Genomic DNA, 283,745 nt, shown 5'->3' with positions numbered 1-283,745 from the left:
CGCAACATAAGATTTGCCTGTTTGCAGATGATGTCCTGCTGTTTGTAACTAAGCCTGAATCTTCTCTCCCAGCTATCCACGATATCCTGCAGGACTACTCTAAAATCTCCTATTATAAACTGAATACGGCTAAAACTGAGGCATTGGCATTTGACATTGAACCGATCCCACTCCAATCCCTACAATCTACATATCCCTACGCCTGGCAGGACTCTTCCCTCCAATACCTTGGGATCAAGATCCCTTCCAGTTCTCATTCCACGGTGGAGTGTAACTACCTTCCTCTCTTAGGCCACTTCCAAAGCCTCACCAAACAGTGGACGAACTATGAAATCTCTTGGTTGGGGCGCCTTTCATCAATTAAAATGATGCTCCTCCCTAAAATTCTTTACCTGTTTAGAGCAATACCTTACTTAGTACAGCTTGCTCTCCTTAACAAATTCTATTCTGTCATGTCTACTTTTATTTGGAAGGGTAAAAAACCCAGGATAGCTAGAAACCGCTTGTTTAGATCCAAAGGTAGCGGGGGTCTTGCATTCCCTAACCTTGAACTCTATCAGCATGCATGTCTCCTTGATCAGTTGAAGGACTGGCTCCGGACTGAGTCCGTAAAACCCTGGGTAGATATTGAAAGACATATGTGCACAGGATTCCCTCTTCCAGATTTAATCTGGGTCAAACCCTTACATAGACCCCCCTCTACCAAACTTATGAGGAGTATAACTAATTCTCTTAAGGTCTGGGACAGATTGGTCACTAATCTGGGCGACTGCCCGCTGCCCTCTACGCACCTATCCATTTTGGCGATTTCCAAACTACTCCCAGACCTTCCATTGCGGAACTGGCGGGAGCTCGGGGTTCAGCTGGTCCAGGACTTGTATGATAAATCAGAGCTTAAAACCTTCCAACAGCTACAAACCCAATATTTGATACCGTCAAAGGACTTTTATAAATATCTACGTATCCGACACTGGATTAGGGCGAATATGCCTGATCCTCTCTCCTCCCCTACTCCCCCTCCATATATCTTGAGTAACTTTTCCTCCATACACCACAAAGGTGGTATATCTCAGTGGTATGTTACGCTCCTCTCCCCGCTCAATGATGTGAAACTACATATTCAAACACGGTGGGAATCAGAATTTAATATTCTTCTGACAGATCAGGAATGGGAAAATATTTGTATGAATATTTTTAAAATGTCTCGGTGCATTAATCACACTGAAATGATGTTCAAATTAATTCATGGCCTTTATCACACACCTTATAAACTACATAGGATCTGGCCAGATTCCTCTAAATTTTGTTGGAGGCAATGTGGATTAGAAGGTACTTTAATTCACACATTTTGGACATGCCCAGTTATTAGGCCATTGTGGATAGAGGTTTTTGGACTAATTGAAAAGGTCACAAAGGTGACCCTCCCCCACCGCCCTGAGATTGTTCTTTTGCATTACTTTCCTCCTTATGTACCCTCTGAATACTCTTATGTGATAGGCCATATTCTCATAGCTACCAGGGCCGCAATCGCTCAATATTGGAAAAGAACAGATCCACCACGCTTATCCAAAATTATAACGTCAATACAGCGCAATTTCGAAATGGAAACTATGAGCATTAAATATTCCTTAGCTCCCCAATCCCCTCTATTGAAATGGCTACCGTGGTTTGATTACTATTCCTCCTGCACTACCCCCCGGAATGTCTTGCCTTGTAATGGGTGAATGTTTAGTTTCTTTTTATATATGTCTATATACTGTTTAGTCAAAAAGGTACAGAAGTATGCGCAGGTTCTCTACAGTTTCCCTGAAAGACTGATGGTCAGCATCTCCTCTATTCTGTGTTCCACTTTTTCTCTATCCCCTCTTTTCCTTATCTCCCCTATTTTTTCTTTATTTCTAACTTTCAAGTCTTTTAGTATTAGTATTATTACTTTACTACTATGTATTATGGTTTTCAGACATGCTGCTACTGTGTTATTGGCTTTTTTGTTTACATAACGTTGTGTATGTTCTGTATTGAAAATCTTCTCTAATAAAATTTCTTCAGTAAAAAAAAAAAAAAGAAAATAACAAAGCTGCGTTGTCAAAGTTTTATTTTAGAAGAAAAAACGAGATTTATGGTAAGAACTTACCGTTGTTAAATCTATTTCTGCGAGGTACACTGGGCTCCACAAGGATTAACATCGGGGTGTAGAGTAGGATCTTGATCCGAGGCACCAACAGGCTCAAAGCTTTGACTGTTCCCAAGATGCACAGCGCCACCTCCTCTATAACCCCGCCTCCATGCACAGGAGCACAGTTTTGTTAACCAGCCCAATGCAGTAGCAGGTACCAGAGACGACAATCGCTTGTAGCCAATTACACCACACACTCACCACAGGAGAGGGTGTCAGCGGCTATGCCATACCAACCCAAAGAAGCTAAGTGCATCAGGGTGGGCGCCTTGTGGAGTCCAGTGTACCTCGCAGAAAGATTTAACAACGGTAAGTTCTTACCATAGATCTCGTTTTCTGCTGCGGGGTACACTGGGCTCCACAAGGATTAACATCAGGGATGTCCTAAAGCAGTTCCTTATGGGAGGGGACGCACTGTAGCGGGCACAAGAACCCGGCGTCCAAAGGAAGCATCCTGAGAGGCGGAAGTATCGAAGGCATAAAAGCTAATGAACGTGTTCTCTGAGGACCACATAGCCGCCTTGCACAATTGTTCAAGGGTCGCACCATGGTGGGCCGCTCAAGAAGGTCCAACTGACTGAGAAGAATGGGCTTTGATGGTAGCAGGAACCGGACGACCAGCCTGTACATAAGCATGTGCAATCACCATTCTAATCCATCTGGCCAGAGTCTGCTTGGAAGCAGGCCAGCCACGTTTGTGAAAAACAAACAGCACAAAAAGAGAATCGGATTTCCTAATGGAGGAAGTTCTCTTCACATAGATATGAGGAGCCCGTACTACGTCCAAAGACCGCTCTTTGGTAGACAACTCAGGAGAATTAAAGGCCGGAACCACAATCTCCTGGTTAAGGTGGAAGGAAGACACCACCTTCAGTAAATAACCTGACCGTGTTCTAAGAACCGCCTGGTCACGGTGAAAAATCAAATGGGGAGAATTACAGGATAATGCCCCCAAGTCCGAGACCCTTCTAGCTGAAGCAATAGCCAGCAAGAATAGCACCTTAAGAGAAATCCACTTAAGGTCAGCAGATGCAAGAGGTTCAAACGGAGACTCTTGCAAGGCCTCCAAAACCACCGACAGATCCCAAGGGGCCACAGGTGGCACATAAGGAGGCTGAATCTGCAACACACCCTGAGTGAATGTATGTACATCAGGTAGGGCAGCAATCTTTCTCTGAAACCAAACCGAAAAGGCAGAGATGTGAACCTTGAGGAAGGCCAGACGCAGGCCTAAGTCTAGGCCCTGTTGTAGAAAGGCCAAAAGTTTGGCCGTACTGAACTTGAAAATGTCATGATTGTGAGACGCACACCAAGTAAAGTAAGCATTCCAGACCCTATGGTAGATCCGAGCAGAAGCCGGCTTAAGGAGCTTTCAACATAGTTTGAACGACCGCCTCAGAAAAACCCTTGGCCCTCAGGACGGAAGCTTCAAGAGCCACGCTGTCAAAGCCAGACAGACCAAGTCCTGGTAAACACAAGGACCCTGAACGAGGAAGTCTGGTCATTGTGGAAGTAGAAGGGGACGATCCAATGAGAGGCCCTGTAGATCGGAGAATCAGTGCCGTCTGGGCCACGCTGGAGCAACCAGAAGTAGGTTTCCTCCCTCTTGCTTGAGCTTGCGTATTACTCTGGGCAGGAGTGACACCGGAGGGAACACATATGGCAGCCGAAAGTCCCATGGAATTGCCAGAGCGTCCACGAACGCTGCTTGAGTATCCCTTGTCCTTGCTCCGAAGACCGGAACCTTCTGATTGTGTCGAGACGCCATCAGATCCACATCTGGAAGGCTCCACTCTCCGGTGTGTATGTCCTGACGACTGAGATAGTCCGCTTCCCAGTCCAGAACGCCCGGAATGAACACTGCTGATATGGCCGGCAGATGGCGTTCTGCCCATTGAAGAATCCGTGATACTTCCCTCATTGCCATGTGGCTTCGAGTGCTGCCTTGATGATTGATGTACACCACCGTGGTGGCATTGTCCCATTGTACTTGAACAGGTCTGTTCTGAATCAGATGCTGGACCATTGTCAACGCATTGAACACTGCCCACAATTCCAGAATGTTTATCGGGAGTAGTGACTCCTCAGCCCACCGACCCTGGAGTGAGTGTTGTTCCAACAACGCACCCCAACCTCTCAGACTGGCGGCCGTCGTCAGCAGGACCCAGTTGGATATCCAGAAGGGACGGCCCCTGCTCAATCGTTGGTCCTGAAGCCACCAGCTCAGTGATAGGCGGACCTCCGGAGACAAGGCGATCATGTGAGATCTGATCCGGTGAGGCAGGCCGTCCCACTTGGACAGAATCAACTTCTGCAGAGGGTGAGAATGGAATTGAGCATACTCCACCATGTCGAAAGCTGACACCCTGAGACCTAGCACTTGCATTGTCGAATGAATTGACACTTGCAGGCGAGATAGAAAACATTGAATCCTGTCCTGAAGTTTCAGGACTTTCTCCTGAGACAAGAACAACTGCTGGTTGTGAGTGTCCAATAACGCTCCCAGGTGTACCTGTTAGGGTCTCCTGCCCTGTGCTGCCACGTCGTCATGGCAACCGGGAGACAAGTGCTAGTGGAGTAACCTGAGCGCAGCTGATACTCCGGTTCGGGTCTTTTGCTGTGCAGTGGTTATAGGCTCTGTGCACGGCAGGGGATCCGGTGCTGGTTTTTGTGCTCACAGTCTGTGAGGTCTGAGTGGGGCGTGGACAGCACCTGCTTTATAAGGCCTCTTTTCAGGGTAAGCAGATGCTGCTGAATCTTTGTTGGTTAGTCAGTTCATGAAAGTTAGCCAGTACTGTGTAGCTTTGTATTTGTTTGTTGCTTACTGCAAATAGGCCTGGGGATTTGGTATTACACTCTGCCAATCCAGACCTAGCAGTAAGACTGGAGTCAGTCGTTTAGCTTGCTGGGGTTCTGTTACTACTCTGTGAACTTAGCAAGTTTGCGGCTGTATTCTAAGACTTGCCTGTCTAATCCTGTCTCACTGTGCTAGGTGTCAGGGGTCAGTTTAGTGGCAGTAAGCTAAAACCTGTGCACTGCAAGTGAGAATTAGGATTGTGGAGATTCTCCTTGTGTCTATCATTCCATCTCTGACCAAGGAGTTTACTGCCACACCCGTTGGTAACCCTTTAGGGTTTTGCTGTTGCCCTTAGCAACAGCATTTCGGGTTCTCTACGTATTAAAACACAACATCTTGCTTTTCCATCTGAGCAGTTCTAATACAAGGGAGATACCCAGTTCCTTAGCCTCTGGGCTTCTCTGTTCACTTTGTGTGTATTTTGTTACCCTTTCACCTTCTGTGTACATTATGTCATATCCCCCAGTTTGTCTGTGAGTCCATCTGTTTTGCATTACAGTTCAAACACCAGTACATTCCTGCAGACACTGGAGTGCATAACAGTTCTGACACCAGTACTTTCCTGCAGGCACTGGTGTGCATAACATATTCAGCAGCCTAATACTCCTGTTGAAATTTTGTGGGAATATGGAGCATACCCCTCAAAATACGTTGCAACAGGTGGTCGATCAGCTGCAGGTCCTGACTCGACAATTTAATGATTTGTCCATTAAAATGCACACCTCCCAGGCTGCTGGCGGAGCTCCCGCAGCAGCAGCACCTGCAGGGGTTAAGGAGCCGAAAGTAAATCTCCCGGATCGTTTTTCTGGAGATCGCTCGCAGTTCTTTTGTTTCAAGGAGAGCTGCAAGCTATACTTCCGGCTTAGGCCTCAGTCTTCTGGGTCGGAGATTCAGCGGGTGGGCATAGTGATTTCCTTGCTACAAGGAGACCCACAGGTCTGGGCATATGGGTTGCAGCCTGACTGTCCGTCGCTTAAAAGTGTTGATGCTTTTTTTACGGCACTGGGCATGTTGTATGATGACCCTGACAAGACGGCCTCAGCCGAGGCTCAGATTTCGATCCTTAAGCAAGGGCGAAGGCCAGTTGAGGTTTACTGTACGGAGTTTCGGAGGTTGGCCCATGATACCCAGTGGAATGACCCAGCCCTGAGACACCAGTACCGAAGAGGTCTTTCTAACCAGATAAAGGACCAACTGGTACAATATCCCTTGCCTGATAGCTTGGATCAGCTCATGCAGTTATCCATCCGGGTGGATAGACGGCTGAGAGAGCGTAGGCTTGAAAGGGAGACTGAGATTTCCTTCCTTCCCAAGGGAACCTCAGACTCTGAGGAATTTTCTGAGGAGCCTATGCAGATTGGGGCTACCCGCCTCTCCTCGCGTGAGAAGACGCGGAGGAGACAGCAGGGGTTGTGTTTGTACTGTGGGAATAAAGGTCATGTGGTAGTATCATGCCCAGAAAAGCCGGAAAACTTCAGGGCCTGAGGGTGATGGGAAATATCCTGTCAGGCCAGAAGTCAGAATTTCCCAAGAAGACTTTTATCATTCCGGTGACCTTGAAGATCCTCGGTCAAACTGTCAAGACTGAGGCCTTTGTGGACAGTGGGGCCGACGGGGTTTTTATGGACCGCCAATTCGCCCTGAAACACTCTGTTCCCTTAGTACCCTTGGCATCGGAAATTGAGATTTGTGGGTTAAACGGGGAACCATTATCCCAAGGTAAAATTACCTCTTGCACTAGCCAGATTTCTTTGTTTATTGGAGCCACACACTCTGAAAAATTGTCCTTTTATGTGACTGTCTGTACTTTTGCCCCATTGGTGTTGGGGTTACCCTGGTTAAGGGCCCACAATCCTCAATTTGACTGGGTCTCTGGGGAGATTCTTAGTTGGGGTACTGATTGTTTCAGGAGTTGCTTGAGCCTTCCAGTCAGGCTCTCGCAGCTAAGTTTGCCAGGATTGCCAGGGTGTTATGCAGATTTTGCGGACGTGTTCTCCAAAAAAGTTGCAGAGGTACTACCTCCCCATCGCCCCTATGACTGTGCCATTGATTTGTTGCCAAATGCTAAGCTTCCCAAGAGCAGGTTGTACTCCCTGTCACGTCCTGAGACTCAGGCTATGGCAGAGTACATTCAGGAGAACTTGGCTAAGGGATTTATCAGACCTTCACAGTCTCCAGTTGGGTCGGGATTCTTCTTCGTGGGTAAAAAGGACGGTTCGTTGCGACCCTGCATCGACTTCAGGGAATTGAACCGTATCACGATTAAAAACTCATACCCACTGCCTCTCATTTCGGTCTTGTTTGACCAGCTTCGTACTGCCACCATTTTTTCTAAGATTGACCTACGCGGTGCGTACAATCTAATCCGAATAAGAGAGGGGGATGAATGGAAGACTGCCTTTAATACCCACTCAGGGCATTATGAATATTTGGTGATGCCTTTTGGGCTCTGTAATGCCCCGGCAGTCTTCCAGGATTTCATGAATGATGTGCTCAGGGAATATTTGGATAGATTCTTAGTTGTATACTTAGATGACATCCTAATCTTCTCCCATTCCCTGGAGGAACATCGGAAGCATGTACGCTTAGTCCTCCAGAAACTCAGAGACCACCGGCTTGGGGCGAAGCTGGAGAAGTGCGAATTTGAAGTTCAGCAAATCGCATTTCTAGGATATATTATCTCCCCAGAAGGTTTCCAAATGGAGGGTTCCAAGGTACAGGCAGTCCTGGATTGGGTGCAGCCCACTAGTTTGAAGGCGCTTCAGCGTTTCCTGGGCTTTGCGAATTTTTATAGACGATTTATCGCTGGATTTTCGTCTATAGTGGCGCCCTTGGTGGCACTCACTAAGAAAGGGGCGGATGTTGCTCACTGGTCTTGTGAGGCTAAAGCGGCTTTTGCCCGTCTCAAAAGGGCATTTGTTTCGGCCAAGGTGCTGCGACACCCAGATCCAGAGCGTCCTTTTGTGGTGGAGGTGGATGCCTCTGAGATGGGTATTGGGGCAGTGCTTTCTCAGATGGGAGTGTCTGATAATCGCCTTCATCCCTGTGCTTACTTTTCCCGTAAATTTTCGCCTGCCGAGATGAATTATGACGTGGGTAACCGGGAATTGTTGGCTATTAAGGATGCACTCGAGGAGTGGAGACACTGGCTTGAGGGGGCTAAGTTTGTGGTCTCAATTCTCACTGACCATAAGAATCTGGCATATTTAGAGTCAGCGAAGCGTCTCAATGCCAGGCAGGCACGATGGGCTTTGTTTTTTGCTCGCTTTAATTTTTTGATAACATATCGCCCTGGGTCAAAAAACATCAATGCTGATGCGCTCTCGCGGAGTTTTGCTCCAATCCAGGAGACCACCGAGGAGCCGTTGCCCATTGTTTCCCCATCATGTATTAAAGTGGGCATTACCCAGGACCTCTTATCATTAGTCCTTAGAGCACAGGAGCAGGCTCCTCCAGACCTTCCGGTAGGTCTTTTGTTTGTGCCTCCTAGGTTAAGACAGCGAGTGTTCCTGGAATTCCATGCCAAGAAGTCGGCAGGTTACCCGGGTATTGCCAGAACTCGGGAGTTGCTATCTAGGGCGGTGTGGTGGCCCTCGGTGGCTAAGGATGTGGATCAGTGGGTTCGGGCATGTGACATCTGTGCCCGAAATAAGACTCCTAGAGGGGTTCCTGTTGGCCCATTACATCCACTCTCTATCCCATCTAAGCCATGGACCCACATTTCAATGGATTTTGTGGTGGACTTGCCCAAATCCTCGGGGATGACAGCCATCTGGGTTGTCGTTGACAGGTTTTCGAAGATGGCGCACTTCGTTCCACTGGTTGGGCTGCCATCAGCCAGACGCCTGTCTGAATTATTTATGCTGCATGTTGTGCGCCTCCACGGGTTGCCACTTGATGTGGTCTCTGACCGCGGATCCCAGTTTGTGGCCAAATTCTGGAGGGCATTTTGTTCCGATCTCCAGATTTCTGTCAGCTTGTCGTCAGGCTACCATCCGCAGTCTAATGGGCAGACTGAAAGGGTGAACCAGTCCGTGGAGCAGTTCCTCAGGTGTTATGTCTCCAAGTGTCAGACTGACTGGGTTGCTCATCTGTCCATGGCGGAGTTTGCCTATAACAACGCGGCTCACTCTGCTACAGGGATCTCTCCCTTCCTTTGTGTGTATGGGCATCATCCTAAGGCCAATTCTTTTGACCCCCTGGACTCCACGCCTGGTGGTTCCTCTGTGGTTTCGGTCCTTAGAGGTATTTGGCGGAAAGTGAAGAAAGCCCTTGTGTCTGTGTCATTAGTGACCAAAAGGGTTTTTGATAAGCGGAAAAGACCCTGCAGCTTCAAATTAGGAGACTTCGTCTGGTTGTCTACCAAGAATTTGAAGTTGAGACAGCCATCTCATAAGTTAGGGCCCCGGTTCATCGGCCCTTATAAGATCACCAGGGTTATCAATCCGGTGGCATTTCAGTTAGATCTGCCCCGTTCTTTGGGTATCAATAAAACATTTCATTGTTCCCTTTTAAAACGGGCGATTAGTAATCCTTCTTCCAGTGGAAGACCTTCCCCTCTTCTGATACGTGGCCAGAGGGAGTTTGTTGTTGAAAGGATTCTTGACTCCAAGGTGGTTCGGGGTCGGCTGTCATTTTTGGTGCACTGGAAGGGGTATGGCCCGGAGGAGCGGTCGTGGGTGCGCAGTTGTGATCTTCATGCCCCCAGACTGATACGCTCTTTCTTCTCGCAGTTCCCCGATAAACCCGGTGGTAGGGGTTCTTTGACCCCTCGTCAGAGGGGGGGTACTGTTAGGGTCTTGACAATGTTAAATTCCTTTGTCGTATAAACAACCCTTAATGAAGTCTAAGAACACAGTACGCTGTTTACTTAAGAAGTACCGTAAGGGTACTCTAGTTGCGTAATGATCGCTTAGTCGTAGGCGAGACGCTCAAGCGTCACGTTCGCTCACGGCCCAGCGATCACAGGACGACACGTTATTGGTGATGACTAGAGTAATGATTCGCTATGGCGTAGCGGACGCTCGAGACCACGAGGAGATCACCAGCGGCGCAGACGCTCACAACGCTATACCTTTATGTCTAAACCTTTTATCAATGAAATACACAGAATACCTTAATGTGAATACAGTGTGTAAGTGCAACCTTGTGTAACCTGACTAACTACAAAGCTGCTTGAGCGTCACCGACGCTCAAGTGAACACTTAAAACTATAGGAAATACACAGATACTGGTTTAGGGTCCAAAGCCTATTATCTGTATTATAACTATTATACTTGCAAAAAGAATCACAGTACAAATGATACACTACAATATAACAGAGACTTCCTAACCAAAATAGCTACACTAGAAATACAATACAATACCAATCTAATACAATACAATACTAGTCAATGGGAGATACGAGAGAAAGAGAATGGAGAGAGAGGGAGAGAGAGAGAGACGGAGAGAGAGAGAGATTGGCTCACAGTAAGACAATATGATTACGGAGAAAAACTTACGCACAAAGGGTATGATCGCATGCGCCTCTGGACATCCAGCTTCCCGATTATCAGCAATGAGAACCGTTTGATGAGAAGTGAAAGCTGGATGCCACAGGCCCGTCTTTTATGCTACTCACACAATGCAATCTAATGGTCCCTACAACCTCATTGTCCATTGGACGCAGGAATTCGGCTTCGCACTATAACAAAAGGTCATAGGGTGATTCATACAGGTGGGCTGTGACGATTTCAAACGGCTCAGGTGGGTGGGAAACTAGGTTTCCCGCCGCATACCTGAGTATGAGTAAATAATAGAAATGGACATAAACTTCTTATGTCCATAACTATCCGCACGAGCGATTAATACGCTCCAAACCAACACCGGAATATTGCTATTTAAATACTCTTCCGATGGGTACCAAACACTGCTGTATGATTCCTGTTAGACCCTTAGCACAATACAAAGAGGGATTCCTCTGTTCAGGGACATTCCATATTAACCAAACTTTCAGAATCTATCAAAGGGATCATGGTCTACAAACTACATTAATTGTGAAAATATGTAACGATTGGGTCGCACGCTACGACTACATACTCTTTACCGTAAATACGCATACCGATGCGAGCGGGTGCACGCATCAGCGGGTATGCGCTATCACGGGAAAGCGCACGCATGCGCAGCGCGGACCAGCGTGAGGTGCAAATATGGCAGCGTGTATAGGGATATTTTTCTGACTTTGACAGTCCACCCTTTGGCAGTCAATAATAACTGCCACCTTCAAAACAAAAAAAAGGAGAAAAACATAAGTCAGGGGTTAATTCATTTCCATGGTTGGGTAAGGAAGAAGAGAGGAGTAGGTGTGAAGAGGGTATGACCTAGTGAGAAAGCAGAAGCATGTGTGTATGAGTCCATGTTTGGAGGGTCATGTATCATCGTGCCGTACGTGTGGTAAATCAAGCTTCGAGGTATTGCGAAGTATACATTTGAATTCCTTCTTATCCCGTGGTACAGGTCTGTGGATGGGCTGTCAAACTTTACCGAGCTCATTTCGGCTTTCAGTTGTAACAAAATGGGGATGCACATTTTAGTTGATGATACATGAATGGGGGAAGTATGTGATTGCTGATATCTGTGCCTGTATTCCCTATCGACTATGTGTGTCATTACCTGAGGGTTGTAGAAATGAAGAAAAGACATAATTACGGTAAATGCGGTGGTATTCTATGTCAGGGAAATGTACATCTGTTGTTGAAGTTTTGTTCGGTATCTGTTGAGAGTCGTCTTCTTTGCGCTGTATTGCTCCTTGGGCATGAGCAAATAGCTTTGTCAGTGCCATCAGATTTACAAAAAATGTTGGGCTAGCGTGAGTTTAAAAATACTAGGGAAACTGGGGATCCATGGCAAAGTTCATCAAATGTCCATTTCTCAAGTGGTCAAAACTTCATCTTTGGTGCTTGTCTGTTGTCTGTATAGCGTCTCGTCAACTTCCTCGTCCAAGGGGGTCTTTGTATCTTGGGGAAAAGCAGAAAAACAGGTGAAAGAAACGGACCGTATAATCGCATTTTTCATCACATCCTGGTTTCTATCATTGGGTCATAAATCAAATCCAGGTTAATTACAGTTTCCTCACTCCTCAAGCTCATCACTCTTGTACTTTGTTTGCACCTCATTAAAGCCTGCCCGCATCTAAATATCAATCCAATAGATATAATAACACCTAAGATACATAGGAGAAACTTTCCAACATCCATTATGACTCCTTGAGCCCAGTCTCCTAAACCGGAGAACCAATTTCGCGGGTTCAACCATGACACCCAACTAGTCAGCTCATTACCTACAGCAGCAAGGGTGAGATTGTGTTTTCGACGAAATTCCCACTTCAATTGGAGAATATCGTCCATCTTTTGGTCTATGACCTCTACCGGATCCTCGGTGCTATTTGTGATATACGTGCAACACTTTATGCCGTACTGTGTTGCCAGTGTAACACAATATCCGCCTGTTACTGCTGTAAGATAATTAAGAACCATCCTATGCTGAACTAGTTCTGTTTTATAAGCTTGAAGTTCTCTTCCAGTGTATCTGAACGTGTCATCATACATTTCAGTGATATTATCTAACAAATTGGCGAGTGCGGAAATGTATCTATAATTCATCACTCCCCGAGCGGTGCGAGTGAAATCTAACGCTACCAGAACCTGAATCCCGGTGGATTCATGGATAAGATCAGAGGCCGGATGCTCTAACCTTTCTGACAGTTGTCTTTTAACTCGGTGCTCGTAATGAGTGTGAGTATAAGGAGCTTGGGCACCACGGTGTATGTCCTTCATTTTGTCATGTGTAACAGTCATCACTTCAGGCAATACCTTTCCAATATAACACAATCCTTCAGAGTTTGGGGCAAGCCACTTGTACGCCTTTCTCCCGCATATGAAATATGCATCATCGGGGAGAACATATGGGACGGAGAAGGACATTACCATATTACAAACCTTCCATGTGAAATCTCCTGACCCTAATTCTTCCATCTGCTTAATGCACGTATCAGACTGTACGATATGTGCACAGTATCCTGGTGATACTTCTCCAACTCTAGTAATTCTATTTCCTAGGGTGTATCTATACCGGAAAGATTTTCCTCTACTGGCTATGTGGCGTACAAGCTCTGTATCTGTAGGCATTCTATCTGCTCTGTGTGAGAAGGTCATGGTAAGGTTGCTCCATGACACTTCCCAATTTCCCGGCTTACGGGGATTGGAGATATTGAAACATAAGAGGGACCTATCCACATGGTATTGGTGGAGCTTCAAACTAGGAGGGCTGGAGATGTTAAACCTCCGGTCCACCGGTCTCCCACCACTTAGCTCAAGTACCTCCCCTAACGTTAAAGGAAATGGTACTAGCCCTGATTTGCTATGACCCTGAGGTACTTGAGAGCATACCCAACAATCTGTTTGGTTTAATACGTTACCCACTAAGGAGTGATAGTCACTCAATGGATGCCGGTCCATATGGATATTAAAACTAGATTGGCATTTCTTTATGCACCCATCCTCAATCAAATTGTCACAGAGCCTACAGATACAGTTTTCTTCAGCTAACAATCCATCACAATTTCTTCTATCGGATCGTTTTCTGATACTCGCCTTTGCTTGTTGGTTTGGTTGATCTTGGAAAACTACGCCTCCATCATCATAATCGGAACCCATTCCAGAACCTCTCTCGACCTCTATGGTACTCTCGCCGGAACAGACTGCTCTGGTCAACATCATGGTTAACATCAAAATCCGGATCACAGTCTCTTGGGGCAAGTCCATCTTTGAGGAGGAAATAGAGAAGAATGAGAAGGGGGAAAAAGAAATTTTTAAGGGAGAGGGGATGGGAAGTGGAGAAAAACAATAAAAGGGGGAAGGGAGTCAACAACTGCTTTCGGTCTTCAAGGCTCAGGTGCCGCCTCAGTCCTCCTGGAACAGACACTCCAGTGATACAACCTCTACCGTCTGTTCCTTATCACGGGACCTCTCTGGATCAGCAACCTTTTTGCAGTGGGATGAATGGACCCAAGTCTCTCTCTCAGCAACCTTCAATGCTGTGGTGCTAGTCAATAAGACCTGGTATGGTCCTTCCCATCTATCAATAAGACAACCTGAGCGTAGAAAATTTCGTATCATTACATAATCCCCAGGTCCAATGTCATGACAATTACTATCTGGTAAATCAGGAATCACCAACTTCAGATTATCATTTTGATTCCTCAACTGCTTACTCATGTTAATCAAGTATTTTACAGTTACTTCATTGTTACATTTCAAATCATCCTGAGGGTTAATCATGACATGCGGTTGTCGACCAAACAGAATTTCAAAAGGGGACAGGTTAAGAGGGGACCTGGGAGTGGTTCTGATGCTATACAAAACAATGGGTAAAGCTTCTGGCCACGTCAATCCTGTCTCTGCCATTACTTTACTCAATTTATTTTTAATAGTGCTGTTCACTCTTTCGACCTTCGCACTCGCCTGCGGACGGTACGGAGTGTGCAGCTTGCTATCAATACCCATTAATTTACACATTCCTTGAAAGACATCACCGGTAAAATGGGTACCCCTATCACTTTCAATGATTCTAGGGATACCATATCTACATACAAATTCCTGCACAATTATCTTAGCTGTAAACATAGCGGTATTTGTAGCTGCTGGAAATGCTTCGACCCAATTCGAGAAAACATCTATACAAACAAGTACATATTTCAAATTTCGACATGGGGGTAATTGAATGAAGTCAATTTGTATTACCTGGAAAGGGCCGCCGGCAGGTGGGATATGGGATGGTTCTGTAGGTATTGCTTTTAAAATATTCTTTCTCAGACAGGTAAGGCATGACATTGCTCTTTTACCCGCATGAGAGGAGAATCCTGGGGCGCACCAGTATGCTCTTACCAATTTGCACATTCCCTCCTTGCCTAGATGAGTCAACCCATGAGCTGCCTCAGCCAGACATGGAAGATATGCTCTGGGGGCCACTGGTTTACCATGTCCATCCGTCCAGAGCCCTGAGGACTCCTGGCCATATCCCTTTGCCTTCCAGACTGCTCTTTCCTGTGTGGAACACAAATTCTGCATCTCACACAACTTCTGTGTGTTGATGGTATTAAATACCATCAGTTGTGTGGTGTCTGTCTGTATGGGGGTAGCAGCTGCAAGCTTAGCTGCTTCGTCTGCTCGGCTGTTACCAAGTGACACTGGGTCTTGACTATATGTATGTGCTTTACATTTGATAACAGCCACTCTGTCGGGTTCCTGTATCGCTGTTAGAAGCCTTTTTATATAAGCTGCATGCGCTATCGGTGTACCAGCTGCCGTCATGAAATTTCTGAGGCGCCATAGGGCTCCGAAATCATGTACTACCCCGAAGGCGTATCTAGAATCGGTGTAGATATTGGCTGACTTACCCTTAGCCAATTCACATGCTCTGGTTAGGGCGACCAGTTCAGCAACCTGGGCTGAGTGAGGTGGACCTAGCGGTTCCGCTTCTATGGTGTCTTGGTCATCTACGACTGCGTATCCAGTACACAAGTCTCCCGAGTCTGACTGTCTATGACAACTACCGTCAGTGTAGAACGTGAGTTCTGCATCTTCCAGTGGATTGTCACTGATGTCAGGCCTTGCGGTAAAATTTTGGGTCAAATATTCCATACAATCATGTGCATCTTCCTTTGTATTAAATCCTCCTTCCCCATCACTCTCACCTTCCACCCTTTGTGTCTGACCAGGCACACCTGGGAGAAATGTCGCAGGATTTAATGCGCTGCATCTCCTTATGGTGATGTTTACTGGGGCCATTAATGCCAATTCCCATCTTGTAAACCTTGCTGATGAGACGTGTCTGGTTTGGGCAGAATTCAATAAGGCAGATACTGCATGTGGTGTATGGATTGTGAGGTTGTGGCCTAGCACGACATCTTCGCTTTTTGTCACTAGCAATGCTATCGCCGCAACGCTACGCAAGCATGTGGGGAGGGATCGCGCTACCGTGTCTAGCTGAGCGCTGTAGTATGCAACTGGCCTGCTGGCATCACCGTGTTTTTGGGTTAGTACACCTGCTGCGCAACCAGCACTTTCTGTTCCGTATAGTTCAAAGGGTTTCCCATAGTCTGGCATACCTAGTGCTGGCGCCTGCGTTAGGCACTGTTTGAGTCTCTCAAATGCTGTTTCGGATTCGTCTGTATGCGAGATCCTATCAGGTTTGTTTGAGGAGACCATTTCCTGCAAAGGTAACGCCAATATGGAAAACCCTGGGATCCAATTACGGCAATACCCACACATTCCCAAAAACGTCCTGATCTGTTGCTGGGTTTGTGGCAGTGTCATGTCTCTAATGGCTTGGATTCTATCAGCGGTCAGGTGTCTCAGTCCTTGTGTTAGACAGTGTCCCAAATATTTTACCTTAGGTTGGCATAATTGCAACTTGTCTTTGGAAACCTTATGTCCTGTGTCTGAAAGATGAAACAGGAGCTGTTTCGTATCCTTCAGGGAAGTTTCCAGCGAATCTGAACACAGTAGTAAATCATCTACATACTGTATCAATACTGATCCACCCTTCGGTTGGAAAGACTGTAAACAATCATGCAAAGCCTGAGAAAATATACTTGGACTGTCTATGAAACCTTGGGGTAACCGAGTCCACGTGTATTGGACTCCTCTGTATGTGAATGCAAACAAATATTGGCTGTCAGGGTGCAGAGGTACCGAAAAGAATGCGGAGCAGAGGTCAATAACAGTGAAAAATTTGGCAGTGGGAGGAATTTGCATTAGGATGACAGCTGGATTTGGCACTACGGGGAACTGACTCTCAACTATTTTGTTAATCCCCCTTAGATCCTGCACTAGCCTGTAACCCCTCCCCCCACTCTTTTTAACAGGGAAGATGGGACTATTTGCTGTGCTGGACGTTCTTACTAGAATGCCCTGTTGTAGCAAGCGCTCTATTACTGGGAAAACTCCTAACTCCACCTCTGGCTTCAGAGGATACTGTGGGATTTTTGGAGCTATCCTACCATCTTTTACTTGTACAACTACTGGAGCTACGTCTGCCATTAATCCAGTGTCCTGTCCATCTTTTGTCCAAAGTGACTCTGGTATCTGAGATGTCATCTCTTCTATTTGGGATGGATTCCTATTTGTCATAATGGGATGTGACATTAATTTTGATGGGGAGTCTAACATGTCTCGTACTTCCTGAGCGTGATTCTCAGGAATGTCCAAGAATACACCTTCAGGAGTACAATAAATGACGCAACCCATTTTACATAGTAAGTCTCTTCCCAGGAGATTGGTTGGTGCCGATGCAGCTAGCAAAAATGAATGCTTGGTATGCAAAGGCCCTATTGTAATCTCGGCTGGTTTGCTAACAGGGTAGTGCTGGACTACTCCGGTTACTCCCATGGCTGGAACTGTCCTACCAGTGGTTCTCATGCCCACTGTCGAATTTATCACTGACTTGGCCGCCCCTGTGTCTACAAGAAAGTTTAAGGTTTTACCAGCTACATTGATTGCAATCTCTGGTTCACTTCCAAGACTGGCAATCAATTTCACTGGCTGCAGATTACAGGTATGGCCACACCCCTATTGGGTATGCTGACCTCCCTGAATCCCGTTGGCAGCAACTACTTGTGGGGGAGTTAGCTGGGAACTACCAGAGGCATGCCAATCTCTGTTCGGGGGGTATCTTTTTGTTTCCCCTGTATGTGGCTCAAACCTCCGCCTCTGTGGACCCTGCTCCCAATGTCGTGTGTCGTGTCGTTGTCTAGGGGGTTGAAAAGATCTTTGTACACTCTTTGTTCTACAGTCTCGTGCATAGTGTCCCTGTTTGTTACAAGAAAAACATGTTATTACACTTGACTTACCCACAGGATTCGGTGGTACATACGCAGGCTGCCTTGTGGTCAGCGCCTGTATACTTACTGCCATTAACTTATCACTTTGCGACTCCCTGTGTCTAGTGATGTTTCTGTCGTGATCAATAGCAGCCTCTCTCAATGTGGACACCGACAGACCTCGCCAACATGGTTGCGTGGTCTGAACCCTAGTCTTTAATGTTTCCTTTAAACCATCCATCAGTACAGATACTGCTACTTCTTGTTGGTTTGGGTTGGTCCTAATGTCTTCTATTCCAGTGTACTTTGCCATTTCTAATAGTGCCCGATGAAAATATTCTGTTGCCGTTTCGGACTCTTTTTGTCTAATGGAGAATATTTTGTTCCATTTAACAACGGCTGGGAAATACTCCTTTAGCTGTAAATTTATCCTTTTTACGTTATCTTTGTTGTATACATCTGAAAGTGGTACATCTTTATCTAGTCCACAATCAGCTAAGAATTGAACTGAGTCGACATTTGAAGGTAAACAAGCTCTTAGCAATATCTGCCAATCCTTGTTGTTGGGTTCTACAGTGTTACCTAGATCCCTGATGTATTTTTGGCTAGCAACTAAGTCTTTCCTGGGGTCAGGAAATTCAGACACTATTGTCCTTAATTCCATTCGGGAAAATGGAGTGTACATGGCAATGTTCCTTATGGGAGTGGCTCCTGATACATCTGTTTTCCCATTGGGAACTGCTATTACTCTAACAGGGTTAACTCTAACAACCTCATTCTGTGTAGATTCTACAACTTGTGGTGAAATTGTTTCAGTATAATGCATGGTGCCGTACTTACCCGTTGACACGACCTCACCTATCCCTCCGCTAGGGGCCTTCGCTAATCTCGTGGGTGTTGCTGTGCCTACTGTGGTCTCTGCTATGGTGGCCGCTAGAGAGAGAGCTGAAATTGTTGCTGGATCGTCTTCTTGATCACACTCCTGAGGAAAGTTCAAAACAGGGTACAACTTGCACGGGTTAATACTTGCATGAGTTACTTGGTTAACATCATTAACATTTACAGGGTTACTAAGTGTTTGTGTTTTACAACCCAGTGCGTTTCTCTCCGTAATCAACTCCTCTCCTGCTATGTATGGTGGTGGCGGGGCTGTGGCGATCAGTTTCCTGACTGCCCCAGATCCCGCCGCCAGAGCCAAACCTCTCTGTATCTCACCTTCCTGTTGCCACAGCTGTAAATAATCATGATGCTGAATTCGTCTCTTTGTTGATTTTATGAGACATATCCTCCTCCTTAAATTTTGTAACACTTCTGGACTGAAGCTACCTATTCTTGGGAACTTCTCCCTGTCTTGTACAGTCATTCTCTCCCATTCATCACATAAAACCTCTGTGTGACTTCCGTATTTTTCACACATGATGTATCTTGCCGACCCGACTGGTCGGTTCTCTGAATCAACCCGAACCGAGGTTGATCGTCCCCTACCTGAACAATTGGCCCCCATAATCTGCAGGTGTTGCTTATTCCTCCTTGGATCTTTATATCAAGGTTTTCAGCGAACCCTTACAAACAAACCAAGATGTCCTGGGCAGGCTGGCGGTGGCGGTTTACCAAGTACCCCACTCACTTCTCGCCCACGTTGGCCAGTACTGCAATCACTGTATCCAGAGCTGTTGTACCCAACTCAGGGCCCCTGTGAACCTTTATTTACTGGAACATATGAGGGTTACCCGCAGGACACTTACTCTTTCCAGTAAAGGTGAGGTTGTTAGATAGTTCCTGAGTGACCAGCGAACTTCCCTTTAAAAATAAAAAATTACACAAATCACGTCAGAATGTACAAATAGCGTTTGTGACCACTTTACTCTAATGGTATTAGGTCAGATTACTAACTACTGCACACAATTACGTGCGGTACAATCGTTCAGTACATAAGCACTACCTGTTATGTACTGAGAGATCAATGGAATCGAAAATTGCGGCTGCGAATTCTTTCAGCCAGAGCTTCCAATGGCCTATATGGGTTTTAGCACCAACCCCCGGGGTTGTGCTTCTTGTACCTTTATAGCGGACCTTCTTGTACCTTGTGACCTCCTGGTCTTGTTACCTTGTGACCTCCTGGCCTTGTTACCTTGTGACCTCCTGGTCTTGTTACCTTGTGACCCGCTATACTCTAATGCTCATATTTTATTTAACCAAGGATGCCTCCTTAGCCACCGTATATGTCACTTACACGTATGTCCTACCCAATTTCTTTTTGGTTCAACCTCTAAGTTATATAAACTTATGTAATAAAAAAAAAAAAAACACACTCACTCAACACATGTACACTTTCGTTTCTATATCTATTTCTGCGCAGAAATTTTCTTTAGCCCAGCTGTGTTACCAATTAGGAGCAGGATCTGTTAAACTAAATTTCAAATTTTCCAAAAATAGATTTGCGTTATTTACCGCGTCGCGTTATCTACCGCTTTGCGCTAATTATCGCTTATCGTGACTTGAGCTACGTGGGTGTAACCGGACGCTACGTTGCGTAATGAACGCTGCGTGCGTCGGCCTTTGGATTGCGTACGCTAGTCTTTGTTAGAGACACGTGTACGCAAAACAAAGATCCACCGTAACACAATATACTTTTATCAATGTGAATGATCCCTGATCATCTACCGCGTACCCCACTGGCTTTGCCTTATCTCCCAGGCAAACCTGTGTGTTTGTCTACACTTTTAACTATTACCTCTATTATGAAATAACAGCAAATCTTTTTTTTTTTGCACTTTCTATCAACAATAAAAATTGGCAAACAGGAATAGTGATATACGAAATTTGTGAAATACACAGATGGAAAAGAAATGCAGATATATATATGTATGCGTGCGTATATACGCAAGACAGAAGAAAAATAAACAGTTTTAAAAGACACAAGCGTTTTGTTCTTACTTCCGGTTCCCGGATTCCTTCAGCACTCTTTATCTAAGTGAAGCAGACGCTTATCCCGTCAGCACTGCGAGACAACCTCCCACCCTTTGCTGGGGGATAATGTCTGCTGATCTACCTAGTGCAGATATGAGAAGGACAGGACGAGTCCCCAATTGACAATGTTAAATTCCTTTGTCGTATAAACAACCCTTAATGAAGTCTAAGAACACAGTACGCTGTTTACTTAAGAAGTACCGTAAGGGTACTCTAGTTGCGTAATGATCGCTTAGTCGTAGGCGAGACGCTCAAGCGTCACGTTCGCTCACGGCCCAGCGATCACAGGACGACACGTTATTGGTGATGACTAGAGTAATGATTCGCTATGGCGTAGCGGACGCTCGAGACCACGAGGAGATCACCAGCGGCGCAGACGCTCACAACGCTATACCTTTATGTCTAAACCTTTTATCAATGAAATACACAGAATACCTTAATGTGAATACAGTGTGTAAGTGCAACCTTGTGTAACCTGACTAACTACAAAGCTGCTTGAGCGTCACCGACGCTCAAGTGAACACTTAAAACTATAGGAAATACACAGATACTGGTTTAGGGTCCAAAGCCTATTATCTGTATTATAACTATTATACTTGCAAAAAGAATCACAGTACAAATGATACACTACAATATAACAGAGACTTCCTAACCAAAATAGCTACACTAGAAATACAATACAATACCAATCTAATACAATACAATACTAGTCAATGGGAGATACGAGAGAAAGAGAATGGAGAGAGAGGGAGAGAGAGAGAGACGGAGAGAGAGAGAGATTGGCTCACAGTAAGACAATATGATTACGGAGAAAAACTTACGCACAAAGGGTATGATCGCATGCGCCTCTGGACAGCCAGCTTCCCGATTATCAGCAATGAGAACCGTTTGATGAGAAGTGAAAGCTGGATGCCACAGGCCCGTCTTTTATGCTACTCACACAATGCAATCTAATGGTCCCTACAACCTCATTGTCCATTGGACGCAGGAATTCGGCTTCGCACTATAACAAAAGGTCATAGGGTGATTCATACAGGTGGGCTGTGACGATTTCAAACGGCTCAGGTGGGTGGGAAACTAGGTTTCCCGCCGCATACCTGAGTATGAGTAAATAATAGAAATGGACATAAACTTCTTATGTCCATAACTATCCGCACGAGCGATTAATACGCTCCAAACCAACACCGGAATATTGCTATTTAAATACTCTTCCGATGGGTACCAAACACTGCTGTATGATTCCTGTTAGACCCTTAGCACAATACAAAGAGGGATTCCTCCGTTCAGGGACATTCCATATTAACCAAACTTTCAGAATCTATCAAAGGGATCATGGTCTACAAACTACATTAATTGTGAAAATATGTAACGATTGGGTCGCACGCTACGACTACATACTCTTTACCGTAAATACGCATACCGATGCGAGCGGGTGCACGCATCAGCGGGTATGCGCTATCACGGGAAAGCGCACGCATGCGCAGCGCGGACCAGCGTGAGGTGCAAATATGGCAGCGTGTATAGGGATATTTTTCTGACTTTGACAGTCTCCTGCCCTGTGCTGCCACGTCGTCATGGCAACCGGGAGACAAGTGCTAGTGGAGTAACCTGAGCGCAGCTGATACTCCGGTTCGGGTCTTTTGCTGTGCAGTGGTTATAGGCTCTGTGCACGGCAGGGGATCCGGTGCTGGTTTTTGTGCTCACAGTCTGTGAGGTCTGAGTGGGGCGTGGACAGCACCTGCTTTATAAGGCCTCTTTTCAGGGTAAGCAGATGCTGCTGAATCTTTGTTGGTTAGTCAGTTCATGAAAGTTAGCCAGTACTGTGTAGCTTTGTATTTGTTTGTTGCTTACTGCAAATAGGCCTGGGGATTTGGTATTACACTCTGCCAATCCAGACCTAGCAGTAAGACTGGAGTCAGTCGTTTAGCTTGCTGGGGTTCTGTTACTACTCTGTGAACTTAGCAAGTTTGCGGCTGTATTCTAAGACTTGCCTGTCTAATCCTGTCTCACTGTGCTAGGTGTCAGGGGTCAGTTTAGTGGCAGTAAGCTAAAACCTGTGCACTGCAAGTGAGAATTAGGATTGTGGAGATTCTCCTTGTGTCTATCATTCCATCTCTGACCAAGGAGTTTACTGCCACACCCGTTGGTAACCCTTTAGGGTTTTGCTGTTGCCCTTAGCAACAGCATTTCGGGTTCTCTACGTATTAAAACACAACATCTTGCTTTTCCATCAGAGCAGTTCTAATACAAGGGAGATACCCAGTTCCTTAGCCTCTGGGCTTCTCTGTTCACTTTGTGTGTATTTTGTTACCCTTTCACCTTCTGTGTACATTATGTCATATCCCCCAGTTTGTCTGTGAGTCCATCTGTTTTGCATAACAGTTCAAACACCAGTACATTCCTGCAGACACTGGAGTGCATAACAGTTCTGACACCAGTACTTTCCTGCAGGCACTGGTGTGCATAACAGTACCATGCTCCGAGCTGGAACCAGGGATGATTTCTTCCAGTTGACAAGCCATCCGTGGGCTGTCATGACCTGGACCAGTCAGATCTAGATGACACAGGAGAATTTCTGGGGAATTTGCCAGGATCAACAAATCGTCTAGGTACGGTAGTATCCTGACCCCTTGACGGCGAAGTGAAGCCGTCATGACCGCCATTACTTTGGTGAAATCTCGGGGAGCCGTTGTCAAACCAAAGGGTAACGCCCAAAATTGGTAATGAAGGTTGCCCACCGTGAACCTCAGGTACTGCTGATAAGACACTGCAATGGGAATATGCAGGTAGGCATCCTGTATGTCCAGGGAGACCATATAGTACCCAGGCTCCAAGGCCAGAACAATAGAGTGCAGAGTTTCCATACGAAACTTGGAGACCCGCACATATTTGTTCAAGGACTTCAGATTGAGAATGGGCCGCGACGACCCGTTCGGTTTCGGGACTAGAAACAGCGGTGAATAGTACCCCTTGCCTCTCTGAGCTAGCGCCACCTGTACTACCACTCCTGTGGTCAGGAGAAAATGTACCACCGAGTGCAGAGTGTTTGCTTTTGCCGGGTCCAGAGGCACATCTGTCAGGCAAAATCGATGAGGGGGACGATTCTTGAAGGGTACGGCGTAACCTCGAGTGACTTCCCTTACCCAGGTATCTGAAGTGGTCTTCAACCAATCCTGGGCAAAACCTAGAAGTCGGCCCCCCACCCTGGGATCCCCCAGAGGGAGGCCCGCCCCGTAATGTGGCAGGCTTGTCAGTTTTGGAAGTAGGCTGACGGGCAGCCCAGGCCCGCTTCAGTCTGAGCTTTGCAGGTCTGGAAGCACAAGCTTGCTTTGGGTACGCCTGACCTTTTGCTTTACCTGGAGGTCAAAAGGGCTGAGGGAAAGTACTTTTAGCCTTCTGTGTGGAAGGAGCCGTGCTAGGTAGGCAAGCTGTTTTAGCAGTAGCCAGATCAGCCACAATCTTATTGAGGTCTTCTCCAAAGAGAATATCTCCCTTGAAAGGAAGCACCTCCAGGGTTTTCTTGGAATCCATATCCACCGACCACTATCTCAACCAAAGGATACGTCTGGCCAAGACAGACATAGTAGCAGCCTTGGCCGCCAGCACCCCTGCATTGGAGGCCGCCTCCTTAAGGTAGAGAGAAGCCGTGGTAATATATGAGAGACATTGTCGAGCATGCTCAGAAGCATTAGAAGGCAGCTCCGCCTCTAGCTCCTGAGCCCACGCCTCAACAGCTTCAGCAGCCCATGTCGCTGCAATAGTTGGCCTATGCACAGCCCCCGTTAAGGTGTAAATCGCTTTCAAACAACCCTCCACACGTCTATCCGTTGGTTCCTTCAGAGAGGTGACGGTAGTTACTGGCAGAGCAGAGGAAACTACCATGAGCGCCACATGAGAATCTACAGGTGGAGGAGGTTCCCAATTTTTACACAGCTCTGCAGAGAGAGGATAGCGAGCCAACAGCCTCTTATTTGGTGTGAATTTTGTCCCCGGATTTTCCCAGGATTCCTGACGTATGTCAGCTAGGTGTTGAGAATGAGGTAAAACTTGTTTAACCACCTTCTTACGTTTAAATCTATCTGTCTTTTTAGAGACAGCCTCAGGTTCCGGATCATCAGACACCTGAAGAATGAGCCTAATTGCCTCAATCAAATCCGGGACATCCACCAATTACTTCCCTTCCCCATCAGAAACATCTGAGTCAGTGTCTGTGGGATCAGTATATGCACCATCCTCCTCAGAGGACGTGTCTGGGACAGCAGTGGATTAGGAGGAGGTAATGGCCCATTTAGAAGATGTCTTAGTCTTAGGCGGGCGAGAGTGACACTTAGATTTAGTCAGTGACCGGTTCAATTGCTGTAACGGAGTGGAGATTTGATCTGCCCATGGCGGATTAATAGCATGGACCATAAACTGCTGCAATGGCACAGGTGGTCCCACAGGGGGTGCCAATTTAGTTACAAGCGTGTTTAACAGCGTGGAAAAGGTAGCCCAAGGTGGGTCATTTGTTGCCCCCGGTGCTACGGACCCATTGGGGGTAAAGAACCCCCTGAACCTGAACTCTCAGCTGCCATATTTTCCTCCAACACGTCTGCGGCATCACCACCACACAATGTGGGAAAAGCTCCAACTCCGTTGCCACGTGTAGCTGACATAATAAGGTGCACAATATTGGGCAACCTGGTACAATTCTTAGCAGCGATATACCTAGCAAAAACTCCCAGTGAAGTGTGACTGTCTCAGTACAAACCGGGAGTTCAAGAGATATATAGGGTGAATCACAAGAAAAAAAACACAGCAAGTATATCTTGTGAAAAAAATCCTATATTATAAAGAAAACCTGATACACTTAGCAAAAGGAAGTGAATTACAGCGCTAATACAACTGATGCTAATGATATACAAATTTATTCATTAAAACAGACTGATGTTCAGTATACATAAAAATATAAAAATTGCTCTTAAACCAATTTATGGACATATAATAGACTCCTCAGCAATAACCTTATCTAGGCAAGTCCATATATTAATGTTTGGACAACAGGTCTAATTTTCAGCAGGACCAGTTTTAATTAGTTACCCATCAGGTGTTCCAATGCATGGATCCGGATCAAGGTCCTTAGTGGAATGGACTCTGGTTCACAGTTCGTTTTTATTTGACATTTCAATGTCCAGCACACTGTGTTCCACTTGTAAATGAATCCTGGAAAACTTACTAAAATCAAGCATCAGATTTTTAATTTTCTATGAATACAGAAACAGCAGAGAATGATAAATAATAACATATGTTTATTGATATTTAAATAACTACTAACAGATCGCCTAGAAAATTGCATTATAAGTTCCCAATTATTAGTCATGTGATCGGGTCACCGATCACATGACGCTACGTGTGCTTGATTTTAGTAAATTGTTTATGCTAATTGACTGATGACATCATTTCCCCTATAAAAAGGGGCCAAATTCTTACCAACACATCACCCTTTGAGAAAGCTGCCTGGAGCGGCGAAACGCGTAAGGGAACACTGCTCTTAACCATTGGACGCGACTCAAGACAGCATTATCAGGCTCTTCACCCAGGACCACCCATCTTCATGCTATTTGTGAACCAGGATCCCGAATCCAACTTGGTCTAAGGAAGGAAAGTTTTCCAGGATTCATTTACAAGTGGAACACAGTGTGCTGGACATTGAAATGTCAAATAAAAACGAACTGTGAACCAGAGTCCATTCCACTAAGGACCTTGATCCGGATCCATGCATTGGAACACCTGATGGGTAACTAATTAAAACTGGTCCTGCTGAAAATTAGACCTGTTGTCCAAACATTAATATATGGACTTGCCTAGATAAGGTTATTGCTGAGGAGTCTATTATATGTCCATAAATTGGTTTAAGAGCAATTTTTATATTTTTATGTATACTGAACATCAGTCTGTTTTAATGAATAAATTTGTATATCATTAGCATCAGTTGTATTAGCGCTGTAATTCACTTCCTTTTGTTTTCCTTGTTCTGGAGATTGACTTTCTCCAATCACAGCAGCTAGGAGAAAACCACTCATTTATTGCGCCTGTATATATATACTTGATATATATTACATTTTTGCTGATACACTTAGCCCCCACAGGTTATGGAATATAGGAATAGCACGCTGAGTGAAATACCCGATAAGGCAGCCACGCAGCAGCTACATGCACATATACATATATAGTCATAAGCATACCATGCAGAAATTATGCACCATAAAACTGCTCTGGACTAGCAATACAAAGTAATACTCAGTAAAGCTATATGTGTCAACAATAGATATAACAAAGCACAGTAGATACTGGATGTATATCACAGGGTGTTTGTACCACACAGCCCTGAATGTATGCACTCTTTCTTAACTAACACTGTCCCAGTGACAGGTAGAATACTTAAGTGTCCTGTAAAATGCACAGCGCTGGCGATCAGACGGCTTTACAGAGGAGGATTTGCCCCAACAGTCCCAGGAACAGCTCAGCTCCATTGTGATGGCAGCTGACAGGGAGTGAGGGAGAGATATGCAGCTCCAGGGCGGGAACATTCACTGAAATGGCGCCATGGGGCTGGGGGAGGGGCTACAGGTTAGGCCCCCTGTTGGCATCCCCACCGGGCGCTGCAGGCTCTGAAAACAGGGCTTTTAGAGAGTAAAAACCCCCACACCTGTGCCCAATGTCCCTGGTGGCTAGTGGAGCAGCTACCCAATAACAGTGTCCATGCCAGCGCGCGCGCGGCCCGCCTCCCACAGCCATGCCGGATCACGGAAAAGAGCGGCCAAAGAGACCCCTTAGCTCCCCCTGTACCTGCGGCTACGCGATCCTCGAGGACAGCGGCGGGTGTGTGACTAACGTTGGAAAGACACCGGAGCCTCCACTGTAGTTGCCCGGCAACCAGGGTGCGGGAGTATACAGCGCCGCTGGGGGTGATGAAGCTGCAGCAAAGAAAGTCTATGTGACTTTACAAGCTGCAGCCCTTGAAGTCTTTAAAAGCATTCTGCTTTTCTTCAAATAAACAAATAAAGCTATCAATGGGCTGCAAAAGGCAGCCCCCCTGTTGTTTGCCTGCTTACTGCATGGCACCAACTTACAAACTGAGCTCCTGTGCACGGAGGCAGGGTTATAGAGGAGGCGGCACTGTGCATCTTGGGAACAGTCAAAGCTTTGAGCCTGTTGGTGCCTCGGATCAAGATCCTACTCTACACCCTGATGTTAATCCTTGTGGAGCCCAGTGTACCCTGCAGCAGAAACATATGTACCTTGAACCAAACAAGACAAAAGTATTACATGGTGTTGTTAATACAATTTTGATACATATTTTCAGGTTTTCACCACAATTTTTTATTCTTTATTAAATGTAACTGCAGTGCTGGTGGCAAGTGGGACATGTAGGAGCGTGGCCACTGGACATGATGTGGAGAAGTCCAGTGCAATAGGAGAGAGAAAGGAAGGCTCCCTTGCCTGTGTTTTCAAAGGTGTGCTGAGTCTTGTAGTTCCACAATAGCCTGTAGGGCCAGCACTAATATCTCCCTCCTACATGTAAAGCAACCTTTATCTCTCACAGTTTACATACCTTGATCAATGTAATATACTGTGACCAAGTTTATAGGACAACCTGATACTCCTTGGGGGTTGCATAGGGTCTGTTCCCTGTCAAAGGGCTGCATACCTCCCAACTGTCCTAATTTTCGCGGGACAGTCCCGTTTTTTGGGGGACTGTTCCGCTGTCCCACCCACGGGCTGTAGTGTCCCACGGTGGCAGTTGGGAGGCTCCTGTCACACTGCTCTATTCACAGGTGACAGAGGGAGAGGGGGCATGCCAGCAGCTCACAGAGCGCTGGGCATGCCCCCTCAGTGATGGTAAAAGGAGCGTGACACATGATCGCGGATTTGCCATGCCCCCTTTCACATAGGCCACGGCCCCTTTTCGGCCCCTTTTCAGACGTGTGCGACATGGTCCCTCTTTGTGAATTGAAAAAGTTGGGAGGTATGCACATTGGAAGTAGTAATGGGTGGAGGGCTGCAAGGGTTTGGCATGATATACCGATGCCAGCTGTCAGTATACTGACAACAGCATCCTGGCCGTCAGTATACCGGCAGCAGGGCAAGTGTAAAGAGTACCCTTGCGGGTTTGTTGCGCTTGCCACAGAGCGGGCTTAGTGGCTCGCTGCGCTCATACAGAATCTATTCCCACTCTATGGGGTATATTCAATTGAAGTCGGGGGGGAAGGGGATGGGGGAGAGCAGCACTACAGTAGCGTTGAACCAGGGCCATCTGTTGCCTACAACTGCTGTCATTGCATGCAATTCCTCTGCTCCAAACAAATCTCTGGTAAAATACACATTGTTCAAAGGTTACAGCAATTCAGCAACAAGTAGTGATGTATTATGCAATGTTCTGTTTGAGGGTAAAATGTATAACTTGTATGTAAATAGAGTATAGTGTGTGTGTGTGTGTGTGTGTATGTACTATATATATATATATATATATCAATGCTTGTTGCACGGCACTCACTGTGTCCTCAGTTAGGGTTGAGGTGATCAATATAGCCGGTGCCTTCCAGTGGTAACAGCAAGCGCTGTGTCCAGTAATATATCCAGCATGCAGGCGGCACTCACGGCATGAAATAAAACGACAGACACAAGTCTGGGATGCAGTATCACTGCATCCCAGACTTGTGTCTGTCGTTTTATTTCATGCCGTGAGTGCCGCCTGCCTGCTGGATATATATATATATATATATATATATATATCTGTCCTTGCATAGATGCACTCTCCTGTTCAACATGTAGGGTGCAACATTAATAGTCCCATCTCTGCGACCTCCAATATCTCCCAAAACAAGTGCACTCACTACTTCTTTAAATTCCAAAGTTTCACAGTTATTTTATTCAATTCAATCTGCAGGTTCAGTTGTATCAGTAAATTCCATACATGACCATGTCCATATAGGAGTCAAAACACCGCTCCAAATTTATCCATCTTGTCAATGCAAATCAATCAAGCATATTATGAACATCTGAAAAATATCAGTGGTGCAGCTCCATTTGTATATGGTTTTCACATGTCATGGATTGGTGGAACGCACGCCGAGGAGTACGGCGGACCAGATGTGGGTCTTTTACGGCACGAAAAGCTGCTGAAGTCGACAGACATAACAAAAGACATGATGTATTACCAATCCATGACATGTGAAAACCATATACAAATGGAGCTGCACCACTGATATTTTTCAGATGTTCATAATATGCTTGATTGATTTGCATTGACAAGATGGATAAATTTGGAGCGGTGTTTTGACTCCTATATGGACATGGTCATGTATGGAATTTACTGATACAACTGAACCTGCAGATTGAATTGAATAAAATAACTGTGAAACTTTGGAATTTAAAGAAGTAGTGAGTGCACTTGTTTTGGGAGATATATATATATATATATATATGTATATTACAAGTCTGTTCCCACATGGACGCCTATTTTCTCTAAATCTTTCTGTAGCATAGCCAAAGTGATGCAGGCCAAACCTCCAGGTGATGTCAGTGGCCGCGTACACATCAGTACGATGTTAAGAAGGATAGAGCTATCCCTCGTTCTGTCCTTCACTACCCTGCGTGACGCCGCATGCAATGTTGTCTGGTTGGCCATGTAGTACTGCAGACCAGAAGATATTGCTTGAGAGCGTGCAGATCGGGCATGCACACTGCACCGTCCAGCCGATATGTAGTTATGATTTGGTCTTAAAACAACATATCGGGGTGAGATCGTTCTAGTGCAGCGGTTCCCAAACTTTCTAGAATCACGGTAACCTTGAGTATCGGCATTTTTGTTCACGGCATCCAAAGTTATTTAATGATGAATTTGGAAAATCATTTTAAATCAAGTAAATTGTGCCTATCTGTCATCCTTAGGGTCAGTTATGTGGTGGTGTACAGTTGTGCTTCTGATTGTCCACAAGTGTTATGGTTGGCAGCCACCAGCACTGGTTTTGCCTCGGAGTTTGACCATAAATAATTTGATTTGGTCCTGGATCACCAATCTGAGGCACTCCTGCAAGAGTCTCGCAGCACCCCAGGGTGCCTTGGCACACAGTTAAGGATGATAAGTAGGCACAATTTACTTAATTTATCCACCCCCCCCCCCCCCCCCCCCAAACTTATCAATATAAAATGTTTACCCTAGGTGTGCCATTAAAAAATTGGTCATACTCTAGGGTGCTGTGATTGAATAAAGTTTGGGTACCACTGCATTAGAGCAAGCATCACTCAGATATTGCAAATAGGAAGGAAATAGATATTGACAAAATTATCCAGGTAAATAAAATCGGATATTTCTTGCAAACTTTGGTCAAGTTCTATTCTATATATAAATAAAATAAATATAAACAAATAAAAAGTTATGGAAAAAAATAACAAAGCTGTGTTGTCAAAGTTTTATTTTGGAAAAAGCACCTTTATTAAGCCCCAATTTGGACACTCCAGATATGGCACCATTTATGTGCTGAAGGCACCAGGAGCCGGGAGGTGTTTCCTATGCACTGCTGGAAGTTGGGCTAAATGGACAGGTGATACAAAATATCCTAGTGTGTTCAGATGTTTCAAAACCACTGATTATAAGCCCTGTGTCAACTAATATACTAACAAAAAGTGACATTCAGTTGGACTCCATTCTGACACTATCTGGTCCTTACTAATGCCACTAAAACAGCCGATCTAAACTGCATGAATATAATTGGGACTAATGAATTAATGGTTTATTTCTAACTATAAAAGTTGTGGCATGCTTCTAATATAGGTGCTTGTGCACGAGCTTTTAAGTATATCCAGTTGCATGTTTTATGGTAGCCGGCACGAGTATATACACTACTCAAAAAAATAAAGGGAACACTAAAATAACACATCCTAGATCTGAATTAATGAAATATTCTTATTAAATACTTTGTTCTTTACATAGTTGAATGTGCTGACAACAAAATCACACAAAAACTATCAATGGAAATCAAATTTATTAACCCATGGAGGTCTGGATTTGGAGTCACCCTCAAAATTAAAGTGGAGAAACACACTACAGGCTGATCCAACTTTGATGTAATGTCCTTAGAACAAGTCAAAATGAGTCTCAGTAGTGTGTTGCCTCCATGTGCCTGTATGACCTCCCTACAACCCACACAAGTGGCTCAGGTAGTGCAGCTCATCCAGGATGGCACATCAATGCGAGCTGTGGCAAGAAGGTTTGCTGTGTCTGTCAGCATAGTGTTCAGAGCATGGAGGCGCTACCAGGAGACAGGCCAGTACATCAGGAGACGTGGAGGACGCAGTAGGAGGGCAACAACCCAGCAGCAGGACCGCTACCTCCGCCATTGTGCAAGGAGGAACAGGAGGAGCACTGCCAGAGCCCTGCAAAATGACCTCCAGCAAGCCACAAATGTGCATGTGTCTACTCAAACGATCAGAAACAGACTCCATGAGGGTGGTATGCAGGCCCGACGTCCACAGGTGGGGGTTGTGCTTACAGCCCAACACCATGCCGGACGTTTGGCATTTGCCAGAGAACACCAAGATTGGCAAATTCGCCACTGGCGCCTTGTGCTCTTAACAGATGAAAGCAGGTTCTCACTGAGCACATGTGACAGATGTGACAGAGTCTGGAGACACCAAGGAGAACATTCTGCTGCCTGCAACATCCTCCAGCATGACCGTTTTGGCAGTGGGTCAGTAATGGTGTGGGGTGGCATTTCTTTGGGGGGCCGCACAGCCCTCCATGTGCTCGCCAGAGGTAGCCTGACTGCCATTAGGTACCGAGATGAGATCCTCAGCCCCCTTGTGAGACCGTATGCTGGTGCGTTTGGCCCTGGTTTCCTCCCAATGCAAGACAATGCTAGACCTCATGTGGCTGGAGTGTGTCAGCAGTTCCTGCAAGACAAAGGCATTGATGCTATGGACTGGCCTGCCCGTTCCCCAGACCTGAATCAAATTGAGCACATCTGGGACATCATGTCTCTCTTTCCTTCCACCAACGCCACGTTGCACCACAGACTGTCCAGGAGTTGGCGGATGCTTTAGTCCAGGTCTGGGAGGAGATCCCTCAGGAGACCATCCGCCACCTCATCAGGAGCATGCCCAGGCATTGTAGGGAGGTCATACAGGCACGTGGTGACCACACACACTACTGAGACTCATTTTGACTTGTTTTAAGGACATTACATCAAAGTTGGATCAGCCTGTAGTGTGCTTTTCCACTTTAATTTTGAGTGTGACTCCAAATCCAGACCTTCATGGGTTAATAAATTTGATTTCCATTGATAATTTTTGTGCGAGTTTGTTGTCAGCACATTCAACTATGTAAAGAACAAAGTATTTAATAAGAATATTTCATTCATTCAGATCTAGGATGTGTTATTTTAGTATTCCCCTTATTTTTTTGAGCAGTGTGTATATATATATATATATATATATATATATATAGCAAAAAGAGTTTCCGGCACTCCGATAATCAAAATAAACTGTGCTGCGGTGCCCTCCTAGTTAGCTTAGCATAAGCTAACAATATAAAAGAAAGGTGTGTGGCGGCACTCACGCAGACTGACTCAAAATATTGAAGATAGGTTTCCCTTTAATGCCCTTTCTTTTATATATATATATATATATATTTTTAATTGTTATTAATTTCTAATTGTGGTAATAAATTTTACTCATATATTAGTGCTGTTGGTATTGTATATATTGTGTCTTGATAAGGGTTGAGTATCCCTTTTTAGCAGCTGCTGGAATATATGTGTAAATAAGAAACATATTATTGTTACTAATTCTCCAACATTGGCTTTTATTAATTAATAGCTCTATCTAACCAGTAGCGCCGATTCTTTTTTGTTTAAAGTCGGTATTACAGGCAGTAGCATACAGGTACTCACAGCATAGCAGACTCTTGATAGGCTCCAGTGGTCCCTAGTCTAACCCACACAACCCGGCCTATCACTCGGGTAGCTATTCCACCGTCGAGAGCAGGTGACTCTGCCCTGGAAACCCTTATATCAGGAAATCCCAGGTGCTGCTGATCACACACCTGGGATTCTGCTACTGCTTCCAAAACCTGGTCTGGATCCTCCACATTACTTTCACATGAAAACATGCTGTCTCTGCCACTATATTTTATATATATATATATATATATATATATATATATATATATATATATATATATAAAATAACAGGTTTGGATGAATTGTGACCACCTTCATATAGCACGGCACTGCAGCTCAAATGACAAAACAGTTATTCCTGCTTCAACATTTTGAGGTCATCATATCATCATAACCTTTAGGGTTATGGCATTAGGGTTAGTTTAGGGGTCTGGGTTAGGGTCAGCGCCAGCGACAGAAATCTTGGGGCCCAGTACACTGATATCTCTGGTGATAGACAGATAGATAGATAGATGTCATCCTTGGGATCAGTTATATGGTGGGGGACAGGATTTACTTCTGTTTGTGCACTTATTTTATGATTGGCAGCCACCAGCACTGGTTTAGCCTATTACTTTGACTATAAATAATTTTAATTGGTCCTGAGCCACCAATCCAAGGCACCCCTGCAAGTGTCCTGAGGCACCCCAGAGCTGGCCTTAAGCAATATGATGCCCTAGGCAACATTTTGATTGGTGCCCCCTAGCACCTCCACTAGTTCTACCTCTGACCCTGCACCCCTATCCCAGCACCATCACCCCTCACCCATAGCAGTCCTCATTTTGGTGCTCCTACCCCCTATATTTTAAACAGGAACAGTGCACACATTCAGCGCACAGCCTAAAAAGGGGTGTGTTCTTGCTGGGAAGGGGCATGGCCACACAATAGTACCCCCAATTAAAATTACGCCACACAGTAGTGCAATTTCATCCACATTATATCATACGATACTGTCCCTTATTCATGTTACATCACACAGTAGTACCACTTTACTTTACATACGTTACTCCTCACAGTAGTGTCCCTTGTTTGCATTACATCACACTGAATTGCCTCTTATTCACATTACACCACACCATATTTCCCTTTATTTACATTAGACCATACAACAGTGCCCTTTCTATACGTCATGCCACACAGTAGAGAACATTATACACATAATGCCACACATTAGTAATGCCTTTATACACATAATTCCACACAGTAATGCCCCTTACTCATATGACACACATCATTAATGTCCTTATAAACATAATGCGCCTTAAACATTATGCCAAACTTAATTAATGCCTTTATACATATAATGTCCCTTACACCTATGCCGCACATTATTAATGCCCTTATACACAATGACACACATAATGTCCCTTACACATATGCCCACATGATTAATTCCTTCGTACACATAATGACACACATAATATAATGCCCCTTACACATATGCCGAACACTATTGCACAACCAACCCACCTGTACACAGCACTCAAATGGCCACAAACACTGTGACCTCTGCCTCTCCTTGGATACAGATGTGTTCTCATACATCTTGCCTCAATACGCCATGCAGCAGGAGAAGCCTGGCGTGAGTCAGCTGGCAGCTCTAGGCCAGCTCTTCTAAGATCAGGCACCTTTTTTTTACCGATAATGCATCTTATTTGCATTGCTATGTTACAGTGATTTCCAGGAATACAGGAATATTGGGTTCTGTGACTGTGTGTTATGGAGGAACACTGTGGTCCCGAATTCTGCTCCCCTTAAAATAATAAAACATATATACCAATTACATCTGTGGTTCCTGGTCCAATTTCTCCTTATAAAGTAAACTAAGCAATTTCAATATACCTCTTACTATTATTAGGCTGTTTTATTGTGGTACATATTGATCTATAAACTCACTTGTTCATGCGTTTTTTCCCTTTAATATCTCTCATAAATTATGATAAAATGTTATGTGGTTAATTTATGTATACTAATGTTATTTTGATAATATAATCATCATCGAGACTAAGGGCAAAAATGCCCACACTAATAATGAGTAATATGTGCAGCGCTATTGTATGAGGTGGACGAATGATTCAGATACTCCCATTAGCGCCTACTATGAGTTGGCCATAAAACGGTCACGTGTCCGGTTGTGGGTTTGGCTCCGGTCACGTCAGTATTGCCGTGAGCCGGGAGTTAGCGTGGACACACATCCGGACACGTGATTGGTCACGTGACCGCTTTGTCTGGAACATCATAGGTGGACATACGGTCACGAGTGAGGCCTCACATCACATGGAAGGAGTTGGTAAACAACACCATGTGACGGAGGCCAACCAATAGATTTAATTAGTCTTTACAGAGTGTTTACAACTGAGAAATCCCGGTAACGTGACCGGGACGAATTATCTATTGAGGTGAAAATAAACACTTTTTAAGCGCTATCCAACCAGTTCTAATGACTTCTTGTTTATATTTCAGCCTTTACTTTGTTTCTGAATTATTCTAGAAATAAGTATATTGTTTATTACGTTGATTGTTTAATTAATAAGTAGCCAATGGGGTGAGGGCAAGGTTATCAATACCATATATAAAGAGGAACATTACAATCCCCACACACCTTTGACAAAGCTGGTTGGAGCAGCAAAACGCGTCAGGGAGACTGCAAACGCCATACCTGAAAGAGATCTGTGAGACCTTTGCTCCATTTGCCAGGAGCATGGAGAACTTTATTGGACAATAAATCATCTAGGTACCTACTTACAAGCTACAGGAAGCCGCACTGTGGACCAGGGATAAAGTCACAATAGCATGGAATCCTGCTACTACTAGGAACCATCACTATGGACCCATCATTGAGGAACACAAGGCTAGTAATACCATAATCTATGGACATCTGCGCACTTACCTTCTTGTGAACTGTCCAATCCAATTTAAGGACACAGCCTCAGGCACTTTATAAGCAGTCACTTTTCAATCAATTGGACCTTTATATGCCCACACCTGTTGCCCAATAACAAGGAGTATTTACATATGTTTTTAATGTATATTTAGTATATTAAATTGTTTTAATCATTTCAATTGTCAGCGCTGTTTTCCCCTTTTTCCACAGGCCAAATGGCAGTGCCTGGAACTGAAAGTGACAGTCCAGCAGTGCAAATCTGAGATATGCCTTGTGAGGCGGCCAGATCGGAATGTGAAGGTACGCATCCTTGATATCCAGGGATACTAGGAATTCCCCCTCCCCCAGACCTGAGATCACCACTCTCAGAGACTCCATCTTGAATTTGAATTCCCTCAAGTAGGGGTTCAATGACTTTAGGTTTAATATTGGCCTTACCGAACCGTCCGGTTTCGGTACCACAAACAGGTTTGAGTAATAACCCTTATGATTTAGGTGATGTGGAACTGGAACAATGACATCCGTTTTAACCAATTTTTGAATGGCTTCCTGTAGGGTGGCACTTTCTGTCAGCGAAGCTGGTAAGCCTGATTTGAAGAATCTGTGAGGTGGGGAGTTCTTGAAACTCCAGTCTGTATTCCTGGGCAACAATATCCTTTACCCAGGGGTCTAAGCATGATGACGCCCAAACATGACTGAAAGCTTTTAGTCTCGCTCCCACCTGCCCAACCTCCAGGCTGGGAGGTCCACCATCATGCTGAAGATTTTGAGGAAGCAGGACCTGGTTTCTGTTCCTGGGAACCTGATGGTGCAGGTTTTCTGGACTTTCCCCAACCTCCTCTAAAAAAGGTGGGTGGGGGTTTGGATTTTTTAAATGTTGCGGTCCGAAAGGACTGCAGTGTAGGTGAAGGATAGGATTACCTAGCCGGTGGTGCTGCTGAGGGAAGAAAGGCTGACTTACCCGCAGTTGCCGTGGAGATTCACGCGTCCAATGCATCCCCAGAGCCAAACCGTGAAGGGTAGGTTCTACACACTTCTCTTGGATTCTGCATCCGCAGTCCATTGGCGTAGCCAGCGTCCTCTGCGCGCCGAGACCACCATAGAAGTAGCCCGTGCATTCAGCATGCTAAGGTCCTTCATGGCCTCCACCATGAACCCTGCAGAATCCTATATGTGACGCAAGAAAAAAGCAATGTCTCTCCTATCCATAGTATCCAAGTCCTCTGGCAATGTGCCTGACCACTTTACTATGTCTTTAGAAATCCACGCACAAGCAATAGTGGGCCTTAAAGCTAAGCCAGTAGCTGTGTATAGTGATTTGAGTATAGTCTCAATCTTGCGGTCAGCGGGTCTCTTAAAGCAGTTGAACCAGGAACAGGTAAAGCCACTTTTTTTTTTACAACCTAGATACAGAGGTGTCAACTATAGGTGGTTTTTCCCACTTTTTTTCTATCCTCCTCAGGGAAAGTGAAAGCAATGAGAACCCTTTTTGGGATCTGGAATTTTTTCTCTGGGTTTTCCCAGGATTTTTCAAACAAAGAGTTTAACTCCTTTGAAATCGGGAAGGTAAGCGAGGATTTCTTACTTTCTGTAAAATAAGATTCCTCCACCTGCTCAGGTACCTTCTCAGTAACGTGCAAAACATTCCTAATGGCTTCAATCATTAGTTGCACCCCTTTAGCAAGGGATGCACCCCCTCCCTGCATATCCCCATCACCGTCCCCTATATCAGAGTTGGTATCAGTGTCAGCTTGCGTTATCTGGGCAAGTGTATGCTTTTGTGGGTATGTAGGTGGGGTTTTTGACGAATTAGTGGGGGCCAAATACTGCAAACTCTCCACAGATTTCCTCAAAAACTGCGTCTCTTTCTCAGTATGTGACATCCTTGTAGAAATCTGGGATATCATTCCCCTTAAAGAATCCACCCATGCGAGTTCGGATTCGGAAGGCTGAGAAAACATATTGCAGTCCTGAGTACATGGAATAGACTGCTCAGGAGAAGATAAACACTCTGCAGCGCAGGACACAGAGTCCTTGGATATGGTAATGTGGGATATACACACACACACACACACACACACACACACACACACACACACGAAAATGTCAGATACAGTTTCCCCCAGAGTACCTTCAGAGAGTCACAGAGTATAAGGAGCCAGCCACACAGCGCCCCCGTGGGCAGTTATTATGATAAAAGTCCGACGCTGACTAACCAACCTTAATAGGTTACTTAGTACTAACAACACACAACCCCCCTGTCTATAACACCCTGGTACCACAGAGGATAACTGGAGTCATGTGGAGGACAGCGCTCCCTGTCAGCGTCTTGCTTCCTATGTCTGCAGGGAGAAAATGGCGCTGGTGAGTGCTGGAATCGCTCAGAGGAGAAGCCCCGCCCCTTGTAAAGGCGTGCGGCTTCCCGCACAATTTGATTATACTGTCTGGAGGTCTTATATGCTAACAGTGGGATTAGTCCCTGTTAGCTGCTTTTACCAGTTTAGGGTGATCGCGCTGGCCCAGGACACCCCTCCAAGCGCCTACACTGTGTGTTGCTAAGCCTTCATGGAGCGCAACCTGTCAGAGCTGCACTCCCACCCTTGTGCCGCCATCCTGCCGGGACGCTAACCGGGACGCCGGCGCTGTGCTCACCACTCTTCTATCTTCCGCCTAAGAGCTCCCCTAGCTGTGACCAGCTCCTTTGGGCACATTTTCTAAACTGAGTCTGGTAGGAGGGGCATAGAGGGAGGAGCCAGCCCACACTATTCATCTCTTAAAGTACCCATGGCTCCTGGTGGACCCGTCTATACCCCATGGTACTAAAATGGACCCCAGCATCCTCTAGGACGTAAGAGAAATATATATATATATATATATATATATATAGAGAGAGAGAGAGAGAGAGAGAGAGAGAGAGAGAGAGAGAGAGAGAGAGAGAGGGGGCAGAGTATATATAGAGAGATAGAGAGATTGAAGTGCAACAGAATTTGCTGTGCTATATAAGAAACTGTTAATGAATAAATGTTTTTATAAACATATATCTGTATATCTCATCCTTTCTCCGCCACAGTCTGTGTCTCCCCAGTGACTTCATGCTGCATTCCCAGCTCCCCCACCCTATCCCAAAGCCCTGTATCCCCTCACCAATCCACTCTTACCCCGTGAGAGACTTACCTGCGCTGCACTACCCAGTGTCCAGACCCTCACACTGCACAGCAGGTACCATGCGGCCCTCACACCCTACCAGAAGAGGCCAGCCTGTAGCACGGGAATCCTGACCAGCGGTGCTGCTGCCATATCATATAACTGCCTGCAACAGAGCTGGACCCGGAGGAGCGGGTGCACACTTGCACCACACAGTCACTGTGTGTGGGAGGCTCCTGTCACTCTGCAGCTGCGCCCACACCGCCTATAGCTCACTGCCCTATTTGGATAAGATGGCTCACATCCTTTCATGGCACTAAGTGGCGTATCCGTGAGGCCCCTCTGGTCGATCGGGATCGATCATCTCCTCTCACCTTCAAATAGGTTCCTTACCATTGGGATAGAGTTAGTAGCAGTCACTGCAAACGGCTCTTCATTATAAAGCATATTAACATTAATAAGGGATTGCCTGTGAGCTTATCAAATATAATCTCAGCTGGGACATTTATCTACTGCTACCATGACCGTTTCATTCCCCGCTGGACCCCAGTCTCAAACCGGTTATTTTTTTATCTACAACTCGTTAATTCCCACTGAGGATTATAAACATATGCATGAACTGAACTGCAACATACTATAGTAGCACTAATTAATTAACACTTCTCGGATTGCTACATACAATTTGGATGGTTACATGCAATTTTATCTATTTGGTGCTGTCTGTTTTTTATTAATTTCTGCTTCTTTTAAAGTGATACATATGTGTACAAATATAATAAATTGTTAATAATCTTTTAAACCACTGGCTTCTACTGTGATTACAATGGTTCCCTAGCGCAACCCTTTATATACATTTAATTGCTTCTCCATTTGAAACCTATGCAGATAAGTTTCTAGGGTCTGTCGCAATTGAACCATTACATCAATCGAATGATCGTATATGATAGATTGATTCATTTATATAATAGGATTTTGGTACTTACTGGTAAATCCTTTTCTCCTAGTCCGTAGAGGATGCTGGGGACTCCAAAAGGACCATGGGGTATAGACGGGATCCGCAGGAGCTTGGGCACACTGAAAAGACTTAGGACTGGGTGTGAACTGGCTCCTCCCTCTATGCCCCTCCTCCAGACCTCAGTTATAGGAACTGTGCCCAGGAGAGACGGACATTTTGAGGAAAGGATTTTTGTGTAAACTAAGGGCTACAGACATACCAGCCCACACCACAACCATACCGTACAACCGGAGTAACAAGAAACCAGATAACAGTATGAAAAAACTACAGCAACAAGCTGAAAACAGAAATACACAACCCGTGTATAAACTAAGCGAACCCACAAGAGAACACTGCAAGAAAATAGTCCGCACTGGGACGGGCGCCCAGCATCCTCTACGGACTAGGAGAAAAGGATTTACCGGTAAGTACCAAAATCCTATTTTCTCTTACGTCCTAGAGGATGCTGGGGACTCCAAAAGGACCATGGGGTTTATACCAAAGCTCCAGACCGGGCGGGAGAGTGCGGACAACTCTGCAGCACCGACTGAGCAAACGCAAGGTCCTCATCAGCCAGGGTATCAAACTAATAGAACTTGGCAAAAGTATTTGAACTCGACAAAGTAGCCGCTCGGCAGAGCTGTAAAGCCGAGACGCCACGGGCAGCCGCCCAAGACGAGCCCACCTTCCTGGTAGAATGGGCTTTCACCGACTTCGGCACCGGTAATCCGGCCGAAGAATGAGCCTGAATCGTACTACAATCGTACTACAAATCCAGCGTGCAATAGTCTGTTTTGAAGCAGGATGACCAATCTTGTTGGAAGCGTACAGGACAAACAGCGCCTCAGTTTTCCTGGCAACCGCCGTATGGGCGACGTAGATCTTCAAAGCCCTCACTACATCTAGAGACCTTGGAACTGCCCCAGCATCCCTGGCCACCGATACCACAATAGGTTGATTAATGTGAAACGAGGAGACCACCTTCGGTAAAAATTGTTGACGAGTCCTCAATTCTGCCCTATCCGAATGAAAGACCAAGTACGGGCTTTTATGAGATAAGGCCACCAACTCAGACACCCGCCTGGCAGAAGCCAGCGCCAACAACATGACTACCTTCCAGGTGAGAAACTTCAACTCAACCTTACGCAAAGGCTCAAACCAGGAAGACATGAGAAACTGTAAGACCACGTCCAGATCCCATGGGGCCACAGGAGGCACAAACGGAGGATTGATATGCAAAACTCCTTTCACAAACGTCTGAACCTCTGGGAGGGCAGCCAATTCTCTTTGAAAGAAAATAGACAATGCCGAAATCTGCACCTTGATGGAGCCCAACTTCAGGCCTGCATCCACCCCAGCCTGCAAAAAATGGAGAAAATGCCCCAAATTAAATTCTTCCGCAGGAGCCCTCTTAAACTCACACCAGGAAACATACTTCTTCCAAATACGGTGATAATGCTTCGCCGTAACCTCCTTCCTAGCCTTGAGGAGAGTAGGTATGACCTCTCCTGGAATACCTTTACGATCTGGCTCTCAACTTCCATGCCGTCAAACGCAGCAGCGGTAAGTCGGGAAACACGCATGGACCCTGCAACAACAGGTCCTCTCTTAGAGGAAGCGGCCAAGGATCTTCCACCAGTAATTCCTGAAGGTCCGGATACCAGGCCCTTCTTGGCCAATCTGGAACTACGAGAATCGCCTGAACCTTTGCTCGCCGAATGATCCCCAGTACCTTTGGAATGAGAGGAAGTGGAGGTAACACATACACTGACTTGAACACCCACGGAGACACCAGGGCATCGACCGCACTGGCTTGGGGGTCCCTTGACCTGGAACAATACCTCGGAAGCTTCTTGTTGAGATGAGATGCCATCATGTCTATCAGAGGGAGTCCCCAACGCTTTGTCACTTCTACAAACACTTCTTGATGAAGAGCCCACTCTCCCGGATGGAGTTCGTGTCTGCTGAGGAAGTCTGCTTCCCAGTTGTCTACTCCCGGAAGGAAGACTGCTGACAAGGCGCTCAGGTGCTGTTCCGCCCAGCGAAGGATTCTTGTGGCCTCCGCCATTGCCGCTCTGCTCCTTGTGCCGCCTTGATGGTTGATATGTGCCACCGCTGTGATGTTGTCTGACTGTACCAGGACAGGTCGACCCTGAAGAAGGCTTCTTGCCTGTAGCAGGCCGTTGTAGATGGCTTTTAACTCGAGAACATTTATGTGGAGACCCGCTTCCTGGAACGACCATCTCCCCTGGAAGTTCCTGCCTTGGGTGACTGCACCCCAGCCCCGGAGACTCGCATCTGTCGTCAGAAGTACCCAATCCAGGATACCGAACCGGCGTCCCTCTAGGAGGTGAGACCCTTGTAGCCACCACAGGAGGGAAATTCTGGCCCTGGGAGATAGACTTATCTTCCGGTGCATGTGCAGGTGAGACCCGGACCATTTGCTCAGCAAGTCCCACTGAAACACCCGGGCATGAAACCTGCCAAACGGAATGGCTTTGTACGCCGCCACCATCTTCCCCAGAACGCGCGTACATTGATGAATGGACACAGTCTTCGGCCTCAGAAGTTCCCTGACCAACAACTGCAGTTCTAGAGCCTTTTCTTGTGGAAGAAAAACTCTCTGTAACTCCGTGTCCAGAATCATGCCCAGAAAAGGCAGCCGGGTGGTCGGAATCAACTGAGATTTTGGTAAATTTAGCACCCAACCGTGCTGTCGAAGCACCGACAGCACCAAATCTATACTCCTTAGCAACCTTTCCTTGGACCTCACCTTTTATCAGGAGATCGTCCAAGTATGGGATAATTGAAACCCCCTGCTTGCGAAGGAGAACCATCATTTCTGCCATGACCTTGGTGAAAACCCTCTGGGCCGTGGAAAGGCCGAACGACAACGTCTGAAATTGGTAATGAGAGTCCTGTATCGCAAACCTGAGGAAGGCCTGATGCGAAGGAAATATCGGGACATGTAAGTAGGCATCCTTTATGTCGACTGACGCCATACAATCCCCCCATTCTAGGCTGGAAATCACAGCTCGAAGAGATTCCATCTTGAACTTGAAAACTTTCAAGTATGGATTGAGGGATTTTAGATTCAGAATCGGTCTGACCGAACCATCCGGTTTCGGCATCACAAACAGGCTCGAGTAGAACCCCTCCCCCCATTGTGACGGAGGAACTGGAACAATGACCTTCTGTTGACACAATTTTTGTATCGCTGCCATCACCAGCTCCCTGTCCGGCAGAGACGCTGGTAAGGGCGAAACGAAAAACCGGTGAGGGGGCACCTCCCGAAACTCCAGCTTGTATCCCTGAGATACAATCTCCAGTACCCAAGGATCGAGGCCTGAAAGAATCCAGACCTGACTGAAGACTCGGAGATGGCCCCCCACCGGTCCGGACTCCCCCAGGGAAGCCCCAACGTCATGTGGTGGACTTGGTATAGGCAGGGGAGGACTTTTGGTCCTGGGCGCCCGACACGGCAGGCGACTTCCTACCCCTTCCATTACCCTTTGAAGCGAGGAAGGACGAACCCTTCCCACGCCTGTATTTATTAGGACAAAAGGACTGCATCTGCTGATGTGGTGCCTTTTTGTGCTGTGTGGGAACATAAGGAAGAAAAGAGGACTTACCCACCGTCGCGGTAGAGACCAGATCCGCCAAGCCGTCCCCAAACAAGACATTACCTTTGAAGGGTAAAGCTTCCATAGCTCTCTTGGAGTCGGCATCAGCATTCCATTGATGGATCCACAACGCCCTCCTTGCCGATATTGACATGGCATTGGCTCTTGATCCCAAGAGACAAACATCCCTCGCCGCATCCTTCAGGTAATCTGCAGCGTCCTTGATATAACCAAGAGTCAGAAGAACATTATCTTTATCAAGGGTATCCATATCAGCAGCTAAATTCTCGGCCCATTTAGCAATAGCACTACTCACCCACACCGACGCCACTGCAGGTCTGTATTAGCGAAAATGGACTTCAGGGACGTCTCCAGCTTGCGATCCGCTGGCTCCTTGAGAGCTGCCGTGTCCGGAGACGGAACCGCCACCTTCTTAGACAAACGAGATAGAGCTTTGTCAACATTCGGAGACGACTCCCATTTTTCCCTGTCATCAGAGGGGAAAGGATACGCCATGTAAATCCTCTTGGGAATCTGCCACCTCTTATCCGGCGACTCCCAAGCTTTTTCACAAAGAGCATTCATTTCATGAGAGGGGGGAAATTTCACTTCAGGTTTTTTCCCTTTGAACAAACAAAGCCTTGTTTCCTGCACCGCAGGTTCATCAGAAATGTGTAAAACATCCTTTACAGCCACAATCATGTACTGAATACTCTTCACTAAACGCGGATGCAAAGCAGCCTCAGAAAAATCGACCTCAGAATCAGAGTCCGTGTCGGTATCAGTATCTACCATTTGAGTAAACGGCCGCTTTTGCGAGCCCGATGGGGTCTGTACCTGAGACAAAGCCTCCTCTATGGACTTTTTCCACACCTGCGTCAGTGACTCAGACTTATCTAACCTCTTTGATAAAGAAGCTACATTCGTATTGATTGTACTTAATAACGTGAGTAAATCAGGTGTCGGCTGCGCCGACAGACCCAAATCCAGACCCACAACTGCACCCCCCACCTCCTCCGGTGAATCACATTCAGCCTCAGACATGTCGACACGTTCAATCGACACAGCGACTCACACTCAGAACGTCTCAGCTAGGGGACAGGCCTACAGTGAAGCCCAGAGAGAGAGAGACCCAGAGGGAGTATGCCAGCTCACACCACAGCGCCTATATATTCCTATAGGGGATATATATGACCAGAGCTGCTTAAAAAATCAAATAATGCACCACACTGCGCCCCCCCCTGAAAAATCTCCCCGTTACTTGCGAGGAGTGATCGGAGGTCCGCCCAGCGTCTCCTTCAGCCGTGTGGAGGAGAGAGAAGATGGCGCCGTGAGCCGCGCGATAAGCTCCGCCCCTTCCCGGCGGGCTTCAGCGCGCCCAATTTGAAAATGCCGGCGGGGGCCGAGGAACGGTGCCGAGGCACCGACAATGCTTCTGCTGGCTATCCGGACCCCAGTGACCTGCTGCCCAGGGTGCCCCTCCCAGCGCCCTGCACCCTGTGAGTGCCGTCAGTGATGTGTGTGGGAGCATGGAGCGCAGCGTCACCGCTGCGCTGTACCTGGTCACCGAAGTCTTCTGCCGTCCTGAAGTCTTCTGATTTTCTCATACTCACCCGACTTCTTTCTTCTGGCTTCTGTGAGGGGGTGACAGCGTGGCTCTGGGAACAAGCAGCTAGGCGCACCAAGTGATCGAACCCTCTGGAGCCAATGGTGTCCAGTAGCCGAGAAGCAGAGCCCTTAACTAAGAAGAAGTAGGTCTGCTTCTCTCCCCTCACTCCCACGCTGCAGGGAGCCTGTAGCCAGCAGGTCTCCCTGAAAATAAAAAAACTAACAAAAAGTATTTTCCAGAGAAACTCAGTAGAGCTCCCCTGTGAGTGTCCAGTCAGTCCTGGGCACAAAGTCTAACTGAGGTCTGGAGGAGGGGCATAGAGGGAGGAGCCAGTTCACACCCAGTCTTAAGTCTTTTCAGTGTGCCCAAGCTCCTGCGGATCCCGTCTATACCCCATGGTCCTTTTGGAGTTCCCAGCATCCTCTAGGACGTAAGAGAAATTTAATTTATTCAACCATTCGTGCCTTCAGTTTCATTGTTTTGTGGAATTCTTGATTTATCTTGTTGATCTTGCCTTTGAAGTAGGTGACAAAATACATAAAGAAGGATGAAAGGGAGTGGACAGAGAAGCAAGTTGACCATAGTAAAGACGTGACCAGGATTGGATGACTGGCTGGATATCAGTAATATAAAATAGTAACACAATAATTATAGCTGCCCAATCTGTTTGGACAGCAGGGTGGGTCTATTTCAATGTATTTCCTGTTTCTAAAATAGGCATTAAAAAGAAACAAATATGGAAAAATTAAATTGCTGTGGATGTCAGTGATACATAAAACCCAAGTCCTCTTCCTGACCCCTAAGAACACTCTGGAAACGTACACTATGCTCACCTGTGTAGATTCCATTTATTTCCAAATAAATAGTAACATAGTAACTAAAGTTGAAAAAAGACAATTGTCCATCGAGTTCAACCTATTTGTGGTCTCCTATGCAGTCTTATTATAGGACTAGTTATTTTTATGCCAGGACTAGTTATATTAACTATAATGCGTGCCCATAACCTTGAATATCTTTATCCAATAGGAATTTATCTAACCCGTTCTTAAAGGTGTTGACTGAGTCCGCAGTTACTACTCTCTCAGGCAGGGAATTCCAAACACGTATTGTCCTTACTGTGAAAAAACCTTTTCGCCTCAATGTGCGGAAACTCCTCTCCTCTAACCGAAGCGAGTGACCACGTGTCATCTGTGCTGATCTTATAGAAAACAGGTCCCTCCCAAGCTCTGTGAATTGACCCCTTATATATTTGTAGATGTTGATCATGTCCCCTCTTAGTCTTCTCTTTTCCAATGTAAACATGCCTAACCTTGCAAGCCGTTCCTCGTATTCCACTGTCTCCATGCCCTTGATTAGTTTGGTCGCCCGCCTCTGAACCTTTTCTAGCTCCAGGATATCCTTTTTGTAATATGGTGGCCAAAATTGCACACAGTATTCAAGATGAGGCCTCACTAGTGATTTATATAATGGGAGTATAATACTCTCGTCCCTTGCATCAATTCCCCATTTTATGCATGCTAATATCTTATTAGCCTTTTTTGCTGCACTCCTACTTTGGGTACTGCTGCTTAATTTGTTATCTATGTGAACCCCTAAGTCTTTTTCCAGTACAGAATCCCCTAATATTACCCCATTTAGTATGTAGGTGTTATTTTTGGTCTTGCCCCCACAGTGCATTACCTTACACTTGTCTGTGTTGAATCTCATTCTCCATTTTGCTGCCCATGCTTCCAGTTTAGTTAAGTCGTTCTGAAGAGACTCAGCATCCCCCTCCATATTTATAACCTTACACAATTTGATATCGTCAGCGAAAATTTATACCATGCTCTCTAGACCCACTGTTAGGTCGTTGATGAAAATGTTGAACAAAAGTGGTCAAAGTACCTTGTGGCACACCACTTAGTACTTTAGTCCAATTTGAAAATGATCCATTGACCACAACGCGCTGCTCCCTATTATCTAACCAATTACTGACCCAAGTGCATATTGTGCTCCCTAGCCCTATTTCTTGTAGCTTGTAGATAAGACGCATGTGTGATACAGTGTCGAAAGCTTTGGCAAAGTCTAAAAAGATTATATCCACCTCCTTACCCTGATCCAGGTTTGCACTTACTGTTTCATAAAAGCCAAGTAAGTTGGTCTGACATGATCTGTCCTTTACAAATCCATGTTGGTTCCTTTTAATGACCTTATTTGCTTCAAGGAACTTTTGAATACTGTCCCTTAGAATACCTTCCAATACTTTCCCCACTATAGATGTAAGACTAACTGGTCTATAATTACCTGGTTCAGCTTTGCTCCCCTTTTTAAATATCAGCACTACCTCCGCTATACGCCAGTCTTTGGGAACCATACCCAATTTAACCGAATCCATGAAGAGCAAAAATAGAGGTCTTGCTAGTTCAGTGTGCAGCTCCATAAGAACCCTCGGGTGAATTCCATCAAGACCAGGTGACTTATTAATCTTTAACTTTTTTTAATCGGTCACAGACTACCTCCTCACATAAATAAGCATTTAGCAGTGGGACATTATCTTTGTTGAGATTTTGTGGTAGACCCAGCATTTGGTCCTCTCTGGTAAATACCGTTGAAAAAAACTTGTTTAGTTTGTTTACTATGTCATTATCATTTTTGATCAAGACTCCCCTCTTGTCCTTTAAAGGGCCTATACTCTCCTTCTTTAGTCTCTTGCTGTTGATGTACTTAAAAAAAAATGTGGGATTCGCTTTGCTTTCCTTTGCTACTAGTTTTTTAGTTTCTACTTTAGCCGCTCTTATTCCTTTTTTGCATATTTTTTTACAGTCCTTATAGTGTTGAATGACTCCGCATCCCCCTCAGATTTGTATTTTTTAAATGCTCGTCTTTTTTTGTCCATTAATTCCTTTATATTTTTGTTAAACCACATTGGTTTGAGATTTTTATTCCTTATACCATCTTTTAATAAAACAGTGAGGCCTTCACTCTGGGTTTGTATCAGGCTAGGTTTTGACATTTTTTGCATAAGGATGGGTTGTAGGAATGCCCATTGACAATCTATGGTTAACAACCATTGATGGTCTTATGACAATGGCGAATGGTTTCACCATCGATGGGAGGCAACCGATGAAAAGCCATTATTGGTCATCCCGTGATGTTGACTGCTAGCTTGCTATGTGCATGTGCGCAGCTTTGTGCATGCGCATAGCCTAACCATTGAATGCTCACCATAGGGCCGTAACTACGTGTGGACCAGCGTGACTGGCACTCAGCGCATATGCACTGCGAGCACAGAACCGCCGGCACCACACGCAGGGCCGTGAGCACTAGAGTTGTAGCCTGCCGCCGTCTAGCTGCATCTATAGCAGTGGCCGTGCTTACAGCAAACGTGTCAGTGGCGGTATTATAGCAGCGCCCTCCCACGCTTTCCTGCACAGCAGTGACACCCATGTGAGGAGGGAAATGCAGGGGACATCAGTAGTGCTGTGCGGTTGCAGAACGGAAAATGAGACTCAGCGGCAGCAACATGGTATGGCCCCTTCCACCATGCTGCCCAGCACATAGGTGAGAGCTGAGCAGCGGATACATGGGGACATCAGCACTGCAGTGTGTGGCCGTGATTACAACAAATCTAAGTGCCAGGATCTTGGCAGCGCCCTCCCACCTGCCAAGATGTCCAGCACAGCGGTGATGCCAGTGAGAGGAAGGGAATGCTGGGGCATCAACGTTACTGTGTGGGACTGCAGATGAAACTCAGTGAGCGCCGGCAACATGGCAGTGACTTCCCTCCCCTCACAGCAGTGTGAGGAGAGAGTGATAGGAATAACAGCGTTGGAAGGTGAGAGCAGGAGAAGGTGGGAGGCAGAACAGGGGCACAGTGTTTTGCATTGCTGCTGTCCTATTTTCAAACTATGGTTTCAATTATGACCTGGGCCCTATCTTTGTAGAGTTTGTATATCTAACTTTATTTTTACAGGAGCTGTGGTTCACTCAAAGATTAAAAGAGGACTTTACCTGCGTAATGTGTAAAAAGGAGACTCTGTTGCCGTAATATGTAAAAAGGGGACTCTGCTGCCGTAATGTGTAAAACGGGGACTCTGCTGCAGTAATGTGTAAAAAGGGGACGCTGCTGCCGTAATGTGTAAAAAGGGGACTCTGCTGCAGTAATGTGTAAAAAGGGGACTCTGCTGCAGTAATGTGTAAAAAGGGGACTCTGCTGCCGTAATGTGAAAAAGGAGAACTCTGCTGCCGTAATGTGCAAAAAAAAATAAGATTTTACTCACCGATAAATCTAGTTATCGTAGTCCGTAGTGGATGCTGGGGACTCAGTAAGGACCATGGGGAATAGCGGCTCCGCAGGAGACTGGGCACAGCTAAGAAAGATTTAGGACTACCTGGTGTGCACTGGCTCCTCCCACTATGACCCTCCTCCAGACTTCAGTAAGGATACTGTGCCCGGAAGAGCTGACACAATAAGGAAGGATTTTGAATCCCGGGTAAGACTCATACCAGCCACACCAATCACACCGTATAACTCGTGATAATATACCCAGTTAACAGTATGAACACAACAGAGCCTCTCAAAAGATGGCTCAACAATAACCCTTGTAGTTAACAATAACTATATACAAGTATTGCAGACAGTCCGCACTTGGGACGGGCGCCCAGGATCCACTACGGACTACGAGAAATAGATTTACCGGTGAGTAAAATCTTATTTTCTCTGACGTCCTAGTGGATGCTGGGGACTCCGTAAGGACCATGGGGATTATACCAAAGCTCCCAAACGGGCGGGAGAGTGCGGATGACTCTGCAGCACCGAATGAGAGAACTCAAGGTCCTCCTCAGCCAGGGTATCAAATTTGTAGAATTTTGCAAACGTGTTTGCCCCTGACCAAGTAGCAGCTCGGCAAAGTTGTAAAGCTGAGAACCCTCGGGCAGCCGCCCAAGAAGAGCCCACTTTCCTCGTGGAATGGGCTTTTACAGATTTAGGCTGCGGCAGGCCAGCCACAGAATGCGCAAGCTGAATTGTGCTACAAATCCAGCGAGCAATAGTCTGCTTTGAAGCAGGAGCACCCATCTTGTTTGGTGCATACAGGATAAATAGCGAGTCAGTCTTCCTGACTCCAGCCGTCCTGGAAACATAAATTTTCAAGGCCCTGACTACGTCCAGTAACTTGGAGTCCTCCAAGTCCCTAGTAGCCGCAGGCACCACGATAGGTTGGTTCAAGTGAAAAGCTGATACCACCTTAGGAAGAAACTGGGGACGAGTCCTCAATTCTGCCCTATCCATATGGAAAATCAAATAGGGGCTTTTACATGACAAAGCCGCCAATTCTGACACACGCCTTGCCGAAGCCAAGGCCAAAAGCATGACCACTTTCCACGTGAGATATTTTAAATCCACGGTTTTGAGTGGCTCAAACCAATGTGACTTTAGGAAACCCAACACCACGTTGAGGTCCCACGGTGCCACTGGAGGCACAAAAGGAGGCTGAATATGCAGCACTCCCTTGACAAATGTCTGAACTTCAGGCAGTGAAGCCAGTTCTTTTTGGAAGAAAATCGACAGAGCCGAAATCTGGACCTTAATGGAACCCAGTTTTAGGCCCATAGTCACCCCTGACTGTAGGAAGAGCAGAAATCGACCTAGCTGGAATTCCTCCGTTGGGGCCTTCCTGGCCTCACACCACGCAACATATTTTCGCCATATGCGGTGATAATGTTGTACGGTTACATCTTTTCTAGCTTTAATAAGCGTAGGAATGACTTCCTCCGGAATACCCTTTTCTTTTAGGATCCGGCGTTCAACCGCCATGCCGTTAAACGCAGCCGCGGTAAGTCTTGGAACAGACAGGGCCCCTGCAGCAGCAGGTCCTGTCTGAGCGGCAGAGGCCATGGGTCCTCTAAGATTAATTCTTGAAGTTCCGGGTACCAAGACCTTCTTGGCCAATCTGGAACAATGAGAATAGTTGTTACTCCTCTTTTCTTTATTATCCTCAGTACCTTGGGTATGAGAGGAAGAGGAGGGAACACATAAACCGACCGGTACACCTACGGTGTCACTAGAGCGTCCACAGCTATCGCCTGAGGGTCTCTTGACCTGGCGCAATATTTTTCTAGCTTTTTGTTTAAGCGGGACGCCATCATGTCCACCTGTGGCTTTTCCCAACGGTTTACAATCAGTTGGAAGACTTCTGGATGAAGTCCCCACTCTCCCGGGTGGAGGTCGTGCCTGCTGAGGAAGTCTGCTTCCCAGTTGTCCACTCCCGGAATGAACACTGCTGACAGTGCTAACACGTGATTTTCCGCCCATCGGAGAATCCTTGTGGCTTCTGCCATCGCCGTCCTGCTTCTTGTGCCACCCTGTCGATTTACATGGGCAACTGCCGTGATGTTGTCTGACTGGATCAGAACCGGCTGGTTTTGAAGCAGGGGCTTTGCTTGACTTAGGGCATTGTAAATGGCCCTCAGTTCCAGAACATTTAAGTGTAGGGAAGTCTCCTGACTTGACCAAAGTCCTTGGAAGTTTCTTCCCCGTGTGACTGCACCCCAGCCCCGAAGGCTGGCATCCGTGGTCACCAGGACCCAGTCCTGTATGCCGAATCTGCGGCCCTCTCTGAGATGAGCACTCTGCAGCCACCACAGCAGAGACACCCTGGTCCTTGGAGACAGGGTTATCAACCGATGCATTTGAAGATGCGATCCGGACCATTGGTCCAACAGGTCCCACTGAAAGGTTCTGGCATGGAACCTGCCGAATGGAATCGCTTCGTAGGAAGCTACCATCTTTCCCAGGACTCGCGTGCAATGATGCACCGACACCTGTTTTGGTTTCAGGAGGCCTCTCACTAGAGATGACAGCTCCTTGGCTTTCTCCTCTGGGAGAAACACTTTTTTCTGGACTGTGTCCAGAATCATCCCCAGGAACAGTAGACGTGTCGCCGGAACCAGCTGAGACTTTGGAATATTCAGAATCCAACCGTGCTGGTGTAGCACCTCCTGAGATAATGCTACGCCGACCAACAACTGCTCTCTGGACCTCGCCCTTATCAGGAGATCGTCCAAGTATGGGATAATTAAAACTCCCTTTTTCCGAAGGAGTATCATCATTTCGGCCATTACCTTGGTAAATACCCTCGGTGCCGTGGACAGGCCGAACGGCAACGTCTGGAATTGGTAATGACAATCCTGTACCACAAATCTGAGGTACTCCTGGTGAGGATGGTAAATGGGGACATGCAGGTAAGCATCCTTGATGTCCAGAGATACCATGTAATCTCCCTCTTCCAGGCTTGCAATAACCGCCCTGAGCGATTCCATCTTGAACTTGAATTTTCTTAAATATGTGTTCAAGGATTTCAAATTTAAAATGGGTCTCACCGAACCGTCCGGTTTCGGTACCACAAACATTGTGGAATAGTAACCCCGTCCTTGTTGAAGTAGGGGCACCTTGACTATCACCTGCTGGGAATACAGCTTGTGAATTGCCTCTAACACAGCCTCCCTTTCTGAAGGAGTCGTTGGTAAGGCAGATTTGAGGAAACGGCGGAGGGGGGGGGGGGTGTCTCGAATTCCAGCCTGTACCCCTGAGATACCACTTGAAGGATCCAGGGATCTACCTGTGAGCGAGCCCACTGATTGCTGAAGTTTTTGAGACGGCCCCCCACCGTACCTGGCTCCGCCTGCTGAGCCCCAGCGTCATGCGGTGGACTTAGCAGAAGAAGCGGGGGAGGACTTTTGTTCCTGGGAAGTGGCTGTATGCTGCAGCTTTTTTCCCCTACCTCTGCCTCTGGGCAGAAAGGACGCGCCTCTACCCCGTCTGCTCTTTTGGGGGCGAAAGGACTGCACCTGATAATACGGTGCTCTCTTTGGTTGTGAGGGGACATGTGGCAAAAATGCTGACTTCCCACCTGATGCTGTGGACACTAAGTCTGAAAGACCATCCCCGAACAACTCCTCACCCTTATAAGGCAAAACTTCCATGTGCCTTTTAGAATCTGCATCACCTGTCCACTGCCGGGTCCATAACCCTCTCCTGGCACAAATGGACAGTGCACTTATTTTTGATGCCAGCCGGCAAATATCCCTCTGTGCATCTCTTATGTAAAAGACAGCGTCTTTAATATGCTCTACGTTTAGCAATATAGTGTCCCTGTCTAGGGTGTCAATGTTTTCTGACAGGGAGTCTGACCATGCAGCTGCAGCACTGCACATCCATGCTGAGGCAATAGCTGGTCTCAGTATAATACCAGTGTGTGTATATATAGCTTTCTGGAGAGCCTCCTGCTTTCTGTCAGCAGGTTCCTTTAGGGCGGCCGTATCCTGGGACGGCAGTGCCACCTTTTTTGATAAGCGCGTAAGTGCTTTATCCACCCTAGGGGGTGTTTCCCAACGTGACCTATCCTCTGGCGGGAAAGGGTACGCCATTAGTAATTTTTTTGAAATTACCAATTTTTTATCGGGGGAAGCCCACGCTAGTTCACACACTTCATTCAATTCTTCAGAAGGGGGAAAAACTACTGGTAGTTTTTTCTCCCCAAACATAATACCCTTTTTTGTGGTACCTGGGGTCACCTCAGAAATGTGTAAAACATTTTTCATTGCCTCAATCATATAACGAGTGGCCCTATTGGACATTACATTAGTCTCTTCGTCGTCGACACTGGTATCAGTATCCGTGTCGACATCTGTGTCTGCCATCTGAGTTGGCGGGCGTTTTAGAGCCCCTGATGACTTTTGAGACGTCTGGGCAGGCACGGGCTGAGAAGCCAGCTGCCCCGCATTTGGCATGTCGTCAAATTTTTTATGTAAGGAGTCGACACTTTCGCGTAATTCCTTCCACAAGTCCATCCACTCCGGTGTCTGCCCCTCAGGGGGTGACAACACATTTATAGGCACCTGCTCCTCCTCCACATAAGTCTCCTCATAAAACATGTCGACACAGCCGTACCGACACACCGCACACACACAGGGAATGCTCTGACAGAAGACAGGACCCCACCAAGCCCTTTGGGGAGACAGAGAGAGAGTATGCCAGCACACACCAGAGCGCTATATAAATCAGGGATTAACTAAATTATATCCCCTTATAGCTGCTATATGTATATTGCGCCTAAATTTAGTGCCCCCCCTCTCTTTTTTACCCTTTTCTGTAGTGTAGACTGCAGGGGAGAGCCAGGGAGCTTCCTTCCAGCGGAGCTGTGAGGGAGAAATTGCGCCAGTGTGCTGAGGGAGATAGCTCCGCCCCTTTTTCGGCTGACTTTTCTCCCGCTTTTTTATGGATTCTGGCAGGGGTATTTATCACATATATAGCCTTTGGGGCTATATATTGTGATATATTTGCCAGCCAAGGTGTATTTATTGCTTCTCAGGGCGCCCCCCCCCCCCCCCCAGCGCCCTGCACCCTCAGTGACCGGAGTGTGAAGTGTGTATGAGGAGCAATGGCGCACAGCTGCAGTGCTGTGCGCTACCTTGGTGAAGACTGATGTCTTCTGCCGCCGATTTTCCGGATTCTTCTTGCTTCTGGCTTTGTAAGGGGGCCGGCGGCGCGGCTCCGGGACCGAACATCAATGGCCGGTTCCATGCGGTCGATCCCTCTGGAGCTAATGGTGTCCAGTAGCCTAAGAAGCCCAAGCTACCACCAGTTAGGTAGGTTCGCTTCTTCTCCCCTTAGTCCCTCGCTGCAGTGAGTCTGTTGCCAGCAGATCTCACTGTAATATTAAAAACCTAAAATATACTTTCTCTCTAGGAGCTCAGGAGAGCCCCTAGTGTGCATCCAGCTCAGCCGGGCACAGGATTCTAACTGAAGTCTGGAGGAGGGTCATAGTGGGAGGAGCCAGTGCACACCAGGTAGTCCTAAATCTTTCTTAGCTGTGCCCAGTCTCCTGCGGAGCCGCTATTCCCCATGGTCCTTACGGAGTCCCCAGCATCCACTAGGACGTCAGAGAAAAGGGGACTCTGCTGCCGTAATGTGTAAAAAGGGGGACTCTGCTGCCGTAATGTGTAAAAAGGGGGACTCTGCTGCCGTAATGTGTAAAAAGGGGAACTCGGCTACCGTAATGTGTAAAAAGGGGACTCTACCTGACGTAATGTGTGACAGGGGCTCTACCTGTTGTATGATGCGTGACATGGGCTCTACCTGGCGTAATATGTGTAAGTGGCGCTACTGTGCAGTGTAATTTGGATAATGTAGTTTACTGTACAGCGTAATGTACAGCCATGCCCCTATATTTTTGTCACACGCATACGTCACACACTGGCCCTATTTTATATATGGGGGAGCCGCCAATGCTGTTTCTTGCACACGGCGCTAAGATGACTAGTTACAGCACTGGCTCACCATCAATGACTATTTACAGAAAGTGGAAAACCGTCGATCGCCAATGGCAGAGCCGTCAATGGTATTCACTAATGGATAGTCATACTACTGTCATTTATATGCCAAAGCCTAGGAGATACCTTTCATTAACCCTAACACATTTAAAAGTAAAACTGTGTAATTTAAAAATGACAGGAAATTAAGCTGAGGAGTTTGAGCGTTGGTGCAGGCATGCAATACATGTACAGTTTAGTTGAATTCTATAATATTCCCTTCCAGCGACTAGCTCGTGTCTTTGCATTCAGTGCTCCCCCTGCCGTGTCTCTCTCTTCGGTACAGCAGCAACAGCAGCAGCAGAACATGTGGTGGTGAGGTAGATTTGGATGCAGGCATCTCCGCGGGCAGCCCTGCCTGTGCTATATTGCGGGGTCCTAGGAACCTACCCGCTTCGGCTGCGGAGAGTAGACAGCAGCAATGGCGGACTATGAAACCTTCGACGATCGGGCCTACAGCAGTTTCGGAGGCGGCAGAGGGTGAGGAATGTCCGGGCGACGTAGAGGCGGAGGGAATGGGATATAGGGAAGCAGAGGGGTCAGGAGGCGGCGCCGGTTGAGAGGGGAGCCGGGAGGTGCAAGGAGAGGGGCCCGATCAGCGGTGCCGCCATGCAGTTACATGCTAGCGGGGATTTACTATACCCGCCTACTCCCGTTCTGCGTATGCCCGGTCCCGTATCACTGTGTGTGTGTGTGTAGTGTGATCTATCCGACCTGTCCGTGTGATGCTGACATGTCGCATACATGGCCGGGGACACACATGTAGCAGCGCCTCTCCGGGCCACGCTGTGCTTATCAGTGTGTACACGCATGGGCGCCCAGTATTACACTGCTAGCCTGCCTAAGACATGTACCCTGTGATGTACCGGGGGCACACCTTGCTGAGTGTGCAGTGTGGTTATTTACAGAAGGGAAATTATTGCATGAAGGTTGGCTGCATAATGTTGCAAAGCTGTTATCAGTGCAGAACCTACAGTACGTGCCCAGGCTCTGTGACTGCTGCCTGCATTCACTGGGTGCGATAGTATTATGAGAGGGACATTGCTGAGAGAGGATGGTACCGGGATTCAGGCAGCCTCCCTTCCAGCAGCCTAAACCTAAGCCCCCCCAGCAGCCTAACCATAGCGCCCCCCCCTTTCTCCCTCAGCAGGCTTAACCAACTGCCAACATACGGAACGTCGGTATGCTGACAGGATCCCATTGAGGTCACCCTCTTGCATGTTCCATAGATTCCTGCAGCTGGTAGGTGTATGTAGACACATCTTTATCTTTAAATCGTGCCAAATAGCCCCATTTAATACACCAAATTTTTTATTTTAATATGTGCATTAATGTGCTACTTTTTACCAGTTCTTTTGTAACAAAGATACTAATTCAAAGTACTTAGGGGGTGATTCAGATCTGATCGCTGGGTTGCTAATTTTGCTGTTCTGCGCTCAGATAGTCGCCGCCTTCAGGGGGAGTGTATATTCGCCGTGCAAGTGAGCGATCCTATGTGTACACCGAGCTGCTAAAAATCACTTTGTGCAGTCTCTGTGCACGCCAGTACTTACTCCTACAGTGCGATCACATCAGGAGATCGGGGCCGGTGCTGATGTCCGACACCTTCCCTGAAAACGCTTGGGCACGTTTTTCCGGACAATCCCAGTAAACGGTCAGTTACCACCCACAAACTGCTTTCTCCTATCAATCATCTTGCGAACGCCTGTGCAATAGGATTTTTCACACGTCCCATCGCTGACCAGCAATGCCTTTTGTTACTGTTCGACACGCGTGCGCATTGCGATGCATGCGCAATTAGGACCTGATCGCCCGCTGTTGTCAAAACGCACAACAGCAATCAGATCTGACTCTTCCCCTTAGTGCAGTACACTAAGGGGGGAATTCAGTTGTTGACGACTTATTTAGCCTGTCGAATCCCCACGACACCATCCGCCTTCTGTACTATTAAGTGAAAGGTGGTGCAAATCAGGCTGCTTTTTGCTGGTGTTTAAACACAATTGAATTTCCTCCAATAGTGAACGGAGATTCAACATTCAGGAAAGTGCAAAATCTGGGTAAAGGTGTGTACGCACGCAAGATATTTTCTTACGATTTTGACTATATAGTCAAAATCGTAAGAGAAGGTAAGGTGTGTACACATGGTGAGATTTGCGCTAACCCCGATTCTCACTATGCGACGGGCTAGGTCGGCATCGCAAGCACCTAATGACTGTGTTTGCGATACTGACTGTGCGATTTTGGCTAAGTGTCAATTTTGACAATCTTTTCTATGAGATTGTCAAAATTGACTTGCCTGCACAGTCTATCGAGGCTTGCGTTGCCGACCGCACATCGGCATCGCATCTGGATCGCAAGGTGACTTTCACCTTGCGATCTGCACTTATGGTGTGTACACACAATGAGATTTTTTCTTACGATTTTGACTATATAGGGGGATATCCAATTATCCCCGGTAAAACATTGGTTTTCAGACTTTTTTCCAATGTTTCACGATGTGTTTATTTTTTTTATTTTTTTTATTTTTTACAGGCTATCCAGATGGATCGCCTGTAAAAAAAAACCTTCTCCCGAAAACACAGGTTCAGTGAAACCTGTGTGTTTTCGGACGAAAACAGGCTGTTTCCTGGGATTCTGCTTCGCCTGCTGGAGGCAGGTGAAGCAAAATCCCTGATAAGCCGGCGTGTGCCGTGGCTTATCGGGGCTAATTAGCTAGCCCCCGGCGGGACAATTAGCCCCGGTAATTTACCAGGGCTAATTGGACATCCCCCATAGTCAAAATCGTAAGAAAAGTTAGTGCAGATTGCAAGGTGAAAGTCGCCTTGCAATGCCGATGCGCAGTCCCGCACGGTCGGCATCGCAAGCCTAGATAGACTGTGCAGGCAAGTCAATTTTGACTATCTCATAGAAAAGATAGTCCGAATTGACACTTATACCCCTTTCACACCGCAGCTTGAACCCGGTAAATTGCAGATTTTTAAGGCTTCCTAAACGGTTCGAGCTGCGATGTGAAAGGGTCACCTTCAATTTACCGTTTTCAAAATACCGGTATTTTGAAACTAAAAAAGCAGGGTCCTACCCGTTTCAGACCCGTTTCATTGTGCAGTGTGAAAGGGTCTGAAACGGTATTTGCAAGCCCCAGAAGGTGATAGGCTGTCTCCATGTGTGATGTTACCAGGCAGAAGCAGGAAATAAACAATTAAAATGACAACCACTGTTTTGTATGGGTGAAACGGGTTCAGTGTGAAAGGTACCAAAACGGTAATGAAATGGTAATATACTGGTTACAACATGCAATGTGAAGGGGGTTTAACTGCTCAGACCCGTTTAAAGAACCATTTCAAAAGCAGGTTTTGCGATGTGAAAGCAGCATTAGCCAAAATCGTACATAGTCAGTATCACAAGCACAGTCATTATGTGCTTGCGATACTGACCTAGCCTCTGTCGTATACTGTGTGTATGCACCTTTAAGCACAGATAGCCAAAATCTGTGCGCTTTGTGGGAGTTCAAGGGAAATCCCATAGTCAAAATCGGGCATAGCAAAGATCTCACTGTGTGTACACAGTTTAAAACTACTGGAGAACAAGGTCCTATACAAGTGTCTCTCGCCATGCACTGTTATGCTTAATCTGCTGCATTAAACCAACTCCTTCGAGTTCACGAAAATGTGAATTACAGTAGGACACCCAGTTTGGGGAATAATCACTGAGGCACAGGAATTCTTCTGCTATGAGCCCTGTAATCTTAACCTACAGTACTAATTATTTATCCCTATTACTGAACAGTATTTTAATTGCAAGTGATTTGGTATTTGTGTACCCTTAGAACAGTGATTTTTCAACCTTTTTCAACTTGCGGCACACCGGCAAGACTTTAAAATTGCCAAGGCACACCATCAGTGCCCCACGGGGGAAAAAAACATTGGCCCCCATAGTAATACAAATACATTGGGCCCTGCGGTAATAAAAAAAAAAAAAAATGCTTTCACCCCCACAGATTTATAATAATGGGATGCAGTTAAAATACCGGCTGTCGGGATTCCGGCATTCCGGAGACCGACGCCGGAATACCGACAGCCAGTAAAAGTGGAATCCCGACCTCTGCAGGGTATTCCCACTCGGGTTGGTGGGTCCACGCCATAAACTGAGTGGGAATATAACTTGTGGCGAGCTAAGCAAGCCACCGGGCTTGAAGTGTGGTGAGCGCAGCGAGCCCACGAGGGTACTCGCTGCTAGGATTCCAACAGACGGGAAGCCGCTGTCGGTATACTTACAGCCAGCATCCCGTTTGTCGATAAAACATAAAACATATCAATTCTATAATAATGATACACACTTCTCCCCCAGTAATAATTCCACTCCCTGCCCCCATAATAATTCCACTCCCTGCCCCCATAATAATTCCACTCCCTGCCCCCATAATAATTCCACTCCCTGCCCCCATAATAATTCCACTCACATTAATTCCACTCACTGCCTGTTCGTGCACCCCTCCCCGTATTTCCTGACATTGCATTTACATCCAAACACCTACAGTAATTCCACACACAAATACATGTTTGTTTGTTTTTAAATATACTGTATACCTGCAACTGTGATGAGCGCTGAGAAGGCAGCACGGATTGACGAGCAGCACTGACCAGTGGGCGGGCGGGCACTCCAGGAAGGAATGCGACGTGGCCTGCGTGACCTATGAGTCACAATAGGTCATAGGCCGCTCGCAGAAGTGCATAGCGCTGGCTGCGCTGCCCGAGCCGGCTATTGATTGCGGCGGGCGGCCGGCTGGTCTCTCTGGCTAGTGGCAGCGGATCTCCCTGGCGGGCGGCGGCACACCTAGAGACCGCTCGTGCCGCGGCACAGCGGTTGAAAATAGCTGCCTTAAAAAATGATGGAGTAGGTGTATGAAAATGTTATACCAACATGCCAAAGAAATTGATGATTAATGTGAACAAATAACTGGTTGTGTTCAATATTTCTCTGACGTCCTAAGTGGATGCTGGGACTTCGTAAGGACCATGGGGAATAGCGGCTCTGCAGGAGACTGGGCACAACTAAAAGAAAGCTTTAGTCTAACTGGTGTGCACTGGCTCCTCCCACTATGACCCTCCTCCAGACTTCAGTTAGAATCTTGTGCCCGGCTGAGCTGGATGCACACTAGGGGCTCTCCTGAGCTCCTAGAAGAGAAAGTATATTTTAGGTTTTTTATTTTCAGTGAGATCTGCTGGCAACAGACTCACTGCTACGAGGGACTAAGGGGAGAAGAAGCGAACCTACCTGACTGGAGATAGTTTGGGCTTCTTAGGCTACTGGACACCATTAGCTCCAGAGGGATGGAACACAGGACCCGACCTCGATCGTTCGGTCCCGGAGCCGCGCCGCCGTCCCCCTTACAGAGCCAGAAGTGGTCCGGAAAATCGGCGGCAGAAGACCTCGGTCTTCAACAAGGTAGCGCACAGCACTGCAGCTGTGCGCCATTGCTCCTCATGCACACCTCACACTCCGGTCACTGATGGGTGCAGGGCGCTGGGGGGGGGCGCCCTGAGCAGCAATAAAAACACCTTGGCTGGCAAATCATCACAATATATAGTCCCAGAGGCTATATATGTGATAAATACCCCTGCCAGAATTCCTGAAAAAAGCAGGAGAAGTCCGCCAGAAAAGGGGCGGGGCTAACTCCCTCAGCACACTGGCGCCATTTCTCCCTCACAGCTCCGCTGGAAGGATTGCTCCCAGGCTCTCCCCTGCAGTATCAAGCTACAAAGGGTAAAAAAGAGAGGGGGGCGCACTAAATTTAGGCGCAGTATAACTTATATAGCAGCTATAAGGGGAAATAATTCAGTTAATCCCTGTATTATTATAGCGCTCTGGTGTGTTCTGGCATACTCTCTCTCGGTCTCCCCAAAGGGCTTTGTGGGGTCCTGTCCTCTGTCAGAGCATTCCCTGTGTGTGTGCGGTGTGTCGGTACGGCTGTGTCGACATGTTTGATGAGGAGGCTTATGTGGAGGCGGAGCAGATGCCTATAAATGTGATGTCACCCCCTGCGGGGCTGACACCTGAGTGGATGGTTATGTGGAAGGAACTACGTGACAGTGTCGACTCCTTACATAAAAGGTTTGACGACATACCAAATATGGGACAGCCGGCTTCTCAGCCTGCCCAGGCGTCTCAAAAGCCATCAGGGGCTCTAAAACGCCCGCTACCTCAGATGGCAGACACAGATGTCGACACGGATACTGACTCCAGTGTCGACGACGATGAGACTAATATAACTTCCAATAGGGCCACACGTTACATGATTGAGGCAATGAAAAATGTGTTGCACATTTCTGAGGTTACCCCCGGTACCACAAAAAAGGGTATTATGTTTGAAGAGAAAAAACTACCAGTGGTTTTTCCTCCATCTGAGGAGTTAAATGAAGTGTGTAAGAAGCGTGGGCTTCCCCCGATAAGAAACTAGTAATTTCTAAAAGGTTACTAATGACGTACCCTTTCCCGCCAGAGGATAGGTCACGTTGGGAAACATCCCCTAGGGTGGATAAAGCGCTTACACGCTTGTCAAAGAAGGTGGCACTACCATCTCCGGATACGGCCGCCCTAAAGGAACCTGCTGATAGAAAGCAGGAGGCTATCCTGAAGTCTGTATATACACACACAGGTATTATACTGAGACCAGCTATTGCTTCAGCATGGATGTGCAGTGCTGCAGCTGCGTGGTCAGATTCCCTGTCAGAAAATATTGATACCCTAGACAGGGACACTATATTGCTAACCGTAGAGCATATTAAAGACGCAGTCTTATACATGAGAGATGCACAGAGGGATATTTGCCGGCTGGCATGTAAAATAAGTGCAATGTCCATTTCTGCCAGGAGAGGGTTATGGACTCGGCAGTGGACAGGTGATGCAGACTAAAAAAGGCACATGGAAGTTTTGCCTTATAAAGGTGAGGAGTTGTTCGGGGATGGTCTCTCGGACCTAATTTCCACAGCAACTGCTGGGAAGTCTGCATTTTTACCCAATGTTCCCTCACAGCCAAAGAAAGCACCGTATTATCAAGTACAGTCCTTTCGGCCCCATAAGGGCAAGCGGGTTAAAGGCGCGTCCTTTCTGCCCAGAGGCAGAGGTAGAGGGAAAAAGCTGCAGCATACAGCCAGTTCCCAGGAGCAAAAGTCCTCCCCCGCTTCCTCTAAGTCCACCGCATGACGCTGGGGCTCCACAGGCGGAGCCAGGTACGGTGGGGGCCCGTCTCAAAAATTTCAGCAATCAGTGGGCTCGCTCACGGGTGGATCCCTGGATCTTTCAAGTAATATCTCAGGGGTACAAGCTGGAATTCGAGACGTCTCCCCCCCGCCGTTTCCTCAAATCTGCCTTGCCAACAACTCCCTCAGGCAGGGAGGCAGTGCTAGAGGCAATTCACAAGCTGTATTCCCAGCAGGTGATAGTCAAGGTGCCCCTACTTCAACAAGGACGGGGTTACTATTCCACAATGTTTGTGGTACCGAAACCGGACGGTTCGGTGAGACCCATTTTAAATTTGAAATCCTTGAACACATATATAAAAAAATTAAAGTTCAAGATGGAATCGCTCAGGGCGGTTATTGCAAGCCTGGACGAGGGGGATTACATGGTATCACTGGACATCAAGGATGCTTACCTGCATGTCCCCATTTACCATCCCCACCAGGAGTACCTCAGATTTGTGGTACAGGATTGTCATTACCAATTCCAGACGTTGCCGTTCGGTCTATCCACGGCTCCGAGGGTCTTTACCAAGGTAATGGCCGAAATGATGATACTCCTTCGAAAGAAGGGAGTTTTAATTATCCCGTACTTGGACGATCTCCTGATAAAGGCGAGGTCCAGGGAGCAGTTGTTAGTCGGGGTAGCACTATCTCGGGAGGTGCTACAACAGCACGGCTGGATTCTAAATATTGCAAAGTCACAGCTGGTCCCTACGACACGTCTACTGTTCCTGGGACGGTTCTGGACACAGAACAGAAAAAAGTGTTTCTCCCGGAGGAGAAGGCCAAGGAGCTGTCATCTCTAGTCAGAGGCCTCCTAAAACCAAAACAGGTGTCGGTGCATCACTGCACGCGGATCCTGGGAAAGATGGTAGCTTCCTACGAAGCAATTCCATTCGGCAGGTTCCATGCAAGAACCTTTCAGTGGGACCTGTTGGACAAGTGGTCCGGATCGCATCTTCAGATGCATCGGCTGATAACCCTGTCTCCAAGGACCAGGGTGTCTCTGCTGTGGAGGCTGCAAAGTGCTCATCTTCAAGAGGGCCGCAGATTCGGCATACAGGACTGGGTCCTGGTGACCACGGATGCCAGCCTTCGAGGCTGGGGGGCAGTTACACAGGGAAGAAACTTCCAAGGACTATGGTCAAGTCAGGAGACTTCCCTACACATAAATATTCTGGAACTGAGGGCTATTTACAATGCCCTAAGTCAGGCAAAACCCCTGCTTCAAAACCAGCCGGTACTGATCCAGTCAGACAACATCACGGCAGTCGCCCATGTAAACCGACAGGGCGGCACGAGAAGCAGGACGGCGATGGCAGAAGCCACAAGGATTCTCCGATGGGCGGAAAATCACGTGTTAGCACTGTCAGCAGTGTTCATTCCGGGAGTGGACAACTGGGAAGCAGACTTCCTCAGCAGGCACGATCTCCACCCGGGAGAGTGGGGACTTCATCCAGAAGTCTTCCAACTGATTGTAAACCGTTGGTAAATGCCACAGGTGGACATGATGGCGTCCCGCCTAAACAAAAAGCTAGAAAGATATTGCGCCAGGTCGAGAGACCCTCAGGCAATAGCTGTGGACGCTCTAGTGACACCGTGGGTGTACCGGTCGGTTTATGTGTTCCCTCCTCTTCCTCTCATACCCAAGGTACTGAGGATAATAAGAAAAAGAGCAGTAAGAACTATACTCATTGTTCCGGATTGGCCAAGAAGAGCTTGGTACCCGGAACTTCAAGAACTGATCTCAGAGGACCCATGGCCTCTGCCGCTCAGACAGGACCTGCTGCAGCAGGGGCCCTGTCTGTTCCAAGACTTACCGCGGCTGCGTTTGACGGCATGGTGGTTGAACGCCGGATCCTGAAGGAAAAGGGCATTCCGGAGGAAGTCATCCCTACGCTGATTAAAGCTAGGAAAGAAATGACCGCAAACCATTATCACCGCATATGGCGAAAATATGTTGCGTGGTGTGAGGCCAGGAAGGCCCCAACGGAGGAATTTCAGCTGGGCCGTTTTCTGCACTTCCTACAGTCAGGGGTGACTATGGGCCTAAAATTGGGTTCCATTAAGGTCCAGATTTCGGCTCTGTCGATTTTCTTCCAGAAAGAACTGGCTTCACTGCCTGAAGTTCAGACATTTGTTAAGGGAGTGCTGCATATTCAGCCCCCTTTTGTGCCTCCAGTGGCACCTTGGGATCTCAATGTGGTGTTGGATTTCCTAAAGTCGCATTGGTTTGAGCCACTTAAAACCGTGGATTTGAAATATCTCACGTGGAAAGTGGTCATGCTGTTGGCCTTGGCTTCGGCCAGGCGTGTGTCAGAATTGGCGGCTTTGTCATGTAAAATCCCTTATCTGATTTTCCATATGGATAGGGCAGAATTGAGGACTCGTCCCCAGTTTCTCCCTAAGGGGGTATCAGCCTTTCATCTGAACCAACCTATCGTGGTGCCTGCGGCTACTAAAGACTTGGAGGCTTCCAAGTTGTTGGACGTAGTCAGGGCCCTGAAAATTTATGTTTCCAGGACAGCTGGAGTCAGAAAGACTGACTCGCTATTTATCCTGTATGCGCCCCACAAGTTGCGTGCACCTGCTTCAAAGCAGACTATTGCTCGCTGGATCTGTAGTACGATTCAGCTTGCACATTCTGCGGCTGGACTGCCGCATCCTAAATCGGTAAAAGCCCATTCCACGAGGAAGGTGGGCTCTTCTTGGGCGGCTGCCCGAGGGGTCTCGGCTCTTCAACTTTGCCGAGCAGCTACTTGGTCGGGGTCAAACACGTTTGCTAAATTCTACAAGTTTGACACCCTGGCTGAGGAGGACCTAGAGTTTGCCCATTCGGTGCTGCAGAGTCATCCGCACTCTCCCGCCCGTTTGGGAGCTTTGGTATAATCCCCATGGTCCTTACGGAGTCCCAGCATCCACTTAGGACGTCAGAGAAAATAAGAATTTACTCACCGGTAATTCTATTTCTCGTAGTCCGTAGTGGATGCTGGGCGCCCATCCCAAGTGCGGATTGTCTGCAATACTTGTATATAGTTATTGTTTAACTAAAGGGTTATTGTTGAGCCATCTGTTGAGAGGCTCAGTTGTTATCATACTGTTAACTGGGTATTGTATCACGAGTTATACGGTGTGATTGGTGTGGCTGGTATGAGTCTTACCCGGGATTCAAAATCCTTCCTTATTGTGTCAGCTCTTCCGGGCACAGTATCCTAACTGAAGTCTGGAGGAGGGTCATAGTGGGAGGAGGCAGTGCACACCAGTTAGACTAAAGCTTTTTTTTAGTTGTGCCCAGTCTCCTGCGGAGCCGCTATTCCCCATGGTTCTTACGGAGTCCCAGCATCTACTACGGACTATGAGAAATAGAATTACCGGTGAGTAAATTCTTATTTAAGGGGGGTATTCAAATGTTTCATGGGGGGTGTTAATTAATGGGTGCCAGATGGAGCACTACAACTAATTATCCAGCTTGTTGCTCCCAAATATATCAACTAAACCCATCTAAAGTCCTGGTTAGGATGGCTAAACCATGGACTACTCGCAAATTTCTTCTCAACACCTCAGAGGAGTAAGAGAAGAAATGTGATCCCCATGGTGCTAATGCCTGAACGGAGCTACAATTGAGTTGCCATTAGATGGTGCCCGGCAGAGTAACTGGAATTGCATTGTAAAAAAAAAACAAAAACTTCTAGAAACTCCTCAAACCATATACTGGAGAACAGTACAGTTACATCCTGTTTTACATAAGAACGTATGTATCCACTCCCTATGTGCCGTCAGGCAAGAGTGCCGCTGTGTACAGTTATTCTTAAAAATACAAACCCTTGGGGATATGAACTTGACGTTTACACAAATGTTATTTTCATATTCATGTAGGCAGTGAGACAAATATCCACTGGCAATGGAAAGCATACTGCATATGCGCCATATCGGGAATCTGCACATGGACAGAAATCAGTAGTGCATATGGATTGGTCCATTTGACCACACTTTCCGTGAAATGGCCAGTAACTGGCTGGCGACCATGCGGGCACACAGTGGGGAGTGTTGTGGGTGTGTAAGTTGCCTTTTTCCTACTCTATTGTGATGTGCAGGCGGAGATGAATGTATATTTCAGTTGGTCCTTTTGCATCCAGTATAGAGGTGGGTACACACTAGGTGACGTGCTCTGAGCGACGTCGCTTAGTGTGTTCCCTTCCCTGCTGGAGCAGTCGTTGGCAGTGTGCACACACTGAGCGATATGCAAACGATATCGCTCAGTGGCCGTGCGTGCAGTTTTTGGATGATGCTCACATCGCTGTGTATACACACTGGGCAAAGTATGCACCTTTAGTCAAAAAATGGTATCTCTGGGGGAGTTTGAGGGAAATTGCATAGTCAAACTTGGACATAGCAAGGATCTCACCGTGTGTATGCACCTTTTAGTTTCAACATGATGCAGCTACAATATTGATTAATTTGACATGCGACACTTGTATATCTGTGCGACTGAGTCTCTGAATTGGTATATGATTTTCTCCTTTTCAAGTTCTGTTTCTCTTCATATAGAGACTGTCGCACAAGGATATACAAGTGTCACATATGAAATTAATTAGTCTCCTGGTGTGAATAAGATGCATTTTTGGCAAAAAGAAAGGTGGATACACAGGACCTGTCTACTCACTCAAACTAGGCATCTCCCACTGCATGGCGTATTGAGGCTAGATGTACGACAACACATCTGTAAAAACTGTTGTTGGGATAGGCTACCACATGCAGTCGAATGGATTTTTAGTGTACAAAGGCGGATTCTTGCATAAGCATTAACAAGCAGGCTGCCATGGCCATATGGTAAAGTGCCCGCAGGTGCATTTGTCATAATCAGGCCCTACATGTTCATTAATGGTTCTCGTTTCTGACAAACAAATTAGCAGCCAATATTGCCCTGGGCTTTGTTTGATTTGGTCCAAAGTGATCTAATCGGCAGCTTTTGGTTAATTATTAGACCTGTGTTCCATATCTGTAGTGGAAGATGCTGTATTTTTATAATGCAGGTGTCTGCGTACATTTGAAAGTGTAACTATTGATTTGTATTATTCAACTCAAAAGGCTTCCTAAGTGACCTAGACATCCGTATATGTCCCAGGTGCCCATGGCATACACAGAGGAATGCCAGGCTTATCGGGATTTGTTTTTCACAGCCTCGTTTTAAACGCCTGCTTTTTGTCCTGGGAAACATGTAATCTTAAATATTGGTGAATTTTGTCCTATTGTGCTCACAATGGAGAAGGCTTAAAATGGGATTCTAGAATATGGAGGAAAGAGGTCTATCATTTACAATCTCGCTCTACAATTTGTACAATCTAGAAGCCAGCTTAACATTTTTGGAACCAGATCATTGGAAATGCATGCCGTCATTCCATTTCTGCATGCAGCACGCCCATACCCATGGGAGTATGCGATCGCGAGTGATGTGGCCAGTATATTGTTCAGATCTGTGTTGGAATAGTATTTTGCCAGATTAATCACCTGATGTGTACGTGGGTTAACTCTTGAGTCTGTGAATTTCCAACTGGTATCCTACCTGACTAGCCAGGAACACCTGTTGTTGGAAGGCATCATATATCCCAGGACCTTTCTAGTAATATTGAGCACAGAGTGGAAAACCAATGGCACCTGATATCTAGCCACATAATCTGGCCAGGACCCTCAGCCCTTCCCACTCCCACTCCCAATCACAGATTAATTACCTAATCACGTATCCTGTGCAGTTTACATCTCCTGGCTCACCAGCTGTGAACCTCCACTAATCTAGAAATGGGGGCGGGCCCTCATTCAGTATAACTACATGGAGTAGACACACAGCGTGGAATCCTCCCTCTCATCACTGTGAGGTTCCTAAGACGCACAGCAAATCGTGATAAAACAGTAGAGCACATCACCGTAAAATCTAGTCGCCCAGCCTGAAATCTTGGTCATCCTGGCAACCAGCATTTGTCAATCCCTGACTCGTTTCTACTGTTGGCTATAGCTAATGCAGTTTATGGGATGCAATTGATATGCCGGCAGTTGGGAGGCCGCTGACCATGCTGCCAGCCGGAATGCTTGTTAACAGAGGCACTCTGCACCCCCATGCAGGCATTCTGGCGGCCAGGGACAGTATGCTGACCTCTGCAATCCCGACTGCTGGCATATCAGTCCCAACCCCATTTTATAATGACCACCAGCAATGAAAGTCTATTTATGTATATGGTATATCTCCATTTGAGTGTATTACATTGCATATCTCCACATGCTGCTAATAGAGGCCTACAGTATGTCTAGAAGCCTGTTAATCAATTTGGTACATTAACTGGTCATTGCTTCTTTTTGATGTTTGATACTTGCAGATATATAGTCCTTACATGCTGCTTTTTAGCAGACTAACTGCAAAATAATATCCCAGCTTGTAAATATGTAAGAGCTGGTTGTTCATTTGGTAGAAGCAGTGTACAAAGCAGTTGGTTCAGTGGCTCTCGCGCCAATCTTGAGTGGTACTCTCCAGCAGCTGTATGTTTTGTCGGGCAGTATTCCTTTGGTATACATTTCTACACCCTTAAGAAAACGGAATGTGTGCACCCATTATTTACTACAGATTGCGTCCAGAAGTAATGTTCTAACCATTTTTTAGGTGCGGAACTACATTGATTTGCGCTTTCTGTCATACAGAACTGGCTGAGCCATGTGCAACTGCTGTATGAGCAGCTCCTGGGGCTTTGGCTAAGGTGAGAGGCAGATTAGAAGAACCTTCTCAATAGGCGGTAGTAATGGTTTTCTTTTGTGTTGAGTCTTGTGTGGGAAGAGTAGTACTGGTGTCACATATGCAGTAGTGCTCTGCATGTGTTGAGATGATTCAGAATAAAAATAAAATAAACCTTTTTTAAAAATATCAAATATTGCATAACTTTAAACAGGCACCCCTGTCTAGGAGAATACCCTTAATGCAGCCTATAAATATGAATTTAGCTCCCATGTCATCACTAGCTTGTTGAAAGAATTGGAGAGTTAAGTTGTTGGACAGCTTATGTAATTGTCCAGTCAGAACATTTCATTTTTAAATGCCATTACTGATCAAGAGTGAAATGCGAATGCTTTTGCACTGAAACGTTTGCAGAGAATAATCCATTCAGACAAATTATGAATTGTCTTGCAACATGTTTTTTTTGGGTATATTATTTATTTTTCTGCAGTGGGGTACCCTGTGTTCCACAGGGAATACATCAGAGGTGTAGAGTTGGATCTTGATCCAAGGCACGAACAGGCTAAAGCTTTGACTGTTCCCAGGATGCACTGCACCACCTCCTCTATAACCCTGCCTCCGGACACTGGAGCTCAGTTTGTAAGTTGGTGCCTGCAGAGCAGGTCACCTAACGAGGGGCTGCGCTAGGCAGCCCTGAAAAGAGCTTTTTTAGAAGACTTCAAGGACCGCAGCACTTTCTGTGTCATTCTGACATGTTGTGCTGCGGCTCCATAACATCCCCTGCAGCGCTGCATACTCCCGCGGCCGGTTCCCGGGTACTTGCAGCGGAGACGCACCATTTCATAGGCATACCGCCGCTGACGCACTCCAGGATCGCGTGGCTGCACATCAGGGAGTAGGTAAGAGGGTCCCCCCAGGTGGTACCCGTTGGTAAATCGCTGTCCCAGGAGACAAACCGCGATGCTGGCGGGGACACTGTACTGCACAGGGACCCAACTATATCCACCAGGGCAGGGAGTGCAGGTCGGATTTTAAGAAATCCATTTTACATAGGCTCCACAGTACCCGGTGGGGAGGACCAGTAGAGGGGATAAGGTGCTGACCTGTAGCCCCTCCCCCAGCTCCAGGTGCCATCTTACTGCTGGTGTTCCCGCCCTGGAGCTGCTTATCACTCTTCCTGATTGAGATTTCGGCATCATTTTCTCACAAAGCTGCGTCTGGTCTCCGGGACTGCTAGGCTAAGACTCCTCTGTAAATCCGCCTGCCTCAACAGAGCTGTGATTTTACAGTCACTAAAGTATTCTACATGTCATTTTAGACAGTGTTGGCTAGGAACAAGTGTGCTTTCTGCCTGAACATTTAGTGTAAGTGTTCTGAGATGTACATCCAGTATCTACTGTGCATTGTTTTATCTGTTTATACATATATTTATGTGATTTTACTAGTCCAGTGCAGTTTTAATGTTTGTTTGAATTAATTTCTGCATTGTACCTGTGACTGAGTGTGCCTGTAGCTGCTGTGTGGATTTCATTAATGTATCACACCTATTGCTATGACTGTATTCTGTACCCTGGGGGGGGGGGCGGCTAGGTTTGTCAGGGTCTCGGTTTGTCAGGGTCTCGTATATAGTGTTAAAAAGTATATACTATTTAGTGTGTTTTTACTGTGTGTTTCAGTCACATCATACCATTTCAATCCTCTGTGTTGCATAACATAAGGGGGTTATTTGTAGGTATTGGTTCTTGTCTGGCTATTTCTCCTTCATCCACTAGGGGCCACTGGAGTGCAGATACGATGGGGATATAGTAGGCAGTAACTGGGAGCTGGCACTTTAAATTTATAACCATGTGACTAGCCCCCCCTTACTATGTCCCCCCTCCAAGCCAGTCTTTATTTTGTGCCCAAGGGAGCTGGTTCACTCTTGGGACTTCTGAAGATTTTTTTATTATTATTATTTTTATTCTTTCTCTACACTCAAAGACTGGCAGCTCTGCCTCTGCCAGTCTGCACCGCGGGAGCTGCCAGCGGGGTCCCATCGCAGCTGTGTGCGGCTTGGGACGGTCCCTGGCTAAAGGAGACGCTAGTTCTCCGGAGACTGGCCGGGCATGGGGCTGCTCCGTCAGCTGAACAGCATGGCGGCGGTGAGTATATGTGCCCAGACACCGCTGCGTGCCGGGCTACTCCATCAGGATCCTGCAAGCAGCGGTGAGTATATAAACACTCCCCAGCTCTCCCCCCCCTGCTCCCAGCTCTGAACTCGCTCACATTGCCGGCACATGGATACCGCTAACAGAGGCGCCTTTACAGTTTTAAATTCAGCACCATTATGGGGGAGGGGGAGTAGTGTGTGTGGCATCAGACAAATAGCCGCTGTGGCTCAGGATGCTAATAGCGGGGAAATTTGAAGACAGAGAAGGGAGACGTGCCTGTCACTGCACGTTATAGGTGAGGATTGTGCAGTGGTACCATCTGCTTAGCCCTCCACGCAGCTACAGCACACTCCTGTTTGAACAGCTCAGCTTATGCAGGTAATGTCACTGTTAACCAGCGACCTTGTACGTCATTTCTGCTTTCCAAGTTTCTAAAAGGAGCTTGCTAACCTCAAAGTTATACGACTCTGCGGATGAGAGACCTCTCTTGGAGGAGGCGATAGATGTCTAGAATACTGATGACATAGATTTTCGGTGGAGTCTGAACCAGTGTCTCATAATATCGAGGCGCTTTTGACAGCAAGTCGTCTGGTGCTGCAGGTAAAGGAGTCTGAACTAGACACTTCACGTTCCTCGGGGTTTGCCAATGAAGTAATGACAGTGACTTTTACAGTTTCGGATGAGCTGGATGTGCTCTGGTCCTGGGGACATCCGGATGCACGATTTCAGGTATCAAACAATGTTTGTTTCTCAGACGTCCTAGAGGATGCTGGGGACTCCGTAAGGACCATGGGGTATAGACGGGCTCTGCAGGAGACATGGGCACACTATAAGACTTTGAATGGGTGTGCACTGGCTCCTCCCTCTATGCCTCTCCTCCAGACCTCAGTTAGACTTTGTGCCCAGAGGTGACTGGGCACACACTAGTGGAGCTCTACAGAGTTTCTCTAAAAGATTTTATGTTAGGTTTTTTTTTTTCCAGGGAGACCTGCTGGCTACAGGCTCCCTGCATCGTGGGAGTGAGGAGAGAGAAGTCAGACCTACTTCTTCTTAGTTCAAGGGCTCTGCTTCTTAGGCTACTGGACACCATTAGCTCCAGAGGGTTCGATCACTTGGTGCGCCTAGCTGCTTGTTTCGCGGAGCCACGCCGTCACCCCCCTCACAGAATCCAGAAGAAAGAAGCCGGGTGAGTATGTGAAGAACCGAAGACTTCAGGACGGCAGAATACTTCAGTAACGGAGGTAACTCGCAGAGGTCATGCTGCGCTCCATGCTCCCACACACCAACGGCACTCGCAGGGCGCTGGGGGGGGAGTGCCCTGGGCAGCAAGTTACTAGAAGTTATTGACACTGCTTAAAGGCAGACTCTCTCCCTGGGCACCGTTTCGAATCCCCGCCAGACATTGCAGCGGTCACGCTGCGCACCATGACTCCCACACGCAGACTGTCGTTACGAGGGTGCAGGGCGCTAGGGAGGGAGCGCCCTGGGCAGCAGTATATGGATAAATTTGGGGTGACAGTGCATCTATACAGTGTCTTAACACTGTATAGAGACCCCGTTGACATACTGGAATGTATATTGTTTGCGGGCTGGAGCGCGCTGGAAGGGGGCGGAGCTTAGCCTTCTTTACAAGAGACAGCGCCATTTTTCTGCTGGTCCCCGCCAAAAGTATGAGGGGGCACAAGGTAGTGCTATTTAGAAAAGAATAACACTATGTTTGCACAAATGGCCTTGTATACTGTGGGTTATACATATGTGTTTATACCTGTGTGTTCCCTGTCGGATACCCACTATAGTTTCGTCGACATAGGTCGTTAGGTGAGTGCTCTGTCAGTTATGCGGATCACAGTCGACTTCGCCGACTTTTCTGTGAGTTACCTGTCTGATATATCCTCTATAAGCCACTTGTGTCGACATAAACACTTATGAGGTTCACTGTCGACATCGTTGGAACCTGTTTAGTACTTGATACAGTAAATACTGAGTCAACAGGCCGGTAGGGGTATGCTTGTTAAAAGAAAGCAAGATATGGGAGACACAGTAGTTTGTGGGTGACCCTGTCGGCACACACCGTTATTACCGGGGTAACTAACTTATTCCTGTATGTATATTTTTATGTATAGGTATGGTACGGTTCCGTGGGCCTGTAGCTCGTGCACAGCCGTGGTAGTATTGGTGAGGGAGCGATATTAATATTAAATGTATACTCCCTCGGGGTCGCAAGGATGTTCTTATACCTGGTTACTACTCCCTGCGGTCGACGAATACTAGGTTTCTGTTGACTATAATGTTTCCTGGTATATCCTCATCTGGGGCATTCAGTACATGATCATACACATTCAGAACACGATGTCACTGGGGACCAGAAGGCTACGGACAATCCGCATATGTGTGGGATATGTGTAATTGTGTATTACATTATATATATATATATATATATATATATAAATGTCAGTGGAAGAAACCGCACTCATTTCCTTGTAAAAGTCAGGTGCTGCAATCTCATATTGCAAACATAAAACCTCCTGTGTAAAGCACACTGTTGAAAGCAGCCTATCCACATAGAGACCAGCACACCAATTAGATGCAAAAATATTTTAGTGAAGAAATTCAAACAGTTCATCAATAAAATTCAAAATAGCAGCAGTTGGTGAAAAATATTGTAGATAAATACATGATAGCAGCTTCAAACCAAGGAACTTATCTGGTCAGCTCATGGATGCATTGTCCTGTAGTGATAAGCCCGACAGCTGTTTCGGTGTATAACCACCTTCCTCAAGGGCTCCACAACAATAAGCCACATAGTTGCTGCTTAAATAGCCAAGGTGCCCGTCATCAATATCCTGACACTCCGCACATGTGACGACTCTCTCATCCGTCCACCCGTGCCTCACCATCTCTCTCAATGGCGCCGCCGTGAACCGCACGCCATCCGGCTATGGAACGCACTTCCGGTTCCGGTCTAGGCGCTCACAGTGTTATCCGTGAAGAAACACTGCCGTTTGCATCGCATGGCTGTGCCACTTCTGTAACACGCCAGCAAATGCTGCATAGCAGGTCTCATTACACGGAGGCTAGTCAGTCACTGGACTCAAAATGCATTTACATCATTCACACCGGGGGAATGGTTCCAAATCTGGGTTCCATTGCAATTTCCCCTGAACAACTGCTGACATTAATTTGTATATCCAGACAATATTATGAAAGAGAATTCAGGTTGGCAACCAGGGTTTTTGGATTACCGGGTCATCACACAGTGACAGATGTCAGTGATGCCTGACAGGCACCATATGGCTATTATATAGATAGGAATCACTTGATAAACAACCATCAAAGGGAATATTGTGATATGACAGAGTAGTGTAACCACAAAGAAAAAATTATTATCATTATTGTATGATCAAAGTATTATGATTAAACGCTCATAATATCCATAGCTCAAATACACATGAGGACAATCAAATGGGCATACACATCCAATAGAGTCTAGAAAATACAAAAAAATAATTTTGCAAAAAAAACCAATATAAGAATATCAATGAATCAATCAATCACGGCCTCCTATGCAAGCAGTCCTCCTCTAAATCTTATAGAAAGACATTCAAATTTAGTTCCTCATTGAGGCCTCCCGGGTAAACTGTATCAAATTTGTATATTAGTTCACACTCCCGTTGGAGTAAAAGTTTATTGCGGTCTCCTCCCCTCTTTAGCGGTCTCACTTGGTCCAAGGGCATGAATTTGAAGTCCTTGAGTGTGTGGCCAGCTTCAAAAAAATGCTTTGCCACTGGTGGTGTACTCTGGTCAATTTTAGACATGGCTTTTTTGATGGAAGAACGATGCATTCCAATCCTTTCTTTTAGCATCCGGATGGTTTTACCAATATAAATTAATTGGCAAGGGCAAATAATTAAATAGATCACATATTTGCTGTCACACGTCATGTGTTGCCGTAACAGATGTTTAACGCCAGTCTTTGGATGCATAAAGAAATCTCCTGTTAGTAAGTGTCTACAATTGACACATCTCCCACATTGGTATGAGCCTGTCTTGAGGGATAACCAATTCTGTTGAGCTGCTGTCGGGCTTATATCAGAGGATGTTAATTGATCTTTTAAATTCCTGCTACGTTTATATGCAAACAATGGTCTGTTTTTACAAAAGTCACTCATGATGGGATCAGACTCTAGTATATGCCAGTGCTTCAATATCGTTTCTCTCAAATGCCGAGAAGCTATTGAAAATGTGCTAGGAAAAAATCAATCTGTTGATTTGCTTATCCTTGTTCCCACCAGCCAACAGCGTTTCCCTATCCAGGGTCAGACACTTTCGTATCGCGTCGTCCACATCACTTCTATTATAGCCCCGTTGGACAAAATCAGACCCCATTTTATGAAGAGCTTCATCCAAAAGAGCAGGATCAGATGTTATCCTGACAATTCGTGACAGTTGTGCAAAGGGCAAGCCCATTTTTAATGGTTTGGGGTGAAAGCTTTCTGCTAATAGTACCGTGTTTTTATCAGTGCTTTTCTTAAAAATAGAGGTCTCAAATTTTCCTTCCCGGATAGAAATTGCTACATCAAGGAAATCTATATTGGAGGAGCTGCTTGCACAGGTGAGCTTAATGGTGCCCGTAAGACTATTGAGATGTGAAACAAACTCATTGAGGCTTATTAGATCCCCAGTCCATACCATAAAGATATCATCAATAAATCGAGCGAAAAACGCTATATATGAAGAAAATTTGATGTTATTTAAAAAATTAATCTTTTCATATTCATGCATGAATAAATTAGCGTATGCTGGGGCCATATTAGACCCCATCGCTGTTCCATTGAGATGTGAAACAGGGGGTTTAGAATTGTTAAAATCTGTATGTTGACTTTTATCTCCAAGCCCTAGTTCTCAATACCCCCACTGTTTTGAAGGATACAACAGATTTTTTGATCAAATTAAGATCTTTTGGAAATCCTCCACCAGGATGTCTTCTTGTCACGTGTGATATTGTAAGCTTGTACACAAATATAGGTCATACAGAGGGTATAGAGGCCATTAAGAGATCCATTGTTTCCAGTCCATACTATAAAGGTCCCGCAATTGAATTTTTTTTGTTGTTGATTGATATAATTTTACACAAAAATTATTTTTTGTTTGAGAATACATTTTATTTACAATTGCGTGGAACAGCGATGGGGTCTAATATGGCCCCATCATACGCTAATTTATTCATGCATGAATATGAAAAGATTAATTTTTTAAATAACATCAAATTTTCTTCATATATAGCGTTTTTCGCTCGATTTATTGATGATATCTTTATGGTATGGACTGGGGATCTAATAAGCCTCAATGAGTTTGTTTCACATCTCAATAGTCTTACGGGCACCATTAAGCTCACCTGTGCAAGCAGCTCCTCCAATATAGATTTCCTTGATGTAGCAATTTCTATCCGGGAAGGAAAATTTGAGACCTCTATTTTTAAGAAAAGCACTGATAAAAACACGGTACTATTAGCAGAAAGCTTTCACCCCAAACCATTAAAAATGGGCTTGCCCTTTGCACAACTGTCACGAATTGTCAGGATAACATCTGATCCTGCTCTTTTGGATGAAGCTCTTCATAAAATGGGGTCTGATTTTGTCCAACGGGGCTATAATAGAAGTGATGTGGACGACGCGATACGAAAGTGTCTGACCCTGGATAGGGAAACGCTGTTGGCTGGTGGGAACAAGGATAAGCAAATCAACAGATTGATTTTTCCTAGCACATTTTCAATAGCTTCTCGGCATTTGAGAGAAACGATATTGAAGCACTGGCATATACTAGAGTCTGATCCCATCATGAGTGACTTTTGTAAAAACAGACCATTGTTTGCATATAAACGTAGCAGGAATTTAAAAGATCAATTAACATCCTCTGATATAAGCCCGACAGCAGCTCAACAGAATTGGTTATCCCTCAAGACAGGCTCATACCAATGTGGGAGATGTGTCAATTGTAGACACTTACTAACAGGAGATTTCTTTATGCATCCAAAGACTGGCGTTAAACATCTGTTACGGCAACACATGACGTGTGACAGCAAATATGTGATCTATTTAATTATTTGCCCTTGCCAATTAATTTATATTGGTAAAACCATCCGGATGCTAAAAGAAAGGATTGGAATGCATCGTTCTTCCATCAAAAAAGCCATGTCTAAAATTGACCAGAGTACACCACCAGTGGCAAAGCATTTTTTTGAAGCTGGCCACACACTCAAGGACTTCAAATTCATGCCCTTGGACCAAGTGAGACCGCTAAAGAGGGGAGGAGACCGCAATAAACTTTTACTCCAACGGGAGTGTGAACTAATATACAAATTTGATACAGTTTACCCGGGAGGCCTCAATGAGGAACTAAATTTGAATGTCTTTCTATAAGATTTAGAGGAGGACTGCTTGCATAGGAGGCCGTGATTGATTGATTCATTGATATTCTTATATTGGTTTTTTTTGCAAAATTATTTTTTTGTATTTTCTAGACTCTATTGGATGTGTATGCCCATTTGATTGTCCTCATGTGTATTTGAGCTATGGATATTATGAGCGTTTAATCATAATACTTTGATCATACAATAATGATAATAATTTTTTCTTTGTGGTTACACTACTCTGTCATATCACAATATTCCCTTTGATGGTTGTTTATCAAGTGATTCCTATCTATATAATAGCCATATGGTGCCTGTCAGGCATCACTGACATCTGTCACTGTGTGATGACCCGGTAATCCAAAAACCCTGGTTGCCAACCTGAATTCTCTTTCATAATATTGTCTGGATATACAAATTAATGTCAGCAGTTGTTCAGGGGAAATTGCAATGGAACCCAGATTTGGAACCATTCCCCCGGTGTGAATGATGTAAATGCATTTTGAGTCCAGTGACTGACTAGCCTCCGTGTAATGAGACCTGCTATGCAGCATTTGCTGGCGTGTTACAGAAGTGGCACAGCCATGCGATGCAAACGGCAGTGTTTCTTCACGGATAACACTGTGAGCGCCTAGACCGGAACCGGAAGTGCGTTCCATAGCCGGATGGCGTGCGGTTCACGGCGGCGCCATTGAGAGAGATGGTGAGGCACGGGTGGACGGATGAGAGAGTCGTCACATGTGCGGAGTGTCAGGATATTGATGACGGGCACCTTGGCTATTTAAGCAGCAACTATGTGGCTTATTGTTGTGGAGCCCTTGAGGAAGGTGGTTATACACCGAAACAGCTGTCGGGCTTATCACTACAGGACAATGCATCCATGAGCTGACCAGATAAGTTCCTTGGTTTGAAGCTGCTATCATGTATTTATCTACAATATTTTTCACCAACTGCTGCTATTTTGAATTTTATTGATGAACTGTTTGAATTTCTTCACTAAAATATTTTTGCATCTAATTGGTGTGCTGGTCTCTATGTGGATAGGCTGCTTTCAACAGTGTGCTTTACACAGGAGGTTTTATGTTTGCAATATGAGATTGCAGCACCTGACTTTTACAAGGAAATGAGTGCGGTTTCTTCCACTGACATTTATATATATATATATATATATATATATATATATATATATATATATATATATATATATATATTCGGATTTATACTGAATGTTGAAAAGTAGTAGTACTCCTTCTCATGTGCTGCTCGCTCTGTTGATAAAGCTCTAGGTCGGCCGTGACGAGTTGGTCTCAGATCCTTGCAAGGAGTACGAACGTTTATTCTTTTCCCGATGTGGATAGAATACTGTGAAAGTCAACTCCTGGTCGACGCGGAGCCCTGTCGTAAAGGATCATACACAGGAAGCTAAGTGATATTTTATTTGTATACTTTGGATTTATGTGCTTTGCATGCACATGGGGGAGTATTATATTCGGATAGGCATCCGATAGAATTACCCTACAGAGAGTGAGTAGAGTCTCTTATGCGGATTCTACTCTATAACATTGCAGCAAGTTGCCGCGTCTCGGCAGGAGGTGTGGCCGGGAAAATGCTGAGGTTGTCTCCGAAAGATACTGGTGGGACGATATAATGCTGTTTGGGGATGCCTTAGTTCAGTCGGTCTCGGCGGATACCACTGATAGATCTAGCTTCGGAAGTTAGACTCCTTCACGACGGTTGGTGACGCGTTCTTTTGTGGGATGCAGTCGTTTTAACCGGTTCGATACCGCTCTTTTTTTCCTTTTCTGTGCAGACAATGGAAGGTGAAAAGGTAAGAGTTCTGCAGCCTTGTTAGGTTCGCAGAAGCGGATGTCCTTTTTTGTTTCTAATCGATGAGTCTATCTGGCTGGAACCCACTTCAATGGGAACTTGTCTACTTTTTAGTCGGCCTGGGAATAGACTAGGACCTGTGAGTTAATTATAGACTCCTAAGGGGGACATTCTGGCGTTACAGGTGTTTCCTCTCACTGATTTTTCAAATAGATTTTACCGTTCCCCTCTGGAAGGGGCGGTAGTACGCGACGCCATACCTGAGGTGCGTCAGGTTCAGAGCATTGTCCTGCTGTCCCTGGTTTAAAAACAAAAAACAAAACAAAGAATAGAGGTTAAATGCGTTATTCTCCGCATTCAGATTACTTCGGTGAATATCCAGGATTGTCTTTGCTATTTCACCAGAGGGATGGCAATACGATCATTGTTAGGCTGTACTGGGACACTCTCCTATTTAAGGTGAGGTCAAGATGTAAATAGTGCAAACCGTTGTTTTCTCTCTGACTGTTCTTCAACATAGGGGAGGACTGTTACTCCTGACGTCGGAGGTGGCTATCAGGGTAGATACGAAACGGCTGAAATTCTGTGTTCCTGTAGAACGAGGTCTGAGGATCCGGAGTCGGATCAAATTTGCAGTGATAATCCATCAGTAGGTTCCGTCAATGTAAAAGATGGGTGCGGCCTTAGTGGGGTTTTTTCGTGAGCAGGTCAACTGCCAGAGTGGTTTTCACGGGGTCACTTAGAAAGGTGGTCCGGGTCTCACCTGCACATACGCCGGAATATATTCTTAATGGCCAGGATTTCGCTCCTGTGGTGTCTGCTCAGTTCTCACCTCCTGGAGGGACGAAGGTTCAGATTCCAGGATGGGATCCTGGTATCTATGCATACAGTTCTTAGAAAATGGGGAGCAGTCCTTGCGAGGGAAGTATTTCCAGAGGGAAAGGTCAAGATGGCATGCTTGTCTGCGATAAGCTTTCTTGAGTTAAGATCTATTTTCAATGAACATATGCTTCGTGATCTGACCGTGTTAATTCGGTCGGATGTCTTGACAGCAGTGGTATATGTGGGCCGTTGGGGTGGAACAAGAAGCAAAGTGGTAATGGCAGGAGCCAAGAAAGTTTTCCGCTGGGTGGAAAGGCTGGTAACTGCTATGTTAGCGGTCTTCGCTCCGGTTGTGAACGACAGAGAAATAGATTCCTCTGCAGACGCGGTCCCTGTCCGGGAGAAATACAGTAGTCATCGCAAAGTTTTCACTGAAGTGACAAGTCTTTGAGGAGTGCCTCAAGTGGACATGTTGGCGCCTCGACGAGAGATCTCAGGATATTGTTCAGGGTATTCTCAAGCTATAGCAGTGAACGTCCTCGGGACTCCTTGTGTTTTCAGTCGGTTTATGTGTCCCCTCCGTTTTAACTTTTCGGAAGGTGATGAGCATAAGAAGTACAAAGGTTCAGGCGATCCTCTTTGTTCCGGTCTAATCAAGGAGGGCTTGATATCCAGTTCTTCAATATTTACTCATAGAAGATTCATGGCCTCTTCCTCTACGTGAGGAGCTGTTACAGCAAGATCCGGGCGTGTATCAAGACTTACCGCGGCTGCGTTTGCCGCGTGGAGTTGGAACGCCTTATCCTAGCCAGAAAGGGTATTCCCTGTGAAGTAATTTCCACACTACTTCAGGCTAGAATAGAAGTAATGGCAAAGCCTTACCACCGTGTTTGGAGACAATATGTGTCTTGGGGTGAATCCAAGAAGGCTACTGCGGAGGACTTTCAGCTGGGTCATTCTTCTCCATTCTTTGCAAGCAGGTGTAGGTGCAGGCCTAAAGTTGGGCTTCATTTTAGTGCGGTTTTGGCCTTGTAAATTTTCTTTCAAAAAAGAATTGGCAACCTTTCCGGAAGTTCGGACCTTCGTGGAAGGAGTACTGCACATCCAACCTCCAGTTGTGCCCCCGTTGGCACCGTGGGACCTTAACGTTGTGTTGCGTTTTCTTGTGTCACACTGATTGGAATCTTTGTGAAAGGTTGTGTTAAAATTTCTCTTTTGGAAAGTGGTCATGCTATTGGCTTTGGTGTCCGCATGGCGGGTGTCGGAAGTAGCGGCTTTGTCTCACAAGAGCCCTGTTTGATCTTCCATGTAGATAGAGAGGAATTGAGAACTCTGTTAATAGTTCTGCCAAAAGTGGTTTCTGGGTTTTGCAGAAATCCGCCTATTTTGATGCCGGTGGTTACTTAGGCATTAGCTGATTCAAAGTCTCTTGGTGTAGTCGGGGCTTGGAAGAGTTAGGTCGCCAATTTGGCTCAGATTGGGGAAACAGAGGCTCTGTTTGTCCGGTATGTTCCCAGCATGACTGGGGCGCCTGCGTCTATGCAGTCTGTTACACGTCGTATCTGTGATACGATTCGGCGTGCTCGTTCTACAGCTGGATTGCCGTTACCGAAGTCAGTGGAGACCCATTCTACTAGGAAGATGAGCTCTTCTTGGGCAGATGCCCGAGGAATCTCAGCGGTTCAACTTTGCAGAGCGGCTACTTGGTCGGCTTCAAACGCTTTTGCTGTTCTTTACAAGTTTGATACCCTGGCTGATGGGGACCTTTTGTTTGCTCAATCGGTGCTGCAGAGTCGTCCGCACTCTCCCGCCCGGTCCGGAGCTTTGGTATAAACCCCATGGTCCTTACGGAGTCCCCAGCATCCTCTAGGACGTCTGAGAAAATAGGATTTTAATACCTACCGGTAAATCCTTTTCTCTTAGTCCGTAGAGGATGCTGGGCGCCCGTCCCAGTGCGTACTGTGTCTGCAGTTATTGGTTATGGTTACACTCTTGTGGTGTTTCTTTTCTGTCAGGCTGTTACTGATGTTGCTTAGGCCATGGCAGGCGGTGTCTTATTATTGGTTGTGTTGACACACAGGTTGTGTTACATAGTTTCTCAGCTTGTGGCTGTATATTGTTTTTCATGCCGTTGGCTGGTATTCTATTGAATGCCACGTTTTACGATATGCTCGTGGTGTGCGCTGGTATGACACTCACTGTTTACACAATAAATTATTTCCTCGAAATGTCCGTCTCCTCTGGGCACAGTTTCTAACTGAGGTCTGGAGGAGGGGCATAGAGGGAGGAGCCAGTGCACACTCATTCAAAGTCTTATAGTGTGCCCATGTCTCCTGCGGAGACAGTCTATACCCCATGGTCCTTACGGAGTCCCCAGCATCCTCTACGGACTAAGAGAAAAGGATTTACCGGTAGGTATTAAAATCCTATTTTTCCTTCCTTTCCCTGCAAACAGCAGGAAACGATATGAGACTTCTCCACTTGTATACCCCTCGATATACCACCGGTCCAAGAAGCTGCCAATTCCTGGTGCAACCTTGTTGGTGGAGCCGTCTGAAGAGAAATAGGCAGCAGCAGGGGTTCTGCTTTGTCCGGCGCAGAGGCGTTGTCCTTTACGGGCCTGGTTGGGAAGGATCTTCCTGCCTGGATTTCTCAGGCCATTGAGGGCAAGTCCACTTTTCTTTCCCCTACTGCTGCTCCAGCTCCAAGATGGACCTATACCGGTCCTTCCTTTCGATGCTTCCGTGCCCCTTCCAGGTTTCGAGTCCATGACAGGGGCGGTACCTCCATCACCAGGGGATCTCTAAGTAAGAGGCTGAGGTTCAACGACCTCGGACAAGTCTGATTAAAGGTCCTCCAACACACCCACCGCCGGTCAGGCCTCCCTCCCACCTGGGAGATTCCAGGGTGGGCGCATGTCTGTGGTTTTTCTGGGAGGCCTGGGTATGCTTGGGTTATGTTTCTCATCACTTGCGGTTACATACTCTATTTTGGAGTTCAACCGCCTCAGTGTTTCCATGCCACAGGTTTGTCAGTTTTCGACGACAAGAGTCGTACTGCAGGCGGCGTACCAGATGCTTCTATCCGCAAGGGTGTTGATTCCTGTTTTCACACATCATTGGAAACGGGGCAATTTATCAGGCCTTTGTTTTTTCCCGTACCGAAGCCAGATGGCTCAGCCAGGCCTATTCTGAACCTATAATCCTTCAGTCTGTGATTGCTAGTTTGGAGAAAAGAGGGTTTAGGCGTCCTTAGTCATCAGGGATGCCTGTTTACTGGTTCCCATTTGGGTTTCCGCTTCGGGTTTTTCTCCGATTCGTGGTACAGGATACTTATTTCCACTTTCAGACCTTTTCGTTCGGTCTCTTCCGCTCCCACAGTGTTCATGAGGGTCACAGGATGGCCCTACTTCAAAGGTAGGGAGTGACGTTTGTTTCCTAGCTTGACAATCTACTGCTGGAAATCCACTCTGCAGATCAGTTGCTTCTGAATATTCGGATGATCCAGGATCTTCTGATTCGACATGGGTCTCATTTATGCACTTCCGTACAGTTTTCTGTTTTTAGGGATGGTTCTCAGCACGGTCCGTCAGAGGAGTTTTCTTTCCTCAGGACCAGTTCCTCCCTCTAAAGCCAAGTGCGGCGCTGAGAGAGGTCACCTACATCCTCTTCTGAGCAGAGGACAACAATCTTCATTCCACGCCAGGTAGGGCACCCAGGTGAGTGAACATTCCCCGGAGTTTCGTCGGCTAGTCCGCTGTTGGTAGAGACCTCGGATCGACTTCAGGGCGTAATGACTGACTCTTCAACTGCCCCTTTACTACTCTCGGACGAGAGCCCTGGCGGCAGTAGCCGTGGATGCCCTCACGGCTCCTTGGAACTTCTGGTTAGTCTATCTTTCCTTCTTTCCTGTTACCACCTCAATTTTTGCAACGCATAAAGGGAGAATGCGCGCTAGTCCTCCAGGTGACTCCAGCTTGGCCGCGCAGGACTTGGAAATCCTCCCTGCTCCTGTTGTCAGTAGAGGAGTCTTGGCTCCTACCTCTGCGGGACTATCTACTTCAACAGGGTCCTTTTCTCTGTTCAGTCTTACACAGGTTTCGTTTACCGGCGTGACTGTTCACAAGACCTTTTCAGATGGACGGACTTCCCTCGTTCGGTTATGCCTACCAGGCTCCGATTTCGGAAGTCGGTTACCTCGCCTCACTATTGCCACTTTTGGAAACTTGCTGTGGCCTGTTGTGAATGTAGAGTTTTGTTTTTTTCCCTTCGGTTTTTTTTTTTTTTTTCATTTAGCCGCCGCCTTTGGTTTCTCTGGGTGGTTTTCTCGGCTGTGCTTCGACTAGGTTTGCCTGAGTTTCAGGTCTTTGCTCTTTCGGTTTTCTTCCAAAAGAAATTGGCCTGGCTGCCAGAAGTTCGGACTTTCTTGCAGGGAGTACTGTAACTGCAGCCTCCCTTTCACCCTCCAGCGGCACTAGGGGACCTCATACTTGGTCTCGCTTTCCTGCAGTCTCGGTTATTTGTTTTTCCGGAGTCGGTAGAGATGTATTATCTCACCTGGAAGGTGTTCCTTCTCCTGGATGTGGCTTGGGCCAGACGGGTGTCGAATCTCTCTCTCTCTCTCTCTCTCTCTCTCTCTCTCTCTCTCTCTCTCTCTCTCTCTCTCTCTCTCTCTCTCTCTCTCTCTCTCTCTCTCTCTCTCTCTCTCTCTCTCTCTCTCCGGATTCGTGACCTTTAGAAGTTGTCAGGGCGCTCCGATTCTCTGTACGGAGGACTTTGGCTATTTGACAGTCTGCTTTCTTATTTGTTCTGTACGATACTCCCGTCCTGGATGGCCGGGGCCCCAGCAGACGTTGGCCCCGTTTGACCATCAGACAAGCTTATTTGGCGGTTGCTTGAGAGCCTCTGTCTTCCATTTTGGTGCACTCCATGCGCTCTGGGGGACCTTTGGGGGCAGCCACCCGCTGGGTTTCCGTGTCTTCTTTGTCGCAGTGCCGCTTGGTCGGGCTATCATACGTTTGTCACGTTTTACAGATTTGACACACTTGCAGCCTCTGTGTCACAGTTTGGCTGGGCGATTTTGCAGGACTTTCTGCGCTATCTCTCCCGTCTTGGGAGCTTTGGGACGTCCCCATTGTATCTGCACTCCAGTGGCCCCTAGTGGATGAAGGAGAAATCAGGATTTTGGTATTTACTGATAAATCCCTTTCTCCGATTCCACAGGGGCCACTGGACGCCCATCCAGCGCCGTTTCCTCCTACTTCACTTATCGGGTTGTATGTCACTGTGTGACTGCGTGTATTGTTCATGTTACCCTCTCACTGTGTTTCCAGGTTTCCTTGGTGTTATCCTGTTTAGTTGGCTTAGCAAACCACCTCTACCTTAACGTTGGTCTTTTCCAGCTCTCCACGGGCACAGTTTTAACTAGACTGGCTTGGAGGGTGATATAGTAGGGGAGGGGCTAGTCACATGGTTATAAATTTAAAGTGCCAGCTCCCAGTTACTGCCTACTATATCCCCATTGTATCTGCACTCCAGTGGCCCCTGTGGAATCGGAGAAAGGGATTTATCGGTAAGTACCAAAATCCTGATTTTGTACGGTTTAGCTTTGCGGTTACGTCTGCTATCATGTTTGCCACGCAGGCCGGGAAATCTGTGGATGCTTCTGCATCATGCAGGGCGTGCACCACGGATTTCCCTGAGGAGGAAGTTTATAACTGATGGATTGTGTACTGGGTGTCCTACATCTCCCAGTCAGCCTACAGCTCCTGTAGTCACTCAGGAGCCACCTTGGAAAGCATTCTCCAGTATGTTGCATACGCTGGTCTCGGGTCTTACCCCCCCCCGTGGGACCTCCTGTGCCATTGCAATCCCATATTGTCCCTGTAGTTAATCCGCCCTGGGCAGACATGCTGTCTTACCCAGTTACAACAATTAAATCAATCTTTGGTGGTACAAAAGCCTACCTCCCGCCCTGCTGAGGTCAAGGGGTCATCTAAGCGGGCCGCTGCCTCCCCACAATCCAGTAACATTTCAGATAATTCTTCTGATGAGGATGGGGAATATACTGATCCGTCAGACACTGAATCAGTTGCTTCTGATGAGGAACCTACAACTCTGGTTGATGTCCCTGACCTAGTGGAGGCTATTAAGCTGATTCTACAAATTGATGTTGAGGTAGATCCCACTACTGCGTCTAAGAAACCTGATAAGTTTAAACGTCAGAAGTTTGCTAAAGTAGTCTTACCGCATTCTTACCATTGAATTGACATACGTCGGGAATCCTGGTCTTCTCCTGGAAAGAAATTCTCCCTGTCTAAAAAGATGCTAGCTCGTTATCCAATCCCTGCTGAGTTGAGTAACAAATGGGAAAATCCATTTGATTCTCATGTCACTACTCTGCCTGTCGCCACTGTCTTCTCACTGAAGGAGCCGACGGATAAGCATGTGGACGATGCCTGAAGTCTGTTTACTCCCTTACCGGTGACCCACTATAGCAGCCTCCTGGGCTGCCAAAGGAATTGAAGCATGGGTTCAGGCATTGGAGGAAGAGCTACCTCAGGATATATCTGACACTGCCAGACTATCTCGTTTCTCTAACGTCCTAGAGGATGCTGGGGTCCACATTAGTACCATAGGGTATAGACTGGCCCACTAGTAGCCATTGGCTGTTTTAAGAGTTTAATAGTGTGGGCTGACTCCTCCCTCTATGCCCCTCCTACCAGACTCTGTTTAGAAACTGTGCCCGAGGAGACGGACATATTTCGAGAGAAGGAAATACACAGATAGTGGTGAATCACACCAGCTCACACCGAATTTAAAAACCATGCTGACCAGCATGCAACATGGAGAAACCATGCCAACCAGCACCGACAGATCCGGTCAAAGCTAGGGGAGCTCCATAGGAGTTTTCCTGTTTTTCTTGTTTTTATTAGAGTTAGGCACAACGAGACTGCTGGCAACAGCCTCCCTGCTTTGTGGGACTTAGGGGGGGGAGTAGTGTCCAACCCAGAGAGGTTAATGGTCACTATCTCCGCCGACAGGACACTGAGCTCCTGAGGGTGATGATCGTTAGCCGCCCCATGCGACCGCCCACTCCCGCAGCATGCCGCCACCCCCTAACAGAGCCAGAAGAGTCACAGGCGACCCGACAAGCGGGGAGCCAGTGTGAATGGCGGCAACAGGGTAGGAGCGCAGTACTAACTGCTCTCCAGAGTGTTCAGTGGTACATCAGTGCGGCGCCAGGAGGGGCGACATGAGCCAGCGACAGAATACCCTACACTGGTCACTAAAAGGGCTTTCAGGGACCACTGTAACGATGATTGCTAAAATCCTCCGGCCAGTGTAAAACTTAAAAGTGCGGGAAGACGCGCCATCGGGGGGGGCGGAGCTTCTCTGAGTGGATCCAGCAGCGTTCAGCGCCATTTTCCTCCCTGCAGATCAAGCTACAGAGACGCTGACAGGGAGTGCTGGCCCTCCACACTACTCCATCTATCCTGTGCGGCACCAGTAGGTTGTAGAAGGGGGGGGGGGGGGGGGGGGAGGCTGTGTATTTACTGTGTAGTCTATTAGGGTACACAGTCAGCGCCAGGTATTTTTGTTATAACTACCTAGTGAAGCGCTGTGTGTGTGTGCTGGCTCCAAGCTCTGTTTCTCTGAAGGTACTTGGTGGGGAAACTGTGTCTGACATTTTCCTGTGTGGGTGTATACTTTCTCACATAGCCATGTCTAGGGACTCTGTGTCTTATGCTGCAGAGGACATTTCTTCTCCAGAGGAATCCATTCCATGTACACAGGATTGTAATGTCTTGTCTCAAATCCCTGTTGCTGAGCCAGAATGCCTGACCTCTATTGAGGGAATGATCTCTCCGATCTCTACTAGGGTAGCTCACACTGAGACTGAAACTCAGGTTTTAAAGAATTCTATGGCAGTTTGGTAAGGTTCTGTTCCTATTCCTTCAAAAACCCCTAGCATTTACCCACAGAAATGTGCACTTTCCCAGATTATGCAAGATGACACGGATACAGACTCTGACACTGCAGATGGGGATGTGGGGATGTGCTGATGTGAATCCCTGGCAAAGGGGGTGCAGCTCATGATTGAGGCCATTAGAGATGTGTTAAACATTACTGACAACGCCTGAGCAGGTTGAGGAGGCTTACTTCACAGACAATAAGAAAGTCTCGCTAACCTTCCCTGCGTCTAAAGAATTAATCGCTTTATTTGAAAAATCCTGGGAAACCCCGGAGAAAAAAATTCCAGATTCCCGAGAGGGTTCTGTTTGCTTTTCCTTTTCCCTGAGGAGGATAGAAAAAGATGGCAAAACCCCCCCATAGTTGACGCATCTGTCTCCAGACTGTCAAAAAAGGTGGTTTTACCTGTCCCTGGTTCTACCGCTTTAAAAGAACCATCCGATCGTAAGATTGACACTACACTCAAATCCATATACACTGCTTCAGGGGTGGCGTTAAGGCCTACTATTGCCTGTGCATGGATTTCTAAAGCTATAGTAAAGTGGTCAGGCACGTTACTAGAGGACTTGGATACAATGGATAGAAGTGACATTGAACTGTTTTTACGTAACATATAGGATTCTGCGGGGTTCATGGTGGAGTCCATGAAGGACCTGGGTACGCTGAATGCAAGCATATCTTCCATGTCGATCTCAGCTCGCAGGGGACTCTGGCTGCGCCACTGGTCTGCAGACGCAGAATCCAAGAGAAGTGTGGAGAACCTACCTTACACAGGTCAGGCTCTCTTTGGGGAAGCGTTGGATGCGTGGATTTCCACGGCAACCGCGGGTAAGTCACCTTTTCTTCCCTCAGCTACGCCTTCTACGGAGAAACCCTTTTCTTCCACTGCATCGCAGTCCTTTCGGACCGCTAAGACAAAGTCCAAGCCTCCTACCACCTTCTTTAGAGGTGGGCGGGCTAAATCCAAAAAGCCTGCACCTGCAGGTTCCCAGGAAATACTCAGCATGACTGTGGACCACACAGACTAGAGGACGGGCTGGTGGGGGCGAGACTCTGACGTTTCAGCCACGTCTGAGTGTCGTCCGGTCTGGATCCCTGGGTACAGTATATTGTATCCCAGGGGTGCAGACTGGAGTTTCAAGAAACCCTGCCTCACCGATACTTTAAATCAGGCTTGCCAGCTTTGCTGACAGACGGGGCTATCCTGCAGGAAGCCATCCAAAATTTGTAAAAGTTGGAGGTCATTGTTCCAGTTCCACCTCATGCAAAACATGGGTTACTATACAAACCTTTTTGTGGTACCAAAACCGGATGGTTTGGTCAGACCGATTTTGAAGTTGAAATCGTTAAACCCTTATCTAAGGGATAACGGATAAAAAAAATTTCTGTAAATTCCACAAATTGGCGCAAGGGGGATGCTGCCTAATGGAAACTGTTGACTCAAACTGGATATCACCGCTTAATCCAAAATAAATTGTACAAATCTAAAACAGGATAGAGTCAATGGCTTCCTTTGGCGCATAGGGAAATTGTAAGAGATAGGAAGGTAATCGTACTTCCCTAACTCAAAAGGTACAATACTTCTGTTTGGCGTATCCCCACTCACCTAATATGGAGTAGGTTACACACATCAAGGTTTCTTTAAATCTCTTATGTAAAGATAATCCTGGGTGTCGTACCCCAACTCACACGGAAATGGGAATCTGGACTCCTATCTAGGTATCTTTTTCAATCGTCCTCTCAGGATAGGTCATAAATTTTCAATATATGGTGGCCTCATTCACATAAAAATGAAAGAAAAATATCCAGTGTGCAGTAATTTCTTTACCGTGTGTTGTAAATAAAACTTATAATAGTGGATTGCTTCCGTGCCTTAATTGCACCCTTATTTACTCACCGTGTGAAATATCCTTAAGGTTTCATAAGCACCATCCACATGTGGGCCCTTAACCAGAATATTAATAAGGTTTGCGTACCCCTCACTCGCACAATAAATATGGGTGAAAATCCAATAGCGGTATCTTTTATATGACAGAAAATGTCTAGTGGGCGTACCCCAACTCACAAGTAGATATGCAGGCTGAAACATATCAAGGTATCTTTATCTGGTCCTTGTTCCACAAATTGTATCCAGAAAAAAACCTATGTGGCACTTCAGAATGGAAACACTTGACCTCCAAATATAGGTCCAAGGCAAAGGAATTTAAAAGGAAGATCTTACTTCCTCATAAATCATGCAATTCCCAAACATGCATAGACTAATAATCCACAGAATTTATTAAAAACGAACAGAAAAAAAATCTCTTAAAAAATACATGTAAAACATATGATGCAGAATGTTCACATCAAAGGCAAGTAGAAGTCCATAAAATATACATCCATAAAATGATTCCGTTGGAAAAAATGGCTACTCACACAATGGTCTACCAACGCGTTTCGGTCTCTTGGACCTTTTTCAAGACATGACCTTCTGTGTGAGAAGCCAGCTATTTATGATGCCTGTAGCCAATCATCCCCTGACAGGAAATCAATGCACAGGAAGTGACCTCATTCAGTAGTTTACACTCAAATTTCGGTTACCAAAACTGATCAATTTATACTCCCCATTCTATGACCAAGAATCTGTTCTTGTTTCTATAGTATTATATAATTTAATAAAAAGAGGTTTATCCTCCCCTATCTCTTGTTTAACTCCTTTGCGATAGCGCAAGGGATTCTGGATGTTGTAGTTCCATATGGAAAACGTCCCTCTTTATTTATGATTTCCCCTCATTAATTCAGCTAATCTAATTCTTCTCCATGATCTACATCAACGACATTGATCTATAAATACACAAAGTTTTTATTATTGTAATCTATTGTTCCGAAACCGGAAGTATATGGTTTCAGACCTTCGTTGTTAAGAACGCTGGGAAGTGTCGTTTTTTCCCCCGTAGTCCGTGCAGGCGTCCTCCTCATCCTGAAACCGGAAGTCCGTCTTCTCGTCCTCCGTTTGTTTGCAGTGTTAGAAATTGTAGTCTCTCCTTTACGATTTTCGCATGCGCCCGTCCAATTGATCGCCTCCATTTATCTGTAGTCCGTTAAATAGTTCAATAATTCAAATGGCGCATGCTTCCTTATATGGTTAAGTCCTTTATTCTTCTTCAAGATCAATAGACAGTTGGTTTATGGGAAATGTAGTCTCCACCATCGGCCATCTCTGTAGTCAGTTCTTTCTAGATGGTATATAGTATATTCAATTGTAGTGATCGGAGATCTTTTAAGATTCATACGGCCAGTTAAAAAGGGATCCGTCTATTGGTCCATTAGTACCAGATAAACCGGTCCATATATATCGTAAAGCTCCTAACATCAAATCAGTGTTAGTAGTAAGTTCGTCACAGTCCTAGAGGATGCTGGGGTCACATGAAGAACCATGGGGTATAGACGGGATCCACAGGAGACATGGGTACTTTAAGACTTTCAAAGGGGTGTGAACTGGCTCCTCCCTCTATGCCCCTCCTCCAGACTCCAGTTTAGAATCTGTGCCCAGGCAGACTGGATGCACACTGAGGAGCTCTACTGAGTTTCTCTGAAAAGACTTTAAGTTAGGTTTTTTATTTTCAGGGAGCACTGCTGGCAACAGTCTCCCTGCTTCGTGGGACTTAGGGTAGAGAAGTCAGACCTACTTCTGTGAGTTTAAAGGCCCTGCTTCTTTGGCTACAGGACACCATTAGCTCCTGAGGGTTTGGAGCACTAGGTACGCCTGGAGGTTCATTCACGGAGCCTGCCGTTACCCCCCCTTGCAGAGTCAGAAGAGAGAGAGTAGAAGAAGATCAGAAGACTTCAGTGACGGCTTTGAGGTACTGCACAGCGGCCGTGCTGCGCGCCATGCTCCCACACACAACAGCACGGCAGGGGGGGGGGCACCCTGGGCAGCATATAAACCTCATTTATCTATCTGGAAACAGCAGACAAGGTGCCTGGGCACTATCCGGACCCCCACCAGTGTCAAAAAGTTTAAAAATGAGCGGGTCTGAAGCGCGCCAGTGAGGGGGCAGGGCTATACAGCACACAGCCCGGCGCCATTTCTCTTCACATGGCTGCAGAGACGCTGGTCCTTCCTCACACTGCTGTAACATTAACAGTGTGGAAAACGGGGGGGGGGGGGGGGGGCGATTTTGGTGCATTATACTAATTTATAAAAGCGCTTCAGATCTGGGACATCGTCTGTAGTGTTAAGACCGGGTTTTGGGCGCTGGGGTGTGGGCTCTGGCTATATCTCCCTCTGTTTATCTCTGACAGGCTTTGCTGTAGGTCTGTCCCCTATAGGCCCAGTGTGTCTGCGTGTGGTAGGTGCACGTGTGTCGACATGTCTGAAGCGGAGGAGACTGTGTTGGGGACACAAAAGGCTGTGGGAATGACCGCCACCGGATTGGGTGAATGTTTTGAGTGCTTTGAATGCAAATGTGGCTCTGATTAATAAAAGATTGCATAAATCTGAGTCTCAGAACCAGGCTTGGAAGAAATCCGTAGAGGATGTGTTTCAAGTCCAGAACCCTTCGGGGTCACAAAAACGTTCATTTGCCCAGCTGACAGACACGGATACCGACACGGACACTGACTGAAGTGTCGACTATAGTGATGGCAGCTTAGATACCAAACTGGCAAAGAGCATTCAGTACATGATTGTGGCTATAAAAGATGTATTACATATCACTGAGGACCTGATGTTCCTGATACTAGGCTCTGTATATTTTATGTGAAGAAACCTGAGGTAACTATTCCTCCCTCTCATGAACTGAACGCGCTTTGTGAAAAAGTTTGGGAAAATCCTGACAAAAAGTTTCAGATTACCAAAAGGATAATAGTGGCGTATCCGTTTCCCTCTGGGGATAGGGATAAATGGGAGTCACCCCCCATTGTGGACAAAGCTTTATCACGGCTTTCCAAAAAGGTGGCTCTTCCGTCCCCTAACACGGCAGCCCTGAAGGATCCTGCGGATCGTAGGCAGGAAAATACATTGAAATCCATTTGTATCTCCACGGGTACACTACTCAGACCAGCCATTGCATCTGCGTGGGTGAGTAGTGCTATCGAAAAATGGGCAGATAACCTGTCATCTGAATTGGATACCCTTGATAGGGATAACATTCTCCTGACGCTAGGTCATATCAGGGACGCTGCAGTCTACCTAAAGGAAGCTGCGAGAGATATTGGCCTCTTGGGTTCATGGGCCAATGCTATGGCAGTCTCAGCTAGGAGAGCATTGTGGATTCATCAATGGAATGCTGATGCGGACTCTAAAAAAGCTATGGAGTCCCTACCATATAAAGGTGGGTATTGTTTGGTGACTGCCTCGCTGAGTTGGTATCTACGGCTACCACGGGTAAGTCATCATTTTTACCTTATGTGCCTGCACCACAAAAGAAAGCACACCAGTATCAGATGCAGTCCTTTTGGCCCTATAAATACAGAAAAGGCAGAGGGTCTTCCTTCCTTGCTACTAGAGGAAAGGGTAAGGGTAAGTGATCACCGGCCGTGGCCGGTTCCCAGGAGCAGAAGTCCTCCCCGGATTCTGCCAAGTCCACCGCATGACGCTGGGGCTCCTCTGCGGGAGTCTGCACCAAGGGTACAAACTGGAGTTTCAAGACGTCCCCCCTCACCGATTTTTCAAATCGGCCTTACCACTTCCCTGTCTGGAAGAGAAGCTGGTATGTGCCGCAATGCAAAAACCTCAAATCCCTCAATTTCTACCAAAAATAATAATAATAATAATTCAAGATGGAATCTCCCTGGGCTGTGGTATTCAGTCTGGAGGAGGGGGATTTCATGGTGTCGGTAGACATAAGATGCCTACTTACATGTTCCCATTTATCCCCCACATCAGGCTTACCTGAGGTTTGCAGTTCAGGATTGTTATTACCAATTTCAGACGTTGCCGTTTGGTCTGTCCACGGCTCAGAGGGTTTTCACCAAAGTAATGGCTGAAATGATGGTTCTCCTGCGCAAACAAGGAGTCACAATTATCCCGTACTTGGACGATCTTCTGATAAAGGCGAGATCCAGGGACCAATTACTGCAGAACATTACGCTCTCCCTGACAATTCTGCAGCAACATGGTTGGCTCCTAAACTTGCCAAAATCGCAGTTGGTTCCGACAAGACGGCTGTCGTTTTTGGGAATGATTCTGGACACAGAATTAGAGTATTTCTTCCAGTGGAAAAGGCTCTGGAAATTCAGAACCTGGTCAAACAAATTCTGAAACCTGCAAGAGTATCGATCCATCAATGCACTCAGTTGCTGGGTAAGATGGTGGCGGCCTACGAGGCCATTCAGTTTAGCAGATTCCATGCCAGAGTGTTTCAGTGGGACCTGTTGGACAAGTGGTCCGGGTCCCATCTACACATGCACCGCAGGATAACCCTGTTTCTCTGACGTCCTAAGTGGATGCTGGGGACTCCGTCAGGACCATGGGGATTAGCGGCTCCGCAGGAGACAGGGCACAAAACTAAAGCTTTAGGATCAGGTGGTGTGTACTGGCTCCTCCCCCCATGACCCTCCTCCAAGCCTCAGTTAGGTTTTTGTGCCCGTCCGAGCAGGGTGCAATCTAGGTGGCTCTCTTAAGGAGCTGCTTAGAAAAAGTTTTTAGGTTTCTTATTTTCAGTGAGTCCTGCTGGCAACAGGCTCACTGCATCGAGGGACTTAGGGGAGAGAAGTTCAACTCACCTGCGTGCAGGATGGATTGGCTTCTTAGGCTACTGGACACCATTAGCTCCAGAGGGAGTCGGAACACAGGTCTCACCCTGGGGTTCGTCCCGGAGCCGCGCCGCCGACCCCCCTTGCAGATGCTGAAGATTGAAGGTCCAGAAACCGGCGGCAGAAGGCTTTTCAGTCTTCATGAAGGTAGCGCACAGCACTGCAGCTGTGCGCCATTGTTGTCACACACTTCACACCAACGGTCACGGAGGGTGCAGGGCGTTGCTGGGGGCGCCCTGGGCAGCAATGTATAATGCCTTATTCTGGCTAAAAATACATCGCATATAGTCCCTGGAGGCTATATGGATGTATTTAACCCCTGCCAGGTCTCAGAAAAACGGGAGAAGAAGCCCACCGAAAAGGGGGCGGGGCCTATTCTCAGCACACAGCGCCATTTTCCCTCACAGAAATGCTGGTGGGAAGGCTCCCAGGCTCTCCCCTGCACTGCACTACAGAAACAGGGTTAAAACAGAGAGGGGGGGCACTTATTTGGCGATATGTATATATATATATATTAAAATGCTATAAGGGAAAAACACTTATATAAAGGTTGTCCCTGTATAATATAGCGTTTTTGGTGTGTGCTGGCAAACTCTCCCTCTGTCTCCCCAAAGGGCTAGTGGGGTCCTGTCCTCTATCAGAGCATTCCCTGTGTGTGTGCTGTGTGTCGGTACTTGTGTGTCGACATGTATGAGGACGATGTTGGTGAGGAGGCGGAGCAATTGCCGGTAAGGGTGATGTCACTCTCTAGGGAGTCGACACCGGAATGGATGGCTTATTTAAGGAATTACGTGATAATGTCAACACGCTGCAAGGTCGGTTGACGACATGAGACGGCCGGCAAACCAATTAGTACCTGTCCAGGCGTCTTAAACACAGTCAGGGGCGTTAAAACGTCCTTTTTACCTCAGTCGGTCGACACAGACACGGACACTGACTCCAGTGTCGACGGTGAAGAAACAAACGTATTTTCCTTTAGGGCCACACGTTACTTGTTAAGGGCAATGAAGGAGATGTTACATATTTCTGATACTACAAGTACCACAAAAAAGGGTATTATGTGGAGTGTGAAAAAACTACATGTGGTTTTTCCTGAATCAGATAAATTAAATGAAGTGTGTGATGATGCGTGGGTTTCCCCCGATAGAAAATTATTGGCGGTATACCCTTTCCCGCCAGAAGTTATGGCGCGTTGGGAAACACACCTTAGGGTGGATAAGGCGCTCACACGCTTATAAAAACAAGTGGCGTTACCGTCTCCAGATACGGACGCCCTCAAGGAGCCAACTGATAGGAGGTTGGAAAATATCCTAAAAAGTATATACACACATACTGGTGTTATACTGCGACCAGCGATCGCCTCAGCCTGGATGGGCAGCGCTGGGGTGGCTTGGTCGGATTCCCTGACTGGAAATATTGATACCCTTGACAGGGACAGTATTTTATTGACTATAGAGCATTTAAAAGATGCATTTCTATATATGCGAAACTCTGGCATCAAGAGTAAGTGCGATGTCCATATCTGCCAGACGATGTTTATGGACACGACAGTGGTCAGGTGATGCAGATTCCAAACGGCACATGGAAGTATTGCCGTATAAAGGGGAGGAGTTATTTGGGGTCGGTCCATCGGACCTGGTGGCCACGGCAACAGCTAGAAAATCCACCTTTTTTACCCCAAGTCACATCTCAGCAGAAAAAGACATAGTCTTTTCAGCCTCAGTCCTTTCGTCCCCATAATATCTGCCCAGGGATAGAGGTAAGGGAAGAAGACTGCAGCAGGCAGCCCATTCCCAGGAACAGAAGCCTTCCACCGCTTCTGCCAAGTCCTCAGCATGACGCTGGGGCCGTACAAACAGGTGCGGTGGGGGGTCATCTCAAGAGTTTCAGCACGCAGTGGGCTCACTCGCAAGTGGACCCCTGGATCCTACAAGTAGTATCCCAGGGGTACAGATTGGAAATTCGAGACGTCTCCCCCTCGCAAGTTCCTGAAGTTTGCTTTACCAACGTCTACCTCCGACAGGGAGGCAGTATTGGAAACAATTCACAAGCTGTATTCCCAGCAGGTGATAATCAAAGTACCCCTCCTACAACAAGTAAAGGGGTATTATTCCACACTATATTGTGGTACTGAAGCCAGACGGCTCGGTGAGACCTATTCTAAATGGAGTCACTCAGAGCAGTGATAGCGAACCAGGAAGAAGGGGACTATATGGTGTCCCTGGACATCAAGGATGCTTACCTCCATGTCCAAATTTGCCCTTCTCACAAAGGGTACCTCAGGTTCGTGGTACAAAACTGTCACTATCAGTTTCAGACGCTGCCGTTTGGATTGTCCACGGCACCCCGGGTCTTTACCAAGGTAATGGCCGAAATGATGATTCTTCTTCAAAGAAAAGGCGTCTTAATTATCCCTTACTTGGACGATCTCCTGATAAGGGCAAGGTCCAGAGAACAGTTGGAGGTCTGAGTAGCACTATCTCAAGTAGTTCTACGACAGCACGGGTGGATTCTAAATATTCCAAAATCGCAGCTGTCTCCGACGACACGTCTGCTGTCCCTAGGGATGATTCTGGACACAGTCCAGAAAAAGGTGTTTCTCCCGGAGGAGAAAGCCAGGGAGTTATCCGAGCTAGTCAGGAACCTCCAAAAACCAGGAAAAGTGTCAGTGCATCATTGCACAAGGGTCCTGGGAAAAATGGTGGCTTCTTACGAAGCGATTCCATTCGGCAGATTTCACGCAAGAACTTTTCAGTGGGATCTGCTGGACAAATGGTCCGGATCGCATCTTCAGATGCATCAGCGGATAACCCTGTCTCCAAGGACAGTGTCTCTTCTGTGGTGGCTGCAGAGTGCTCATCTACTAAAGGGCCACAGTTATGCATTCAGGACTGGGTCCTGGTGACCACGGATTCCAGCTTGAAAGGCTGGGGAGCAGTCACACAGGGAAAAAATTTCCAGGGAGTGTGATCAAGTCTGGGGACTTCTCTCCGCATAAATATACTGGAGCTAAGAGCAATTTACAATGCTCTAAGCTTAGCAAGACCTCTGCTTCAAGGTCAGCCGGTATTGATCCAGTGGGACAACATCACGGCAGTCGCCCACGTAAACAGACAGGGCGGCACAAGAAGCAGGAGGACAATGGCAGAAACTGCAAGGATTCTTCGCTGGGCGGAAAATCATGTGATAGCACTGTCGGCAGTTTTCATTCCGGGAGTGGAAAACTGGGAAGCAGACTTCCTCAGCACGACCTCCACCCGGGAGAGTGGGGACTTCATCGAGAAGTTTTTTCCACATGATTGTGCACCGTTGGGAAAGACCAAAGGTGGACATGATGGCGTCCCGCCTGAACAAAAAACTGGACAGGTATTGCGCCAGGTCAAGAGACCCTCAGGCAATAGCTGTGGACGTTCTGGTAACACCAGGGGTGTACCAGTCGGTGTTTGTGTTCCCTCCTCTGCTTCTCATACCAAAGGTACTGAGAATTATAAGACGTAGAGGAGTAAGAACTATACTCGTGGCTCCGGATGGGCCAAGAAGGACTTGGTACCCGGAACTTCAAGAGATGCTCACAGAGGACTCAGGGCCTCTGCCGATAAGAAGGGACTTGTTTCAGCAAGTACCATGTCTGTTCCAAGACTTACCGCGGCTGCGTTTGACGGCATGGCGGTTAAACGCCGGATCCTAAGGGAAAAAGGCATTCCGGAAGAGGTCATTCCTACCCTGGTCAAAGCCAGGAAGGAGGTGACCGCACAACATTATCACCACATGTGGCGAAAATATGTTGCGTGGTGTGAGGCCAGGAAGGCCCAACGAAGAAATTTCAACTCGGTCGATTCCTGCATTTCCTGCAAACAGGAGTGTCTATGGGCCTCAAATTGGGGTCCATTAAGGTTCAAATTTCGGCCCTGTCTATTTTCTTCCAGAAAGAATTGGCTTCAGTTCCTGAAGTCCAGAAATTTGACAAGGGAGTACTGCATATACAACCCCCTTTTGTGCCTCCAGTGGCACTGTGGGATCTCAACGTAGTCCTGGGATTCCTCAAATCACGTTGGTTTAAACCACTCAAATCTGTGGATTTGAAATATCTCACATGGAAAGTGACCATGATGTTGGCCCTGGCCTCGGCCAGGCGAGTGTCAGAATTGGCGGCTTTGTCTCACAAAAGCCCATATCTGATTGTCCATTCGGACAGGGCAGAGCTGCGGACTCGTCCCCAGTTTCTCCCTAAGTTGGTGTCAGCGTTTCATCTGAACCAGCTTATTGTGGTACCTGCGGCTACTAGGGACTTGGAGGACTCCAAGTTGCTAGATGTTGTCAGGGCCCTGAAAATATAGATTTCCAGGACGGCTGGAGTCAGGAAAACTGACTTGCTGTTATCCTGTATGCACCCAAAAAACTGGGTGCTCTTGCTTCTAAGCAGACGATTGCTAGTTGAATGTGTAGTACAATTCAGCTTGCACATTCTGTGGCAGGACTGCCACAGCCAAAATATATAAATGCCCATTCCACAAGGAAGGTGGGCTCATCTTGGGCGACTGCCCGAGGGGTCTCGGCTTTACAACTTTGCCGAGCTGCTACTTGGTCAGGGGCACACCCTGGCTGAGGAGGACCTGGAGTTCTCTCACTCGGTGCTGCAGAGTCATCCGCACTCTCCCGCCCGTTTGGGAGCTTTGGTATAATCCCCATGGTCCTGACGGAGTCCCCAGCATCCACTTAGGACGTCAGAGAAAATAAGATTTTACTTACCGATAAATCTATTTCTCGTAGTCCGTAGTGGATGCTGGGCGCCCATCCCAAGTGCGGATTGTCTGCAATACTTGTACATAGTTGTTGTTACAAAAAAAAAAATCGGGTTGTTATTGTTGTGAGCCGTCTGTTCAGAGGCTCCTACGTTTGTCATACTGTTAACTGGGTTAAGATCACAAGTTATACGGTGTGATTGGTGTGGCTGGTATGAGTCTTACCCGGGATTCAATATCCTTCCTTATTGTGTACGCTCGTCCGGGCACAGTATCCTAACTGAGGCTTGGAGGAGGGTCATGGGGGGAGGAGCCAGTGCACACCACCTGATCCTAAAGCTTTTACTTTTGTGCCCTGTCTCCTGCGGAGCTGCTAATCCCCATGGTCCTGACGGAGTCCCCAGCATCCACTACGGACTACGAGAAATAGATTTATCGGTAAGTAAAATCTTATTTTTCTCTGACGTCCTAAGTGGATGCTGGGGACTCCGTCAGGACCATGGGGATTAGCGGCTCCGCAGGAGACAGGGCACAAAAGTAAAAGCTTTAGGATCAGGTGGTGTGCACTGGCTCCTCCCCCTATGACCCTCCTCCAAGCCTCAGTTAGATTTTTGTGCCCGGCCGAGAAGGGTGCAATCTAGGTGGCTCTCCTAAAGAGCTGCTTAGAGTAAAAGTTTGTTAGGTTTTTTATTTTCAGTGAGTCCTGCTGGCAACAGGCTCACTGCTACGAGGGACTTAGGGGAGAGAAGTGAACTCACCTGCGTGCAGGATGGATTGGCTTCTTAGGCTACTGGACACCATTAGCTCCAGAGGGAGTCGGAACACAGGTCTCACCCTGGGGTTCGTCCCGGAGCCGCGCCGCCGACCCCCCTTGCAGATGCCGAAAAGTGAAGGTCCAGAAACGGCGGCAGAAGACTCTTCAGTCTTCATAAGGTAGCGCACAGCACTGCAGCTGTGCGCCATTGTTGTCAGCACACTTCATAGCAGCGGTCACTGAGGGTGCAGGGCGCTGGGGGGGGGGCGCCCTGGGCAGCAATGATAGTACCTTATTCTGGCTAAAAATACATCACATATAGCCCCTGGGGGCTATATGGATGTATTTAACCCCTGCCAGGTCTCAGAAAAACGGGAGAAGAAGCCCGCCAAAAAGGGGGCGGGGCCTATTCTCCTCAGCACACAGCGCCATTTTCCCTCACAGAAATGCTGGTGGGAAGGCTCCCAGGCTCTCCCCTGCACTGCACTACAGAAACAGGGTTAAAACAGAGAGGGGGGGCACTTATTTGGCGATATGTATGTGTATATATATATATATATATATATATATATATATATATATATATATATATATATATATATATATATATATATATATATATATATATATATATTAAAATGCTATAAGGGAAAAACACTTATATAAAGGTTGTCCCTGTATAATTATAGCGTTTTTGGTGTGTGCTGGCAAACTCTCCCTCTGTCTCCCCAAAGGGCTAGTGGGGTCCTGTCCTCTATCAGAGCATTCCCTGTGTGTGTGCTGTGTCGGTACGTGTGTGTCGACATGTATGAGGACGATGTTGGTGAGGAGGCGGAGCAATTGCCTGAAACGGTGATGTCACTCTCTAGGGAGTCGACACCGGAATGGATGGCTTATTTAAGGAATTACGTGATAATGTCAACACGCTGCAAGGTCGGTTGACGACATGAGACGGCCGGCAAACAAATTAGTACCTGTCCAGGCGTCTCAAACACCGTCAGGGGCTGTAAAACGCTCATTTACCTCAGTCGGTCGACACAGACACTGACTCCAGTGTCGACGGTGAAGAAACAAACGTATTTTCCTTTAGGGCCACACGTTACATGTTAAGGGCAATGAAGGAGGTGTTACATATTTCTGATACTACAAGTACCACAAGAAGGGTATTATGTGGGGTGTGAAAAAACTACCTGTAGTTTTTCCTGAATCAGATAAATTAAATGAAGTGTGTGATGATGCGTGGGTTTCCCCCGATAGAAAATTATTGGCGGTATACCCTTTCCCGCCAGAAGTTAGGGCGCGTTGGGAAACACCCTTTAGGGTGGATAAGGCGCTCACACGCTTATCAAAACAAGTGGCGGTACCGTCTCCAGATAGGGCCGCCCTCAAGGAGCCAGCTGAGAGGCTGGAAAATATCCTAAAAAGGTATATACACACATACTGGTGTTATACTGCGACCAGCGATCGCCTCAGCCTGGATGTGCAGCGCTGGGGTGGCTTGGTCGGATTCCCTGACTGAAAATATTGATACCCTTGACAGGGACAGTATTTTATTGACTATAGAGCATTTAAAGGATGCATTTCTATATATGCGAGATGCACAGAGGGATATTTGCACTCTGGCATCAAGAGTAAGTGCGATGTCCATATCTGCCAGAAGATGTTTATGGACACGACAGTGGTCAGGTGATGCAGATTCCAAACGGCACATGGAAATATTGCCGTATAAAGGGGAGGAGTTATTTGGGGTCGGTCCATCGGACCTGGTGGCCTCGGCAACAGCTGGAAAATCCACCTTTTTTTTTTACCCCAAATCACATCTCAGCAGAAAAAGACACCGTCTTTTCAGCCTCAGTCCTTTCGTCCCCATAAGGGCAAGCGGGCAAAAGGCCAGTCATATCTGCCCAGGGATAGAGGAAAGGGAAGAAGACTGCAGCAGGCAGCCCATTCCCAGGAACAGAAGCCCTCCACAGCTTCTGCCAAGTCCTCAGCATGACGCTGGGGCCGTACAAGCGGACTCAAGTGCGGTGGGGGGTCGTCTCGAGTTTCAGCGCGTAGTGGGCTCACTCGCAAGTGGACCCCTGGATCCTACAAGTAGTATCCCAGGGGTACAGACTGGAAATTCGAGACGTCTCCCCCTAGCAGGCTCCTGATGTCTGCTTTACCAACGTCTTCTTCCGACAGGGAGGCAGTATTGGAAACAATTCACAAGCTGTATTCCCAGCAGGTGATAATCAAAGTACCCCTCCTACAACAAGGAAAGGGGTATTATTCCACACTATATTGTGGTACTGAAGCCAGACGGCTCGGTGAGACCTATTCTAAATGGAAAATCTTTGAACACTTACATACAAAGGTTCAAATCAAGATGGAGTCACTCAGAGCAGTGATAGCGAACCAGGAAGAAGGGGACTATATGGTGTCCCTGGACATCAAGGATGCTTACCTCCATGTCCAAATTGCCCTTCTCACCAAGGGTACCTCAGGTTCGTGGTACGGAACTGTCACTATCAGTTTCAGACGCTGCCGTTTGGATTGTCCACGGCACCCCGGGTCTTTACCAAAGTAATGGCCGAAATGATGATTCTTCTTCAAAGAAAAGGCGTCTTAATTATCCCTTACTTGGACGATCTCCTGATAAGGGCAAGGTCCAGAGAACAGTTGGAAGTCGGAGTAGCACTATCTCAAGTAGTTCTACGACAGCACGGGTGGATTCTAAATATCCAAAATCGCAGCCGTTTCCGACGACACGTCTGCTGTTCCTAGGGATGGTTCTGGACACAGTCCAGAAAAAGGTGTTTCTCCCGGAGGAGAAAGCCAGGGAGTTATCCGAGCTAGTCAGGAACCTCCTAAAACCAGGAAAAGTGTCAGTGCATCATTGCACAAGAGTCCTGGGAAAAATGGTGGCTTATTACGAAGCGATTCCATTCGGCAGATTCCACGCAAGAACTTTTCAGTGGGATCTGCTGGACAAATGGTCCGGATCGCATTTTCAGATGCATCAGCGGATAACCCTATCTCCAAGGACAAGGGTGTCTCTCCTGTGGTGGTTACAGAGTGCTCATCTTCTAGAGGGCCGCAGATTCGGCATTCAGGATTGGATGCTGGTGACCACGGAGGCCAGCCTGAGAGGCTGGGGAGCAGTCACACAGGGAAAAAATTTCCAGGGAGTGTGATCAAGTCTGGAGATTTTTCTCCACATAAATATACTGGAGCTAAGGGCAATTTACAATGCTCTAAGCTTAGCAAGACCTCTGCTTCAAGGTCAGCCGGTATTGATCCAGTGGGACAACATCACGGCAGTCGCCCACGTAAACAGACAGGGCGGCACAAGAAGCAGGAGGGCAATGGCAGAAACTGCAAGGATTTTTCGCTAGGCGGAAAATCATGTGATAGCACTGTCAGCAGTGTTCATTCCGGGAGTGGACAACTGGGAAGCAGACTTCCTCAGCAGGCACAACCTCCACCCGGGAGAGTGGGGACTTCATCAGGAAGTCTTCCACATGATTGTGAACCGTTGGAAAAGACCAAAGGTGGACATGATGGCGTCCCGCCTGAACAAAAAACTGGACAAGTATTGCGCCAGGTCAAAAGACCCTCCGGCAATAGCTGTGGACGTTCTGGTAACACCGTGGGTGTACCAGTCTGTGTATGTCTTCCCTCCTCTGCTTCTCATACCCAAGGTATTGAGAATTATAAGACGTAGAGGAGTAAGAACTATACTCGTGGCTCCGGATTGGCCAAGAAGGACTTGGTACCCGGAACTTCAAGAGATGCTCACAGATGACTCATGGCCTCTGCCGCTAAGAAGGGACTTGCTTCAGCAAGTACCATGTCTGTTCCAAGACTTACCGCGGCTGCGTTTGACGGCATGGCGGTTGAACGCCGGATCCTAAGGGAAAAAGGCATTCCGGAAGAGGTCATTCCTACCCTGGTCAAAGCCAGGAAGGAGGTGACCGCACAACATTATCACCACATGTGGCGAAAATATGTTGCGTGGTGTAAGGCCAGGAAGGCCCCATGAAGAAATTTCAACTGGGTCGTTTCCTGCATTTCCTGCAAACAGGAGTGTCTATGGGCCTCAAATTGGGGTCGTTTAAGGTTCAAATTTCGGCCCTGTCGATTTTCTTCCAGAACGAATTGGCTTCAGTTCCTGAAGTCCAGAAATTTGTCAAGGGAGTACTGCATACAACCCCCTTTTGTGCCTCCAGTGGCACTGTGGGATCTCAACGTAGTTCTGGGATTCCTAAAATCACATTGGTTTAAACCGCTCAAATCTGTGGATTTGAAATATCTCACAGGGAAAGTGACCATGCTGTTGGCCCTGGCCTCGGCCAGGCGAGTGTCAGAATTGGCGGCGTTTGTCTCAAAAAAGCCCATATCTGATTGTCCATTCGGACAGGGCAGAGCTGCGGACTCATCCCCAGTTTCTCCCTAAGGTGGTGTCAGTGTTTCACCCGAACCAGCTTATTGTGGTACCTGCGGCTACTAGGGACTTGGAGGACTCCAAGTTGCTAGATGTTGTCAGGGCCCTGAAAATATAGTTTCCAGGACGGCTGGAGTCAGGAAGACTGACTTGCTGTTATCCTGTATGCACCCAACAAACTGGGTGCTCTTGCTTCTAAGCAGACGATTGCTAGTTGGATGTGTAGTACAATTCAGCTTGCACATTCTGTGGCAGGCCTGCCACAGCCAAAATATGTAAATGCCCATTCCACAAGGAAGGTGGGCTCATCTTGGGCGGCTGCCCGAGGGGTCTCGGCTTTACAACTTTGCCGAGCTGATACTTGGTCAGGGGCACACCCTGACTGAGGAGGACCTGGAGTTCTCTGATTCGGTGCTGCAGAGTCATCCGCACTCTCCCGCCCGTTTGGGAGCTTTGGTATAATCCCCATGGTCCTGACGGAGTCCCCAGCATCCACTTAGGACGTCAGAGAAAATAAGAATTTACTTACCGATAATTCTATTTCTCGTAGTCCGTAGTGGATGCTGGGCGCCCATCCCAAGTGTGGATTGTCTGCAATACTTGTACATAGTTATTGTTACAAAAATCGGGTTATTATTGTTGTGAGCCATCTTTTCAGATGCTCCGCTGTTATCATGCTGTTAACTGGGTTCAGATCACAGGTTGTACAGTGTGATTGGTGTGGCTGGTATGAGTCTTACCCGGGATTCAAAATCCTTCCTTATTGTGTACGCTCGTCCGGGCACAGTATCCTAACTGAGGCTTGGAGGAGGGTCATGGGGGGAGGAGCCAGTGCACACCACCTGATCCTAAAGCTTTTACTTTTGTGCCCTGTCTCCTGCGGAGCTGCTAATCCCCATGGTCCTGACGGAGTCCCCAGCATCCACTACGGACTACGAGAAATAGATTTATCGGTAAGTAAAATCTTATTTTTCTCTGACGTCCTAAGTGGATGCTGGGGACTCCGTCAGGACCATGGGGATTAGCGGCTCCGCAGGAGACAGGGCACAAAAGTAAAAGCTTTAGGATCAGGTGGTGTGCACTGGCTCCTCCCCCTATGACCCTCCTCCAAGCCTCAGTTAGATTTTTGTGCCCGGCCGAGAAGGGTGCAATCTAGGTGGCTCTCCTAAAGAGCTGCTTAGAGTAAAAGTTTGTTAGGTTTTTTATTTTCAGTGAGTCCTGCTGGCAACAGGCTCACTGCTACGAGGGACTTAGGGGAGAGAAGTGAACTCACCTGCGTGCAGGATGGATTGGCTTCTTAGGCTACTGGACACCATTAGCTCCAGAGGGAGTCGGAACACAGGTCTCACCCTGGGGTTCGTCCCGGAGCCGCGCCGCCGACCCCCCTTGCAGATGCCGAAAAGTGAAGGTCCAGAAACGGCGGCAGAAGACTCTTCAGTCTTCATAAGGTAGCGCACAGCACTGCAGCTGTGCGCCATTGTTGTCAGCACACTTCATAGCAGCGGTCACTGAGGGTGCAGGGCGCTGGGGGGGGGGCGCCCTGGGCAGCAATGATAGTACCTTATTCTGGCTAAAAATACATCACATATAGCCCCTGGGGGCTATATGGATGTATTTAACCCCTGCCAGGTCTCAGAAAAACGGGAGAAGAAGCCCGCCAAAAAGGGGGCGGGGCCTATTCTCCTCAGCACACAGCGCCATTTTCCCTCACAGAAATGCTGGTGGGAAGGCTCCCAGGCTCTCCCCTGCACTGCACTACAGAAACAGGGTTAAAACAGAGAGGGGGGGCACTTATTTGGCGATATGTATGTGTATATATATATATATATATATATATATATATATATATATATATATATATATATATATATATATATATATATATATATATTAAAATGCTATAAGGGAAAAACACTTATATAAAGGTTGTCCCTGTATAATTATAGCGTTTTTGGTGTGTGCTGGCAAACTCTCCCTCTGTCTCCCCAAAGGGCTAGTGGGGTCCTGTCCTCTATCAGAGCATTCCCTGTGTGTGTGCTGTGTCGGTACGTGTGTGTCGACATGTATGAGGACGATGTTGGTGAGGAGGCGGAGCAATTGCCTGAAACGGTGATGTCACTCTCTAGGGAGTCGACACCGGAATGGATGGCTTATTTAAGGAATTACGTGATAATGTCAACACGCTGCAAGGTCGGTTGACGACATGAGACGGCCGGCAAACAAATTAGTACCTGTCCAGGCGTCTCAAACACCGTCAGGGGCTGTAAAACGCTCATTTACCTCAGTCGGTCGACACAGACACTGACTCCAGTGTCGACGGTGAAGAAACAAACGTATTTTCCTTTAGGGCCACACGTTACATGTTAAGGGCAATGAAGGAGGTGTTACATATTTCTGATACTACAAGTACCACAAGAAGGGTATTATGTGGGGTGTGAAAAAACTACCTGTAGTTTTTCCTGAATCAGATAAATTAAATGAAGTGTGTGATGATGCGTGGGTTTCCCCCGATAGAAAATTATTGGCGGTATACCCTTTCCCGCCAGAAGTTAGGGCGCGTTGGGAAACACCCTTTAGGGTGGATAAGGCGCTCACACGCTTATCAAAACAAGTGGCGGTACCGTCTCCAGATAGGGCCGCCCTCAAGGAGCCAGCTGAGAGGCTGGAAAATATCCTAAAAAGGTATATACACACATACTGGTGTTATACTGCGACCAGCGATCGCCTCAGCCTGGATGTGCAGCGCTGGGGTGGCTTGGTCGGATTCCCTGACTGAAAATATTGATACCCTTGACAGGGACAGTATTTTATTGACTATAGAGCATTTAAAGGATGCATTTCTATATATGCGAGATGCACAGAGGGATATTTGCACTCTGGCATCAAGAGTAAGTGCGATGTCCATATCTGCCAGAAGATGTTTATGGACACGACAGTGGTCAGGTGATGCAGATTCCAAACGGCACATGGAAATATTGCCGTATAAAGGGGAGGAGTTATTTGGGGTCGGTCCATCGGACCTGGTGGCCTCGGCAACAGCTGGAAAATCCACCTTTTTTTTTACCCCAAATCACATCTCAGCAGAAAAAGACACCGTCTTTTCAGCCTCAGTCCTTTCGTCCCCATAAGGGCAAGCGGGCAAAAGGCCAGTCATATCTGCCCAGGGATAGAGGAAAGGGAAGAAGACTGCAGCAGGCAGCCCATTCCCAGGAACAGAAGCCCTCCACAGCTTCTGCCAAGTCCTCAGCATGACGCTGGGGCCGTACAAGCGGACTCAAGTGCGGTGGGGGGTCGTCTCGAGTTTCAGCGCGTAGTGGGCTCACTCGCAAGTGGACCCCTGGATCCTACAAGTAGTATCCCAGGGGTACAGACTGGAAATTCGAGACGTCTCCCCCTAGCAGGCTCCTGATGTCTGCTTTACCAACGTCTTCTTCCGACAGGGAGGCAGTATTGGAAACAATTCACAAGCTGTATTCCCAGCAGGTGATAATCAAAGTACCCCTCCTACAACAAGGAAAGGGGTATTATTCCACACTATATTGTGGTACTGAAGCCAGACGGCTCGGTGAGACCTATTCTAAATGGAAAATCTTTGAACACTTACATACAAAGGTTCAAATCAAGATGGAGTCACTCAGAGCAGTGATAGCGAACCAGGAAGAAGGGGACTATATGGTGTCCCTGGACATCAAGGATGCTTACCTCCATGTCCAAATTGCCCTTCTCACCAAGGGTACCTCAGGTTCGTGGTACGGAACTGTCACTATCAGTTTCAGACGCTGCCGTTTGGATTGTCCACGGCACCCCGGGTCTTTACCAAAGTAATGGCCGAAATGATGATTCTTCTTCAAAGAAAAGGCGTCTTAATTATCCCTTACTTGGACGATCTCCTGATAAGGGCAAGGTCCAGAGAACAGTTGGAAGTCGGAGTAGCACTATCTCAAGTAGTTCTACGACAGCACGGGTGGATTCTAAATATCCAAAATCGCAGCCGTTTCCGACGACACGTCTGCTGTTCCTAGGGATGGTTCTGGACACAGTCCAGAAAAAGGTGTTTCTCCCGGAGGAGAAAGCCAGGGAGTTATCCGAGCTAGTCAGGAACCTCCTAAAACCAGGAAAAGTGTCAGTGCATCATTGCACAAGAGTCCTGGGAAAAATGGTGGCTTATTACGAAGCGATTCCATTCGGCAGATTCCACGCAAGAACTTTTCAGTGGGATCTGCTGGACAAATGGTCCGGATCGCATTTTCAGATGCATCAGCGGATAACCCTATCTCCAAGGACAAGGGTGTCTCTCCTGTGGTGGTTACAGAGTGCTCATCTTCTAGAGGGCCGCAGATTCGGCATTCAGGATTGGATGCTGGTGACCACGGAGGCCAGCCTGAGAGGCTGGGGAGCAGTCACACAGGGAAAAAATTTCCAGGGAGTGTGATCAAGTCTGGAGATTTTTCTCCACATAAATATACTGGAGCTAAGGGCAATTTACAATGCTCTAAGCTTAGCAAGACCTCTGCTTCAAGGTCAGCCGGTATTGATCCAGTGGGACAACATCACGGCAGTCGCCCACGTAAACAGACAGGGCGGCACAAGAAGCAGGAGGGCAATGGCAGAAACTGCAAGGATTTTTCGCTAGGCGGAAAATCATGTGATAGCACTGTCAGCAGTGTTCATTCCGGGAGTGGACAACTGGGAAGCAGACTTCCTCAGCAGGCACAACCTCCACCCGGGAGAGTGGGGACTTCATCAGGAAGTCTTCCACATGATTGTGAACCGTTGGAAAAGACCAAAGGTGGACATGATGGCGTCCCGCCTGAACAAAAAACTGGACAAGTATTGCGCCAGGTCAAAAGACCCTCCGGCAATAGCTGTGGACGTTCTGGTAACACCGTGGGTGTACCAGTCTGTGTATGTCTTCCCTCCTCTGCTTCTCATACCCAAGGTATTGAGAATTATAAGACGTAGAGGAGTAAGAACTATACTCGTGGCTCCGGATTGGCCAAGAAGGACTTGGTACCCGGAACTTCAAGAGATGCTCACAGATGACTCATGGCCTCTGCCGCTAAGAAGGGACTTGCTTCAGCAAGTACCATGTCTGTTCCAAGACTTACCGCGGCTGCGTTTGACGGCATGGCGGTTGAACGCCGGATCCTAAGGGAAAAAGGCATTCCGGAAGAGGTCATTCCTACCCTGGTCAAAGCCAGGAAGGAGGTGACCGCACAACATTATCACCACATGTGGCGAAAATATGTTGCGTGGTGTAAGGCCAGGAAGGCCCCATGAAGAAATTTCAACTGGGTCGTTTCCTGCATTTCCTGCAAACAGGAGTGTCTATGGGCCTCAAATTGGGGTCGTTTAAGGTTCAAATTTCGGCCCTGTCGATTTTCTTCCAGAACGAATTGGCTTCAGTTCCTGAAGTCCAGAAATTTGTCAAGGGAGTACTGCATACAACCCCCTTTTGTGCCTCCAGTGGCACTGTGGGATCTCAACGTAGTTCTGGGATTCCTAAAATCACATTGGTTTAAACCGCTCAAATCTGTGGATTTGAAATATCTCACAGGGAAAGTGACCATGCTGTTGGCCCTGGCCTCGGCCAGGCGAGTGTCAGAATTGGCGGCGTTTGTCTCAAAAAAGCCCATATCTGATTGTCCATTCGGACAGGGCAGAGCTGCGGACTCATCCCCAGTTTCTCCCTAAGGTGGTGTCAGTGTTTCACCCGAACCAGCTTATTGTGGTACCTGCGGCTACTAGGGACTTGGAGGACTCCAAGTTGCTAGATGTTGTCAGGGCCCTGAAAATATAGTTTCCAGGACGGCTGGAGTCAGGAAGACTGACTTGCTGTTATCCTGTATGCACCCAACAAACTGGGTGCTCTTGCTTCTAAGCAGACGATTGCTAGTTGGATGTGTAGTACAATTCAGCTTGCACATTCTGTGGCAGGCCTGCCACAGCCAAAATATGTAAATGCCCATTCCACAAGGAAGGTGGGCTCATCTTGGGCGGCTGCCCGAGGGGTCTCGGCTTTACAACTTTGCCGAGCTGATACTTGGTCAGGGGCACACCCTGACTGAGGAGGACCTGGAGTTCTCTGATTCGGTGCTGCAGAGTCATCCGCACTCTCCCGCCCGTTTGGGAGCTTTGGTATAATCCCCATGGTCCTGACGGAGTCCCCAGCATCCACTTAGGACGTCAGAGAAAATAAGAATTTACTTACCGATAATTCTATTTCTCGTAGTCCGTAGTGGATGCTGGGCGCCCATCCCAAGTGTGGATTGTCTGCAATACTTGTACATAGTTATTGTTACAAAAATCGGGTTATTATTGTTGTGAGCCATCTTTTCAGATGCTCCGCTGTTATCATGCTGTTAACTGGGTTCAGATCACAGGTTGTACAGTGTGATTGGTGTGGCTGGTATGAGTCTTACCCGGGATTCAAAATCCTTCCTTATTGTGTACGCTCGTCCGGGCACATTATCCTAACTGAGTCTTGGAGGAGGGTCATAGGGGGAGGAGCCAGTGCACACCACCTGATCCTAAAGCTTTTACTTTTGTGCCCTGTCTCCTGCGGAGCCGCTAATCCCCATGGTCCTGACGGAGTCCCCAGCATCCACTACGGACTGCGAGAAATAGAATTATCGGTAAGTAAATTCTTATTTTCCAAGACCAGAATCTCACTCCTGTGGTGGCTACACAGATCTCACCTCCTAGAGGGACGCAGGTTCGGGGTCCAGGACTGGATCGTAGTGACCACGGATGCGAGTCTCCGAGGCTGGGGAGCAGTCACGCAGGGGGAAAGCTTCCAGGGAAGATGGTCAAGCCAGGAAATGTCTACACATAAAAGTGCTGGAGTTGCGGGCCATTCACAACGGCCTTCTGCAAGCGGAACATGTTCTTCTTCTTAATTCAGTCGGACAACATAACAGCAGTAGCGGACATAAACCGCCAGGGCGGAACGGAAATGGCAGAGGCCACAAAGGTGCTCCGTTGAACGGAAAGGCATGCAAGCGCTCTGTCAGCGATCTTCATTCCAGGAGTAGACAACTGGGAGGCAGACTTCCTCAGCAGACACGATCTCCATCCAGGAGAGTTGGGTCTTCATCAAGAGGTCTTTGCAGAAGTAACAAGTTTTTGGGGAATTCCTCAAATAGACATGATTGCGTCTAGCCTCAACAAGAAACTTCAGAGATATTGTTCCAGGTCGAGTGACCCTCAAGCAATAGCAGTGGACGCATGCCCTGACACAGCTTTAGCATTCTCTGACAGCAAATCTGTCAGGGCATGCTGGGATATGTAGTTTCTCAACAGCTGGAGGGCCTTAGTTTGGACATGGCTGCCCTAGTGGCACCGTGGGTGTTTCGGTTGGTGTACGGGTTTCCTCCGCTACCACTCATTCCAAAACTGATAAAGATCATATGAAGAACAAAGGTTCACGCGATCCTCATTGTTCCAGATTGGCCAAGGAGGGCTTGGTATCCAGATCTTCAGGAATTACTTATAAGATATCCCTGGCCTCTTCCTCTGAGGGAGGATCTGTTACAGCAGGGGCCGTGTGTGTTCTAAGACTTACTGCGACTTCGTTTGACGGCTTGGAGGTTGAACGCCGGATCCTAGCCCAAAAGGGTATTCCAAAGGAAGTCATCCCCACTCTTATTCAGGCCAGGAAAGGAGTAACGTCTAAACATTACCACCGTATTTGGAGAAAATACTTGTCTTGGTGTGAATCCAAGAAAGCTCCTACGGAAGAATTTCAGTTAGGACGTTTTCTCCATTTTCTACAAGCCGGTGTGGATGCGGGCCTAAAGTTGGGCTCCATTAAGTTAAAATTTCGGCTTTATCAGTTTTCTTCCAAAAACAATTGGCCTCACTTCCAGAAGTTCAGACCTTTGTGAAATGTATATTGCACATCCAACCTCCTTTTTGTGCCCCCTGTGGCACCATGGGATATAAACGTGGTGTTGCAGTTCCTTCAATCTCATTGGTTTGAACCTTTACAGGAGGTAGAGTTGAAATTTCTTACTTGGAAAGTGGTCATGCTGTTGGCCTTGGCATCCGCAAGGTGGGTGTCTGAATTGGCGGTCTTGTCTCACAAGAGCCCTTATTTGATCTTCCATGAAGATAGAGCAGAATTAAGTACTCGTCAGCAGTTTCTGCCGAAAGTGGTGTCATCGTTCTATTTGAACCAACCTATTGTGGTGCCAGTGGCTACTGACGCTTTGCTGGAATCGAAACTTCTCGATTGTAGTAAGAGCTTTAAAGATTTATGTCGCCAGAACGGCTCACCTTAGAAAAACAGAGGCTCTGTTTGTCTTTTATGCTCACAATAAAATTGGGGCTCCTGCTTCCAAGCAGACTGTTGCGCGCTGGATCTGTCATACGATTCGGCAGGCTCATTCTACGTCTGGATTGCCGTTACCGAAATCGGCGAAGGCCTATTCTACCAGGAAGGTGGGCTCGTCCTGGGCGGCTGCCCGGGGGGTCTTGGCATTACAACTTTGCCGAGCAGCTACTTGGTCGGGTTCGAACACCTTTGCGAAGTTCTACAAGTTTGATACCCTGGCTAATGAGGACCTCATGTTTGGTCAATCGGTGCTGCAGAGTCATCCACACTCTCCCGTCCGTTCTAGAGCTTTGGTATAAACCCCATGGTTCTTGATGTGACCCCATCATCCTCTAGGACGTATGAGAAAATAGGATTTTAATACCTAACGGTAAATCCTTTTCTCTTAGTCCGTGGAGGATGCTGGGCGCCCATCCCAGTGCGTACTGTATCTGCAGTTATTAGTTGTGGTTACACACAGGTTGTGTTACGTTTATGGTCAGCCTGTTGCTGATGTTAATGCCGTTGACTTGCGATGTGTTAAATGCCATGTTGTACGGCGTGCTTGAGGTGTGAGCTGGTATGTATCTCACCTTAGTTTAGCAATAAATCCTTTTCCTCAATGTCCGTCTCCCTGGGCACAGTTCCTATAACTGGAGTCTGGAGGAGGGGCATAGAGGGAGGAGCCAGTCCACACCCCTTTGAAAGTCTTAAAGTGCCCATGTCTCCTGTGGATCCTGTCTATACCCCATGGTTCTTGATGTGACCCCAGCATCCTCTACGGACTAAGAGAAAAGGATTTACCGGTAGGTATTAAAATCCTATTATCTATTCAGTTCGGGTTTTAAATGCATGATCAATTAATAATGTATTCCCTTTTACACACTATTTTGTGTTTTTAATAAAGGTTATGTTTTCATAGTGAATCTCACTGTGATATATTCCTTTTTTACTCTTTTTTTACTCTTTTTAGGGGTTATGGCATAGGTGCCGATTTTTATAGAACTAGCAAGTTTGCTGATAAATTTTAAAGCAACGCTTAGGGCGGGTACACATTACACGACTGAATTGCCAGCGGTGAACGACATCAGTCACAAATATTCCCCCCCATACACACTGGGTGATTTCAGGCTAAAAATAAACGATGATTACATAAATGTCGTTATCGTTAATTTTTTAGCCAGAAATCGCTTAGTGCAGAGGTTCCCAAACGTGGTCCTCAAGGCACCCCAACAGTCCAGGATTTAGTTATAGCCATGGCTCAGCACAGATGGTTAAAACAAATTGACCGAGGTGCTAATTAAGTCACCTGTGGCCAAGCATGGATATACTTAAAACCTGGACTGTTAGGGTGCCTTGAGGACTGCGTTTGGGAACCTCTGGCCTAAATTTTTATAAGGCTGCTTTTACCTCCTGAAATCCTGCTGGTTACATAATCCCCTTAGATTTGTTTGTAACTGGTTAGCTCCCCCTAGTGATATGGTTGAAATTATTATTATTATTATTATTATTATTATTATTTATTTGATATTTAATGTAGTGTTCCAATTACACCATGGTTCCTTTAAAATGACACAAGGTGTGCTTGTGGCCCTGTTGCAGGTATTAACTGTATAGCACAAGCTTACACATAAAACAAGTGTCATTAACTGCTGCTGTAGATGTTCATTTGCCACTACTTTTAGACTTGCAAAGATTCTTGTTAAAATAAAGTTGGCTTATTTCTCTCAGGCCCAGACGTGGTGATGCAGGCCCTGGTCCTCGCAAACAGAAAGATCTTCCTACAGACCCACCGTTTACAGCATATGTGGGTAATCTTCCTTTCAATACTGTACAAGGAGACATAGATACCATCTTTAAAGAACTGAACATGAGGAGTGTGCGGCTAGTCAGAGACAAGGAGACTGATAAGTTTAAAGGTAAGAGTGACTGATTGTTGCAAATTTCCCTTCATAAATGTAAGGAATTTATCATCTAAATTCTGTCTTCTTAAACAGATGTGTGCTGCTCTTTTTGTAATGGCTATGGAAACTGGCTGTTCCTATTTTCTCTGAAATTTAAACCAGACAGCTGTTCTGTTCACCATAAAATGTTTCAATATTAAATAGATTATTTCTGCAGCGGGGTACACTGTGTTCCACAGGGAATACATCGGGGTGTAGAGCGGGATCTTGGATCCAGAGGCACTATCGGGCAAAGCCCTGACCCAGGATGCATTGGAGCCTCCTCTATAACCCTGCCTCCAGGCACTGAGAGCTCAGTTTCGAGTGGTGCCTGCAGGCAGCAAGTCACCTAACAGGTGGGCTGCACTGGGCAACCCTGAAAAAGCTGATGACTTCAAGGGACGCAGCACTGTTATGTTAGGGTGACATTCAGCGCTGCGTCTCCATCACCTCCAAAGCGGCGTTGCATACTCCCGCAGCTCAGATCTCGGGTACTTGCGGCAGAGACGCTTAGGCACATGGTCGCAGACGCTCTCCTGGTTCGCGTGGCTGCTACGAAGGGAGAAGGTAAGAGGGTCCCCCAGATTGGACCTGCCACTAAATCGCGTTCCTGTCGCAGTCTAAGGAGACTGACTGCGACGCTGGCGCCGAGCAGGGACCCCACTATATCCGCCAGGGCATAGGATTACAGGTCGGGTGTACTAACTTCCCCATTGGTAAGGCTCTGTAGTACCGACGGTGAGGTCCAGTATAGGGGATTCGGCGCTTAACCTGTAGCCCCTTCCCCGTCCAGGGCACCATCTCCTTGCAGATTTCCTGCCCTGGAGCAGCCTCACACTCTCCCTCAGTGCCATCTTCTGAGCGTAGCTGCTACTGGTTTCTGGGATTGCAGGGCAAGGTCTCCCCTGTAAAGCCGCCTATCCACAGCGCTGAGACTTAAGACGTGTAGAATTCTCGAGTGTCTAATTACAGACAGCGTTGGTTAAAGAGTTTACCTATTACAGAATATATTGTACGAGTATTCTAATATATACCACGGGTCTAGGACCGATATATGTATCTGATCTATCGCAGTTTTATTGTGCTTCTAATAATCTCTGCATTGCCAGTAATTGTGTGCGCCTGTACCTGCTGTATGGTTTCACTCTGTGTATCCCATCTAAGGTAGCTATCACTATATTCTATACCCGAAGGGACTAGGTGCGTCAGGGTCCTCTAATACAGTGTACGCAGTACTTATCACAATACGGATATTTTACTGTGTCACGTACACCAGGCTTTAGTTTACAAGTTTATGTATTCTGACGCGGTTTGTGTACCTTGTCCACAAGTTGTGTACCTTGTCCGGCTTCATTGTACTAATAGCCTGATTGTTGCTTTATTACAATGTCTAACAATAAGGGCTGTAAAACTCTGGAAGCTCCTGTAATTTGCAAGGTATGCTCCAGAGGTTTACCTGAGGGGGAAGTATTGTGTGATGGTCTGTGTACTAAATGTCATGCATCTCCCAGTCAGCCTGCAGCTCCTGTAACAATGGAGCCACCCTGGGCTATGTTCACCACCCTCCTGGGGACTCTGGTGGACCGTTTAGCCCCCCCCCCATGGGACCTCCGGTGTCACTGCCACCACAAGTTGTCCCTATAGTAAATCTGCCGTGGGGTGGGGGAATTTGTCTACCCAGCTGCAACAATTGAATCAGTCTTTGGTTAGACATAAATCTACTCCAGGTCACTCCCGTGTCCCTGGGTCATCTAAACGGGCTGCTTCCTCCTCACAATTCAGTAACCTCTCTGATGTTTCATCTGATGAGGGGTAGCATACGGTCCTGTCATACTCTGAATCATGTGTTACTGACGAGGATTCTACCTTACAGGTTGATGTCCCTGGCCTGGTGGATGCTATTAAGCAGATCCTTCAAATAACTGAGGATGAGGATTCCACTACAGTGGCCAAGAAAACTTATATGTTTAAACAAAAGGTGGTGAAAACTGTATTACCCCATTCTTATCTTGTGGACATCAGGAAGGAACCCTGGTCTACCCCAGTAAGAAATTCCCGCTCCCTAAATGGGCTTTGGCTCGATATCCTCTCCCTGCAGAGTTATGTAGGAAATGGGAAAGCCCACCGCCGGTGGATTCTCACGTCACCTGTCTCGTGGTGTCTTTAACTCTGCCTGTCACCTCCCTGAAGAAACCGGCAGATAAGCGTGTGGAGGAGTGCCTGAAGTATGTGTATATATGTGTGTGTGTGTGTGTGTGTGTGTGTGTGTATATACAGCTATACACATATGCAGCACTCCTGGCGTCTTGAATAACCACTCTTACGGCACAGAAAAGGTACAACGTTTCAGTGCCCTTTATTGTGGCACTTTCGTCAGGTACAAGTAACAGAAATAACACTTGCCTATATACCCCTCCATACACCCGTGACTACCATCAGCTTCGTTGGTGGGACGAGTTCCCGGCCGGGCGGCGCATGCGGCGTGACGTCATCAATTGATGCGTTATCATCGTGCTCCCCATCACCATAGCTACAAAGAACAACAGATAATACAGAGAGCGTAACATGGCATATAAAGATGGTAATCATGTATAAAATTAACAGCAGTATCAATGGCTATTAGTATCTGCATACATATCTTCCTACAACAATACTCCATTTAACTGAAACAGATTTTAGCCTGTATTGTTGTTTACAGAAATATCGTATAAAGATTCACACTAAACCATAAAGCTGAAAGGTAAGCATATTCAAAAGCAGCTGCCTGCGGCATGCGATACCTCACTCTATATGGGGCGGTAACCGTGGACTACGGTTACTGCAACTGGAAACGCGCTGGATACATAAGCTAGGTACTCTACAACCTAAGGGGCTTAATGAGCATTTGGGTTTGAACTGCTTCCTGCTGTAGCCATGTCATTCTGTAGGCAGCTGCTTTTGAATATGCTTACCTTTCAGCTTTATGGTTTAGTGTTAATCTTTATACGAGATTTCTCTGACGTCCTAAGTGGATGCTGGTACTCCGTAAGGACCATGAGGAATAGCGGCTCCGCAGGAGACTGGGCACAACTAAAGAAAGTTTTAGGACTACCTGGTGTGCACTGGCTCCTCCCTCTATGACCCTCCTCCAGACCTCAGTTAGAATCTTGTGCCCGGCTGAGCTGGATGCACACTAGGGGCTCTCCTGAGCTCCTAGAAAAGAAAGTATATTTTAGGTTTTTTATTTTCAGTGAGATCTGCTGGCAACAGACTCACTTCTACGAGGGGCTAAGGGGAGAAGAAGCGAACCTACCTGACTGGAGATAGTTTGGGCTTCTTAGGCTACTGGACACCATTAGCTCCAGAGGGATCGAACACAGGACCCGACCTCGATCGTTCGGTCCCGGAGCCGCGCCGCCGTCCCCCTTACAGAGCCAGAAGCATGAAGATGGTCCTGGAAATCGGCGGCAGAAGACTTCTGTCTTCAACAAGGTAGCGCACAGCACTGCAGCTGTGCGCCATTGCTCCTCATGCACACCTCACACTCCGGTCACTGATGGGTGCAGGGCGCTGGGGGGGGGGGGCGCCCTGAGCAGCAATATGAATATCTTGGCTGGCAAAAAATCACAATATATAGTCCCAGAGGCTATATGTGTGATAAATACCCCTGCCAGAATCCATAAAAAAAGCGGGAGAAAAGTCCGCCGAAAAAGGGGCGGGGCTATCTCCCTCAGCACACTGGCGCCATTTTTTCTTCAAAGTGCAGCTGGAAGACAGCTCCCCAGGCTCTCCCCTGTAGTTTTCATGCTCAAAGGGTTAAAAAGAGAGGGGGGGGCACCAAATTTAGGCGCAATACTGTGTATACAAGCAGCTATTGGGGGAAAAATCACTCAGTTATAGTGTTAATCCCTGCATTATATAGCGCTCTGGTGTGTGCTGGCATACTCTCTCTCTGTCTCCCCAAAGGACTTTGTGGGGTCCTGTCCTCAGTCAGAGCATTCCCTGTGTGTGTGCGGTGTGTCTGTACGGCTGTGTCGACATGTTTGAGGAGGAAGGCTACGTGGAGGCGGAGCAGATGCCGATAAATGTGATGTCGCCCCCTGTGGGGCCGACACCAGAGTGGATGGATAAGTGGAAGGTATTAACCGACAGTGTCAACTCCTTATGTAAAGGGCTGGATGACGTAACAGCTATGGGACAGCCGGCTTCTCAGCCCGCGCCTGCCCAGGCGTCTCAAAGGCCATCAGGGGCTCAAAAACGCCCGCTACCTCAAGATGGCAGATACAGATGTCGACACGGAGTCTGACTCCAGTTTCGACGAGGTTGTGACATATACACAATCCACTAGGAACATCCGTTGCACTCGGCAATGAAAAATGTGTTACACATTGCTGACATTAACCCAAATACCAAAGAAAAGGGGTTTTATGTTTGGGGAGAAAAAGCAGCCAGTGTTTTGTTCCCCCATCAGATGAGTGAATGAAGCGTTGGTTCCCCCAATAAGAAACTGGTAATTTCTAAAAAGTTACTGATGGCGTACCCTTTCCCGCCAGAGGATAGGTCACGTTGGGAGATATCCCCTAGGGTGGATAAGGCGCTCACACGTTTGTCAAAAAAGGTGGCACTGCCGTCTTAGGATACGGCCACTTTGAAGGAGCCTGCTGTTAAAAAGCAGAAGGCTATCCTGAAGTCTGTATATACACACTCAGGTACTATACTGAGACCTGCAATTGCCTCAGCATGGATAGTGCTGCTGCAGCGTGGTCTGATACCCTGTCAGATAATATTGATACCCTATACAGGGATACTATTTTGCTAACCATAGAGCATATTAAAGACGTCGTCTTATATATATGAGGGATGCACAGAGGGATATTTGCCGGCTAGCATCCAAAAGTTAATGCAATGTCCATTCTGCCAGGAGGGTATTAGGGACCCGGCAGTGGACAGGTGATGCTGACTTTAAAAGGCACATGGAGATTCTGCCTTATGAGGGTGAGGAATTGTTTGGGGATGGTCTCTGGGACCTCGTATCCACAGCAACAGCTGGGAAGAAATTTTTTTACCTGAGGTTTCTCACAGCCTAAGAAAGCACCGTATTATCAGGTACAGTCCTTTCGGCTTCAGAAAAGCGAGCGGGTCAAAAGCGCTTCCTTTCTGCACAGAGACAAGGGAAGAGGGAAAAAGCTGCACCAGACAGCCAGTTCCCAGGATCAAAAATCTTCCCCCGCTTCATCTGAGTCCACCGCATGACGCTGGGGCTCCACAGGTGGAGCCAGGTGCGGTGGGGGCGCGTCTCGGAAATGTCAGCGACCAGTGGGCTCGCTCACAGGTGGATCCCTGGGTTCTGCAAGTAGTATCACAGGGATACAAGCTGGAGTTCGAGGCGACTCCCCCTCGCCGTTACCTCAAATCAGCCTTGCCTGCTGCCCTCGGAGAAAGGGGAGGTAGTACCGGCGGCAATTCACAAGCTGTACTTCCAGCAGGTGATAATCAAGGTACCCCTCCTTCAACAAGGCCGGGGTTACTATTCCACAATGTTTGTGGTACCGAAACCAGACGGTTCGGTGAGACCCATTCTAAAATTGAAATCTTTGAACACTTATATACGAAGGTTCAAGTTCAAAATGGAATCGCTCAGGGCGGTTATTGCAAGCCTGAACGAAGGGGATTACATGGTATCACTGGACATCAAGGATGCTTACCTGCATGTCCCCATTTACCCTCCTCACCAGGAGTACCTCAAAATTGTGGTACAGGACTGTCATTACCAATTCCAGACGTTGCCGTTGGTCTGTCCCCGGCACCAAGGGTATTCACCAAGGTAATGGCCGAAATGATGATACTCCTTCGAAAAAAGGGAGTTATAATTATCCCGTACTTGGACGATCTCCTTATAAAGGCGAGGTCCAGGGAGCAGTTGTTGGTCGGAGTAGCACTATCTCGGGAAGTGCTACAACAGCACGGCTGGATTCTGAATATTCCAAAGTCGCAGCTGGTTCCTACGACGCGTCTACTGTTCCTGGGTATGGTTCTGGACACAGAACAGGAAAAAGTGTTTCTCCCGGAGGAGAAGGCCAAGGAGTTGTCATCTCTAGCAGAGACCTCCCAAAATAAATACAGGTGTCGGTGCATCAATGCACGCGAGTCCTGGGAAAGATGGTAGCTACTTACGAAGAAAATCCATTCGGCAGGTTCCATGCAAGGATCTTCCAGTGGGATCTGTTGGACAAGTGGTCCGGGTCGCATCTTCAGAGGCATCGGCTGATAACCCTGTCTCCAAGGGCCAGGGTGTCGCTGTTGTGATCCAGTCAGACAACATCACGGCGGTTGCCCATGTAAACCAACAGGGCGGCACAAGAAGCAGGATGGCGATGGCAGAAGCCACAAGGATTTTCCGATAGGCGGAAAATCATGTGTTAGCAGTGTTCATTCCCGGAGTGGACAACTGAGAAGCAGACTTTCTCAGCAGACACGACCTCCACCTGAGAGAGTGGGGACTTCATCCAGAAGTCTTCCAAATGATTGTACACCGTGGGGAAAGGCCACAGGTGGACAGGATGGCGTCCCGCCTCAACAAAAAGCTACAAAGATATTGCGCCAGGTCAAGGGACCCTCAGGCGATAGCTGTGGACGCTCTGGTAACACCGTGGGTGTACCAGTCGGTGTATGTGTTCCCTTCTCTGCCTCTCATACCCAGGGTAATGCGAATAATAATAAGAAGGAGAGGAGTAAGAACTATACTCATTGTTTCGGGTGGCCAAGAAGAGCTTGGTACCCAGAACTCCAAGAAATGATCTCAGAGGATCCATGGCCTCTGCCGCTCAGACAGGACCTGCTGCAGCAGGAGGCCTGTCTGTTCCAAGACGTACCGCGGCTGCGTTTGACGGCATGGCGGTTGAACGCCGGATCCTGAAGGAAAAGGGCATTCCGGAGGAAGTTATCCCTACGCTATTTAAAGCTAGGAAAGAAGTGAACGCAAACCATTATCACCGCATATGGCGGAAATATGTTGCGTGCTGTGAGGCCAGTAAGGCCCCAAAGGAGGAATTTCAGCTAGGTCGTTTTCTGCACTTCCTACAAGTCAGAGGTGAATATGGGCCTAAAATTGGGTTCCATTAAGGTCCAGATTTCGGCTCTATCGATTTTCTTCCAAAATAGAACTGGCTTCACTGCCTGAAGTTCAGACTTTTGTCAAGGGAGTGCTGCATAGTCAACCCCCGTTTGTGCCTCCAGTGGCACCGTGGGATCTCAACGTAGTGTTGGATTTCCTGAAGTCGCATTGAGTTGAGCCACTTAAATCCGTGGAGCTACAATACCTCACGTGGAAAGTGGTCATGCTGTGGGCCGTGGCGTCGGCCAGGCGTGTATCAGAATTGGCGGCTTTGTCATACAAATGCCCTTATCTGTATTCTATATGGATAAGGCGGAATTGAGGACTCGTTCCCAATTCCTTCCTAAGGTGGTATCCGTTTTTCATGTGAACCAACCTATTGTGGTGCCTGCGGCTACTTGGAACTTGGAGGATTCCAAGTTTTCTGGACGTAGTCAGGGCCCTGAAAAGTATGTTTCCAGGACGGCTGGAGTCAGGAAAACTGACTCGCTATTTATCCTGTATGCACCCAACAAGCTGGGTGCTCCTGCTTCTAAGCAGACTATTGCTCGCTGGATCTGTAGCACGATTCAACTTGCACATTCTGCGGCTGGACTGCCGCACCCTAAATCTGTGAAAGCCCATTCCACGAGGAAAGTGGGCTCTTCTTGGGCGGCTGCCCGAGGGGTCTCGGCTGTTACTTGGTCGGGTTAAAACACTCTTGCACGAGTCTACAAGTTTGATACCCTGGCTGAGGAGGACCTAGAGTTTGCTCATTCGGTGCTGCAGAGTCATCCGCACTCTCCCGCCAGTTTGGGAGCTTTGGTATAATCCCCATGGTCCTTACGGAGTCCCAGCATCCACTTAGGACGTCAGAGAAAATAAGATTTTACTCACCGGTAAATCTATTTCTCGTAGTCCGTAGTGGATGCTGGGCGCCCATCCCAAGTGCGGATTGTCTGCAATACTTGTATATAGTTATTGCCTAACTAAAGGGTTATTGTTGAGCCATCTGTTGAGAGGCTCAGTTGTTATCATACTGTTAACTGGGTATAGTATCACGAGATATACGGTGTGATTGGTGTGGCTGGTATGAGTCTTACCCGGGATTCAAAATCCTTCCTTATTGTGTCAGCTCTTCCGGGCACAGTATCCGAACAGAGGTCTGGAGGAGGGTCTTAGTGGGAGGAGCCAGTGCACACCAGGTAGTCCTAAAGCTTTCTTTAGTTGTGCCCAGTCTCCTGCGGAGCCGCTAATCCCCATGGTCCTTACGGAGTCCCAGCATCCACTACGGACTACGAGAAATAGATTTACCGGTGAGTAAAATCTTATTTTCTCTAACGTCCTAGTGGATACTGGGGAACTGTACTCTAGTACTGTGGGGTATATATCGGGTCCACTTGAGGCTGGCACATTAAAATCTTTAGTGTATGTGTGTGCTGGCTCCTCCCCTCTATGCCCCTCCTACCAGTCTCCGTTTAGAAAAATGTTCCTAAGGAGCCGGGTACATTCCTCTGGCGCCCCAGAGAGTTCTCTTTAAATTTTTATTTTAGTTTTGTTATTTTCAGGTAGTACTGGCTGGCAACCAGTCTACCTGCTTTGTGGGATTTAGAGGGAGGGACCGAACCAACCTCCTGAGGGTTAATGGTTCGTAATCCCAGTTGACAAGACTCTGAGCTTCTGAGGTGCTGTTTCACATACCACGCCGCCACCCTCTAACAGATGCCGAAGAGACGCAGGTACAGTGAGTGTTAACACAGGGGTCCCGATTAGCGGGTCCCCGGTGAAGATTGGCGACTGTCACGGGACACGAGCTGCGGTTCCAGCTGCGGACCACACTGGCTGTACAGGAGTATTATACACCACATAGGTGCACAGCATCTTTAGAGACGTTTGTTTAACAAGTGTAATCTGTTACTTCAGGCCAGTATAATCTCCTTAGGGGCCACGCACCATTACGGGGGCGGGGCTTCCCAGAGAGCATGACCAGAGGCAGGAAAGGTGCCGTTTCCTGCTACTGCGGATCGCAAGGCTGCATACACGCTGCTCCTCCACGGACCCGGGCTGTTCAGACTCTGTACTGGTACCAGGGGGTTCATAGTAGTGGAGGAGCATATCGGCAGTAGCGCCGCTGCTCCAAGACATAACAAGTGTGATCTGTATACACAGCGGAACGCTGCGCTGCTGTGTTTGTGTGCTGGTCTCCACGCTCTGTCGCTCCAAGGGCTCTCTATGGTCTGTGTGGGGGTGTTTAAGTTGGTTTTCACTACATTGTCATGGTGTCACACTGTATAAAATGTCTGCTGACAAAGTTATATGTTCTTGTAATTTTACTCCTTCTGAGGGTTCTCTCATGTGTGAACAGTGTTCATTATCCCAACAGGGAAACGGTACACAGGCACCTGACTGGTTAGACTCTTAAGAGCATGATTCATAATGTTAATACAGAACTGGTTGCAGCTAGAAAGGAACAACAGGTGTTAAGACAGTCTGTTGATTGTTTGGCTAAGACTGCAGATAACAGAGGCTTCAGTCCCCCCTATTCATTTCATATAAACGCTCACTGCCACAGGTGCTCCTGTCTGATTTTGAGCTTCCTGATTTAGATGTAACAAATAATATGGACAGCTCTCTGTCCCCAGGGGTGGAGACCCTCAATTATGCTGTGAGGGAGGTTCTCAACATCAGGAGGCAGAACCAGATGAATTGTATTTTAATGTAAAACCAAAATCCTCAGCCACATTTCCTGTATCTAAGGAATTAAACTCACAAAAATTGGTACTGCCGGTACCTTGGGGCAATATCTCTGAAAGACCCAGCTGACTGTAAAATTGAGACCACTCTCCAGTGATCGCGCTGAGCCCAAAAAAAAGTGGGTCCCACGGACCCCTCACTTTAAAAAAATTGGGTTCCTATCTCCTTTTCTGGGTCCCATCGGAATGAAGGTTCATACTAATCTTATTACTCAAATATAAAAACAGACTTGACTTGGACACTACAAAAGTGTTGCAAGGGGGAGGATGGAGGTGACAATGCTGCTGGGCTATGCAGCATACAGGACACTCTGCACCAGAGCTGTAACTGGACATTTCTGTGCCGTTTGGCAGAAAGTAAATTGGTGTTCCCCCTCCCATATTTTAAATCAAGGACTTTGTTGCGCACCAAAATTTTGGTGTGTGGCTTCATGAGGAGAGCGCATGGCAACAAAATAGTACCAATTCACATTACACCACACAGGTAGAGCACGTTATACACATTTCGCCAGTAAGAAACCATATTCACATTGCACCAGGTAGAGTACGTTATACTGATTACGACAGTTAGAACACCCTATACACACTGCACCAGGTAAAGAACGTTACGCACATTGTGCCCGGTAGAGAACGTTACGCACATTGCGCCAGGTAGCGCACTATACGTTTTTTATGGTAGTAGGGACGGAGAGGGGGGGCACCAGGGAGTAGGGACGGAGAGGGGGGGCACCAGGGAGTAGGGACGGAGAGGGGGGGCACCAGGGAGTAGGGACAGAGGCAGGACAGCCTGGAACCCCCATTGGGGAGCACCACCGTACCAACACCCTCCAGGGACCAGGCCCCCACCGCGTACCTGTAAAAAGAACACTCTGGGCTCCTCCATCCCAATGCCCGGATCTCTCCCTCCTCGGCCCCGCAGGACTCAAGCATGCTGCGCAGCAGCACTTATTAGGGCAGTCCGGGGATCGGCATGAGGCCTACACCGCCACCAGCCTGGAGTTGGAGGAAGCGGCCAGGCAGGAGTGGAAAACATGGAGAGGGCGGCCGCCTGGGTGGGGAGGGAGAAGAGGGGAATCGGCGCAGAGAGCGGCGTCATCCAGCCGGGGGCACAGGGACCAAACTGCCCCCACCTGGGGTATATGCAGCAGCAGAGTCAGCCGGGCTGGTGGCCAGTGGGCTGCCAGGGAGCAGCGGTTGAGTCACGGCCACGCTAGGGGACGGCACCTGCAGCCGTTATTCGTGGGGAGGGGTGGCATGCGGAGCAGAGGATGAGCGGAGGGCGAGAGATCACTCTTCAAGGGACCCAGCGGTATTTTATTTGTGTCCCCACCATCAATTTTGGGGTAAAATACGCGCTATAGCGTGTTTTTGCGATCACGAACTCTCAAAACACTGTGTACGGCAGCGGGCGTAGTGCAACGTCCCACAATAGTTTGTGCTTGGATTTCAAGGGCAGTGGTTAAATGGTCTGAGAATATTATAAATGGATTTGACTCCCTGCCCCAGGAGGATCATTACACTGCTGCAACATATACAGGATGCTGCAAACTTTATGAGCGAAGCTGTTAAAGAATTATGTCTGATAATGGCCGTACTACTGCTATGGGCCCTCCTTGCAGTCCATTTGTGTGGCAAGGTTCAGAGGCAGAGGCCAAGGGGCCTCCAATGCTCCTAGAGGGTCTCGTGGTAAGTACCGAAAACCTGCAGCTGCTGCATCCTTGGACCAAACCCCCGGATCCTTTGCCACAAAGCCTTTTGCGTGACTGTTGGCACCAACAGCAGGGTGACTTTCTGGTAGGTGCTCGCCTTCAACACGCGAAGTCCTGCCTGGGATCCTTGGGTGAGGGAGCTCATTTCTCAAGGAAACTGGCTGGAATTTCAAGCACTTCCTCGTCACAGATTTTTCAGGTCAGGCTTACCAGCTTCACCGGCAGCAAAAGTTACATTACAAGAAGCCATTCAAAAACTTTTGCAGACGGGAGTCATGGTTCCAGTACCTCCTCTGTTACAGCCAAAGTGTAATCCACGTCAGTTCTGGCTCACCGCATACTGTGGTTAAGGTCGTGGAAAGTGGATTTGGACTCCAAGAAGACCTTTGAGGTACTCCCCTTTACTGGGGACATTTTATTTGGAAATGACCTGAATAAAATAGTGGCTGAATCAATAGCTGCTTAAACTGCTTTTCTTACTCCTACTAATCTTTTCGCTCAGAAGGTGAAGACTACCACTTTTCGTTCCTTTCGACCTCAAGGGAAAGCAAAGGGTCAGTCTTACCACAGACCATCTCGTGCTCCCAAGACCACCAAGCCCAAGACGAAGCAGTCCTGGGCAGCCCGTCAGCCTGCTTTCAAATAAGACAAGCCTGCCGCATGACGGGGTGGGCCTCCCCCTGGGGATCCTGGGGAGGGGAGGCTAACTTCTACAGTTCGCCCAGGTCTGGATAAAGACCACTTCAGACGCTTGGGTACTGGAAGTTTTGTTTCACGGGTACACCGTCTCCTACAAGAGACGTCCCCCTCACAAGTTCTGCACTACGGTACTCCCTTCGGATCCGTTGAAGGTGTAGGCTCTGCAAATGTTGGTAGGTTCTTTCCGGAGTACAGGAGTGGTTGTGCCGGTACCTCAGTCCCAGCGTGGCAGAGGCTATTATTCGACCCTGTTTCTTGTTCAGAAATCCAATGGGTCTTTTCAGCCTATTCTCAACCTCAAGTCACTGAACAAATTTCTGAGGGTCGCCAAGTTTCGTATGGAAACATTGCGCTCTCTTGTACTGGCGATGGAACCCGGAGATAACATAGTATTCCTGGATATACAGGATGATTATCTTCATATTCCTATTGCCATATCGTATCAGCAGTTCCTGCGGTTTGCTATTGGCGACGGTCACTACCAGTTCCAGGCTCTGCCATTCGGACTGGCCACGGCTCTTCGGATCTTCACCAAGGTTATGGCCATGTTGACAGCGCACCTCTGTCGCCAGGGAGTCAGAATCCTGCCGTACTTGGATGAACTGCTGATTCTGGTGAGTTCACACAATGTCCTCCTCAGTCATATACAATTGACGGTGAGTTGCTTACGAGCCCACGGATGGCTGATCAATTGAAAGAAGTCCTCGCTGGTACCAGCTCAGAGCATGGTGCATCTAGGGGCGCTTCCGGACACAGTCAGAGACTGTTCCTGTCTCCAGACAAGGTCCTGGAAATCCAGGACAGGATAAGGCACTACATCCGTCACCCCAGAGTGTCAATTCACTCGGCGATGCAAGTACTTGGCCTGATGCTGTCTACATTCAACATGGTGGATCATGCTAAATTTCATTCCTGCCCTCTGCAGTGATTAATTCTTGCCAAGTGGGATGGCCTGCCTCATCGGATCAGATCCCACAGAATCTTGTTGACTCCTCTGGTACAGAATAGACCGGTTCATGTACGGTCAGACGCCACGACAGTGGCATACATAAATAATCAAGGCAGCACTCAAAGCCTCATGGCTATGAAGGAAGTGTCAAAAATCCTTTTGTTGGGCAGAACGCCATCGGCAGTGTTTATTCCGGGTGTCCTGAACTGGTAAGCAGAATACCTTAGTCGTCAGGACGTACATGACGGAGAGTGGAGTCTTCATCCAGAAGTCTTTCAACTCCTAGTGGACAGGTGGGGTCTACCGGACAGAGACCTAATGGCGTCTCAACACAATCACAAGGTTCCGGTCTTCAGATCAAGAACAAGGGATCCTCAAGCAGTGTTCGTGGATACACTGGCAATTCCATGGAACTTTCGGCTGCCTTACGTGTTCCCTCCGGTGTCATTCCTGCCCAGGGTTCTACGGAAGCTCAAACGGGAAGGAGGAATGCTGCTTCTAGTTGTTCCAGCGTGGCCCAGGTGGCATTGGTTCTCAGACCTGCAGGGTCTATCAGTGGGGCATCCCCTTCTACATCCTCAACGACCAGACCTCCTCGTACAGGGCCCTTGTCTCTACCCAGACCTGGCCAGACTGGCTTTGATGGCGTGGCTCTTGAAGCATTGCTCCTGAGAGCCAAAGGATTTTCGGAGGCTGTTATTCAAATGATGTTGAAAGCCCGCAAACAGGCCTTTGCCCGGATTTATTACAGGATTTGGAATACTTACTTCACCAGGAGTGCTGAGAAGAATTACAATGTCCATAAATTCAGAACTTCCAGGATACTGGCTTTTCTGCGAGGAGGCCTGGACTTAGGTCTTCGTCTGGCCTCCCTCAAGGTTCATATATCTGCCTTGTCAGTTTGGTTTCAGAGAAAAATTGCCTCTATACGTGATGTTCAGACGTTCATTCAGGGCGTTTGGATTCAGCCTCCCTATGTCCCTTCTGTGGTTCCATGGGATTTGTCTGTCTGTTCTGAATGCTCTGCAAGAGTCTCCCTTTGAACATCTTGAATCGGTGGACCTTAAATGGCTCACAGCCAAGGTCCGGTTCTTGATGGCTATTGCCTCTGCAAGACGGGTGTTGGACTTGGGGTGTACGACAGGACAAAGCACCTTTCTCATATTCCACCAAGATCGGGCAGTTCTACGAACTCGCCCAGGTAATTTGCCTAAGGTGGTGTCCTCTGTTCACCTTAACCAAGAGATTGTGGTTCCGGCCTTTATCGTTTTGGATTTGTCGCCCAAAGAACGTTCTCTGGATGTGGTTAGGGCTCTCCGTGTCTATGTGGAGAGGACAGCATCTATCAGGAGGTCAGATTCCCTTTTTGTTTTGTTTGGTTTTCACAAACGTGGCTGGCCTGCGAATAAGCAAACCTTGGCCAGGTGGATTAGAATGGTGATTGCACAAGCTTATGCGCAGGCTGGACTCCCAGCTCCTGCTGCAGTTAAAGCCCATTCTACTCTGTCTGCTGGACTTTCTTGGGCGGCCCGCTGTGGCGCGTCCCCAGAACAATTGTGCAAGGCGGCTACGTGGTCCTCGGTGAACACGTTCATTAGGTTCTATGCCTTTGATACTTCCGCCTCCCAGGATGCTTCCTTTGAACACCGGGTTCTCTTACCTGCTAAGGCGCGTCCCCTCCCTTGAGGAACTGCTTTAGGACATCCCGATGTATTACCTGTGGAACACAGTGCTGCAGAAAAGGAGAGTTATGGTAGACTTACCATGGTTAACTTTCTGCGAGGTACACTGGGTTTCACAGGGTGCTCTTTTACCTGCTCCTGCTTTGGACTGGTTAACGAAACTGAACTCTCAGTGCCTGGAGGTGGGGTTATACAGGAGGCCCCAATGCATCCTGAGACAATCAAAGCTTTGCCTGATGTCTCTGGATCCAAGATACCGCTCTACACCCAGATGCATTCCCTGTGGAACCCAGTGTACCTCGCAGAAAGAGTTAACCATGGTAAGTCTACCATAACTCTCCTTTTTGTTACCTTTATTTAATCCTTTCATATGATTGGGGACAAGTATTTATCATACGTCCTAGAGGATGCTGGGGTCACATAAAGAACCATGGGGTATAGACTAGATCCGCAGGAGACATGGGAACTTTAAGACTTTCAAAGGGGTGTGAACTGGCTCCTCCCTCTATGCCCCTCCTTCAGACTCAAGTTTAGAATCTGTGCCCAGGCAGATTGGATGCACACTGAGCTCTACTGAGTTTCTCGGAAAATACTTTGGTAGGTTTTTTATTTTCAGGGAGTACTGCTGGCAACAGTCTCCCTGCTTCGTGGGACTTAGGGGAGAGAAGTCAGACCTACTTCTGTGAGTCTCCAGGCTCGGCTTCTTTGGCTACAGGACACCATTAGCTCCTGAGGGTTTGATCACTAGGTACGCCTAGGGGCTCATTCCCAGAGCTGGCTGCCACCCCCCTTGCAGAGCCAGAAGTCAGAAGACAGGTGAGTAGAAGATCAGAAGACTTCAGTGACGGCTTTGAGGTACCGTACTGCGATCGCGCTGCGCGCCATGCTCCCACACACAACGGCACTACAGGGCGCGGGGGGGGCAGCATATCTAACCTCCATAACGGACTGGCAAGAGTGGACATAGTGCCAGGGCACTCTCCGGACCCCCGCCAGTATAAAAGTTATTTAAAAAAGAGCGGATCTAAAGCGCGCCATTACGGGGGCGGAGCTTAGCCCTCACAGCACACAGCCCGGTGCCATTTTCTCTTCACAAGGCTGCAGAGACTCTGGTCCTTCCTCACACTGCTGCAAGTATTATGGTGAAAAACGGTGGGGGGGGGGGCACAGCTATTTTGGCGCATTATTGATAAATTATAAAAGCGCTGCAGGTCTGGGGCATTTCTGTGGTGTTTCAGACCGGATTGGGCGCTGGAGTGTGAGCTGGCAATAACTTCCTCTGTGTCCCTCTGACAGGCTTTACTGTGGGTCTGTCCCCTTTAGGCCAGTGTGTCTGCGTGTGTTGGCTGCACGTGTCGGCATGTCTGAGGTGGAGGGCTCTTCCCAGGAGGAGACTATGTAAGGGACACACATGGCTGTGGGAGTGACCCTGTCGGCACCACCGACACCTGACTGGGTGAATGTTTTAAATGCTCTGAATGCTAATGTAGCTCTGATAAATAAGAGATTGGATAAATCTGAGTTTCAGAACCAGGCATGGAAGAAATCCGTGGAGGATGTGTTGCTACAAGTCCAGATCCCCTCAGGGTCACAAAAACGTTCATTTGCCCAGCTGGCAGACACGGATACCGACACGGACACTGACTCAAGTGTCGACTATAGTGATGCCAGATTAGATCCCAAACTGGCAGAGAGCATTCAGTGCATGATTGTGGCTATAAAAGACGTGTTACATGTCACTGAGGACTCTACTATTCCTGGTACTAGGGTCTGTATGTTTAAAGGAAAGAAACCTGAGGTAACATTTCCTCCCTCTCATGAACTGAACACACTTTGTGAAAAAGTTTGGAAAAATCCTAACAAAATGTTTCAGATTCCCAAAAGGATTCCAGTGGCGTTTCAGTTTCCCTCTGGGGATACGGAAAAATGGGAGTCACCCCCCATTGTGGACAAAGCTCTATCACGGCTGTCCAGAAAGGTAGCTCTACCATCTCCTGACACGGCAGCCCTAAAGGATCCTGTGGATCGTAGGCAGGAAAATACATAAAAATCTTATGTCACCACGGGTACACTACTCAGACCAGCCATTGCATCTGCGTGGGTGAGTAGTGCTATCAAAAATAGGCAGATAACTTGTCATCTGAAATAGATACCCTGGATAGGGATAGTATTCTTTTGACACTGGGTTATATCGGGGACGCTGCAGTCTACCTGAAGGAAGTTGCGAGGGATATTGGCCTCTTGGGATCAAGGGCCAATGCCATGACAGTCTCAGCTAGGAGAGCATTGTGGATACATCAATGGAATGCTGATGCTGACTCTAAGAAAGCTATGGAGTCTCTACCATATAAGGGGAGTGTATTGTTTGGTGACGGCCTCGCTGATTTGGTATCTACAGCTACCGTGGGTAAGTCGTCATTTTTACCTTATGTGCCTGAACCACAAAAGAGGGCACACCACTATCAAATGCGGTCCTTTCGGCCCAATAAGTACAGAAAGGGCCAAGGTCCTTCCTTCCAACCGACCGACCGAAGGGGAAGAGGTAAACGGTCACCGGCCGTGGCCGGTTCCCAAGAGCAGAAGTCCTCCCCGGCTTCTGCCAAGTCCACCGCATGACGCTGGAGCTCCTCTGTGGGAGTCCGCACCAGTGGGGGCACATCTCAAACTCTTCAGTCAATTCTGGGCTCGTTCGGGCCTGGACCCATGGGTTTTAGATAGTGTCCCAGGGGTACAAACTGAAGTTTCAAGACATTCCCCCTCACCGGTTTTTCAAATTGGCCTTACCAGCTTCTCTTCCGGACAGGGAGGTCGTATGCGCCGCAATACAAAAATAGTGTCACAATCAAGTCATTGTCAGGGTTCCCCCGTCCCAACAGGGAGAAGGCTTTTATTCGAGCCTATTCGTGGTCCCGAAGCCAGACTGCTCAGTCGGACCAATCCTGAACCTCAAATCCCTCAATTTCTACCTAAGAAAATTCAAATTCAAGATAGAATCTCTCCGGGCAGTGATCTCCAGTCTGGAGGAGGGGGATTTTATGGTGTCGGTAGACATAAAGGATGCCTACTTACATGTTCCCATTTATCCTCCACATCAGGCTTACCTGAGGTTTACAGTTCAGGATTGTCATTACCAATTTCAGACGTTGCTGTTTGGTCTGTCCACGGCTCAGAGGGTTTTCACCAAAGTAATGGCTGAAATGATGGTTCTCCTGTGCAAACAAGGAGTCACAATTATCCCGTACTTGGACGATCTCCTATTAAAGGCAAGATCCAGGGACCAATTACTGCAGAACATTACGCTCTCCCTGACAATTCTGCAGCAACATGGTTGGCTCCTAAACTTGCCAAAATCACAGTTCCGACGAGACGGCAGTCGTTTTTGGGAATGATTCTGGACACAGAATTAGAGTATTTCTTCCAGTGGAAAAGGCTCTGGAAGTTCAGACCCTGGTCAAACAAATTCTGAAACCTGCAAGAGTATCGATCCATCAATGCACTCAGTTGCTGGGTAAGATGGTGGCGGCCTACGAGGCCATTCAGTTTAGCAGATTCCATGCCAGAGTGTTTCAGTGGGACCTGTTGGACAAGTGGTCCGGGTCCCATCTACACATGCACCGCAGGATAACCCTGTTTTCCAAGACCAGAATCTCACTCCTGTGGTGGCTGCACAGCTCTCACCTCCTAGAGGGATGCAGGTTCGGGGTCCGGGACTGGATCGTAGTGACCACGGATGCGAATCTCCGAGGCTGGGGAGCAGTCACACAGGGGGAAAACGTCCAGGGAAGATGGTCAAGCCGGGAAATGTGTCTACACATAAACGTTCTGGAATTAAGGGCCATTCACAACGGCCTTCTGCAAGCGGAACATCATCTTCGCAATCGGCCCGTCTTGATTCAGTCGGACAACATAACAGCGGTAGCGTACATAAACCGCCAGGGTGGAACAAAGATCAGAGCGGCAATTGCAGAGGTCACAAATATTCTCCGTTTGGCGGAAAGGCATACAAGCACTCAATCAGCAATCTTCATTCCAGGAGTGGACAACTGGGAAGCAGACTTCCTCAGCAGACACGATCTCCATCCAGGAGAATGTGGTCTTCATCAAGAGGTCTTTGCAGAAGTGACAAGTCTTTGGGGAATACCTCAAATAGACATGATGGCGTCTCGCCTCAACAAGAAACTTCAGAGATATTGTTCCAGGTCCAGAGACCCTCAAGCAATAGCAGTGGACACCCAACCGTGGGTGTTTCAGTCTGTGTACGTCTTTCCTCCGCTTCCACTCATTCCAAAAGTGATAAAGATCATAAGAAGAACAAAGGTTCAAGCAATCCTCATTGTTCCAGACTGGCCAAGGAGAGCTTGGTATCCAGATCTTCAGGAATTACTCATAGGAGATCCCTGGCCTCTTCCTCTGAGGGAGGATCTGTTACATTAGGGGCCGTGCGTGTTCTAAGACTTACTGTGACTTTGTTTGACGGCTTGGAAGTTGAACGCCGGATCCTAGCCCGAAAGGGTATTCCCATGGAAGTCATCCCCACTCTTATTCAGGCCAGAAAAGGGGTAACATCTAAACATTACCACCGTATTTGGAGGAAATACGTGTCTTGTGAATCCAAGAAGGCTCTTACGGAAGAATTTCAGTTAGGACGTTTTCTCCATTTTCTACAAGCCGGTGTGGATACGGGCTTAAAGCTGGGCTCAATTTATCTTTATCGGTTTTCTTCCAAAAACAATTGGCCTCCCTTCCAGAAGTACAGACTTTCGTGAAGGGCGTGTTGCACATCCAACCTCCCTTTGTGCCCCCTGTGGCACCGTGGGATCTTAATGTGGTGTTGCAATTCCTTCAATCCCATTGGTTTGAACCTTTACAGAAGTTAGAGTTGAAGTTCCTCACCTGGAAAGTGGTCATGCTATTGGCCTTTGCATCCTCAAGACGGGTGTCTGAATTGGCGGCCTTGTCTCACAAGAGCCCTTATTTTCTATTCCATGAAGATAGAGCAGAGTTGAGGACTCGTCAGCAGTTTCTGCCGAAAGTGGTTTCGTCGTTCCACTTGAACCAACCTATTGTGGTGCCAGTGGCTACTGACACCTTGCTGGAATCGAAGTTTCTCGACGTAGTCAGAGCTTTTAAAGATTTATGTAGCCAGAACGGCTCAGTTTAGGAACACACAGGCTCTGTTTATCCTGTATGCTCACAATAAAATTGGAGCGCCTGCTTCCAAGCAGACTATTGCGCGCTGGATCTGTAATACGATTCAGCATGCTCATTCTACGGCTGGATTGCCGTTTCCAAAATCGGTGAAGGCCCATTCTACCAGAAAGGTGGGCTCGTCCTGGGCGGCTGCCCGGGGGGTCTCGGCGTTACAACTTTGCCGAGCGGCTACTTGGTCAGGTTCAAACACCTTTGCGAAGTTCTACAAGTTTGATACCCTGGCTGATGAGGACCTCATGTTTGGTCAATCGGTGCTGCAGAGTCATCTGCACTCTCCCGCCCGTTTTAGAGCTTTGGTATAAACCCCATGGTTCTTGATGTGACCCCAGCATCCTCTAGGACGTATGAGAAAATAGGATTTTAATACCTACCGGTAAATCCTTTTCTCTTAGTCTGTAGAGGATGCTGGGCGCCCGTCCCAGTGCGTACTGTATCTGCAGTTTTTTGGTTACGGTTTTAACACAAGTGGTGTTACGTTTAGTCAGCCTGTTGCTGACGTTCATGCCGTCGCTTGCGTTATGTTAAATGCCATGTTATACGGCGTGCTTGAGGTGTGAGCTAGTATGTATCTCACCTTAGTTTAGCAATAAATCCTTTTCCTCGAAATGTCGGTCTCCCTGGGCACAGTTCCTATAACTGGAGTTTGGAGGAGGGGCATAGAGGGAGGAGCCAGTTCACACCCCTTTGAAAGTCTTAAAGTGCCCATGTCTCCTGCGGATCCCGCCTATACCCCATGGTTCTTGATGTGACCCCAGCATCCTCTACGGACTAAGAGAAAAGGATTTACCGGTAGGTATTAAAATCCTATTTTAAATAGTCCCTAACAATCAAATACTGGTAGGTTTAATTGGTTTCTTTCAAAAAATGTTACTCATGTGCAGGCCTGGACAACCACTGTCTCTCCAGCTGCTGGGAAACTACTCATCCCAGCATGCCCTGCCACAGATTTAGCATTTCCCAATAGCAAAACTGTGGCAGGGTGTGCTGGGTCTTGCAGTTTTTTTTAACAGCTGGAGGGCCACAGGTTGTATATGCTTATGTGTACATGTGGTACATGTTTGCAAATCATGCATGCAGTGTAACGGTTGTGTGAAACCCTGAATCAGCCACCTAGTATGTATGTATGTATATAGATATATACATACAATATATATATATATATATATATATATATATATATATATATATATATATATATATATATATATATATATATATATATATATATATTGAAATCAATTGAGACACTTTAACTGTCCAGCGATGTGTCTACACAGTATTACATGAGGACAGCTGATTGCACCAGGATTTTATTTATTTTTTTAAATCCTAAAATAAGTGTGAATACTTGTTTCCAGTTCTTTGTAAACTTTTTTTTTTTTCTTGCAAACGTCGTACAAATTCATGAGCAAAACAACTGGTGTAGTAATGTATGAAAAGTGCATTTTATGTAGCTTTTCGTTAAGAGAAAAGGCAATATGTTGAGTGGGCTCCCAGCAAGAGGCCATTCAAGGTAAGTTAAATTAAGCTCAACACTGCTCCTTTTGTCCATGTGCTAGAAGGAAAATGAAAATGGAGCCAAACCGTTTAATTAGCAAAAAGCCGCCTTTCTGCTTAGAGGTATCACTTTGTCATTTACAGATTTTATAATGATAGTTGATATCTACAGTATATTCACATTGTTGGATTTATTGGCCTGCATAAGATTAAGCCCCATACACACTAGACGAGAAAGTAAAAGATATCGCTCAGAAGGGTCAATCTGAGCGAGATCTCTTAGTCTTATCTAGTGTGTACTGTCAGTGTCGTTAACGATGTGCAGGAGCGTGCATCGTTATCGATCCCCTCCCTTGTCTGAACATGTACAGATGAGGGAGGTTCTCGTTAATGACAGCTGCAACATGGGCATCATTGCCATCACTCCCTTCCCCGTGACAGCTCCCCGACGCTGCCAATATCTGCGTCAGCATGGGTCGTTTAGTGTGTGAGGTTACCCAGTACAGCTTAGGGAAACAATATTTAAAAAGTATTTCAGGAGACAGTTAAATTAACACTTGTTTTGTGTTTTTATTTTACTTTTGTTTGTTTTTGTTTTTTGCAGGGTTTTGTTATGTAGAATTTGATGATATAGAGTCCCTTAAAGAAGCCTTGACGTATGATGGTGCAGTAAGTTTCTCTTCCCTTACTTTATAGTGCTAATGGTTTCTGTTTGTAATATTCCTTACCTAGTTCTGTTTTGCCTTTCCCTCCACCAGCTTTTAAATGACCGTTCGTTGCGAGTGGATATAGCAGAGGGCAGAAAACAAGATAAAGGTGGCTTTGGTTTCAGGAAAGGCGGGACGGATGACAGAGGTGATTTTGTGTTTGCAGACTACCTTCTTTGGGAACTAATCCTCCCACTTTTCAAGCTACTAAAAATTGATTATTTTGTACTTAACCAACTGTATTAATAACAACTTTTTTTCTGCACTCTTAACCATTGGCAGCCTTCTGTTCAGTAGAAGTCCAACCATATAGTTTTTTGTTTTTGTTTTTTTAATATATTTTTTTGAAGTACATACATAGTATGTGGCGTGAACTGAAACATTCTTTTGTTTTTGTAGTCTGTTTCTAACCTGCACCTGGTTGTTTCTACTTGCGATGTTCTCTCTTTTCTATATCTGACTAAATGTGATTTTTACGTTTTGATTGGGATGTAAATCTACTTGGTAAAACGTTTTGTCTGCTCTAGGATTCCTTTTTAATATGCACTTGGATGGTTGAATTGTACAGATAACGAATGTATATTGTATAAAATTTGAGTCTATAGGAAATAGAAATCTACTTTAAGCATTATTGTCTCAAGTATTTTGAGGAGAGTTTAAAAAAAAATGTATTTTGCACATATAGGGGTTAATTCAGTTAGCCTATGACAGAGGCAAGTTGCCATTGCAATGGGGTTGAATTTCCGGCAATTGCACCTCATGCACAGACCTATCTTGCCCCAGACTCAGATTTTTTTTTCTTTGTTTGCAGCCCTATGGGACTACAAACAAAAATCAGCGAGTCCAGATCTAAGTTGCAGCATATCGCAGAGCAAAGCGAATTGAATCAACCCCCTTATTACAACATTTCTTTTTTGTTTTAGTTAAGAGAATCCATTTGGTCTTCTGTTACTTAATGTTGCTGGTTGAGGTGAACATCATTTAGGTGTTTTCTAGAGTGACTGGTGACAGTGAAGGTCTAGTTCCGATTCCCTCTGATCTAAGAGCAGTGACCATCACTGTGACTTTGTGGCTGAGAGTAGATGTGGACTTTGCATGCTTAGCGGGTAACTAATGGAATTGGTCTTCCATTTCAGCCTTGATGATTTGACATGTTTGGTACTGGATTTCATGCTGCTGTTACCTTGTTTTTCAGGAAGCGATAGTTTCGGCTCTAGAGGAGGTTCAAGAGATGACTTCAATACTGGTAAAGGATACATTTTGTTCTTACTGAAGGCTTTCACTGGTTTGTCAAGGTGTTGGGACATGCCGCGAACCGCTTCATATCTTTATACTTGACATAGCACTTTTATATTTGACCATCAACTCTGCATTGGACAACTTTTATTACGCCAACATGTATTAGTGTATATTCATGTTACATTATATCAATATGCTGTTTCCTATATATTTAAACGCTACCCAAAATTAAAATGTCCAAAATTTTCCTAAAAATGTCACTTAAATGAAATACAGACGTTTCTGTTGCTGCTATGTTCCTTTATCTTAATCCTTCGAGGTTTCAGATTTATGAAACCTTTTCTTGTTTATAAACTCTCCATTCGATGTAGCAAAGTAGGGTCAGTACCTTACACAGATTCAAGAAAAGTTTACCTTTTTTTTTTTTTAAATAAATCATTAACCCCAACTTTCAAGCAGGCACCTTGCAGTTACAGATGTGTTAAGAGTTATAAATGTGAGCTTATTCCACACAGTGGGGCAGATGTATTAACCTGGAGAAGGCATAAGGAAGTGATAAACCAGTGATAAAGCAGTGTTAAATGCAAGGTGATAATGCACCAGCCAATCTGCTCCTAACTGTTAATTTCTCTAACGTCCTAGTGGATGCTGGGGACTCCGAAAGGACCATGGGGAATAGCGGCTCCGCAGGAGACTGGGCACAAAAGTAAAAGCTTTAGGACTAGCTGGTGTGCACTGGCTCCTCCCCCTATGACCCTCCTCCAAGCCTCAGTTAAGATTTTGTGCCCGAACGAGAAGGGTGCAATCTAGGTGGCTCTCCTGAGCTGCTTAGAGTAAAAGTTTAAATAGTTTTTTTTATTTTCAGTGAGACCTGCTGGCAACAGGCTCACTGCATCGAGGGACTAAGGGGAGAAGAAGCGAACTCACCTGCGTGCAGAGTGGATTGGGCTTCTTAGGCTACTGGACATTAGCTCCAGAGGGACGATCACAGGCCCAGCCATGGATGGGTCCCGGAGCCGCGCCGCCGTCCCCCTTACAGAGCCAGAAGACTGAAGAGGTCCGGAAAATCGGCGGCAGAAGACGTCCTGTCTTCACTAAGGTAGCGCACAGCACCGCAGCTGTGCGCCATTGCTCTCAGCACACTTCACACTCCGGTCACTGAGGGTGCAGGGCGCTGGGGGGGGGCGCCCTGAGACGCAATAAAAACACCTTTTTTGGCAAAAAATACATCACATATAGCTCCTGGGCTATATGGATGTATTTAACCCCTGCCTAATTTTACATAAAAAAGCGGGAGAAAGGCCGCCGAAAAAGGGGCGGAGCCTATCTCCTCAGCACACTGGCGCCATTTTTTCCTCACAGCTCCGTTGGAGGAAGGCTCCCTGACTCTCCCCTGCAGTCCTGCACTACAGAAACAGGGTAAAACAAGAGAGGGGGGGGCACTAAATTGGCATATAAATATATACAGCAGCTATATTAGGGAAAAACACTTATATAAGGTTATCCCTATATATATATATATATATATATATATATATAGCGCTCTGGTGTGTGCTGGCAAACTCTCCCTCTGTCTCCCCAAAGGGCTAGTGGGGTCCTGTCCTCTATCAGAGCATTCCCTGTGTGTGTGCTGTGTGTCGGTACGTTGTGTCGACATGTATGAGGAGGAAAATGGTGTGGAGGCGGAGCAATTGCCTGTGTTAGTGATGTCACCCCCTAGGGAGTCGACACCTGACTGGATGGTCTTATGGAAAGAATTACGTGATAGTGTCAGCACTTTACAAAAGACTGTTGACGACATGAGACAGCCGGCAAATCAGTTAATACCTGTACAGGCGTATCAAGCACCGTCAGGGGCTCTAAAGCGCCCGTTACCTCAGACACGGACACTGACTCCAGTGTCGACGGTGAGGAAACAAACGTATTTTCCAGTAGGGCCACACGTTACATGATCACGGCAATGAAGGAGGTTTTGAACATTTCTGATACTACAAGTACCACAAAAAAGGGTATTATGTGGGGTGTGAAAACTACCAGTAGTTTTTCCCGAATCAGATGAATTAAATGAGGTGTGTGATGAAGCGTGGGTTTCCCCCGATAAAAAAACTGCTAATTTCTAAAAAGTTATTGGCATTATACCCTTTCCCGCCAGAGGTTAGGGCGCGTTGGGAAACACCCCCTAGCGTAAATAAGGCGCTCACACGCTTATCAAAACAAGTGGCGTTACCGTCCCCTGATACGGCCGCCCTCAAGGAACCAGCTGATAGGAAGCTGGAAAATATCCTTAAAAGTATATACACACATACTGGTATTATACTGCGACCAGCAATCGCCTCAGCCTGGATGTGCAGTGCTGGGGTGGCTTGGTCGGATTCCCTGACTGAAAATATTGATACCCTGGACAGGGACAATATATTATTGACTATAGAGCATTTAAAGGATGCATTTCTATATATGCGAGATGCACAGAGGGATATTTGCACTCTGGCATCAAGAGTAAGTGCGATGTCCATTTCTGCCAGAAGAGGATTATGGACGCGACAGTGGTCAGGAGATGCGTATTCCAAACGGCATATGGAAGTATTGCCGTATAAAGGGGAGGAGTTATTTGGGGTCGGTCTATCGGACCTGGTGGCCACAGCAACGGCTGGAAAATCCACCTTTTTACCCTAAGTTACCTCGCAGCAGAAAAAGATACCGTCTTTTCAGGCTCAGTCCTTTCGTCCCCATAAGGGCAAGCGGGCAAAAGGCCACTCATATCTGCCCCGGAGCAGAGGAAGGGGAAAAAGACTGCAGCAGACAGCCTCTTCCCACGAACAGAAGCCCTCCCCCGCTTCTGCCAAGTCCTCAGCATGACGCTGGGGCCTTACAAGCGGACTCAGGCACGGTGGGGGCCCGTCTCAAGAATTTCAGCGCGCAGTGGGCTCACTCGCAAGTGGACCCCTGGATCCTGCAGGTAGTATCTCAGGGGTACAAATTGGAATTCGAGACGTCTCCCCCTCGCCGGTTCCTGAAGTCTGCTTTACCAACGTCTCCCCCAGACAGGGAGGTGGTATTGGAAGCCATTCACAAGCTGTATTCCCAGCAGGTGATAATCAAGGTACCCCTCCTACAACAGGGAAAGGGGTATTATTCCACGCTGTTTGTGGTACCGAAGCCGGACGGCTCGGTGAGACCCATTTTAAATCTGAAATCCTTGAACACTTACATAAAAAGGTTCAAGTTCAAGATGGAGTCACTCAGAGCAGTGATAGCGAACCTGGAAGAAGGGGACTATATGGTGTCTCTGGACATCAAGGATGCTTACCTCCATGTCCCAATTTGCCCTTCTCACCAAGGGTACCTCAGGTTTGTGGTACAGAACTGTCACTATCAGTTTCAGACGCTGCCGTTTGGATTGTCCACGGCACCCCGGGTCTTTACCAAGGTAATGGCCGAAATGATGATTCTTCTTCGAAGAAAAGGCGTCTTAATTATCCCTTACTTGGACGATCTCCTGATAAGGGCAAGGTCCAGAGAACAGTTAGAGGTCGGAGTAGCACTATCTCAAGTAGTACTACGACAGCACGGATGGATTCTAAATATTCCAAAATCGCAGCTGATTCCGACGACACGTCTGCTGTTCCTAGGGATGATTCTGGACACAGTACAGAAAAAGGTGTTTCTCCCGGAGGAGAAGGCCAAGGAGTTATCCGACCTAGTCAGGAACCTCCTAAGACCAGGCCAAGTGTCAGTACATCAATGCACAAGGGTCCTGGGAAAGATGGTGGCTTCTTACGAAGCGATTCCATTCGGCAGATTCCACGCACGAACTTTTCAGTGGGATCTGCTGGACAAATGGTCCGGATCGCATCTTCAAATGCATCAGCGGATAACCCTGTCTCCAAGGACAAGGGTGTCTCTCCTGTGGTGGTTACAGAGTGCTCATCTCCTAGAGGGCCGCAGATTCGGCATTCAGGATTGGGTCCTGGTGACCACGGATGCCAGCCTGAGAGGCTGGGGAGCAGTCACACAGGGAAAAAATTTCCAGGGCTTGTGGTCAAGCATGGAAACGTCACTTCACATAAATATCCTGGAACTAAGGGCCATTTACAATGCCCTAAGTCAGGCAAGACCTCTGCTTCAGGGTCAGCCGGTGTTGATCCAGTCGGACAACATCACGGCAGTCGCCCACGTAAACAGACAGGGCGGCACAAGAAGCAGGAGGGCAATGATGGAAGTGGCAAGGATTCTTCGCTGGGCGGAAAATCATGTGATAGCACTGTCAGCAGTGTTCATTCCGAGAGTGGACAACTGGGAAGCAGACTTCCTCAGCAGACACGATCTTCACCCGGCGGAGTGGGGACTTCACCCAGAAGTCTTCCACATGATTGTGAACCGTTTGGAAAAACCAAAGGTGGACATGATGGCGTCCCGCCTCAACAAAAAACTGGACAGATATTGCGCCAGGTCAAGGGACCCTCAGGCAATAGCTGTGGACGCTCTGGTAACACCGTTGGTGTACCAGTCAGTGTATGTGTTCCCTCCTCTTCCTCTCATACCAAAAGTACTGAGAATCAAATGAAGGAGAGGAGTAAAGACTATACTCGTGGCTCCGGATTGGCCAAGAAGGACTTGGTACCCGGAAATTCAAGAGATGCTCACGGAAGACCCGTGGCCTCTACCTCTTAAGAAAGGACCTGCTCCAGCAGGGACCATGTCTGTTCCAAGACTTACCGCGGCTGCGTTTGACGGCATGGCGGTTGAACGCCGGATCCTGAAGGAAAAAGGCATTCCGGATGAAGTCATCCCTACCCTGATCAAAGCCAGGAAGGATGTAACCGTACAACATTATCACCGTATTTGGCGTAAATATGTTGCGTGGTGCGAGGCCAGGAAGGCCCCTACAGAGGAATTTCAACTGGGTCGTTTCCTGCATTTCCTGCAAACAGGACTGTCTATGGGCCTCAAATTAGGGTCCATTAAGGTTCAAATTTCGGCCCTGTCAATATTCTTCCAAAAAAGAACTGGCTTCTGTTCCTGAAGTTCAGACGTTTGTCAAGGGAGTACTGCATATACAGCCTCCTTTTGTGCCTCCAGTGGCACCTTGGGATCTCAATGTAGTTTTGGGATTCCTAAAATCACATTGGTTTGAACCACTCACCACTGTGGACTTTAAAATATCTCACATGGAAAGTGGTAATGCTGTTAGCCCTGGCTTCAGCCAGGCGTGTTTCAGAATTGGCGGCTTTATCCTATAAAAGCCCTTACCTAATTTTTCATACGGACAGGGCAGAATTGAGGACTCGTCCTCAATTTCTCCCTAAGGTGGTTTCAGCATTTCACTTAAACCAGCCTATTGTGGTGCCTGCGGCTACTAGGGACTTGGAGGATTCCAAGTTACTGGACGTAGTCAGGGCCCTGAAAATATATGTTTCCAGGACGGCTGGAGTCAGAAAATCTGACTCGCTGTTTATCCTGTATGCACCCAACAAGCTGGGTGCTCCTGCTTCTAAGCAGACTATTGCTCGTTGGATTTGTAGTACAATTCAGCTTGCACATTCTGTGGCAGGCCTGCCACAGCCAAAATCTGTAAAAGCCCATTCCACAAGGAAGGTGGGCTCATCTTGGGCGGCTGCCCGAGGGGTCTCGGCTTTACAACTTTGCCGAGCAGCTACTTGGTCAGGGGCAAACACGTTTGCTAAATTCTACAAATTTGATACCCTGGCTGAGGAGGACCTGGAGTTCTCTCATTCGGTGCTGCAGAGTCATCCGCACTCTCCCGCCCGTTTGGGAGCTTTGGTATATTCCCCATGGTCCTTTCGGAGTCCCCAGCATCCACTAGGACGTTAGAGAAAATAAGAATTTACTTACCGATAATTCTATTTCTCATAGTCCGTAGTGGATGCTGGGCGCCCATCCCAAGTGCGGATTGTCTGCAATACTTGTACATAGTTACAAAAATCGGGTTATTATTGTTGTGAGCCATCTTTTCAGAGGCTCCTCTGTTATCATGCTGTTAACTCGGTTCAGATCACAGGTTGTACGGTGTGATTGGTGTGGCTGGTATGAGTCTTACCCGGGATTCAAAATCCTTCCTTATTGTGTACGCTCGTCCGGGCACAGTATCCTAACTGAGGCTTGGAGGAGGGTCATAGGGGGAGGAGCCAGTGCACACCAGTTAGTCCTAAAGCTTTTACTTTTGTGCCCAGTCTCCTGCGGAGCCGCTATTCCCCATGGTCCTTTCGGAGTCCCCAGCATCCACTACGGACTATGAGAAATAGAATTATCGGTAAGTAAATTCTTATTTTACATAAGAGAGCTGATTGGCTGGTGTGTTTATCACCTTGCACATATCACTGGTTTATCACTTCCTTATGCCTTCTCCAGGTTAATACATCTACCCCAGTTATTGCTCCTCTTTTACAGGATGTCCGAACATGATTATGCTAAAACTACAGAATAACAAACTGTTACTCAGGAAGTGACATCTGCCCAGTAACTATTCCACAGGACAGTACAGCTATATGTAAAACTAGATGTGAAAACTCGGAAGCTGCAGTAAAATGATGCTGGCATGATATTCCATGTGTCTTTGCTGCTGTCTTAAAATATAGAGGTCCATCCTTGGTGGCTGTGTATTGCTGGGCCGCAGATGGAGCCACTGTATAATGAAGTAGTGTCCCACTGCAGTGCAAAGAAGTGTGAAACACAGTATGCATACAATGAAACGGTAAAATGAAACCTTCATGTGATCTGGTTAAAAAGATCTCATTGCGCAGTTCAGTGTTGCTAAAGAGGAACTGCATATAACTGCTCCAAATCCATCATGTTCAACACCACACTGCATATATTGGCCTAATATTCACCACACTTATAGCCCTATGCACTATATATATCTAGTTCTGTGCATTGCCTCACGGGCTTTATGACCAGTACAACTGTTGGCCACAGCACTGTAATGTTAGAATAACATAACCTCATGACTGCTGTTTCTCCAGCATAAATATCACATGTACCACAGTCTGTTGCAACTTTATGCAGCTCTGTTCAACACGATGACCTTGGCTGCGTTTGTTTGTTTTTCTCTGACATCCTAGTGGATGCTGGGAACTCCGTAAGGACCATGGGGATTAGACGGCTCCGCAGGAGACTGGGCACATCTAAAGAAAGATTTAGGACTATCTGGTGTGCACTGGCTCCTCCCCCTATGACCCTCCTCCAAGCCTCAGTTAGATTTCTGTGCCCGGCCGAGCTGGATGCACACTAGGGGCTCTCCTGAGCTCCTAGAAAGAAAGTATAGTTTAGGTTTTTTATTTTACAGTGAGACCTGCTGGCAACAGGCTCACTGCACCGAGGGACTAAGGGGAGAAGAAGCGAACCTACCTAAGTGGTGGTAGCTTGGGCTTCTTAGGCTACTGGACACCATTAGCTCCAGAGGGATCGAACACAGGACCCGACCTCGTCGTCCGTTCCCGGAGCCGCGCCGCCGTCCCCCTTACAGAGCCAGAAGCAAGAAGGTCCGGAAAATCGGCGGCTGAAGACTTCTGTCTTCTCCAAGGTAGCGCACAGCACTGCAGCTGTGCGCCATTGCTCCTCATACACACTTCACACTGCGGTCACTGATGGGTGCAGGGCGCTGGGGGGGGGGGTGCCCTGAGCAGCAATAAATAGCACCTTGGCTGGCAAACTGACACCATATATAGCCCCACAGGCTATATAGGTGTATATTACCCCTGCCAGAATAACAGAAAAAGCCCGCCGAAAAAGGGGCGGAGCCATCTCCCTCAGCACACTGGCGCCATTTTCCCTCAAAGCTCAGCTGGAAGGATCGCTCCCTGGCTCTCCCCTGCAGTCCTGCACTACAGAAAGGGTTAAAAAGAGAGGGGGGGGGGGGGGGGGCACAAAAATTAGGCGCAGTATATTATAATAATGCAGCTATAAGGGAAAACACTCTCTCTATAGGTGATATCCCTGTGATATATAGCGCTCTGGTGTGTGCTGGCATACTCTCCCTCTGTCTCCCCAAAGGGCTTTGTGGGGTCCTGTCCTCTGTCAGAGCATTCCCTGTGTGTCGGTACTGCTGTGTCGACATGTATGATGAAAATGATGTGGAGGCGGAGCAATGCCTGTGAATGTGATGTCACCCCCTGCGGGGTCGACACCTGTGTGGATGGACTTATGGAAGGTGTCAACTCCTTACACAAAACGTTTGACGACATAGGACAGCCGGCTACTCAGCTTGTGCCTGTTCCAGCGTCTCAAATGTCATCAGGGGCTTTAAAACGCCCGCTACCTCAGGTGACAGACACAGATGTCGACACGGATACCGACTCCAGTGTCGACGACGATGAGACTAGTGTACCCTCCAATAGGTCCACCCGTTACATGATTGAGGCAATGAAAAATGTATTACACATTTCTGATAATACCCCAGGTACCACAAAAAAGGGTATTATGTTTGGTGAGAAAAAACTACCTGTAGTTTTTCCTGCATCTGAGAAATTAATATGAGGTGTGTGAGGAAGCGTGGACTTCCCCCGATAAGAAATTGATAATTTCTAAGCAGCGTACCCTTTTCCGCCAGAGGATAGGTCACGTTGGGAAATACCCCCTAGGGTAGATAAAGCGCTGATACGCTTATTCAAAAAGGTGGCACTACCGTCTCCGGATACGGCCGCCCTAAAGGAACCTGCTGATAGAAAGCAGGAAACTACCCTTAAAGCTATATACACACACACGGGCATTATATTGAGACCAGCTATTGCCTCGGCATGGAGGTGCAGTGCGGCAGCTGCGTGGTCAGATTCCCTGTCAGATAATACTATGGATAGGGACAATATTTTGCTGACAGTAGAGCATATAAAAGACGCTGTCTTATACATGCGTGATGCACAGAGGGATATTTGCCGGCTGGCATCACAAATAAGCGCTATGTAAAAGCGATGCCGATTCATGAAAGCACTGTATTATCAGGTACAGTCCTTTCGGCCCCAGAAAAGCAAGAGGGCTGGAGGCTCATCTTTTCTGCCAAGAGGAAAAGGTAGAGGGAAAAAGCTGCACACACAGCTAGTTCCCAAGAGCAGAAGTCCTCCCCTGCGTCCGGTAAGTCCACAGCATGACGCTGGGACTGCTCAGGCGGACCCGGGTACGGTGGGGGCCCGTCTCAAAAATTTCAGCGCACAGTGGGCTCTCTCACAGGCGGATCCCGGGGTTCTTCAAACAGTATCTCAGGGGTACAGGCTGGAATTCGAGACGTCTCCCCCCAGCCGTTTCCTAAAATCTGCCTTACCGGCAACTCCCTCTGCCAGGGAGGCAGTGTGGTGATTATCTAAAAACTGTATTCACTGCAAGTGATTGTCAAGGTACCCCTCCTTCAACAAGGAAAGGGTTACTATTCCACAATGTTTGTGGTACCGAAACCGGAAGGTTCGTTGAGACCCATATTAAATTTAAAATACTTGAACACATATATCAAAAGATTCAAGTTCAAGATGGAATCGCTCAGGGCGGTTATTGCGAACCTGGACGAGGGGGATTACAGGGTCTCTCTGGACATCAAGGATACTTACCTGCATGTCCCCATTTACCCTCCTCACCAGGAGTACCTCAGGTTTGTGGTACAGGACTGTCACTATCAGTTCCAGACGCTGCCGTTTGGGTTATCCACGGCACCGAGGGTCTTTACCAAGGTAATGGCCGACATGATGATACTCCTTCGCAAGAAGAGTTTTTAATTATCCCGTACTTGGACGATCTCCTGATAAAGGCGAGGTCCAAGGAACAGTTGGTAGTGGGGGTAGCACTTTCTCGGGATGTGCGGCAACAGCACGGCTGGATTCTCAATATTCCAAAGTCACAGCTGGTCCCGACGACACGTCTTCTGTTCCTGGGAATGATTCTGGACACAGACCAGAAAAAAGTGTTTCTTCCAGTGGAAAAAGCCGAGGAGTTGTCATCTCTTGTCAGAGACCTCCTAAAACCGGGACAGGTGTCGGTACATCAATGCACACGAGTCCTGGGAAAAATGGTAGCTTCGTACGAAGCAATTCCATTCGGAAGGTTCCACGCAAGGACTTTCCAGTTGGACCTGTTGGACAAATGGTCCGGGTCCCATCTCCAGATGCAACAGCGGAATAACCCTGTCGGCAGGGACCAGGGTGTCGCTGCTGTGGTGTCTGCAGAGGGCTCATCTACTAGAGGGCCGCAGATTCGGAATACAAGACTGGGTCCTGGTGACCACGGATGCCAGCCTTCGGGGCTGGGGTGCAGTCACACAGGGAAGAAATTTCCAAGGACTGTGGTCAAATCAGGAGATTTCGCTTCACATAAATATTCTGGAGCTAAGGGCCATTTACAATGCCCTAAGCCAAGCAAGGACCCTGCTTCAGAACCAGCCGGTACTGATCCAATCGGACAACATCACGGCGGTCGCCCATGTAAACAGACAGGGCGGCACAAGAAGCAGGAGGGCATTGGCAGAAGCCACAAGGGTTCTCCGATGGGCGGAAAATCATGTGTTAGCACTGACAGCAGTGTTCATTCCGGGAGTGGACAACTGGGAAGCAGACTTCCTCAGCAGGCACGACCTCCACCCGGGAGAATGGGGACTTCATCCAGAAGTCTTCCAAATGCTGGTAAACCGTTGGGAAAGACTACAGGTGGACATGATGGCGTCCCGCCTCAATAAAAAGATATTGCGCCAGGTCAAGGGACCCTCAGGCAATCGCTGTGGACGCTCTAGTAACACCGTGGGTGTACCAGTCGGTTTATGTGTTTCCTCCTCTGCCTCTCATTCCCAAGGTACTGAGAATAATACGAAGGCGAGGAGTGAAAACTATACTCGTGGTTCCGGATTGGCCAAGAAGAGCTTGGTACCCGTAACTTCAAGAGATGCTTTCAGAGGACCCTTGGCCTCTGCCGCTCAGACAGGACCAGCTGCAGCAGGGGCCCTGTCTGTTCCAAGACTTACCGCAGCTACATTTGACGGCATGGCGGTTGAACACCGTATCCTGAAGGAAAAGGGCATTCCGGAGGAAGTCATCCCTACCCTGATCAAAGCCAGGAAGGATGTCACCGCAAAACATTATCACCGCATTTGGTTTAAATATGTTGCTTGGTGTGAGGCCAGGAAGGCCCCAACAGAGGTGACGTTGGGCCTCAAATTGGGGTCCATTAAGGTCCAGATTTCGGCCCTGTCGATTTTCTTCCAGAAAGAACTGGCTTCACTGCCTGAAGTTCAGACTTTTGTCAAAGGAGTTCTGCATATTCAGCCTCCTTTTGTGCCCCCAGTGGCACCTTGGGATCTCAATGTGGTTTTGGAGTTCCTGAAATCACATTGGTTTGAACCACTTAAGACTGTGGATTTGAAATATCTCACGTGGAAAGTGGTCATGCTGTTGGCCCTGGCTTCGGCCAGGCGTGTGTCAGAATTGGCGGCTTTGTCCTATTAAAGCCCTTATCTGATTTTCCATATGGATAGGGCAGAGTTGAGGACTCGTCCTCAGTTTCTCCCGAAGGTGGTATCAGCGTTTCACTTGAACCAGCCTATTGTGGTGCCTGCGGCTACTAGGGACTTGGAGGATTCCAAGTTACTGGACGTAGTCAGGGCCCTGAAAATTTATGTTTCCAGGACGGCTGGAGTCCGGAAAACTGATTTGCTGTTTATCCTGTATGCACCCAACAAACTGGGTGCTCCTGCTTCTAAGCAGACTATCGCGCGCTGGATTTGTAGCAATATTCAGCTGGCGCATTCTGCGGTGGGACTACCGCAGCCTAAATCTGTAAAAGCCCATTCCACAAGGAAGGTGGGCTCATCTTGGGCGGCTGCCCGAGGGGTCTCGGCTTTACAACTTTGCCGAGCTGCTACTTGGTCAGGGGCAAACACGTTTGCAAAATTCTATAAATTTGATACCCTGGCTGAGGAGGACCTGGAGTTCTCTCATTCGGTGCTGCAGAGTCATCCGCACTCTCCCGCCCGTTTGGGAGCTTTGGTATAATCCCCATGGTCCTTACGGAGTTCCCAGCATCCACTAGGACGTCAGAGAAAATAAGAATTTACTCACCGGTAATTCTATTTCTCGTAGTCCGTAGTGGATGCTGGGCGCCCATCCCAAGTGCGGATTGTCTGCAATACTTGTAAATAGTTATTGCGAGCCATCTGTTCAGAGGCTCCTTTTGTTATCATACTGTTAACCGGGGTTCCTATCACGAGTTATACAGTGTGATTGGTGTGGCTGGTATGAGTCTTACCCGGGATTCAAAATCCTTCCTTATTGTGTCAGCTCTTCCGGGCACAGTGTCCTAACTGAGGCTTGGAGGAGGGTCATAGGGGGCGGAGCCAGTGCACACCAGATAGTCCTAAATCTTTCTTTAGATGTTCCCAGTCTCCTGCGGTGCCATCTATTCCCCATGGTCCTTACGGAGTTCCCAGCATCCACTACGGACTACGAGAAATAGAATTACCGGTGAGTAAATTCTTATTTTTTTCCACAACCATGCGTTCAGCTTTGTGCCAAGATTTAAGAGGGTTTCTTCCAGTGACGTGCGGTGAAGTCAAAGGCTGGTGTGGCACTGGCTAATTAGAACACCCCTGGCCCCCTTCATCCTTTAATAAATAAAATAACCAGCAGCAGGATGAACTAGTCGGGAAGGGGAGGAGGGTGGGGTGTTCGGGGGTGATGCCATAACAGGGGGGGCACTTAATATGGGGTCCCTCAGCCAGCACACTAGCCATCCCCAGACTGGTTAGCCCAGGGCTGGAATTCCCAGGGAAGTGTCTCTCCCCCCCCCCCCCCTCCCCCCCCCCCCATCCCCTCCTCAGAAAACATAACAAAAACCCAAATAAACAATAAAACTGGTTACCCCTCCCAAGCAACAACCAGCACTGGGCTGAAAGCTATGTCCCTCATTCCTGGTGGGTGTGGGGTTCATTGTATGATCTTTACAGGCAGCCTACAGGTCCCAGCATGCTGGCCTTTGGTGAACGACAAGTACAAGCCTGCTTAGACACTAAGGGTCTGCTGGCACCTATAGCCTGTAAAGAAAATTTTTAATAAAAACAGGACACAAGTTTTTAAATAGCTTATTATGCAGCATCCACCTGGTGTGTGGCATCAGTTTAAGCTCTTCTGCATGGCCAGTGCCCACCAGGACTTCTGGCGTCTTCTGTCTTTGGGAGCTCTTGCCTGCTCCCTCGCCACTAGTGGGCTGCCAGCCAGAGGGGGCAGGGCGTTGACACAGAGAGCTGTGATTTGGCTCGCAGTGGCCATCTTGCATTAAAAAAGTTACTTTAAGGCACCATTTTTTGAAATGGGAACTGCTGCCTAACTCTGCAGAGTGGCTGGCAGGGACTGGATCCTCTCTGATCCAGGCATGCCGTCATACACATACTCTTCGCCATGTCCTGTTGCCAGTAACGCTTGCACCTCCACAGTGTCCCGCAACTACATATGCCCGCTACCCAGCAGATTCAGCACTGGATCCTATCAAACCTGACAGGTTAGCAGGGGCGTGCTTTCATGTGGTCTGAAGGCACATCCCTGTCAAGGATGCAGATGTGCAGGTGCCTCTTTTAAGTGTATGTATGTGTGTATTTTTTTCAATGGGCTTTCTCTGATGTCCTAGTGGATGCTGGGTACTCCGTAAGGACCATGGGGTATAGACGGGCTCCGCAGGAGACTGGGCACTCTTACAAGAAAGATTAGGTACTATATCTGGTGTGCACTGGCTCCTCCCTCTATGCCCCTCCTCCAGACCTCAGTTAGTATCTGTGCCCGGCCAGAGCTGGATGCACTCTAGGGGCTCTCCTGAGCTTCCTAGAAAAGAACGTATTTGTTAGGTTTTTTATTTTCAGTGAGATCTGCTGGCAACAGACTCACTGCTTCGTGGGACTGAGGGGAGAGAAGCGAACCTACCTGCGTGCAGCTACCTTGGGCTTCTAAGGCTACTGGACACCATTAGCTCCAGAGGGATCGAACACAGGCCCAGCCTTGGTCATCCGGTCCCGGAGCCGCGCCGCCGTCCCCCTTGCAGAGACAGAAGAACGAAGAGAAGTTGAAAATTGGCGGCTGAAGACTCCGGTCTTCATTAAGGTAGCGCACAGCACTGCAGCTGTGTGCCATTGCTCCCTTAGCACACCACACAATCCGGTCACTGATGGGTGCAGGGCGCTGGGAGGGGGGGGGGGGGGCGCCATGGGCAGCAATTAGATTACCTTACATGGCAAAAAGCACATAATACAGTCTAAAAAACTGTATATGTGCATTAACCCCCGCCATTATACATTTAAAAACGCGGGAGAAGCCCGCCGATGAAGGGGCGGGGTTATCTTCCTCAGCACACCAGCGCCATTTTCTCTTCACAGCTCCGCTGGAAGGACGCTCCCCAGGCTCTCCCCTGCAGTTCCAGACTTCTAGGGTAAAAAAGAGAGGGGGGGCACATAAATTTAGGCGCAAAACTGTGTATATAAGCTGCTATAGGGGAAAAATCACTCTGTATAGTGTACATCCCTGCATTATATAGCGCTGTGGTGTGTGCTGGCATACTCTCTCTCTGTCTCCCCAAAGGACTTTGTGGGGTCCTGTCCTCAGTCAGAGCATTCCCTGTGTGTGTGCGGTGTGTCGGTACGGCTGTGTCGACATGTTTGATGAGGAAGCTTATGTGGAGGCGGAGCAGGTGCCGATAAGTATGATGTCACCCCCTGCGGGGCCGACACGAGAGTGGGTGGAGATGTGGAAGGTATTAACAGACAGTGTCAACTCCTTACATAAAAGGTTTGATGACGTAACAGCAGTGGGACAGCCGGCTTCTCAGCCCGTGCCTGCCCAGGCGTCTCATAGGCCATCAGGGGCTCAAAAACGCCCGCTACCTCAGATGGCAGACACAGATGTCGACACGGAGTCTGACTCCAGTGTAGACGAGGATGAGACAAATGTACAATCCACAAGGGCCATCCGTTGTATGATTACGGCAATGAAAAATGTGTTGCACATTTCTGACATTAACCCGGTTACCACAAAAAAGGGTATTATGTTTGGGGAGAAAAAGAAACCAGTGGTTTTTCCCCCATCGGATGAGTTGAATGAAGTGTGTGAAGAAGCGTGGGCTTCCCCCGATAAGAAACTAGTGATTTCAAAAAAGTTACTGATGGCGTACCCTTTCCCGCCAGAGGACAGGTTACATTGGGAAACATCCCCTAGGGTGGATAAGGCGCTCACACGCTTGTCAAAAAAGGTGGCACTGCCGTCTCAGGATACGGCCGCCTTAAAGAAGCCTGCTGATAGAAAGCAGGAGGCTATCCTGAAGTCTGTATATACACACTCGGGTACTATACTGAGACCTGCAATTGCTTCAGCATGGATGTGTAGTGCTGCAGCAGCTTGGTCCGATACCCTGTCAGATAATATTGATACCCTCGACAGGGATACTATTTTGCTAACCATAGAGCATATTAAAGACGTTGTCTTATATATGAGGGATGCACAGAGGGATATTTGCCGGCTGGCATCTAGAATTAATGCAATGTCCATTTCTTTATCATCCACTAGGGGTCACTGGAGTACTCTTGGGATATGGACGGGCGTAGCCGAACAAAGGCACTGAATATTCAAATTTAGGACTCTCCCCCCCCCCTCCATATCCCCAAGTACCTCAGTGTACTTTGCCAGTGTTTTTTCGGTGCTCACAGATGAACATCGGCTTGTGGCAATGGCCACTTTTCAGATTTTTATTTTTATTTTTAATTTTTACTCTTCCCGTCTCAGTTTATGGAAAAACATGGGTCCGGGATGGTGCCGCTGCAAGGCAGCGGATGGCGTGTCGGTCCTCACAAAGAGCACCCTCACAGCCACAGGCGCTATAGGCAAGCGCATGGCGTGTCGGTCCTCACAAAGAGCACCCTCACAGCCACAGGCAGCCACTGTCTCCTGCAAACTGAACGGAGCTTACAGAAAGAAGCTCCGTCACAGCCAGGATAAGACAAAGAGCTGGAAGGATCTACAGCTGCAAGGAGCTTACAGAAGCTCCGTCACAGCCAAGATGAGGCTGAAACGGAGCTTGCAGAGAGAAGAGAAGGCGGCACAAGGTATGAGTGTCAGGGCGGTCAGCTCACGCTGCCGCCCTGCTGTGTGTGAGTGTTATACTGTAGAAATGCCATAGCCGCTGAGCACGTGAGTGTTATACTGTAGAAAGAGCACGCCGCTGAAGGTCTTGCTGAACGATGCGCAGAGCGGCCGCACGTCACTCAGACGTTGGCCGCTCTCACTGCGCTGATGGCCCGGTACGAGAATCTCCGTGCGCTGTACTAAGCAGAGCGGCCGCACGTCACTCAGACGCCGGCCGCTCTCACTGCTCTGAGGGCACGGCACCGCTACACGCTCCTGGGCTGAACTAAGCAGAGCGGCCGCACGTCACTCAGACGCCGGCCGCTCTCACTGCTCTGATGCGGCACCGTTACACGCCGCCGACATTCTCCGGGCGCTCAACTAAGCAGAGCGGCCGCACGTCACTCAGACGCCGGCCGCTCTCACTGCTCTGATGGCCCGGCACCACTACATCTTTAAGCCACCAGAAGGCGCAGGGGTGTTAGTAGGAATTTGGTTCGGGTTTCATGCCCATGTGAACTGCTTTTCACATAAAGACTTTAGTTTCCTAATAAATATGCTGTTCAGCAATAACATATATATATAGATATATATGCCATATAATAATGTTATTAAGTCGTGCAAGTGTCTGTCTGTTGCCTATTATGATGTCTGTCTACATAGCGAATAAGGCTCTAGTGCAGACTAAAAATGTTAACATTGGCAATTCAAATTAAAACAGCGGTAATCGGAGTCCCAGAATAACTCCGCCAGCGCTAACAAAAGACAATCTTTCCAAAGTGACAATTTTCCTTTGGGTACCAGAGTGTTTATTTCACTAGTCTTATAATTTAATGCACGATTCTATGTCAAATCTCACACCGATAACTACAAGTGAGAAGGGTACATTAGTCCAGCATTCAGATAGTGCGGGGTTTTGGACAACCATACATAATCGTTTCCAAAAGGACGCGATCCGCCATTGGTATATGCGTTTCTGTCAAACATTATAAAAACCACAGATACATTTGGGTCACTAGAATCTATGTATGAAACCATGCCGATCACGGTTAAAAGAAGCTGCAGAGTATATCTGTAAAGCTTTTGCTAACGCCGGTTATTTTCAATGTCGCTAGTTAAGCGCGACAAGGCCAGAGCTTGTTTGCTCCTAAATTGGATATATGTGTAACGACATTTTATCCCTTTACGATATTCTGCCATTAGCGCATACAATATACTTGTAACGGCGTTTTATTCCTTTATAAAAATCACTCACGCCTTGTAACGACAGGACGTTACAGTCAGCAAGCCAGTGGTTTGATGACCTCTTTTACAATTGTGGAAGTGCGTCTTTTCAGGTTACATTTGCGAGGTTTCATGACTTCAACTCATATATGTCTCAGCTATTTACAGCTTAGAGTACAAGACTGCTTCTGGCGAACGGTTTGGCAGGTTGTCATTTAGTCTTTGCTGGTTTATAAACCAGGCAATAGTACGCCAACAGAGTCAAAATTACTTATTCCCGTCTGTTTGAGCAAAATCAAACAGCTCCGTTGCAATATCAATCAGCAAGTCATTTACTACAGTTAGAAAATGGATTTTCTGCAGTTAGTTTTTGCTTATTGCAGCCACAAAATTGTATAATTGCATTTGATCTTCACAATGCGTATTTACCCAGTCCGGTTTCTTCATCACAGGTTCTAGCGTTTGCAAATCGCCACAACCATTAACCATTTCATTTATACCGTTGCTTATCGCTTCCGGTATTTACCAAAGTGATGTTGGAATAATCGCTCATCTCACATAAGAACTATGTATCAACAAAGTTCCTCTATCTTGCGCTACTAAGGTATACTGCGGTAGCAGATTAAGTTCGAAAACAATCACATCTAAGTCGGTCTAAACGATGTCAATTCCTAGGTAAGATTATAAATAAGGTAAATCAAAGACTTTTACCTACTACACCAGCAAGAACAAAGGTACACGCACAGCGGTACATTGGTGTATTCACTTATTAAGAATAAAGATGTGTTTTCAACGCAAAGGTTCTAAAACACGACAGATTGCTGTCAATAAATGTCCTAGAACTCTGTGCATTTTACAATGCAATAGATAAATGTCCTAGAACTCTGTGCATTTTACAATGCAATAAATGATTCGTTTTCAGTCTGACCAGGGATAGACTCTGGGTTCTCTTCAGAACGAATAAATCTTTCGCTTTTTACTAAAGATTTCTGTGGACAGGAACAACCGTGAGTTTCATGTAATTTTGTTTTTTCATGCCTGGCTCACGCTGCCCTTAAGCAGTCAAACAAAGCAACGGCAGTTGCATACACAACAACCAGTGAAAACCAAGAAGCCGCATGGCAATGCGGCAGGTAACTCAAATCTTCAATGGCTCAGAACGCCATTATGTGAAAATGTCAAGACATCAATCCGTGAGTGGACATTTGTTAGACAAAAGATCTCACCCGTCAGGGTTTGGATCTTGAAAACTGGACATTAAATCCAGAGGTGTTTCATATGTGAGTCCACAGAAGGCGGTTACCCCAAGTATACATAATGGCATCTCGCCACAATTACAAAAGCTCAGTATGTGTACATCACATTCATGGGGTCATTCAGCATCGTGTATCTGGCTCCACCATTTTCCGCTTCTCTCTTCGTTGCCAAAACGGATCAGAAGACAGTTCGTCACAGTCATACTGGTGGTATCTCATGGGTTTCGGAGAAGTTTGCTTCTCGAATTTTCAAGTAATACTTGCACACGATCTTGGCCCGCTCATAATACGGCCAACCTGTTACATCACGGAACGTTCTTTTACCCATAGTTACCTATGTACCTATTATCTATGTACCGCAGCTGCGGTTGACGGGGTGAGAGTTCAGACCGCTCTCTTAAAAAATAGAGAATTACAGTATCGGTTATACCAACCATGTTACGAAATAGTAAGCCGCTTAAGGCAGCTCATAATTAAAAAAATTTCGTGTGCTTACATAGGTTATAAACCTCGGAAGTTTCCAACATCATACTTCAAGTACCCGTATTCTGTTAAACGGGATGGGATGGAAAACTGCGTTCATCTGCACTAAGAGTGCAGGTATCTGTGTGGTAAACTTATTTTCAAAGCGTTTGCCTCTATTTACGTCTGTAAACATCTTTCTACAAGGTGTCACCAAAGTTCAGACTCTATTTATCCCACCTACAGCGCCAGGCGATTTAAGGTTGGGTTCAGATTTCTTAGTTTTCATATTTTGGAATCCTTTCAACAAATGGGAATTAAGTTTCATATTTTTGAACCCTTACAACAAATGGGTATTAAGTTCTCACTTTGGAAAACATTTTTCTTCTAGCCTTGGCTTCGCCAAGGGTGCTTCGGCAAGGATTTTGTTTTCATATTTGGGTGCCTTGTATTCCAAGCCACCGTATTTGAGTTTTCTCATTACAAAGCAGATCTTCCGACGAAATCCGCTTTCGTATTCTTCACATCAATATACCAATAGTGGTTCCTGTGGGGACAGCACATTCTAAAATTCTGAATGTGGTACACGCGTTACGCGTTTATATATGTAGTACGTGATATGAATACGTTGTTTGTTCTATATGATACTGCAAACTGGGGTTAGCCAGTTTCTCAGCAGATTTTATCCGGTTGGATAATAATGACTACAAGTCAGGCTTACTTTAAGGCTAAGTTACAATCGCCTACGTCAGTAATAGCATCCCACAGGTTCTGTGGGAATGTCACACCCAGCGGGTCGTGGAGCGTCTACGACGCGGCTACATAGCCTTTAGTGCACCACGTTTGTGCACGTTTACACGTTATGAATGGTGGCGCCATCAGCATTTAGCTTTGGCTGCCTACTGTTACAAGTATCAAACAGCTCTCCCGCCCACGAGGGAAGCTTTGGTACGTCCCAAGAGTACTCCAGTGACCCCTAGTGGATGATAAAGAAAATAGGATTTTGGTACTTACCAGGTAAATCCTTTTCTTTGAATCCATAGGGGGCACTGGACGCCCACCCAGAGCAGTTTTACCTGGGTTGTTGTAAGCTCAAGGGAGCTTAGTGAACAAATTTAACTTGGATGGTATTAAGCTCGAAGGAGCTTAGGGTAACACATTTTCACCAATTGGCTCAAATTATAAAGTTCTATCGGTTAAGGTGTCAACTGTTTAGTTGACAATAAGGTTACGGATCAACTTTGTGGTTGTCCGTTATGTTATAGGGATTCTCCATTGTCAACCTCTCTATATCCTGTTCGCTCAGTAAAAAACACTGGCAAAGTACACTGAGGTACTTGGGGATATGGAGGGGGGGGAGAGTCCTAAATTTGAATATTCAGTGCCTTTGTTCGGCTACGCCCGTCCATATCCCAAGAGTACTCCAGTGCCCCCTATGGATTCAAAGAAAAGGATTTACCTGGTAAGTACCAAAATCCTATTTTCTGCCAGGAGAGTATTATGGACTCGGCAGTGGACAGGTGATGCTGATTCTAAAAGGCACATGGAGGTTTTGCCTTTAAAAGGGTGAGGAATTGTTTGGGGATGGTCTCTCGGACCTCGTATCCACAGCAACAGCTGGGAAGTCGACATTTTTACCTCCGGTTTCCTCACAGCCTAAGAAAGCACCGTATTATCAGGTACAGTCCTTTCGGCCCCAGAAAGGCAGCGGGTCAGAGGCGCTTCCTTTCTGCCCAGAGGCAAGGTAAGAGGGAAAAAGCTGCACCAGACAGCCAGTTCCCAGGATCAAAAATCCTCCCCCGCTTCCTCCAAGTCCACCGCATGACGCTGGGGCTCTGCAGGCGGAGCCAGGTGCGGTGGGGGCGCGTCTCCGGAACTTCAGCGACCAGTGGGTTCGCTCACAGGTGGATCTCTGGGTTCTGCAAGTGGTATCTCAGGGATACAAGCTGGAGTTCGAGGCCACTCCCCCTCGCCGTTACCTCAAATCTGCCTTGCCAGCTGCTCCCAAAGAAAGGGAGGTAGTACTGGCAGCTATTCACAAGCTGTACCTCCAGCAGGTGATAATCAAGGTACCCCCCCTTCAACAGGGGCGGGGTTACTATTCCACAATGTTTGTGGTACCGAAACCAGACGGTTCGGTGAGACCCATCCTAAATTTAAAATCCTTGAACTCAGGGCGGTTATTGCAAGCCTGGAAGAGGGGGATTTTATGGTGTCATTGGACATCAAGGATGCATACCTGCATGTCCCCATTTACCCACCTCACCAGGAGTACCTCAGGTATGTGGTACAGGACTGTCATTACCAATTCCAGACGTTGCCGTTTGGTCTGTCCACGGAGGAGAAGGCCCAGGAATTATCATCTCTGGTCAGGGACCTCCTGAAACCAAAACAGGTGTCGGTGCATCACTGCACGCGAATCCTGGGAAAGATGGTAGCTTCTTACGAAGCAATTCCCTTCGGCAGGTTCAATGCAAGGATCTTCCAGTGGGATCTATTGGACAAGTGGTCCGAATCGCATCTTCAGATGCATCGGTTGATCACCCTGTCCCCGAGGGCCAGGGTGTCTCTGCTGTGGTGGCTGCAGAGTGCTCATCTTCTCGAAGGCCGCAGATTCGGCATACAGGACTGGGTCCTGGTGACCACGGATGCGAGCCTCCGAGGTTGCGGGGCAGTCACTCAGGGAAGAAACTTCCAAGGACAATGGTAGTGTCAGGAAACTTCCCTACACATAGATATTCTGGAACTAAGGGCCATTTACAATGCCCTGAGTCAAGCAGAATCCCTGCTTCAAAACCAACCGGTGCTGATTCAGTCAGACAACATCACGGCGGTCGCCCATGTAAACCGACAGGGCGGCACAAGAAGCAGGATAGCAATGGCAGAAGCCACAAGGATTCTTCGATGGGCGGAGAATCACGTGCTAGCACTGTCAGCAGTGTTCATTCCGGGAGTGGACAACTGGGAAGCAGACTTCCTCAGCAGACACGACCTCCACCCGGGAGAGTGGGGACTTCATCCAGAAGTCTTCAAGCTGATTGTAAACCGTTGGGAACGGCCACAGGTGGACATGATGGCGTCCCGCCTCAACAAAAAGCTATAAAGATATTGCGCCAGGTCAAGGGACCCTCAGGCGATAGCTGTGGACGCTCTAGTGACACCGTGGGTGTACCAGTCGGTTTATGTGTTTCCTCCTCTTCCTCTCATACCCAAGGTACTGAGGATAATAAGAAAGAGAGGAGTAAGAACTATACTCATCGTTCCGGACTGGCCAAGAAGAACTTGGTGCCCGGAACTTCAAGAAATGATCTCAGAGGACCCATGGCCTCTGCCGCTCCGACAGGACCTGCTGCAGCAGGGGCCCTGCCGGTTCCAAGACTTACCGTGGCTGCGTTTGACGGCATGGCGGTTGAACGCCGGATCCTAATGGAAAAGGGCATTCCGGATGAAGTCATTCCTACGCTGATAAAAGCTAGGAAGGATGTGACAGCAAAACATTATCACCGCATATGGCGAAAATATGTTGCTTGGTGTGAGGCCAGAAAGGCCCCAACAGAGGAATTTCAGCTGGGTCGATTTCTGCACTTCCTACAGTCAGGAGTGACTATGGGCCTAAAATTGGGATCCATAAAAGTCCATATTTCGGCCCTGTCTATTTTTTCTTTCAAAAAGAACTGGCTTCACTGCCTGAAGTTCAAACGTTTGTTAAGGGAGTGTTGCATATTCAGCCCCCTTTTGTGCCTCCAGTGGCACCTTGGGATCTCAACGTGGTGTTGGATTTCCTAACATCACATTGGTTTGAGCCACTTAAGACCGTGGAGTTAAAATATCTCGCGTGGAAGGTGGTCATGCTGTTGGCCTTGGCTTCGGCCAGGCGTGTGTCAGAATTGGCGGCTTTGTCGTGTAAAAGCCCATATCTGATTTTCCATATGGACAGGGCAGAATTGAGGACTCGTCCCCAATTTCTTCCTAAGGTGTTATCAGCGTTTCATTTGAACCAACCTATTGTGGTGCCTGCGGCTACTCGGGACTTGGAGGATTCCAAGTTGCTGGATGTAGTCCGGGCCCTGAAAATCTATGTTTCCAGGACGGCTGGAGTCAGAAAAACTGACTCGCTATTTATCCTGCATGCACCCAACAAGCTGGGTGCTCCTGCTTCAAAGCAGACTATTGCTCGCTGGATCTGTAGCACGATTCAGCTTGCTCATTCTGCGGCTGGACTGCCGCATCCTAAATCGGTAAAAGCCCATTTCACGAGGAAGGTGGGCTCTTCTTGGGCGGCTGCCCGAGGGGTCTCGGCTTTACAACTTTGCCGAGCTGCTACTTGGTCGGGTTCAAACACTTTTGCAAAATTCTACTAGTTTGATACCCTGGCTGAGGAGGACCTTGAGTTTGCTCATTCGGTGCTGCAGAGTCATCCGCACTCTCCCGCCCGTTTGGGAGCTTTGGTATAATCCCCATGGTTCTTACGGAGTACCCAGCATCCACTAGGACGTCAGAGAAAATAAGAATTTACTCACCGGTAATTCTATTTCTCGTAGTCCGTAGTGGATGCTGGGAGCCCGTCCCAAGTGCGGACTCTCTGCAATACATGTATATAGTTATTGCTTAACTAAAGGTTTTTGGTTATGAGCCATCTGTTAAATGAGGCTCAGTTATTGTTCATACTGTTAACTGGGTATGGTTATCACAAGTTGTACGGTGTGATTGGTGTGGCTGGTATGAGTCTTACCCTGGATTCCAAATCCTTTCTTAGTAATGTCAGCTCTTCCGGGCACAGTTTCCCTAACTGAGGTCTGGAGGAGGGGCATAGAGGGAGAGGAGCCAGTGCACACCAGATATAGTACCTAATCTTTCTTTTAAGAGTGCCCAGTCTCCTGTGGAGCCCGTCTATACCCCATGGTCCTTACGGAGTAACCAGCATCCACTACGGACTACGAGAAATAGAATTACCGGTGAGTAAATTCTTATTTTTACTATTGTCTGCGGAAGGTAGAGAGCTGCACTGCCTCCTGAATGATTTGCTTGCGTTTTCATGGGGGAAATGATTAGTATTATACAAAGCAGTTATTTTATGGCACAGAATGTGTTCTCCTCTACCTCCCCTGGCTGCATGTCCCTGGTTTCTTACTTCAGAATAACTTACTGCTCTGTCCTCTTGCCTTATTAGTACATAGTGGGCCCCATACTAGACCACCACCATTCTTTGTATTGTATGTGACAACTGGCTGCAGTTTCACTACTGCCCATCCATTCAAAGAAATAGCTAAAGCTATGTCCATTAACTATATTTTAGAGTAAAAATTACCTATTTAACATGATCATACTCTCATCGAAGTAAATGGATTAAAAATGTTGTATCCATAAGTCTCTTGACCACTATTACAGTCTCATGTAGAGCATAGCAAAATTAGCTTCATGTCCAATAAAACCCTAAATATATGCCCATATGTAACACTGGCCCCGGTAAATTACTGCCTGTTTTCAGTTTGTTTTTTGGTGTCCAGCCATCTAAATACATGTCCCATCAAATACTTGCTTGGACTTGCAGATCCACCACCACGTAGTGAGCCACTGTACTGGTTGTAGTCTGAAGTTTGTTCTACGATTTTATTTTTCTTTCCAAGAACATTAAAAGGAAAGACCATCTCTAGCCCGGGATCTGGTTCTACTGTATGGGTGCATGCCAAGTAGGGCTCTCCCTTCTGAAAGTTCTGAAGCTATTGTGCTTCTTAGCGGTGTGTACCCACGGTGAGATCCTTGTTGTGCCCGATTTTCACTTGCGATTTCCCTTGAACTCCCCGGAGCCCAGCACCACCGATTTTGATTAACCTTTCTTGAGATATGGACTATGTGTGCTTACGATTTTGGCTTATGTGAGATTTTGGCTTATGTGAGATGTCATTGACATGTGAGATGAACTAGATAGTACACCGATCTAGCAAGGATTGACTTGCCTGCACAGTCTATCTTTTCTTGCTATGCCAACCTGGCGGGACCGCGCATCGGGATCGAATTGGGATCGCAAGGTGACTTTCACCTTGCGATCTGCACTAACTTTTCTTGCGATTTGACTATATAGTCAAAATCGAAAGAAAATATCTCACCGTGTGTACACACGGTCACCCTTAGTTCACTATGCTAGCCATAACAATCACTAGGTGATGGCGAAGTGGCTACAAAGACCCCTATTGTTTTTTGTTTGAGCCCTCTAGAAGGGAGCAGAGATTGAATGTAACTAGTACCCCACAGGATTTGTTTAAAGTTAAGTCACAAAAAAATAAAAAAAATAAAAAATGCTGTTGTCAGAACATATTCGAGTGTCACATAGACCAATAGCCAGGTGAGAGCCCAACCAGTATAGGACCCCAATAACTGCATCTTAATGGATTGGCATGTACTAGTGTTAAAGGAAAGACCTTTCTGCTGTGGGGTACACTGGGCTCCACAGGGAGTAACATCGGGGTGTAGAGTAGGATCTTGATCCGAGGCACCAACAGGCTCAAAACTTTGACTGTTCCCGGAATGCATTGCGCGCCGCCTCCTCTATAACCTTGCCTCCGTGCACAGGAGCTCGGTTTTGTAGTTGGTGCCATGCAGTGCAGGCATACAACAGTGGGGCTGCTGCAGCAGCCCTAGGAAAAAGCTTTTTGAAGGAAAATGACTTCAAGGGCTGCAACAGAGGCACTGTAAGTGCTGGATGTCAGTCAGGCATCTCTTGCAGCTCCATCACCTCCCCCAGTGGCGCTTTTACACTCCCGTGTCTTGGTTGCCGGGTACCTACAGCGGGGCTTCGGTTTTCTTCTTGTTAGACACACACATGACCGCTGCTCTACTGGATCGCGTGGCTGCACTCAGGGAGGAGGTAAGTGGGTCCCCCCGGCGGGACCCGCTGTAAATCGCGATCCAGCGCGGCCAGTGACATTGTGGCAGTACAGGGACCCCACTAGACCACCAGGGCATGGGCACAGGTTGGTTTTCTCTCATAAAACCAGTTATTTAAGCCCCCAGTACCCGGTGGTGAATTCCAGCAGGGGGATAAGGCTTTGACCTGTAGTCCCTCCCCCAGTCCCAGGGCGCCATTTAGAGTAAATGTTCCCTCCCTGGAGTTGCATATCTCTCTCTCCCTCACTCCCTGTCAGCGTTTGGTCGCCATTAGGACAAGCTGAGCTGATCCTGGGACTGTTTGGGCACATCCTTCTCTGTAAGACCGCCTTCCTGTCAGCGCTGTGCATTTTACAGGACACTTAAGTATTCTACATGTCTGCTGACAGTGTTAGTTAAGAGAGTGCATTTAGTCAGGGTTATATAGTACAAGTACCCTGGGATATACAGCCAGTCTTTACTGTGCATTATTATATCTATTAAGTGTATAGCTATACATAGTACTACTCTGTATTGCTAGTCCAGTGCAGTTTTATTGCGTGTCCTAATTTCTGCATTGTACAAACTGTGAATCTGTGTGTGTGTGTGTGTGTGTGTGTGTGTGTGCACATATAGCTGCTGTTTGACCTCCATTTCGTGTATCTCACTCGGATTGCTATCCCTATATTCTATAACCTGAGGGGGCTAAGTGTATCAGGTTTATCATTAATATAGGTAGTTCACAGGATATACTCAGTGTGTACTTTTCTCTGATTTCTAGTTGCCATATACCTCTAGAATTCCCTGTTTGTGCTGAAATACACTGCACAGGGGGTTCTTGTCAGGTATTGTGCTGCTGATATTGTACTGTTGCCTTGCATTTAGCTTTTGATTAGGTCAGCTACAAAGGGCAACGGTGCTGGGGCTGATCCCACATTGAGTGGTGTTGACGCTGCAGACACATTTGAGGATAAAGTAGCAGCTGAGGGTTCTGGGGGTTCCTTACCCCCCAGTGGGACTGTAGCAACCGGGTTTCAAAATGACCCACCTTGGGCTACCTTCTCCGCGCTATTGAATACGCTGGTAACTAGACTAACGCTCCCTATGGGACATACTGTGCCTGTACAACCGCTTATGGTACCCGCGGTTAACCCCCTGTGGGCAGATAAACTGTCCAATCAGTTACAGCAATTGATTCAATCACTGACTACTCAGGAGTCTAACCCTCGCCCGCCTAAGACCAAGGGGTCCTCTAAGCGGGCAATTACTTACTCACAATCCACCAACGTCGCAGATACCTCGTCTGATGAGGATGGCGTTTATACCGAACCCACAGATTCTGATCCTGATGCTTCTGATGGTGATGCTGTTTCACAGGTGGATGTTCCTGACTTGTTGGAAGCTATCAGGCTCATTCTTCAAGTTGATGATGACCCGGAACCTGATGCTGCCCCTAAGAAACCGGACAGGTTTAAACGTCAGAAAGTGGTTAAACAAGTTTTACCTCACTCTGACCATTTAGTTGATATATGTAAGGAGTCCTGGGAAAATCCAGGAAAGAAATTCACGCCTCACAAGAAGATGCTGGCTTGCTACCCCCTTGCTGCGGAGCTAAGTAAATATTGGGAAACACCCCTGCCAGTGGATTCGCAGGTGGTGCGGATGGTGGTATCCTCGGCTCTGCCTGTAACTACCGTCCCGTCCCTGAGAGAGCCGACGGATAAGCGTGTGGAGGGTTGTTTAAAGGCAATTTACACCCAAACGGGTGCTGCGCATAGGCCCACCATTGCAGCGACATGGGCTGTGGAAGCGTGGGCTCAGGAGCTGGAGGCGGAGTTGCCTTCCAATGCTTCTGATCATGTTAGACAATGCTTGTCCTATATTGTCACAGCGTCTCATTACGTTAAGGAGGCGGCTTCTGATGCCGGTATTCTGGCGGCCAGGGCTTCTACGTCCATTTTGGCTCACCAGATTCTCTGGTTACGGTCCTGGTCTGTGGATATGGACTCTAAGAAAACCCTGGAAGTACTCCCTTTTAAGGAAAACATTCTTTTCCGAGAAGACCTCAACAAGAGCAAAGCGAATTGAATCAGCCCCCTTATTACAACATTTCTTTTTTGCTTTAGTTAAGAGAATCCATTTGGTCTTCTGTTACTTAATGTTGCTGGTTGAGGTGAACATTATTTCTCTAACGTCCTAGTGGATGCTGGGGACTCCGTAAGGACCATGGGGAATAGCGGCTCCGCAGGAGACTGGGCACAGCTAAGAAAGAATTAGGACTACCTGGTGTGCACTGGCTCCTCCCACTATGACCCTCCTCCAGACTTCAGTTAGAATCCTGTGCCCGGCCGAGCTGGATGCACACTAGGGGCTCTCCTGAGCTCCTAGAAAGAAAGTATATGTTAGGTTTTTTATTTTACAGTGAGATCTGCTGGCAACAGACTCACTGCAGCGAGGGACTAAGGGGAGAAGAAGCGAACCTACCTAACTGGTGGTAGCTTGGGCTTCTTAGGCTACTGGACACCATTAGCTCCAGAGGGATCGACCGCATGGAACCGGCCATTGGTGTTCGGTCCCGGAGCCGCGCCGCCGGCCCCCTTACAGAGCCAGAAGCAAGAAGAAATCCGGAAAATCGGCGGCAGAAGACATCAGTCTTCACCAAGGTAGCGCACAGCACTGCAGCTGTGCGCCATTGCTCCTCATACACACTTCACACTCCGGTCACTGAGGGTGCAGGGCGCTGGGGGGGGGCGCCCTGAGAAGCAATAAATACACCTTGGCTGGCAAATATATCACAATATATAGCCCCAGAGGCTATATATGTGATAAATACCCCTGCCAGAATACATAAAAAAAAAACGGGAGAAAAGTCTGCGAAAAAGGGGCGGAGCTATCTCCCTCAGCACAATGGCGCCATTTTCTCTTCACAGTGCAACTGGAAGACAGCTCCTCAGGCTCTCCCCTGTAGTTTTCAGGCTCAAAGGGTTAAAAAGAGAGGGGGGGCACTAAATTTAGGTGCAATATTGTTTATACAAGCAGCTATTGGGGGAAAAATCACTCAGTTATAGTGTTAATCCCTGCATTATATAGCGCTCTGGTGTGTGCTGGCATACTCTCTCTCTGTATCCCCAAAGGACTTTGTGGGGTCCTGTCCTCAGTCAGAGCATTCCCTGTGTGTGTGCTGTGTGTCGGTACGGCTGTGTCGACATGTGGGATGAGGAAGGTTACGTGGAGGTGGAGCAGAGGCCGATAAATGGGATGTCGTCCCCTGTGGGGCCGACACCAGAGTGGATGGATAGGTGGAAGGTATTAAACGACAATGTCAACTCCTTACAAGGCTGGATGATGTAAAACAGCTGTGGGACAGCCGGCTTTTCAGCCCGCGCCTGCCCAGGCGTCTCAAAGGCCATCAGGGGCTCAAGAATGCGCCCGTTACCTCAGATGGCAGACACGGATGTCGACACGGAGTCTGACTCCAGTGTCGACGAGATTGAGACATATACACAATCCACTAGGAACTTCCGTTACATGATCTCGGCAATAAAAAATGTGTTACGCATTTCTGACATGAACCCAAGTACCACATAAAAGGGGTTTTATTTTTGGGGAGAAAAAGCAGCCAGTGTTTTGTTCCCCCATCAGATGAATGAATGAAGTGTGTAAAGTAGCGTGGGTTCCCCCAATAAGAAACTGGTAATTTCTAAAAATTTACTGATGGCATACCCTTTCCCGCCAGAGTATAGGACACGTTGGGAGATATCCCTTAGGGTGGATAAGGCGCTCACACGTTTGTCAAAAAAGGTGGCACTGCCGTCTTAGGATACGGCCACCTTTAAGGAGCCTGCTGATAAAAAGCAGGAGACTATCCTGAAGTCTGTATATACACGCTCAGGTTATATACAGAGACCTGCAATCGCCTCAGCATAAATAGTGCTGCTGCAGCGTGGTCTGATACCCTGTCAGATAATATTAATACTCTAAGACAGGGAAAATAGTTTGCTAACATAGAGCATATTAAAGACGTCGTCTTATATATAAAGGATGCACAGAGGGATATTTGCCGGCTGGCATCCAGAATTAATGCAATGTCCATTCTGCCAGGAGGGTATTAGAAACCCGGCAGTGGACTGGTGATGCTGCCTATAAAAGGCACATGGAGATTCTGCCTTATAAAGGTGAGGAATTGTTGGGGATGGTCTCTGGGACCTCGTATCCACAGCAACAGCTGGGAAGAATTTTTTTTTTTTTACCTCAGGTTTCCTCACAGCCTAAGAAGGCACCGTATTTTCAGATACAGTCCTTTCGGCTTCAGAAAAGCAAGCGGGTCAAAGGCGCTTCCTTTCTGCACAGAGACAAGGGAAGAAGGAAAAAGCTGCACCAGGAGCCAGTTCCCAGGATCAAAAATCTTCCCCCGCTTCCTCTGAGTCCACCGCTTGACGTTGGGGCTCCACAGGTGGAGACAGGTGCGGTAGGGGCGCGTCTCGGGAACTTCAGGGACCAGTGGGTTTGCCCACAGGTGGATCCCTAGGTTCTGCAAATAGTATCACAGGGATACAGGCTGGAGTTCGAGGCGACTCCCCCTCGCCGTTACCTCACCTCAGCCTTGCCTACTGCCCTCGGAGAAAGGTAGTACTGGCGGCAATTCACAAGCTGCACTTCCAGCAGGTGAAATCAAGGTACCCCTCCTTCAACAAGGCCGGGGTTACTATTCCAAAATGTTGTGGTACCGAAACCAGACGGTTCGGTGAGACCCATTCTAAAATTGAAAGCCTTGAACACTTATATACGAAGGTTCAAGTTCGAAATGGAATCGCTCAGGGCGATTATTGCAAGCCTGGATGGTATCACTGGACATCAAGGATGATTACCTGCATGTCCCTATTTACCCTTTTCACCAGGAGTACCTCAAAATTGTGGTACAGGATTGTCATTACCAATTCCAGACGTTGCCGTTGGTCTGTCCCCGGCACCGAGGTATTTACCAAGGTAATGGCCGAAATAATTATCCCGTACTTGGACGATCTCCTTATAAAGGCGAGGTCCAGGGAGCAGTTGTTCGGCGGAGTAGCACTATCTCGGGAAGTGCTACAACAGCACGGCTGAATTCTGAATATTCCAAAGTCGCAGCTGGTTCCTACGACGCGTCTACTGTTCCTGAGTATGGTTCTGGACACAGAACAGGATAAAAAGGGTTTCTCCCGGAGGAGAAGTCCAAGGAGTTGTCGTCTCTAGACAGAGACCTCCTAATACGTATACAGGTGTCGGTGCATCAATGCACGCGAGCCCTGGGAAGGATGGTAGCTTCTTACGAAGAAATTCCATTCGCCAGGTCCCATTCAAGGATTTTCCAGAGGGATCTGTTGGACAGGTGGTCCGGGTCACATCTTCAGATGCATCGGCGGATAACCCTGTCTCCAAGGGCCAGGGTGTCGTTGTTGTGGTGGCTGCAGAGTGCTCATCTTCTAGGGGGCCGCAGATTCGTCATACAGGACTGGGTCCTGGTGACCACGGATGCCAGCCTTCGAGGCTGGGGGGCAGTCACACAGGGAAGAAACTTCCAAGGCTATGGAAAAGTCAGGAGACTTAACTACACATAAATATTCTGGAACTAAGGGCCATTTACAATGCCCTAAGTCAGGCTAGACCCCTGCTTCAACACCGGCCGGTGCTGATCCAGTCAGACAACATCACGGCGGTCGCTCATGTACACGACAGGGCGGCACAAGAAGCAGGATGGCGATGGCAGAAGTCACAAGGATTCTCCGATGGGCGGAAAATCATGTGTTAGCACTGTCAGCAGTGTTCATTCCCGGAGTGGACAACTGAGAAGCAGACTTTCTCAGAAGACAAAGATATTGCGCCAGGTCAAGGACCCTCAGGCGATAGCTGTGGACGCTCTGGTAACACCGTGGGTGTACCAGTCGGTGTATGTGTTCCCTTCTCTGCCTCTCTTACCCAGGGTAATGAGAATAATAAGAAGGAGAGGAGTAAGAACTATACTCATTGTTCCGGGTTGGCCAAGAAGAGCTTGGTAACCAGAACTCCAAGAAATGATCTCAGAGGACCTATGGCCTCTGCCGCTCAGACAGGACCTGCTGCAGCAGGGGGCCTGTCTGTTTCAAGAGGTACCGCGGCTGCGTTGACGGCATGGCGGTTGAACGCCGGATCCTGAAGGAAAAGGGTATTCCGGAGGAAGTTATCCCTACGCTATTTAAAGCTAGGAAAGAAGTGAACGCTAACCATTATCACCGCATATGGCGGAGATATGTTGCGTACTGTGAGGCCAGGAAGGCCCCAAAGGAGAAATTTCAGCTAGGTCGATTTCTGCACTTCCTACAGTCAGAGGTGACTATGGGCCTACAATTGGGTTCCATTAAGGTCCAGTTTTCGGCTCTATCGTTTTTCTTCCAAAATGGAACTGGCGTCACTGCCTGAAGTTCAGACATTGTCAAGGGAGTACTGCATATTCAGCCTCCTTTTGTGCCTCTAGGGGCATCGTGGGACCTCAACGTGGTGTTGGGTTTCCTAAAGTCACATTGGTTTGAGCCACTCAAAACCGTGGATTTAAAATATCTCACGTGGAAAGTGGTCATGCTTTTGGCCTTTGCTTCGGCAAGGCGGGTGGCAGAATTGGCGGCTTTGTCATGCAAAAGCCCCTATTTGATTTTCCATATGGATAGGGCAGAATTGAGGACTAGTCCCCAATTTCTTCCTAAGGTGGTATCAGCTTTTCACTTGAACCAACCTATCGTGGTGCCTGCGGCTACTAGGGACTTGGAGGACTCTAAGTTACTGGACGTAGTCAGGGCCTTGAAAATTTATGTTTCCAGGACGGCTGGAGTCAGGAAGACTGACTCGCTATTTATCCTGTATGCACCAAACAAGATGGGTGCTCCTGCTTCAAAGCAGAGTATTGCTCGCTGGATTTGTAGCACAATTCAGCTTGCGCATTCTGTGGCTGGCCTGCCGCAGCCTAAATCTGTAAAAGCCCATTCCACGAGGAAAGTGGGCTCTTCTTGAGCGGCTGCCCGAGGGGTCTCTGCTTTACAACTTTGCCGAGCTGCTACTTGGTCAGGGGCAAACACGTTGGCAAAATTCTACAAATTTGATACCCTGGCTGAGGAGGACCTTGAGTTCTCTCATTCGGTGCTGCAGAGTCATCCGCACTCTCCCGCCCGTTTGGGAGCTTTGGTATAATCCCCATGGTCCTTACGGAGTCCCCAGCATCCACTAGGACGTTAGAGAAAATAAGATTTTACTCACCGGTAAATCTATTTCTCGTAGTCCGTAGTGGATGCTGGGCGCCCGTCCCAAGTGCGGACTGTCTGCAATACTTGTTTATAGTTATTGTTAACTAAAAGGGTTATGGTTGAGCCATCTGTTGAGAGGCTCTGTTATGTTCATACTGTTAACTGGGTATAATATCACGAGTTATACGGTGTGGCTGGTATGAGTCTTACCCGGGATTCAAAATCCTTTCCTTATTGTGTCAGCTCTTCCGGGCACAGTATCCTTACTGAAGTCTGGAGGAGGGTCATAGTGGGAGGAGCCAGTGCACACCAGGTAGTCCTAATTCTTTCTTAGCTGTGCCCAGTCTCCTGCGGAGCCGCTATTCCCCATGGTCCTTACGGAGTCCCCAGCATCCACTACGGACTACGAGAAATAGATTTACCGGTGAGTAAAATCTTATTTTAGGTGTTTTCTAGAGTGACTGGTGACAGTGAAGGTCTAGTTTCGATTCCCTCTGATCTAAGAGCAGTGACCATCACTGTGACTTTGTGGCTGAGAGTAGATGTGGACTTTGCATGCTTAGCGGGTAACTAATGGAATTGGTCTTCCATTTCAGCCTTGATGATTTGACATGTTTGGTACTGGATTTCATGCTGCTGTTACCTTGTTTTTCAGGAAGCGATAGTTTCGGCTCTAGAGGAGGTTCAAGAGATGACTTCAATTCTGGTAAAGGATACATTTTGTTCTTACTGAAGGCTTTCACTGGTTTGTCAAGGTGTTGGGACATGCCGCGAACCGCTTCATATCTTTATACTTGACATAGCACTTTTATATTTGACCATCAACTCTGCATTGGACAACTTTTATTACGCCAACATGTATTAGTGTGTATTCATGTTACATTATATCAATATGCTGTTTCCTATATATTTAAACGCTACCCAAAATTAAAATGTCCAAAATTTTCCTAAAAATGTCACTTAAATGAAATACAGACGTTTCTGTTGCTGCTATGTTCCTTTATCTTAATCCTTCGAGGTTTCAGATTTATGAAACCTTTTCTTGTTTATAAACTCTCCATTCGATGTAGCAAAGTAGGGTCAGTGCCTTACACAGATTCAAGAAAAGTTTACCTTTTTTTTTTAAATAAATCATTAACCCCAACTTTCAAGCAGGCACCTTGCAGTTACAGATGTGTTAAGAGTTATAAATGTGAGCTTATTCCACACAGTGGGGCAGATGTATTAACCTGGAGAAGGCATAAGGAAGTGATAAACCAGTGATAAAGCAGTGTTAAATGCAAGGTGATAATGCACCAGCCAATCTGCTCCTAACTGTTAATTTACATAAGAGAGCTGATTGGCTGGTGTGTTTATCACCTTGCACATATCACTGGTTTATCACTTCCTTATGCCTTCTCCAGGTTAATACATCTACCCCAGTTATTGCTCCTCTTTTACAGGATGTCCGAACATGATTATGCTAAAACTACAGAATAACAAACTGTTACTCAGGAAGTGACATCTGCCCAGTAACTATTCCACAGGACAGTACAGCTATATGTAAAACTAGATGTGAAAACTCGGAAGCTGCAGTAAAATGATGCTGGCATGATATTCCATGTGTCTTTGCTGCTGTCTTAAAATATAGAGGTCCATCCTTGGTGGCTGTGTATTGCTGGGCCGCAGATGGAGCCACTGTATAATGAAGTAGTGTCCCACTGCAGTGCAAAGAAGTGTGAAACACAGTATGCATACAATGAAACGGTAAAATGAAACCTTCATGTGATCTGGTTAAAAAGATCTCATTGCGCAGTTCAGTGTTGCTAAAGAGGAACTGCATATAACTCAGGGGTGGGCAATTATTTCAGCTGGGGGGCCGCTTAACACTTCCAGTGAATAGTCGAGGGCCACACACAAAATATCTTGTAAAATCGGGTCTGAACTGCGCATGCACCGCAATGTGCAGGCGCGTCGGTCTGCAGCGACGGGATCGTACGAACAAAGCGATCGCACAGTGATTGACAGGAAGAGGACTTTTGTGGGTGGCAATTGGCCGTTTTAGAGGAGTGTCCGCAAAAATGAAGGAGGGACCAGGCGTTTGGAGGGAGGGTTTCTGACGTCAGCTCCGGTCCCGATCATCGCACTGGAAGAGTAAGTCCTGAGCTGTGCAGAAACTGCTCAAACTTCTGTTTGTGCAGCTTTCTGCAGATGTGATCACACCCCTGCACAGCGATTACCCCCACCCCCTGTAGGCGGTGACTACCTGATCGCAGCAGTGCAAAAATTGCCTGCTAGCGATCATGTCTGAATTAGGCCCATAGTTATGTATATAACTATAAAAACATAATGTGTGTATATGTATGTATGTATGTGTGTATATACACACAGAGTAAAAACCACAGCACTCACCGCACCAGAAGCGGGGCACAGCTATGCACTTACCACTCACAGGGTGGGGTACATGTAACACTGCACTCTCCACCACAGAAGCGGGGTACACAGCTGTACTTACCACTCACAGGGCGGGGTGCATGTAGCCCATGACCACATCGCTCTAATAAATACAAACAGAGAACCCAGCACTCACCAAAGTAAACTCACTTATCCTCAACAATTCAATAAATAAATGATGGGGGTTTAGTTGGTGGATTGGCCAATGCACGGAAGCCTGTATACCGATTCAAGGTACCCCACCTTCATACAGGTCCTACACTATCACAGAGTCTTAAAACCTGACTACCACACTGCTGCATCATCTGCCTGCTAGATGTAATGTGTACCTGCCACAGACTTATATGGCTTTTAAAGGCACACTAGTCACCTATTGCACTGGCTCAAAGATGATTGCTAAAAAACAGCTGGGACAGGTTCAGGATAATAAAGTCCACACAGGGGTGCATGAGAAAGCTATTGGCCACGGTTAATAAGAGCTAACCATAGATTAACCCCTTCATATACACACAGAGTAAAAACCACAGCACTCACCGCACCAGAAGCGGGGCACAGCTATGCACTTACCACTCACAGGGTGGGGTACATGTAACACTGCACTCTCCACCACAGAAGCGGGGTACACAGCTGTACTTACCACTCACAGGGCGGGGTGCATGTAGCCCATGACCACATCGCTCTAATAAATACAAACAGAGAACCCAGCACTCACCAAAGTAAACTCACTTATCCTCAACAATTCAATAAATAAATGATGGGGGTTTAGTTGGTGGATTGGCCAATGCACGGAAGCCTGTATACCGATTCAAGGTACCCCACCTTCATACAGGTCCTACACTATCACAGAGTCTTAAAACCTGACTACCACACTGCTGCATCATCTGCCTGCTAGATGTAATGTGTACCTGCCACAGACTTATATGGCTTTTAAAGGCACACTAGTCACCTATTGCACTGGCTCAAAGATGATTGCTAAAAAACAGCTGGGACAGGTTCAGGATAATAAAGTCCACACAGGGGTGCATGAGAAAGCTATTGGCCACGGTTAATAAGAGCTAACCATAGATTAACCCCTTCATATACACACAGAGTAAAAACCACAGCACTCACCGCACCAGAAGCGGGGCACAGCTATGCACTTACCACTCACAGGGTGGGGTACATGTAACACTGCACTCTCCACCACAGAAGCGGGGTACACAGCTGTACTTACCACTCACAGGGCGGGGTGCATGTAGCCCATGACCACATCGCTCTAATAAATACAAACGGAGAACCCAGCACTCACCAAAGTAAACTCACTTATCCTCAACAATTCAATAAATAAATGATGGGGGTTTAGTTGGTGGATTGGCCAATGCACGGAAGCCTGTATACCGATTCAAGGTACCCCACCTTCATACAGGTCCTACACTATCACAGAGTCTTAAAACCTGACTACCACACTGCTGCATCATCTGCCTGCTAGATGTAATGTGTACCTGCCACAGACTTATATGGCTTTTAAAGGCACACTAGTCACCTATTGCACTGGCTCAAAGATGATTGCTAAAAAACAGCTGGGACAGGTTCAGGATAATAAAGTCCACACAGGGGTGCATGAGAAAGCTATTGGCCACGGTTAATAAGAGCTAACCATAGATTAACCCCTTCATATACACACAGAGTGTGTATATATATATATATATATATATATATATATATATAAAACATACACCACAATATACATTACATACGTAGTTTTTTTACAGGCAAATACAAAATGTCTAAAAAAAACCACATATAATAAATAAATAAAAAACAGTGCTGAAAACAAACAGCATCCTGTGTAATGCTGGTATTCACAGCTCCTGTCTCTCCCTGGGCACAGTTACTAGCTCTCCCCCCCCCCCCCCCCCCCCCGGACCCATATAGCAGTCTCTACCACCCCCCACCCACCCACCCATATAGCAGTCCCAACACCTCTTCACCCCCTTCCCCTAAACCCGTATAGCAGTCCCTAATCTCCCTCCCTCTCCTCCTCCTCCCTCCCTCCCTCCTCCTCCCCCCCCCACCCCCCCACCCCGAACCAATAAAGCAGTCTTTTAAAGTTAGCCACAGATCCCTGTACCTTTTTTACACAGTGGCAGATCCGCTGCCCAGATGATCCGCTGCCAGATTCCCGCTGTGCCGCACCGAGTCGCTGCGGCTGCTGCCTGCTGCCCAGTCCCGCCATGGCCCCGCCCCCCGTGCCGCCCAGCGCCTGACGTCACAGTGGAAATCCCGGTCAGCAGGCCCTGTAACGTGACCGGGATTTCCTCTGCGGCGCCGCGTCTGGGAGCTATGTAGCGCAATGACGAGAGGCTCAGCCAGTCGGGCCGCTTGTCATTGCACACTGGTGTGAGACAGCGGGGCCAGGTAGAATCGGTTCGCGGGCCGCACGTTGCCCACCCCTAATATAACTGCTCCAAATCCATCATGTTCAACACCACACTGCATATATTGGCCTAATATTCACCACACTTATAGCCCTATGCACTATATATATATCTAGTTCTGTGCATTGCCTCACGGGCTTTATGACCAGTACAACTGTTGGCCACAGCACTGTAATGTTAGAAATAACATAACCTCATGACTGCTATGTTTCTCCAGCATAAATATCACGTGTACCACAGTCTGTTGCAACTTTATGCAGCTTTGTTCAACACGATGACCTTGTCTGCGTTTGTTTGTTTTTTGTTTTTTTTTTCCACAACCATGCGTTCAGCTTTGTGCCAAGATTTAAGAGGGTTTCTTCCAGTGACGTGCGGTGAAGTCAAAGGCTGGTGAGGCACTGGCTAATTAGAACACCCCTGGCCCCCTTCATCCTTTAATAAATAAAATAACCAGCAGCAGGATGAACTAGTCGGGGAGGGGGGTAGGGTGTTCATGGGTGATGCCATAACAGGGGGGGCACTTAGTATGGGGTCCCTCAGCCAGCACACTAGCGAACCCCAGACTGGTTAGCCCAGGGCTGGAATTCCCAGGGAAGTGCCCCCCCTCCTCAGAAAACATAACAAAAACCCAAATGAACAATAAAACTGGTTACCCCTCCCAAGCAACAACCAGCACTGGGCTGAAAGCTATGTCCCTCATTCCTGGTGGCGGTGGGTGTGGGGTTCATGGTATGATCTTTACAGGCAGCCTACAGGTCCCAGCATGCTGGCCCTTGGTGAGCCACAAGTACAAGCCTGCTTAGACACTAAGGGTCTGCTGGCACCTATAGCCTGTAAAGAAAAATTAAAATAAAAACAGGACACAAGTTTTTAAATAGCTTATTATGCAGCATCCACCTGGTGTGGCATCCGTTTAAGCTCTTCTGCATGGCCAGTGCCCACCAGGACTTCTGGCGTCTTCTGTCTTTGGGAGCGCTTGCCTGCTCCCTCGCCACTAGTGGGCTGCCAGCCGCTTCCTCGCACTGGCTCATAAGCCAGCCAGAGGGGGCAAGGCGTTGACACGGAGAGCTGTGATTTGGCTCGCAGTGGCCATCTTGCATTAAAAAAAGTTACTTTAAGGCACCATTTTTGAAATGGGAACTGCTGCCTAACTCTGCAGAGTGGCTGGCAGGGACTGGATCCTCTCTGATCCAGGCATGCCGTCATACACATACTCTTCGCCATGTCCTGTTGCCAGTAACGCTTGCACCTCCACAGTGTCCCGCAACCACATATGCCCGCTACCCAGCAGATTCAGCACTGGATCCTATCAAACCTGACAGGTTAGCCAGGGGCGTGCTTTCATGTGGTCTGAAGGCACATCCCTGTCAAAGATGCAGATGTGCAGGTGCCTCTTTTAAGTGTATGTATGTATGTATGTATCTATGTATGTATGTGTGTATATTTTTTTCAATGGGCTTTTATTATTGTCAGCAGAAGGTAGAGAGCTGCACTGCCTCCTGAATGATTTGCTTGCGTTTTCGTGGGGGAAATGATTAGTATTATACAAAGCAGTAATTTTATGGCACAGAATGTGTTCTCCTCTACCTCCCCTGGCTGCATGTCCCTGGTTTCTTACTTCAGAATAACTTACTGCTCTGTCCTCTTGCCTTATTAGTACATAGTGGGCCCCATACTAGACCACCACCATTCTTTGTATTGTATGTGACAACTGGCTGCAGTTTCACTACTGCCCATCCATTCAAAGAAATAGCTAAAGCTATGTCCATTAACTATATTTCTCTATCGTCCTAGTGGATGCTGGGGTTCCTGAAAGGACCATGGGGAATAGCGGCTCCGCAGGAGACGGGGCACAAAAAAGTAAAGCTTTAGGATCAGGTGGTGTGCACTGGCTCCTCCCCCTATGACCCTCCTCCAAGCCAGTTAGATTTTTGTGCCCGGCCGAGAAGGGTGCAATCTAGGTGGCTCTCCTAAAGAGCTGCTTAGGAAAGTTTAGCTTAGGTTTTTTATTTTACAGTGAGTCCTGCTGGCAACAGGATCACTGCAACGAGGGACTTAGGGGAGAAGAAGTGAACTCACCTGCGTGCAGGATGGATTGGCTTCTTGGCTACTGGACATCAGCTCCAGAGGGACGATCACAGGTACAGCCTGGATGGTCACCGGAGCCTTGCCGCCGGCCCCCTTGCAGATGCTGAAGTAAGAAGAGGTCCAGAATCGGCGGCAGAAGACTCCTCAGTCTTCTAAAGGTAGCGCACAGCACTGCAGCTGTGCGCCATTTTCCTCTCAGCACACTTCACACGGCAGTCACTGAGGGTGCAGGGCGCTGGGAGGGGGGCGCCCTGGGAGGCAAATGAATACCTATTTTGGCTAAAAATACCTCACATATAGCCTCCGGAGGCTATATGGAGATATTTAACCCCTGCCAGAATCCGTTAAGAGCGGGAGACGAGGCCGCCGAAAAAGGGGCGGGGCCTATCTCCTCAGCACACAGCGCCATTTTCCCTCACAGAAAGGCTGGAGGGAAGGCTCCCAGGCTCTCCCCTGCACTGCACTACAGAAACAGGGTTAAAACAGAGAGGGGGGGCACTAATTTGGCGATATGCTTATATATATATTAAGATGCTATAAGGGAAAACACTTATATAAGGTTGTCCCTATATAATTATAGCGTTTTTGGTGTGTGCTGGCAAACTCTCCCTCTGTCTCTCCAAAGGGCTAGTGGGTCCTGTCCTCTATCAGAGCATTCCCTGTGTGTGTGCTGTGTGTCGGTACGTGTGTGTCGACAGGTAGGAGGACGATGTTGGTGAGGAGGCGGAGCAATTGCCTGTAATGGTGATGTCACTCTCTAGGGAGTCGACACCGGAATGGATGGCTTATTTAGGAAATTACGTGATAATGTCAACACGCTGCAAGGTCGGTTGACGACATGAGACGGCCGACAAACAATTAGTACGGTCCAGACGTCTCAAAAACACCGTCAAGGGTTTTAAAACGCCCGTTTACTTTAGTCGGTCGACACAGACACAGACAGGGACACTGAATCCAGTGTCGACGGTGAATAAACAAACGTATTCCTTATTAGGGCCACACGTTAAAGGCAATGAAGGAGGTGTTACGTATTTCTGATACTACAAGTACCACAAAAGAGGGTATTATGTGGGATGTGAAAAAACTACCATAGTTTTTCCTGAATCAGATAAATTAAATAAAGTGTGTGATGATGCGTGGGTTCCCCCCGATAGAAAATTATGGGCGGTATACCCTTTCCCGCCAGAAGTTAGGGCGCGTTGGGAAACACCCCTTAAGGTGGATAAGGCGCTCACACGCTTATCAAAACAAGTGGCGGTACCGTCTATAGATAGGGCCGTCCTCAAGGACCAGCTGACAAGGCTGGAAAATATAATAAAAAGTATATACACACATACTGGTGTTATACTGCGGCCAGCGATCGCCTCAGCCTGGATGTGCAGAGCTAGGGTGGCTTGGTCGGATTCCCTGACTAAAAATATTGATACCCTTGACAGGGACAGTATTTTATTGACTATAGAGCATTTCTATATATGCGAGATGCACAGAGGGATATTTGCACTCTGGCATCATGAATAAACGCGATGTCCATAACTGCCAGAAGATGTTATGGACACGACAGTGGTCAGGTGATGCAGATTCCAAACGGCACAGTATGGCCGTATAAAGGAAGAGGACTTGTTTGGGGTCGGTCCTTCGGACCTGGTGGTCACGGCAACTGCTGGAAAATCCACCGTTTTTTACCCTAAGTCACATCTCTGCAGAAAAAGACACCGTCTTTTCAGCCTCAGTCCTCTCGTCCCTATAAGATCATATCTGCCCAGGGATAGAGGAAAGGGAAGAAGACTGCAGCAGGCAGCCTATTCCCAGGAACAGAAGCGTTTCACCGCGTCTGACAAGTTCTCAGCATGGCGCTGAGACCGTACAGGACCCCTGGATCCTACAAGTAGTATCCCGGGGGTACAGATGGGAATGTCGAGACGTTTCCCCTTCGCAGGCTCCTGAAGTCTGCTTTACCAAGTCTCCCTCCGACAAGGAGGTAGTATGGGAAAAAATTCACAAGCTGTATTCCCAGCAGGTGACAATTAAATTACCCCTCCTACTACAGAAAAGGGGTATTATTCCACACTATATTGTGGTACTGAAGCCAGAAGGCTAGGTGAGACTTATTCTAAAAAATTTTTTTTGAACACTTACAAAGGTTCAAATTAAGATGAAGTCACTCAGAGCAGTGATAACGAACCAGGAAGAAGGGGACTATATAGTGTCCCGGGACATCAGGGATGCTTACCTCTATGTCCCAAATTTGCCCTTCTCACTAAGGGTACCTCAGGTTCGTGGTGCAGAACTGTCACTATCAGTTTCAGACGCTGCCGTTTGGATTGTCCACGGTACCCCGGGGTCTTTACCAAGGTAATGGCCGAATTGATGATTCTTCTTCGAAGAAAAGGCGTCTAAATTATCCCTTACTTGGACGATCTCCTGATAGGGGCATAGTCCAGGGAACAGTTGGAGGTCGGAGTAGCACTATCTCGGATACTGCTAAAATCAGCACGGGTGGATTCTAAATATTCCAAAATCGCAGCTGATCCCGACGACACGTCTGCTGTGCCTAGGGATGATTCTGGACACAGTCCAGAAAAAGGTGTTTCTCCCGGAAGAGAAAGCCAGGGAGTTATCCGAGCAAGTCAGGAACCTCCTAAAAACAGTGCATCATTGCACAAGGGTCCTGGTAAAAATGGTGGCTTCCTACGAAGCAATTCCATTCGGCAGATTTCACGTAAGAACTTTTCAGTGGGATCTGCTGGACAAATGGTCCGGATCGCATCTTCAGATGCATCAGCGGATAACCCAATATCCAAGGACAAGGGTGTCTCTCCTGTGGTGGTTATAGAGTGCTCATCTTCTAGAGGGCCGCAGATTCGGCATTCAGGATTGGATGCTGGTAACCACGGAGCCCAGTCTGAGAGGCTGGGGAGCAGTCACACAAGGGAAAAATTTCCAGGGAGTGTGATCAAGTATGGAGACTTTTCTCCACATAAATATACTGGAGCTAAGGGTAAATTTATAATGCTCTAAGCTTAGCAAGACCTCTGCTTCAAGGTCAGCCGGTATTGATCCAGTGGGAAAAACATCACGGCAGTCGCCCACGTAAACAGACAGGGCGACACAAGAAGCAGGAGGGCAATGGCAGAAACTGCAAGGACTTTTCGCTGGGCGGAAAATCATGTGATAACACTGTCAGCAGTTTTTCATCCCGGGAATGGAAACTGGGAAGCAGACTTCCTCAGCACGACCTCCACCCGGGAGAGTGGAAACTTCATTGAGAAGTTTTTTCCACATGATTGTAAACCGTTGGAAAATACCAAAGGTGGACATGATGGCGTCCCGTCTGAACAAAAAACGGGACAGGTATTGCGCCAGGTCAAGAGACCCTCAGGCAATAGATGTGGACGTTCTGGTAACACCGTGGGTGTACCAGTCGGTGTATGTGTTCCCTCCTCTGCTTCTCATACCTAAGGTGCTGAGAATTATAAGACGTAGAGGAGTAAGAACTATACTCATGGCTCCGGATTGGCCAAGGAGGACTTGGTACCCGGAACTTCAAGAGATGCTTACAGAGGTCTTATGGCCTCTGCCGCTAAGAAGGGACTTGCTTCAGCAAGTACCATGTCTGTTCCAAGACTTACCGCAGCTGCGTTTGTCGGCATGGAGATGGAAAGCCGGATCCTAAGGGAAAAAAGGCATTCCGGAAGAGGTCATTCCTACCCTGGTCAAAGCCAGAAAGGAGGTGACCGCACAACATTATCACCACGTGTGGCGAAAATATGTTGCGTGGTGTGAGGCCAGGAAGGCCCCACAAAGAAATTTCAACTCGGTCGTTTCCTGCATTTCCTGCAAACATGAGTGTCTATGGGCCTCAAATTGGGGTCCATTAAGGTTCAAATTCGGCCCTGTAAATTTTCTTCCAGAAAGAATTGGCTTCAGTTCCTGAAGTCCAGAAGTTTGTCAAGGGAGTATTGCATATACAAAACCCTTTTTTGTGCCTCCAGTGGCACTGTGGGATCTCAACGTAGTTCTGGGATTCCTCAAATCACATTGGTTTAAAACCAGTCAAATATGTGGATTTGAAGCATCTCACATAAAAAGTGACCATGCTCTTGGCCCTGGCCTGGACCAGGCGAGTGTCAAATTGGTGGTTTTTTCTCAAAAAAGCCCATATCTGTTTGTCCATTCGGACAGGGCAGAGCTGCGGACTCGTCCCCAGTTCTCTCCCTAAGGTGGTGTCAGTGTTTCACCTGAACCAGCTTATTGTGGTGCCTTGCACCTACTAGGGACTTGGAGGACTCCAAGTTGCTAGAAGTTGTCAGGGCCCTGAAAATATGTTCCAGGACAGCTGGAGTCAGAAAATCTGACTCGCTGTTTATACTGTATGCACCCAACAAGTTGGGTGCGCCTGCTTCTAAGCAGTCGATTGCTCGTTGGATTTGTAACACAATTCAACTTGCACATTCTGAGGCAGGCCTGCCACAGTCTAAATCGGTTAAGGCCCATTCCACAAGGAAGGTGGGCTCATCTTGGGCGGCTGCCCGAGAGGTCTCGGCATTACAACTCTGCCGAGCAGCTACGTGGTCAGGGGAGAACACGTTTGTAAATTTCTACAAATTTGATATCCTGGCAAAAGAGGACCTGGAGTTCTCTCATTCGGTGCTGCAGAGTCATCCGCACTCTCCCGCCCGTTTGGGAGCTTTGGTATAATCCCCATGGTCCTTTCAGGAACCCCAGCATCCACTAGGACGATAGAGAAAATAAGAATTTACTTACCGATAATTCTATTTCTCGGAGTCCGTAGTGGATGCTGGGCGCCCATCCCAAGTGCGGATTATCTGCAATACTTGTACATAGTTACAAAAATCGGGTTATTATTGTTGTGAGCCATCTTTTCAGAGGCTCCGCTGTTATCATAATGTTAACTGGGTTTAGATCACAAGTTGTACGGTGTGATTGGTGTGGCTGGTATGAGTCTTACCCGGGATTCAAAATTCCTCCCTTATTGTGTACGCTCGTCCGGGCACAGTACCTAACTGGCTTGGAGGAGGGTCATAGGGGGAGGAGCCAGTGCACACCACCTGATCCTAAAGCTTTACTTTTTTGTGCCCTGTCTCCTGCGGAGCCGCTATTCCCCATGGTCCTTTCAGGAACCCCAGCATCCACTACGGACTCCGAGAAATAGAATTATCGGTAAGTAAATTCTTATTTTTAGAGTAAAAATTACCTATTTAACATGATCATACTCTCATCGAAGTAAATGGATTAAAAATGTTGTATCCATAAGTCTCTTGACCACTATTACAGTCTCATGTAGAGCATAGCAAAATTAGCTTCATGTCCAATAAAACCCTAAATATATGCCCATATGTAACACTGGCCCCGGTAAATTACTGCCTGTTTTCAGTTTGTTTTTTGGTGTCCAGCCATCTAACTACATGTCCCATCAAATACTTGCTTGGACTTGCAGATCCACCACCACGTAGTGAGCCACTGTGCTGGTTGTAGTCTGAAGTTTGTTCTACGATTTTATTTTTTCTTTCCAAGAACATTAAAAGGAAAGACCATCTCTAGCCCGGGATCTGGTTCTACTGTATGGGTGCATGCCAAGTTCAAGGGCTCTCCCTTCTGAAAGTTCTGAAGCTATTGTTGTGCCTCTTAGGGGTGTGTACCCACGGTGAGATCCTTGTTATGCCCGATTTTCACTTGCGATTTCCCTTGAACTCCCCGGAGCCCAGCACCACCGATTTTGATTAATCTTCCTTGAGATATGGACTACGTGTGCTTACGATTTTGGCTTATGTGAGATTTTGGCTTATGTGAGATGTCATTGACATGTGAGATGAACTAGATAGTACACCGGTCTAGCAAGGATTGACTTGCCTGCACAGTCTATCTTTTCTTGCTATGCCAACCTGGCGGGACCGCGCATCGGGATCGAATTGGGATCGCAAGGTGACTTTCACCTTGCGATCTGCACTAACTTTTCCTGCGATTTTGACTATATAGTCAAAATCGAAAGAAAATATCTCACCGTGTGTACACACGGTCACCCTTAGTTCACTATGCTAGCCATAACAATCACTAGGTGATGGCGAAGTGGCTACAAAGACCCCTATTGTTTTTTGTTTGAGCCCTCTAGAAGGGAGCAGAGATTGAATGTAACTAGTACCCCACAGGATTTGTTTAAAGTTAAGTCACAAAAAAAAAATAAAAAAAAAAAATGCTGTTGTCAGAACATATTCGAGTGTCACATAGACCAATAGCCAGGTGAGAAAGCCCAACCAGTATAGGACCCCAATAACTGCATCTTAATGGATTGGCATGTACTAGTGTTAAAGGAAAGACCTTTCTGCTGTGGGGTACACTGGGCTCCACAGGGAGTAACATCGGGGTGTAGAGTAGGATCTTAATCCGAGGCACCAACAGGCTCAAAACTTTGACTGTTCCCGGAATGCATAGCGCGCCGCCTTCTCTATAACCTTGCCTCCGTGCACAGGAGCTCGGTTTTGTAGTTTGTGCCATGCAGTGCAGGCATACAACAGTGGGGCTGCTGCAGCAGCCCTTGGAAAAAGCTTTTTGAAGAAAAATGACTTCAAGGGCTGCAACAGAGGCACTGTAAGTGCTGGATGTCAGTCAAACATCTCTTGCTGCAGCTCCATCACCTCCCCCAGTGGCGCTTTTACACTCCCGTGTCTTGGTTGCCGGGTACCTACAGCGGAGGCACCGGTTTTCTTCTTGTTAGACACACACATGACTGCTGCTCTACTGGATCGCGTGGCCACACTCAGGGAGGAGGTAAGTGGGTCCCACCCCGGCGGGACCCGCTGTAAATCGCCATCCAGCGTGGCCAGTGACCTTGTGGCAGTACAGGGACCCCACTAGACCACCAGGGCATGGGCACAGGTTGGTTTTCTCTCATAAAACCGGTTTTCTCTATCGTCCTAGTGGATGCTGGGGTTCCTGAAAGGACCATGGGGAATAGCGGCTCCGCAGGAGACAGGGCACAAAAGTAAAGCTTTACGATCAGGTGGTGTGCACTGGCTCCTCCCCCTATGACCCTCCTCCAAGCCTCAGTTAGATTTTTGTGCCCGGCCGAGAAGGGTGCAATCTAGGTGGCTCTCCTAAAGAGCTGCTTAGAAAAGTTTAGCTTAGGTTTTTTATTTTACAGTGAGTCCTGCTGGCAACAGGATCACTGCAACGAGGGACTTAGGGGAGAAGAAGTGAACTCACCTGCGTGCAGGATGGATTGGCTTCTTGGCTACTGGACATTAGCTCCAGAGGGACGATCACAGGTACAGCCTGGATGGTCACCGGAGCCTCGCCGCCGGCCCCCTTGCAGATGCTGAAGCGAGAAGAGGTCCAGAATCGGCGGCAGAAGACTCCTCAGTCTTCTAAAGGTAGCGCACAGCACTGCAGCTGTGCGCCATTTTCCTCTCAGCACACTTCACACGGCAGTCACTGAGGGTGCAGGGCGCTGGGAGGGGGGCGCCCTGGGAGGCAAATGAAAACCTAATTTGGCTAAAAATACCTCACATATAGCCTCCGGGGGCTATATGGAGATATTTAACCCCTGCCAGAATCCACTAAAGAGCGGGAGACGAGGCCGCCGAAAAAGGGGCGGGGCCTATCTCCTCAGCACACAGCGCCATTTTCCTTACACAGCTCCGCTGGTCAGGACGGCTCCCAGGCTCTCCCCTGCACTGCACTACAGAAACAGGGTAAAAAAGAGAGGGGGGGGCAAAATTGTGGCAAAAATATATTATTAAAGCAGCTATACAGGGAGCACTTATTATAAGGCTATCCCTGTCATATATAGCGCTTTTGGTGTGTGCTGGCAAACTCTCCCTCTGTCTCCCCAAAGGGCTAGTGGGGTCCTGTCTTCGTTAAGAGCATTCCCTGTGTGTCTGCTGTGTGTCGGTACGTGTGTGTCGACATGTATGAGGACGATATTGGTGTAGAGGCGGAGCAATTGCCAAATATGGGGATGTCACCTCCTAGGGGGTCGACACCAGAATGGATGCCTTTATTTATGGAATTACGGGATAGTGTCAACACGCTAAAGCAGTCGTTTGACGACATGAGACGGCCGGACAATCAATTAGTGCCTGTCCAGGCGCCTCAAACACCGTCAGGGGCTGTAAAACGCCCTTTGCCTCAGTCGGTCGACACAGACCCAGACACAGGCACTGATTCTGGTGGTGACGGTGACGAATCAACTGGGGGAATAGCGGCTCCGCAGGAGACAGGGCACAAAAAGTAAAGCTTTAGGATCAGGTGGTGTGCACTGGCTCCTCCCCCTATGACCCTCCTCCAAGCCTCAGTTAGGTACTGTGCCCGGACGAGCGTACACAATAAGGAAGGATTTATGAATCCCGGGTAAGACTCATACCAGCCACACCAATCACACTGTACAACCTGTGATCTGAACCCAGTTAACAGTATGATAACAGCGGAGCCTCTGAAAAGATGGCTCACAACAATAATAACCCGATTTTTGTAACTATGCACAAGTAATGCAGATAATCCGCACTTGGGATGGGCGCCCAGCATCCACTACGGACTCCGAGAAATAGAATTATCGGTAAGTAAATTCTTATTTTCTCTATCGTCCTAGTGGATGCTGGGGTTCCTGAAAGGACCATGGGGATTATACCAAAGCTCCCAAACGGGCGGGAGAGTGCGGATGACTCTGCAGCACCGAATGAGAGAACTCCAGGTCCTCCTCAGCCAGGGTATCAAATTTGTAGGATTTTACAAACGTGTTTGCCCCTGACTAAATAGCCGCTCGGCAAAGTTGTAAAGCCGAGACCCCTCGGGCAGCCGCCCAAGATGAGCCCACCTTCCTTGTGGAATGGGCATTTACATATTTTGGCTGTGGCAGGCCTGCCACAGAATGTGCAAGATGAATTGTATTACACATCCAACTAGCAAAAGTCTGCTTAAAAGCAAGAGCACCCAGTTTGTTGGGTGCATACAGGATAACAGCAAGTCAGTTTTCCTGACTCCAGCCGTCCTGGAACCTATATTTTCAGGGCCCTGACCACATCTAGCAACTTGGAGTCCTCCAAGTCCCTAGTAGGCGCAAGACACCACAATAAGCTGGTTCAGGTGAAACACTGACACCACCTTAGGGAGAGAACTGGGGACGAGTCCGCAGCTCTGCCCTGTCCGAATGGACAAACAGATATGGGCTTTTTTGAGAAAAAAACCACCAATTTGACACTCGCCTGGTCCAGGCCAGGTCCAAGAGCATGTTCACTTTTCATGTGAGATGCTTCAAATCCACAGATTTGACTGGTTTTAAACCAATGTGTTTTGAGGAATCCCAGAACTACGTTGAGATCCCACAGTGCCACTGGAGGCACAAAAGGGGGTTGTATATGCAATACTCCCTTGACAAACTTCTGGACTTCAGGAACTGAAGCCACTTCTTTCTGGAAGAAAAATCAACAGGGCCGAAATTTGAACCTTAATGGACCCCAATTTGAGGCCCATAGACACTCCTGTTTGCAAGAAATGCAGGAATCGACCGAGTTGAAATTTCTTCGTGGGGCCTTCCTGGCCTCACACCACGCAACATATTTTCGCCACATGTGGTGATAATGTTGTGCGGTCACCTCCTTTCTGGCTTTGACCAGGGTAGGAATGACCTCTTCCTGAATGCCTTTTCCCTTAGGATCCGGCGTTCCACCGCCATGCCGTCAAACGCAGCTGCGGTAAGTCTTGGAACAGACATGATACTTGCTGAAACAAGTCCCTTCTTAGCGGCAGAGGCCATAAGTCCTCTGTGAGCATCTCTTGAAGTTCCGGGTACCAAGTCCTTCTTGGCCAATCCGGAGCCATGAGTATAGTTCTTACTCCTCTACGTCTTATAATTCTCAGTACCTTAGGTATGAAAAGCAGAGGATGGAACACATACACCGACTGGTACACCCACGGTGTTACCAGAACGTCCACAGCTATTGCCTGAGGGTCTCTTAACCTGGCGCAATACCTGTCCCGTTTTTTGTTCAGACGGGACGCCATCATGTCCACCTTTGGTAATTCCCAACGGTTTACAATTATGTGGAAAACTTCCCCATGAAGTTCCCACTCTGCCGGGTGGAGGTCGTGCCTACTGAGGAAGTCTGCTTCCCAGTTTCCATTCCCGGAATGAAACACTGCTGACAGTGCTATCACATGATTTTCCGCCCAGCGAAAAGTCCTTGCAGTTTTTGCCACTGCCCTCCTGCTTCTTGTGCCGCCCTGTCTATTTACGTGGGCGACTGCCGTGATGTTTTATCCCACTGGATCAATACCGGCTGACCTTGAAGCAGAGGTCTTGCTAAGCTTAGAGCATTATAAATTTACCCTTAGCTATATTTATGTGGAGAAAAATCTCCAGACTTGATCACACTCCCTGGAAATTTTTTCCTTGTGTGACTGCTCCCCAGCCTCTCGGGCTGGCCTCCGTGGTCACCAACATCCAAAACTGAATGCCGAATCTGCGGCCCTCTAGAAGATGAGCACTCTGTAACCACCACAGGAGAGACACCCTTGTCCTTGGATATAGGGTTATCCGCTGATGCATCTGAAGATGCGATCCGGACCATTTGTCCAGCAGATCCCACTGAAAAGTTCTTGCATGAAATCTGCCGACTGGAATTGCTTCGAAGGAAGTCACCATTTTTTTACCATGGCCCTTGTGCAATGATGCACTGATTTTAGGAGGTTCCTGACTAGCTCGGATAACTCCCTGGCTTTCTCTTCCGGGAGAAACACCTTTTTCTGGACTGTGTCCAGAATCATCCCTAAGCACAGGAGACTTGTTGTCGGGATCAGCTGCGATTTTGGAATCTTTAGAATCCACCCCTGCTGTTGTAACAGTATCCGAGATAGTGCTACTCCGACCTCCAACTGTTCCCTGGACTTTGCCCTTATCAGGAGATCGTCCAAGTAAGGGATAATTAAGACGCCTTTTCTTCGAAGAAGAACCATCATTTCGGCCATTACCTTGGTAAAGACCCGGGGTGCCGTAGACAATCCAAACGGCAGCGTCTGAAACTGATAGTGACAGTTCTGTACCACGAACCTGAGGTACCCTTAGTGATAAGGGCAAATTTGGGACATGGAGGTAAGCATCCCTGATGTCTCGGGACACCAGATAGTCCCCTTCTTCCCGGTTCGTTATCACTGCTCTGAGTGACTCCATCTTGATTTGAACCTTTGTAAGTGTTCAAATTTTTTTAGATTTAGAATAGGTCTCACCTAGCCTTCTGGCTTCAGTACCACAATATAGTGTGGAATAATACCCCTTTTCTTGTTGTAGGAGGGGTAATTTAATTATCACCTGCTGGGAATACAGCTCGTGAATTTTTTCCCATACTGCCTCCTTGTCGGAGGGAGACCTTGGTAAAGCAGCCTTCAGGAGCCTGCGCAGGGGAAACGTCTCGACATTCCAAACTGTACCCCTGGGATACTACTTGTAGGATCCAGGGGTCCTGTACGGTCTCAGCGTCATGCTGAGAGCTTGTCAGAAGGGTTGGAACGCTTCTGTTCCTGGGAATGGGCTGCCTGCTGCAGTCTTCTTCCCTTTCCTCTATCCCTGGGCAGATATGACTCTTATAGGGACGAAAGGACTGAAGCTGAAAAGACGGTGTCTTTTTCTGCAGAGATGTGACTTAGGGTAAAAACGGTGGATTTTCCAGCAGTTGCCGTGGCCACCCGGTCCGATGGACCGACCCCAAATAACTCCTCTTCCTTTATACGGCAATACACCTTTGTGCCGTTTGGAATCTGCATCACCTGACCACTGTCGTGTCCATAAACATCTTCTGGCAGATATGGACATCGCACTTACTCTTGATGCCAGAGTGCAAATATCCCTCTGTGCATCTCGCATATATAGAAATACATCCTTTAAATGCTCTATAGTCAATAAAATACTGTCCCTGTCAAGGGTATCAATATTTTTAGTCAGGGAATCCGACCAAGCCACCCCAGCTCTGCACATCCAGGCTGAGGCGATCGCTGGTCGCAGTATAACACCAGTATGTGTGTATATACTTTTTATGATATTTTTCCAGCCTCCTGTCAGCTGGCTCCTTGAGGACGGCCCTATCTATAGACGGTACCGCCACTTGTTCTGATAAGCGTGTGAGCGCCTTATCCACCCTAAGGGGTGTTTCCCAACGCGCCCTAACTTCTGGCGGGAAAGGGTATACCGCCCATATTTTCTATCGGGGGGAACCCACGCATCATCACACACTTCATTTAATTTATCTGATTCAGGAAAAACTACGGTAGTTTTTTCACATCCCACATAATACCCTCTTTTGTGGTACTTGTAGTATCAGAAATATGTAACACCTCCTTCATTGCCCTTAACGTGTGGCCCTAATAAGGAATACGTTTGTTTATTCACCGTCGACACTGGATTCAGTGTCCCTGTCTGTGTCTGTGTCGACCGACTAAAGTAAACGGGCGTTTTAAAACCCCTGACGGTGTTTTTGAGACGTCTGGACCGGTACTAATTGTTTGTCGGCCGTCTCATGTCGTCAACCGACCTTGGCGCGTGTTGACATTATCACGTAATTCCCTAAATAAGCCATCCATTCCGGTGTCGACTCCCTAGAGAGTGACATCACCATTACAGGCAATTGCTCCGCCTCCTCACCAACATCGTCCTCATACATGTCGACACACACGTACCGACACCCAGCACACACACAGGGAATGCTCTGATAGAGGACAGGACCTACTAGCCCTTTGGAGAGACAGAGGGAGAGTTTGCCAGCACACACCAAAAACGCTATAATTATATAGGGACAACCTTATATAAGTGTTTTCCCTTATAGCATCTTTTTTATATATTTCTAACGCCAAATTAGTGCCCCCCCCTCTCTGTTTTAACCCTGTTTCTGTAGTGCAGTGCAGGGGAGAGCCTGGGAGCCTTCCCTCCAGCCTTTCTGTGAGGGAAAATGGCGCTGTGTGCTGAGGAGATAGGCCCCGCCCCTTTTTCGGCGGCCTCGTCTCCCGCTCTTAACGGATTCTGGCAGGGGTTAAATATCTCCATATAGCCCCCGGAGGCTATATGTGAGGTATTTTTAGCCAAAAAAGGTTTTCATTTGCCTCCCAGGGCGCCCAGCGCCCTGCACCCTCAGTGACTGCCGTGTGAAGTGTGCTGAGAGGAAAATGGCGCACAGCTGCAGTGCTGTGCGCTACCTTAAGAAGACTGAGGAGTCTTCTGCCGCCGATTCTGGACCTCTTCTCGTTTCAGCATCTGCAAGGGGGCCGGCGGCGAGGCTCCGGTGACCATCCAGGCTGTACCTGTGATCGTCCCTCTGGAGCTAATGTCCAGTAGCCAAGAAGCCAATCCATCCTGCACGCAGGTGAGTTCACTTCTTCTCCCCTAAGTCCCTCGTTGCAGTGATCCTGTTGCCAGCAGGACTCACTGTAAAATAAAAAACCTAAGCCCCCAGTACCCAGTGGTGAATTCCAGCAGGGGGATAAGGCTTTGACCTGTAGCCCCTCCCCCAGTCCCAGGGCGCCATTTAGAGTAAATGTTCCCGCCCTGGAGTTGCATATCTCTCTCTCCCTCACTCCCTGTCAGCGTTTGGTCGCCATTAGGACAAGCTGAGCTGATCCTGGGACTGTTTGGTCAAATCCTCCTCTGTAAGGCCGCCTTCCTGTCAGCGCTGTGCATTTTACAGGACACTTAAGTATTCTACATGTCTGCTGACAGTGTTAGTTAAGAAAAAGTGAATTTAGTCAGGGTTATATAGTACAAGTACCCTGGGATATACAGCCAGTCTTTACTGTGCATTATTATATCTATTAAGTGTATAGCTATACATAGTACTACTCTGTATTGCTAGTCCAGTGCAGTTTTATTGCATGTCCTAATTTCTGCATTGTACAAACTGTGACTCTGTGTGTGTGTGTGTGTGCATATAGCTGCTGTGTGACTTCCATTTCGTGTATCTCACTCGGATTGCTATCCCTATATTCTATAACCTGAGGGGGCTAAGTGTATCAGGTTTATCATTAATATAGGTAGTTCACAGGATATACTCAGTGTGTACTTTTCTCTGATTTCTAGTTGCCATATACCTCTAGAATTCCCTGTTTGTGCTGAAATACACTGCACAGGGGGTTCTTGTCAGGTATTGTGCTGCTGATATTGTACTGTGTTGCCTTGCATTTAGCTTTTGATTTATGTCAGCTACAAAGGGCAACGGTGCTGGGGCTGATCCCACACTGCGTGGTGTTGACGCTGCAGACAGATTTGAGGATAAAGTAGCAAATAAGGGTTCTGGGGGTTCCTTACCCCCCAGTGGGACTGTAGCAACGGGGGTTCAAAATGACCCACCTTGGGCTACCTTCTCCGCGCTATTGAATACGCTGGTAACTAGACTAACGCCCCCTATGGGACATACTGTGCCGGTACAACCGCTTATGGTACCCGCGGTTAACCCCCTGTGGGCAGATAAACTGTCCAATCAGTTACAGCAATTGATTCAATCACTTACTACTCAGAAGTCTAACCCTCGCCCGCCTAAGACCAAGGGGTCCTCTAAGCGGGCAATTACTTACTCACAATCCACCAACGTCGCAGATACCTCATCTGATGAGGATGGCGTTTATACTGAACCCACAGATTCTGATCCTGATGCTTCTGATGGTGATGCTGTTTCACAGGTGGATGTTCCTGACTTGTTGGAGGCTATCAGGCTCATTCTTCAAGTTGATGATGACCTGGAACCTGATGCGGCCCCTAAGAAACCGGACAGGTTTAAACGTCAGAAAGTGGTTAAACAAGTTTTACCTCACTCTGACCATTTAGTTGATATATGTAAGGAGTCCTGGGAAAATCCAGGAAAGAAATTCACGCCTCACAAGAAGATGCTGGCTTGCTACCCCCTTGCTGCGGAGCTTAGTAAAAATTGGGAAACACCCCTGCCAGTGGATTTGCAGGTGGTGCGGATGGTGGTATCCTCGGCTCTGCCTGTAACTACCGTCACGTCCCTGAGAGCGCCGATGGATAAGCGTGTGGAGGGTTGTTTAAAGGCAATTTACACCCAAATGGGTGCTGCGCATAGGTACCACCATTGCAGCGACATGGGCTGTGGAAGCGTGGGCTCAGGAGCTGGAGGCGGAGTTGCCTTCCAATGCTTCTGATCATGTTAGACAATGCTTGTCCTATATTGTCACAGCGTCTCATTACATTAAGGAGGCGGCTTCTGATGCCGGTATTCTGGCGGCCAAGGCTTCTACGTCCATTTTGGCTCACCAGATTCTCTGGTTACGGTCCTGGTCTGTGGATATGGACTCTAAGAAAACCCTGGAGGTACTCCCTTTTAAGGAAAACATTCTTTTCCGAGAAGACCTCAACAAGATAGTGGCTGACTTTAGCTTCTGCTGAAACAGCATGTCTGCCTAGTACTGCTCCTTCGGTGCCGAAATCTAAGAGTACTCCATTTCGCTCCTTTTGTTCTTCAGGGCAAGCAAAAGGTCAGGCGTACCCGAAACAGGTTTGCACTTCCATTCCCAATAAACCCAAATGGGCCTGGGCTGCCCGTCAGCCTGCTTCCAAAACTGACAAGCCTGCCGCATGATGAGGCGGGCCTCCCTCTGGGGGATCCAAGGGTGGGGAGCTGACTTCTAGGGTATACCCAGGAATGGATGAAGACCACTTTCGATGCCTGGGTACGGGAAGTGCGTCACTCAAGGTTACGCCGTATCCTTCAAGAATCGTCCCCCCTCATCGATTTTGCCTGACAGACGTCCCTTCAGATCAGGCGAAGGTACAAACACTTCATTCAGTGGTACAGTCCCTACTGGACACAGGAGTGGTAGTACAGGTGCCTCTGGCCCAGAGAGGCAAGGAGTACTATTCACCGATGTTCCTAGTCCCGAAACTGAATGGGTACCTACCTAAGGTGGTGGTGTCGTCTTTCCACCTTAATCAGGAGTTTGTGGTTCCGGACTTTGCCTCTCCTGAATTGTCTTCCAAAGAGCGGTCTTTGGATGTGGTATAGGCTCTCCGTATCTATGTGAAGAGGACAGCTCCTATCAGGAAGTCTGATTCCCTCTTTGTACTGTTTGGTTTTCACAAACGTGGTTGGCCTGCTCACAAGCAGACCTTGGCCAGATGGATTAGAATGCTGATTGCACATGCTTATGTACAGGCTGGTCGTCCAGCTCCTGCTACTATTAAGGCCCATTCTACTTCGTCTGTTGGACCTTCTTGGGCGGCCCGCCGTGGTGCGACCCTTGAACAATTGTGCAAGGCGACTACGTGGTCCTCAGTGAACACGTTCATAAGGTTCTATGCCTTCGATATATCTGACTCCCAGGATGCTTCCTTTGGATGCCGGGTTCTTGTGCCCGCTACAGTGTGTCCCCTCCCATAAGGAACTGCTTTAGGACATCACCAATGTTGTTCCCTGTGGAGCCCAGTGTACCCCGCAGCAGAAAACGAGATATATGGTAAGAACTTACCATTGTTAAATCTTTCTGCGAGGTACACAGGGCGCCCACCCTGATGCACTTAGCTTCTTTGGGTTGGTATGGCATTAGCCGCTGACACTTTCTCCTGTCGTGAGAATGTGTGTTTGTGGCTACTAACAGTTGTCTTCTCTTTAGCCTGCTACTGCATTGGACTGGTTAACAAAAACTGAGCTGTGCATGGAGGCGGGGTTATAGAGGAGGCGGTGCTATGCATTCTGGGAACAGTCAAAGCTTTGAGCCTGTTGGCGCCTCGGATCAAGATCCTACTCTACACCCCGATGTTCCCTGTGGAGCCCAGTCTACCTTGCAGAAAGATTTAACAACTGTAAGTTCTTAGCATAAATCTCGTTTCTGATGGCTGCAGGGTGTTATTATGAGGAATTGTTTTAACAGTACTAAAGTTAATGTCACATGGCAATGAACAAGCTTGTGTCTGGCCTCAAGCAGTTCACCACTTGGTAAAGGTGCACAGTCCCATTTTACAATCTTTTCTACCAATGAATAGCGTTGGGTGTAGTCATTATTTCATATTGTTAATGGCAAATTTGTCCCATTGTAGGACACTCCTGTGTTCGTATATAATATCCTATAGTCTTGCCTTTAAGACTTGTAGGTGACTGCATTATATATGGAAGACTGTATTAAGGAACCTGAAGCATTTGAGAAACTAATTGTGTGCCTCATGTTCACTCTCCTGTGGTACATGCTGCCATGCGAAGTGGTGCTTCTACCCAAAGGCCCCCATACATCAACAATCGCAAAAACCAGTTTGCAGATGCTGAGATTATTTCGCCCAGATTTAAAGATTCCCCAATCCACCAATCTGTGCACATACATTAAGGAGGTACACACTAGCTGATTTCTGGATAAAAAAATAAACTATTATAGTTTATTTTTTGCCTGAAATCGTCCAGTGTGTATGGGGGTGATAATAGCGATCATGGCGTTCTCCCGCATGTCTGTCAGCGTTCACCATTATTGAGCTGACATGCAGCTCAGCCTGACATTGACGGGTTGAGCTGCATGTTCAGGAATGCCGGCGGTGAAGTCACTGAACGTTATCGTTGTACGTTCAGTGTGTACGCACTATATAGTTTAACGATCTAGTTGTTCACCGCCGGCATTTAAACATCTGGTAGTGTGTACCTGCCTTTACAGATTTATTTTTTTCAGTGACTTGCATATCATTTTCAGCAAATACAGATCTGCCAATCTTGAAAGGCTCATCAGTTACTAGAAAGAGTCTGCAAATCTGCTGATTTGTTACTATACACTAGCAATCTACAGCACTAACTACAATCATCTGCAAAATGGTAAATTTGTTTACAAAAAAAAAAAAGTTTATTGAAGATCAGCACAGGGAAAAGGCTTGGGAATCTCCAGATAGGAGACTGCACGTTCCCAAAAGGATTCTTATGGCGTATCCCTTTCCACAAACTGATAGGATACGATGGTAATCTTCGCCTAAAGTAGACAAGGCGCTGACACGCTTATCCAAAAAGGTGGCACTGCCTTCTCAGGATACAGCTTCCCTCAAGGATCCTGCTGATTGCAAGCAGAAAATTACCATGAAGCACATTTACACACATTCAGGTACTATTGTCAGACCGGCTATGGCGTCGGCCTGGGTTTGTAGTGCTGTCGTGGCATGGGCAGATTCCTTATCTACGGAAATTGACACCTTAGATAGGGATGCCATTTTAATGACCATAGAGCATATCAGAGATGCTGCCTTGTATATGAGAGATGCTCAAAGGGACATTTGTTTATTAAGCTCCAGAATAAACGCTATGTCTATTTCTGCAAGGTGGCTCTTGTGGACCCGACAGTGGACGTGAGATGCCGATTCCAAGCGGCATATGGAGTCCTTGCCTTACAAGGGGGAGGAGTTGTTTGGAGACGGCCTCTCGGACCTTGTCTCTACTGCTACGGCCGGTAAATCGAATTTCTTACCTTATGTCCCCCCGCAGCATACTAAAAAGGCACCTCATTATCAAATGCAGTCCTTTCGTTCCAATAAGAGCAAGAAAGTACGGGGATCGTCCTTTGTTGCCAGAGGTAAAGGCAATGGAAAAAAGCTGCACACAGCTAGTTCCCAGGAGCAGAAGTCCTCCCCTACATCTGCAAAGTCCACCGCATGACGCTGGGGCTTCCCGGGGGAAGGCAGATCTAGTGGGGACACGTCTTCGGTTTTTCAGCCAAGTCTGGGTTCACTCGCAGGTGTGGATCCCTGGGAGATTGTTTCTCAGGGATACAGACTAGAATTCGAAGACTTGCCTCCTCGCCGGTTTTTCAAATCGGCTCTGCCGGCTTCCCCGTCAGAGAGGGAGCTAGTGTTGGCCGCAATCCAAAAATTGTATATTCAACAGGTGATAGTCACAGTTCCTCATCTCCAGCAAGGAGAGGGATATTATTCAACCCTGTTTGTGGTCCCGAAACCGGACGGTTCGGTCAGACCCATTTTAAATCTAAAATCCCTGAACCTGTACTTGAAGAGGTTCAAGTTCAAAATGGAATCACTCAGGGCGGTCATCGCCAGCCTGGAGGGGGGGGGGGGGGGTTGGATGGTGTCCCTGGACATAAAGGATGCATACCTTCATGTTCCGATATTCCCTCCTCACCAGGCGTTCCTGAGATTTGCAGTACAGGACTGTCACTACCGATTTCAGACGTTGCCGTTTGGGCTTTCCACGGCCCCGAGAATTTTCACCAAGGTAATGACGGAAATTATGGTAATCCTGCGCAAGCAGGGTGTCACAATTATCCCATACTTGGACGATCTCCTCATAAAGGCGAGATCTCGGGAGAAGTTGCTGGACAGCGTGTCTCTGTCCATGAAGACGTTGCAGTTGCACTGCTGGATTCTCAATATACCGAAGTCCCAGCTAGTCCCTGCAACGCGTCTGACCATTTTGGCCTGATTCTAGACACAGACCAGAAAAAGGTTTTTCTTCCGATAGAAAAGGTTCAGGAGCTCGTAGCCCTGGTCAGGAACCTATTAAAGCCAAAAAAGGTTTCAGTGCATCATTGCACACGGGTTCTGGGGAAGATGGTGGCTTAATACGAGGCCATCCCCTTCGGCAGGTTCCATGCGAGGACTTTTCAATGGGATCTCTTGGACAAATGGTCCGGGTCCATTTACAAATGCATCAAAGGATCACCCTGTCTCCCAGGACCAGGCTATCTCTTCTGTGGTGGCTGCACAGTGCTCACCTACTAGAGGGTCGCACGTTCGGCATTCAGGACTGGGTCCTGGTGACCACGGACGCAAGCCTCCGAGGCTGGGGAGCAGTCACGCTGGGAAGAAATTTCCAAGGTCTCTGGTCAAATCTAGAGACTTGTCTCCACATCAACGTCCTGGAGTTGAGGGCCATATACAACGCCCTACGTCAGGCGGAGGAATTGCTTCAGGAAAAAACGGTTCTGATTCAGTCAGACAATGTCACGGCAGTGACTCGTATAAACCGCCAAGGCGGAACAAGGAACAGAGTGGCCATGGCAGAAGCGACCAGGATTCTACGCTGGGTGGAAGGCCATGTAAGCGCACTATCAGCAGTGTTCATCCCGGGGGTGGACAACTGGGAGGCGGACTTCCTCAGCAGGCACGACCTGCATCCGGGAGAGTGGGGACTTCATCAAGAAGTCTTCGCACAGATCACGGGTCGGTGGGGACTGCCTCAAATAGACATGATGGCATCCCGTCTCAACAAAAAGCTAAAGCGGTATTGCGCCAGGTCAAGGGACCCTCAGGCGGTAGCGGTAGACGCTCTGGTGATACCTTGGGTGTTCAGATCGGTCTATGTGTTTCCTCCTCTTCCTCTCATACCCAAGGTGTTGAGAATAATAAGAATAAGCAGGGTCAGAACAATTCTCATTGTTCCAGATTGGCCACGGAGGACTTGGTATCTGGAGCTGCAAGAGTTACTCACAGAAGATCCGTGGCCTCTTCCTCTAAGGCAGGACCTGCTGTAGCAGGGGCCCTGTCTGTTCCAAGACTTACCGCGGCTGCGTTTGACGGCATGGCGGTTGAATGCCGGATCCTAGCGGAAAAAGGGATTCCGGAGGAGGTCATTCCTACCCTGATCAAGGCTAGGAAAGACATTATCACCGTATATGGCGAAAATATGTTTCTTGGTGTGAGGCCAGAGCTGCTCCTACGGAGGAGTTCCATTTGGGCCGTCTACTTCACTTCCTTCAAACAGGAGTGAATTTGGGCCTAAAATTAGGGTCTATAAAGGTCCAAATTTCGGCCTTATCCATTTTCTTTCAAAGAGCATTGGCCTCTCGTCCTGAAGTACAGACTTTTGTGAAGGGGGTGCTGCATATTCAGCCTCCTTTTGTACCTCGGGATCTTAACGTGGTTTTACGTTTCCTCAAGTCACCTTGGTTTGAACCACTCAAAACAGTAGAGTTGAAATACCTCCCATGGAAAGTGGTCATGTTGTTGGCATTAGCTTCGGCAAGGCGTGTTTCAGAATTGGCGGCTTTATCACATAAAAGCCCATACTTGGTTTTTCACGTGGATAGGGGCAGAGTTGAGGACTCGTCCTCAATTTCTGCCAAAAGTAGTCTCATCTTTTCATGTGGACCAACCTATTGTCGTGCCTGTGGCTACACGGGACTTGGAGGATTCCGAGTCCCTTGATGTGGTCAGGGCTTTGAAGATTTATGTGACCAGAACGGCTAGGATCAGGAAGACTGAAGCTCTGTTTGTTCTGTATGCGGCCAACAAGGTTGGCGCTCCTGCTTCAAAGCAGACTATTGCTCGCTGGATCTGTAACGATTCAGCAGGCGCTTCTACGGCAGGATTGCCATTGCCTAAATCGGTTAAGGCCCATTCCACTAGGAAGGTGGGCTCTTCCTGGGCGGCTGCCCGAGGGGTCTTGGCATTACAGTTGTGCCGAGCAGCTACTTGGTCGGAGTCGAACACCTTTGCAAAGTTCTATATGTTTGATACCCTGGCTGAGGAGGACCTCCTGTTTGCTCAATCGGTGCTGCAGAGTCATCCGCACTCTCCCGCCCGTTTGGGAGCTTTGGTATGAGTCCCCAGCATCCTCTAGGACGTTAGAGAAAATAAGATTTTACTTACCGGTAAATCTATTTCTCGTAGTCCGTAGAGGATGCTGGGCGCCCGTCCCAAGTGCGGACTTCTGCAAGACTCGTATATAGTTATTGCTTACATAAGGGTTATGTTATAGTTTTATCGGTTGAACCGAGGCTATGTGTTCATACTGTTAACTGGGTAGTTTATCACAAGTTATACGGTGTGATTGGTGTGGCTGGTATGAATCTCGCCCTTAGATTTACAAAAATCCTTCCTCGTACTGTCCATCTCCTCTGGGCACAGTTTCCCTAACTGAGGTTTGGAGGAGGGGCATAGAGGGAGGAGCCAGTGCACACCCAGAATCCAAAGCTTTCTTAAAGTGCCCTATCTCCTGCGGAGCCCGTCTATTCCCCATGGTCCTTACGGAGTCCCCAGCATCCTCTACGGACTACGAGAAATAGATTTACCGGTAAGTAAAATCTTATTTTACCAACAGTCCTTCAAAGAAGTCTTTCAGAAGATGAATCCCTTTAATACAACTTTTGATATTCCTTGCTCCCCCCTAGCTAAGGTGCTTTTAATGTCTTGAAAGGGTTTATAAGTTGTATGATTTGTGTTTTACTTATGGAAAGTTCAGTGAGTACAGTCATGGTAATTCTTGGCTGATTGTTCCTATGTAGCACTGTAGTGGGAATCCATGTTGTGCTTTGGATGTCTTGTATATTGCCCGGTTGGAGATGAATTGATTCAGATGATGTTGGTCTGTTCTCTGGTGCAGGTCTGGTAGGATGTCCTTAACATTGCAGTGACTGAAGCTCCTTTTTCTGGATGCAGTGAATACGGTTTGAGTTAAAATGTGGAAAATATTGTTTCAAATAAAAATAGAACATTTCCTGGCTATTCCGCAAAGCTAATCATTAGATGGGTGTAAGTGGAATGAAGGTAGGATGTCTGAGAATAAATGTTTAAAAGGTTGTGGATAATGGCTTAGACTTACTGTAGAGCATGAAAGTCGTATTGCGTATAAACCAGAGAAAATAAATAATTGAATTTCCAAAGATTATACTAAAATTATATACAGTATAAGATACGGTAAAAACAAAGTTGTAAGTATAAAGACTGAAAAGTAAATGTTAAGATGATTAACTTTTGTAATAGAATTGCTGTAACTGTCCAGACACACCTTGACACACACATGCCTTTGTCAGTGGGCTCTAAAAACTAATCAGAAGCCACATGTAGCAAAATTGACATACTGCTACAAGGTAATGCTTAACAAGTCCCGGTGTGTCAGACCTTTAGTACACATTGTTTTTTGGCCTACTGTTAGCAGTATGTTTTGAATCTGTTAGTAGGCATTGCTAGTTGGGGCTTAAATTGGCTGTAGTGATTTCTGGTGTGTTGTGGGGGGTTTTTTCTTCTCTTAATATGATGTTTGTTTTAGTTTTCAGTGGCTGAAGGTCTAATCCTGATACCTCTGACAGAACTTGTGATTTCAGAGTAGATGTGGTCTTTGCATGCTTAGTGGGTAACCGATTGGAGTTGGGGTTGGTCTTCCATTTCAGCCTGGAAGATTTGGCGTATTTGGTACTGGATTTCATGCTGCTGTTACCTTGTTTTTCAGGAAGCGATAGTTTCGGCTCTAGAGGAGGTTCAAGCGATGACTTCAATTCTGGTAAAGGATACACTTGTTCTTACTGAAGGCTTTCACTGGTTTGTCAAGGTGTTGGGGTCATGCTGGTGAACCTGTTCAGAAAACTTACTATTTACACACTGACTCTCTCTCATTTCTAAATTTCAACATTTAATTTTTCTTTGATCTTTATTATGCTATCTTTTTTCATGTTGTCTCCATTGATGTGTATTTGATATTTATTTAAAATACCCCCATCAAGAGCTATAAATTTAGTGTGGTTCACTTAAATGACATGTCTATTTTTTTCTTCAATGTTGCATTAATCCACCAGTTTTCTGCAACCTTTGTAATCTGCCTTTTCCCTAAAATGTAGTTTACAGTATTTGTAGAGTACACATGTATTCCATGTGTGGCTCATTCTGCTTCAGGTTAAACGGGGGGAGTTTAACGTCTCTCTCGTTATTAGAGTCTGCATTGGTACTGTGCGGTACTTCTGAATGTATAGGCTATAAATGCAGGAAATGTGTTTACTTAAAAAAAAGTACATACAGTGTCTACAATTTTGAAATATTATAAAGTACTAAATATAATTGAACCTTGCTATTTAATTATAACCTAATTTCTTAATTTGTAGTACATATACCCAGGGATTATTGTACTGATTTAAGAGGGTAATCTTTTAACTTTCAAAATAAGCTTTTATTGTAAACAATAAAGGCTAATCTTTAGTTAATTTAAATGCATTGGATTCCGTATACAGGTTGAGTATCCCTTATCCAAAATGCTTGGGACCAGAGGTATTTTGGATATCTGATTTTTCCGTATTTTGGAATAAGTGCATACCATAATGAGTTATCATGGTGATGGGACCTAAATCTAAGCACAGAATGCATTTATGTTACATATACACCTTATACACACAACCTGAAGGTCATTTTAGCCAATATTTTGTAAAACTTTGTGCATTAAATAAAGTGTGTCTACATTCACACAATTCATTTATGTTTCATATACACCTTATACACACAGCCTGAAGGTCATTTAATACAATATTTTTAATAATTTTGTGTATTAAACAGTTTCTATACATTGAGCCATCAAAAAACAAAGGTTTCACTATCTCACTCTCACTCAAAAAAGTCCGTATTTCGGAATATTCCGTATTTCGGAATATTTGGATATGGGATACTCAACCTGTACTCATATTTGAGCGAACTCTGATCAAATGCGTACACATTAGTGTTTGTGTTTTTGTTTTGTTTTTCCTTTTCTTTCTCTTTTCTCTTTTCACTTCTAATGTGGCACAAAGTATAAATGCTCTACGTACTTATTACTGTATACATTTTTTTTTCTTTTTAAATATTTTCTTCTAGCAGTATTTTGCATTTGACCTGGAGCTGTCACTGCCATGTTTTATGTATGTTACAGATTCTGTAAGCATTGATATATTTAGGGGGTGGGGATTCAATTAGCTGTGGTTATTTTACTGCATCTAATTGAGCCACTGGTGGAAAAAAATCTGCGATAAATTACCCATTTTTGCAGCTGCCAAAACACGTAGGACTGGGAACTAATCCTGGATCCTATGTGTTTTTGCCCCAAAACAGGTAATTTATTGGGAGAAAAAAAATTAGCTGCAGTTGAATTGCATGACAAAAATATCAGGCTAAAAAATTGAGATAAAAGGCAGGGGTTGTGGTTTTTGGTGTGTGGTTTTTTTTTTTGTTTTTTTTTTTTTTTAAGTCTCCCAAATTTTTTGGGGGGTTAATGGAATTCGTCCCCCTTAGACTGTAGAAGAAAGACCAATAGTATTCCCACTAGGATGCTGGCTGTGGGCAGTATGGTCGGTGCACTCAAAGGGGGTGCGCCCCACTTGTCACAATTAGGGGTGATGCGTCATCGTCAGTAACTGTTAGTGCTGGGCTTTCCCCAAGCTCTCCTTTTCATGTAAATAGATGCTGTGCTTTCACGCTGCTGCAGCGTGGCAATGGGGAGGCTATTTTAGCAGGGTGCTGCTGAAAGAACAGGGCACATTTTGTCCTTTTAAAAATGGGGCAGGGTGCAGCGTGCTGAAACAGCCTGGCATGAAAACTAATAGTAACGAATGGCATCTTCGTATCGCTAGCATCTTTGTTTTTGAAGAAATTAATCAGGCAATTTTATGTCAAGAGACTTGTAGCGGAAAGGCTTACACTGCATAGGTGTTGTCACGGTCTCTCTCATCCATGGGGGACACTGGAATACTATTCCATTTTTGGTCTTTCTGTTGCAGACCTACTCGGGATAATTAACCAGTTGCGCCTTTGTTAACATGACTGTGGTAAACTATATCATGAGGATTTGTGGCTCAGAAAGAAGCCTTTATACTTGCCTGTGCTACAGGTACCATGTCACCACATGTAATGCTAGACCCAGCATATCACCCTAATGCCCACTACATACAGCACCATGCACAGCTCTGCCCATCATTAAAATGCTGTGGCCAACATATCATGACCCTTTATACCATGTGCCTACCTTATGTCTTCCACCAGCATCTGACTCATGCCCACCTAAACAGCCAGAGGCAAAGGTTAATGCTTACCAGTACAGTGCTATGTCTGACATAACTGAATAATGCTTTGTGAAGTTGAACAACCACCATTTACAGCCTTATGCCTGCATCTAAAAGGGCTTCCTGTTTGAAATATGTAATTTTTTCATCCAGAGTAGCACTTCTGGATACTTCACCTGCCACCATTCCTTGTATTGAGCAAAATATTGCTGTTGATATAGCCAGGAGCTCTGCTGCTCGGGTCTCTCCTTGGGTGACATGCAGGACAGTGACTGTAAGCAACGAACAGAACTATGGGTCTGATGTATTAAGCCTGGAGAAGTGATAGGTGCAAGGTGATAACGCACCAGCCAATCCTTACGAGTTTGAAAAATGTCAGGAGCTGTTTGGCTGGTGTTACCATCTTCCATTTATCACTGCTTTATCACTTCTCCAGGCTTAATACATCTGCCCTTATTTGTGGTAAGGGTGGCAATTTATGTGTATTTTAGAATAAAGCACAACTTTTAAGTATTCTCCCCAGAAGATTTTGCCAGCTGTGTGGTGACAGTGTAAAACATTGCAGTAATGAAAAAATGTTTAATCCTTAAATTGATTTGAACTCTAGATTAAAATCATTTAAAGTTAGAATTGTTAGACCCTTGCACATATTGGTCACTTGCTGGCTGGACACAGATAGGATTGTGTCTAGACTTTCCTTTTCCCACCGTCCAAACCGTGTCTTGTCTTTTCAAGATGGGGAGTAGGATCTGTTACTGTGCTTTTCACACGGAAGTGCAATGCAAATCTGATCTTGGCTGTCATACTGAGTTTTTATAGGACAGATCTCTTGAGGCACGGTTGTTGCCTAATGCTGGGCATATACTAACAGCTGAAATGTGTATGTGACACCCAGCATATAACTTGGCCATTCACTGTGAGTTATCTTACTGTGTATGGCCGATATATCTGAATTCCTTTCCTGGGGCGAAGATATTTCCCTGTTCCATCCCTGTGAAGGAAGGGAAAATGTCAGCTGCAACAGTGTATATCTGGGCAGATGCGGCTGCATTGTGTGTGTGGCTGAGTGCCATTATTTGCTGTCTGGTTTTACTTTCAGTGTATCTCGGATATCTTTCTCTGATATTCTATACCCTGGGCTGTGGTGCGTTTGAGTTAGAATTGCAGCTAACAGAGTTTATCCATATATAAATATATTACATCTGTATTGCAGTCACATTATACCATGTACTGTTTTTTATTTGCATTTACTGTATCGTACTGTGTAAGTCCACTTTGTGCTTCCAGGCTGATGCTCCTGTACTAATGTCATGCAGAGTGTGCTCAGCCGGTTTGTCTGAGGAGGACGTGTTACATGACAGTCTCTGTGCTGTGTTCTACACCTCCCAGTCAGTCCACTGCCCCTGCTCAGGAGCCCTCATGGGCAGCATTCTCATCATTAGTGGGTACCCTTTTAGAATGCATTGTGCCCCCTATGGGTTCGCCTGTGGGACTACCTCCTCACATGGTTCCTATGGTCAATCTGCCGTGGGCGGATAATTTGTCTAACCAACCGCAACAATTAAATCAGTCCCTGGCTAGACAGAAAACTTCCCCTGGCCACACACGTGCCCTTTAGTCTTTCTAAGCGTGCCGCTACTTCCTCACAATCCTCTCTGATGTCTCATCTAAAGAGGGGGAAGCATACAGCCCAATCTGACAGACTCCTGTGCTGCGGTTGAAGAGGCTCCATGCCCTGATAGACGTCCATGCCCTGATAGATGCTATTAAGCATTTTTTCAAACTAATTGAGGAGGAGGAATCCACTATAGTGGCAAAAAAACTGATAAGTTCAAAAAGCAGAAGATGGTTAAAACTGAATTACCCCATTCTGATAATTTTATTAGACTGGAACCCTGGACCACTCCAGTCAAGAAGTTCCCCATCTCTAAAGGGCTTGTTATCCTCTGCCTGCGGAAATTTGTAACAAATGGGAAAATCCGCCACCGGTAGATTGTCATGTCACCCGCCTCGTGGTATCATCCACTCTGCCTATTACCACTGTCACGTCTCTCTAAGGGAACCGACAGATAAATGCATTGAGGGTTGCATTAATTCTATTTACAGGGGCTGTCCATAGACCTACTATAGCTGCGTCTTGGGCAGCAAAGGCAATTGAGGCTCGGGTTCAGGCACTAGAAGCTGAGCTGACAAACAGTGGCACTTGCTTTATCATTCCTGAAGATAATTATATATCAGGTGCTAGAAAGGGGGAGGGGTCACAGACATACTGCAGATAGAGAGGGGGGGGGGGTGCTTTATCCCCCCGAACACACTAAAAAAATTACCTGTAACCATAAGTGAACTTATCTGGTAATAGAATTTCAGAGAATTGGTCACATGCGTTTGCAAAGACATGTTTAGCTGCCAAGCCATGCCGTCAAAGCTAGTCAGGCCATGTCTGAATGAAGTCAAAGCCCCTGCTGTAGTAGGTCCTGTCGCTGAGGAAGTAAAAGGGGACGCTCCACCGAGAGTCCTTGGAGATCTGAGAACCAGTTACGTCTGGGCCAGGCTGGAGTGACTAGAACGAGATTTCCTCCTTCCAGTTTTAACGAAGAACCCTAGGCAGAAGTGACACCAGAGGGAATATGTAAGGCAGACGAAAGTTCCACGGGACTGCCAATGCGTCCACAAACGCTTCCTGAGGGTTCGTGATCCGAAGACCTGAACCTTGTGACTGTGTCGTGATGTCATGAGATCCACATCTGGCAGACCCCCATCTGTCAACCAGGATTTGAAAGACCTCGGAATGAAGAACCCCCTCTCAGGAGTGAACATCCTGGCGACTGAGGAAGTGTGCTTCCCAGTTAAGAACGCCTGGAATGAATACCGCCAGTATGGCCGGTAGATGGCGTTCTGCCCAGAGGAGAATTTTGGACACTTTCATCATTGCCTTGCAGCTCCGAGTGCCGCCCTGATTGTTGATCTATGCCACCGTGGTGGCATTGTCTGATTGTACTTGAACAGGCCTGTTCTGTATGATAGGATGAGCCAGAACACTGCTGTCAACTCAAATATATTGATGGGAAGCAGAGATTCTTCCTTGGTCCAACGTTCCTGAAACGAGTGTTGCTCTGTCACCGCTTCCCAACCCTGAAGACTGGCGTCCGTTGTCAGCAGGACCCAGTTGGGAATCCAGAAGGGACGACCCACGCTCAAATGACGATCCTGTAGCCACCAGGTCAGCGACAAGTGAACCACTGGAGTCAAGGAGATAATTTGAGATCTGATCCAATGAGGTAGGTCGTTCCATTTGGAAAGAATCAATCCTTGTAGAGGGCAAGAATGAAATTGAGCATACTCTATTATGTCGAAGGATGACACCATAAGACCGGAGTATTTGCATCACCGAGTGTATTGACACCCTGGAAGTGAAGTATCCTGTCCTGAAGTCTCTGACTGACTGTGATTGATTGTCCAGAAATGCCCCTAGATGTTCCTTGCACTGTATGGAACCAGGGAGGACTTATTCCAATTTAGCAGCCAACCGTGGGATTGAAGGAAGGTTGCCGTCAGTTGGAGATGACTGAGGAACTTCCTGTGAATTTGCCAGAATCAGAAGATCGTCCAGGTATGGTAGAATCCTTATTCCCTGGCGACGAAGGTAAGCGGCCATGACCTTGGTTAAGACACGAGGAGCTGTCGCTAGTCCAAAAGGCAGAGCCTAGAATTGGTAATGAACATTGCCAATAGCAAACAGCAGGAACTGCTGATGCGAAGCTATGCATACTGTATATCCAGGGATACCATGTAGTCTCCACTTAGAGGAGTCATAATTCTTAGCAGCACACCAAGTTCAGATTTCTGGCCTTTCTTCAAAGAGGTTTAGACCTAGGACTTTGTCTTGCCTCTCTCAAGGTACATATCTCGGCCTTGTCTGTACGGTTCCAGCACAAGATTGCCTCCATTGCTGATGTACACACATTCCTTCAGGGCGTTATACGTATTAGACATCCCTATGGCCCTCCTGTGGCTCTTGAAGAAGCTCCGTTCGAGCCTCTGGAATCTGTGGATCTCAAATGGCTCACAGCCAAGGTCCTTTTCTTGCTGGCTATTGCCTCTGCAAGGAGGATTCGGACTCGAGTGCATTGTCCTGTCATGTCCACCCTTGTTGATGTTCCACCGTGACAGAGCAGTTCTTCGAACTAGATCGGATCACCTCCCTAAGGTGGGTTCATCTTTTCATCTTAACCAATGAATCGTGGTTCCGTCTTCTCTTCAGACTTGTCTCAAAAGAGCGTTCTTTGGATGTGGTTAGGGCTCTACATGTCTATGTGGACCATACTGCCTCCTTTAGATGGTCTGATGCTCTATTTATCCTCTCCAGATTTCACAAGCGTGGCTGGCTTGCTAATAAACAGACTCTGCCCAGATGGATTAGAATGGTGATTGCACATACCTATACTCGAGCCGGTCTTTCAGTTCCAGCTACAATTAATGCCCATTCTACTCGGTCTGTAGGACTCTCTAGGGCAGTGGTTCTCAAACTCTGTCCTCAGGACCCCACACAGTGCATGTTTTGCAGGTAACCCAGCAAGTGCACAGGTTTATTAATTACTCACACATTTTAAAAGGTCCACAGGTGAAGCTAATTATTTCACTTGTGATTCTGTGAGGAGACCTGCAAAACATGCACTGTGTGGGGTCCTGAGGACCGAGTTTGAGAACCTGTGCTCTAGGGCGTCATGCCGTGGAGCCTCCGCAAAACATAGTGCAAGGCAGCTACGTGGTCTTCAGTGAACACGTTTCTTAGGTTCTATGCTTTTGAAGCCTTCGCCTTCCAGGATGCTTTCTTTTTGACGCCGGATTCTCATATCCGCTCAGGCGCGTCCCCTCCTTTTAAAGTACTGCTTTAGGACGTCCCCGATGTTTCCCTGTGGAAACCTATGTACCATGCTGCAGAAAGTAAGAGTTACGGTAGACTTACCATTGTGAACACCCTTTCTGCAAAGTACAGAGATTCCACAGGGTGCCCACCCTGGCGCACCTGGCTTCTTTGCGTTTGTATGGCATTGACCTTTGGTTCCTTTATTCCTGTTGTGAGAATGTGTTCTTGTGTGCCTAACCTCTTCCTTCTCTCTTGCCTGCTTCCTGCATTGGACTTGTTAACAAAACTGAGCTAACAGTGCCTGTAAGCGGGGTTATAGAGGAGGGATCCAATGCGTCGTGGGATAGCTAAAGCTTTAACCTGTTGTTTCCCTGTGGAACCTATGTACTTCGTGGAAAGGGAGTTAACAGTGGTAAGTGTACCATAACTCTTACTATATTAATGTCACTCTTGCCTATGCGTAACTATATGTATGCTATGGTTATTGCTGTGTCACACACCCACCTTTGTGTGTTTATCAGTATATATTGATAGGTCACTCACACCTACGCGTATTTGTGCGCTATAGATATTGTGTACGCTATATATTGCTGTGTATCACACTCGCATGTGTGTTTATCAGTATGTATTGCTGTGTCACTCCCACCTCCTGAGTCACACATTCTGCAGAGTTGTCTGTCACATTAGTGTATATACCACCCAGCCATGGTCCTCTGCCTGATTTGCTTGATGCTCTGTAAAAGTAGGCAACTGAATATCATCCTCAGTGTTGCGGATGATATAAAAAAATTTTTAATGACCTCTGTTAAACTACTTCTCAGGGTGTGACAGACCTCATGGCCGCTCCCTTAACATGGATCGCCAAATGGATTGCTGTTAGTCCGTTCAGTCAGCGCAGGAAAGTAGTTACATCATGGTGACCTAGATGGTGCCGAATCCCCTGTTTGCTAGTGTAACTTGCTCCCACAGTGCTTGCTGCATTTGCAAGATGGCTCAACCCAGTCCTCCTTTGGGGTCCAGAATCATTTAGTGATCTGCTAGCTAATCCTAGAACTGTCGTCTCAAGTATATTGTGGTAGATTTGAACCTTGCATGGTTGGTTTTCAGCTATACAATACACAAGGTGGAAAGCTGCTCAATCAGATTGTAATGTCACTCAGGTGCTAAAAGGGGAGGGGTAATTCTGTGTAGGAAAAAAAACTGTGTTCCCTAATGCACACCGAGTGAATAATATTACTATATAATAAAAGTCAGATAATACGGATATCTTAGTTGCGTATATCTGCAGATATAGGGTTAAGCCCCCAGGCCGATCGACAAGGCTTCTCCGTCACTGGGGGTCCCTAATACTAGGTATGGGCCTGGGGCGCAGGACCCCACAATGTCGGCACAGGTCGGCCACCCCAGGTCAGCACACAGGTGAAAATTAATAGGGGTTAATAAGAAGCACAGAAGTGCTATGTAAGTGGTGTGATTAAAATAATATATACAAAGTGATAGGAAAAATAATAAGTGTTAATAAAGTGTTAGGGTGTGCCGACCTGCAGCAGCCCACCCATACCGACACAGGGGCCACTGCACCCCACACCCACCCCATAAATAATTACATATATATATCTGGGTTCAATTCCCAGTGTAAGGCCACATGGTAATGGCACCTACAGCATCTGAGAGCCAGCTTACCTGGGGATACCCCTGGCTTCCCCTATGGCACTACTAGAGTCAGCAATCCCTCCTAATGCTGACCCATTTGTGCCTCTCTATATACAATACACAAGGTGGAAAGCTGCTCAATCAGATTGTAATGTCACTCAGGTGCTAAAAGGGGAGGGGTAATTCTGTGTAGGAAAAAAAACTGTGTTCCCTAATGCACACCGAGTGAATAATATTACTATATAATAGAGAGATATATATATGTAATTATTTATGGGGTGGGTGTGGGGTGCAGTGGCCCCTGTGTCGGTATGGGTGGGCTGCTGCAGGTCGGCACACCCTAACACTTTATTAACACTTATTATTTTTCCTATCACTTTGTATATATTATTTTAATCACACCACTTACATAGCACTTCTGTGCTCCTTATTAACCCCTATTAATTTTCACCTGTGTGCTGACCTGGGGTGGCCGACCTGTGCCGACATTGTGGGGTCCTGCGCCCCAGGCCCATACCTAGTATTAGGGACCCCCAGTGACGGAGAAGCCTTGTCGATCGGCCTGGGGGCTTAACCCTATATCTGCAGATATACGCAACTAAGATCTCCGTATTATCTGACTTTTATTATATAGTAATATTATTCACTCGGTGTGCATTAGGGAACACAGTTTTTTTTCCTACACTGGTTTTCAGCTATAACACGGTCCATGACTGAATAATGTATTTTTTTTCCTGTGGTCTGCGCATTTTTCTTACGGTGATTGCCCTGTTAGAATCCACAGGTCAGTCTACACAGGCGGTTTCTTTTCAAATCCGGTCAGTTAGGGCGACCTTCTGGCTCAAAGACCTGTATCTCACTCATTCCTCATTAGTTGAGTCTGATCGTGTACAACAAGTAAATTGGCCAATTACATAAGTCTAGATCACACTGTTCTCATACTTCTCAATTACAGCTCAACTGATATCATGTCAAGCTTGTCTTAGGGTAGTTTGACACCTCAGTCCAGTAAGTTTTCTTTGGAGTCTGAAGAGGCGGTTATGATAACTCTGTCAAGCCCTTGATTGTTGATCTGGAGGTTAATAATGTTTAACACGAGGGTCTCTACCATTGACACTGCTCAGTATGCCAGGTTTTCTCATTGGAGTTTTAGTAAATAATTTGCCACAAATATGGAAGGTTGCTCTGCATTCCTCTCGACTCTACACAGCATTAGTCAGTCTCCAGGGGTGGATAGTTCAAGTTTGTATATGCCAAATACGATAATTGGTCACTTCAACTGGGTCATTGTGACCACGTACGCGAGTCTCCTAGACTTTGGTGTCATGAAACTGTCAGCTTCACAACCTTTTGGACGTTGTCACTGACAACAATGCACATCAATTTTTCTCAAGCTCCACAACAGTTTTCCTTAGGTGCCTAGTCCATCTGGCCGGGCAGTGTGTTCACATTTCGCCAGACTCCAACAGTTAGTTTGGCAGTTCAACTGCATGGTGGTGTCCTATGTACCTCATAGCAAGTGCATGATGAGCGGAGCTGCAGTAGCAAAGGCAGCCAGACTCTTTGGCACAGGTTTTTGTTCCATGCTCTTCACTGTGTTATTCTGGGTGTGGAAATAAACAAAAGAATTTGTTATGGGGGAAGCGTCTCTTAAGCCTGTGGTCCTCCAACAGTTACATTTTGGAAGTGAGGCCTTCTGCTCGTGGATCTAATAACCTCTAAACAATCGTTTGAGGTTCCATAGTTTTGCATGGGATTCTGATATCTGATAGCTTATGCTGTGGATGCCATGCCTATTCTAGGGAATTTTCATCTAGCATATCTATTTCCACTGACACCAATGTTGCCTCAGATTCTCAAGCACGTCAGAACTTTCCAAATGTTGGTAGTTCTAGCGAATAGTCTGGCCACACAAGTCATAATATGCTGAGATTCCCAGAACATCGGTAGATCCCCAGTGGAGTTTTCCACTTAGAACAGACCTGCTGCAACATGGTCCTTTGCTACACAAGGTCCTTCCTCTGTTTTGGCTTTACTGGCTTCATTATTGTAACAAGCTTTTAGAGGCTGAAAGTTTTTCTTTCTCTGTAGTCCACACACTTGTATGCATCAAGCCTACACACTGGTTTTGCTATTCTGAGTTTGGAAACTCCATATCTGGTGGGGTGAATGGGAAGAGTTCATATCTCCAGATTTCATCTCTCTCATTTCTTAACCCCCCTTAAAGGGGGGTTTGGAAGCCGTTTACAGCTTTATTTTGTAAGAGTACGGATTTTAGTTTGGTCAATTTAATTTCAGCGGTATTTGACTTTTTTCTTCCTAAAGTCAGAACCTTTTTACAGGGAGTGGTGGTTTTTCACTCACCATTTCGTCTGCCAGTGGCACCGTGAAATCTTAATCTGGTCCGATCGGCTCTCACACAGACTCCATTTTGGCTCTTGCATTCAACGGATCTTCGATTAGTTACTTAAATTCTGGTTTTCCTTACGACGATTGCCTCAACTCTGTGTGTTTCCAAGTTAGTTTTGTCTTCCAAACACCTTTTATCGTATTCCAGGATGACCAAGTGGTTCTGCGTACGGTTCATATGTTCAAGCCAAAACTTTGACCTTCCACTTAAGCCAGGAAATTGTTTTTACAGTTTCTCCCTTATTGACGATTTCCCAAAACTGAAATATTCTTTGTAGCCAAGGGTCTGCTGATTTTCTTATACAAGACTTCCACTGTCAACCGCACAAATGTTCTGCTGTTCCTTTTTATAATGCATAAAGGTGGTTGGACAGCTGATACACAAACCATTGCAGGTTTCTCTGCTCAGTTATCACTCAAGCATTTCTAGTGTTGGGCGACCGACACCACATCGAAGGTCAGCGTAGTACCATGGGCTTTGGCAGTACAAGTCTGTTGTGCAGCTATCGGTTCTCTGTCCACATGTTTTAGGTTTTTGCCTCTAGCGGCACCCATTTTGGGCATACAGTTCAGTCAGGCAGCCTGAGCGTTCCCCCCTCTGGGGGCGAATGTTGAACGTCCCATAGTCCAGTGTCCCACAAGCCTTCCTGAAAGAATAGGTTTTTTGGTCACTTACAGTTGAATCCTTTTCTCTCAAGCAGGCTGTGGGGCACTGTGTTCCCTCCCCCATGCCCAGTCGTGTAGAGTTTGGTTTTTGACAGTCTCTTTTTACCCAGTTTCACTGGGTTCATGCTATTCCTTACATGCCTCTCTTTAAAGAAGCAATGAAATTCTGGGGCTGCAGGGGGGAAGATCTTAATTTTTAAAGCCAACTCCAGGCTCAACCTATAATTCAAAGGTCCAGTGTTCCACAGTCTGCTTCCGAGAAAAGGATTCAACGGTAAGTGACACAAAATCCTATTTTTGGGAATTCTGTGAAATGTATGTACAGTATAGGAAATACATTATTTAGTGTCTATAGAGGTGTATGTGCCAGGCAGTGTATTCATAAATTTGTATGTAATGAGTAATGTATTTTTGAGAGTTTCATGCTTTGGTTTACATTTAAATTCTTTATTTACAAGTTAACGTCTACAATTTGAAGTGAAGTCTTACATTTCTATGATTTTTAGTCTGGGTGTTTTGTTTCTGTAAACATTTTTAGATTGTAGCTGTCAGCCTGATTCATCAAAAATTCTGTTTAATCTGATAACTACGTGGTCGAATCACATTTATGGCCACCAGCTAATGGCCAGAGTAACCGCCCTGTGCAGCACAGACAGCAGCTAGAGGGGCTGAACTGTCGTTTTAGACGCAACTGGTAGCCCCCAGGTTCAATTTGATGGTGAGCTGCTCCACTGTAGCATGTCCGTCGGCCCCCCACACACCTTCGTAGCCGACGTTCACCTCTTGTCCAGTCACTAAACAGTCACCACAGCAGCACGTGAACAGTTCACAAGCTGCACTGTTTCAAAAATACTACCACCTTTGGCTCAAAAGCCGATCCTCATCCCTTTTTGCAACTCTGATAAATCACCTGTGACTGCAGCGAGTCATGTGTGCAGACAGCCTGTCGAACACCTTATATACCCACCAAGCGAGCGCATGATTTGTAACGTACTGTCGATGTAAAATGTAGGAAGTGGTCATAACGTGACTTATCTGTGTATATGCAAACTACAAATCTATTAATGTTCCTAGCACATTTTTATTCTAATATGCATTTTTGACAAGCCTGTTACTTCATCGTGTTTAAATACATGGTGCATGCAATACAACAGTGTTACATGTTGAAACCAACAAGTTAACTAAGCACTTTTTAGTTGGTTTGGTTTAGGCAAGTAATTGTAATACTGTATTATCTCTTACGTCCTAGAGGATGCTGGGGACTCCGTAAGGACCATGGGGTATGGACGGGCTCCGCAGGAGACATGGGCACCATAAAGAACTTTAGAATGGGTGTGCACTGGCTCCTTCCTCTATGCCCCTCCTCCAGACCTCAGTTAGATCCTGTGCCCTGAAGAGACTGGGTGCATTACAGGGAGCTCTCCTGAGTTTCTCTGAAAAAAGAATTTTGTTAGGTTTTTTATTTTCAGGAAGCACTGCTGGCAACAGGCTCCCTGCATCGTGGGACGGTGGAGAGAGAAGCAGACCTACTTAAGTGATAGGCTCTGCTTCTTAGATTACTGGACACCATTAGCTCCAGAGGGAGTCGGAACGCAGGTCTCCCCTCGCTGTTCGTCCCAGAGCCGCGCTGCCGTCCTCCTCGCAGAGCCGGAAGATGGAAGCCGGGTGAGTATAAGAAGAAAAGAAGACTTCAAGGCGGCAGAAGACTTCAGATCTTCCCGGAGGTAAGCGCGCATCGGTAACTCTGCGCGCCATTGCTCCCACACAACACACAATAGCAGGCACGGATGGGTGCAGGGCGCAGGGGGGGCGCCCTGGGCAGCAATATAAACCTCTAAGGCTGGCATAGGAGTATTATAGGCTGCGGAGGCAGTAGTTATATAAATCCCCCACCAGTATTATAAAATTGAGCGGGACCGAAGCCCGCCGCTGGAGGGGACGGAGCTTGGTCCCACAGCACTAACCAGCGCCATTTTCTCCACCGAGCACTGCAGAGACGCTGGCTCCCCAGACTCTCCCCTGCTGAACACGGTGATACAGGGCTAAAAAGAGGGGGGGGGGGACACTTTTGAGGCGCAGTGAGTGTATTATAATAATTATATAAAAAAAGCGCTATATATTCTGGGAATTTGTTTTCCAGTGTCAGTTGGCGCTGGGTGTGTGCTGGCATACTCTCTCTGTGTCTCCTAAGGGCCTTATTGGGGGACTATCTCCAGATAAATATACCTGTGTGGGGGTGTCGGTACGAGTGTGTCGACATGTCTGAAGCGGAAGGCTCATCTAAGGAGGAGGTGGAGCAGATGATTGTGGTGTGTCCGTCGGCAACGCCGACACCTGATTGGTTGGACATGTGGAATGTTTTAAATGCAAATGTGACCTTATTGCATAAGAGGTTGGACAAAGCAGAGTCCAGGGATAAAATTCATGGCTTTAAATGTGTCACAGGGCCCTTCAGGGTCTCAAAAACGTTCTCTATTCCAAATAGCAGACACAGATACCGACACGGATTCTGACTCCAGTGTCGACTACGATGATGCGAGGTTACACTCAAGGGTGGCCTAAAGTATTCATTATATGATTATGGCAATAAAAAATGTTTTGCATATCACAGATGACCCCTCTATCCCTGTCACGAGGGTGCGCATGTATAAGGAAAAGAAATCTGAGGTAACCTTTCCCCCCATCTCATGAGCTGAACGAGTTATTTGAAAAAGCTTGGGAAACTCCAGACAAAAAACTGCAGATTCCCAAGAGGATTCTTATGGCGTATCCTTTCCCTGCACAGGACAGGGTACGGTGGGAATCCTCGCCCAGGGTGGACAAGGCTTTAACGCGCTTGTCCAAGAAGGTGGCGTTACAGTCTCCCGACACAGCAGCCCTCAAGGATCCTGCTGATCGCAGACAGGAGACTACCTTAAAATCTATTTATACACATACCGGGGCTTTACTCAGACCGGCAATAGCATCGGCATGGGTATGTAGCGCGGTTGCAGCTTGGACAGATACCTTGTCCGCTGACATTGAGACCCTAGATACGGATACCATTTTATTGACTTTAGGTCACATTAAAGACGCAGTCTTATATATGAGAGACGCTCAGAGAGACGTTGGGCTGCTAGGTTCAAGAGCCAACGCCATGGCGATTTCTGCTAGGCGAGCCCTGTGGACCCGCCAATGGACGGGGGATGCAGACTCAAAAAAGTATATGGAGGTTTTACCTTACAAAGGTGAAGTTTTATTTGGGGAAGGTCTCGCAGACCTGGTTTCCACAGCTACTGCGGGTAAATCTACTTTTTTGCCTTTTGTTCCCCCACAGCAAAAGAAAACTCCACAATATCATATGCAGTCCTTTCGGTTGCATTAGTCCAGAAGAGGTCGGGGCTCATCCTTCCTCGCCAGAGGTAAGGGTAGAGGGAAAAGAACGCCTGCTTCGGCTAGCTCGCAGGAACAGAAGTCCTCCCCGGCTTCTACTAAATCCCACCGCATGACGCTGGGGCTCCACTGAGGGAGTCCGCACCGGTGGGGGCACATCTTTGACTCTTCAGCCAGGTCTGGATTCTGTCAGACGTGGATCCTTGGGCGATGGAAATTGTATCCCAGGGCTACAAACTGGAATTCGAAGAGGTGCCTCCTCGCCGATTTTTCAAATCTGCCTTGCCAGCTTCTCCCTCAGAGAGGGCAGTAGTGTTAGCTGCAATTCAAAAGCTGTGTCAACAGCAAGTGATTGTCACGGTTCCCCTAATCCAACAGGGAAAAGGGTACTATTCAACCCTGTTCGTGGTCCCGAAGCCGGATGGCTCGGTCAGACCCATTTTAAATCTGAAATCCCTAAACCTGTACTTGAAAAGGTTCAAATTCAAGATGGAATCACTCCGGGCAGTGATCTCCAGTCTGGAAGGGGGGGATTTTATGGTGTCACTGGACATAAAGGATGCATACCTTCATGTCCCCATATATCCTCCTCATCAGGCGTACCTGAGATTCGCTGTACAGGACTGTCATTACCAGTTTCAGACGTTGCCGTTTGGGCTTTCCACGGCCCCGAGGATTTTCACCAAGGTGATGGCGGAGATGATGTTGCTCCTGCGCAGGCAGGGAGTCACAATTATCCCGTACTTGGACGATCTCCTGATAAAAGCGAGATCGAGAGATCAATTGCTGAAAAGCGTGTCACTCCCTGAGAGTGCTACAACAGCACGGTTGGATTCTAAATCTGCCAAAGTCGCAATTGATTCCAACGACTCGACTATCATTCCTAGGCATGATTCTGGACACGGAACAGAAGAGGGTTTTTCTCCCAATGGAAAAAGCCCAGGACCTCCAGAACACCTGCTAAAACCAAAAAGAGTGTCGGTTCATCAATGCACTCGAGTTCTGGGGAAAATGGTGGCAGCCTATGAGGCCATCCCCTTCGGCAGGTTTCATGCGAGGACATTTCAGTGGGACCTTCTGGACAAGTGGTCGGGGTCCTACCTTCAAATACATCAGAAAATTACCCTGTTCCCCAGGGCCAGGGTGTCTCTCCTGTGGTGGCTGCAGAGTGCTCACCCTCTAGAAGGTCGCAGGTTCGGCATTCAGGACTGGGTTCTGGTGACCACAGACGCGAGCCTCCGAGGATGGGGAGCACTCACACAAGGAAGGAATTTTCAGGTACTGTGGTCAAGCCAGGAGGCTTGTCTACACATCAACATACTGAAATTAAGGGCCATATACAACAGCCTACAACAAGCAGAGAATCTTCTTCGCGACCTACCGGTTCTGATTCAATCAGACAACGTCACAGCCGAGGCTCATGTAAACCGCCAAGGCGGGACAAGGAGCAGAGTGGCAATGGCGGAGGCCACCAGGATTCTGCGCTGGGCAGAAAATCACGTAAGCGCTCTGTCAGCGGTATTCATTCCGGGAGTGGACAACTGGGAAGCAGACTTCCTCAGCAGACACTATCTCCATCCAGGAGAGTGGGGTCTTCATCAAGAAGTCTTTGCAGAAATAACAAGTCTTTGGGGAATTCCTCAAATAGACATGATGGCATCACGCCTCAACAAGAAGCTTCGGAGGTATTGTGCCAGGTCAAGGGACCCTCAGGCAGTAGCGGTGGACGCCCTGGTGACACACTGGGTGTTTTAGTCGGTCTTTGTGTTCCCTCCTCTTCCTCTCATCTTAAAAATATTGAGAATCCTAAGACGGAAAGGAGTACGGACAATACTCATGTATTCAGATCTTCAGGAGATGCTCGCAGAAGTTCCGTGGCCTCTTCCTCTCAGGGAGGACCTGTTGCAGCAGGGACCCTGCGTGTTCCAAGACTTACCGCGGTTACGTTTGACGGCATGGCGGTTGAACACCGAATCCTAGCGGGGAAGGGTATTCTGGAATAAGTCATCCCTACTCTGATAAAGGCTAGGAAGGAAGTGACGGCGAAACATTATCACCGTATCTGGAGGAAGTATGTATCTTGGTGTGAAGCCAAGAATGCTCCTACGGAAGATTTCCACTTGGGCCGTTTTCTCCACTTTCTACAGACAGGAGTGGATATGGGCCTAAAGCTAGGCTCCATTAAGGTACAGATTTCGGCCCTATCTATATTCTTCTTGAAGGAATTGGCTTCTCTCCCAGAAGTCCAAACTTTTGTAAAGGGACTGCTACACATCCAGCCTCCTTTTGTGCCCCCAGTGGCACCATGGGACCTTAACGTGGTGTTACAGTTCCTAAAATCTCACTGGTTTGAACCTCTTCAAACAGTTGAATTAAAGTTTCTCACTTGGAAAGTGGTCATGTTGCTGGCCTTGGCATCTGCAAGGCGGGTGTCCGAATTGGCGGCCTTATCTCATAAGAGCCCCTATCTCATTTTCCATGAGGATAGAGCAGAGTTGAGGACTCGTCCTCAATTTTTGCCTAAGGTGGTGTCATCTTTTCATATGAACCAACCTATTGTGGTGCCTGTGGCTACGGGACACTTGGAGGATTCCAAATCCCTTGGTGTAGTCAGGGCCTTAAAAATTTACGTAGCCAGGACGGCTCGGGTTAGGAAAACAGAGGCACTGTTTGTCCTGTATGCAGCCAACAAGGTTGGCACTCCTGCTTCTCAGCAGACTATTGCTCGCTGGATCTGTAACACGATTCAGCAGGCTCATTCTTCGGCTGGATTGCCGTTACCAAATTCAGTAAAGGCTCATTCCACTAGGAAGGTGGGCTCTTCTTGGGCGGCTGCCCGAGGCGTTTCGGCCTTACAGCTTTGCCGAGCTGCTACTTGGTCGGGTTCAAACACTTTTGCAAAATTCTACAAGTTTGATACCCTGGCTGAGGAGGACCTCATGTTTGCTCAATCGGTGCTGCAGAGTCATCCGCACTCTTCTGCCCGTTTTGGAGCTTTGGTATAATCCCCATGGTCCTTATGGAGTCCCCAGCATCCTCTAGGACGTAAGAGAAAATAAGATTTTAAACCTACCGGTAAATCTTTTTCTCCTAGTCCGTAGAGGATGCTGGGCGCCCGTCCCAGTGTGGACATATTTCTGCATGACTTGTATATAGTTATTGCTTACATAAGGGTTGTTATGTTACAGTTGGGATCAGTCGTTGGCTGATACTGTTTTGTTCATACTGTTAACTGGTTGAGTATAGTCCAGGTTATATGGTGTGGGCTGGTATGAATTTTGCCCTTGGATTAACAAAAATCCTTTCCTCGTACTGTCTGTCTCCTCTGGGCACAGTTTCTCTAACTGAGGTCTGGAGGAGGGGCATAGAGGGAGCCAGTGCACACCCATTCTAAAGTTCTTTATGGTGCCCATGTCTCCTGCGGAGCCCGTCTATACCCCATGGTCCTTACGGAGTCCCCAGCATCCTCTACGGACTAGGAGAAAAAGATTTACCGGTAGGTTTAAAATCTTACTTTAAATTGTGTGATTCGTGTTTTACTTGACAAGCTAGTGCTAATCTTGATTACGTTTTTAATGCTAATAACTTGAATGTTTCTCTGAGCAGAGACTGTCAATGGTATGTGGGTTTTATTTTGGGGAGGGGGGGGGGTTAATTCAATCAAACCTATAATATAAACAAATGTAAATGAAGTCTCCAGGTGTAGTCTGCAAGCTGGTGCTTCGCCTCAAAATGGTAATGAGGTAAACGGCACATTACAACTTGATATTTTTTTATTTCTTGTTTTTATTTAGGCTTTAGGGATGATGATTTTTTAGGAGGCAGAGGTAGAGGTCGCGGTGGTCCTAGTGATCGGCGAGGACCTCCACCATCTTCAGCGGGACCTGGTCGCTTCAGAGATGCACCACGTGGGGCAGCTGCGGACTTCCGAGAGCCTACAGAAGGTTGGAAAGAAAGTTTAAGTTTAAGGGATACAAATTAAATCTATTATATAATGCATTAAACAATTGGTTAAAAAAACTTGCCAGTGTACTACTTATCTTACTGTCAACACTTTCCTGTTCACCCAAGCATTTCACTAATGCCCCTTTAGTATCTCCATGTTCTTTGTATTTTATGAAAAGCTTTTCTGTACTTTATTGTTTCTGTACTGTTACGTTCATTCTAGAAACATAGAATTTGACTGCAAATAAGAACCACTTGCCCCATCTAGTCTGCCCCTTTTTTATTTTATTTTATTTTTTACATTTTTACCATATTTTCTCAAACCTTATATGACCCTTATTTCTTTGTAAGGATATCCATATGTCTATCCCATGCATGTATAAGTTTCTCTACTGTCTTAGCCTCTACCACGTCTGATGGGAGGCTATTCCACTACCCTTTCTGCATGTCCTCGTGTCCTATTGCTTCTCCATTTGGAGAATGTTCCCCTCCTGGACTTGGTTTAAAACATTTGATATGTTTGAAAGTTTCTATCATGTCCCCCCTTTCCCTTCTCTGCTCCAAACGATACATAATTAGATTTCTGGCACTTTAAAACCATTAGTGTATGTGTGTGCTGGCTCCTCCCCTGTATGCCCCTTCTACCAGACTCTGCTCAGAAAAATGTGCCCAAGGTGCTGGGTACATTTCCTCTGGAGCTCCAGAGTGTTTTCTTTATTTTTTATTTTAGTTAGTTATTTTCAGGTAGCCCTGGTTGGCTACCTGCTTCGTGGGACTTAGAGGGAGGTTCGAACCAACCTCCTAAGGGTTAATGGTTCGTAATCCCAGCTAACAGGACACTGAGCTCCTGAGGTGCTGATCACACATCGTTAGTATGTGTGGCCACGCTGGCAGCTAGCCGCCACCCTCCTAACAGATGCTGATGTTCAAGGTGCGGTGAGTGTTACATCGGGGTCCCAGTTAGCGGGTCCCCGGTGCAGTTTTGGCGGCATGTCGCGCAGTGGTCACGAGCTGCGGTGCCCGCCGCGGACAAAACTGGCTTTGGGCTGATGCCCCACAGAGCTCACTGTCACTCAAGGCTTTGTGTGCACGGTTATGGATATTTACTGTTTATTAACATGGCCAGTATAAAGACAAAACAGCAGGGACGGTGCGCCATTGCAAGGGGCAGGGCTTCCCAGAGCGGGACCAGAGGTGGGAAGGCGCCATTTCCTGCTGCTGCGGATCATCAAGGCTGCATGCACGCTGCTCCTCCGGGGGTTCCACGCTGTTAGACTCTGTCCTGGTACCAAGTGGTCATAGCAAGGTGGGAGCTCACCAGCGGCGGCGCCGCTGCACTTATATCAGGTTGTGCACTTAAATTCACACACTGGGCTGCTGTTTGTGTGCTGGTCTCCATTCCTCAGTGTCACTCCGGGGGCTCTCTAGGGTCTGTGTGGAGGTGTTTCACTGAGCTGTATTTTCAGTTGTGTAAATGTCTGTGGACATGTTTGTGTGCTGCGTGTAACTCTACCCCTTCATCAGCGGGGTCCCTCATGTTTGCTCGCAGGGGTTTTTCGCTGCGGTGCGACCAGGTGCGGAATACGCATGCGCGATGTTGCCTGGCGACGGGGGTCGCCAGGTTACGTCACGGCTACAGACGGCGACCGCTAAGAAGATTGACAGCAAGGAGGCGTGGATGGGTGGATCCGGACCGTTGGAGAGCATTTTCGGGGAGTGGTGAGTAAAACGCAGGCGTGTCCAGGACAACGGAGGGCGGAGGTGTGACGTCGTCAAAGCCTGGCCCATCATCGCTGAATCCATCGCTCAGGGTAAGTGTGTCCAGGGCTGCTCTACTTCTGCTTGAATTTTTTTTTAGCTTAGCAGGGCTGCACAAGCGATCGCAGCCCTGCTAAGCTAAAATATACTCCCTCATAGGCGTGGACTGTTGATCGCAGCAGCTAAAAGTTGCTGGCTGCGATCAACTCTGAATGACCACCACTGTTACTTATCGCCACAGGGACACTGTTCACAGGCACCTGACTGGTTGGACAATTTTAAAAGCATGATTCAGAATGTCCATTCAGAATTAGCTGCAGCTAAAAAGGAGAGACAGGTGTTGAAACAGTCTATTGAGGCTTCTCAGCCCCATCTGTTGGTATCACAAAAGCGCTCACTGTCACAGGTGCCCCAGTCTGATTCTGATCAGCCTGATGTGGATGATGAAATGGATGAGGACAGCTCTATCCCAAGGGGTGGAGGCCCTTATTTTTGCTGTTAGAGAGGTTCTTCACATACCAGATCAGGAGGCAGAACCGGGTGAGGAGTTGTACTTTAATGTTAGACCAAACACCTCAGCAACTTTTCCTGTGTCTTAAGAGTTAAACGCCCTGTCCAGGGAAGCATGGTTAAACCCTGATGAGGAATTTAAAATTCCTCAGAAGTTTTTAGCTACCTTTCCCCTCCCAGCTGATGGCAGGAAGGTATGGGAAAAACTCCTGTCAGTCGATACGTCTGTGTCCAGACTAAGAAATTGGTACCGCCGGTGTCGGGGGGCTATATCCCGTAAAATTGAGACCACCCTCAAGTCAATTTATATGGCAGCGGGTGTAGCACAGCGCTCCAAAATAGTTTGAGAGTGGATTTCCAGGGCGACTGTTAAGTGGTCTGATACCGTTATTGATGGTTTATACTCTTTGCCCTGGGATGAGGTCATTACTCTGCTGCAAACATACAGGATGCTGCTAATTTTTATGAGCGAGGCTATAAAGGAATTGTGTAAGAGATATGGCCGCACTACTGCTATGGCTGTTTCGGCACGCAGAGCTCTATGGTTACGTCAATGGCTAGTGGACGCTGATTCCAAAAAGGGTGTAGAAAGTCTTCCCTTTACAGGTGATGCCTTGTTTGGGGACAAATTAAATAAATGGTTCTCCCAGGCAATGGGCGGGTAAGTCTGCCATCGGCTGCCCACCCTGCTAGATGTAATTACACAGGATACACCTTGCAATTCTTTCGTGTGGCAAGGTTCAGAGGCCGGGGCATCTCTACCACTCCGAGAGGATATCGTGGTAAGTAGCATAAACCTGCAGCTGCCGCCTCCCTGGACCAGACCACGCCCTGGCGCTAAGCCATCCGCGTGACAGTTGGCCCCAGCAGCAAGGCGATTTTCAGGTAGGTGCTCGCCTTCAACACTTCGCCCACATGTGATTGAAGTCCTGCCGGGATCCTTGGGTGAGGGACCTCTTTACCCAGGGATACCGGCATTTCAAGCACTTCCTCCTCACCAATTTTTCAAATCTGGCTTACCAGTTTTGCCTGCAGTAAAGTTACCTTACAAGAGGCCATTCAAAAACTTTTGCAGACAGGGGTGGTGGTTCTGGAACTTCCTCAGTTACACAACGGGGGTTTTTACTCCAGTCTTTGTCGTTCCAAAACCGGATGGTGTGATGCGACCCATCTCAAACCTGAAGTCTCTAAACCCGTATCTGCAGGTGTTCAAAGTTCAAGATGGAATCCCTGCGGGCAGTTGTGTCCGGTCCAGAGGAGGGGGAATTCTTGGTATTCCTAGATGTCAAGGGTGCTTACCTACACATTCCCATGTGGCCCCCTCATCAGGCTTACCTCAGTTTTTTTGCCATCTTGGACAACCATTTCCAGTTTCAGGCCTTGCCCTTTTGGCCTGTCCACAGCTCCGAGGGTCTTTACCAAGGTCATGGCGGACATTGATGCTGCAACTGCGCATGATGGGAGTCAACATAGTCCCCTACTTGGACGATCTCCTGATAAAGGCTGTGTTCAAGGAGAGTCTTGCACAGCATCAATCTGACGACTCGCCTGCTTACGGATCATGGGTGGATCCTGAATTTCCAAAAATCTCATATAGAACTGACCCAACGTCTTCAGTTCCTGGGAATGAAATTGGATACGATGTCTCGGGTGTTTCTTCCAATGGACAAGGTCTTGGCTATCCAGGCTAAGTTCTGCTCAGTGCTCCATCCTCGCAAGGTGTCAATACATCTTTGCGTACGCTTGCTGGTCAGGATGGTTGCTGCTTACGAGGCTATCCAATGTGGCAGATTTCATGCACGGCTATTTCAGCTGGACAAATGGTCGGGGTCCCACCTTCCTATGCATCAGGAAGTAACCTTATCTCCAAAATCCCGGCTTTCTTCTATTATGGTGGCTGCAAGTTCCTCACCTGATAGAAGGCAGGAATTTCAATATCCACTTGTGGATTCTACTGACAAGATGCCAGCCTCTGGGATGGGGGCTGTGACCCAAGGGGCCCATTTCCAAAGGATATGGTCAGTTCAGGAATCTGCTCTGCTGATTAAACATCCTGGAACTTGGGGCAATTTACAATGCTCTTTTGCAAGCTTCAGGCAGTCCAGGTTCAATTGGACAACGCCACGGCGGTGGCGTACATAAACCGACAAGGGGGAGCAAGAAGCAGAGCGGCGATGCGTCAAGAATACTCGTCTTGGCGGAGGCCAACGCAAGAGCCATCTCTGCCATATTCATTCCAGGAGTGGACAACTGGGAAGCGGACTTACTCAGCAGACACGACCTCCATCCGGGGGAATGGGGCCTACATCCCCAGGTGTTTCAACAGTTAATTCACCAGTGGGGCTGTCCGCAGATAGATCTGATGGCTTCTCGTCTCAACAAGAAGCTATGCAGTTACTGTTCCAGAACGAGGGATCCGCAGGCTGTAGCAGTGGATGCGCTGACGACACCTTGGACGTACCAGTTTGTATACCTGTTCCCTCCTTTACCGCTAATCCCAAGGGTTCTAAAAAGACGAAGAAAGGAAAGTGTTCAAACAATTCTAATTGCCCCGTATTGGCCTTGATGGGAGTGGTACTCTGACCTCCTAACCATGCTTCTGGAGGATCCCTGGCCTCTACCGCTTCAAGACGATCTTCTTTAGCAAGGTCCTTTCATCTATCCAGACTTACAGCGGCTACGTTTGTCGGCTTGTAAATTGAGAGGGAGATTCTAGTAAGAAAGGGTCTTCCCTCCCGGGTTCTTCCCACTATGGTCCAGGCCAGGTAGATGGTTACGTCAAAACATTATCAAATTTGGAAAAAAGTGTTTCCTGGTGTGAAAGTAGAAAGGTTTCTCCCGTGGAATTTAGAATTGGTTGTTTTCTACTTTCCCTGCAAGCGGGAGTGGATGTGGGCTCCATCAAAGTCCAGATTTTGGTGCTCTCTATTTTCTGCCAGAAACAACTAGCCATGTTGTCAGTAGTTCAAACTTTCCTAAAAGGAGTTCTTCATATGCAACCGCCCTTCATACGTCCCGCGGCTCCATGGGGTCTCCATGGGGTCTCAATGTGGTTCTGTCCTTTCTTCAATCGGACTGGTTTGAACCCTTATATAGGGTGGAGTTAATATTTCTCACCTGGAAGACTGTGATGTTATTGGCATTGGTGTCTGTCAGACGTGTCTTTGAATTGGGGGCCTTATCCTGTAAGAGCGCTTATTTGATTTTTCATGAAGACAGGGCGGAACTCGGGACCCGTCCTCGGTTTTTGCCAAAAGTGGTTTCAGCTTTTCATATCAATCAACCCATTGTGGTTCCGGTGTTGGCAGACGCATCTATTGGACGTGAGGGCTCTGAAGATTTATGTCAAGAGGACGGCTCGTCGTCTGAAATCTGATTCACGGTTTGTACTTTATGATGACACCAAGATTGCTTAGAAGCCAGACGACCAATCAATTGCTCGTTTGCTCAGGTTGACAATTCAACAGGCCTATACTTTGATGGCTCTGCCTTTGCCGACATCTATTTAGGCCCATTCGACGAGGTCTGTGGACTCTTCCTGGGCGACTGCCCGGGGTGATTTGGCCTTACAGTTGTGCCGAGCTGCTGCTTCGTCTGGTTCGAACACTTTTGTGAAGTTCTAGCGGTTCGACACCTTGGCCAAGGATGACCTTCAGTTTGGTCAGGCAGTTTTACAGGGGTCTCGGCACTCTCCCACCCGTTTGGGACTTCCCCCATGGTACTAAAGTACAGTTCCCCAGTATCCACTAGGATGTTAGAGAAAATAGGAATTTTATACCTACCGGTAATTCCTTTTCTCGTAGTCCGTAGTGGATACTGGGAGCCCGCCTCAGTGCTTTGATTCCTGCTTACCTGTGTGTAAGTTTTTGTTTGGCCCGTCGTTGCAGTCCCATTCTGTTAGGACAGCTGTGCTATCCTGGTTAGGTTGGTGTTGCTATCCTCTGTTTTGGTTAGTGCCCTCCTTTCGGTTATGGTTGTGTGTTGGCTTAGTGCCTTACCGCTGTTGTACCTGTTTTCTTCTCTCGTGGGATGTCCATCTCCTCGGGCACAGTTTCCTAGACTGAGTCTGGTAGGAGGAACATAGAGGGGTGGAGCCAGCACACACACTAAAGGTTTTAAAGTGCCAGGCTCCAGTGGACCTAATCTATACCCATGGTACTAAAGTACAGTTCCCCAGTATCCACTACGGACTACGAGAAAAGGAATTACCGGTAGGTATTCCTATTTTCTTTCTGCTGCTGATTCCTCTCCTCTCCCAATGCAGCCAAGCATCTGACTAGTCGTCCTCATTACTTTGTTACATTGCTTACCTGCCTTTAAGTCACCTGAAATAGTGACGCCTAGATCCCTTTCCTCCTCAGTAGTTTCCAGTATAGTGCCATTAATACTATATTTAGCCTTTGGATTTTTGAGACCCAAGTGCATGATTTCAATTTTTTTGGCATTAAACTGTAATTGCCACTCTTGACCATTCCTCTAGTCTAACTAGAGCCTCAATCATTTGTTTAACCCCACCTGGTGTGTCTACCCTGTTGCATACCTTTTGTGTCCTCTGCAAAATGGCATACTTTCCCTTTTAACCTAGTCGGTGGCATGCCTGGAAAACTTCGGCTGGGGGGCGGGCTTAGCAGTAAAATACATTATGCTGATTCCCGGGCGCTGCAAGGTGCTCCTGTGAGTGCACTCCATTTACCACAACTCACAACAAACAAGATCTTATCCATTCAATAATCCTAGAATCAAATCCCAAGCTTTCAAGTTGATTTAAGCTAGCCATACATCAGACCAACTTTTCTCCAACACTCCAAACTTCCAACCATCCAACTTGTCTGTTCAACTAAAACAGTGCCCCATACATCTCACCAACTTTTTACCAGTGCTCCACACATCTAACCAACTTTTCATCAGACCAACCAACCTTCCAACTTCTGTCCAACTTGTGATGTCACCGAAGTAGGCGGACAGTGCCTTCCTACAGTTCTTCAGTTTTGTTTTGTTTTTTTCATTTCAAAACATGCAGAATTGTCTTTTTTTCAGTGAAACTGGGCTTTTCTTTCACCACCATACATTTATTAGATTTACTTGTTTTTATACTGAACTATGGATATACCAGCATGGTTGGGCTGCCAAGGCAAATTAGATAGATAGATAGATATATATATATATATATATATATATATATATATATATATATATATATATATATATATATCTATCAGATGTAGATATTCGGCACTCCCAATGTAGTAAAATGTACAGCTTGCCTGGTGCCCTCCTGAGCTTCAAAAAGCAAACATATCACAAACGATAGGCGGCACTCTAGGACTTTTCAAAAATCAAGAACATACGTGACCCTGTTCTGACAGCTTAACGTTTCGGTTTCGGTCATTTTCAATCCGCCACACTTTGCTGGCGGAATCTAATAAAAAAATTTAAAAACATGTTTTTTTGGGTGGGTAATAGCATATCTATTTATATTAGAAGGGATTAGGTACTTGGTTTGTCTTTTTTGGAGGCACAAGTATTTATATATTTTTTAAAAGATTATTATTATTATTATTATTTTTAAATGGAATGGGAAAAACCTAAAAAAAAATTGCGTGGGGTCCCCCCTCCAAAGCATAACCAGCCTCGGGCTCTTCGAGCCGGTCCTGGTTCTAAAAATCCGGGGGGAAAACGGACAGGGGATCCCCCGTATTTTTAAAACCAGCACCGGGCTCTGCGCCTGGTGCTGGTGCAAAAAATACGGGGGACAAAAAGAGTAGGGGTCCCCCGTATTTTTTACACCAGCATCGGGCTCCACTAGCTGGACAGATAATGCCACAGCCGGGGGTCACTTTTATACAGTGCCCTGCGGCCGTGGCATTAAATATCCAACTAGTCACCCCTGGCCGGGGTACTCTGGGGGAGTGGGGACCCCTTCAATCAAGGGGTCCCCCTCCCCAGCCACCCAAGGGCCAGGGGTGAAGCCCGAGGCTGTCCCCCCCATCCAAAGGCTGCGGATGGGGGGCTGATAGCCTTGAGAAAATTAAAAGAATATTGTTTTTTTCAGTAGTACTACAAGTCCCAGCAAGCCTCCCCGCAAGCTGGTACTTGGAGAACCACAAGTACCAGCATGCGGGAGAAAAACGGGCCCGCTGGTACCTGTAGTTCTAATGGAAAAAAAATACCCAAATAAAAACAGGAGACACACACCGTGACAGTAAAACTTTATTTAACACATGTCGACACATACATACTTACCTATGTTGACACGAAGCAGTCGGTCCTCTTCTCCAAGTAGAATCCACGGGTACCTGAAAATAAAAGATAATTATACTCACCTGATCCAGGGTCCAGATTATAATCCACGTACTTGGCAAAACAACAAACCGAACACCCGGACCAAACGGACTGAAAGGTGTCCCATGTTTACACATGGGAACCCTTTCCACGAATGCAGAGACACCCCGGTCACAGCTGTCACAGAAGTGTCTCTTCAGCCAATCAGGAAGCGCCACTCCGTGGCACTCACCTGATTGTCTCCGTGCGCGTCTGAAGTGACAGAAGGCTTGCGGAGGGGGGCCGCGGGGGGGGGGGGGGGGGGTGAATTAGCGGTGCGGGAGCCGGTGCGGGCGGAGGGAGGCTGGGGGGGGGGGGGGGGCGGATTGCCGGTGCGGGCTGGAGCTGGCCCTGGTGGTGGTGAGGGGGAAGGGGTGCCGCGATCTTGGGGGGCAGTGACTGCAGGAGGGGAGCAGAGGTCCCGCGATCGCTGGTGATATGCGGGGGGTGCCGCGATCGTGGATGATATGCGGGGGGTGCCGAGATCGCGGGTGATATGCGGGGGTGCCGCGATCGTGGGTGATATGCGGGGGTGCCGCGATCGTGGGTGATATGCGGGGGGTGCCGCGATCGCGGGTGGGGTGCGGGGGGTGCCGCGATTGCGGGTAAGCTGCGGAGGGGTGCCGCGATTGCGGGTAAGCTGCGGAGGGGTGCCGCGATTGCGGGTAAGCTGCGGAGGGGTGCCGCGATTGTGGGTAAACTGCGGGGGGTGCCGCGATTGTGGGTAAACTGCGGGGGGTGCCATGATTGCGGGTAAGTTGGGGGGGTGCCGCGATTGCGGGTAAGCTGCGGGGGGTGCCGCGATCGCGGGTGGGGTGCGGGGGGGTGCCGCGATCGCGGGTGGGGTGCGGGGGTGCCGCGATCGCGGGTGGGGTGCGGTGGGTGCCGCGATTGCGGGTAAGTTGCGGGGGGTGCCGCGATTGCGGGTAAGCTGCGGAGGGGTGCCGCGATTGTGGGTAAACTGCGGGGGATGCCATGATTGCGGGTAAGTTGCGGGGGGTGCCGCGATTGCGGGTAAGCTGCGGGGGGTGCCGTGATCACGGGTGGGGTGCGGGGGGTGCCGCGATCGCGGGTGGGGTGCGGGGGTGCCGCAACCGCAGGTGGGGTGCGGGGGTGCCGCAACCGCAGGTGGGGTGCCAGTGATCGGGGGTGGCGTGCGTGGGTGCAGCAATCATGGGTGGGGTGCGGGGGGTGCCGCGATCGTGGGGTATCGCGGGAGGGGTGCCACTGCTGGGTGTCCTGTGACAGCGGCAGCAGTGATGTGCTACCGTAGCTGCCGCTGCACCTCCTCCCGCTCCGCCGCCGCTCCACGGGGACCCGCTGTGACGGGGCAGCCCGGCAGCAGTGATGAACTGCCGCAGCTGCCCCTGCACCTCCTCCCGCTCCGCCGCCGCTCCATGGGGACCCGCTGTGACAGGGGCAGCCCGGCAGCAGTGATGAACTGCCGCAGCTGCCCCTGCACCTCCTCCCGCTCTGCCGCCGCTCCACGGGGTCCCACTGACAGGGGCAGCCCGGCAGCAGTGATGACCTGCCGCAGCTGCCCCTGAACCTCCCGGCTCGTGCTGCCCAGTAGGCAGTGATCGGGAAGAAGTAGGCGGACACTGCTGGTCAGTGTCCGCCTGCTTATCGTTCAGTTGGGGGGAAAGTTTCCCCTACACCTGAACGATTAGTTGGGAAAATCAAACAGGTTTGATTTTCCCAACTAGTTGGACAGACCGTTTCTGGCCGTTTTTCAGCGTGTGGGAGCAAACGGCTGATAATCGTTTGCTCCCACACACTGCCAGATTATCGTTCCAACCAGCCAACTAGTTGGCTGGTTGGAACGATATCTTCCTGATGTATGGCCAGCTTTAGCAGTCTGCGATGTGGAACAGTGTCAAAAGCCTTACTAAAGTCTAGATAAGCTATATCCATGGCAGTGACCTGTTCTGTCCTCCCCTGCCCCCCCAGGGAGTCCATGCTGTTTGGGATCCTGCAAACTGCTGTATTTGAGATGGTCTACAATTCATTTTAAGAGTGTTTCCATTAATTTCACTACTTCTGATGCAAGACTCACTGGTCTGTAGCCTCTTCCTTGCTTCCACTGTTGTGCAGTGGGACTGCGTTCGCTCTTTTCCAGTCCTCTGGAATTACTCCTGTAGCTAATGACTGGTTGAATTATTCTGTCAATTGCGCTACCAGCACCTCTTCAAGTTATTTTAGTATCCTTTGATGGATCCCATCTGGCCCCATAGATTTGTTCACTTTCAACTTTGAGAGTTCTGTTAGGACATTCTCCTCTGTAAATGTACTTGTTTCATTTTCCTGAATATCCCTGAAATTTAACACTGCCGTGGCCCCTTCCCCTCTCTTTCAGTAGTGAATACTGCGTAAAAATAATTAGTGATCTGCTATTACATTGTCTCCCTCAACAAGACTCCCAGTCTGTCTTTTAGTTTTATTATTCCGCCCTTTATTTTCTCCTTTCGCTTATATACCTAAAATAAAAATAAAATTTTGCCTTCTTTACCCACTGACTGGGCCATTTTCTCCTCAGCTTGTGCCTTTGCACATCTGAATAACTTCTTAGTCTTCTAGTAAGAGATCTCTGTCACGGGGCCGTGCATCGCTATCGCTGTGGGTGGTACACACGAGTGATCTGTGCTTAAAATCTAAGCAATCTAGCCAGATTGCTTAGATTTTAAGCATAGATCTCTCCGTGAGTACCCCCTTTAAGTATTAGGTCTAATATTGCATCTTTACGAGTGGGCTCCCTCACCAATTGGTGGAGGGATTCTCTCTGAGAGGAATATAAAATGTCCCTACTTCTAACGGCACTAGCAACAGACACCTCCCAGTTTAGGAAGATGCAATAGGTTCTTGTCCAGTTCCTCTTCCTGCCCTGTTGGCCTGTATATCACGTCAATATGAATAATAGACTTCTCCCCTGTTTCTATGGTCACTCAAAGGGCCACAGTTTTTTTTTCTTCAATACTTTGTATTAAGGTAGTATTTATGCATTTTATTTTACTTATTTTTTTACATACATTGCTACCCCTCCTCCGATTTTTTTTTTTTCTTCAATTCTGTCCTTCCTAAATAAAGTGTATCCCGGTATAGCCATGTCCCAGTCATGATTTTCATTGCACCATGACTCTGTAATTGCCACAATATCTAGATGATCCCTTGTCATTAATGCAGTTAGTTCTGGGATTTTATTTCCTAAGCTCCTAGCATTTGCACACATAGCTTTTAGAGTTTTGTTTTGTGCTTTTTCTGTTCCTAGCTATGTTATGCTCGGGTGTGGTATGGAGAGTCGACAGTAAGTAGATCGACATGGTTCTAGGTTGACAGGGACTCTAGGTTGACATGAGTTTTTTTTTTCCCCCCCCCACCTTTTTTGGTGTCGTTTTCTTCGTAAAGTGACCGGGAACTCCAATTAGTGTACGGTGTCCTCTTGCCATGCTTTGGGCAAGGTGCCTCGCTGCTCTCTGCACAGGTTACCGTTCCCAGTTGTAGTCCACGTGGATTGTAAAGTATGAAAGTTTAAAAAAACGAAGAAAAAATGAAATGTCGACCTAGAGACCGGATACCGTTTTTCTCTCTGCCTATATGTTTGTTTGGTTTTGATCTGAATTATCTTCTGTTGCTGTGGATATGTGTCCTATTCCCTTTGCCTGCAGAAACAATACCTCTGTGTTGGGGGAGCAGATTGCTTTATCCCTATTTGGTTCACTGCCCCCCTATGTTAGTTTGGATACTTCATCAAGAACTATTTAAACTGTTAAGTTAGTATTCTCGTTCCCCTTGAAGATGGGTGCAGGCCGTCACTTTAGTATAAACTGCTATCTTGCCAGATGGTGTGATTATGGTCTACAAATCCAAATCTCTCCTCATTGCACCATTACTTTAGCCAAACATTGAAGTTTCTGATGCAATGAGTTTGGTCTTCCCCTCTGTGTACTGGCAATACTTCTAATAAAGTTAGTGGTTGCCACCTGCTTCAGAGCAGTCCCTAACTTCCTAAATTCAGCTTTTCATCATTCTATCTGTTGAGCGCCTTGAGTCCTACTGAAGAAAGTACACTGTATAAATAAAAGTATTTCACCAAGCAAGCCTACTTAAGATGCCCATTATCCACCCAGTTGAGAAAATACGGTCTTTTTTGCCACAAACGACTCCCTTCTGTGCCTTCCCTCTCCTCCTTCCTTCGCCGATCATGACTTTGAATGCAAAATCTACACATCTGTCAGTAAATCTGTTACCTCACATCTACCTTATCCAATCACATACATGACCTTGAGCATTCAGGCTTCAACCCTTCATTGAGAATGTACTCAAGTGACCAGTTGAAGGTTCACTTCTCCCCACTCTTTTCACAGCACTATTAGCTCACGGTTCACCGCCTACATTTCTGAATGCTCCCTCATGGTCTCATTTGCAAACCCACCAGCTCCTCCACTCACTCTGGGGTTCTTTGAGACTTTTTTTACTTGGCGGTCTGTTTTTTTTCTTTTCCTTTGATGTCCTAGTGGATGCTGGGGACTCCGTAAGGACCATGGGGAATAGACGGGCTCCGCAGGAGACTGGGCACTCTAAAAGAAAGATTAGGTACTATCTGGTGTGCACTGGCTCCTCCCTCTATGCCCCTCCTCCAGACCTCAGTTAGAATCTGTGCCCGGCCAGAGCTGGATGCACCTAGTGGGCTCTCCTGAGCCTGCTAGTAAAGAAAGTATTTGTTAGGTTTTTTATTTTCAGTAAGATCTGCTGGCAACAGACTCACTGCTACGTGGGACCGAGGGGAGAGAAGCAAATGTACCTGTTCACAGCTAGGTTGCGCTTCTTAGGCTACTGGACACCATTAGCTCCAGAGGGTTCGAACACAGGCAAAGGTCCTCGGTCGTCCGTTCCCGGAGCCGCGCCGCCGTCCCCCTCGCAGAGCCAGAAGATCAGAAGTTGGTGATGAAATCGGCGGCTGAAGACTCCTGTCTTCATTAAGGTAGCGCACAGCACCGCAGCTGTGCGCCATTGCTCCCACTGCACACCACACACTCCGGTCACTGTAGGGTGCAGGGCGCTGAGGGGGCGCCCTGGGCAGCAATAAGAATACCTTTGGCATAAAAAAGACACACAATACAGTCTGTGACTGTATATGTGTAAAACCCCCGCCATTTTTTAGTCAGAAACAGCGGGACAGAAGCCCGCCGCTGAGGGGGCGTGGCCTTCTTCCTCAGCACACCAGCGCCATTTCTCTTCACAGCTCCGCTGGAAGGACGCTCCCCAGGCTCTCCCCTGCAGTCTCCTGGCACTAAGAGGGTAAAAAGAGAGGGGGGCACAAATTTAGGCAAAAGGTGTATTGATACATAAGGCTATTGGGAAAAATTCACTTCTGCTAGTGTGTATCCCTGTGTATATAGCGCTGTGGTGTGTGCTGGCATACTCTTTCTCTGTCTCCCCATAGACCTTGTGGGGTCCTGTCCTCAGTCAGAGCATTCCCTGTGTGTGTGCTGTGTCGGTAAGGCTGTGTCGACATTGTTGATGAGGAGGGTTACGTGGAGGCGGAGCAAGTGCAGATAAATGTGGTGTCGCCCCCGTCGGTGCCGACACCTGATTGGATGGATATGTGGAAGGTCTTAAATGACAATGTAAACTCATTACATAAGAGATTTGATTATGTTGCTGCCGGGGGACAGCCGGGCTCTCAACCCGGGCCTGCCCAGGCGCCTCAGAAGCAGTCAGCGTCTCAAAAACGCCCACTATCTCAGTTGGTTGACACAGATGTCGGCACGGAGTCCGACTCCAGCGTCGACGAGGATGAGGCACTATTACAGCCCAAAATGACTAAGGCCATCCGATACATGATTATTGCAATGAAAAATGTATTACACATTTCAGAGGCTGACCCTGTCCCTGACAAGAGGGTAAATATGTTTGGGGAGAAAAAGCAGCCAGTGACTTTTCCCCCGTCACATGAATTAAATGAGTTCTGTGAAGAAGCGTGGTCTTCCCCTGATAAGAAAGTGGTGATTCCCAAGAGAATACTAATGGCGTACCCTTTCCCGCCAACGGATAGGTTACGCTGGGAATCCTCCCCTAGGGTTGACAAGGCCCTGACGCGCTTATCTAAAAGAGTGGCCCTGCCGTCTCAGGATACGGCCGCCCTAAAGGAATCTGCGGATAGGAAGCAGGAAGGTATCTTGAAGTCTGTGTATACACACTCTGGTACTCTACTGAGACCGGCTATTGCTTCAGCTTGGATGTGCAGTGCTGTTGCAGCATGGACAGATACTCTGTCAGAGGGGTTGGATACCCTGGACAGGGATACCGTACTGCTAACACTTAGCCATATTAAAGATGTCGTCCTATATATGCGGGATGCCCAGAGGGACATTTGCCTGCTGGGCTCTCGAATAAATGCAATGTCCATTTCTGCCAGGAGGGTCTTATGGACTCTGCAATGGACAGGGGTTGCCGACTCTAAAAAAACACATGGAGGTTTTGCCTTATAAGGGTGAGGAATTGTTTGGGGACGGTCTCTCGGACCTCGTATCCACAGCGACAGCTGGAAAGTCTACTTTCTTGCCACAGGTTTCCTCACAGCCTAAGAAAGCACCGTATTACCAAATGCAGTCCTTTCGTTCTCAAAAAAGCAAGAGAGTCAGAGGTGCATCCTTTCTTGCCAGAGGCAGGGGTAGAGGAAAGAAGCTGCACCATGCAGCCAGTTCTCAGGAACAAAAGTACTCCCCTGCTTCCACTAAGTCCACCGCATGAAGCTGGGGCTCGACAGGCGGAGCCAGGAGCGGTGGGGGCGCGTCTCCGAAATTTCTGCAACCAGTGGGTTTGCTCACAAGTGGATCCTTGGGCTATACAAATTGTATCTCAGGGATACAAGCTGGAATTCGAAGTGACGCCCCCTCACCGTTACCTAAAATCCGCCTTGCCAGCTTCTCCCACGGGGAGGGAGATAGTCCTGACTGCTATTCACAAGCTGTACCTCCAGCAAGTGATAATAATGGTACCCCCCCTTCAGCAGGGAAGGGGTTACTATTCCACACTGTTTGTGGTACCGAAACCGGACGGTTCGGTAAGACCCATTCTAAATTTAAAATCCTTGAACATTTACATGAAAAAGTTCAGGTTCAAAATGGAATCGCTCAGAGCGGTCATTGCCAGCCTGGAAGAGGGGGATTTTATGGCATCTCTGGACATCAAGGATGCGTACTTGCATGTCCCCATTTATCCGCCTCACCAGGAGTACCTCAGGTTTGTGGTACAGGACTGTCATTACCAATTCCAGACGTTGCCGTTTGGTCTATCCACGGCACCGAGAGTCTTTACCAAGGTAATGGCGGAGATGATGGTACTTCTCCGGAAGCAAGGAGTTACAGTTATCCCGTACTTGGACGATCTCCTCATAAAGGCGAGGTCCAGAGAGCAGTTGTTGGTCAGCGTAGCGCACTCTCAGGAAGTGTTGCTACGGCACGGCTGGATTCTGAATATTCCAAAGTCGCAGCTGATTCCTACGACGCGTCTGCCCTTCCTGGGCATGATTCTGGACACAGAACAGAAGAAGGTATTTCTCCCGGAGGAGAAGGCTCAGGAGTTAGTGACCATTGTCAGGGATCTCCTGAAACCAAAGCAGGTGTCGGTGCATCACTGCACGCGAGTCCTGGGAAAGATGGTAGCGTCATACGAAGCCATTCCTTTCGGCAGGTTCCATGCCAGGATCTTTCAGTGGGATCTGTTGGACAAGTGGTCCGGATCGCATCTTCAAATGCATCGGCTGATCGCCCTGTACCCGAGGGCCAGGGTGTCTCTTCTGTGGTGGCTGCAGAGTGCTCATCTTCTCGAGGGCCGCAGGTTCGGCATACAGGACTGGGTCCTGGTGACCACGGATGCAAGCCTCCGCGGATGGGGGGCAGTCACTCAGGGAAGAAACTTCCAGGGGCTGTGGTCAAGTCAGGAGACTCGTCTGCACATAAACATACTGGAATTAAGGGCCATATACAACGCCCTGAGTCAAGCAGAGCCCCTGCTTCGAGACCAACCAGTGCTGATTCAGTCAGACAACATCACTGCAGTCGCCCATGTAAACCGACAGGGCGGCACAAGAAGCAGGGTGGCGATGGCGGAAGCCACAAGGATTCTTCGTTGGGCGGAGAATCACGTGCAAGCACTGTCAGCAGTGTTCATTCCGGGAGTGGACAACTGGGAAGCAGACTTCCTCAGCAGGCACGACCTCCACCCGGGAGAGTGGGGACTTCATCAACAAGTCTTCGAGCAGATTGCAAATCGGTGGGAACGGCCACAGGTGGACATGATGGCGTCCCGCCTAAACAAAAAGCTAAAAAAATATTGCGCCAGGTCAAGGGACCCTCAGGCGCTAGCTGTGGACGCACTGGTAACTCCGTGGGTGTTCCAGTCGGTATATGTGTTTCCTCCTCTTCCTCTCATACACAAGGTACTGAGAATAGTAAGAAAAAGGGGAGTGAGAACGATACTCATTGTTCCGGATTGGCCAAGAAGTACTTGGTACCCAGAACTGCAAGAGATGGTCACAGAGGACCCATGGCCTCTGCCTCTCAGACAGGACCTGTTGCAGCAGGGGCCCTGTCTGTTCCAAGACTTACCGCGGCTGCGTTTGACGGCATGGCGGTTGAACGCCGGATCCTAGCGGAAAAGGGTATACCGGATGAAGTAATTCCTACGCTGATGAGAGCTAGGAAGGATGTGACAGCAAAGCATTATCACCGCATATGGCGGAAATATGTTGCTTGGTGTAAGGCCAGGAAGGCCCCTACAGAGGACTTCCAGTTGGGTCGTTTTCTGCATTTCCTACAGTCAGGTGTGACTATGGGCCTCAAATTAGGGTCCATAAAGGTTCAGATCTCGGCCCTATCCGTTTTCTTTCAAAAAGAACTGGCTTCACTGCCTGAGGTTCAGTCGTTTGTAAAGGGAGTGCTGCATATTCAGCCTCCTTTTGTGCCACCAGTGGCACCTTGGGATCTTAACGTTGTGTTGGATTTCCTGAAATCCCACTGGTTTGAGCCACTTAAGACCGTGGAGCTAAAATATCTCACGTGGAAAGTGGTCATGCTATTGGCCTTAGCTTCGGCTAGGCGTGTGTCAGAATTGGCGGCTTTGTCATGTAAAAGCCCATATCTGATCTTCCATATGGACAGGGCAGAATTGAGGACTCGTCCCCAATTTCTCCCTAAGGTGGTATCATCGTTTCATTTGAACCAACCTATTATGGTGCCTGCGGCTACTAGGGACTTGAAGGATTCCAAGTTGCTGGACGTAGTCCGGGCTTTGAAAATGTATGTTTCCAGAACGGCGGGAGTCAGAAAGTCTGACTCGCTGTTTCTTCTGTATGCAGCCAACAAGGTTGGCGCTCCTGCTTCGAAGCAGACTATTGCTCGCTGGATCTGTAGCACGATTCAGCTGGCTCACTCTGCGGCTGGATTGCCGCATCCAAAATCAGTAAAAGCCCATTCCACAAGGAAGGTGGGCTCTTCTTGGGCGGCTGCCCGAGGGGTCTCGGCTATACAGCTTTGCCGAGCTGCTACTTGGTCGGGTTCAAACACATTTGGTAAGTTCTACAAGTTTGATACTCTGGCTGAGGAGGACCTTGAGTTTGCTCATTCGGTGCTGCAGAGTCGTCCGCACTCTCCCGCCCGTTTGGGAGCTTTGGTATAATCCCCATGGTCCTTACGGAGTCCCCAGCATCCACTAGGACGTCAGAGAAAATAAGAATTTACTCACCGTTAATTCTATTTCTCGTAGTCCGTAGTGGATGCTGGGCGCCTGTCCCAAGTGCGGACTTCTTCTGCAATACGTGTATATAGTTATTGCTTACTAAAGGGTTATTGTTATGAGCCATCCGTTGATTGAGGCTCAGTTGTTGTTCATACTGTTAACTGGGTATGGTTATCACAAGTTATACGGTGTGATTGGTGTGGCTGGTATGAGTCTTACCCTGGATTCCAAATCCATTCCTTGTAGTGTCAGCTCTTCCGGGCACAGTTTCCCTAACTGAGGTCTGGAGGAGGGGCATAGAGGGAGGAGCCAGTGCACACCAGATAGTACCTAATCTTTCTTTTAGAGTGCCCAGTCTCCTGCGGAGCCCGTCTATTCCCCATGGTCCTTACGGAGTCCCCAGCATCCACTACGGACTACGAGAAATAGAATTACCGGTGAGTAAATTCTTATTTTTTTATCTTTGTGCCTCTTCTCTTTGAATGGATATACTCCCTTTTATTTTCCACTACCACCTCCTTGTCTGTAAGACAAATATCTCTACTGTGACCACTGCTATATTGTCCCATGTATCCAGCTTGCCCCTCTGTCGTCTGTACCTGGATACCCAGTGCTGCCTGTAGCTTAATAGTCCAAAATGCAGTTAGTCACCCTTACCCTCCACCTCCTTATGTTACAACCCCTCTTCAGATTTTCTTTTATAGTTTATCATTTTACTATCTCCCCTGTTCACTTTGTCCACTGTGTCATTTGTGACTCTGTCCTGAGATTCAAGCAACATTTAATCTCTTGTGCAGTGTTTTCACAGCCTCCTTCAAAACATTGCCATAATATACTACTTTCCCACTTTTGATGTTACCAAAGCTCTTATCCTTTTTTTCTGATTTTATTTCCTGCCTCGACTATTGCCAGTCTTAAATGTCATGCAAAGACTGATCTTCCTCTTTCGCTGCTGGATATCCCTTGTTCCTCAGCATATCCCTGCACTGGTTGTCCATTCTCCCTAAAATTAATTGTTTCTTGACTTCAACTCTCTACCTTTATATCGATCTGCCTTAGTCACAATATGCACTCCCATTTACCCTTTGACCTTCACCTCTCCTTTCTGGTAACCACCTCTTCTCTTAGCTGCTTCTTACTAATGGAACTCTCTACCCTGCCTGACCACTTTTTCAAAACTCCTTTTCACTGTAGCCATCCTACTACCCACTACGTTTTGCATGTTTCAGCTTCAGTCCCTCTGACTCACTTTAGCTTCTGTTGTCTCTGCATTGGTCTCTTTAGACTGCATGAGTTCATGAGTAGGGCACACTACACTTTCTCATGTCTAAACATGCTTCATTTATATAGACTGTACTTGCTCTTTTTATGTGAAATTGTGTATTGTATGATCTGCAGTGGCATTATCTAATGCTGCAGTGTTTGTAGTTGAATACTGGTGAGTTCAACTACAGTATTTGAATACAAACTGCACAAATAGTTTTATTAAGCAAAGAATCGCATATATACTACATTAATGCCTACAGGGAGCTATCAACATTGCTTAATGTATTGGACCACTTTTTTGTTTTGTTTTGTGCAGAAGAAAGAGCACAGAGACCACGGCTTCAGCTTAAACCCAGGACGGTTGCAACCCCACTGAATCAAGTAGCCAATCCACACTCTGCAATCTTTGGTGGAGCCAAACCCAGAGTGGAAGGTGCACCAAAAGAAAAGGAATGAGCCAAAGGTTGGGAGGGACAGAGGAAGAGAGTAACCTGGTCTCTCTGGAACATCAACCCTGCAGTTACCATTCCTGCCTCCTGACATTCACTCCTCCTTTCCCTCCTGTCTGAAACTGAACACTGAGCTTGTGAATGCATGTCAGCTGTTAACAAGTGGTTTTTAGTACGTTCTCTGCTTTTCTGTATCTAGTAACCTGCATTGTGCTGTTGCCACCTCTATTTCTCTCGTCCTGCAGGGATGCCTCTTCCAAAAAAAAATGGAATTAATTTTGGACTAGGGAGATGAATTGCAATTTCTTCAATTTTCCGTTTCTATTTTAATTTGAGGGCTCATGTGTTATTGAGTTAACATTTTGTTTCCCTTGAGTTTCGTGTTTTGCTTCACCTCTGACCTGCATGTTCCGTTCTGTATTGCCAAGACTCTGAGATGGTGAAACCTGGCATGTGTTCTGTGCCATGGATGTTAAGAGACGGCATTGTAAATTTCACATGACTAGGGATTTTTTGGCTTTAAGCCACATGTCTAGTCATACTTTAAAATGTTCTCCAAAACCTGAATAGACAACCTTGCTGTAAAGTGCACGTAATGTACAAAACACAAGGTGATTACTTTACATTAAAAATAAAGAAATAAGTTAGTTTCAGCATGCAAGCTCACACTAACTAATTTTCCTAGTAAAAATTTTATGTTGCGTAATATTTTTAACATTAAAGCCTGTGGGTTATTTCATTTCTCCAAATGAAGTCAGCCTTAAATATACTGCTTTTTCTGCAGTTGGTTAGTGTACACTTGAAACACTTTCAGCACATTTACAGTTCTTCACTTGCAGTGCTAATTGCTCCATGAGTGTCTGTTCTTTTTTTCTTTTTAGTTGTTGTGTGTTTTTTAGATCTTGAACATTTGTGCTGGTGGCTCTTCTTGTGTAGATAACAGAGCTTTATGCACTTATGGCTTCAGGTTCATTCCTCGCCAGATATGTTCTTTGGTCTCAAGTGATCTGTGGCAGCTCCCCACCATCCCTTTCCCTTAGTATAGAAGGTAGATTCCAAACTTGGCACAGAGCTCACTGCTTAGGATTTAATGCCGGCCGCTTTCTCTGTAACTGGTGGCTGTGACAGCGTGTTGCAGGCAGCCCTTGCAGACAAAGGTAAGACTAGTATTATAACAGAATTGAGTAAAAAAAAAAAAAAGAGAAATCTGGCAATTAATATTTATCTCCAGTGTCTCAGCATATCACATCCTTTTCACTTGCCTTCCTTTTTCTCCATTCTCAGCGTTGATAAGAACCATTTGTCTAACACTAGTATATAAAATAGGACATGCTTTGTGTGGTAATATAAAGATGAAAAATCCATTACTTCAGATTAATCTAGATATATTTACATCTGTGTGATGACAGAACAAAGAACTTCACAACTGGTCTAAACATTTGACTTTACAATGGTATTTCCACACACTAAACGTTCTGCTTAATGACAGAAAGTGCATATATGGACATGGTATTTTGTGGAAGATCTTTTAAATAAAAGGAAAAACTCAATTAAATGGTGCTTCATTTTGTGATTTTTCTCCAGCATATATGCTTTAGCCTCTAATCAATAATGGGGTTTTGGAAATTGCAGTGTGTTTTATATTCTGTGGGAGGATGTCCTTGATTTATGATGGTTTACACTGGGTAAGTAGCACTTTACAATTCGCAATAATGTGAGTACAGTACAGCGAGATACAAACTCTATTGCAAGCTGTTTTGGGCTTGACCACAGTGCACCTTCTCTGTGTCGCTTTGTAGACACTGCAGTGACTAACCAAAGACCAGCGTGTTAGTCTACATGAGGAAGCAGCATGGTGAATGAAGAGTGATCAAAGGTATTTAAAAGGCCCATATTAATTAGCTGCAATGTGCTGGCCTTGCACAGTGACGTTTTCTTTAGGCCCCCCCCATAGTAAATACTGAACAGAGATAAAAGTTAAGAGGTCTGAAGACAGGATTCTGGGTGTTTATATTTCTTTTGGGGTTGATGGTTCTGAGATAAAACAGCTTTGAAATCTTGTGTTATGAGCCTCGTGCAGATTAGGCACATGTGGCTTTTCTAGCCCATCAAACAATAGCTATAGCTTCTGTCAGAGAAATGCACAAGGTCTACGAGGAAAGCATTACATTTACAGATGTATGCATTGTTTGACCTTGTCGGAGAAAATGTGTAATGTCCACTTAACGGATGTGGTTCAGCTACAGGAAGTTAGTCTCTTAGCTTTTGTACCAGACTCCTAAAATTAGTCATTTAGAATGGGACGTCGGTAATTAAACACCTAAAAACAAGTAAGTACAGTTTAAGTCTGTAAAAGAATTTAACTCCTGTTTGATTTTTGTGAGCTTTTAAATGGCACTGCATGCAAGTAGAAAACATTTTAATGTTGGGTCAAGTTTATAGATAATGGACAAAAGATTTTACCTTGAACAATCTACGTTACACCTAAAGCTACACATGCTATTCATGAAATGACGACATATAGAATTAGGAATTTTTGTTCTGCCCCAGTTAAAAATAGATCTTCCTTTATTTAATCAAAGGTGGTACCTTTCTCTCTGAATGTTATGTACCTTTTCTCTAACGTCCTAGTGGATGCTGGGGACCCCTTAAGTACCATGGGGAATAGACGAGCTCTGCAGGAGACAGGGCACTTTAAGAAAGATAATAATAAAGGTAATAAAAATGATCACAATAATAATTATAATGATAATAATAATAATACTACGGATGGTTTGTTCTATGTAAAAAGGTAACCATTTAATAACATCTCATATAAGACAATTCTAAAAGAAAAGGAATTCCTCTTGCCACTAGGTGGCGATAAAAACTTGGATATAGCTTATCTGGACAAAATTCATAAATTACACATTCTCCAATATTGAAAAATGTCCAATCCTAAGGGCTAGGACAGCCTCCCTTTGTGCATTCACTGTACTGGGTGGATATTTACCAGATCCCCTTGTTGAAGTGCATCAGCCTTGGAGCAAGTCCGTAGTGTAGCTGTAGGGGTTTAGCCAGTTAAATGGAGAAATCCAGTGATGGGAGAAAGTCCAAATAGTGCCAAGGAGGACGCGGCTTTTGCGGGCCGGTTAGGAGAATAGAGTCCAGATATAGCAGATGAATTTAAATCCAGATAGGAAGGGCTCAACGCGTTTCACTGGTATAATCCAGCTTCCTCAGGAGCATATGCTCCTGAGCATATTTCTCCATTTAACTGGCTAAACCCCTACAGCTACACTACGGACTTGCTCCAAGGCTGATGCACTTCAACAAGGGGATCTGGTAAATATCCACCCAGTACAGTGAATGCACAAAGGGAGGCTGTCCTAGCCCTTAGGATTGGACATTTTTCAATATTGGAGAATGTGTAATTTATGAATTTTGTCCAGATAAACTATATCCAAGTTTTTATCGCCACCTAGTGGCAAGAGGAATTCCTTTTCTTTTAGAATTGTCTTATATGAGATGTTATTAAATTGTTACCTTTTTACATAGAACAAACCATCCGTAGTATTATTATCATTATAATTATTATTGTGATCATTTTTATTACCTTTATTATTATTGATAATATATCAACTTGACCTCACTCAGCCAGCGCAGGTACCCATTTTCCTTTCTACCATTTAGCTTTTGAGGAACTGACCTTCCTCCTACCTGCTACTGTTGGCCGCGCACCTGCATATCTGTTATTTGCACTTTAAGAAAGAATTAGGACCACTGGTGTGCACTGGCTCCTCCCTCTATGCTCCTCCTCCAGACCTCAGTTAGAATCTGTGCCCGGCCGAGCTGGGTGCACTTTAGTGAGCTCTCCTGAGCTTGCTAATAATAAAGTATTTTGTTAGGATTTTTTATTTTCAGAGAGATCTGCTTGCAACAGGCTCTCTGCTACGTGGGACTGAGGGGAGAGAAGCAGACCTACTAACTGCGGATAGGTCGTGCTTCTTAGGCTACTGGACACCATTAGCTCCAGAGGGATCGTACACAGGAACGCACCCTTGGTCGTCCGATCCCGGAGCCGTGCCGCCGTCCCCCTCGCAGAGCCAGAAGCCGGCGTGTGAAGCAAGAAGACGTCAAAAGCGGCGGCAGAAGACTCCAGTCTTCATATGAGGTAGCGCACAGCACTGCAGCTGTGCGCCATTGCTCTCACATCAAACCCACACACTCCGGTCACTGTAGGGCGCAGGGGGGGGCGCCCTGGGCAGCAATTAAGTACCTCTTGGCATAAAAGGGCATATATATGCAGTTGGGCACTGTATATATGCATGAGCCCCCGCCATTATTTTACACAAAATCGCGGGACAGAAGCCTGCCGCTGAGGGGGCGGGGCTTCTTCCTCAGCACTCACCAGCGCCATTTTCTCTCCACCGCTCCGCTGAGAGGAAGCTCCCCAGGCTCTCCCCTGCAGATTCACGGTAGAAAAAGGGTAAAAAGAGAGGGGGGGGCACATAAATTTAGCGCAATATCAGTATATACAGCAGCTACTGGGTAAACACTAAGTTACTGTGTAATTCCTGGGTCATATAGCGCTGGGGTGTTTGCTGGCATACTCTCTCTCTGTCTCTCCAAAAGGCCTTGTGGGGGTTCTGTCCTCAAATAGAGCATCCCCTGTGTGTGTGGTATGTCGGTACGCTTGTGTCGACATGTTTGACGAGGAAGGCTATGTGGAAGCAGAGCAGGTGCAGATGAATGTGGTGACGGCGCCGACACCTGATTGGATGGATATGTGGAAGGTGTTAAATGATAATGTAAACTCCTTGCATAAAAGGTTGGATAAAGCTGATGCCTTGGGACAGTCAGGGTCCCAACCCATGCCTGATCCTACAGCGCAGAGGCCGTCAGGGTCTCAGAGGCGCCCACTATCCCAAATTGTTGACACGGATATCGACACGGATTCTGACTCCAGTGTCGATGGCGATGATGCAAAGTTGCAGCCTAAAATGGCTAAATTCATCCGCTACATGATTATAGCAATGAAGGATGTATTGCACATCTCAGAGGCAAACCCTGTCCCTGCCAAAAGGGTTTATATGTTTGGGGAGAAAAGGTAAGAAGTGACTTTTCCCCCTTCACATGAGTTAAATGAGTTATGTGAAAAAGCTTGGGATTCTCCTGATAGGAAAATGCAGATTTCCAAACGGTTACTTATGGCGTATCCTTTCCAGCCAACGGACAGGTTACGCTGGGAATCCACCCCTAGGGTAGACAAAGCTTTGACACGCTTATCTAAGAAGGTAGCCCTGCCGTCACAGGATACGGCCGCCCTAAAAGATCCTGCGGATAGAAAGCAGGAAGGTATCCTGAAGTCCGTTTATACACATTCAGGTACCCTACTAAGGCCGGCAATTGCGTCGGCCTGGATGTGTAGTGCTGTAGCAGCATGGACAGATACTCTGTCTGAGGAGCTTGATACCTTGGACAAGGATACTATATTGCTGACCCTGGGGCATATAAAAGACGCTGTCCTATACATGAGGGATGCCCAGAGAGACATTTGCCTACTGGGCTCTAGAATAAATGCAATGTCAATTTCTGCCAGAAGGGTCCTGTGGACTCGGCAATGGACAGGTGATGCCGACTCAAAAAAGCACATGGAGGTTTTACCTTATAAGGGTGAGGAATTGTTTGGGGACGGTCTCTCGGACCTAGTTTCCACAGCTACGGCTGGGAATTCAAATTTTTTGCCATATATTCCCTCACAACCTAAGAAAGCACCGTATTACCAAATGCAGTCCTTTCGATCACAAAGAGGCAAGAAAGTCAGATGTGCGTCCTTTCTTGCCAGAGGCAGGGGTAGAGGAAAGAAGCTGCACAATACAGCTAGTTCCCAGGAACAGAAGTCCTCCCCGGCTTTCACTAAATCCACCGCATGACGCTGGGGCTCCACAGGTGGAGCCAGGAGCGGTGGGGGCGCATCTCCGAAATTTCAGCCACCAGTGGGTTCGCTCACGGGTGGATCCCTGGGCTATACAGATTGTGTCTCAGGGATACAAGCTGGAATTCGAAGTGATGCCCCCTCACCGTTACCTCAAATCGGCCCTGCCAGCTTCCCCCATAGAAAGGAAAGTAGTGTTAGCGGCAATTCACAAATTATATCTCCAGCAGGTGGTGGTAAAGGTTCCCCTCCCTCAACAGGGAAGGGGTTACTATTCCACAATGTTTGTGGTTCCGAAACCGGACGGTTCGGTCAGACCCATATTGAATTTAAAATCCCTGAACATTTACCTGAAAAGGTTCAAGTTCAAGATGGAATCGCTCAGGACGGTCATTGCAAGCCTGGAAGAGGGGGATTTTATGGTGTCTCTGGACATAAAGGATGCTTACCTGCATGTCTCCATTTATCCACCTCATCAGGAGTACCTCAGATTTGTGGTACAGGACTGTCATTACCAATTCCAGACGTTGCCGTTTGGTCTGTCCACGGCACCGAGAATATTTACCAAGGTAATGGCAGAAATGATGGTGCTTCTGCGAAAGCAAGGAGTTACAATTATCCCATACTTGGACGATCTCCTCATAAAGGCGAGGTCCAGAGAGCAGTTGCTGATCAGCGTAGCACACTCTCGGGAGGTGTTACAACAGCACGGCTGGATTCTGAATATTCCAAAGTCGCAGCTGATTCCTACGACTAGTCTGCCCTTCCTGGGCATGATTCTGGACACAGACCAGAAGAAGGTGTTTCTCCCGGAGGAGAAGGCCCAGGAGCTCGTGACTCTGGTCAGAGACCTCTTAAAACCAAAACAGGTGTCGGTGCATCTATGCACGCGAGTCCTGGGAAAGATGGTGGCATCATACGAAGCCATTCCCTTCGGCAGGTTCCATGCGAGGACCTTTCAGTGGGATCTGTTGGACAAGTGGTCCGGATCGCATCTTCAGATGCATCGTCTGATCACCCTATCCCCCAGGGCCAGGGTGTCTCTTCTGTGGTGGCTGCAGAGTGCTCACCTTCTCGAGGGCCGCAGGTTCGGCATACAGGACTGGATCCTGGTGACCACGGATGCAAGCCTCCGAGGGTGGGGGGCAGTCACTCGGGGAAGAAACTTCCAGGGGCTGTGGTCAAGTCAAGAGACTTGTCTGCACATCAATATCCTGGAACTAAGGGCCATATACAACGCCCTGAGTCAAACGGAGCCTCTGCTTCGCAACCAACCGGTGCTGATTCAGTCAGACAACATCACCGCAGTGGCTCATGTAAACCGCCAGGGCGGCACAAGAAGCAGGGTGGCAATGGCGGAAGCCACCAGAATTCTTCGCTGGGCGGAGAATCACGTGCAAGCACTGTCAGCAGTGTTCATTCCAGGAGTGGACAACTGGGAAGCAGACTTCCTCAGCAGGAACGACCTCCACCCGGGAGAGTGGGGACTTCATCAAGAAGTCTTCACACAGATTACAAATCGATGGGAACTGCCACAGGTGGACATGATGGCATCCCGCCTCAACAAAAAGCTACAAAGGTATTGTGCCAGGTCAAGAGACCCTCAGGCGATAGCTGTGGACGCACTAGTGACACCGTGGGTGTTCCAGTCGGTTTATGTGTTTCCTCCTCTTCCTCTCATACACAAGGTGCTGAGAATAGTAAGAAAAAGAGGAGTGAGAACAATACTCATTGTTCCGGATTGGCTAAGAAGGGCTTGGTATCTGGAACTGCTAGAAATGCTCACAGAGAACCCATGGCCTCTGCCTCTCAGACAGGATCTGTTGCAACAGGGGCCCTGTCTGTTCCTAGACTTTCTGTGGCTGCGTTTGACGGCATGGCGGTTGAACGCCGGATCCTAGCGGAAAAAGGCATTCTGGATGAGGTTATTCCTACGCTGATAAAGGCTAGGAAGGACGTGACAGCAAAACATTATCACCGTATATGGTGAAAATATGTTGCTTGGTGTGAGGCCAGGAAGGCCCCTACAGAGGAATTCCAACTGGGCCGTTTCCTTCACTTCCTACAGGCAGGAGTGACTATGGGCTTAAAATTAGGGTCCATTAAGGTCCAGATTTTGTCCCTATCCATTTTCTTTCAAAAGGAACTGGCTTCTCTTCCTGAAGTTCAGACGTTTGTAAAGGGAGTGCTGCATATATAGCCCCCTTTTTGTGCCACCAGTGGCACCTTGGGATCTTAACGTGGTGTTGAGTTTCCTGAAATCTCACTGGTTTGAGCCACTTGAGACCGTGGAGTTAAAATATCTCACGTGGAAAGTGGTCATGCTATTGGCCTTAGCTTCGGCTAGGCGTGTCTGAATTGGCGGCTTTGTCATGTAAGACCCCTATCTGGTTTTCCATATGGACAGGGCAGAGTTACGGACTCGTCCGCAATTTCTGCCGAAGGTGGTGTCATCCTTTCATTTGAACCAACCTATTGTGGTGCCTGCGGCTACTCGTGACTTGGAGGATTCCAAGTTACTAGATGTAGTCAGGGCTTTGAAGATTTATGTAGCCAGAACGGCTGGAGTCGGGAAAACTGACTCGCTGTTTACCCTGTATGCATCCAACAAGCTGGGTGCTCCTGCTTCAAAGCAAACTATTGCTCGCTGGATCTGTAACACGATTCAGCAGGCTAATTCTGCGGCTGGATTGCTGCATCCAAAATCAGTAAAAGCCCATTCCACAAGGAAGGTGGGCTCTTCTTGGGCGGCTGCCCGAGGGGTCTCGGCATTACAGCTTTGCCGAGCAGCTACTTGGTCGGGTTCAAACACCTTTGCAAAGTTCTACAAGTTTGATACCCTGGCTGAGGAGGACCTTGAGTTTGCTCATTCGGTGCTGCAGAGTCATCCGCATTCTCCCGCCCGTTTGGGTGCTTTGGTATAATCCCCATGGTCCTTACGGAGTCCCCAGCATCCACTAGGACGTTAGAGAAAATAAGATTTTACTTACCGGTAAATCTATTTCTCGTAGTCCGTAGTGGATGCTGGGCGCCCGTCCCAAGTGCGGATTTCTTCTGCAATACTTGTATATAGTTATTGCTTAAATAAGGGTTATGTTATGGTTGCATCAGGTTTGTCTGATGCTCTGTTGTTCATACTGTTAACTGGGTAAGTTTATCACGAGTTATACGGTGTGATTGGTGTGGCTGGTATGAGTCTTACCCTGGATTCCAAAATCCTTTCCTTGTACTGTCAGCTCTTCCGGGCACAGTTTCCTTAACTGAGGTCTGGAGGAGGGGCATAGAGGGAGGAGCCAGTGCACACCAGTAGTCCTAATTCTTTCTTAAAGTGCCCTGTCTCCTGCGGAGCCCGTCTATTCCCCATGGTCCTTACGGAGTCCCCAGCATCCACTACGGACTACGAGAAATAGATTTACCGGTAAGTAAAATCTTATTTTTTAATTTACATTTAAGGACTGCTATTGTGTATTTAAAAAAATTAAAAATAAAAAAAAAACCTTTTTATACTGCATTCTCTACCAACATCATTTTGTTAATCTCTAAGGGGAATTCAAATAGCCCTGGTAATTTACTGCCGGCTAATTGATCTCCCGTGTCTATTCCGCTAGCCCCCCTGCTGGCAGCATTTATCAGGGATTTTTCTTTAGGGTCCTTAGGGATCCACAGTGATACCATTTGGGTGAGGGTGATTGTAGCAGACGGGGCACCAAACAGTTGCTTTTCAGCTCCCAGGATGCCTTGGTCCCTCCTCCCTTATACCTGGCTTCCAGCCTAGAGGTCAGCCAGTTTTAGTTTGGTGCTGGCAGGAGCCGGTTGCACCTTCTAGCAACCCTAAGCTTTTTTTAATAAAAGCGCTACAGGTCTGGGGCGTTTATTGGGCGCTTCAGAACCGCTGATTGGGCGCAGGGGTGTTAGCTCGCAAAATTCCCTCTGTGTGTCTGACAGGCTTTACTGTGGGTCTGTCTTCCATATGCCCGTTGTGTCTGTGGGTGTTTGGTACACGTGTGTTGACATGTCGGAGGCTGAAGGTTCTTCTCAGGAGGCTGTATTAGGGACACAAACAGCTGCGGGGCTGACCCTGTCGGCATCGCCGACGCCGGATTGGGTAAATGTGTTAAATGCCTTGAATGCTAATGTGGCTCTTATTAGCAAGAGGCTAGATAAGTCTGAGTCTCAGACCCAGGCATGGAAGAAATCTGTAGAAGATGTTATTGCAAAGTCAGGTCCCCTCAGGGTCACAAAAACGTACGCTGGCCCAGTTGGCAGACACTGATACCGACATGGACTCCGATTCCAGTGTCGACTAGAACGATTCCAGATTAGATCCAAAATTGGCAAAAAGCATTCAGTACATGATTGTGGCGGTTAAAGAGGTACTACATATCACCGAGGACCCGGCTGTCCCTGATAAAAGGGTCTGTATGTATAAGGAAAGGAAACCTGATATAACGTTTCCACCCTCTCATGAACTGAACACGCTATTTGAAAAACTCTGGGAAGTTCCTGACAAAAAGTTTCAGATTCCCAAAAGTATTACGGTAGCTTATCCGTTTCTCTCGGCGGATAGGGAAAAGTGGGAGTCACCCCCCCCCCCCGTGGACAAGGCCCTGTCACGTTTGTCTAAAAAGGTGGCTCTCCTGTCACCTGACACGGCGGCTCTTAAGGATCCTGTAGATCGTAAACAAGAAACTACGTTAAAGTCCATTCATGCGACCACAGGTACGCTACTCAGACCTGTTATTGCGTCTGCGTGGGTAAGTAGTGCTATCGAAAAGTGGGCAGACTACTAGTCTTCTGAAATAGATACCCTAGATAGGGATAGCGTCCTCTTGACGCTGGGTTATATCAAGGACGCTGCAGCATACCTTAAGAAGCTGCGAGAGATATTGGTCTTTTGGGATCAAAGGCCAATGCCATGGCAGTCTCGGCTAGACTAGCGTTGTGGATTCACCAATGGAATGCTGATGCGGATTCCAAGAAAAGTATGGAATCTCTACAATATAAAGGTAAGGCCTTATTTGGTGACGGCCTTGATGATTTGGTGTCTACAGCTACCGCGGGTAAGTCATCTTTTTTGCCTTATGTTCCTCCACAACAAAAGAAAACGCATCACTATCAGATGCAGTCCTTTCGGCCCAAAAAATACAGAAAGGGCCGAGGTTCTTCCTTCCTTGCTACTAGAGGAAGGTGAAGAGATAAACCATCACCAGCCTTGTCAGGCTCCCAGGAGCAGAAGTCCTCCCAGGCTTCTGCCAATTCCACCGCATGACGTTGGGGCTCCTGTGCGGGAGTCCGCACTAGTGGGGGGCGCGTCTCAAACTCTTCAGTCCGTTTTGGGGTTGTTCGGACCTAGACACATGGGTTTTACAAATAGTATCCCAAGGGTACAAGCAGGAGTTTCAAGACGTTCCCCCTCGTCGTTTTTTCAAATCGGCCTTACCAGCTTCTCTTCCGGACAGGGAGGTAGTTTGCGATGCAATACAAAAGTTGTGTCAGAATCAAGTTATCGTCAGGGTTCCCCAGTCACAACAGGGAGAACGTTTTTATTCGAGCCTGTTTGTGGTCCCGAAGCCAGACGGCTCGGTCAGACCAATCCTAAACCTGAAATCCCTAAATTTCTACCTAAACAAATTTAAGATGGAATCTCTCCGAGCAGTGATCTCCAGTCTGGAGGAAGGGGATTCTATGGTGTCTATGGACATAAAGGATGCCTACTTACATGTTCCCATTTATCCTCCGCATCAGGCTTACCTGAGGTTTGCAATTCAGGATTGTCATTAACAATTTCAAACGTTGCCGTTTGGCCTGCCCACGGCTCTGAAAATTTTCACCAAAGTGATGGCGGAGATGATGGTTCTCCTTCGCAAGCAAGGAGTCACGATTATCCCATACTTGGACGATCTCCTGATAAAGGTGAGATCCAGGGACCAGTTGGTGCAAAAAGTTGCACACTCCCTGACCGTTCTTCAGCAACATGGTTGGCTCCTAAACTTGCCAAAATCACAGTTGATTCCGACGACGCTGTTGTCGTTTTTGGGAATGATATTGGACACAGAACTACAGAGTTTTTCTTCCAGTGGAAAAGGCTCTGGAACTTCAGAGTTTGGTCAAACAAATTCTGAAACCATCAATGCATTCGGTTGCTGGGGAAGATGGTTGCGGCCTACGAGGCCATTCAGTTTGGCAGGTTCCATGCCAGAGTGTTCCTGTGGGACCTGTTGGACAAGTGGTCCGGGTCCCACTTACACATGCATCGGAGGATAATCCTGTCTTCCAAGACCAGGGTTTCACTCCTGTGGTGGCTGAACAGCTCTCACCTCCTAGAGGGGCGCAGGTTCGGGATACAGGACTGGATCCTAGTGACCACGGATGCAAGCCTCCAAGGCTGGGGGGCAGTCACAATGGTAGAAAACTTCCAAGGAAGATGGTCAAGTCAGGAAACTTGTCTCCACATAAATGTTCTGGAACTAAGGGCCATTTACAACGGCCTTCTGCAAGCGGAACATCTTCTTCGAGATCTGCCTGTACTGATCCAGTCGGACAATGTAACCGCACTAGCGTACATAAACCGTCAGGGCGGAACGAAAAGCAGAGCGGCAATGGCAGAAGCCACAAGGATTTTCCGCTGGGCGCAAAAACATACAAGCGCTCTCAGTGATCTTCATTCCAGGAGTGGACAACTGGGAAGCGGACTTCCTCAGCAGACACGATCTCCATCCGGGAGAGTGGGGCCTCCACCAAGAAGTCTTTGCAGAGGTGACAAGTCAGTGGGGAGTTCCCCAAGTAGACATGATGGCATCTCGTCTCAACAAGAAGCTTCAGAGATATTATTCCAGGTCAAGGGACCCTGAAGCAATTGCAGTGGATGCACTGGTGACACCGTGGGTGTTTCAGTCGGTGTATGTATTCCCTCCACTTCTTCTCATTACAAAGGTGCTAAAGATCATAAGAAGAACAAAGATCCGGGTGATCCTCATTGTCCCAGACTGGCCAAGGAGGGCTTGGTATCCAGATCTTCAGGAATTACTCATAGGAGTTCCTTGGCCTCGTCCTCTGCGCGAGGACCTGTTACAACAGGGGCCGTGCGTGTATCAGGACTTACCGCGGCTACGTTTGGCGGTTGAGTGCAAAATCCTAGCCCGTAAGGGTATTCCAGTGAAGTCATTCCCACACTTATTCAGACCAGAAAAGGGGTAACGTCGAAACATTACCACCGTATTTGGAGAAAATGTTTCTTGGTGTAAATCCAAGGGGGCTCCTACGGAGGAGTTTCAGCTAGGACGTTTTCTCCATTTTCTACAAGCAGGTGTGGATGCGGGCCTCAAATTGGGCTCAATCAAGGTACAGATTTCAGCCTTATCGGTTTTCTTTCAGAAACAGTTGGCCTCCCTTCCAGAAGTTCAGACTTTCGTGAAAGGCGTGTTACACATCCAACCTCCATTTGTGCCTCCAGTGGCACCATGGGATCTTAATGTGGTGTTGCAGTTCCTTCAATCACATTGGTTTGAACCTTTACGGAAGGTGGAGTTGAAATTCCTCACTTGGAAAGTGGTCATCTTGTTGGCCTTGGCATCTGCAAGGCGGGTGTCTGAGTTGGCGGCCTTGTCTCACAAGAGCCCTTATTTGATCTTCCATGAAGATAGAGCTGAATTGAGGACACGTCAACAATTTCTACCGAAGGTGGTTTCCTCTTTCCACATGAACCAACCTATAGTGGTGCCTGTGGCTACTGACGTCTTCGCTGAGTCAAAGTATCTGGATGTAGTCAGAGCTTTGAAGATTTATGTCGCCAGAACGGCGCAGATTAGGAAAACAGAGGCTCTGTTTGTCCTGTATGCTCCCAACAAGGTTGGTGTCCTGCTTCCAAGCAGACCATTGCACGCTGGATCTGTAACACGATTCAGCATGCTCCTTCCACAGCTGGATTGCCGTTACTGGAATCGGTGAAGGCCCATTCTACTAGAAAAGTGGGCTCATCCTGGGCGGCTGCCCGGGGGATCTCGGCATTGCAACTTTGCCGAGCAGCTACTTGGTCGGGGTCAAACACATTTGCAAAGTTCTACAAGTTTGACACCTTGGCCGATGAAGACCTTAAGTTTGGTCAATCGGTGCTGCAGAGTCATCCGCACTCTCCCGCCTGTTCTAGAGCTTTGGTATAACCCCATGGTTCTAATGGTGATCCCAGCATCCTCTAGGACGTATGAGAAAATAGGATTTTAATACCTACCGGTAAATCCTTTTCTCTTAGTCCGTAGAGGATGCTGGGCGCCCGTCCCAGTGCGTACTGTATCTGCAGTTATTAGTTGTAGTTACGCACATATTGTGTTACGTTTATTGTCAGCATGTTGCTGCATTTGTTCATGCCGTTGGCTTGTGTTCTGTTAAATGCCACGTTGTACGGCATGCTTGAGGTGTGAGCTGGTATGAATCTCACCTTAGTTAAACAATAAATCCTTTCCTCGAAATGTCCGTCTCCCTGGGCACAGTTCCTATAACTGGAGTCTGGAGGAGCCAGTTCACACCCTTTCAAAGTCTCAAAGTGCCCATGTCTCCTGTGGATCCAGTCTATACCCCATGGTTCTAATGGTGACCCCAGCATCCTCTACGGACTAAGACAAAAGGATTTACCGGTAGGTATTAAAATCTTATTATTTTTTTATGATTTTATTTTATTTTAGATACTAGTGTTTTTTAGATGCCAGTGCTGCTGCTCCACCAACTCCCTGCTGGTGCTGCGACACTGGTAAGTGGTCCAGTACTTTTGGCAGGCACCAGCGGAGCTCTACTGAAATGTTCCCTTGGAGTACTCGAGCAGGTAACGCGAATCCCTATTTGTGGGATATCGCATGTGTTGCAGCCTTTGACTCCGGGTGTGGAGACCACTGGAGCCGCTGATGTGGGCATCCAGTTCGTCTGCGACCCCCACTAGATCACCAGGGCACAGTAGACATCTGGGACCATTGTAGAGGTCATTTAAGCGTTGGGGTGGATGTCGGCACGGGAGGCAGGCTCTCCGATAGTGCCTCCCTCGACTTAGAGCGCGATTCTTCAGAGGCTTCCCGTCTCTGAGCTGCTCCTCCTTACCCCCAGCGACCATTTTACCTCACATGCCTGCTGCATGACATGTGAAAGGGCACTCCGGGATAATGAATAATGCCGGGGTGCCTTCCCTGTGAATTCATATATCATGCAGATATCCCCAATAGTAGGGAAAAGGTGGCACTCCTCCGGTTTTGTGCGTAAAAGTCCGAGCTGTGCTGTTTTATGTGAATAAACAGCACAGCTTGGACCTTTACGCACAAGACCGGATTAATGCCAACCTTTTCCTTACTATTTGGGATATCTGCATTATTTATATTAGTATGTGACTGTTGCTAGTAACTGCTGTTGCAATATACGGTTTGCCTCTGTCTATCCGTTATATCTATCTGTTCTACTTTCTCCTCTAACACATTACTAGGTGTATAGGGGTTTAATCATCGCATTTGTTTATATTTGTGATGGCTGTCACTTTGACAATCTGTCTATACGCTGTGTGCATATAGTGTTTTCATTATACTGCCAAGTCTTGCAAAGGTAATAAGGAGACTGGGGCTCCGGTTTTTATTACATGCAGGTCCTGTTCTGCTGACTTAACCCTCAGGACACTGTGCAGGACGGTTAATGTTTAAAATGTTATTTCCCACCATAAACTGTGTAGGAACTTCCTTTGGTGGTTTCCTTTTTGCAGGTGATGATACAGCTAGTTGATTGCCTGTCAGCTCCTATGTTTGGGTTCCCCCAGCACATTCAACTTGTTTTGGCTAACGCCCCTATGCATCCTCCCTGGATGGATACTTTTTCACACACTGTTCAGAGGTTAGCTCAAACATCAACAAATGTTAGAGAGTGAAAGACCAGTAGCTGCCAAGGTCCATAGATGTGATGTAACGTCATCGCAGTCTGCGCAGGCTTCGGATTCGTAGGCATCATCTGACCAAGAAGCAGATATTAATGTCTTCAATCTGCCTCTGTTAGGAATGAATATCACTTTAATGTGGCTGTACCTGCTTTAGTGTGGGCAGTCAAGGCTATTCTGGGTATAGAGGAGGAGGAGCTGGCTCCTAAGCCTAAAGCCCCAGCGTTTCACGAAATGGAATTTCCACAGTCTGATCAGATTACTGAATTTATGCGAGAAGTCTAGGACCACGCCTAGCAAAAGGTTTCAGCTTCCAAGTGGGCCTACACCCTTTTACTCTTCAGGTAGGGGACTGCACTACTTAGGAGGTTGCCCTTCGGTGGATGCTTATGTTGCTGGTCTAGTGCAAAGCTCTATGGTACTTAACCTTACTGCATCCTCTCAAGGATACCACTGACCGGAAAACTGAAATTTTCTTAAAATATTTACTCACATCTGGCTACAACTTCAGCCTAGGTTTCTAAAGCCATTGAGACCTGGGCAAATGCGCTTGAGGATAGTCTTCCATCAGATGTTACCAGGAAGCAAATGACCCACATCTCCCATATAAAAGAAGCCTTTGGGGAAGCAGTGTTTGATACAGGGCCATTGGCTTCTGAAGTGTCAGCAGCCACCATCACAGTTAGATGGGTTCTTTGGCTCCGCTCCTGGAGGGAAGACTAATTCTAAGAAAGCGCTTGAGTCTCTACTCTTTGCAGGCAACATACTCTTTGGAGCGGAGTTAGACAATGTTATTGCTACCATTGCTTCAAAAACTGCCCATCTAACCTCCGCTACTGCCCCAATGCCTTAGGACTGCCTCTTTAAGGTCCTTTCACCCGCAAGGGAAAGCTGAAGGCCTGTCCTTTCCCAAGCAGGTCAGCTCTCATAAGTCCACCAAACCTCACTCAAGACAATCCTGGGCTGCCAGATGTCCGGCTGCTAAATAAGATGATAAACCAGCTGCCTGACTGGGCGTGTCTTATCCTGGGGGACCCCAGGGTGGGAGGCAGAGTCTTGGTATTAGACTACCACAGACACATGAGTACAAGAAATGTTTTCCCATGGCTACACACACTCTCCTTCAACATTTTTTTTTATGTATGGGTCTTCAAACAAAAATGTGTCAGTGAGTAATTAATACACCTGTGCCCCTGCTGGGTTACCTGTAAAACATGCACTGTGTGGGCTCCTGAGGACCGAGTTTGAGAACCTATGTCCTAGAGGGACGCGGGTTCGGGATCCAGGACTGGATCCTAGTAACCACGGATTTGAGTCTCCGAGGCTGGGGAGCAGTCACACAGGGGGAAACCTTCCAGGGAAAATGGTCAAGCCAGGAAGTTTGTTTACACATAAACGTTCTAGAGTTAAGAGCCATTTACAACGGCCTTCTTCAAGCGGAACGTTGTCTTCGCAACCTGCCGGTCATAATACAGTTGGACAGCATAACAGCAGTAGCACACATAAACCACCAGGGTGGAACAAAGAGCAGTGCGGCAATGGCGGAGACCACAAAAGTTGTCTGCTGGGTGGAAAGACATACAAGCGCTCTGTCAGCAATCTTCATTCCAGGAGTGGACAACTGGGAAGCAGACTTCCTCAGCAGACACGATCTCCATCCAGGAGAGTGGGGTCTTCATCAAGAGGTCTTCACAGAAGTGACAAGTCTTTGGGGAATTCCTCAAATAGACATGATGGCGTCTCGCCTCAACAAGAAACTTCAGAGATATTGTTCCAGGTCGAGGGACCCTTAAACAATAGCAGTGGACGCATTGGTGGCACCATGGGTGTTTCAGTCGGTGTACGTGTTCCCTCCGCTTCCACTCATTCCAAAGGTGCTAAAGATCATAAGAAGAACAAAGGTTCAGACGATCTTCATTGTTCCGGACTGGCCAAGGAGGGCTTGGTATCCAGATCTTAAGGAATTACTCATAAGAGATCCCTGGCCTCTTCCTCTACGAAAGGATCTGTTACAGCAGGGGCCGTGCGTATATCACGACTTACCGCGGCTACGTTTGACGGCTTGGCGGTTGAACGCCGGATCCTAGCCCGAAAGGGTATTCCCAGTGAAGTCATTCCCACACTTCTTCAGGCTAGAAAAGGAGTAACGTCAAAACATTATCACCGTATTTGGAGAAAATGTGTCTTGGTGTGAATCCAAGAAGGCTCCTACAGAAGAATTTCAGGTAGGGCGTTTTCTCCATTTCCTGCAAGCAGGTATGGATACGGGCCTAAAGTTAGGGCCGAAACTTGTACTTTAATCGAGCCTATCTGTTTTCTTTCAAAAACAATTGGCCTCCCTTCCAGAAGTTCAGACTTTCGTGAAAGGAGTTTTGCACATCCAACCTCCATTTGTGCCCCAAGTGGCACCATGGGATCTTAAAGTGGTGTTGCATTTCCTTCAGTCACATTGGTTTGAACCTTTACAGAAGGTAGAGTTGAAATTTCTCACTTGGAAAGTGGTCATGCTATTGGCCTTAGCATCTGCAAGGCGGGTGTCTGAGTTAGCGGCTTTGTCTCACAAGAGTCCTTATTTGATCTTCCATGAAGATAGAGCGGAGTTGAGGATTCGTCAACAATTTCTGCCGAAGGTGATTTCATCGTTCCACATGAACCAGCCTATTGTGGTACCGGTGGCTACTGACGCCTTCGCGGAGTCAAAATCTCTCGATGTTGTCAGGGCCTTAAAGATTTATGTCACCAGAACGGCTCAACTTAGGAAAATGGAAGCTCTGTTTGTCCTGTATGCTGCCAACAAGATTGGGATGCTTGCTTCCAAGCAGACTACCGCGCGCTGGATCTGTAATACGATTCAGCATGCTCATTCTACGGCTGGATTGCCGTTACCGAAATCAGTGAATGCCCACTCTACCAGAAAGGTGGGCTCATCCTAGGCGGCTGCCCGGGGGGGTCTCGGCATTACAACTCTGCCGAGCAGCTACTTGGTCTGGTTCAAACACTTTTGCAAAATTTTACAAGTTTGATACCCTGGCTGATGAGGACCTCATGTTTGGTCAATCGGTGCTGCAGAGTCATCCGCACTATCCCGCCCGTTCTAGAGCTTTGGTATAAACCCCATTTTTCTTGAAGTGTCCCCAGCATCCTCTAGGACGTATGAGAAAATAGGATTTTAATACCTACCGGTAAATTCTTTTCTCTTAGTCTGTAGAGGATGCTGGGCGCCCGTCCCAGTACGGACTCTGTCTGCAGTTATTTGTTATTAGTTATGTTTACACGCAGGTTGTGTTTCTGTTATAGTCAGCCTGTTGCTGACATGGTTCATGCCGTTGACTGGGATTCTGTTAAATGCCATGTTGTACGGCTTGTTTGTGGTGCGAGCTGGTATGTATCTCACCTTAGTTTAACAATAAATCCTTTTCCTCAAAATGTCCGTCTCCCCGGGCACAGTTCCTATAACTGGAGTCTGGAGGAGGGGCATAGAGGGAGGAGCCAGTTCACGCCCCTTAAAAGTCTTAAAGTGCTCATGTCTCCTGCAGATCCCGTCTATACCCAATGGTTCTTGAAGTTTCCCCAGCATCCTCTACGGACTAAGAGAAAAGGATTTACCGGTAGGTATTAAAATCCTATTATTTTTTTATTTTATTTTTTATTTATTGTTTAGCCATGTGGTAGGCAGCTCTCACAGTGGAATTTATTGGTACGGGAGTCTACATATTTGAGATTGTATCCTGCTCACATTTTAATTATTAAATCTTTTAATGCACTATGGAGAATCTCCATTATATGTGTGTGTGTGGTTTTTTTTTTTAACGAATTTGTTTTTATTGGAAAAATGTTGCAAAAACCAATACAGATAATGAAATATTGATGTTACAGAACATTTTTAAACAAAGTTCCAGGTATCAAATGAAATACAAAAAGGGAAGAACATCAACTGCACAACTTTTGACATTAATTTTCTCTAAACATAGTTTAACAGGAACAGTAAGGAATACTGACAAGTAAGCCCATATCTATATTAAAAAAAAAAAAATAGGAGGAGAGAGAAGGGGGGAAAAAAAAGAAGAGAGGGGGGACCACCGTGAGAAGTTCAAGAAATAATCTCAGATTGAGGATGCAAGCGACATTCATTGTACGGAAACATAAGAATAGTAATGCCACAATTTAGGAGCATCATGAGCACAATTCCAAAGTGACGTATCTATCATACATGTGAAACAGAGGTTTTACAGTAAGAACCAAGGTTCCCAAATTTTGTCATATTTATCTGACCTATCATGTAAAGAGGCAGTAATTTTCTCCATCGTAGATATATATATTTTAGATAGCACCATACTCATAGGTGCAGATATGGGGTTTTTCCAACATTTAGCTGTCACACACCTGGCGGCAGGGAGAATTTGGAAAACAAGTTTATTAGCATCATTACTTAAATCGGACAGTGGAAGACCTAACATAGCAGTCCAGGGACCTAAAACCACCTGGGAAGAAAGAATAGACCCAATAAAGGATTTAATTTGGTCCCAAAAAGGGCGAATTTTGGGCAAGTCCACCAAATGTGTTTAAGATCTCCATTTTGACCACAATCTCTAACATAATGGGGAAGACCCAGGGCATTATTTGTGTTTTTAACAGATCTGTATTTGTCCGGTAGACTACGGGATGTAATAGAGGAGAGGACGCGGGTCCAGAACTTGAATCATTTGGATGGATGGGACCCTGGTGCTTTATTAAGTAATTTAGATGAAAAACACGCAGGATTAAAAGATTTATTAATTAAAATATCAATATGTAGACTCCCGTACCAATAAATTCCACTGTAGGGGCTGCCTACCACATGGCTAAAAAAAATAAAATAAAAAAAAATATATACTCCACCGGGCACAGCTCCAGACCTCCTGTTTGGATCCTATACCACGCCCTTCTGCATCCCCCCCTTCCCCCAGATATATATATCTCACACATGGGCCAGCACTCCTGCTGACCAGAATACAGGTGTGCCCGCTGCCTGCACAGGGAATGCAAATAAAGGCAGCTGAGCGACGCTCAGGGCTGGAATAATCACTGCTACAGATGGCAATGTTTAATTACATGGATGACAAAGTTGATAGAATAAAGAAAAGCTTGAGGAGCTGCAAGTGTTGGAATAAGTTGTGTACAAGTAATAAATTGTGTACATGCACTGTGTACCTAAGTTTCTCTTAGAGGATGCTGGGGTCCATATTCGTACCATGGGGTATAGATGGGTCCACCAGGAGCCATTGGCACTTTAAGAGTTTAACAGTGTTAGAGGGCTCCTCCCTCTATGCTCCTCCTACCAGACTCAGTTTAGAAAATGTGCCCGGAGGAGCCGGTCACAGCTAGGGGAGCTCTACAGAGCTTTCTTAGTACAAGTTTATTTCTGCTGCGGAGTACACTGGGCTCCACAAGGATTGGACAATGGGGTGTAGAATAGGATCTTGATCCGAGGCACCAACAGGCTCAAAGCTTTGACTGTTCCCAGAATGCACAGCGCCGCCTCCTATTTCTCTATCGTCCTAGTGGATGCTGGGGTTCCTGAAAGGACCAGGGGGAATAGCGGCTCCGCAGGAGACAGGGCACAAAAAGTAAAGCTTTTTCCGATCAGGTGGTGTGCACTGGCTCCTCCCCCTATGACCCTCCTCCAGACTCCAGTTAGATTTTTGTGCCCGGCCGAGAAGGGTGCAATCTAGGTGGCTCTCCTAAAGAGCTGCTTAGAGAAAGTTTAGCTAGGTTTTTTATTTTACAGTGATTCCTGCTGGCAACAGGATCACTGCAGCGAGGGACTGAGGGGAGAAGGAGTCAACTCACCTGCGTGCAGGATGGATTGGTTTCTTGGCTACTGGACATCAAGCTCCAGAGGGACGATCACAGGTACAGCCTGGATGGTCACCGGAGCCACGCCGCCGGCCCCCTTGCAGATGCTGAAATCAGAAGAGGTCCAGAATCGGCGGCTGAAGACTCCTGCAGTCTTCTAAAGGTAGCGCACAGCACTGCAGCTGTGCGCCATTTTCCTCTCAGCACACTTCACACGGCAGTCACTGAGGGTGCAGGGCGCTGGGAGGGGGGCGCCCTGGGAGGCAAATGAGTACCTATAAAGGCTAAAAATACCTCACATATAGCCCTAGAGGCTATATGGAGATATTTAACCCCTGCCTAATTTTTCTAAATAGCGGGAGACGAGCCCGCCGGAAAAGGGGCGGGGCCTATCTCCTCAGCACACGGCGCCATTTCCTCTCACAGCTCCGCTGGTCAGGACGGCTCCCAAGTCTCTCCCCTGCACTGCACTACAGAAACAGGGTAAAACAGAGAGGGGGGGGCACATTTATGGCGATATTTTGATATAACAAAGCAGCTATAAGGGAGCACTTATTATAAGGCTATCCCTGATATATATATAGCGCTTTTGGTGTGTGCTGGCAAACTCTCCTTCTGTCTCCCCAAAGGGCTAGTGGGTCCTGTCTTCGTTAGGAGCATTCCCTGTGTGTCTGCTGTGTGTCGGTACGTGTGTGTCGACATGTATGAGGACGATATTGGTGTGGAGGCGGAGCAATTGCCAAATATGAGGATGTCACCCCCTAGGGAGTCGACACCAGAATGGATGCCTTTATTTATGGAACTACGGGATAGTGTCAACACGCTAAAGCAGTCGTTTGACGACATGAGACGGCCGGACAATCAATTAGTGCCTGTCCAGGCGACTCAAACACCGTCAGGGGCTGTGAAACGCCCTTTGCCTCAGTCGGTCGACACAGACCCAGACACAGGCGATGACTCCAGTGGTGACGGTGACGAATCAACCGTATTTTCCAGTAGGGCCACACGTTATATGATTTTGGCAATGAAGGAGGCGTTACATTTAGCTGATACTACAGGTACCACTAAACAGGGTATTATGTGGGGTATGAAAAAACTACCTATAGTTTTTCCTGAATCAGAAGAACTAAATGACGTGTGTAATGAAGCGTGGGTTGCCCCTGATAAAAAGCTGATAATTTCAAAGAAATTATTGGCATTATACCCTTTCCCGCCAGAGGTTAGGGAGCGCTGGGAAACACCTCCTAGGGTGGACAAGGCGCTAACACGCTTATCTAAACAAGTGGCGTTACCCTCTCCTGAGACGGCCGCACTTAAAGATCCATCAGATAGGAGGATGGAAAATATCCAAAAAAGTATATACACACATGCAGGTGTTATACTACGACCAGCTGTAGCGACTGCCTGGATGGGCAGTGCGGGGGTAGTTTGGTCAGAATCCCTGATTGAAAATATTGATACCCTGGACAGGGACAATATTTTACGGTCGTTAGAACAAATAAAGGATGCATTTCTTTATATGCGTGATGCACAGAGGGATATATGCACACTGGCATCACGGGTAAGTGCTATGTCCATTTCGGCCAGAAGAGCTTTATGGACGCGACAGTGGACAGGCGATGCGGATTCAAAACGGCATATGGAAGTTTTGCCGTATAAAGGGGAGGAGTTATTTGGAGTCGGTCTATCAGATTTGGTGGCCACGGCTACAGCCGGGAAATCCACCTTTCTACCTCAAGTCACTCCCCAACAGAAAAAGGCACCGACTTTTCAACCGCAGCCCTTTCGTTCCTTTAAAAATAAGAGAGCAAAGGGCTATTCATATCTGCCACGAGGCAAAGGTCGAGGGAAGAGACAGCAACACGCAGCTCCTTCCCAGGATCAGAAGCCCTCCCCGGCTTCTACAAAAGCCTCAGCATGACGCTGGGGCTTCTCAAGCGGACTCGGGGACGGTGGGGGGTCGTCTCAAAAATTACAGCGCGCAGTGGGCTCACTCGCAAGTAGATCCCTGGATCCTGCAGATAATATCTCAGGGATACAGGTTGGAATTAGAGACAGATCCACCTCGCCGTTTCCTGAAGTCTGCTTTACCAACGTCCCCCTCCGAAAGGGAGACGGTTTTGGAAGCCATTCACAAGCTGTACTCTCAGCAGGTGATAGTCAAGGTACCTCTTCTGCAACAAGGGAAGGGGTATTATTCCACTCTTTTTGTGGTACCGAAGCCGGATGGCTCGGTAAGGCCTATTCTAAATCTGAAGTCCTTGAACCTGTACATAAAGAAGTTCAAGTTCAAAATGGAGTCACTCAGAGCAGTGATAGCGAACCTGGAAGAGGGGGACTTTATGGTATCCTTGGACATCAAGGATGCGTATCTCCACGTTCCAATTTACCCCTCACACCAGGGGTACCTCAGGTTCGTTGTACAAAACTGTCACTATCAGTTTCAGACGCTGCCGTTCGGATTGTCCACGGCACCTCGGATCTTTACAAAGGTAATGGCCGAGATGATGATTCTTCTTCGAAGAAAAGGCGTATTAATTATCCCATACTTGGACGATCTCCTAATAAGGGCGAGGTCCAGAGAACAGCTAGAGATGGGATTAGCACTGTCTCAAGAAGTGCTAAAACAGCACGGGTGGATTCTGAATATCCAAAATCCCAGTTAATGCCGACAACTCGTCTGCTGTTCCTAGGGATGATTCTGGACACGGTTCAGAAAAAGGTTTTTCTCCCGGAGGAAAAAGCCAAGGAGTTATCCGAGCTTGTCAGGAACCTCCTAAAACCAGGAAAGGTGTCTGTACATCAATGCACAAGAGTCCTGGGAAAAATGGTGGCTTCTTACGAAGCAATTCCATTCGGCAGATTCCACGCGAGAATTTTCCAAAGGGATCTGTTGAACAAATGGTCAGGGTCGCATCTTCAGATGCACCTGCGGATAACCCTGTCTCCAAGGACAAGGGTGTCTCTTCTGTGGTGGTTGCAGAGTGCTCATCTATTGGAGGGCCGCAGATTCGGCATACAGGATTGGATCCTGGTGACCACGGACGCCAGCCTGAGAGGCTGGGGAGCAGTCACACAAGGAAGAAACTTCCAGGGAGTATGGACGAGCCTGGAAACGTCTCTTCACATAAACATTCTGGAACTAAGAGCAATATACAATGCTCTAAGCCAGGCAGAACCTCTGCTTCAGGGAAAACCGGTGTTGATCCAGTCGGACAACATCACGGCAGTCGCCCATGTGAACAGACAGGGCGGCACAAGAAGCAGGAGTGCAATGGCAGAAGCTGCAAGGATTCTTCGCTGGGCAGAGAATCATGTGATAGCACTGTCAGCAGTGTTCATCCCGGGAGTGGACAACTGGGAAGCAGACTTCCTCAGCAGACACGATCTTCACCCGGGAGAGTGGGGACTTCATCCAGAAGTCTTCCACATGCTGGTAACCCGTTGGGAAAGACCAATGGTGGACATGATGGCGTCTCGCCTCAACAAAAAACTGGACAGGTATTGCGCCAGGTCAAGAGATCCGCAGGCAATAGCTGTGGACGCGCTGGTAACGCCTTGGGTGTACCAGTCGGTGTATGTGTTTCCTCCTCTGCCTCTCATACCAAAAGTATTGAGAATTATACGGCAAAGAGGCGTAAGAACGATACTAGTGGTTCCGGATTGGCCAAGAAGGACTTGGTACCCGGAACTTCAAGAGATGATCACGGAAGATCCGTGGCCTCTACCTCTAAGGAGGGACTTGCTTCAGCAGGGTCCCTGTCTGTTTCAAGACTTACCGCGGCTGCGTTTGACGGCATGGCGGTTGAACGCCGGATCCTAAAGGAAAAAGGCATGCCGGAAGAAGTCATTCCTACTTTGATTAAAGCAAGGAAGGAAGTAACCGTGCAACATTATCACCGAATTTGGCGAAAATATGTTGCGTGGTGCGAAGATCGGAGTGCTCCGACGGAGGAATTTCAACTGGGTCGATTCCTACATTTCCTGCAATCAGGATTGTCAATGGGTCTCAAATTGGGATCTATTAAGGTTCAAATTTCGGCCCTGTCGATTTTCTTTCAAAAAGAATTGGCTTCAGTCCCTGAAGTCCAGACCTTTGTTAAGGGAGTGCTGCATATACAGCCTCCTGTGGTGCCTCCAGTGGCACCGTGGGATCTCAATGTGGTTTTGGATTTCCTAAAATCTCATTGGTTTGAACCACTAAAAAAGGTGGATTTGAAATATCTCACATGGAAAGTGACCATGCTTCTAGCCCTGGCTTCTGCCAGGAGAGTGTCAGAATTGGCAGCTTTATCTTACAAAAGCCCATATCTGATTTTCCATTCGGACAGGGCAGAACTGCGGACTCGTCCGCATTTTCTCCCTAAGGTGGTGTCAGCATTTCATCTGAACCAGCCTATTGTAGTGCCTGCGGCTACAAGTGACTTGGAGGACTCCAAGTTACTGGACGTTGTCAGAGCATTAAAAATATATATTGCAAGGACAGCTGGAGTCAGAAAATCTGACTCGTTGTTTATATTGTATGCACCCAACAAGATGGGTGCTCCGGCGTCTAAGCAGACGATTGCTCGTTGGATCTGTAGCACAATCCAACTTGCACATTCTGTGGCAGGCCTGCCACAGCCTAAATCTGTAAAGGCCCACTCCACAAGGAAGGTGGGCTCATCTTGGGCGGCTGCCCGAGGGGTCTCGGCATTACAACTTTGCCGAGCAGCTACGTGGTCAGGGGAGAACACGTTTGTAAAATTTTACAAATTTGATACTCTGGCTAAGGAGGACCTGGAGTTCTCTCATTCGGTGCTGCAGAGTCATCCGCACTCTCCCGCCCGTTTGGGAGCTTTGGTATAATCCCCATGGTCCTTTCAGGAACCCCAGCATCCACTAGGACGATAGAGAAAATAAGATTTTACTTACCGATAAATCTATTTCTCGGAGTCCGTAGTGGATGCTGGGCGCCCATCCCAAGTGCGGATTATCTGCATAAATTGTACATAGTTATTGTTAACTAATTCGGGTTATTGTTGAAGGAAGCCATCTTTCAGAGGCTCCGCTGTTATCATACTGTTAACTGGGTTTAGATCACAAGTTGTACGGTGTGATTGGTGTGGCTGGTATGAGTCTTACCCGGGATTCAAAATCCTCCCTTATTGTGTACGCTCGTCCGGGCACAGTACCTAACTGGAGTCTGGAGGAGGGTCATAGGGGGAGGAGCCAGTGCACACCACCTGATCGGAAAAAGCTTTACTTTTTGTGCCCTGTCTCCTGCGGAGCCGCTATTCCCCCTGGTCCTTTCAGGAACCCCAGCATCCACTACGGACTCCGAGAAATAGATTTATCGGTAAGTAAAATCTTATTATCACCCCGCCTCCCAGCACAGGAGCTCAGTTTTGTAAGTTGGTGCTGCAGTAAGCAGGCACTTAACAGAGGGGCTGCTCCGAGCAGCCCTAAGAAAAGCTTTTTATGAGGTAAAAAGTGAAGACTTCAAGGGCAGCAGTGGTGGTAAATGTCTTGTGACATTCACTGCTGCAGCTCCAGCTCCCCCCCAGCGGCGCTGTACACTCCCGAGCCCTGGTACCTACAGCGGGGGCACCGGTTTTCTTCACGTTAGACACACACGGCTGGGGCTCTCCAGGATCGCATGGCCGTGCTTCGGGAGGTGGTAAGTGGGTCCCGCTTGCGGGACCCGGTCTTTTTTCGCGATCCGGCGCGGTCAGTGGGAGGCGGGCCGCGCGCGCTGGTGGTGGACACTGTGGCAGTTCAGGCGATCCCACTAGATCACCAGGGCATGAGCGCAGGTCAGGTTTTCTCTCTAAACCAATTCTTATATCGCCCACAGTACCCGGTGGTTTTGCCAGCAGAGGGGATAAGGCTTAGACCTGAAGCCCCTTCCCCAGCCCCAGGGCGCCATTTCTAGCAAGTGTTCCCACCCTGGAGCTGCATATCTGTCTTTTCCTCACTCCCTATCAGTGTCTGCGGCGCCATTATCCCTCAGCTCACTGTTCCTGGTACTGCTTGGGCAAATCCTCCTATGTAAAGCCGCCTTTACATGACACTTAAGTATTCTACCTGCCTTTTTAGACAGTGATAGTTAAGAAAGAGTGCATTTAGTCAGGGTTTTTATAGTACAATTACCCTGTGATATACATCCAGGTCTTACTGTGTACTGTTATATCTATTGTTATATAGCTGTGTAAGCTAGTCCAGTGCAGTTTTATTGTCAGTAATAACCTCTGCATTGTACAAACTGTGACTTTCTGTGTGTGCATTTGATAGCTGAGTGGTGTCCATTTTGTGTCTTTCACTCATCTTGCTATCCCTATATTCCATAACCTGAGGGGGCTTGGTGCGTCAGGTGTTATCTAATATAGGATTTTCACAAAGATATACTGTATTACGTATTTTTCTCTGTGATTTAGTCACCATATCTCTCCTTTATCTCTGCTAGTGCTGACTACACTGCGCATGGGTTTGGGTTTAGAGGTATAGTGCTGCTGATAATTGTACTGTGTTACCTCATACTGCAAGTTATATCATGTCTGCTTCTGAGGGTAACGGTTCTGGGGCGGAACACACTGCTGGTGTTGCTGAAGCCACAGACAAATATGAGAATATAGCAGCTGTGGGCTCTGGTTCTGGGGGCTTCTTGCCCCCCAGTGGAACTGTGGCAGCGGAGGCACATACTGACCCAACGTGGGCAGCTTTTTCCACACTTCTGCATACGCTAGTTCATAAACTAGCACCCCCTATGGGACCCCCAATGCCGGTACAACCGTATGTGGTCCCTGCAGCTAACCCGCCGTGGGCGGACGATTTATCTGCTCAATTAAAGAAGTTGAACCAGTCCTTGACTACTAAAAAGTCTGACCAACGCTCGCCTAAGTCTAAGAGGTCCTCTAAGCGAGCGCTTGTCTCCTCACAATCCACTGCCATCACTGACACCTCATCTGATGTGGACGGCACATATACTGACCCCACAGGTTCTGACTCAGATACGGCTGATGGGGAGGGTAGTTCACATGTGGATGTTCCTGATCTTTTGGAGGCTATTAAGTTAATTCTGCAGATTACGGATGATCCCGAGCCATCCGTCCCTCCTAAGAAACCAGATAGGTTCAAGCGTCAGAAGGTGGTTAAACAAGTTTTACCTCACTCTGATCACTTAGTGAATATACGTCAGGAACCCTGGGAAAACCCGGGTACGAAGTTTGTGCCTCAAAAGAAGATGCTAGCTCGCTATCCCCTCGCGCCAGAGCTGTCTAAGAATTGGGAAACGCCTCCTCCAGTGGACTCGCATGTGGCTAGGATGGTGGTTTCCTCAGCTCTACCTATCACTACCGTCACATCTCTAAAAGAGCCTACGGATAAACGTGTGGAGGGTTGTCTGAAAGCGATTTACACCCTAATGGGTGCTGCACAAAGGCCCACTATTGCAGATACATGGGCTGCAGAGGCTATTGAAGCATGGGCCTTGGAGTTAGAAGCTGAAATCTCCTCTGACCATGCTAGACAATGCTTGTCATATATTGTCACAGCTTCTCGATATATTAAAGAGGCGGCTTCTGATGCCGATATCCTAGCAGCCAAGGCCTCTACTCGCCGGATATTGCTCGCCGGATATTGTGGCTGAGATCCTGGTCTGTGGATCTGGACTCTAGAAAAATCCTGGAGGTACTCCCTTTCAAGGGAGATATTCTGTTTGGGGAGGACTTATATAAGATAGTGGCTGACTTGGCTACTGCCAAAACTGCCTGTCTGCCTAATACCGCTCCTTCTGTGTCGAAGGCTAAAGGTACGTCCTTTCGCCCCTTTCGTCCTTCAGGTAAAGCAAAAGGTCAGGCGTACCATAAACAGGCCCGCACTTCCAAACCTGGTAAGCATAAGCCCAAAAGAGCCTGGGCTGCCCGTCAGCCAGCTGCCAAGACCGATAAGCCTGCCGCATGATCCCAGGGTGGGGGGCCGGCTTCTTGGGTATACCCAGGAATTGTTGAAGACCACTTCAGATGCCTGGGTACGGGAAGTCGTCACTCGAGGTTACGCCATAGCCTTCAAAAACCGACCCCCTCATCGATTTTGCCAGACAGACGTCCCTTTGGACCAGACAAAGGCAAAAACTCTTCACTCGGTGGTACAAACCCTCCTGGATACAGGAGTCGTAGTACAAGTGCCTCTTGCTCAGAGGGGCCGGGGGTACTATTCTCCGCTGTTTCTAGTCCCGAAACCGAATGGGTCCTCCCGGCCCATTCTCAACCTCAAGGCATTGAACAGGTTTGTGAAGATTTCCAAGTTCCGAATGGAAACTCTTCGCTCTATAGTTCTGGCCTTGGAACCTGGGGACTACATGGTCTCCCTGGACATGCAGGATGCTTACCTGCGCATATTCCTATAGCAGTGTCACATCAACAATACCTGAGGTTCGCTATTGGCAACATCCATTACCAGTTCCGGGCATTACCTTTTGGTTTAACAACGGCTCCGCGAGTCTTCACCAAAGTTATGTCGGTGATGACGATGGTACTCCGCCGTCAAGGGGTCAGGATACTGCCGTATCTGGTCAACTTGTTAATCCTGGCAAATTCCCCAGATCTTCTCCTGCATCATCTGACGGTCTGGTTTCTACAAGCCCACGAGTGGCTCAGCAACTGGAAGAAATCCTCCCTGGTCCCTGCTCAGAGCATGGTGCACCTGGGAGCACTGTTGGACATTCACAACCAGAGGTTGTTCTTGTCTCAGGAGAAAGTCCTGAAGCTTCAGGACAGGATTCGTTGCTTCCTTTCTCGTCCGCAAGTGTCGATACATTCGGCAATGAAGGTGCTGGGCCTCATGGTATCAGCATTCGACATGGAGTATGCTAAATTCCACTCTCGCCCCCTCCAGAGGCTGATTCTAGCCAAGTGGGACGGCCTGCCTCACTGGATCAGATCTCAAATGATCATATTGACTCCGGAGGTCCGTCTGTCGCTGCTTTGGTGGCTTCGGGACCAACAATTGTGCTGGGGTTGTCCCTTCTGGATATCCAACTGGGTCCTGTTGACGACAGATGCCAGTCTAAGAGGTTGGGGCGCGGTGCTGGAGCAGCACTCCCTTCAGGGTCGGTGGACCAAGGAGGAATCTCTCCTCTCGATCAACATTCTGGAATTGCGGGCGGTCTTTAATGCGTTGAACCTGGCCCAGCATTTAATTTAGAACCGTCCTGTTCAAGTACAGTCGGACAGCGCCACCACAGTGGCTTACATAAATCATCAAGCCGGCACTCGAAGCCGTTTGGCAATGAAGGAAGTCTCATGGATTCTACGTTGGGCGGAACGCCATCTACCGGCCATATCGGCAATATTCATTCCGGGAGTCCTGAATTGGGAAGCGGACTTTCTCAGTCGTCAGGACGTACATGCCGGCGAGTGGGGCCTCCATCCAGAAGTGTTTCAACTCCTAGCGGAAAAGTGGGGTCTTCCAGATGTAGATCTGATGGCGTCTCGACACAATTACAAGGTTCCGGTCTTCGGAGCAAGGACAAGGGATCCTCAAGCAGCATTCGTGGATGCGCTGGCGGTGCCGTGGAGGTTTCGGCTGCCGTACGTGTTCCCTCCGATGTCACTCCTGCCCAGGGTAATTCGGAAGTTCAAGCAAGAGAGAGGAAATCTGCTTGTCATAGCTCCGGCATGGCCCAGACGGCACTGGTTCTCAGACCTGCAAGGCCTATCATCGGACCGTCTACTTCTACTTCCACAACGCCCAAACCTCCTCGTTCAGGGCCCCTGTGTCTACCAGGACCTAGCCCGGCTATCTTTGACGGGGTGGCTCTTGAAGCTTCCGTCTTGAGGGCTAAGGGTTTTTCTGAAGAGGTCATTAAAACTATGTTGCGGGCCCGGAAACTGGCTTCTGCTCGGATTTATCATAGGGTCTGGCATTCCTACTTTGTTTGGTGCACATCTAACAATTATGACGCTTCCAAGTTTAGTACAGCCAAACTTTTGGCTTTTCTGCAGCAAGGCCTAGATTTAGGCCTGCGTCTGGCCTCCCTCAAGGTTCATATTTCTGCCTTGTCGGTGTGGTTTCAGAGAAAAATTGCGACTTTACCTGATGTTCATACTTTCACTCAGGGTGTGTTGCGTATCCAACCTCCCTATGTCCCGCCTGTGGCTCCTTGGGACTTGTCGGTGGTTTTGGAGGCGTTGCAGGAGCCTCCATTTGAACCCTTTGGTTCAGTTGACCTTAAGTGGCTTTCCCTTAAGGTGGTGTTCTTGCTGGCTATTGCCTCTGCTAGAAGAGTGTCGGATCTGGGTGCCTTGTCTTGTAGTTCCCCATATCTGATTTTTCACCGTGACCGGGCGGTTCTTAGGACTCGTCCCGGATATTTACCTAAGGTGGTTTCTTCGTTCCACCTTAATCAGGAGATTGTGGTTCCGGCCTTTGTCTCTCCTGATTTGTCTCCCAAAGAGCGGTCTTTGGATGTGGTACGGGTTCTCCGTATCTATGTGAAGAGGACTGCTTCTATTTGAAAATCTGATTCTCTCTTTGTTTTGTTTGGATTTCACAAACGTGGCTGGCCTGCTTACAAGCAGATCCTGGCCAGATGGATTAGAATGGTGATTGCACATGCTTATGTGAGGGCTGGTCTGTCAGCTCCTGCTCACATTACGGCCCATTCTACTCGGTCTGTTGGACCTTCTTGGGCGGCCCAACGTGGTGCGACCCTTGATCAATTGTGCAAGGCGGCTACGTGGTCCTCAGGGAACACGTTCATAAGGTTCTATGCCTTCGATACTGCCGCTTCCCAGGATGCTTCCTTTTGACGCCGGGTTCGTGTGTCCGCTACAGTGCATCCCCTCCCATAAGGAACTGCTTTAGGACATCCCCATTGTCCAATCCTTGTGGAGCCCAGTGTACCCCGCAGCAGAAAACGAGTTTTATGGTAAGAACTTACCTTTGTTAAAACTCTTTCTGCAAGGTACACTGGGCTCCACAAGGTGCCCACCCTGACGCACTTGGCTTCTTTGGGTTGGTATGGCATTAGCCGCTGACACTTCTCCTGTCGTGAGAGTGTGGTGTATGTGGCTACTAACCGTTGTCGTCTCTTTTCCTGCTACTGCATTGGCCTGGTTAACTAAAAACTGAGCTCCTGTGCTGGGAGGCGGGGTGATATAGGAGGCGGCGCTGTGCATTCTGGGAACAGTCAAAGCTTTGAGCCTGTTGGTGCCTCAGATCAAGATCCTATTCTACACCCCATTGTCCAATCCTTGTGGAGCCCAGTGTACCTCGCAGAAAGAGTTTTAACAAAGGTAAGTTCTTACCATAAAACTCGTTTTTAGGGTTTTTATTTTACAGGGAGGGACTGAGGGGGGGAGCATTGTCCGCTCTGCGGGGTCTGAGCCACTGTCTCCGCTGACTGGACACTGAGCTCCAGTGGGGATAGATTGCTCCTCGCCGCAGGGGAACGCTCACCCCAGCAGCATGCACCCCCTTGCAGAGCTGAAGTTTGTGGCGAGTGAGTCACCGACCCCCCTAGCAATTGGGGGGCCGGTGTGAAGATGGCAGCTACAGGAGAGCAGTACTAACTGCGCTCTGGGGGAGGCTCAGCGGTACTTGGGTGCGGCGCTGTGAGGGGCGCCCTGAGTCGGTGCCTTAACCCTACACTGACCAGAATGCCTGTCTGGGTCTGCGGATCTCAGCCAGCAAAAAATCCTCAGGCCAGTATAATATTGGAAGAGCGGGAAGACAGCACCATTAAGGGGGCGGAGCTACTCAGAGCGGACCCAGCAGCGTTCATTTTCCTGCCTGCAGACACGCTGCCAGTGGAACTGCAGTCCCTCCAGAGCAACTCCAGCTATCTGTATAGTACCAGGGGGTTGTAGAAGGGAGGGGAGGCTGTGTAAGACTGTGTCACCTATTAAGGGACACAGTCAGCGCTGGTTAAGGGTCTCCCTATACCTATATAGCGCTGTGTGTGGGTTGGCTCCAATCTCTGTCTCTCTGCCATTCTTGGGGGGAAACTCTGTCTGCCCTGTACCCTGTGTGTATGTGGGGTGTACAAACAAACCTGTCTAGAGACTCTCATATGCTACAGAGGATTTATCTTCTCAGGAAGATCCCATCCCATGTAATCAGGATTGCACTGTTGTAGCACAGATCCCAGCTAGAGAACCGGAGTGGTTAACCCCTCTTAGGGGGGCTATTTCTCAGATTTCTGAACGGGTTGCAAGGACTGAGCATACAACTCAGGTGTTTCAATCCTCTATGGCAGTATGGTCTGATACTGCTCCCTTGGGCCACCCTGCGGTACATTCTCACACACATGCTCTTGCCCAAATTATGCAGGATGACACGGATACGGATTCTGACACAGCAGACGGTGATGGGGATGTGTCGAACGAAGAGCAGGGCTGCAATGTCAGAGGTGACAAGAATCCTCCTCTGGGCAGAAAGGCACGCGATAGCGATATCAGCAATCTTCATTCCGGGAGTAGACAACTGGAAGCGGACTTCCTCAGCAGACACGATCTCCATCCAGGAGAGTGGGGCCTCCACCCGGAGGTGTTCGAGGAGGTAACCGGTTGGTGGGGGGGTTTCTCACATAGACATGATGGCCTACTGCCTCAACAAGAAGCTGCGGAGGTTCTGTTCCAGGTCGAGAGACCCACAGGTAGTGGCGGTGGACGCCCTAGTAACACCGTGGGTGTTCACGTCAGTGTATGTGTTCCCTCCACTTCCGCTAATTCCAAAAGTTCTACAACTTATAAAAAGAACAAAGGTTCTGGCAATCCTCAATGCTCCGGACTAGCCAAGGAGGGCTTGGTACGCGGATCTACTGTTGGAAGGTCCAAGGCCCCTACCTCTTTGAGAGGATCTTCTACTGCAGGGGCCGTTAGCTTATCAAGACTTACCATGGCTACGTTTGACGGCATAGCGGTTGAGCACCAGCTCTTAGCTCGGAAGAGTATTCTGAGCGATGTTATTCCTACCCTGATACAGGCTAGGAAGGGGGTTACGTCTAAACATTACCATCGAATTTGGAAAAAATATGTGTCTTGGTGTGAATCCAAGAAATCTCTTGCGGTGGTGTTTCAACTTGGACGTTTTCTCCTTTTCCTGCAAGCAGGTGTGGATATGGGCCTGAGATTAGGCTCCATCAAGGTCCAGATCTCCGCTTTATCCATTTTCTTCCAAAAACAATTGGCTGTCCTCCCTGAGGTTCAGACCTTTTTGAAAGGGGTTCTGCACATCCAGCCTCCCTTTGTGGTGCCAACGGCACCTTGGGATCTTGATGTGGTGTTGCAGTTCCTGCAATTGGATTGGTTTGAGCCTCTACAGGAGGCTGAAATCAAATTTCTCACGTGGAAGGCGGTCACTTTGTTGGTCTTAGCTTCTGCTCGACGTGTGTCGGAAATTGGTGGCTTTGTCCTGTAAAAGTCCCTATCTGGTCTTCCATGAAGATAGGGCGGAACTCAGGACTCGTCCACAGCTCCTTCCTAAGGTTGTGTCAGCTTTTCATATCGACCAACCTATTGTGGTGCCAGTGGCTACTGACTCCTCAATTGCTTCAAAGGCCTTGGATGTTGTGAGGGCTTTGAAGGTTTATGTGAAGAGGACGGCTCGTCATAGAAAATCTGACTCTCTGTTTGTCCTCTCTGATCCCAAGAAAATTTGGTGTCGATTTCACGCTGGATCAGGTTCACCATCCAGCATGCGTATTCTACGGCAGGATTGCCATGTCCAAAATCTGTTAAGGCCCACTCTACTCGTAAGGTGGGTTCTTCCTGGGCGGCTGCCCGGGGTGTCTCGACTATACAGCTTTGCCGAGCAGCTACTTGGTCTGGGTCAGACACGTTTGCTAAGTTCTACAGGTTCGATACTTTGGCCTCTGATGACCTCAAGTTTGGTCAAACAGTTTTGCAGGAGCCTCCGCGCTCTCCCTCCCGTTCTGGGAGCTTTGGTACATCCCCATGGTACTAATATGGAACCCAGCATCCTCTAGGACGTAAGAGAAAATAGGATTTTGGTTACCTATCGGTAAATCCTTTTCTCTAACGTCCTAAGTGGATGCTGGGGACTCCGTAAGGACCATGGGGATAGCGGCTCCGCAGGAGACTGGGCACATCTAAAGAAAGCTTTAGGACTATGTGGTGTGCACTGGCTCCTCCCCCTATGACCCTCCTCCAAGCCTCAGTTAGATCTCTGTGCCCGAACGAGAAGGGTGCACACTAGGGGCTCTCCTGAGCTTCTTAGTGAAAGTTTTAGTTTAGGTTTTTTATTTTCAGTGAGACCTGCTGGCAACAGGCTCACTGCATCGAGGGACTAAGGGGAGAAGAAGCGAACTCACCTGCGTGCAGAGTGGATTGGGCTTCTTAGGCTACTGGACATTAGCTCCAGAGGGACGATCACAGGCCCAGCCTGGATGGGTCCCAGAGCCGCGCCGCCGGCCCCCTTACAGAGCCAGAAGGCAGAAGAGGTCCGGAAAATCGGCGGCAGAAGACGTCCTGTCTTCAACAAGGTAGCGCACAGCACTGCAGCTGTGCGCCATTGCTCTCAGCACACTTCACACTCCGGTCACTGAGGGTGCAGGGCGCTGGGGGGGAGCGCCCTGAGACGCAATAATAAACACCTTGGATGGCAAAAGAATGCATCACATATAGCTCCTGGGCTATATGGATGCATTTAACCCCTGCCAAAATACATAGAAAAATGGGAGATAAGGCCGCGAGAAGGGGGCGGAGCCTATCTCCTCAGCACACTGGCGCCATTTTCCCTCACAGCTCCGTTGGAGGGAAGCTCCCTGTCTCTCCCCTGCAGTCACTACACTACAGAAAGGGTTAAAAAAGAGAGGGGGGGCACTAATTAGGCGCAGTATTAAATAAAACAGCAGCTATAAGGGGAAAAACACATATATAAGGTTATCCCTGTATATATATAGCGCTCTGGTGTGTGCTGGCAAACTCTCCCTCTGTCTCCCCAAAGGGCTAGTGGGGTCCTGTCCTCTATCAGAGCATTCCCTGTGTGTGTGCTGTATGTCGGTACATTTGTGTCGACATGTATGAGGAGAAAAATGATGTGGAGACGGAGCAGATTGCCTGTAATAGTGATGTCACCCCCTAGGGGGTCGACACCTGAGTGGATGAACTGTTGGAAGGAATTACATGACAGTGTCAGCTCTGTATAAAAGACAGTGGTTGACATGAGACAGCCAGCTACTCAGCTTGTGCCTGTCCAGACGTCTCATAGGCCGTCAGGGGCTCTAAAGCGCCCGTTACCTCAGATGGCAGATATAGACGCCGACACGGATACTGACTCCAGTGTCGACGGTGAAGAGACAAATGGGACTTCCAGTAGGGCCACACGTTACATGATTGAGGCAATGAAAAATGTTTTTACACATTTCTGATAATACGAGTACCACCAAAAAGGGGTATTATGTTCGGTGAGGAAAAACTACCTGTAGTTTTCCTGAATCTGAGAAATTAAATGAGGTGTGTGATGATGCGTGGTTTTCCCCCGATAACAACTGATAATTTCTAAATGTTATTGGCATTATATCCTTTCCCGCCAGAGGTTAGGGTGCGTTGGGAAACACCCCCTAGGGGGGATAAAGCGCTCACACGCTTGTAAGGGCTCTACCCTCTCCTGAGATGGCCGCCCTTAAGGATCCTGCTGATAGAAAGCAGGAGGGTATCCTAAAATGTATTTACACACATACTGGTGTTATACTGCGACCAGCAATCGCCTCAGCCTGGATGTGCAGTGCTGGGTTGGCGTGGTCGGATTCCCTGACTGAAAATATTGATACCCTAGATAGGGACAGTATATTATTGCCTATAGAGCATTTAAAAGATGCATTTCTATATATGCGTGATGCACAGCGGAATATTTGCCGACTGGCATCAAGTCTAAGTGCGTTGTTCATTTCTACCAGTAGAGGGTTATGGACACGTCAGTGGTCAGGTGATGCGTATTCCAAACGGCATTTGGAAGTATTGCCTTATTAAAGGGAGGAGTTATTTGGGGTCGGTCTTTCAGACCTGGTGGCCACGGCAACAGCTGGGAAATCCACGTTTGTACCCCAGGTCGCCTCTCAACATGAGAAGACGCCGTATTATCAGGCGCAGTCTTTTCGTGGACAAGCGGGCAAAATATTCCTCATTTCTGCCCCGTGACAGAGGGAGAGGAAAAAGGCTGCAGAAATCAGCCAGTTCCCAGGAACAGAAACCCTCTCCCGCCTCTGCCAAGCCCTCAGTATGACGCTGGGGCTTTACAAGCAGAATCAGGCACGGTGGGGGGCCCGTCTCAATGAATTTCAGCGCGCAGTGGGCTCACTCGCAAGTAGACCCCTGGATCCTTCAGGTGATATCTCAGGGGTACAAATTAGAATTCGAGACGTCTCCCCCTCGCCGTTTCCTAAAGTCGGCTTTACCAATGTCTCCTTCTGACAGGGAGACTGTTTTGGAAGCCATTCACAAGCTGTATTCCCAGCAGGTGATAACAAGGTACCCCTCCTGCAACAGGGAACGGGGTATTATTCCACACTGTTGTGGTACCGAAGCCGGACGGCTCGGTGAGACCGATTCTAAATCTAAAATCTTTGAACACTTACATACAGAGGTTCAAATTCAAGATTGAGTCACTCAGAGCAGTGATTGCGAACCTGGAAGAAGGGGACTACATGATGTCTTGGGACATCAAGGATGCTTACCTTCATGTCAAGAATTTACCCTTCTCATCAAGGGTACCTCAGGTTTATGGTACAGAACTGTCACTATCAGTTCAGACGCTGCCGTAGGGATGGTCCACGGCACCCCGGGTCTTTACCAAGGTAATGGCCGAAATGATGATATTCCTTCGAAGGAAGGGAATTTTAGTTATCCTTTACTTGGACGATTCCCTGATAAGGGTAAGATCCAGGGAACAGTTGGAGGTCGGTGTAGCACTATTTCAGGTAGTGTTGCGGCAGCACGATTGGATTCTCAATATTCCAAAATCACAGCTGGTTCCGACGACTTGTCTTCTGTTCCTAGGGATGATCCTGGACACAGTCCAGAAAAAGGCTTTTCTCCCGGAGGAGAAAGCCAGGGAGTTATCCGAGCTAGTCAGGAACCTCCTAAAACCGAGCCAAGTCTCAGTGCATCAATGCACAAGGGTTCTGGGTAAAATGGTGGCTTCCTACGAAGCAATCCCATTCGGCAGATTCCACGCAAGAACTTTCCAGTGGGACCTGCTGGACAAATGGTCCGGGTCGCATCTTCAGATGCATCAGCGGATAACCCTGTCACCAAGGACAAGGGTGTCCCTCCTGTGGTGGTTGCAGAGTGCTCATCTTCTAGAGGGCCGCAGATTCGGCATTCAGGACTGGGTCCTGGTGACCACGGATGCCAGCCTGCGAGGCTGGGGAGCAGTCACACAGGGAAGGAATATCCAGGGCTTATGGTCAAGTCTGGAGACATCACTTCACATAAATATCCTGAAGCTAAGGGCCATTTACAATGCTCTAAGCTTAGCAAGACCTCTGCTTCAAGGTCAGCCGGTGTTGATCCAGTCGGACAACATCACGGCAGTCACCCACGTAAACAGACAGGGTGGCACAAGAAGCAGGAGGGCAATGGCAGAAGCTGCAAGGATTCTTCGCTGGGCGGAAAATCATGTGATAGCACTGTCAGCAGTATTCATTCCGGGAGTGGACAACTGGGAAGCAGACTGCCTCAGCACGACCTCCACCCGGGAGAGTGGGGACTTCACCCAGAAGTCTTCCACATGATTATAAACCGTTGGGAAAAACTCGACAAGTATTGCGCCAGGTCAAGGGACCCTCAGGCAATAGCTGTAGACGTTCTGGTAACACCGTGGGTGTACCAGTCAGTGTATGTGTTCCCTCCTCTGCCTCTCATACCCAAGGTACTGAGATTGATAAGATGGAGAGGAGTAAGCACTATATTCGTGGCTCCGGATTGGCCAAGAAGGACTTGGTAACCGGAACTTCAAGAGATGCTCACGGAGGATCCGTGGCCTCTACCTCTAAGAAGGGACCTGCTCCAGCAAGGACCCTGTCTGTTCCAAGACTTACTGCGGCTGCGTTTGACGGCATGGCGGTTGAACGCCGGATCCTGAAAAGGCATTCCGGATGAAGTCATCCCTATCCTGATCAAGGCCAGGAAGGATGTAACCGCAAAACATTATCACCGCATTTGGCGAAAATATGTTGCGTGGTGCGAGGCCAGTAAGGCCCGACGGAGGAAATTCAACTGGGTCGTTTCCTACATTTCCTGCAAACAGGAGTGTCTATGGGCCTGAAATTGGGGTCCATTAAGGTTCAAATTTCGGCCCTGTCAATTTTCTTCCAAAAAGAACTAGCTTCAGTTCCTGAAGTTCAGACGTTTGTAAAAGGGGTACTGCATATACAGCCTCCTTTTGTGCCTTTAGTGGCACTTTGGGATCTCAATGTAGTTTTTGGGTTCCAAAAGTCACATGGGTTTGAATCACTTAAATCTGTGGAGTTAAAATATCTCACATGGAATGTGGTCATGCTGTTGGCCCTGGCCTGGGCCAGGCGCGTGTCAGAATTGGCGGCTTTATCCTGTAAAAGCCCTTATCTGATTTTCCATTCGGACAGGGCGGAATTGAGGACTCGTCCTCAGTTTCTCCCTAAGGTGGTTTCAGCGTTTCACCTGAACCAACCTATTGTGGTGCCTGCGGCTACTAGGGACTTGGAGGACTCCAAGTTGCTGGACGTAGTCAAGGCCCTAAAAATATGTTTCCAGGACGGCTGGAGTCAGGAAATCTGACTCGCTGTTTATCCTGTATGCACCCAACAAGCTGGGTGCTCCTGCTTCTAAGCAGACTATTGCTCGTTGGAATTGTAGTACAATTCAGCTTGCACATTCTGTGGCAGGCCTACCACAGCCAAAATCTGTAAAAGCCCATTCCACAAGGAAGGTGGGCTCATCTTGGGCGGCTGCCCGAGGGGTCTCGGCTCTACAACTTTGCCGAGCAGCTACTTGGTCAGGAGCAAATACGTTTGTAAAATTCTACAAAATTGATACCCTGGCTGAGGAGGACCTGGAGTTCTCTGATTTGGTGCTGCAGAGTCATCCGCACTCTCCCGCCCGTTTGGGAGCTTTGGTATAATCCCCATGGTCCTTACGGAGTCCCCAGCATCCACTTAGGACGTTAGAGAAAATAAGAATTTACTTACCGATAATTCTATTTCTCGTAGTCCGTAGTGGATGCTGGGCGCCCATCCCAAGTGCGGATTGTCTGCAATACTGGTACATAGTTATTGTTACCAAAAAATCGGGTTATTGCTGTAGTGAGCCATCTTTTCTAGAGGCTCCTCTGTTATCATGCTGTTA

The 283,745-nt window shown here is 47.5% G+C and overlaps 1 protein-coding gene and 1 non-coding gene across 6 annotated transcripts; both read left to right on the top strand.

Annotated features, from left to right (window-relative positions):
• Nucleotides 1-56,791: 56,791 nt before the first annotated feature.
• On the top strand, nucleotides 56,792-244,322 carry EIF4H (eukaryotic translation initiation factor 4H). 5 transcript variants are annotated; one of them, XM_063953711.1, is made up of 9 exons: nucleotides 56,793-56,926; nucleotides 116,292-116,479; nucleotides 138,680-138,744; nucleotides 138,834-138,930; nucleotides 139,978-140,028; nucleotides 173,815-173,865; nucleotides 203,248-203,298; nucleotides 222,575-222,724; nucleotides 242,635-244,322. In XM_063953711.1, exons 1-9 carry the CDS (start codon nucleotides 56,868-56,870, stop codon nucleotides 242,772-242,774), a joined length of 852 nt encoding a protein of 283 aa, XP_063809781.1. In that variant the 5' UTR covers nucleotides 56,793-56,867; the 3' UTR covers nucleotides 242,775-244,322. The 5 variants fall into 5 exon arrangements, with proteins under 5 accessions (XP_063809783.1, XP_063809781.1, XP_063809782.1 ...); XM_063953713.1 differs by lacking the exon at nucleotides 203,248-203,298 and having other exon boundaries at nucleotides 56,792-56,926; XM_063953712.1 differs by lacking the exon at nucleotides 173,815-173,865 and having other exon boundaries at nucleotides 56,794-56,926.
• Nucleotides 158,263-158,378, top strand: LOC135054154 (U5 spliceosomal RNA). Its single transcript, XR_010243393.1, has one exon. It is a non-coding gene; the product is annotated as a U5 spliceosomal RNA (small nuclear RNA).
• Nucleotides 244,323-283,745: the final 39,423 nt, after the last annotated feature.

This window comes from Pseudophryne corroboree, chromosome 2, assembly GCF_028390025.1.
Source record: "Pseudophryne corroboree isolate aPseCor3 chromosome 2, aPseCor3.hap2, whole genome shotgun sequence".
NCBI classification, from domain to species: domain Eukaryota; kingdom Metazoa; phylum Chordata; class Amphibia; order Anura; family Myobatrachidae; genus Pseudophryne; species Pseudophryne corroboree.
The sequence above is the reverse complement of the archived record's forward strand: the minus strand, read 5'-3'. Positions and strand labels throughout refer to the sequence as shown.

Coding starts and splice junctions, on each gene's coding strand:
- EIF4H (XM_063953711.1), top strand. CDS start 56,868: ATGGCGGACTATGAAACCTTCGACGATCGGGCCTACAGCAGTTTCGGA. Junction 140,029..173,814: donor AAGAGATGACTTCAATACTG/GTAAAGGATACA, acceptor CTTGTTTTTCAG/GAAGCGATAGTTTCGGCTCT. Junction 222,725..242,634: donor CTTCCGAGAGCCTACAGAAG/GTTGGAAAGAAA, acceptor TGTTTTGTGCAG/AAGAAAGAGCACAGAGACCA.